The sequence below is a fragment of the Rana temporaria genome, chromosome 4 (assembly GCF_905171775.1).
Source record: "Rana temporaria chromosome 4, aRanTem1.1, whole genome shotgun sequence".
NCBI classification, from domain to species: domain Eukaryota; kingdom Metazoa; phylum Chordata; class Amphibia; order Anura; family Ranidae; genus Rana; species Rana temporaria.
Window position 1 is genome coordinate 319,546,964 of NC_053492.1, and position 236,977 is coordinate 319,783,940.

General features: G+C 45.1%; 1 protein-coding gene across 1 annotated transcript; it reads left to right on the plus strand.

Moving 5' to 3' along the window:
• Positions 1–19,752: 19,752 nt before the first annotated feature.
• On the plus strand, positions 19,753–174,694 carry URB2 (URB2 ribosome biogenesis homolog). The gene is given in 11 exon segments (XM_040350681.1): positions 19,753–20,214; positions 35,253–35,397; positions 70,448–70,624; positions 86,197–89,515; positions 96,716–96,876; positions 107,931–107,990; positions 107,992–108,042; positions 149,853–150,095; positions 150,298–150,388; positions 167,397–167,536; positions 174,430–174,694. Coding segments are annotated over 10 exon segments (4,569 nt in total). The 5' UTR covers positions 19,753–20,214; positions 35,253–35,271; the 3' UTR covers positions 174,631–174,694.
• The last annotated feature ends 62,283 nt before the right edge of the window (positions 174,695–236,977 follow it).

Below are 236,977 nucleotides of genomic sequence, written 5' to 3' on the forward strand. Positions count from 1 at the left end.
TAATATTATATGAAAGAAGGAAGTGGGAGGGGGGCTAGATCAAATATATACACTATATCTTTATCCTATTAAATTATGCTGATTTACTCGCAAAATATGTCTGTATATTCATAATAAGTCAAATAGCATCATATGGTTGAATTATGTTAAGAAACAAAAAATGATATCAATATGATATTTTCTGTTTAATATTTGTTCATATAGAGCAGTGGTTCTTAACCTGGGGGTCAGATGATGATTTACCAGGGGGTCACCAAATCCTGGGCTGTTCCTGAAGCCCGTATCACTCTCCCAGCATTTTTGGAGCCACCCAGCAGGGCTTTCCCTGGAGCATGTGGCCACCCATCTGGGCTGTTCCTGGAGCCCGCAGCTGTCAGTTTACAGCATGGCTGGGGGGCAAAGACTAAAGGTCAGCTGACTGGTGAGGAATGTGAAGTGGGAGGGGCTGGAGGAGACCCTGTCTCCTGATTTCGGCATAGGTGTCACCACAGAGCTGGAGACACAGTAAAGCCGGAGACATTAAGTGACACTACCTGCGATTATAGTTGCCACTACAAGGACTCAGGGAGCGCTAAATGTCTGTGGGTTAGGGGCGTAAATTACTTGTCTTGCCTTGGGTGCTGACAACCCGCGCTATGAAAATAATTTTACTGTTAGGGATCCCCACAACTTGTGAAATTTTATCAAGGGGTCACGGCCCTAGAAGGTTGAGAACCACTGATATAGAGGATAACATAAACAAATACGTTTTAAGTAACTAAATCCAAACTAGGGAGTACCCGAGCATAGAGGTGATGGTTTAGTAAACATATAAAATAGTAGTGTTGCATAATATCATTAAAACAGGTAATATAGACATGGACTTGACAGAATCAACCTCACACCTTGACAATCCAGCAAAGAATGCTGGTGTGAAGGTGTGGGTGCTCTGTATTTATATCAAGACCCTCCCATCAGCTATCGCAGTTAACTGCAGACAGCTGACTGCGAGAAACAGAGATAATAGGGAACTCCTAATTAGTCCCCTGAATCAGGTGGATGCAAGCATAAGGGTGATGGTTTAGTAAACCTGTAGAAGCCATATCTATAGAGGTCCACTAGAGGGTAGTGTTGCATAATATCATTAAAGCAGATAATATAGACATGGAACTTACACCATAACAATCCAGCAAATAATGCTGGTGTAGAGGTGTAGGTCCTCTGTATTTATATCAAGTCTCTCCCATCAGCTATCGTAGTGAACTGCAGACAGCTGACTGCAAGAAACAAAGATAGTAGAGAAATCCTAATTAAAGTGAATGTAAACCCAAAATTAATTTTTTATGTCACAATGTAGAGAATAAGATTTCCTATCATCTGTGCCCAGTCTTGCCACACATAGTTAATCCAGCTCTGAGCAATCCACTTTTATTGTTCAGTGAAAATTAACAGACTTCCAGATAAAAACCTGTCTAAATAAAAAGTCCTTTCCATCCCCTTACTTCGAGTGACAGGGTTTTTACATAACTCGTGCACTAGCTTGGACACATGCACATTCCTGGATGTAATCATAATATGGGGGGTGATCCACAGTTCATTGTGAGAGGTAATGTATGTCACTCGAAGCAAGGGGACAGAAAGGACTTTTTATTTAGACAGGTTTTTATCTGGAAATCTAATAATTTTCACTGAACAATAAAAGAGGATTGCTCAGAGCTGTATTAACTCTGTGTGGCAAGACTGGGCACAGATGATAGGAAATCTTATTCTCTACATTGTGACATAAAAAAAAAAACTAAATCCAAACTAGGGAGTACCCAAGCATAAAGGTGATGGTTTAGTAAAAAAAAACATATCTTGTATAGATCCACTAGAGGATAGTGTTGTATAATATCATTAAGGCAGGTAATATGGACATGAAACTTATTTAACAGATTTAACCTCACACCATGACAATCCAACAAGGAATGTTGGTGTGGAGGTGTGGGTACTCTGTATTTATATCAAGTCCCTCCCATCAGCTATCGCAGCTAATCGCAGCCAGCTGACCGCAAGAAACAAAGATAGTAGGGAACTCCTAGTTAGTCCCCTGGATCTGGTGTGCGCGGCAAAGCCCCCACCGTGAATGCGCAACGTCAGGGCGGCGTCACGCACACCACATCCACCGACACAATAAGCCTCAACTGCGGACTGAGCATATTCGCTAGGAGTGGCAAAATGGAGAGTGTTTGGGCGGGAATGGAAGATCAAGTCTCTAGCGCTGCCAAGGTTCAAAGAACCGGCGGCTTTGTGTGCCGGGCAATCCCTTTGATCGACCACCGCACACAATCTCGGAAAACCTGCATAAAGCAAAGGCAAGATAAGCTAAAAATAAAAAAGGAATAGTAATACCCAAATATTACATAAGAGTTTAATCAATAATAAGAATTTTCAATATAAAGTTGACTGGCATACCCCATAGATGTTAAATATGACCCAACTAGAAGATGGCAAAATTACATAAGCTGGTACATTAATCATAAATTGTAAATTATATAAGATTTAGTGGTATTAAAAGGCAAACCAGCAGATATTAATATTACATTGCACTTACGTTAGTGGCTCATTTTTCTATGCCACCTGAGGAGAAGCCTGTAAGGGTTTAAGGTTCTAAAGCTAGTGTCCTTCCTTAAAGGGTCACTAAAGTAATTATTTTTTTTAGCTAAATAGCTTCCTTTACCTTAGTGCAGTCCTGGTTTCATGTCCTCATTGTTCGTTTTTTCTCAGATGTTGATCTATGGCTTGTCTCTTCTCCCCACTTCCTGGTTGTCTGTTTGAAAAAAGACACACAGAGCGAGGATTCCTGCTGTGGGGAGTAACGTGCTCGCTCCCTCCTCTGTACACTACATCTCTGCGTCTGGACGCTGTGTACGTCTTCCAGACTGCAAGGAGGTGTGAATTACTGGGTGTGTCTGTAACACCCCAGCACCTCCTCTCTTGCAATAAGTTTTGTTTTAGGAAACCACTGCCCTGCCTGGACCCCGCCCCCTTGCTAAGTGGAAAACGTCCATATCGAACACACTGAGTTTAGAAGCAGCAGCTGAAGGGATAAAACCTTGTAGACAAGCTCAAAAATAATGTAAAATCTTAAAGTCAGTGTAATATACAATATGTGGGCAACATAAAAATTTATATCAAATTCATGTATCTGTTTTTGCTTATGGAATAATCCCATCACGTATCATTATGTCCCATTGCTCCTACATCCATCCATCCATGCATCCCTCTCTCACGTCTCATTCTGTCCCATTGCTCCTACATCCATCCATCCATGCATCCCATCCATGCATCCCTCTCTCACGTCTCATTCTGTCCCATTGCTCCTACATCCATCCATCCATGCATCCCATCCATGCATCCCTCTCTCACGTCTCATTCTGTCCCATTGCTCCTACATCCATCCATTCATGCATCCCTCTCACGTCACATTCTGTCCCATTGCTCCTACATCCATCCATGCATCCCATCCATGCATCCCTCTCTCACGTCTCATTCTGTGCCATTGCTCCTACATCCATCCATCCATGCATCCCTCTCTCACGTCTCATTCTGTCCTATTGCTCCTACATCCATCCATCCATGCATCCAGTGGCGGCTCGTCCATAGGGGCGCCCGGGCGCCGCCCCCCCTCCTGTAGTCACAAAAAAAAAAAAAGTTTTTTTTTTTTTTTAAACGGCCCCTTTAAGAAAAAAAAAATGTTAAATTTCAATTTTTTTTTACCAAATGCACTATGTGGCGCCGGCCACGTGCGTTATGGGAAGCGCTACGTCCATGCAATCACAAGATTGCAGACGCGGCGCTTCATTTGCGGGCTTTAGAACCGCCTTGTGGCGCTTACCGGGTAGCCACAGTGTCTGCCCGGCGCTCGTAGTGTCTATTACTACGGCCGGGCAGATTGATTGACATCTAAGGCCATGATGTCACTTCCTGTTGTCTCTCTCTCATCGCTCCTGAGAGAGAGGAGACAGGAAGTGTGAGGAGCAGACTCGTCCACAGGCATGGCTCCACCAAAATAGTGCTGCTGCTGCCCCTCTTTTGAATTTTCCTTTCAAAAGGTGAGGTCGGCGGCGGCACCCCCCGGCCCCCCCCCCCCCCCCGCTTATCACCATGAATAAGAATGTAATTTTTTAGGGCTAATTTCGGCGGCACCCGCAACCCCCCGCAGCCCCCCCCCCTTATCATCATCATGAAAAATAATGTCATTTTCGGAGCGAATTTCGGCAGCCCCCCCCTGTTTGTCAGATTTAAAAATAATGTAATTTTCAGGGGGAATTTCGGTGGCAATATCCCCCCCCCCCTATTAACATCTTTAAAAAAAAAATGTCATTTTTGGGGGGGAATTTCGGTGGCACCCCCCTTATAATCTTTAAAAAAAAATGGGGCAGTTGATGCAATTGATGGGGCAGTCGCTGTAATTAACAGGGCAGTTGCTGCTATTGATGGGGCAGTCTCTGCAATTGATGGGGCAGTTGTTGTAATTGATGGGGCAGTTGCTGTAATTGATGGGGCAGTCGCTGCTATTGATGGGGCAGTCTCTGCAATTGATGGGGCAGTTGCTGTAATTGATGGGACAGTTGCTGTAATTGATGGGACAGTTGCTGTAATTGATGGGGCAGTCGCTGTAATTGATGGGGCAGTCGCTGTAATTGATGGGACATTTGCTGTAATTGATGGGGCAGTCGCTGTAATTGATGGGGCAGTCGCTGTAATCGATGGGGCAGTCGCTGTTATTGATGGGACATATGCTGTAATTGATGGGACATTTGCTGTAAATGATGGGACATTTGCTGTAATTGATGGGGCAGTCGCTGTAATTGATGGGACATTTGCTGTAATTGATGGGGCAGTCGCTGTAATTGATGGGGCAGTCGCTGTAATTGATTGGGCAGTCGCTGTAATTGATGGGACATTTGCTGTAATTGATGGGACAGTCGCTGTAATTGATGGGACATTTGCTGTAATTGATGGGGCAGTTGCTGTAATTGATGGGGCAGTCGCTGCTATTGATGGGGCAGTCTCTGCAATTGATGGGGTAGTCGCTGCAATTGATGGGGCAGTCGCTGCAATTGATGGGGCAGTCGCTGCAATTGATGGGGCAGTCTCTGCAATTGATGGGGCAGTCGCTGTAATTGATGGGGCAGTCGCTGTAATTGATGGGGCAGTCGCTGCAATTAATGGGGCTGTCGCTGTAATTGATAGGGCAGTTGATGCAATTGATGGGACAGTTGATGCAATTGATGGGACAGTTGCTGTAATTAATAGGACAGTCGCTGTAATTAATAGGACAGTCGCTGTAATTGATGGGGCAGTCGCTGTAATTGATGGGGCAGTCGCTGTAATTGATGGGGCAGTCGCTGCAATTGATGGGACAGTCGATGCAGTTGATGGGACAGTCGCTGTATTTGATGGGACAGTCGCTGTAATTGATGGGGCAGTCGCTGTAATTGATGGGGCAGTCGCTGTAATTGATGGGGCAGTCGCTGCAATTGATGGGGCAGTCGCTGCAATTGATGGGGCAGTCGCTGCAATTGATGGGGCAGTTGATGCAAATGATGGGACAGTCGATGCAATTGATGGGACAGTCGCTGTAATTAATAGGACAGTCGCTGTAATTGATGGGGCAGTTGATGCAATTGATAGGGGCAGAGGCTGCAATTTTGTGTAGAATCTGGGCCTGCTGTCCCTCTCTCTCCCTCCAACCCTCGTTCATCTCAGATGCTAACCACACCACCTTAGAGCTACGACCACTATTTCGATTAAACCACGCCCATTTCCACCAAGTGGGAGGGGTCAAAAAGGAAGGGCGGGGTCTGGCGCCCCCCCATCCTAAAACTTCACCAGCCGCCACTGCATGCATCCCTCTCTCACGTATCATTCTGTCCCATTGCTCCTACATCCATGCATCCCTCTCTCACGTCTCATTCTGTCCCATTGCTCCTACATCCATCCATGCATCCCATCCATGCATCCCTCTCTCACGTCTCATTCTGTCCCATTGCTCCTACATCCATCCATCCATGCATCCCATCCATGCATCCCTCTCTCACGTCTCATTCTGTCCCATTGCTCCTACATCCATACATCAATGCATCCCATCCATGCATCCCTCTCTCACGTCTCATTCTGTCCCATTGCTCCTACATCCATCCATGCATCCCATCCATGCATCCCTCTCTCACGTCTCATTCTGTCCCATTGCTCCTACATCCATCCATGCATCCCATCCATGCATCCCTCTCTCACGTCTCATTCTGTCCCATTGCTCCTACATCCATCCATCCATGCATCCTATCCATGCATCCCTCTCTCACGTCTCATTCTGTCCCATTGCTCCTACATCCATCCATGCATCTCATCCATGCATCCCTCTCTCACGTCTCATTCTGTCCCATTGCTCCTACATCCATCCATCCATGCATCCCATCCATGCATCCCTCTCTCACGTCTCATTCTGTCCCATTGCTCCTACATCCATGCATCCCTCTCTCACATCTCATTCTGTCCCATTGCTCCTACATCCATCCATCCATGCATCCCATCCATGCATCCCTCTCTCACGTCTCATTCTGTCCCATTGCTCCTACATCCATCCATCCATGCATCCCATCCATGCATCCCTCTCTCACGTCTCATTCTGTCCCATTGCTCCTACATCCATCCATCCATGCATCCCATCCATGCATCCCTCTATCACGTCTCATTCTGTCCCATTGCTCCTACATCCATCCATGCATCCCATCCAGAACGTCAGGGGCTACACAGCAGGGCATGGGGCGCACTATAGGCACATCAGGGGGTACACAGTGGGGCACCTCACAGGGTATAAAATGATGTACACAGCAGGGCATGCAGCACATCACAGGGCATGTGGCACATAGTAGGGCACACAGCAGAGCACATGGCACACAGTAGGGCACATCGCAGGGCACACAGTAGGGAACATCATGGATCACAGGGCACATTGGGCAGTACACAGCAGGGCATGGGGCACACAGTAGGGCACATCAGGGAGCACACAGCACATCACGGGGCATGGAGCACACAGGAGAGCACATTACAAGGCACACAGTCGGTCACATGAGGCGTTACACAGCAGGGCATGGTGCACATAGAACTTTAAAAGACACATCACATGGCACGTGGCACACAGTATGGCACAACCTGGGCATACACAGTAGGGGACATCGCAAGGCATAGGCTCATCACAGGCCATGGTGCATGCAGTAGGGCGACTTGCAGGGCAGAAACTAAAACACAGGCCACAAAGCAGAGCACTGGGTTCCTCCAGATTCAGCAGTGTCTCTCACGGCAGCAATCGGGGGGCACAGAGGGGGAGAAGGGACAGGGGGACACATTGTGGGTGCAAGCACAGGATGACACTGTGGGGAGGTTGACAACACACAGAGACACAGTGGGTGGGTGGAAGACACAGGGGGACACTGTGGGTGGGTGGAGGACACAGGGGGACACTGTGGGTGCGTGGAAGACACAGGGGGACACTGTGGGTGCGTGGAAGACACAGGGGGACACTGTGGGTGGGTGTCAAACACAAGGGGACACTGTGGGTGGGTGGAAGACACAGGGGACACTGTGGGTTGGTGGAGGACACAGGGGGACACTGATGGTGGGTTGGTGGAGGACACAGGGGGACACTGATGGTGGGTGGGTGGAGGACACAGGGGGACACTGATGGTGGGTGGGTGGAGGACACAGAGGGACACTGATGGTTGGTGGGTGGAGGACGCTGATGGGGTAAACCGGAAGACACTGTGAGGGGAAGAGGATCGGGAGAATATCACGGGGCCTCATGCTGTCCTGTTGGGGCCAGGCCACAGCCCCCTGCACCCCTTTACATCACAGAGCCCTCTGGACCCCGTTAAATTACACAGCAGCCAGCACCCTTTTACATTATACAGCCCCCACAACTCTGGACCCCCTGCATGTTACACAAACACCCTTCAGTTAACACTCCCCTTCAGTGCAGACACCCTCTATGCAACCCCCCCCAGTGCAAAACACCCTCAGTGTAACCCCCTCAGTGCAAATCCCCCCTTAGTGCAAAACAACCACCTCAGTGGAAACACCCCCTTAGTGCAAAAGCCCCCCTAAGTGCAAACCACCCCTTAATGCAAAATACCACCCCCAGTGCAAACCCCACCCCATAGTGCAAAACACCCCCCCAGTGCAAAACATCCCCCTCAGTGCAAACCACCCCGGTGCAAACCACCCTCCTCAGTGCAAACCCCCCCCCCCCTTAGTGCAAACCCCCTTAGTGCAAGGGGGGGTTTGCATTGAGGCAGGGTTTTGCAGTGAGTGGGGTTTGCACTGAGGGTGGTGTTTTGCAGTAAGGGGGGCGGAGGTTTGCACTGAGGTGGTGTTTGCACTGGGGGGTGTTTTGTTCTGAGGGGGGTGTTTTGCACTAAAGGGGGGCTGGGTTTGCACTGGGGGGGGTTGCACTCAGGGGTGGTTTGCACTGGAGGGGGGGGGGGGTGTTTTCAAACACCCCTGCGGTGCAAACCCCCCCCCCCCCCTTAGTGCATAGAGGGACACTCATGGTGGGTGGGTGGATGGAGGAGACTGATGGTGGGTGAAGGAGACTGAGGGACCCTCTACACCACTTGGCCCTTACTGTCTTCCGCACAGCGTTACCTACTCCCATTACCCCCCACGGCCTGTGATTGCGGCAATGGCACCTCTACTAAAAAAAAACATTGCCTTATGGCCACCCAATGCAGCGATGCCTGTAGCATGAATATCTCTCAGGCCGCGTACACACGGTCGGACAAAACCGATAAGAATGGACCGAGGTTCAGTTTCATCGGTCCAAACCGACCGTGTGTATAGCCCATCGGTCTCTTGTCCTTCGGTCCAAAATTTTAAAACATGCTTCAAAATCGAACCGATGGCCCGCTGCCCCGATCGGTCCAAACCGATGGTTAGTACAGAAAGCATCGGTTCAAAGCCCGCGCATGCTCAGAATCAAGTCGACGCATGCTTGGAAGCATTGAACTTCGTTTTATTCAGCACGTCGTGTGTTTGACGTCACTGCGTTCTGACCCGATTGGTTTTTGGAACGATGGTGTGTACGCACTTCAGACCATCAGGCCACTTCAGCAGTGAACCGATGGAAATGGCCCGTCGGACCATTCTCATCGGTTTGGAACGACCGTGTGTACACGGCCTCACAGCGTGCTGATCAACGCCGACCCCTCTTTTCTTCTCGTCCGTCCCAGGTGATATCATGTACAAGCACTCATTTTAAGTTTGACATTATATAAATTTATTTAAAATATATATTTTAACAATTTTTTAAAAATACAAAATAAATATATTTTGGGTGAATAAAAAATAATAAACAAATAAAACAAACTGAAAACTTTAATACTTATATTTAATAAAAAAATTACAAACATAACAAATAAACGTCTTCAAGACATTTTTTATTCTAATGCCATGTCTGAAGCATTGTAGTCTGAAGACCACTTGAAGCCTGTGTATTGTTGGTCGACATCGGGATAGGCATCTCTAATGGTCCATACCACACACGATGGGATCGGAATCCTTTGACATTTACCGAGGAAACCATGGATCATACGTGTATATATACGGTAGGCCCCTCTTCTGAGACATCTTTAAAAAGAAAAATTATTAAAAGATTATAATTTGACATACAACATAAATAAAATTAAATTTTACTGTATATGTGATCGTGGCTACAGGTACGCTAACCATAATATTTTTAAATTGGATGCGATTAACAGCAGCAAGAGACAATTGCTGCGCTACTTTCTATCCACCCACTGCAGTCAATCAATGACCAGTCTTTGACTCAAGGAGGATGATGTGGGCGAGCATTGGACTTAAGAAGGGTCAGATCATTTCAACAGGGGGTGGGGGCGGGAGGGGTGGGTAGTGGGTCAACGACGACATTATCTGATCTTTTTTCAGCATAATGCATAGGATGCATTAATGTGAAACAAAAAGTTTTAGTTTAGAACCACATTTCATTTTTTTTTTATTAAAATAATATACTTTTAAAATTATATGTTATAGAAATACAGCATAAAATAATAAAAATTCAATCTAAAAATTGAAATTTTACATTAAATTTAGGTAATTTGGACATAAGACAACTTTTCACACAGAGACGCCCATTGCATTGTATGTGAAACTTACAATTACTTACCTTAGATCGAAGCCCCCGCAGCGGTCCTCGGACACGTCCTCTGATGCCGCCATCATACCCGGAGTGACTTTCGGGTTATTGCCGCTCTGGTGCTGTGACTGGCCGGAGCGGCGATGACATCACTCCTGCGAATGCGCGCGAAACATCACGATTCCCGCGCATGCGCACATTTCCAGCAGGCTCCCATTCAAGATCCACCGCGCTCAGTGAACCTGCACCGTAGACATCGGTGCCCGCTTTTCTGCAAATATCTCCTTAACCATGTAGGTTAAAGTGGAGTTCCACCCATAAATATAACATTACATCAGTAGTTTTAAAAAAATGTCATTCGTCCTTTAAGAATTTTTTTATTTTTTTTAGATGCCTTCAAAGTGTAGAATAGTTAATCTTCCCTCTTCCTGCACCTAGGTGCTTAAAGCGGGAGTTCACCCAATTCCTTTTTTTTTTCCCTTAGATTCCTGCTCGTTTTGTCTAGGGGAATCGGCTATTTGTTTTAAAATATGATCCGTACTTACCCGTTTTCGAGATGCATCTTCTTCCGTCGCTTCCGGGTATGGGTCTTCGGGTGCGGGCGTTCCTTCTTGATTGACAGTCTTCCGAGAGGCTTCCGACGGTCGCATCCATCGCGTCACTCGTATCCGAAAGAAGCCGAACGTCGGTGCGGCTCTATACTGCGCCTGCGCACCGACGTTCGGCTTGTTTCGGAAAATCGTGACGCGATGGATGCGACCGTTGGAAGCCTCTCGGAAGACTGTCAATCAAGAAGGAACGCCCAGTCCCGCAGCCCATACCCGGAAGAGGCGGAGAAGATGCATCTCGTAAACGGGTAAGTACGGATCATATTTTAAAACAAATAGCCGATTCCCCTAGACAAAACGAGCATGAAGCGAAGGGGAAAATGTGTAAGGTATGGGTGAACCTCCGCTTTAAGCTTCCTAACCTACACCGCACAGACTCCTGGGAATGTAGTGGGTGTAACTTTCCAGGAGTCTGTGCACTCCCCAGTCTCGAAGAATCATGTGACTTGGACAGTACAGGTGCTGAAACCTGATCTGACACTGCTTGTGCAGCACTGAGCATGTGCGAGATCTGCAAGGCTGAAATCCAGGAAGTCATACAGTCTGGCTTCATGATGCCCACACTTAAGATGGCCCCAGTCAATTTCTATTTTATAAACTGTCTAAATGCTGTAACAACCTAACAAAACGGACCTTAGTTTACAGGCTAACTTTACTAGAATACATTAAGCTTGTGTATTACAGGGGTATTTATATTTAAAAAGTGAAATTGTGGCCGGAACTCCGCTTTAAGGAGATATTGCAAGCATCTACAGGTAAGCCTTAATGTAGGCTTTCCTGTAGGTTGTGTGAAAATAAATTCATTTGGGTAGAGTGTTGTATGACAATTGGTCTGGGCAGGAGGGGGGTTTAACCACTTGACAACTGGGCACTTAAACACCCTTAATAACCAGACCAATTTTCAGCTTTCGGTGCTCTCACATTTTGAATGACAATAACTCAGTCATACAACACTGTAACCAAATGAAATTTTTGTCCTTTTTTTCCCACAAATAGAGCTTTCTTTTGGTGGTATTTGATCACCTCTGCGGTTTTTATTTTTTCCGCTAATAATGAAAAAAGAACGAAAATTTTGTAAAAAAATGAATTTTTTTTCATTTCTATTATAAAATTTTGCAAAAAATGAATTTTTCTTCATAAATTTGGCCTAAAATGTATACTGCTACATATCTTTGGTAAAAAAAAAAAAAAAAAAAAAATTGGGTTATTATTTAGTCTGGGTGAAAGTTATAGGGTCTACAAGCTATGGTACCAATTACTGAAAATTGATCAATTTGATCGCACCCGATGTACTGACAGCCTCTCTCATTTCTTGAGACCCTAACATGCCAGAAAAGTACAAATACCCCCCAAATGACCCCTTTTTGGAAAGAAGACATTCCAAGGTATTTAGAAAGAGGCATGGTGAGTTTTTAGAAGTTGTAATTTTTTCCCACAATTCTTTGCAAAATCAAGATTTTTATTTTATTTTATTTTTTTCACAAAATGTTCATATTCGCCGGTTATTTCTCACACACAGCATATGCATAACACTAATTACACCCCAAAACACATTCTGCTATTCCTCCCGAGTATGCCGATACCAAATGTGTGAGACTTTTACACAGCGTGGCCACATACAGAGGCCCAACATGCAGGGAGCGCCATCAGGCGTTCTAGAACACCCAGACCAATTCTGACATTCCTCTCCTACATGGAAAAATCATCATTTATTTGCTAGAAAATTGCATAGAACCCCAAAACATTATATATGCTTTTTTAGCAAAAACCCTAGAGAATACAATGGCGGTCGTTGCAACTTTTGATCGCGCACGTTATTTTCGCAGCAATTGTTCGAATGCGTTTTTTTGGAAATAAAACGGTTTTGTGCTTTAAAAAAAAAAAAAACATTAAAGTTAGCCCAATGTTTTTGCATAATATGAAAGATGAAGTTACGCCGAGTCAATAGATACCCAACATGTCACCCTTCAATATTGCACACGCTTGTGGAATGGCGCCAAACTTCGCTACTTAAAAATCCCCATAGGCGACGCTTTAAATATTTTTACTGGTTACATCTTTTTAGTTGGAGAAGAGCTCTAGGGCCAAAAGTATTGCTCTTGCTCCAACGTTCGCAGCGATACCTCACATGTGTGGTTTGAACACCGTTTTCATATGTGGGCGGGACTTACGTGTGCGGTCGCTTCTGTATACGAGCACGCAGGAACAGGGGCGCTTTAAAAAAAATATATATTTTTATTGTTCATTTCACTTTATTTATTTTAGTTTGATACGTTTTTCCCCAAAAATAAATGTTTTGATCACTTTTATTCCTATTACAAGGAATGTAAACATCCCTTGTAATAGGAATATAGCATGACAGGTCCTCTTTACAGTGAGATGTGGGGTCAATAAGACCCCACATCTCACCTCTAGGCTGGGAAGCCTGAAAAAAAATTAAAAAAAATAAAACGATCCTGGTTTCGATCGTAGCGGTGAGTCAGAAGAGGCACCAGAGGGAGAAGGGAGGGGAGACGTCCCCTTTCGCCTCCCGTAAGAACGATCAAGAGGCGGAACAGCCGACATGATTGTTCTTACGGTGTAGGGAATCGCCGGCTGAAAAAAATGATATCTGAATGATGTCTGTAGCTGCAGGCATCATTCAGATATCCCTGCACAAAGTCAAGGACGTCATGACGGCCGGCGGGCGGGAAGTGGTTAAAACGCATTTTTTTCCCAGAGTATTTTCTGGGTACTGCAGAGTATTAGCCGGGGTATTGCAGAGTATTGGTGTTGGGGTATTGCAGAGTATTGGTGTTAGGGTATTGCAGAGTATTGGTGTTGGGGAATTGCAGAGTATTGGTGCGGGGGTATTGCCGAGTATTGGTGCGGGGGTATTGCAGAGTATTGGTGCGGGGGTATTGCAGAGTATTGGTGCGGGGGTATTGCAGAGTATTGGTGCGGGGGTATTGCAGAGTATTGGTGCGGGGGTATTGCAGAGTAATTGCGCAGAGTAATTGTGCAGGGGTATTGCAGAGTATTGCCGGGGAGCAATGCAGAGTATTGCCGGGGAGCAATGCAGAGTATTGCCGGGGAGCAATGCAGAGTATTGCCGGGGAGCAATGCAGAGTATTGCCGGGGAGCAATGCAGAGTATTGCCGGGGAGCAATGCAGAGTATTGCGCAGGGGGGGTATGCAGAGTATTGCGCAGGGGGGTATGCAGAGTATTGCGCAGGGGGGTATGCAGAGTATTGCGCAGGGGGTGGTATGCAGAGTATTGCGCAGGGGGGTATGCAGAGTATTGCGCAGGGGGGTATGCAGAGTATTGCGCAGGGGGGTATGCAGAGTATTGCGCAGGGGGGTATGCAGAGTATTGCGCAGGAGGGTATGCAGAGTATTGCGCAGGGGGGTATGCAGAGTATTGCGCAGGGGAGGTATGCAGAGTATTGCGCAGGGGGGGTATGCAGAGTATTTCGCAGGGGGGGTATGCAGAGTATTTCGCAGGTGGGGGGTATGCAGAGTATTTCGTAGGGGGGGTATGCAGAGTATTGCGCAGGGGGATATGCAGAGTATTGCGCAGGGGGGGGTATGCAGAGTATTGCGCAGGGGGGGTATGCAGAGTATTGCGCAGGGGGGGTATGCAGAGTATTGCGCAGGGGGGTATGCAGAGTATTGCGCAGGGGGGTATGCAGAGTATTGCGCAGGGGGGTATGCAGAGTATTGCCGGGGGTATGCAGAGTATTGTAGGGGGGTATTGCAGAGTGTATTGCACAGTATTGCAGAGTATTGTAGGGGGTATGCAGAGTATTGCAGAGTATTGTAGGGGGTATGCAGAGTATTGCAGAGTATTGCAGGGGGTATGCAGAGTATTGCAGAGTATTGTAGGGGGTATGCAGAGTATTGCAGAGTATTGTAGGGGGTATGCAGAGTATTGCAGAGTATTGTAGGGGGTATGCAGAGTATTGTAGGGGGTATGCAGAGTATTGCAGAGTATTGTAGGGGGTATGCAGAGTATTGTAGGGGGGGGGGTATTGCAGGGGGTTTCAGGGATGGCTGAGCAGGGATGGATGGATCTGTGACTGCAATAGTCACAGATCCATCCACAGCGCTGCTGACACCCGCGCTCCCCCCTCTCACACTGTACCGCTCGGTACAGAGAGAGGAGGGAGGAACCGGCGTCATCAAAAGACGCCGGTTTGTTTACATGTGATCGCTCCGTCATTGGACGGAGCGATCACATGGTAAACGGCCGCTATCAGCGGCCGTTTACCGCGATTCGTGATCGGCCGGGTCCTCTGGACCCGGCGGTCACGGATGTTCCCTTGTGCGCGTCCCAGGGGACGCGCGGGAGACGGACTCTGGGAGGACGTACATTGACGCCCTCCTAGAGTTAACCACCCGCCCTGTAGACGTATATTGTCTATAGGGCGGTTACCAAGTGGTTAAGTGCCCAGTAAGCAAGTGCCTAAATCTACTCTCCGTTCCAAAATAACCAAGAAATATACTAAAATGAAAAGCTTTTCTGGTTATAGAAATCTCCACAACTAATGCCGCATACAGACGATCGTTTTTTGTGATGAAAAAAAATGACGTTTTTGAAAACGTCATTTAAAATGATAGTGTGTGGGGAAAATGTCGTTTTATGTCTTCAGAAAAACGACCAAAAAAAAATTCGAACATGCTCGAATTTTTTGTGTCGTTTTTCAAAATGTCATTTTTTGTGTCAGTGAAAATGATAGTGTGTGGGCAAAACGTCGTTTTTAAACCCGCACATGCCCAGAAGCAAGTTTTGAGACGGGAGGTAAAACTACCATTCATAATGGAGTAAGCACATTCATCACGCTTTAACAGACAAAAAAGCACGAATCATCTTTTACTAACAAGTAACCAGCTAAAAGCAGCCTCAAGGCGAATAGAACTTCCCCTTTAGAGTGCCGTCACTTTGTTCATCATTTTTCAAAATGATGGTGTGTATGCTCCATCGTTTTTGAAAATGAAGTTTCAAAAATGTCGTTTTTTTTCATCACTTCAAACGTCATTTTTTTTTCATCACAAAAAACGACCGTCTGTATGGGGCATAAGAATTGCTGTTATCACACACAATACTTATCACCAGTATTCATAAAATGTGACCTCATTTATAAATGTCCCCCAGACAGACAAGCATGTTTCTGCTCCTTATTCCCAGTCACTCAGCTTAACCTGGCATGAAATATTTTATCACCTACCCTACAGACATTTATTATCGTACTATTACTTCGCCATGTCCATCTATTGTAGGGTTGCCACCTTTTCTTCAAGCCAAACCCAAACACTTTAGTCGCGCACATCCTAAACCTAAAAAAAAATTCCCCTTCCCAGTACAAATCTCCTTCCACCCCACAAATCCCTATCTCAGCACAGCATAAATCCTCCTCCCAGTACAAATTCTGTCCCCCAAAAACCCCTTCAAGCACAACATGCTCCCCATCCTGGAACAATTTCTCTCCCCTTGTCCTCTCCAGCGCAAATACTCTTTCCTCCAAGCCCCTCCCCAGTTTCATCACATATGTTCCCACCTAAATCCCTTTACCAGTACAAACTTTTCCCCCTTCTAATCCAAATTCAAGCCTCCAAACTGTCCCAGTTTTAATGGGCCTTTCCTCAAATTTGAACAAACTCCCAGCGTCCCATGAATCTGGGCTGAGTCCTAGAACAAGGGGGGTTGGATATGTGCTGGGGGAGAGGGCTAGTTCTGGAAGGGGGTTGAATATGTGCTGGAGGAGGGGGCTAGTGCTGGAAGGGGGGGTTGGATATGTGCTGGGGGAGGGGGCTAGTGCTGGAAAGTGGAGAGGGCTAGTGCTGGAAAGGGGGGTGGATGTGTGCTAGAGGGAGAGGACTAGTGTTGGAAGGAGGGCTAATGCTGGAAGAGGGGGGTTGGATATGTGCTTGGGGGGGAAGTCTAGTGTTGGGGGGGGGGGTTGGATATGTGCTAGGGGGGAAAACTAGTGTTGGGGGGGTTGGATATGTGCTGGGGGGGAGAAGTCTAGTGTTGGGGGGAGGTTGGATATGTGCTGGAGGGAGAAGTCTAGTGTTGGGGGGGTTGGATATGTGCTGGAGGGAGAAGTCTAGTGTTGGGGGGGTTGGATATGTGCTGGAGGGAGAAGTCTAGTGTTGGGGGGGTTGGATATGTGCTGGAGGGAGAAGTCTAGTGTTGGGGGGAGGTTGGATATGTGCTGGAGGGAGAAGTCTAGTGTGGGGGGGGGGGTTGGATATGTGCTGGAGGGAGAAGTCTAGTGTTGGGGGGGGGGGGGGTTGGATATGTGTTGGAGGGAGAAGTCTAGTGTTTGGGGGGGGGGGGTTAGATATGTGCTGGAGGGGGAAGTCTAGTGTTGGGGGGGGGGGGTTGGATATGTGCTGGAGGGAGAAGTCTAGTGTTGGAGGGGTGGATATGTGCTGGGGGGAGAAGTCTAGTGTTGGGGGGGGGGTGGATATGTGCTGGGGGGAGAAGTCTAGTGTTGCGGGGGGGGGTTAGATATGTGCTGGAGGGGGAAGTCTAGTGTTGGGGGGGGGGGGTTGGATATGTGCTGGAGGGAGAAGTCTAGTGTTGGAGGGGTTGGATATGTGCTGGGGGGAGAAGTCTAGTGTTGGGGGGGGGGGGTTGGATATGTGCTGGGGGGAGAAGTCTAGTGTTGGGGGGGGGTTGGATATGTGCTGAAGGGAGAAGTCTAGTGTTGGGGGGAGGTTGGATATGTGCTGGAGGGAGAAGTCTAGTGTGGGGGGGGGGGTTGGATATGTGCTGGAGGGAGAAGTCTAGTGTTGGGGGGGGGGGGGGGGTTGGATATGTGTTGGAGGGAGAAGTCTAGTGTTGCGGGGGGGGTTAGATATGTGCTGGAGGGGGAAGTCTAGTGTTGGGGGGGGGGGTTGGATATGTGCTGGAGGGAGAAGTCTAGTGTTGGAGGGGTTGGATATGTGCTGGGGGGAGAAGTCTAGTGTTGGGGGCGGGGGTTGGATATGTGCTGGAGGGAGAAGTCTAGTGTTGGAGGGGTTGGATATGTGCTGGGGGGAGAAGTCTAGTGTTGGGGGGGTGGATATGTGCTGGGGGGAGAAGTCTAGTGTTGGAGGGGTTGGATATGTGCTGGGGGGAGAAGTCTAGTGTTGGAGGGGTTGGATATGTGCTGGGGGGAGAAGTCTAGTGTCGGGGGGGGGGGTGGAAATGTCCCGGGGGGAGAAGTCTAGTGTTGGGGGGGGGGGGGTTGGATATGTGCTGGAGGGAGAAGTCTAGTGTTAGGGTGGGGGTTGGATATGTGCTGGAGGGAGAAGTCTAGTGTTGGGGGGGAGGGGATATGTGCTGGAGGGAGAAGTCTAGTGTTGGGGGGGGGGGGGGGGTGGATATGTGCTGGAGGGAGAAGTCTAGTGTTGGGGGGGGGGGGTTGGATATGTGCTGGAGGGAGAAGTCTAGTGTTGGGGGGGAGGGGATATGTGCTGGAGGGAGAAGTCTAGTGTTGGGGGGGGGTGGATATGTGCTGGAGGGAGAAGTCTAGTATTGGAGGGGGTGGATATGTGCTGGAGGGAGAAGTCTAGTATTGGAGGGGTTGGATATGTGCTGGCGGGAGAAGTCTAGTATTGGAGGGGTTGGATATGTGCTGGAGGGAGAAGTCTAGTATTGGGGGGTTGGATATGTGCTGGAGGGAGAAGTCTAGTGTTGGGGGGGGTTGGATATGTGCTGGAGGGAGAAGTCTAGTATTGGGGGGTTGGATATGTGCTGGAGGGAGAAGTCTAGTGTTGGGGGGGGTTGGATATGTGCTGGAGGGAGAAGTCTAGTGTTGGGGGGGTTGGATATGTGCTGGAGGGAGAAGTCTAGTATTGGGGGGTTGGATATGTGCTGGAGGGAGAAGTCTAGTATTGGGGGGGTTGGCATGTGCTGGAGGGAGAAGTCTAGTGTTTGGGGGGTTGGATATGTGCTGGAGGGAGAAGTCTAGTATTGGAGGGGTTGGATATGTGCTGGAGGGAGAAGTCTAGTATTGGGGGGTTGGATATGTGCTGGAGGGAGAAGTCTAGTATTGGGGGGTTGGATATGTGCTGGAGGGAGAAGTCTGGTATTGGAGGGGTTGGATATGTGCTGGAGGGAGAAGTCTAGTATTGGGGGGTTGGATATGTGCTGGAGGGAGAAGTCTAGTATTGGGGGGTTGGCTATGTGCTGGAGGGAGAAGTCTAGTATTGGGGGGGTTGGATATGTGCTGGAGGGAGAAGTCTAGTGTTGGTGGGGGGGGTTTGGATATGTGCTGGAGGGAGAAGTCTAGTATTGGGGGGTTGGATATGTGCTGGAGGGAGAAGTCTAGTATTGGAGGGGTTGGATATGTGCTGGAGGGAGAAGTCTAGTATTGGGGGGTTGGATATGTGCTGGAGGGAGAAGTCTAGTATTGGGGGGTTGGATATGTGCTGGAGGGAGAAGTCTAGTGTTGGGGGGGGGGGGGTTGGATATGTGCTGGAGGAAGAAGTCTAGTATTGGAGGGGTTGGATATGTGCTGGAGGAAGAAGTCTAGTATTGGGGGGGGGGGTGGATATGTGCTGGAGGGAGAAGTCTAGTATTGGGGGGGTGGATATGTGCTGGAGGAAGAAGTCTAGTATTGGGGGGGGTGGATATGTGCTGGAGGGAGAAGTCTAGTATTGGGGGGGGTGGATATGTGCTGGAGGGAGAAGTCTAGTATTGGGGGGGTGGATATGTGCTGGAGGGAGAAGTCTAGTGTTGGGGGGGTTGGATATGTGCTGGAGGAAGAAGTCTAGTATTGGGGGGGTTGGATATGTGCTGGAGGGAGAAGTCTAGTATTGGAGGGGTTGGATATGTGCTGTAGGGAGAAGTCTAGTTTGGGGGGGGGGGTGAACATGCCCCCCCCCCCCAATCACTCCACCCAGTGCACTGTGTACATCCTTTTAATTTCCTCCTTCCCAATCCCAGCCACTCTCTTCCCCTCCTCCCTGTCCATCTACAACGCATAGAAACTCTGTACAGGCCTGACATGAGAGCGTATTCCTGCTCCCCTCCTCTTGTGTGTGTGTATATACAGAGCTGAATGAGGATGCAGCTTCGTTCTACTGTGAGTGGGACAGGCTGCAGGGACCGGACACATGCACCTGATGATCGTGAAGTCAGCACACACGTCATTCCCGATGCAGAACGATGTAAATGATATGTCCGGGTCTGGAGCACGTGAAAACCCGAACCCATCATTCAAAAATCGGACTGTACAGGTGGCAAACCTAATCTATAGTCTCAACCAGCAGCATCCATCTTCCACGACTGTAATTGTAACTATGGAGACTAGACTAGAGCACTCGAAGCTGCAACCTAAACTGCATAACATTAGATTCCGCCCCTTCCGGTGACTGACATCAGCCCTAGGCTCTGCTCTTCCTGGAGACCACGTGCGACTATACCGGAAGTGATCTGTGGCATGTGCGCGATATTGATATGTAAGTAGTGCAATGTGATAAACGTGTGGTTTTAGTTTCGTGCGTTCGGTCAGTCGGAGAACGGGCGCCTCGCATTACTTGAAATTAACAATAGCTGTACGATAGCTGCAAGTGGCTGCGTTGTAGTTTGTTCATAAAACGTTTCCTTGTTAGATAAGTTTACCTCAGAGCTCTGAGTTGAAGTACTGGATTCATACCTGGACGATAATGGCCGTTTATGAAGCTTTGGTTTTATGTTGATTATTATTCAGAAATAAAGGTTATGCCAGAATGTGCTACTTGGGGAGGGAAGCTGTCTGCTTTATATTTACTAATACTTTGTAAGGATCCATGCATTCAATCGCTGCTTCTACAGGAGTTTTGTGTTCTACCTGTAGGAGCAGTTCAATGTTATTCTATGTGTCCATGCACATTAGAACTATTACAGGCATATTTTGAGCTCAACGTTGAGGCTGCATTCACATTAGTGTTTTAATTCGCATGCAGATTTGACAGCGCTGAGGTGTGAGTGACAAACCGCGGGACTCGCATTTGAGGTGCCATTCATTTGTATGATATCTCAAATCGCGGTGCTGGTCTTCAGCCATTGTTGCGTGATACAACATGCTGCAATCGCAGGACGCGTGTTCACCCAAAAATAGTTCAGGAGCTACTTTTGGGCGACGTGGGCCCCACGATTGCAGCACATTTTATCGTGTGACAATCGTGGCAGACCCAAACAGCGATTTGAGGTGTCGGTTAAATGAACGGCATCTCAAATGCGAGTCCCGCGTTTGGTCAATTACACCTAAGCGCTGTCAAATCGTGGGCAGATCCGCAGCAAATCTGCCTGCGATTTACACTGCTGTAGTGTGAATGCAGCCTTAAACCTTGTACATACGATCAGATTTTCGGGGACCGTTCGTCCATTTTTTGTTGCATGCTAGTCTAATGTTGAAAGTGAAGAGGTTACTCACTATGCGAAAATTCTCGTACGACAGAATACAACAGAAGTGACGTAATGTGTTGAATAGTTTATGCATTTTCGTTTTCTGAGCATGTGTAGTCTTGCTCTTATTTTTTTTTTCCGGACGAAAACTGTACTAATTAAACAAAAATCGGACATTGCGTTCACGTGCGATAAAAATGATATAGCCTACACATCAGGATTTTTTTCGTCATAATCGACTGTCGAAAGGACCCTACTAACGGTAGGATTATCAGATGTCGTACGAAAATTGCCCTACGAATTTCAGATCGTGTGTACGGGTCTTGAGAGGCAGGAAAAAAAACATTCTGGTTCATGTTTCTGATTGGAGTTGACTGGCAGAAAAAACGCAAAACTCCCTCCAAAGTGGTTGTATTCCCTGATTGGGCATTTTTACCTACAGGTAAGCCATAAATAAGGCTTATCTGTAGGCAAAATTAATATCTCCTAAACCTGCACAGTTTAGGAGATATTCAGCCTGCATACAGCTGCTGACGTCAGCGGTGCATTCGCACTAAAGGTCCAGAAGATCCGCTCTAGACTTAACATACACGTACTGCGGCAAAGTGTCTCTCTTGCGCAAAATCACCTACCTGTATGCTATGTAAACAAGGCAGATCACCATTTTGACAGGAGAAGATAAAGATCTTGTGTTTTTGCTAAGCAGGAACACAGATCTGTCTTCACCATGTCAGAGCAATGTCGCAGCCCCGCTAAATCACTGATCACCGCCACTATTGGTAAAGGAAATCCATAAATCTATCCCATAGTTTGTAGATGCAATAACATTTGCGAAAACGAATCAGTATTCGCTTACTGGGATTTTTTTTTACCTAAAACATGTAACAATATACATATTGGCCTAAATTGAGGAAGAAATTCTTTTTTTTACGTTGTTTTTATTGAATTTTGTTTTATAGCAGAAAGTAAAAAATATTGTTATTTTTCAAAATTGCCGCTTTTTGTTTAGAAAGCAAAAATTGAAAGCCGCAGAGGTGTTCAAATACCACCAAAATAAAGCTCTATCTCTGGTAAAAAAAAAAAAGGGAATTTTATTTGGGTACAGCGTTCTACGATTGGGCAATTGTCAATTAAAGTAACGCAGTGCCGTATCGCAAAAAATGGGGCTGCTTTAAAAAAAAAAAGAGACTTTAGTATCACTTTAACCTCTTCAGACCTGGGCCATAGTAAAAAGACGGCCACAAGGTGGCTATACAATGCCGGGAGGCCAACTTTTTACGGCCTCGGGTCCTCCGGCCACTGGGGGGGCGCACGCCGCCGGTGACGCATGTGCCCATCGCGTCACTGAGATGCCAATGCGCTTGCCTGCCGGCCACGATGTCTGCCGGGTACCCGCGATCGGCAGTGATGGAGCAGGGACGTGGATCTGTGTGTGTAAACACACAGATCCAAGTCCTGTCAGGAAGAGGAGACCGATTGTGTGTCCCTTGTACATAGGGACACAGATCGGTCACCTCCCCCAGTCAGTCCCCTTCACCCACAGTTAGAATCACTCCCAGGGAACACAGTTAACCCCCTTCCTCGCCCCCTAGTGTTAACCCCTTCCCTGCCAGTCACATTTATACAGTAATCGGTGCATATTTATAGCACTGTTCGCTGTAGAAATGTGAATGGTCCCAAAAAAGTGTCCGATGTGTCCACCATAATATTGCAGTTCTGACAAAAATCGCAGATCGCCGCCATTACTAGTAAAAAAAAAAAAAAAAAAACGAACAAAAAAAATGTCAGCATTGTATCCCCTATTTTGTAGCCGCTAGAACTTTTGCACAAACCAATCACTATACGCTTATTGCGATTTTTTTTTTCTTTCCCCCAAAATATGTAGAAGAATACGTATCGGCCTAAACTGAGAAAAATTTTACCCATGCACATACCATGCGTGCAATCAGACCTCAAAGTCAAAAGGGGTATCTATTTTAATCTCAAATCGGATACCTTGGACTCTGTCAGACAAACTGGTAGACACAGAGGGCGCTTTCTTTTTTTTTTAAAGGGACATATTGGAAGTACAAAGGTGACATTGGCGACGGTCTATGCACCAAATGTACATCAAGATGTCTTTTTGAGGAAAACTCTGAGTAAGTTGGTGAGATTTGCAGGGGAAGCTGATCTTAGGGGGAGACCTCAACACAACATTAGATCCCAAAGTTGATACATCAACTGGGGCTTCCTCCATATCAGGGGGGCTAGGAGGGGGATCTTGCAGAAGTTGCAGGAGATGCAGTTGGTGGAGGTTTGGAGGTTGTTACATGCGGGAGAAAAAGACTACACGTTCTGCTCTAACTCGCATAAAATGTACTCTCGTATAGACCTCTTCCTGGTGCCACACTATCTGTTGACGGCAGTAATTGAAGTAAAAATTTGAAATATAACATGGTCGGACCACGCACCAGTGACGTTACATATTGTTTTGTCAAGTACAGCCTCTGCCCCGGAGTGGCGATGGCGCTTGAATGAAAGCCTGCTACAGATCCCCGAAATTCGGGAAGATGTAGCAAAAGAAATGGAGGCATATTTTCGTATGAACGACACTCCGGGGAGTGTGCCTCCCGATTTGGGAGGCACATAAAGTAGTGATGAGAGGGATCTTGATTAAATATGGCGCTTGATTAAAAAGAACACGAGAAGGACAGATGGCAAACTTGTTAAAAGAAAATTCAGGCACTAGAAGTACAACACAAGAAAGTACAGACACCGCTAGTGGGGATAGAATTGGCACATCTTAGGAGACAACTGACAGACCTACTTAGATCTAAAGCAAAAGCGGCAATACAGGCAGGGAGGAAAGTAACCTATGAATTAGGGTAAACGTGTAGCAAAATTTTGGCAGGGAAACTTAGAGAGAAAGGGAAGACAGTATATATCCCCCATATTAAGGGGGGAAATGGACAGTTACTCTCACTCCCCAAAGACATAGCTCAGAGATTCAGAGAATACTACTCGTCCCTCTATAATTTAACTCCAACCAAGGTGACTCAGAATATGATGGAAGAATATCTTCTCTCAACACATCTGCCTAGGTTATCATCACCAGATCGTAAAAAATAGAAACACCTATATCAGTAGAGGAATTAGAGACAGTGATGAAGACAGTAAAACATGGGAAGGCACCGGGCCCAGACGGATTTACGATCCAATACTATAAATGCAAGAATGTTGAGTATGGCCTCAGATAAATAGAATGGCTAATCTTAAAAAACGTACCATCATCCAGGTTGATATACAGACAAAAGGTGGGGACAAGGGACAGTGGCTAATGCTGATCCTCTAACATTCCCACCCCCCAAAGGATTAATGGACTATCTCGGTACTTGGTAAGAAATGACATACATGTAAAAAATAATAGTACATTTTATTGCATAAAATTATTAGACAAAGAATACATGATTAAAATTGAAAAAACAGGACCTCAGGGATACCCCCGGGCAAAATCTGTTGTTACAAACGTATAGACTGGTCCATGCCTCGACTAGTTTTGCGGTAGAACCGCTTCCTCAGAAGGACCAACCTATAAAGAAAACAATACAATTAATATTAAACAAAACAAACGCCCTCTATTTTTCTGAGTACGGACGCAAAAAAAGCGTTTGATAGGGTTAGTTGACGTTTTATGTTTTGAAGTACTGAGACAAATGGGAGAACACATGTGAAATTGGATATCAGGAGTATATGCAACCCCCCCCCCCCCCCCCCCGGGCCTCGGTAAAAGTAAATGGTATCTATTCAGAAACGTTTATAATTTCAAATGGAACGCGTCAGAGGTGTTCACTATCCCCGATGTTTGCACTCTCACTAGAACCTCTGTTGAACAGGATCAGGCAGAACCCAGATATACAGGGACTTCAAATAGGTGATCGGAAATGTAAAATCTGTTGTTTTCACTATCATGCCCCCAGGTCTCACTGCCAAATTTGATGAAGGAAATGGAAGGATACGGGACACTAACATGTCTGAAGATCAATTACGCGAAATCGGAAGCGATGGGGGTAGCCCTCCCCTTAAAAGTATAGCAAAACATACAACCCAATTTTAAGTTCAAATGGGTAGGGTCGGCATTGAAATATTTAGGGATAAATTATTTCTTTAAGACTTGAGAAGGTATTTTCGGTAAATTTCCCACCAGTATACAAAGAAGTATGTTCCTTACTGGATAAATGGCAACATGGACTTCACTCATGGTTTGGCCGCTGTAACACCATTAAAATTAATATACTGCCAAAATGTTTGTATTTGTTCCAAGCCATACCAATAGGAATACCGGGGGCATACTTTAGGCATGTAAACACGCTCTTTACTAAATTTATCTGGGCCAATAAATGACCAAGGATAAGCTGTAATCAAATGACCCTTCCCAAGTGCTACGGGGGATTAGCAGTCCCAGATGTGTCTAAATACCATCAAGCAGTTCACTTGGGAACTGCTTGAGTGGTGCAGACACAAAGAACTCAAATTATGGATAGATTTGGAGTTAGAGATGAGTCAGGTACCATTGGGAAGGGCACCTTGGTGTTGCGGAAATTTACCGGACCATCTTAAAAAACATCCCTTTATAGGAGCAACATTGTCTATAAGTGCAAAAATCTGCCAAAACCCTAAATACTCGTCAAAGTACTCCCCACTATACCCGGTATTGGGAAGCCCAAGTTTTGGACCGGGGATGGAAGTAGGGGCCTTCCAGAAACTCTGGAAGGCAACCAGGGGGTCTATTCGAAAAAAAATACTGGCAGGCAATACAATTGCAAATTTTTTTGGAGTCACTGGGACCAATAAGTGGGTTCAAATGGGAATTGACTAAATTTAAAACATATTGTAATGAGAAGGAACCCCTCAATCGAATAATATCAAAGATATATACGTTGTTAATAGCTCCTTTAGAGAACTATGAGATGCCAGCAATTAAAAAGTGGGGGAGGGATCTCAATAAGATCTTTACACCAGCCCAGTTTCAAAAGATGATATACCTGGCTTTAAACGCATCAATATGTACCAGAACGCAGGAATCAAATTATAAATTATTGACCAGGTGGTATTATACGCCAGTAAAATTAGGAAGGTTTTTTCCTGAAGTTTCATATCTGTGCTGACGATGTAACGGGGATCAAGGAACTTTGCTTCATATATACTGGACATGCCCCAAGATTAGGCAATATTGGCGAGAGGTACGAAAGATATGTCAAAAAATGGTGGCATGGCCGGTGCCAGATGATCCGGGTTTTTTCCTGTTGCATCTCTCGCAATTACCTACACAGGTATATAAAAACTTGGTATTATACCATGAGGCTAAAGCGTGTATAGCGAAAAATTGTAAAAGCTCTAGGCCTCCAACAATCGCTGAATGGCTCAACAGGATTAGAAACGTGGGGGCCATAGAGGACCTGGTACTAACGGTACAAGACAGAAAAGAGCAATATAACAAAACTTGGTCAACATGGAACATATTTGCCCAGTCAGAAGAAGGGAAGAGATTAATGGGAAACATAGTTGGGGAGTAGGGCCGCTTGGGGAATGAGAAACACTTGGGAGACCAATATTCACGGACATCCATGGGGGCATGGGGAGGGAGGAGAGTGCGGGGCAGGGGGGGGGGGGGATTAAAATATTATCTTATTTTGTTTTTGTTTTTTTTCTCTTTTTCTTTTCGCTAGGTTTGCTTTGGGAGGGGAGGAATTGGGGGATTATAAAAATGTTAAAAGAGGAAAATGCAGAAGGCTGAGAGAAATAGAAGATAAGGATACTCAGGAGAAAGAGGCGCATAATTTTGTGATTTCTGCTTTGATTGTGTGTGTATATATATATATATATATATAAAATATGTGTGTATGTGTGTGTGTATATATATATATATATATATGTATATATATATATATATATATATATATATATATATATATATATATATATATATATATATATATATATATATATATATATATATATATATATATATATATATATATATATATATATAAAGAATACATGGACAGTAAAGTAACAATAATAAAGAAAGAAGAGAGGGAGAAGATTAAAAATAGGTTTAACCACTTAAGACCCGGACCTTTAGGCAGCTAAAGGACCTGGCAAGTTTTTGCGATTCGGCACTGCGTCGCTTTAACTGACAATTGCGCGGTCGTGCGACGTGGCTCCCAAACAAAATTGGCGTCCTTTTTTTCCCACAAATAGAGCTTTCTTTTGGTGGTATTTGATCACCTCTGCAGTTTTTATTTTTTGCGCTATAAACAAAAATAGAGCGACAATTTTGAAAAAAATGCAATATTTTTTACTTTTTGCTATAATAAATATCCCCCAAAAATATATAAAAAATAAAATTTCTCTTCCGTTCATAGACGGACACAGCCTTCTTTGACATTAGGGTTATATCCGCTTTCACTAGGAGAGTTTAGGCAGAAAAAAAGCACTTAAAGTGTTAACAAACACAAACCTCAGTGCAGCTCCTCCCAGGGGGCGTGGCCCCCCCCGAGTATAACCCACACCCTGCTCTAGCAGCCTCAGTTTTTTCCTGCCTAACGACAGGAGAGTCAGGCACTCTGGAGTGGAGTTCCTGTACTCTGGAGATTTTTTTTCTTGCGATTTTCTCGCTTTTTTGTTCCTGCATTTTTTAATCCTGTGATTCTTCTATCAACAGCCGACTGGGTGACAGGCTGGGTCCTCGACTCTTGTAGTCCCCCCATGTTCGGCCATCGAGCGTGTGCCGGCCCTCAGCTCAGCTTTGGGACGTCCACGACAGGCCCCGTTGCTCCAGGGGCGGCCGGGGAACTTTTTGTTCTAGGGCACACATACAGGTAGTGCAGAATTATTAGGCAAGTTGTATTTTTGAGGATTCATTTTATTATTGAACAACAACCATGTTCTCAATGAACCCAGAAAACTCATTAATATCAAAGCTGAATATTTTTGGAAGTAGTTTTTAGTTTGTTTTTAGTGTTAGCTATTTTAGGGGGATATCTGTGTGTGCAGGTGACTATTACTGTGCAGAATTATTAGGCAACTTAACAAAAAAAAAATATATACCCATTTCAATTATTTATTTTTAACAGTGAAACCAATATAACATCTCAACATTCACAAATATACATTTCTGACATTCAAAAACAAAACAAAAACAAATCAGTGACCAATATAGCCACCTTTCTTTGCAAGGACACTCAAAAGCCTGCCATCCATGGATTCTGTCAGTGTTTTGATCTGTTCACCATCAACATTGCGTGCAGCAGCAACCACAGCCTCCCAGACACTGTTCAGAGAGGTGTACTGTTTTCCCTCCTTGTAAATCTCACATTTGATGATGGACCACAGGTTCTCAATGGGGTTCAGATCAGGTGAACAAGGAGGCCATGTCATTAGTTTTTCTTCTTTTATACCCTTTCTTGCCAGCCACGCTGTGGAGTACTTGGACGCGTGTGATGGAGCATTGTCCTGCATGAAAATCATGTTTTTCTTGAAGGATGCAGACTTCTTCCTGTACCACTGCTTGAAGAAGGTGTCTTCCAGAAACTGGCAGTAGGACTGGGAGTTGAGCTTGACTCCATCCTCAACTCGAAAAGGCCCCACAAGCTCATCTTTCATGATACCAGCCCAAACCAGTACTCCACCTCCACCTTGCTGGCGTCTGAGTCGGACTGGAGCTCTCTGCCCTTTACCAATCCAGCCACGGGCCCATCCATCTGGCCCATCAAGACTCACTCTCATTTCAGCAGTCCATAAAACCTTAAAAAAATCATTCTTGAGATATTTCTTGGCCCAGTCTTGACGTTTCAGCTTGTGTGTCTTGTTCAGTGGTCGTCGTCTTTCAGCCTTTCTTACCTTGGCCATGTCTCTGAGTATTGCACACCTTGTGCTTTTGGGCACTCCAGTGATGTTGCAGCTCTGAAATATGGCCAAACTGGTGGCAAGTGGCATCTTGGCAGCTGCACGCTTGACTTTTCTCAGTTCATGGGCAGTTATTTTCCACACGCTTCTTGCGACCCTGTTGACTATTTTGAATGAAACGCTTGATTGTTCGATGATCACGCTTCAGAAGCTTTGCAATTTTGGGTGCTGCATCCCTCTGCAAGATATCTCACTATTTTTGACTTTTCTGAGCCTGTCAAGTCCTTCTTTTGACCCATTTTGCCAAAGGAAAGGAAGTTGACTAATAATTATGCACACCTGATATAGGGTGTTGATGTCATTAGACCACACACCTTCTCATTACAGAGATGTACATCACCTAATATGCTTAATTGGTAGTAGGCTTTCGAGCCTATACAGCTTGGAGTAAGACAACATGCATAAAGAGGATTATGTGGTCAAAATACTAATTTGCCTAATAATTCTGCACTCCCTGTATGACCGGTCTTTTATGGCTTTGTCACAGTGTGTCTGGCCGACAGCCATGCTGTTTAGCGGACGTTGGATCTGTCTGGGATACCTCCAGCCGGTGGTCGCAGGCCGGGTAAGTAGTGGCCTCTTGCTCAGGTAAGTGGTCTGGCTGGAATTTTCCCCTGGGGAGGTCGACTGAGGGTTTGCCCTGCTTTCCTCTCTCTCCCTTTTTTCCTCTCCCTCCTTCCCAGTTTCTGGGTGACAGCCGTGAGGTGGGGGGCCCGCTTGGGGGGCTCAGTCTCACCTGGGGGCTGCTATTACTGTGGGTGCTGTTTTTTTGTGCTGCCATATGTGCGGAGGGGGTCCTGTGGGCCTATGTACTGCGTGTGTCACTGGGGCTTTGCTGTGTGTTCTTTTTTTAAAAAAACGCAGTTTTCGGGCGCCATTTTGCCGCGGACGGCGGTGTTATATGGCGCAGTTGTAATTGCGGCGGCCATTTTCTCGGAGCCCGCAGACATGTTGGTGGCCATCTTGATACAGCTCTTGTGCCTAGGATGACGGCTCGTACGGCTCTGCACTTTTTCCTTTGGATGGCCCGGCACAGGCAGCGTTTTTGGCTCTCGGCAGCGGCGGTCTGGTCGGACGGTGAGTCCTCTGGGGGGGGTTTCCCTGTTCTCTGTGGCGGCTGGGGGGATGTCCTGTGGAGCCTGCCAGTACTAGGGGATGTTAACCCTTAGTGTCCCTATTCCTGCGGCCTCCAGGGATGCTGTGCTGGCAGTCCCTGAGGCGTTTGGGTCAGGATGGGAGTGTTGGAGGAATGTGGGGAGTTGCAATTTGTTCCCCCCCTCTGCCTCTCTCTGGGATGTTATTATTTAATTTTTTCTGACAGGGAATCAGGCCTCGCTGAGGCGTCTGGCTCTGGTTCTGTTTTTTTTTGTCAGTAGCTGCTGGCTGAAGTCCACACGGACTGTGAGGATGGCCCTGTTTCAGGGTCAGCACTTGATGGTGCTGTTGTTGGGGCTCTTGACACTGCGGTGCGGGTTACCATAGCTATGGTGGATTCGGCGATGGCATCAGTGGTGTCAGTCCCTTTTGGGTTCTGTGCCGCCCCGCAATATGTGTTTTCCTTGTGTTCCATGTCTGGAATATGTTGTGCAAGGATTGGGATTAGTCGCAGGGTACAAAATACTTTGCGGTCTGTTCCCTCTTTTTTGGGGAGGATTCCTGTATCAGGGTGTCTCCCCCCCTGTGTCCAGCTGGGTAGCTTGTTTTGGAACAAGGCTGCCACATTACCTGTGGAAGGGGCTCCCGCCTTTGGAGACTCCGCTGATAGGGGTGCTGTGGATGTGGTCGCTCCATATTCACAGCGGAGGGGGGGGGGGGCGGTGGTGAGTCCGGTTTTGGCCGGGACTCGGGTGTCGCAGACATTTCCCGGACGGGGAGCTGGAGGCGCGGAATGCTTCTGTGACCTGCGTGGTCCTGACCGACCAGTTGGTACTAGGTCGGATATTTGTCTGTGTGTCGACCCTGGATATGCTCCCCTTGCTCTCCAGGGCCTCCGCCTGCGCGGTGTTTTCTGCCCTGCCTTGTATGGCTAGGGGTTGGTCTGCGGACGGTCTTTTCAGTAGTCCCTGGTGGTATTACCATGTGGGGGTGTACGGCTTTTTGGGGTGTCTCTGAATGTCATCATAAAAGATGCCACGGGCGGTGTGAGCACTCTGCTCCCGCAATCTGAAAAAGGGTAGGTGCTTCACTGAAGGCAAGGGCCCTTATTTACTATTCCCCATGCAGTTTTGTTTTCGCCCGCCAAGTGCGGCAGGAAAACTTTTTCAGGGGGCTAGGACGTCCACTGAGGACACAGGCGCCCCTGGTGCCGCAAGCCTGCTTCCGCAATGGAGGTTTGCCTCCGCTCACATCTCGGGTGGGGGGCTGGCTCCGCGGATTCGCGGCTCGGTGGAGGTCTCTCCTCTCCGACCGTTGGGGTTGCGAAGTAGTTTCCTCGGGGTACGAGATAGGGTTTCTCTCGTCTACCAAACAGGTTTTTGTGCTAGAGCTTCGGGCGATCAAGCATTGCCTCTCCACGTGGTCTCAGAGACTTCAGGGGCGTCCAGTCAGAATCCAGTCGGACAACGCCACGGCGGTGGCGTATGTCAACCATCAAGGGGGGACAAGAAGCTCGGCTGCAGCCTCGGAGGTCGCTCACATTCTGCGATGGGCAGAACAGAGCGTGCCGGCGCTATCGGCCGTATAAATTCCGGGCGTAGAAAACTGGCAGGCGGACTACCTAAGTCGCCAGATGCTGGACCAAGGAGAGTGGTCGCTACACCCGTATTTTTTTCAACACATTTGCATAAGATGGGGCATGTCAGATGTGGACCTCCTGGCTTTGCGACTCAATCCTAAGGGGTTGAGGTTTGTGACAAGGTCCAAAGACCCCTGGGCAGACACGACAGATGCGTTGGTGGCTCCGTGGGGACAGTATCGGCTGATTTGTGCCTTTCCCCCGCTAAAGCTTCTCCCTCGTCTTCTTCGCAGGGTGCTGACCGAGGGGATCCCGATGATCCTAATTTCTCCAGACTGGCCTTGGCGTCCCTGGTACGCCGACCTAGTGTGTCTGGTGGCACAAGGTCCCATACTTCATCCTCCTTTACGGACGCTGGCTTTAACGGCATGGCTATTGAAAGCCAGGTGTTGAGGGACAAGGCCTGTCGGATTCGGTTATTTCTACCATGCTGAGAGCACGGAAATCTTCCTCTAGGAATATTTATCATCGTACTTGGAAGGCCTACATCTCTGTGTGAGGAGCTGAAGTGGCGTCCACGTGCATACTCTGTTTCCAGGATCCTGCTGTTTTTACAGCGTGGAGTGGACCAAAAGCTTGCCTTAAGTACTATTAAGAGGCAGATTTCAGCCTTGGCTATCTTCTTTCAACGGCCCTTGGCGGCTCACTCACTGGTGAGTACGTTTTGTACAGGGGGTTCGACATGTGGCCCCTCCGGTGCGACCTCCATGGCCTCCGTGGGACTTGAATCTGGTCCTCTCTGTAATTCAGAGACCGCCGTTTGAAAACATTAGGGAGATTCCTTTATTGACACTCTCAAAAAGTTGCCTTTTTGGTGGCTATTACATCAGTCAGACGGGTTTCTGAGCTGGCAGGCTTGACTTGCAAGGCTCCTTGTCTGATCCTCCACAAGGATAAGGCGGTGCTACGCCCGCAGCCTTCGTTTCGGCTTTTCCTTTCAATGAGGACATTGTACTTCCGTCCTTGTGTCCTCGACCGGCGCATCCAAAAGAGGCTGCTTTGCATTCCTTGGATGTTGTCCAAGCTCTGTGGGTGTACCTGTCTGCTACTGCTCTGTTCCAGAGGTCGGACTCACTGTTTTTCGGTAGCGGGTCCTTAGAAGGGCATGGCGGTCTCGTTGACCACCATCTCTAGGTGGATCAGACGGGTCGTGATCCAGGCTTATGCCATACAAGGGCAGGCGCCTCCTTTTCCTGTCACAGGGCATTCAACCCGGGTGATATGTGCCTCCTGGTCTTTCCAACATCAGGCGTCTGTTTCCCAGGTGTGTAAAGTGGCGACCTGGTTGTCCGTTCACACCTTCACAAAATTCTACAAGGTTGATGTGAGTGCATCTTCGGATGCTTGCTTCGGCCGCAAGGTTTTGCAGGCGGCTGTTTAAGGTTGCATCTCCTCTGTTGAGGAGCTCTGGTTACATTTTGAGTGAAGTTTTTGTTTGCTGTTCCCACCCCTTGTTTTTTTGACACTGCTTGTGGTCGTCCCTATTGTCAAGATTATGTTGCTGTGTCCGTCCATGAACACAAGAGAAAATAGGATTTTTGTACTCGCCGTAAAATCCTTTTCTCTGTAGTTCATGGACGGACACAGCACCCACCCCTCCTTTTTTTATGTTTGTACTGCTTTTTGACGAACTGAGCTGCTGCATGCAGGGAGAGGGGTTGTACCCAGAGGGACTGCCTCCTGGGCGGTACTGTACGGTTTTAAAGTTGTATTAATACATTAACATGTTTCTGCCTAGTCCTCTCCTGATAGAAGGCTAATACCCTATTGTCAAGATTATTTTGCTGTGTCCGTCCATGAACTACAGAGAAAAGGATTTTACGGAGAGTACAAAAATCCTATTTTTTGCAGATACAGGTGGTTATGCTAAAGAGCCACATTAGGACTTGAGCACCTGTCATCTATCATGGCAGCGCCTGTTAGCGGGCATCCACTCACCTGTTGCCACCACGTCCCTCACCTCGTTGTGTCACTGCCACATCACCACTTTTCCGTCCCGTTAAAGTGAGAGGGACTGTCGGTGAGTCAACAACGGGTACACCATGCCCAAGAAAACATGGTGTAGGTTCCCCTCAAAATCCATACCAGACCCTTATCAGAGTACGCAGCCTGGCAGGTCAGGAAGGGGGGGGGGTGAGCAAACGCACCCCCCTCCTGGACCAAACCAGGCCACGTGCCCTCAACATTGTATCCATGTTGATGGGGTTCTTCTATCTCCACTGACTTTGTCTGCCAGTTCTTCCTCCAGTTCTTCTCCCGACACTAGCTCCTACTCTTGTGGTAGCTTCGGCGTGTGCCATAGAGCCTTTGGGCATGGCCATCCGGTGACATCATCTGGAGACCCCAGAACAAAGGTTCTATGGTCTCTTTTTTTTTTTTTTTGGTGTGGGGTTTCACTTCAAAATCCTCAGAGCACAAGTCACATGCCAAAGTCGGATCAGTTAAGATGATGATCTGACTTTGATCAGACTTTAATGATATTGAATGGGTTGAAGTTGGACCAAAGTAGTGCAGGAACCTTTTTCAAAGTCTGACGGCTCCCATAGGGAGCCATTGATTTATACACGTAATGCTATATGTGCTCCCCAATTCAGAGTGTATGTTGCACCACTGTGAACCGGGCCTTCGTTTTAGTGTTATTTGGGTCTCCCTACACATTAGCAAACTCCGCCCCTGTGTTCACTTTCTGCTACCAACTTGTCCAGGGACATTGCTTTGTGGAACTAAAAGTCTCTGCATTTGTACTGCATTTGAACTAGTAGCTCCTCAATGGAAAGGAGGCAGCAGGACTGAAGTATGGTGTATGTCATTCCTATTGCCACCGCTGGTTGATTTTCTACAACTGGAGAGTGCAGAATCTGGCGCAGCTATGCACGATGGCCAGTCAGCTGCCAACTCAACTTGTTTAATCAAGCTTTGAAAAAAAAAAAAATTGAAGCTGATTGGTTTCTATACAAAGCTGCACCAGGCTTATGTCTTTTGTGCCCTTGCCTGTATGTTGTCGCTATTGCTCATTTCTTGCTTTTATATTTTCAGGAATGCCTGTTTGATGCTCTTATATCAGGATTGCCCATTTGTTGTCTGCATATTGCCACAGTTGCCTATTTGTTACCCACCAATTTTGAAATTCATAATCCAGGTATCGTCAATAAAGCCTTTTATTGCTCTGTCTTGTCAGGCCTGTGATGTTTATTAAAAGGACCATATTACTACACAATGTAATCTCCTGTCACATTCAAACCACAGCATTGTTGGCTCCATATTTGGCTGCAGTGCAATACATGTATCGGTATTGGACAATTTCTTCCATTTCGGCATGGCAAATTAGATACATTTACAGATAGACATCAAATACATGTTACATTTTAAATTGATTGACTTAGTTTCATTTTGATTGAAAAATTACTTATCTATTTTGTTAACTTCTAGATTGGTCAAGATTTAGAAAATGTCTGCACTCTACTCTGGAATCCACATAAAACTGAAAAATGCCAAAATTCCATGGGAAGACAAAATAAAACTAGCTCATTTTGCATGGATTTCCCATCAGTGTTTTCTCCCAAATAAGGAACAGGTAAATGCAAATATTACCAACAACACGCCTTTATAACTTGCTTTATAAGTCTATAAGTCTTGATTTATGCTATTTTTCCATAGCTCTTTTTGTGTGTAAGGCTGGGTTCACACCCATGCGAATTGGATGCAGTTTCCCCCCATCCAATTTGCATAGCAGGAGAATGTGACCGACTCTCTATGGAGCCAGTTCACATATCTCAGGGCGGCTGCGGAGCGCACTGCACAGAAACGCTGTGCATCTTTAGCTCAGTTTCAACGCCATATTCAAGCAAACATTTGGCCCTGATTCGTCCCTGAACCGGAAAATGGGGACACAGTGTTCCTGGGCGATCCGCAGCCAGTTCCAGTGTAAACTTAGCCTTAAGTTTTACACATTTTCAGTTTAGGGGTGGAGCATATATAGTTGTGTCTTTTTGGGTCTTTTTGGATCTATGTAGCACTAGTATTAATTTAAGAAAAAGCAAAATGTGTATGTTTGAAACCTTCAAATAAACCTTTTAAATATAACCCTACTGCGCATGCGCAAAGTGCACTGTGCTCTCTCACTGGCCTGGCAGAAGGGGAGGGAGGAAGAGGGAGACCGAGCTGCTGACATAATTTGCCGTGGCTCAGTCTCCCAGAAGTGGGGATAGGGTACCTGTAAAAAACAGGGAGGAATCAGATAAGTGTCAAGTGTAGCGCTAGTTAGCCAGTTAGTCAATTAGTTTCATCGTCGGGTACCCCCATATACTACCTAATAAAGATTTTAACCCCCTGATTTCCCCCTAGTTAACCCTTTTACCCCATCACCAGTGATCACCCTATAAGTGTTACGGGTGTTGCTGTTTAGTCTTTTTTTTATAGCGTCAAGGCACCCGCCGTTTATAACCCAATAAAGGTTTAACCCCCTGATCGCCTGGCAGGTGATATCAGTTAGGGTCTGCGTCGCCCCAGGCAGTGTTATATTAGTGCCAGTAGCACTAACACCCACCCACGCACACCATACACTTGCCTTAAAGTGAAGTTCGACCCAGAAAATTTTTCTTAGCCCAAAAATCATTAAAACAAATTGAAATTTTTTTTTATACTCACCCGAAATACCTGTTGCTATGTGGAAGTCCGTAATCAGCCTCTCCAGTAGCCATGGTCCGTCTTCTTCTTCATTTTCTCCTAGTAAATGGGGCGCACTGCTTTCTGGGAACTGTGTGTTTTCCCAGAGAGCAGCCGCATGCGCAGTAGGAAATGGGCAGTGAAGCCGAGGGATCGGCATCGGGGGGCCATCAGCACGGGCAAGTGGGACAGGTAAGTGCCCTTATTAAAAGTCAGCAGCTACACTGTTAGTAGCTGCTGACTTTAAAAAAATTAAAATTTGCGGGTGGAATCCCGCTTTAATAGTATAGTATTTGAACGGATCAATATCTGATCTGATCATACTAGCGCCCCCAGCAGTTTAGGGTTTCCAAAAACGCAGTTTTCTCAAATAACTTTTTATTGAAAAAGATAAGATTGCATACAGCATACAGGAACATATGACTCCGCATAAGAAGGGATAAGAAGATAAGGCACACATCTGCCTGCATTACAGGTATTCAAGTAGTAAGCAATGTAGGCCATCTACAAGTTTCTAGGCAACAGTTAGTACAAAGCTGAGGTCGAGAGTGCCATATCATATCAATACATACAAGTGCATTTCAAAATATTAAACATGGAGGGAGTCATAAGGGTGCTCCCAATAGGTAGGAGAAGGAAAGAGGGAAGAGAAAAGAAAATACGAGGAGGGGTAGAGAGGGAAGAAGAGGGAAGGGTCATCAAGTTAGCTTGTTTACCAGATCAAGGTTACATAGTTAGTCAGGTTGAAAAAAGACACAAGTCCATCCAGTTCAACCACAAAAAATAAACAAACAAAATAAAAAACACAGTACAATCCCATACACCCAACTCCATACCCACAGTTGATCCAGAGGAAGGCAAAAAACCCCAGCAGAGCATGATCCAATTTGCTACAGCAGGGGAAAAAATTCCTTCCTGATCCCCCGAGAGGCAATCGGATTTACCCTGGATCAACTTTACCTACAAATCTTAGTACTCAATTATTTTATGTACATTTAGGAAAGTATCCAGGCCTTTCTTAAAGCAATCTACTGAGCTGGCCAGAACCACCTCTGGAGGGAGTCTGTTCCACATTTTCACAGCTCTTACTGTGAAGAAACCTTTCCGTATTTGGAGGTGAAATCTCTTTTCCTCTAGACATAAAGAGTGCCCCCTTGTCCTCAGTGTTGACCGTAAAGTGAATAACTCAACACCAAGTCCACTGTATGGACCTCTTATATATTTGTACATGTTGATCATATCCCCCCTAATTCTCCTCTTCTCAAGAGTGAATAAATTCAGTTCCTCTAATCTTTCCTCATAGCTGAGTTCCTCCATGCCTCTTATCAGTTTGGTTGCCCTTCTCTGCACTTTCTCCAGTTCTCTGATATCCTTTTTGAGAACTGGTTCCCAAAACTGAACTGCATATTCCAGATGAGGTCTTACTAATGATTTGTACAGGGGCAAAATTATATCTCTGTCTCTGGAGTCCATACCTCTCTTAATACAAGAAAAGACTTTGCTCGCTTTGGAAACTGCAGCTTGGCATTGCATGTTATTATTGAGCTTATGATCTAGCAAGACCCCCAGATCCTTCTCCACTACAGACCCCCCCCCAGTTGTACTCCCCCTAGTATGTATGATGCATGCATATTCTTAGTCCCTAAGTGCATAACTTTACATTCATCAACATTAAACCTCATCTGCCACTTAGTCGCCCAATTAGACAGAGCATTGAGGTCGGCTTGTAAATTGGAGACATCCTGTAAGGACGTTATTCCACTGCATAGCTTGGTGTCATCTGCAAAGACAGAAATGTTACTTTTGATCTCAGACCCAATATCATTTATAAATATATTGAAAAGTAAGGGTTCCAGCACTGAACCTTGGGGTACTCCACTGATAACATTGGACCATTCAGAGTAAGAATCATTAACCACGACTCTCTGAATTCTGTCTTTCAGCCAGTTTTCTATCCATTTACAAACTGATATATCCAATCCTGTAGACCTTACCTTACATATGAGCCATGTGTGCGGAACTGTATCGAACGCTTTTGCAAAATCCAAGTATATCACGTCCACAGCCACGCCTCTGTCCAGGGTTTTACTTACCTCTTCATAAAAGGAAATCAGGTTTGTCTGACAACTTCTGTCTTTCATGAATCCATGCTGTCTGCTGCTTAAATAGTTTTTTTCCAGCAAGAACTCATTCATGTGGTCTTTTATTAAACGTTCCAGTATCTTCTCAACTATAGAAGTTAAACTAACAGGTCTATAGTTACTTGGTAAAGACTTTGTTCCCTTTTTAAATATGGGCACCACATTGGCCCTGCGCCAATCCAGTGGTACTATTCCTGTCATTAATGAGTCCCTAAATATTAGATACAGTGGCTTTGAAATGACAGAGCTCAACTCACCTAGGATCCGTGGGTGGATGCCATCAGGTCCAGGTGCTTTATCCACCTTTATTCTGTCAAAATATTTCTGGACCATATCACTATTGAGCCATTGTGGATTTGGGGCTGTGTCACTCCCACCCCCATTTTGGACATGAGCTCCCCCATGCTCCATTGTATACACAGAGCTGAAGAAAGCATTTAATAAATTTGCCTTCTCTTTGTCCCCAGTGACCCACTCTAGATTATTTTGTAAGGGGCCTACATGCTCGGACTTCACCTTTTTACTATTAATGTATTTAAATATTTTTTTGGGGTTTGTCCTACTATCTTTTGCAATCTGTCGTTCATTTTGAATTTTCCTTGATTTCCTTTTTACATATCCTGTTATATTCTTTGTAACATTTAAACAACACTAGTGTTCCTTCATTTTTATATTTTTTAAAAGCTACTTTCTTATTGTTTATAGCTTTTTTAACTTTGACCGTGAGCCACATAGGTTTTATTTTTAGCCTTTTAAACTTATTGCCCATGGGAACATACTTTGCAGTGAGGTTCCACACAGTCTTTTTGAAGAATTCCCATTTCTGTTCTGTGTTCATCGGTGCCAATAGTCCCTCCCAGTCCAAGTCCTGGAGAGCAGCCCTCATCCTTGGAAAATTTGCTCTCTTAAAATTTAGTGTTTTAATATTTCCTGTATGTATTTCTTGCTTATAGTTAACATTAAATGAAATCATGTTATGATCACTGCTACCCAGGTGTTCCTTTATCTGAACATTAGTAATAAGCTCTGCATGGTTTGAGATTATCAGGTCCAACAGAGCATCATTCCTAGTTGGGGCCTCAATAAACTGCACCATAAAATTGTCCTGCAATAGGTTTTTAAATTTTTGTCCTTTAACTGTCCCAGAAGTGCCATTAATCCAATCAATTTCTGGGTAGTTAAAATCCCCCATTATTATCACTGTCCCAGCCCTTGCAGCCCTTTCCATCTGTGCAAGGAGCCGAGTCTCCACCTCCTCATTAACATTGGGTGGTTTATAACAAACTCCAATGATTAATTTTGAACTACGCACATCTGTATGCAGTTCCACCCATAATGCTTCAGCCTCATCACACTCTCCATCAACCAGGTTCTCTTTCACACTTGCTTTGAGGTCACTTCTCACATAGAGACAGACCCCTCCACCTTTCCTTTTTACCCTGTCTTTCCGAAAGAGAGCATAGCCAGGAATATTAATAGCCCAGTCATGTGAGGATTGAAGCCAAGTTTCAGCAATACCGATTACATCATAGCTCTCCTCATGCACCAGAGCTTCCAACTCGCCTGTTTTGCTTGGCAGACTTCTGGCATTGGTGAACAAAAACTTAAATGTATTGTTACATTTTTCTCTGGTGTTTTTCATATAATTTATAGTAGTACAAATGGCACTATTATTTCCAATGGCTGTTTGCAACATGGGAACTTTCTTGTCATCTGCCATAACCCTCCCCCATCTATCCCCATTCCACTCTCCATTAATGTCTGACCCCTAGCTGACCTGTGTGCCCGATTGTAATTCTAGTTCACCCTCCCCCCCTCAATCCTAGTTTAAATGCTCCTCCAGCATTCCCATAAACCTCTCCCCCAGCACAGCAGACCCCCTTCCATTCAAGTGCAAACCGTCTTTAGCATATAGGTTGCACCCCAATGAAAAGTCAGCCCAGTGCTCTAGAAACCCAAATCCCTCCTTCCTACACCAGGTCTTTAGCCATGCATTCAGCTCTCTAATCTCCCCCTGTCTTTCCTGTGTTGCGCATGGCACAGGCAATATTTCAGAGAATATCACCTTGGAGGTCCTTCCCTTCATCTTGCAGACTAGTTCTTTAAATTGATTCTTAAGGAGCCTCCACCTACCATGTATACTGTCATTGTCATGCCCAGCCCCTCCCAGTAATTTATCCACCCGGTCCACCACATGCCGAACCCTAGCACCAGGGAGACAGCAAACCATTCGGTTGAAGCGATCCTGGCGACAAATTATTCTATCAGTCCTTCTAATTATAGAATCCCCTATTACCACCAACTGTCTAGGCCTACCTGCATGGCTGTTAGGGGTAGCAGTAACATCTAGGGCTGCCACCTCTGTGTTTGCGACCTCCACATCATCACCCAACTTGGCAAATTTGTTTTGATGCACAAATACAGGACTGGCCTTCCCTTTCTTCACGCCCCTTCCACTCCCTCTAACTACATTAACCCATCTCCCTATCTGATAATCCTGACTTGCCCCTCCACCCTCCACATCAACCTTACTGACTACTTGCTCAGCGAGCAGAGGACCCCTTTCAAGGTTGTCATTTCTACCCAGTGTTGCAACTTGCTCCTCCAGATCTCTAATACGAGCTTCCAGAAGGGCAACCTGCTCACATCTGTCACAGCAGTATCCATCTTGGAGCTGTTGCACCAATTTTGCATACATGTGACACACTGTGCACTGAGCAAAACCTTCAACCCTGCTAGCACTCATTTCCCAGTTACAATATTATTTCTTCTATGAAGATTAAGATGATACCTACAGTTTTGGAAGACTCGTGTCTTAACTCTTGTTTTAAACTCCTGGTTTTTAACTCTTCCACTTGTATTCAAAAATTCCACTTCTGATCAGAAATTCCACACCAGATCCACTCTTAGCAAGGAGCCAGCTCTTATGGAGTTTTTACAGACACTTATATACTCACCTGTTAACAAATAAACACTCCCCTTAATTAGCAGAAAGAAAAAAAAAAGCTGTTTAAAAAGTGTCAGAGAAAAGAGACAAACAATTCAACACTTGCAGCAGAAACAGTTAAAAGCAGCTAAAAGCAAATCCTGGTTTTTAACTCTTCCACTTGTATTCAAAAATTCCACTTCTGATCAGAAATTCCACACCAGGTGGGTCCTCCCGAAGGCGCCAAGGCCCCCAGACTACGTTGTGGGCTTCCAATCTGTCCTGTATCCTGGCAGTCATTCTCTCCATCAGCTCCACATCCTTGATTCTAGCGTGCAAAGCCTCTGGGTCAGGAGGAGAGCGTTTTTCCAGTTTAGAGCTATGAGGCAGCGGGCAGCTGTGAGGATATGGCGCGTTAGCTTTCTACAGGGCATAGAGGTCCTCAGGGGAGAAAGGCCCAAGAGGAAGAATTTGGGGGACATAGGGACCTGTGTGTCTAGGAGGCGGCCCAGCAGTCTTTGCACCTTTGTCCAGTAGGGGACAATCAACGGGCAGCTCCAGTAAATGTGGAAGAGGGAGCCCCTGTCTCCTTGACAACGCCAGCATCGATCGGAACTAGTGGGGTATATAGTGTGAAGCACGTCAGGGGTCATATACCAAAATAGAAGAATCTTATATGTATGTTCCTTATACAGTGTGCAAAGGGAGCTCTTTGCTGCCTGGGACCAAATAGTCGCCATTGCTCCATGGGTATTACCTTGTTAATGGCCTTTTCCCATCTGATCATGTAAGAGTGTTTACCCTGTGAGTCCAGGGGGTAGGCATTCAGTATTTTGTAAATATCAGAGATTAAGCCCTTCTGGGCCGATCCAGCTAAGACCAGCCTTTCAAAGCGAGTTGGAGGGGAAAACTGCAAGGTGGGTGCTATGGACAGGGCGTAGTGGCAGATTTGCAGGCAACTATAAAATGCCTGCCGAGGGATATCCAATTTAGTTTGTAGGCTGGAGAAGGGCAATAGTTTGCGCGTAAGGGGATCCACCAAATTCCCAAAGTGGAATAAATTCCGGGATGTCCACGGGTGAGACATTTGGTGGGTGAGGCTATCTGGCACCTTGGGATAATACATGAATGAGGTCAATAGCGAGCGTTCCGAGGACAGACCACAGGGCTGTGACAGCCGACGCCAAAGCCGACGAAGCTGTGACACAGAGCCCAGTAAGCATTCAGGGGGGACCTCCGCATTCGCACTACAAAGCAAATTGTTAGGGTGAGTCGGGGCTAACCACAGTTTTTCAATCTCCGTCCACTTGTTGTAGGACCGCCGAGTGAACCAAGAAGTTACTGCCCGGAGCTGAGTGGCCTGGTAGAACTTAACAAGATTGGGGAACGCAAGACCTCCGTCCGAGCGCGCTGCCATTAGTACCGTCTGGGGAACTCTATTGGGTAGATTCACATAGATTGGCCTAAAATTAGGACGGCCTAGCCTACTCTTTTTAGGCTACACCGCCTTAAATTATTTAGGTTAAAAGTGATTCTCAAACCACTTACCTTCAAATTTTAGGCGGCGTAGCCTAAAACGAGCGGGCGTAAGCGCGCCTAATTCAAATGACTGGGAGGGGGGCATGTATTATTGAAATGAGGCTTGACCCCACGTTTTTTGACGTTTTTTACACTGCTCATGCGTCGGGCGACTACATTTCCCAGTGCGCATTGCAGCTAAGTAGGCCGTACGTGCCTATTGATTTCGACGCGTATGTAAACGACGTAAATCCCGATTCGCGGACGACTTGCGCAAACAACGTAAAAAATTCGAACCTCGCGGCGGGAACGGCGGCCATACTTAACATTGTTATTCCACCTCATAGGTGGAATAACTTTAGGCGGCCTATCGCGTACGGAAACGACGTAACTCGACGGTTTAGGCCTGGCGTACGCTCGTAAATCGTTGGGAATCTGCGTAGCCCCTCATTTACATAATCTAGGCCGGCCGCAATGGCAGCGCCATCTAGCGGGCAAAAGAAACATTGCAGCCTAAGATAGGCTGGCTTGTGCCATTCTATCTTAGGTATGTTTAAGTGTATCTCTGTTTGAGAATACACTTAAACATAGGCCGGCTTAGATTCAGAGTTAGGTCGGCTTATCTGTAGATAAGCCGGCCTAACTCTTTGTGAATCTACCTATATGTCTTTTGTGATTCCAAGTAAATTTAAGTAGGTCGGATTGGAGTTTTCTCAAGTGTTTATAGGGGACAGGGATGGGTAACGTTTGAAAAAGGTAAAGAGGTTTTGGGAGTATCGTCATTTTAATGGAGGCAATCCGGCCGAGCAGTGATATGTGGTGCTTTTTCCATTGCATCAGTAAGGATCTTATCGAGCGGAATAGGGGAGGGAAGTTTTCCTGGTACAAGGTAGTGAAGCTTTGGGTGATGTGTATCCCCAGGTATTTCAAGGAAGTCGTTTTCCATTGATAGGAAAAGTTGGCCCGCAAATGAGCAATCTCCGCTCCAGGAATATTAACTGGGAGGGCCTCCGACTTGGAGGTGTTAATTTTGTAGCCTGACAGAGCTCAATACCAGGCCAATTCTGCATGAAGTTTCGGGAGGGAGATCCTAGGTTGCGTCAAGGAGAGGATGACGTCGTCCGCGAACAGAGAAATTTTAAATTCCCTGCCTCGGACTGATACCCCTCGGATGGACGGGTTGCCTCGAATCGTGGCCGCCAAGGGTTCAACACACAACGCAAATAGCAGGGGTGAGAGTGGGCACCCCTGCCGAGTGCCATTGGTAATGGGGAAGGAGGGTGAGAGGGCAAAGGGTGTCTTGACCTGAGAGGAAGGGTCGGAGTAGAGATGACGAATCGCACTCAAGAATGGGCCCCGGATCCCGACGTGGCGCAACGTGGCGAACATGAAGGGCCACATAAGTCGGTCAAAGGCCTTCTCGGCGTCCAGGCTTAAGCAGGGACGCCGTATTTTCCCTGTTCGCCACATCCACCAAATCTATTATCTTTCGGGTGTTATCGCCCGCCTGCCTAAACGGCACAAAGCCCACCTGGTCCTTGTGGATGAGAGAAGGAAGGACCATGTTCAATCAAATTGAGAGTAATTTTGTAAAAAATGTCAGGTCTGAATTTAGCAGGGCGATGGGTCTATAGTTGGCGCAGAGAACGGGGTCCTTGTCCGGCTTGGGAATCAGGGTGATGAAGGAGCGCTGCATATCTGCCAGGACAGGGGTATCCCGGAGGAAGGTATTAGGTTTACACATGTGGGGGAGCAAGAGGGGCAGGAAGGCTTTGTAATATTCATAAGGTAGACCATCTGGGGCCGGGGACTTGCGTGAGGGCAGGGATTTAATTGTCTGCTCTATCTCCTCTTCCATGATCAGCATGTTTAGGGATGTTCGGTCAGAGGGCTGGAGTCGGGAGGCGCCACTTTGTTCCAGATATTGTTACATGCTACGGGAGATGTCCAGGGGGAGTGGGTCACTGGGTATGCCAGGATTATTGTAAAGGTGCTTATAAAATTCTGCAAACGTGTGGGCTATATCTCTGGGGTGCGCAGTTTCCTCGCTAGTAGGGTGTGGGCTTTATTGCCTTTGTCATAATAAACCTGCCATAGCCTGACAAGGGCTTTTTCTACCCGACCCAAAGCCAAATCTTTTAGGGTCGCTCGGAGGTTAATGATTTTCTTAAGGAGGCCGACAGAAGGGGATGTTTGCAATCGGCGCTCAAGAACCTCAAGCTCCCTCTCGGTTCACTGTTTGGTGGCCAGTGCGTCCTTTTTTAAGGCAGCGGACAATGCCATACATCTACCTCGAAGGACCGCCTTATGGGCTTCCCAGAGCGTGGAGGTGGAGACGTTGGCGGTGTTGTTCTCCGCGAAATAAAGTTGTAGGGTGGAGGTGAGTTCTGTCTTGGCCGGTAAGTGCTGAAGGAGGAAGGTATTTAGTTTCCAATTATAGGGCCTCTGGACAGGGAAACCCAGATCTAGTGTCAGTAATATAGGGGCGTGGTCCGACCACGATATCGGGAGTATCTGTGCTTCCCGTATCACTCGGAGCGTAGAATTGTTAATAAAAAAATAGTCAATTCGGGAGTGAGCTCTATGGGGAACGAGTAGAAGGTATACTGCCAATCGCCCGGGTGGAGGGCCCTCGAGGCATCAAAAAGAGCATAACGTCTAGAGATTTGGCAGAATAGCTTTGAGTCCCTAAGGGCCCGAGCCGACAACGCCCGGGGACCCACCACGCGACAATCGGCAGTTGCGGATTGGGTCAAATTAAAGTCGCCCCCCACCACCAGGAGCCCATGTTCTGATCGAAAGAGGCGAGTAAACACCCTAGTCAAGAATCTATGCTGTTGGACATTCGGGGCGTATAGTGCACAAAAAGTCACTTCCTGCATCTGCCACAAACCTCTGAGAATAACAAAGTGTCCATGGGGGTCGCTATAGTAACCAGAGCAAGTGAACGGAGAACCATGTTTAATGAGTATTGCGACTCCGGCCCGCTTACGGGGACCCGTAGAAGAGTAAATCTGCGGAAATTGTCTGGAGACGAACGCGAAGGACCCCTTGTTGTCAAAGTGCGTTTCTTGGACGAAAACTACGTCAGCGCCCAATTGTCTAAACTCCCTTAGTGCCAGATGCTTTTTCCTATCAGAATTTAAGCCATGTACATTCAGGGACAATATCTTAGCCATGAGGTGAAATGGGGGGGGGGGGGTGGGATCTCTTACCTGAGGTGACTTGAAGCTGACGAAGAGGAGAGGCCAAGGACAGAGGCGCCCCGGGAGGTATTCCAGGCAGAATCCATGAACTCCGTGGTGAGCCACTCGATGAAGGAGGGGGGAAGGAAGACCAAAAGAGAGAAGGAACATTAGTACACACAAATAACCGTGAGCAACTAGAACTAACATTTGCGTCAGACCTTGAGAGGCCAACAGGCCTAGGTCAGCACGGATTCCCAAGGACCCGTCCGGCCACACTCCAGAAGAATATGCCAGGCGGGTGCCCTAAAGTGGTCATCAAAAACTAATAACACAAAACACTGATAAATACAGTCACTAAACCAAGGGGGGGTGAGTGAGCAAAAAAGACTCCCAATCTCTCGAGTCTCGAGGGAGACATGCCCATTAGGCAGATTGGGTATGAAGTGGAGGGCACGGTATGGGGGACTAGGGATTCAAAAATGTCAAGGGCAGGAACATCCGACATAGTGAAAAACAAAAAATAGATCATTCAAAAGAGAAAAAATATAGAAAAAATTAACATCTCAGGAGGAAGGCATGTCACCGTTCAGGTGCCTCTGTGGTGGTTCGCCTTGCGAGGGGCCTCCTTACTCCGGGGGCGATTGGATGAGGGCACTTTCTGCCAGACAACTGGCGGAGCAGGAGGCGTGGCCACCAGGTCCCATTCAGGGAGTTGGGGGACAGGGATCCCCAAGACATCACAAAAAGCGTTGAGGTCCTCCGGGTACCTCAAGATGGCCGACTTGCCCTGATGTTTTGCTGTGAGGCTGAAGGGGAAACCCCACCTGTAGATTATGTGTTCGTCCTGGAGGGCACGCAGCAAGGGTTGCAGGAGTCTGCGCTTTTGTACAGTGATCCATGAGAGGTCTGGATACAGTTGCACTGGTACATCCTGGAAAGTCACTTTCCTCGCCAAGCGAGCTTGGCGCATGATCTCTTCCTTCAAGGGGTAGGAGCTAATCCTGCAGATAATGTCTCTCGGTTTGGAGGCGGTATTTTTAGGGCGCAAAGCTTGGTGGGCCCTGTCCATCTCAATACGAGCAGTAGGGGGCTCTCCCAGGAGATCATTGAACACCGTCTGCAGTGTGTCCTGAAGATCCTCTGGGCCCTCAGTTTCGGGGACCCCCGCAGCCTAATATAATTTCTGCTCCCCCTGTTGTCAAGGTCCTCTACGTGGCGCTGCATATCTCGCAGCATGGTGCGATGATCTGCACCCTGAAGTTGAACTCTGTGGACCGCTAGCTTGGTTTCCTGGAGTTCTTCTTCCTCCATTTCCACTCGATCTGTCAGGTGCTTCATGCCTGACCTGGAGCACCTGAATTTCTGAGCGTCACGCCGTCTTCCTCAATTAAGTGTTTAAAGTCCTCTTTAGTAGGGATTGCCTGTAAGTAGGAGTGCCATTGAGGAGGGACATGGTGAGCATAGTCTGGCAGCGATGGGTGTTCAGAGGGGGGAGGATGGGATGGCTGAGAACGTGGGGTGGTATATCCATGGGCCTGGTATGCCAGATCTGTGGGAGAATGTCTCGGATCACTTCATGAGGAGGTCTGGGTGGTTGGGCGGTGTCCCTGGCCACCCGCTCCGGGGCGATACGTTGCAGGGGAGCCCGCTTTCTGGGCATAGGTGAGTGAAGCAGGCTGCACTCCAGGAGAGCAGGGGGGCTGCAGTTGTGACAGTCTCTGCGCTTTAGGAGGGGGTGGCTCCGGAGCATAGGGACTAAAGGCCTCATGGATCCCCACAGGCTTTTGTAGTACCTGGTCTGCTGGGTACATTGGTGCAGGCAGGGCGGGGGAAGTCCACGGAGGAGATTGAGGGAGTAGGGGAACCTGGGTCGGTCTCATGGAGGCAGGGGTCCGACATTGTCCTCGGCAGCTGAGGAAAGGCCCCAGAGCACTGCGTGTAGTGCAGAGGTGGGAGGCCTGTAATGGCGGCCTGTGCACCATGCGGTGAGGACCCAGAGGGGGCTGGGCTGCTGGGGCTGGAGAAACTCACCGCTTCAGAGGCGGATGGAGGGTCAATGGAGCCCAGTGATGCCGGCGGGTGTCTCTTGCGACTGTGATCCAAAGCGATCCGGCCTGGAGAGCTGTGTAGACGGCTGGAAGCATGCCTTGGAGGGGTCCGGCGCCATTTTGGGAGCTCCAGAGGCGGCGTGCTTTGCTGCATAAAAAAGGACCGGAGGCTCGCTGCGGTGCCTGGCGGGGGTTGTGAGGTTCCCCCGGGGTTTTGTGGCACTGGTGTACCTGGATCTGCCCATGAAGGTGTGGATTAATGTCCCCTAAAGTGCCGTTTTAGTACGGGCTGAGAGAGAGCAGAAGACTCAGGCTGCCATACAGGTCGGCTTCCGGTCACGCCCCCCCCCCCCCCAAAAAATGTAGTTTTAGCGGGATCAGCCCAGATACCTGCTAGCACCTGCGTTTTGCCCCTCCGACCAGCCCAGCCTACCCAAGTGCAGTATCGATCGATCACTGTCGCTTACAAAACACTAAACACATAACTGCAGCGTTCGCAGAGTCAGGCCTGATCCCTACAATCGCTAACAGTTTTTTTGGTAGCGTTTGATACAGTTGCTGAGAGTCTAGGAGCTTTTTTTCCTGTGAGTCTCACTATCAGTAAATTTAGAGACCAAAATGGCAAATCGAAGGTACACTAGTGAAGAGGCGTACATGTTTCTGAGCATGACAGATAGTGAAGAGCAAGTCCCTCATCTGTCACATTCAGGTTCAGAATACGATCCTGTAGACAGCAGCGGCTCCCTGAAAGATGGCTCTGATGACGGAGTTGTGGTCCCTGCCAAGGTCAGGCATACCCGACCCAGTTGTTCTGCTGTTGGTGAGGTGCAAGAACCGCAGGGCTCTCGTATGGAGCAGAGAGCCAGTACTAGTGCCACTCATCCTTCTTGTAAACTGGCAAGCACCAGCGGCCTAGTACACCCTGGTCGTAGTCAAACCAGCACTGCAGTATCACGTGGTGACGTGGCGAGTCCCATAAGTGCAGTTCAAGCTGGTGAGGTGGCTAGCACATTTAGTGTCCCGCTGCCACCAAGAAGACAAAGACAGGCCCGTAGTGCCCTTCCTGCAGAATTTGCCAATCCTAATTGGGAGCTCACCACTTCTGCAGCACCCGTACTTCCCCCATTCACCGGCCAACCCGGAATTCAGGTGGAAACAGTTGATTTTACGTCACTTGATTTTTTTTCGTGGTCTTTCACAGAAGATCTCTATAGATCTATTGTGGACCAAAGCAATTTGTATGCTGGTCAATTCATCGCCGCTAATCCCCATCCGAATTTAAGATCTTTCTGGGCTTATCCCTCCTCATGGGTATAACTAAAAAGGTTGAAATGCGGTCATATTGGTCCACTGACTCAATTAACCATATGCCCCTGTTCTCTGCCTCCATGGCCAGGGCACGATACGAGCAGATCTTGTGGTTCATGCACTCCAATGACAATAAACTCGTCCTCGGGGAGACCCTGGATATGATCGGCTCTACAAAATTCAGCCCCTCATAAACCACTTTAACAAATGTTTTGCAGCCTTGTTTACTCCTGATTAAGTTGTCTGCATTGATGAGGCCTTGATAACATTTTCTGGCCGCTTGTCTTTTAAACGGTATCTTCCCAGCAAGCGTGCCAGATAAGGGGTCAAGATGTATAAATTCTGTGACAGGGCCACAGGCTATACATATAGTTTTATGGTTTACGAGGGAAGAGATAGTCACGTTGAGCCGGAGAACTGCCCAGACTACATAGGAAGCGCTGGCAAGATTGTATGGGACTTGGTGTCACCCTTATTTGGAAAGGGGTACCACCTGCATGTGGACAATTATTACACGAGCATGCCATTTTTTAGTCACTTGTTTATCAAACTGGCGCATGTGGCACTGTGTGATCTAATCGCCAAGGCTTACCCCAGCGGCTTGTAGATTCCCGTCTTAGGCTGGGGGAGAGAGCCTGCTTGAAGTGTAATAATTTGCTCGCTGTGAAGTGGAGGGATAATAAGAATGTTTTCGTTCTGTCCTCCCTTCACGCAGACACGACGGTCCAAATTCTTACGGCGACTGGTGTTGTGGAGAAACTCCTCTGTGTTCACGAATATAACCTTAATATGGGAGGGGCGGACCTCAACGACCAGTTGTTGGAGCCGTACCTAGTTGCCCGTAAGGCCAGACGCTGGAACGAAAAAGTGTCTGTATACTTATTTCAATTGGCTTTGCTGAACGCTCATGTACTATTTAACCACTTCCCGACCGCCGCATGTAGATATACGTCGGCAGAATGGCACGGACAGGCACATCAACGTACCTGTGCGTGCCTGCCTAGACGTGGGTCGGAGGTCCGATCGGGACCCCTCCCCCGCTGCATGTGGCGGTCTGGTCCCCTCGGGGAGCGATCCGGGACGACAGCGCGGCTATTTTTTTATAGCCGCTCCGTCGCGATCGCTCCCCAGGGCTGAAGAACGGGGAGAGCCGTATGTAAACACGGCTTCCCCGTGCTTCACTATGGCGCTGCATCGATCGAGTGATCCCTTATATAGGGAGACTCGATCGATGACGTCATTCCTACAGCCACACCCCCCTACAGTTGTAAACACACACTAGGTGAACACTAAATCCTACAGCGCCCACTGTGGTTAACTCCCAAACTGCAACTGTCATTTTCACAATAAAGAATGCAATTTAAATGCATTTTGTGCTGTGAAAATGACAATGGTCCCAAAAATGTGTCAAAATTGTCCGAAGTGTCCGCCATAATGTCGCAGTCACGAAAAAAATCGCTGATCGCCGCCATTAGTAGTAAAAGAAAATAATTAATAAAAATGCAATAAAAGCTGGGCCCACATATGATAAAAATGTTTAATGATCTAGGGGACTCAGGCATATTTCACCCCGATTCATTAAAAGCGGTAATAGCGGTTATTCCCAAAGAAGGAAAGGATCCCTCCCAAAGGGGGAGTTATAGACCGATCTCTCTGTTGAACGAAGATCTGAAGCTTTTTGCTAAGATTCTAGCAGGGAGGGTCCAACAGAATATACCAAGACTTGTCCATAAGGACCAGGTGGGATTTGTGCAGATGCGGGAGGCCCGAGACAACACGGTTAAGACTATGAACCCGATCCATCTGGTTAGCGCTTCCCGAACCCCATGTGTCTTTGTAGGGACAGATGCAGAAAAAGCATTTGACCGGATAAATTGGCAATTTATGTTTGCGGTGCTGAGACACATGGGGTTCGGTAGAAAGATGCTGCAATGGATTGCAAGTAGCTATACACATCCAGTGGCGCAGGTTAGAGTGAACAGAGTTTTGTCGTCACCCTTTAAACTTTCTAACGGGACAAGGCAGGGATGCCCTCTTTCGCCGTTATTGTTTGCCCTGACAGTGGAGCCCCTTTTGAGTAAGATACGGTTGAATACTGGTGTTAAGGGGGTGTCTCTGAGAGGTACAGAATACAAATGTTCAGCATACGCAGATGACATGATGTTTCGTCTAACTAGCCCGATGGAATCCCTCCCTAATCTAATACAAGAATTGAGTGAGTACGGAGAGTGGTCAAATTTTAAGATTAACTATGATAAATCGGAGGCAATGGGAGTGGCGATCCCAGGAAGAGACCTAAAGTTATTGAAATCAAAGTTTAGATTTAGATGGTCAGACACCTCCCTTAAGTATTTGGGCACATCCATCCCGGCGGACCTAACACAAGTTTTCAAACTTAATTATGTACCTTTACTGTCTAAAATACGGGCCCTCCTGGATGGATGGCAGAGGGGGTTCCATTCGTGGTTTGGGCGATCTAGCATAGTCAAAATGAGTGTGTTGCCCAAGTATCTGTACCTCTTTCAGACCCTCCCGATCGCAATACCGATATCCTTTTTTAAGCAAACACAGTCCCTTATCAACAGATTTATTTGGGCGAATAAACGTCCAAGAATTAAGGCTCGGGTAATGTCATTGGCCAAACGGGATGGAGGAATAGCGGCCCCAGATATCTATAGATATTACCAGGCGGCGTTACTATGTAGACTTGTTGATTGGAGTAGACACGCAGGAGACAAACTATGGCCAGGGCTGGAGCAAGATCAATGCGACTGCATGCTGCAGAGGGCGGCATGGTGCTATCGGGGGCTCCCAATAGACGTTAAGAAGCATCCGTTGATAGGTCCCACTCTCCTGGTGGCTCATAAGCTATTCGTCAGAGGGATACTATCAACGGATGTTTCACCACTCTTCCCAATCCTGGGAAACCCACAGTTTAAACCAGGCGGGATGAAAGGACCATTTAGTAAATTAATAGAGCAGGGGCGGTTTCAAGCTTCGCACTTCCTGAAGGAGGGGGCCTGGACTATTAGACAGGAGATGACATCGGGTGAGCTACCCTACCAACTCGATTTTTGGCGGTCTTTGCAATTACAACATTACCTTAACACTTTGAAATCCCCAGCCAGTTACGGGCGAAATTTGACAAGGTTTGAGAGGTATTGCAGCGGGGGAGGGACCTTACGGCACCCCTTTTCGAGAATTAGAGAGTTGCTGAATAGCTCAACAGAGGAGTTTCAGATACCTTTCTTTCATAAAATGAAGAAAAAACTGCGCTAATATGGAAATAGGTGCCAAGCTGCTACATACAAACAAACAAAGCCAGCAAGATAATAAACAAAAAATGTAGCGCTAACAAACTCAAAATTATATAGTACCGAGTGAGGTAACAACTCTCATTGTGTAAGAGCATAAATATAAACAATTGGCATGGATGAAAGTGACTAAAACAATGCTCAATGTAAAACAAAAAATATAAAAAGTATTAAAGTCTATATTTTGAAGATGAGTGAACATCAGATGGAGTGATTGGTGCAGGAAAACAGGTGAGCTGCAATCCAGTGATTAAGATGCAACAGGTGTACAAGTTGTCTGTAGAACCCCGTGAAGATCACAATCACATCAAAGTATGAAATGGGTAAAACACGCTTACCAGATGGTGTTGGACTCTACTACCTTACAGCAAAGAGTCAGCCAGACATTGTGGTCTTTGGAAGCCGGGACCACTAGAAACCGGACTTAGATCATATGCAGGGCTGGAACTCCAATGGAATGGACAACAGGAACCAGCAGTGCTTGAATGATGTATTGCGTCAATGCCACAGGCTCTGAATACGATCTTTGGACCATCGATCAGGAGATACAGGCAGAGGACGTAGCTAGAGCTCCAAATGAAGCCATGGGGTGGATGATATAAAAATGGAAAAAGGAACTCCAATGGTGCAGGTCAATTAAAACCAAAAGGTTTATTTGTAAAAGTCATAAAAATGACAAAGATAAAAGTGATCACGTACAGGGGTAGCAATGTGGGGTGCTCAATGGCAATACCCGACACGTTTCGGCTCAGTAAGCCTTCAACAGGGGCATAAAGATGCACCCCCACATTGCTTGCTTAAATACACATAGTGGTTACAGGGCCCTCCCCCAACAGGGTGGTGCCATGAGACAGGATATGATGTAACAAGTATGCATTGTAACAAACATATAAATAAATAAAAAACACAATAGATCTCCAATCTAATATGCATAAAATACTGATATCACATGCAACACATACATTAAATCTCAACATAATGCATATGTCATATTAGTCGGAGCAAATATTCTGCAACACTTTATAGTTCAGCAAGAGACAGCATGACTAATACTGTGTCACCAAACAGGGAACTCTCTAATTAGTGTGTATGGGGACACTACACCATCGCAGTATATTGTGAATGATTCACAATCGATGAAACACCACGATAGAGCATCAACAGACTGCCACCTATATATAATAATCCTCGTACTGGAAGCTATAAAATTCCCCATAAGTGAATTCACAAATGAAGACATTGCATACTATGACATGATGTAACTTTGAATGATATGCAACATTTTAAAAATCAGCAGAAACAAACATAGCTCTTAATTGTGTCACCAGACATGGGAAACTTCCTGAATGTTATGTATGGGGACACTGCACCACCATGTTGAGTTATGGCCTTTACATAATCGATATAGTGTAAAAACGGGCCGTCAGCAAACTGTCATCAGTGGGTGACAGTGCTGATGTATGAAATTAAAGTCCCCCATGGATGGATGAATAAATGGGGAACAACCCCGCAATAACTCTGATCGGTGCAGCGCTAGTACATACAAACCGCGCAAGCACCAATCGGACGAGGCGGGGACGTGGCCAGGAGCCGCGCCGGCCAATCGGCAGATGCCTCCCGATAGCCCATCAGACGTGGGAAGATACACGTACCAATAGGGCATCAGGGGGCGTGCCTTATAGTCCTAGTGTCCAACAGAGAGCTAGGGACCTAGCCGTGCCGACCGGAGGGCGGGTGTACATCACGCAGCCGCGGCCTCCAATCGGCGTACGCCGTGGGACTGACAGCATGTCGCGTGACGAATCACCGCCAACCAATCAGAGGAGCCATGATAGATCACACAAACTCACAGGCTGTGGCAGCCCAGGGCCATTACACACACCCAGTGAGCAGACTCACAACAAGACTCCAAAACTGAGTCATATATGCCAAGTGCTGAACGAATCAGATACTTAGATATATGTCTCTAAATTAGGGTGGGATATCAACCAATAGGGCATGTAGGAAAATGCTCTGAATACTTTCCCATGTAGAACGGGAAGTGTCAGAGAGATTTTTTACATACAATACAAAGGTGGCCTTGAATGTCCCGCCCAGACTGGGACAACGCAGGCCACCAAATGACACAGTGTTAAATCAAAAGACTAATGAGAGTAATCTTTACGGCGGAGAAGCAACATGGATGATAATTATCAACCACATTGAGTCTGCACTAGTAAATGTTGAAAATGAATAGACCTGAACCCAACAAAAATCTAAAAATCTAAAAAATATATGAAACTCTCTCCATGGATCCATAGCAGATGGAAATAAACATGGAAAAGAGTATGAAATGTAACACATGTGGGGTGATATAAAGAATATATAAGGAATATCAAAAAATATTCAAAAAATATTATTATATAGAATGGATACAAGAACTCAAAGTGCTCACCCCTGGTTGATGTAACAATTGACGTCCCATTCGACGTTCATACCATATGGGGTATAGCACTTGAGCTCGTGTATCCAAAAAGTCTCAAGTCAGCGGGATCGATTCTGTGACTTCGAGGATAGGAAAATATATAGACCACTATCTCCAACCTCTAGTAAAGCTAGTTCCCTCGTATCTTAAAGACACAGGAGACACGATCAGACTATTGGAAAGGATTCGACACCAGGGTGACATCCTATTGGTCACTGCTGATGTGGCAGCACTGTATACATGCATACCACATCACTTAGGGTTGGCTGCTGTCGAGTCTTTTTTGACTAGAAACTCCCTGCTCTCTATTCTGCAGAGAAATTTTATTATGGAACTTCTGGTATTCGCTACCAAGCACAATTATTTTTGGTTCCAAGGGGTTTTCTACTCTCAAATTAGGGGCGTGGCGATGGGGGCTAAATATGCCCCCAGCCTAGCCAATTTATTCATGGCCCAGTGGGAAGAGGACGTCGTCTATGCTTTCAGGAGACCTGAGCTTCTCTTATGGGCCAGGTATATAGACGACGTCCTCTTCCTCTGGAAGGGTGATAGGGAATCTCTAGATGCTTTTATGATCCAGCTGAATGATAACGACCGGGGGATCGTACTGTCTTATGAGGCTAGTCCCACTTCAATTCATTTTCTGGATCTGGAGATCACCACGACCCATGACAGATTGGAATTCAAGACGTATTTTAAACCTACCGACCGGAATGGATACATTCCGGTCGATAGCTGTCATCACCAGAGATGGCTAGAATCTATCCCACGGAGCCAGTTCCTCCGCCTTAGGAGGAACTGCACCAGGGACAGCGACTTCTATCTTCAGAGTGATATGTTAAAAACTAGATTTCTTGACAAAGGGTACCGACCTGCATTGGTGGATGATGCCATTAATTCTGTTTCTGCTACGGACAGGGCCTCCCTTTTACAGGTTAAACCCAAGGTGGCCAAACAGGAGAGTTTTAAGTGGTCCTTTTTCACCAGTTATTCCATTCAACATAATGAGATTAGTAAAATCTTAAATCGCCACTGGAAAGTTCTTCTTAATGACAGGATCCTGGGGCCATCACTACCGAATAGAGCTGGCATCATTTTCAGGGGTGCCCGCTCGGTTCAAAGTGACATAGCCCCTAACACTATTGATCCCCCAAAAAAGGTATCTTTCTTTCCCGAGGCTAATGGATTTTATCCATGCCGTTCCTGCAACGTTTGTGTCGCTAATACTATAGTCAGACGTAAAATGGATTCATTCTCTTCAACAGTGACAGGTCGTATATATACAATGAAGCAGTTTACAACTTGCTTTACAAGCTATATTGTTTATCTCATAACATGTCCTTGCAAATCCCAATATGTGGGACGGACTATAAGGAATTTTTCTATCAGGGTTAATGAGCATATAGCAAAGATTAAAAAGGGTTGTCCCAAACATACGGTGTCACGGCACTATCTCGAACACCATCACTCTGATCCCAAGGGATCATTGTTTCAGGTGATTGATAGATTCGTTCCCCATTGGAGAGGTGATTCCAGAATCAGGGGTGTCTCAAGACTTGAGACTTTTTGGATACACGAGCTCAAGTGCTATACCCCATATGGTATGAACGTCGAAAGGGACGTCAATTGTTACATCAACCAGGGGTGAGCACTTTGAGTTCTTGTATCCATTCTATATAATAATATTTTTTGAATATTTTATGATATTCCTTATATATTCTTTATATCACCCCACATGTGTTACATTTCATACTCTTTTCCATGTTTATTTCCATCTGCTATGGATCCATGGAGAGAGTTTCATATATTTTTTAGATTTTTAGATTTTTGTTGGGTTCAGGTCTATTCATTTTCAACATTTACTAGTGCAGACTCAATGTGGTTGATAATTATCATCCATGTTGCTTCTCCGCCATAAAGATTACTCTCATTAGTCTTTTGATTTAACACTGTGTCATTTGGTGGCCTGCGTTGTCCCAGTCTGGGCGGGACATTCGAGGCCACCTTTGTATTGTATGTAAAAAATCTCTCTGACACTTCCCGTTCTACATGGGAAAGTATTCAGAGCATTTTCCTACATGCCCTATTGGTTGATATCCCACCCTAATTTAGAGACATATATCTAAGTATCTGATTCGTTCAGCACTTGGCATATATGACTCCGTTTTGGAGTCTTGTTGTGAGTCTGCTCACTGGGTGTGTGTAATGGCCCTGGGCTGCCACAGCCTGTGAGTTTGTGTGATCTATCATGGCTCCTCTGATTGGTTGGCGGTGATTCGTCACGCGACATGCTGTCAGCCCCACGGCGTACGCCGATTGGAGGCCGCGGCTGCGTGATGTACACCCGCCCTCCGGTCGGCACGGCTAGGTCCCTAGCTCTCTGTTGGACACTAGGACTATAAGGCACGCCCCCTGATGCCCTATTGGTACGTGTATCTTCCCACGTCTGATGGGCTATCGGGAGGCATCTGCCGATTGGCCGGCGCGGCTCCTGGCCACGTCCCCGCCTCGTCCGATTGGTGCTTGCACGGTTTGTATGTACTAGCGCTGCACCGATCGGAGTTATTGCGGGGTTGTTCCCCATTTATTCATCCATCCATGGGGGACTTTAATTTCATACATCAGCACTGTCACCCACTGATGACAGTTTGCTGACGGCCCGTTTTTACACTATATCGATTATGTAAAGGCCATAACTCAACATGGTGGTGCAGTGTCCCCATACATAACATTCAGGAAGTTTCCCTGTCTGGTGACACAATTAAGAGCTATGTTTGTTTCTGCTGATTTTTAAAATGTTGCATATCATTCAAAGTTACATCATGTCATAGTATGCAATGTCTTCATTTGTGAATTCACTTATGGGGAATTTTATAGTTTCCAGTACGAGGATTATTATATATAGGTGGCAGTCTGTTGATGCTCTATCGTGGTGTTTCATCGATTGTGAATCATTCACAATATACTGCGATGGTGTAGTGTCCCCATACACACTAATTAGAGAGTTCCCTGTTTGGTGACACAGTATTAGTCATGCTGTCTCTTGCTGAACTATAAAGTGTTGCAGAATATTTGCTCCGACTAATATGACATATGCATTATGTTGAGATTTAATGTATGTGTTGCATGTGATATCGGTATTTTATGCATATTAGATTGGAGATCTATTGTGTTTTTTATTTATTTATATGTTTGTTACAATGCATACTTGTTACATCATATCCTGTCTCATGGCACCACCCTGTTTGGGGGAGGGCCCTGTAACCACTATGTGTATTTAAGCAAGCAATGTGGGGGTGCATCTTTATGCCCCTGTTGAAGGCTTACTGAGCCGAAACGCGTCGGGTATTGCCATTGAGCACCCCACATTGCTACCCCTGTACGTGATCACTTTTATCTTTGTCATTTTTATGACTTTTACAAATAAACCTTTTGGTTTTAATTGACCTGCACCATTGGAGTTCCTTTTTCCATTTTTATATCATCCACCCCATGGCTTCATTTGGAGCTCTAGCTACGTCCTCTGCCTGTATCTCCTGATCGATGGTCCAAAGATGGTATTCAGAGCCTGTGGCATTGACGCAATACATCATTCAAGCACTGCTGGTTCCTGTTGTCCATTCCATTGGAGTTCCAGCCCTGCATATGATCTAAGTCCGGTTTCTAGTGGTCCCGGCTTCCAAAGACCACAATGTCTGGCTGACTCTTTGCTGTAAGGTAGTAGAGTCCAACACCATCTGGTAAGCGTGTTTTACCCATTTCATACTTTGATGTGATTGTGATCTTCACGGGGTTCTACAGACAACTTGTACACCTGTTGCATCTTAATCACTGGATTGCAGCTCACCTGTTTTCCTGCACCAATCACTCCATCTGATGTTCACTCATCTTCAAAATATAGACTTTAATACTTTTTATATTTTTTGTTTTACATTGAGCATTGTTTTAGTCACTTTCATCCATGCCAATTGTTTATATTTATGCTCTTACACAATGAGAGTTGTTACCTCACTCGGTACTATATAATTTTGAGTTTGTTAGCGCTACATTTTTTGTTTATTACCTTTCTTTCATAAATGGGAGCGCGAACTGGGGAGACCTTTTACAGATGAACAAAAGAATAAAATAATTCGGAATATCTTTGAAACATCTATGTGTGTAAAGACACAAGAGATGAATTACAAAGTCCTGTCACAGTGGTACCGGACACCGGAGGTATTAAATAAGTGTTATCCAGACATGGTAGATAGATGCTGGAGGTGTGGGAAGAGGGGAGGAACCCTAATGCATATTTTCTGGGCCTGCCCCAAGATTTTAAATTACTGGTGTAGGGTCTGGGAAATAACACAGATTTAGCGGGACGCAACTACCAGACGAATGGTCTTTTTATATGTTGCAAGATACAGAGATGTCAGCGAGACGATATAAGAAAACGATGACTTGTCATCTTTTAAATGCTGCCTGAGCATGTATACCAGGGATGTGGAAGCAGACATCCCCTCCAACGATAAGGATGTGGCTCAATAGAGTGGAAAACTTGAATAGAATGGAGGACTTGGTATGGACCCCAAGGCAAAAATGGAAGGTATATTTAGAAACATGGGCAGAGTGGAACACATTTAGATATTCGGAGGAGGGAAAGGCCTTGATAGACGCGGATTGAGGGAGGGGTGGACGCTGGGGGATCTGATGGGGGGAGGAGTTATGAGTTTTTCTCTTTTTTTTTTTTTTGGTGTTTTGTTTTGTTTTGTTTTGTTTAGGGGGGATATAGGGGAGGTAAGGCAGGAGGAACAGATTAGTTGCCCCAAGCCCGAAGGGACACGGATCTCCCGTCGAACAGGTGGCAAAAGGGAAAGGGGGGCAAAATGGTATTAGGGGAGCGGATTAAAAAAGTAGACTTGGGGTGGCATGGAAGGAACAAGTATAAGAAGAGAGATAATGTAACATATTATGAGCTTCTTTCCCCCCCCCCCCTCCAAAAGGGATCCATTTCCCCTTTATTTTTTATTTTTTTTATTGCTATATGAACTGTTAGGAAGATAATATTGTTATTCATGTATTGACTGATTTAAACCAGAGGAATGCCTCCTAGGTTTCTGTATACTCTTGCTTTGCTATTTAAAAATTAATAAAAGAAGATTGAAAGAAAAATGCAATAAAACTATCCCCTATTTTGTAAACGCTATAAATTTTGCGCAAACCAACCGATAAACGCTTATTGCGATATTTTTTTTTACCAAAAATAGGTAGAATACGTATCGGCCTAAACTGAGGGAATTTTTTTTTTTTATATATGTTTTTGGGGGATATTTATTATAGCAAAAAGTAAAAAATATTGAATTTTTTTCAAAATTGTCGCTCTATTTTTGTTTATAGCGCAAAAAATAAAAACCGCACAGGTGATCAAATACCACCAAAAGAAAGCTCTATTTGTGGGGAAAAAAGGACGCCAATTTTGTTTGGGAGCCACGTCGCACGACCGCGCAATTGTCTGTTAAAGCGACGCAGTGCCGAATTGTAAAAACCCCTTGGGTCATGTAGCAGCATATTGGTCCGGTCCTTAAAGCGGAGTTCCGGCCACAATATTAAAAATATAAACTTTTTAAATATGAAAACCCCTGTAATACACAAACTTAATGTATTCTACTACAGTTAGTCTGTAAACTAAGGTCCGTTTTGTTAGGTTGTTACAGCATTTAGACACTTTATAAAACAGAAATTGACTGGGGCCATCTTAAGTGTGGGCATCATGAAGCCAGACTGTATGACTTCCTGGATTTCAGCCTCGCACATGCTCAGTGCTGTACAAGCAGTGTAATGGTTTCAGATCAGGTTTCAATAGCAATGGGAGTGCCAGAGGAAGTTACCGCCCCATATCTATGCAAAGCAAACCTCCCCTCCCCTCCTCCCCTCCTCCTTCCAGGAACCAGTAAATATACAAAATAATTTGTTCCTGTGCAGATATATCTACATAACAAGATGATATATATCTCTTGTTATATATGTGGTGTGTATACATATACCAGACGTGTGCACTGTCAATAAATTCATTTTGTTTAGTTCCGTTTCCCATTAGCCGTTATTTCGTATTTTGTGCCCGAAACTCAATTCAGATTTGTACGCTCATAATGGGCACAGCAGGAGTACAGGCACAGGAAGTCAGCACAGAACAGGGATGGTGGGAACCCTTCATGAGAGGTTCCCACCATCCCTGCACTGACTTCCCGGGTCTGTACCCCCGCTGTGCCCATTATGAGGGGTTCCCAGCCATCCCTGCACTGAGTTCCCGGGTCTGTACACCCGCTGTGCCCCATTATGAGGGGTTTCCACCATCCCTCTGCTGAGTTCCCGGGTCTGTACACCCGCTGTGCCCCATTATGAGGGGTTCCCACCATCCTTGTGCTGAGTTCCCAGGTCTGTACCCCCCGCTGTGCCCCATTATGAGGTGTTCCCACCATCCCTGTGCTGAGTTCCCAGGTCTGTACCCCCTGCTGTGCCCATTATGAGGAGTTCCCACCATCCCTGTGCTGAGTTCCTGGGTCTGTACACCCGCTGTGCCCATTATGAGGAGTTCCCACCATCCCTGTGCTGAGTTCCCGGGTCTGTACACCCGCTGTGCCCCATTATGAGGGGTTCCCACCATCCCTGTGCTGAGTTCCCGGGTCTGTACCCCCCGCTGTGCCCCATTATGAGGAGTTCCCACCATCCCTGTGCTGAGTTCCCGGGTCTGTACACCCGCTGTGCCCCATTATGAGGGGTTACCACCATCCCTGTGCTGAGTTCCTGGGTCTGTACACCCGCTGTGCCCATTATGAGGAGTTCCCACCATCCCTGTGCTGAGTTCCCGGGTCTGTACACCCGCTTTGCCCCATTATGAGGGGTTCCCACCATCCCTGTGCTGAGTTCCCGGGTCTGTACCCCCCGCTGTGCCCCATTATGAGGAGTTCCCACCATCCCTGTGCTGAGTTCCCGGGTCTGTACACCCGCTGTGCCCCATTATGAGGGGTTACCACCATCCCTGTGCTGAGTTCCCGGGTCTGTACCCCCCGCTGTGCCCCATTATGAGGGGTTACCACCATCCCTGTGCTGAGTTCCCGGGTCTGTACACCCGCTGTGCCCATTATGAGGGGTTACCACCATCCCTGTGCTGAGTTCCCAGGTCTGTACCCCCGCTGTGCCCCATTATGAGGGGTTACCACCATCCCTGTGCTGAGTTCCCGGGTCTGTACACCTGCTGTGCCCCATTATGAGGAGTTCCCACCATCCCTGTGCTGAGTTCCCGGGTCTGTACACCCGCTGTGCCCCATTATGAGGGGTTACCACCATCCCTGTGCTGAGTTCCCGGGTCTGTACCCCCCGCTGTGCCCCATTATGAGGGGTTACACCATCCCTGTGCTGAGTTCCCGGGTCTGTACCCCCGCTGTGCCCCATTATGAGGGGTTCCCACCATCCCTATGCAGAGTTCCCGGGTCTGTACCCCCTGCTGTGCCCCATTATGAGGGTTTCCCACCACCCCTGTGCTGAGTTCCCGGGTCTGTACACCCGATGTGCCCCATTATGAGGGGTTACCACCATCCCTGTGCTGAGTTCCCGGGTCTGTACCCCCCGCTGTGCCCCATTATGAGGAGTTCCCACCATCCCTGTGCTGAGTTCCCGGGTCTGTACACCCGCTGTGCCCCATTATGAGGTGTTCCCACCATCCCTGTGCTGAGTTCCCAGGTCTGTACCCCCGCTGTGCCCCATTATGAGGGGTTCCCACCATCCCTGTGCTGAGTTCCCGGGTCTGTACACCCGCTGTGCCCCATTATGAGGAGTTCCCACCATCCCTGTGCTGAGTTCCTGGGTCTGTACACCCACTGTGCCCCATTATGAGGGGTTCTCACCATCCATGTGCTGAGTTCCCGGGTCTGTACCCCCTCTGTGCCCATTATGAGGGGTTCCCACCATCCCTGTGTTGAGTTCTTGGGTCTGTACCCCCCGCTGTGCCCCATTATGAGGAGTTCCCACCATCCCTGTGCTGAGTTCCCGGGTCTGTACACCCGCTGTGCCCCATTATGAGGGGTTCCCACCATCCATGTGCTGAGTTCTTAGGTCTGTACCCCCCGCTGTGCCCCATTATGAGGAGTTCCCACCATCCATGTGCTGAGTTCCCAGGTCTGTACCCCCCGCTGTGCCCCATTATGAGGGGTTCCCACCATCCATGTGCTGAGTTCCCAGGTCTGTACCCCCCGCTGTGCCCCATTATGAGGAGTTCCCACCATCCCTGTGCTTAGTTCCCGGGTCTGTACACCTGCTGTGCCCCATTATGAGGGGTTCCCACCATCCATGTGCTGAGTTCCCAGGTCTGTACCCCCCGCTGTGCCCCATTATGAGGAGTTCCCACCATCCCTGCGCTGAGTTCCCAGGTCTGTACACCAGCTGTGCCCTATTATGAGGAGTTCCCACCATCCCTGTGCTGAGTTCCCGGGTCTGTACCCCCCGCTGTGCCCCATTATGAGGGGTTCCCACCATCCCTGTGCTGAGTTCCCGGGTCTGTACCCCCCGCTGTGCCCCATTATGAGGAGTTCCCACCATCCCTGTGCTGAGTTCCCGGGTCTGTACACCTGCTGTGCCCCATTATGAGGAGTTCCCACCATCCCTGTGCTGAGTTCCCGGGTCTGTACCCCCGCTGTGCCCCATTATGAGGGGTTCTCACCATCCCTGTGCTGAGTTCCCGGGTCTGTACCCCCGCTGTGCCCCATTATGAGGAGTTCCCACCATCCCTGTGCCGAGTTCCTCCTGCTTCCTTCTTCCCCCAGCACAGCACATTGCCACCATAACATTGCCCACCGCATCGTCTCCGGCACAGCACCCCGCATCGGCCTCGGCACCCTGCATCGGCCTCGGCACCACGCATCGACCCCGGCACCCCGCATCGACCTCGGCACCCCACATCGGCCTCGGCACCCCGCATCGACCCCGGCACCCCGCATCGACCTCGGCACCCCGCATCGGCCTCCCACATCGGCCTCGGCACCCCACATCGGCCTCGGCACCCCGCATCGGCCCCGGTACCCCGCATCGGCCTCCCGCATCGGCTCCGGCACCCCGCATTGGCCCCAGCACCCCGCATCGGCCCCTGTACCCCGAATCGGCCCCGGCACAGCACCCCGCATCGGCCCCGGCACAGCACCCCGCATCGGCCCCGGCACAGCACCCCGCATCGGCCCCGGCACAGCACCCCGCATCGGCCCCGGCACCCCGCATCGGCCCCTGTACCCCGCATCGGCCCCTGTACCCCGCATTGGCCTCGGCACCCCGCATTGGCCCTGGCCCAGCACCCCGCATCGGCCCATGTACCCCGCATCGGCCCCGGCATAGCACCCCGCATCGGTACAGTGAGGGCACAGTTACGGGCACAGTTACGGGTGCAGTGAGGGCACAGTGAGGGCACAGTTACGGGCACAGTTACGACAGCGTTGGGCACAGTTAGGGCACAGTGAGGGCACAGTGAGGCAGCGTTGGGCACAGTGTTGGGCACAGTGAGGGCACAGTTACGGGCACAGTGTTGGGCACAATGAGGGCACAGTTACGGGCACAGTGAGGCAGCATTGGGCACAGTGAGGGCACAGTTACGGGCACAGTGTTGGGCACAGTGAGGGCACAGTGAGGGCAGTGTTGGGCACAGTTATGGCACAGGGCACAGTTACGGGCACAGTGTTGGGCACAGTGAGGTCACAGTGAGGGCACAGTGTTGGGCACAGTGAGGGCACAGTGTTGGGCACAATGAGGGCAGCGTTGGGCACAGTTACGGGCACAGTGTTGGGCACAGCGAGGGGCACAGTGAGGGCAGCATTGGGCACAGATACGGGCACAGTGAATGGCAAGCTCGCTCTCCCACTAACTCTGTGACACCAGTGCAGAGTGGGGAGAGTTACAGATCATCAGGATGACAGAGGAGCGCATCTCTGATGGATCTGTATGTGAGAACACCCGCTCGTAGTACAGCCCCGCCTCCCTGCACTAGAATTGTAACACAGTGCAGAGCGCGCTGTTTCTATGTACAGGGAGGCGGGGCAGTACTACGAGCGGGTGTTCTCACACACAGATCTATCAGAGATGCGCTCTGTCATCCTGATGATCTGTATCTCCGCAAACCGGAGACAGACGGCGGGCGGGTGGTGGAGGCGGGGGGGCGGTGCTAGCAGGGGGGAGTTGGAGAGGAGGAAGAGGACACCACCTCTATGGGCGGCACTGTCCTCCCTCCCGCCCCCCCGAGATTCAACTACTGTACGGCGCGGCGCTCGTTCAGCCCAGCCTCCTGGGATTGATGACACACATCACCCAGGAGGCATAGCAGCGCTGGATGCGGCGGAGAAGCCATCCGCCGCAAAGGGAAGACAAACTCACAGGAATAAAACCGTGAGTTTGTCAAACAAAAAAAAAAAACATGCCAGTTCTATTTAAGGGGGCAGTGTTAATTACAATGCAAACAGGTTGAAAAATAGGGTGGAACTCCGCTTTAAGTGGATATAGCTTCAGGACAGATGGGATCCTTCCTTAAATTCCAGGAAGAGATTTCAGAACCCTTCTGTTTCCAGACGGTGCTCCACCCCACCTTTGCAAATGCAGTAAACCGGCTGCATGAGAGGCATTTTCCGTATGTCCTCCCTGGTACCCCTACCCAATGAGCCCCCCCAAAGAAGATGTGTCTGTAGCAAGCGCGGATATAGGCATGACACCCACTATTATTGTCCCTCCTGTGCTGACAATCCTGGTCTTTGCATTGGTGAATGTTTTGAATGCTACCATACACTAGTGGAGTATTAGAGTAGGGTACAGCACTGCACAGAATAGGACACACTTTCACAGGCTCTCCCAAGATGCCATCCCATTTTGAGAGACCCAAACCGTTGCAGTCACAAATAAAAGTACGCCATTCAACTGCAGCGTGGATTTTTTTTTCTTGACAGCAACAACGTTTGCTCCCACAATACATAAAGACATGACCAGGGCTGTGGAGTCGGAGTCGAGGAGTCGGGGGAAATTTTGGGTACCTGGAGTCGGAGTCGGAAAACAATGCTCCGACTCCTACTAAATTTAGATTGGAATAAAAAAAAAAAAGCAAGTTTAAATGTCCCAATTCACAAAAAGTTATAATTAATGACTTCTCTACTGTAAGAATAAAGACCAATGCATGCAGTGCCTCGCTTAACCGCAAAACGAACACGTTAAGTGACCGTGAAGAAGCATGCTTTTCATGTGCTTCACTATGTGGCACGCAACGCACAATTAGGAGCTGCAATACTTATACTTTCCATAGTGTTGTGTTCTGCTTTTACAGGGAACGCATGTTAGAGAACCAGTAAGTGTCCAAATAAAAAAATTCCAACAGGAGTTTTATAAAGCACTAAAAGAAGTTGAAAAGTATGATCGCTCATCAAAACTTACTGTTGAAGAAGCCATCCTTGTTTATCCAGAGATCGTTAGTGATGTGGCCAGAATAGTTACTGCAATGCCACCCACCCAAGTCCGTGTCGAAAGATTATTTTCAGCCCTAAAAATAATAAAGTCTGACTTAAGAGCCTCTATGAAAGAGGATCTGGCAGAGGCAATTCTCTTCCTTAGAACTCTACATTGAATTGATTTGCATTTGCTAAGCCTATAACTACATTTCAAGATTAATATAAACCATTTCTAGGTTTTACAGATTTTGTTTTTGGTTCATTATAGATAAGCTTTGTTTTTGTTCTAAAACAACCAAATAATGTGGTTTGTATTTTTGAACTGGTAAAGATCCTGTTCCTGATGTTTATGCCTGCTGCTACTATCCAGCAACTTGATTGATTAATAAAAAAAAAAAAAAAAAACTTTGTTTTCATTGTGTTTGTCTTTTGCTTAAACTGTGCAATACAGTAGACTGTTGGCTTCCCAGCCAGTAGTCCTGTGGTAGGTTGCGTTTCTTTCCCTCAAGGAATGTATAAAATACATTTGCATATTAATACAGAGGAGTCGGAGTCGGGGAGTCGGAGTCGGAAGTACATAAAACTGAGGAGTCGGAACATTTATCTACCGACTCCACAGCCCTGGACATGACTCCAGCTCTGTAGGAGGTGATTTCACCACCACAGTTAAAAAAAAAGAGCATATATGCCGAAGCAGGGGCGGAGGAGCGATTTTTCTCTTAATTTTTGGGGACGGATTGCCCCCATGCTTCAACATATATATATTTTAGGCACAGATTGCGTTAAATTTTTATTTTATTTATTACTATGTTTTTTTGTATTTGCTTTACATTTATGGTTTGTCTTGCTGTTATACTGTGATTTTACTTTTGTTTTATTGTTAACCATCATTTTCTTAGCAGGTACGCCATTCAGCTACATCGCTGATTTATTTATCTTGACAGCAACAGCGTTTGCTCCCACGATACGTAAATCAGTGACTCCAGCGCTGTAGAAGGTGATTTCACCACCACAGTTAATAACAAAATGGTGCATGTTTGCCCATCATTAGAAGTGGGTGGAGAAAGGGAGGTTATCTAATGGTGGGCATACCCACCGATCAATCTATTCTTTTCATGCAGCCCATAGGCCCACAATATATGCCCAACAAGGACCAGCAACGTACTGGTATGTTGCTGGATTTTGAGTGGTTATACCAGAACAGGGTTCGACAAAATCCGGGCGCCCTGTCGCAATTGCGACTAGAATTGGCGACCTGGTGCCCGGGGAAGCTTAGGCCCGCAGAAGGCCGAAAAAGACGCGGCCTCAATTACCAGCCGGCGTGGCCCACCACGTTCGCGTGGCGGGGGAGGTGAGGGCGCACGGAGACACAGGATACCCCACAGGATGTGATCTGGCGCCTACTTGTGGTTGGCCGTTGGCATGACAAGTAAACCAGCAATCCAGCAATTATAATGGAGCTTCCCCAGTGTTTTCATTGCCATGTCCTTCCCTCTAATTAGAGCCCCCAAACATTATATATATTTTTTATTCTAACACCCTAGAGAATAAAATGGCGGTCGTTGCAATACTTTCTGTCACCGTATTTGCGCAGTGGTCTTACAAGCGCACTTTTTTTGTAAAAAATACACTTTTTTTTTATTAAGAAATAAGGCAACAGTAAAGTTAACCCAATTTTTTTATATTGTGAAAGATAATGTTACGCTGAGTAAATTGGTACCCAACATGTCACGCTTCAAAATTGCTTCCGCTTGTGGAATGGCGACAAACTTTTACCCTTTAAAATCTCCATAGAGGACGTTTAAAAAATTCTACAGGTTGCATGTTTTAAGTTACAGAGGAGGTCTAGGTATAGAATGATTGCTTTCCCTCTACCAATCGGGGCGATACCTCACATGTGTGGTTTAAATACCGTTTACATATGCAGGCACTACTCACGTATGCGTTCGCTTCTGCACGCGAGCTTGGCGGGACGGGGCACGTTTTTTGGCTCCTAACTTTTTTCGCTGGCTCCTAGATTCCAAGCAAATTTGTCAAACCTTGTACCAGAATGATACCCGCATGTTTAGGTATCATTCTTTTTAGCCAGCGGTCGGATTTCATGTAAAAGCAATCCTAGAAACTAATTAGCCTCTAGACTGCTTTTACAAGCCGTGGATCTTCTATGGTTTTCTCTGGCTCTCCTGTCCCAACAGGGAATCTGAGAACGCAGACGGTGGTTCCGCCATCTGACCATAGAGCTGATCAGATACCAGAATGGCTCCAATCATCTTTATGGCCTAAGAAACAAGACACTACGAGCATTTAATGACTTAGATTTCTCCGGATATAAACAGCGCCATTGGGAAATTGTGAAAGCATTTTATCACACCAATCTTGGTGTGGTCAGATGCTTTGAGGTTAGAGGAGAGATATAGGGTCTAATGGACCCCATTTTTTTCAAAAAAGAGTACCTGTCACTACCTATTGCTATCATATTTACATTCCCTGAGATAACAATAAAAATGATAAAAAAATATGAAAAGAACAGTTTAAAAATAAAATAGAAAGGCAAAATAAATAATAATAAAAAAAAAGCAGATCGAGGGCAGTAATTTTAGCAGTAGACCTCCTATGTAAATCTAAAGTGGTAACCTGTAAAGGCTTTTAAAAATGTATGTAGCTTGTCGCTGCTGCACGTTTATGTGCAATTTTAAAATATGTCGTGTTTGGTATCCATGTACTCGGCCTAAGATCATCTTTTATTTCATCAAACATTTGGGCAATGTAGTGTTTTTTAGTGCATTAAAATGATAAAAAGTTTTTTTTTTTTTTTTTTTTAAAAGCGTTTGAAAAATCGATGCGCAAATACTGTGTGAAAAAAAATGCAACACCCACCATTTTAATCTGTAGGGCCTTTGCTTTAAAAAAAAATATAATGTACAAAGTAATTTTCTTGCAAACATTTTTTTTTTTTCATGTAATCAAAAAGTATCAGAAAGGGCTTTGTCTTCAAGTGGTTAGAAGAGTGGATGATGTGTGATATAAGCTTTTAAATGTTGTGCATAAAATGCCAGGACAGTTTTAAAACCCCCCAAATGACACAATTTTGGAAAGTAGACACTCCAAGCTATTTTCTGAGAGGCAAGTCCATGGAATATTTTATATTTTGAGACAAGTTTCTTTTTTTAAAAGAAAAAGACAAGATGCGCCAATCTAAGTGCAGATGGATCTGACAAAACAGCTGACGCTGTGAAACGCGTAATCCTGACACCTTTCCTTACCCTACTCCCCCCAACTCCCTCAAACCTCAATAATCGCTGTTTATCATGATACTTTGAGCACCCTAGACAGATATGTTTCTCTCTGGGCACTCATACCCTACTCACTTAAGATTACTGTCAGATTAGCACACCAATATTAGGCATACCCGGTTTTGATTCCTATCCTATGTGGAATAGAGAACACTGTGCCTAAGGGATAATCTGAGAAAGCTACTATTGACACACCCTTCTCCCATATAAACCTTTTGTTCTGACATGTGTGCCATGTACCTGTCTGTGCCAAGGGATATTTTAGTGTGCTAAACATTGGTATCTGCAGTATATCTTATATTATAATTTTTACAGGTCTTACTTGACTGGGTCTGCCATGCTTTGGTTGGATTGCATTCCAAGAAACTGAATCTGGAAGAAGATATTCAGCAGAAGCTCTGGTGTTTTCTGGACAACATTTTACGCAGTAAAAGGTTGAAATGTCTAATAAAAGAGGGAAAGTGTGTAAAACTTCGGTTTGCTATTGCACAGGTATGTAAGGAACAAATTCACAATGTCTACATTTTATAGGCTAAATAGCTGACACTGCTGGTCAGCGATGCAAGTAATCACACACGGAAAAAGAATAGTTGCCCACAAAAATTACTAATCATATATTTAATTTACTGGTTTATATGACACTGATATATTCCACAGTGGTTTACAAGGAATACTGAATGATTCTAATCAGTATGTGCTCTTGAGAGAGATTACAGTACATGTCAGTAAAACAATCTTATACATGTACTAATGCCATTTTTTGTTCATTTGCATGTAAAATTTGCTTGTGAAGAGTCCATCACAAAGCATAGCAAATGCAATTTGAATTTATTTAAAAACTACTGTCAAAAAATCTGGGGTCAGATTCACACTTCAGTGAACCCTTTACATTGTGTTAATGCATATGAATGGAGCAGATGTGTGAATAGACTCTGAGGCTGGATTCATACCTTTGCATTTTCGCTTTCTGTGTTTTCCATTAAAATAAGTGTTGATGCATCAAAAAGCGCATTGGATTGTGTATCGACACTCAATAAAAAGCTAATTGCGACTTGTGTTAATGGCATTTTGATACATTTACACTGATTTCAATAGAATACTTATATAGTGAGAATTGAAATTGGACCCCTAAGCTTAAAAGCCACAGGTCTAAATATTACATTAAAATAAAGCACTAACAAAACAATGCTTCTGTTTTGTTCACTAATAGAAAGTTCAAAACAACTGCTTCAGTTCTATTTAACCCATTTACTGGCATTGATGTAAGGGTAACAGCAGAGACGAGCTGTTTTCAGCAGGCTGGTCAGTCACCCTTGTTTATGCAACATTACCCTAGGACAGTGATGGCGAACCTTGGCACCCCAGATGTTTTGGAACTACATTTCCCATGATGCTCAACTACACTGCAGAGTGCATGAGCATCATGGGAAATGTAGTTCCAAAACATCTGGGGTGCCAAGGTTCGCCATCACTGCCCTAGGATATCAGCACATAGTCGCAGTAGTGCCCATGAATTTATAGCAGAGTGGTATCCTGGACTCCTGTCAATTCGTGAATGGCTGTGATCAGCAGCTGATGAGCCGCGATCACATCCATATACAAAATATGTGGACAACACCCTCTACCGCGGCTGCCCACTGTCTGCATTACACTATGTGCCCTATCACCGTCTACTCCAGTCTCTTTACCTTTCTTTGCTGTGTGCTTGCTAGACCGCCTTGTGCTGCCTAGCACCTGATTATTCCCCCAGCCACCAGCAATGAGTCTGGTGTCTTGTCCTAATGCTGGTCTCATCGCCACTTTCTTTCAGAATGCCAAGCAGAAAGATCAGTAGACATGTCTACTGATCTTGATCAGTCTCTGAATGAACGTAGAGGAGCTGAGTACTTCTGAGTTCAGTGTAGTGCATATTGACAGCCAAGAAGCAGGTTGAGGACTTTTACCTCCTTGATCTCTTTTTACAATCATCTTGGAAACTGCATGGTCTGTTTAGCACCCCAAGTGTTTTCCCAAATAGTACCTATCTTGTCTGGTGTGTATACCATCATCAGGGAATATATCAGCCTCTGGTGACAGTACTTAAGTAAATTAAAAAAATATAATAATAATTAAAAAATAAACCTACACACCATGTACATACTGCACTATAGACATGTGCACTGCCAAAAAATTAGTTTTTTTCGTTTGTTATTTTCGTTTTTTAAATTTTTTCGGAAATTCGAAAAGTTAGTTTTCCCCGTTTTTGTTTCATTCGTTTTTTTTATTTTTCCGGAAATACGTAAATTTAGAATTTTTTTTTTTCGCTTTTTTCGTATTCAGGAAATTTTCGGATTTCCGAAAAAGCAAAAAACAAATGAAACGAAAAACCCCCCGAATGAAACGAAAAAAAAAAAAGAATTTTCGGAAATCTCAGAATTTTCGAGATTTCGAATTTTTCAATTTTCGAAATGTCGCATTTTTGACATTTCAAATTTTTCAATTTTCGAATTTCGTATTTTCTAAATTTCGTATTTCGAATTTTTCAGTTTTCGAATTATTCAGTTTTTTTGAATTTTTCAGTTTTCGAATTTTTCAGTTTTCGAATTTTTCAGTTTTCGAATTTTTCAGTTTTCGAATTTTTCAGTTTTCAAATTTTTCAGTTTTCAAATTTTTCAGTTTTCAAATTTTTCAGTTTTCAAATTTTTCAGTTTTCAAATTTTTCAGTTTTCAAATTTTTCAGTTTTCAAATTTTTCAGTTTTCAAATTTTTCAGTTTTCGAATTTGAAAAATTCGAAAATGGAAAAATTCGAAAATGGAAAAATTTCCAAATGTCAAAAATCGACATTTCGAAATTCGAAAGATTTTTGACATTTCGAAATTTCGTATTTTCAATTCGGAAATACGAAAATTCTAAAATTGAAAAATTCCAAATGTCGAAAAATGTATTTTCGAATTTTTCAATTTTCGAATTTTTCAATTTTCGAATTTTTCAATTTTCGAATTTTTCAATTTTCGAATTTTTCAATTTTCGAATTTTTCAATTTTCGAATTTTTCAATTTTCGAATTTTTCAATTTTCGAATTTTTCAATTTTCGAATTTTCAAAATTCGGAAATACGAAAATTCGAAATTTGAAAAATTCGAAATTTGAAACATTTTTCACTTTCCAATTTCTAATTTTTCAGAAATTTCGACATTTGGAATTTGGAATTTTTTCAATTTTAGAATTTTCGATTTTTTTCAGTTTTTTTGAATTTCGGAAATACGAAAATTCTAAAATTGAAAAATTCCAAATGTCGAAATTTCTGAAAAATTCTAAAATACGAATTTTTCCATTTTCGAATTTTTCAATTTTCTAATTTCGAACTTCGATTTTTTTCAAATTTCGAATTTCGAATTTTTCAAATTTCGAAAATTGAAAAAATCGAAGTTCGAAAATTGAAAAATTTTTCAATTTTCAAATTTTTCAATTTTCAAATTTTTCAATTTTCAAATTTTCGAAATTCGGAAATACGAAAATTCAAAATTTGAAACATTTTAAGTCCGAAAATTCGTAAATAAAAAATTTGTAAAATCGAAAATTCGTAATTAACGAATTTCAGAGTTTTCGTAAAAAAACGAATTACAAACAAAACGAATTGCACATGTCTACTGCACTATACACATGACAATATAGCCACACATGTTGGAGGACTGAGAACGAAATTCAGCCTGCCTTCACACTTTTGTACTGCAGTGCTGCATACTATTTGTTAATGTACATTGTGTTGCAATAGAGTAGCCTGTTAATTTTGAGTGGGAGGCCAATGCATTATCACTCACCAACACACCCAGAAACGCACATGACTTTTTTCTTAATGTAGTATACTACAACGCACAGCATGTGTTTTGTTATGTGCTTCATTGTGGATGCATAAGCCACTACCATATGGTGACTAAGGTGTCTTTCACAGTGCATGGCACGTCTGTGGCCATTTTCTTGTAGCCCGCGTGCTCCGCTTACAGAGCGGCGGGTCGGTGGCCATTTTGGGTGGTGTCTTTTGCCTCTAGTGGCCAGCATATCGGCACAAACGGCTCCAGCACAGTTCCTGAGGGAAGGCACAGGGAGAGCTGGATGGTACCTGGTCGGGGTGGTGAGTCCTCTGGGGGGTCCCTTGTCTCTCTGCGGCAGCTAGGAGGGTGGTCCGTGTATCTTGCCTTACATCCCTAGGGGTGTCAGGTGGGTGGGTCAGCATGGCGTCAGAACTGGACACCTCTTTCCCAGGCATACCTGAATTGTCAACTAGTGCCCCTGCACCTGCTGTTTCTGTAGACGCTATTTTGGCGGTCCTGGAGGCCTTTGTTGCCAGGGTGGAACCGGCGTGTGGACAAAAAGGGGGTAAAAAGCGCCCCCTCCGCCATCTTCCGGGGATGCCTCTGACGTGGAATCGGGCCCAGGTCCTGGTTCCGATGTGTCAGAGGATGCAGGCCTCGACCGCATGGACAGTGAGGATGACTCTGCATCAGGGTCGGCGCATGATAGGGCGCTTGTAGGAGCACTTATCACCGCAGTGCGGGATACTCTGAAAATGAAGAATACGGCAGAGACGTCAGAGATGTCGGTCCCCTTTGGATTCCGTAAGCCGGCCGGCACTGCTAAGGTGTTTCCTTGTGTTCCTTATTTGAAAAAGCTTTTGTACAAGGAATGGAATCGGCCGCAAACGTTTTTTTCTGCCCCAAAATGTTTAGCGATCCGTTATCCCTTTGGGGAGAAATTATTGAAAAAATTGACTTCTCCCCCGTCGGTGGACCCCCCTGTGTCCAGACTGAACAAGGCGTCCACGTTACCTGTGGAAGGGGCTCCTGCTTTCAAGGACCCCCGCAGACAGGAGAGCTGAGGCAGTGGCCCGCTCCATGTTCATAGTGGTGGGATCAGCAGTGCGACCAGTCGTGGCCGGGGCTCTACGTCTCAGACGCTTACTGAATGGGCGAAAATGTTGCTTCAGGGGTTGGAGGAGCATCAGGCTCCTCCGGACTTTGTGGTGCTGACCGACCAGTTGGTGCAGGGCCTTAAATTTGTCTGTGAGTCAGCCCTGGATACGCTCCCCTTGCTCTCCAGAGCCTCGGTCTATGTGGTGGTGTTGCGCCGCCTGATCTGGCTGAAGTGTTGGTCCGCGGACCAGTCTTCTAAGAAAGCCTTGGTGGACTTGCCCTTTAAGGATAAAAGGCTTTTTGGGGCCTCTCTGGATGACATTATTAAAGATCCCACGGGAGGTAAGAGCACTTTGCTCCCACAATCCAGTAAGGGTAAGGAGCCTCGCCGTAGGCAGGGACCCTCATTTACCACCCACAAGCGTTTTTTTCGTCCGCCTGGTGCTAGAGGTAAGTGCTCCCAAGCTGCTAAGGCGCCTGCTGAAGGGCAGAAGCGCCCCTGGTTCCGCAAGCCCAACAAGCCTGCGGACAAGTCTGTGTCCGCATGAAGGTCTACCCCTGCCCGACACTCGGGTAGGGGGCCGTCTTTGCGGCTCGGTGGACATCTCTTCTTTCCGACCGGTGGGTTTGCGAAGTAGTTTCCTCAGGGTACAAAATAAGAGTTTCTCTTATGCCCACCAAACAGATTTTTTCCCTCCAACCTCCAGCTTCCTCCGGGTCGCCGGGAGGCCCTGTTTGGGGCAGTTCAGGATCTGCTGGTGAGGGGGGTGATCGTGCCTGTTCCGTTACAGGAACGGTTTCAGGGGTTTTACTCCAATCTGTTTGTGGTTCCCAAGAAGGAAGTGGTCCGTCCAATCCTGGATCTCAAGGCCCTCAATTGCTTTGTAAGAGTGCAGAGGTTCAGGATGGAGTCAGTTCGCTCTGTTGTCGCGGCTCTCCATCCGGGGGATTTTCTAGCGTCCTTGGATATCAAGGGCGCATGCTTGCATATCCCCATATGCTCCGGGCATCAGAGATTTCTGCGCTTTGCGGTCGGGGAAGACCACTTTCAATTTGTGGCCCTCCCCTTCGGCCTGGCTTTGGCGCCGAAGGTGTTCACCAAGGTGCTTGCCCCGATCCTGGCCCTGCTGAGGCAGCGTGGAATTGCTATTGTGGGCTATCTGGACGACCTTCTTCTTAGAGCCTCTTCAAGCTCAGAATTAGAGGAAGATGTGTCTATCACCTGCCAGACCCTCCGGGAATTCGGTTGGGTGCTAAATGTTCAGAAGTCGGTGTTGGTACCATAGAATACCTGGGGCTGGTCCTGGATTCTTCTGAAGCGAGAGTTTTTTTCTTCCCATGGAGAAACTACAAACTCTACGGGCTGCGGTGCAGCGGTTGACATCCCAAAAATGGTTGTCGCTCCGCTTTTACATGCGAGTCCTGGGTCTCATGGTGGCCACCTTTGAGGCGGTGCCGTATGCTCAATTTCACACTCGAGTGTTACAGAGAGAAATTCTGTCGTGTTGGGACAAGTGCCCTTCGTCTCTGGATTGTCATATCCGGATGAGACGCCTGGTCAGGACCTCCGTGGTGTGGTGGCTGACGTCTCCGGCTCTTCGCGCTGGGAAGTCATTCCATGTCACTGGACGGTGGTCATGACAGATGCCAGCCTTATCGGCTGGGGGGGAGTATGGGGAGTTCAGTCGGCCCAGGGGATAGCATACTCCAGGTGAGGCCGGACCAAAGTCTTGTAGGGTGGGAGAATTATGGCTTTATCCCTGGAGTTAATCCCCTTTTTAATGCATGCCAATATTCTGTTTGCTTTGTTAGCAGCAGCTTGACATTGCATGCCATTGCTGAGCCTATCAACCTGGTCCTTTTCCATCCTAGATTCCCCCAGAGGTTCTCCCCCTAGTGAGTATATTGCATATTGATATTTTTGCCACCCAAATGCATTATTTTACATTTTTCGACATTAAACCTCATTTGCCATGTAGTTGCCCATCCCATTAATTTGTTCAGATCTTCTTGCAAGGTTTCCACATCCTGCGGATAAGTTCTTGCCCTGCTTAGCTTAGTGTCATCCACAAATACTGAGATTGAGCTGTTTACCCCATCCTCCAACTCATTTATGAACAAATTAAATAGGATTGGTCCCAGCACAGAACCCTGGGGGACCCCACTTCTCACCCCTCACCATTCCGAGTATTCCCCATTTATCACCACCCTCTGTACTCCGTTTTCAATTCATGTACTCGCCCTATGGTTCATGCCAATGGACCTTACTTTGTACAGTAAACGTTAATGGGGAACTGTGTTGAATGCTTTTGCAAAATCTAGATACACCACGTCTACTGGCCTTCCTTTATCTAGATGGCAGCTCACCTCCTCATAGAAGGTTAATAGATTGGTTTGGCAAGAACGATTCTTCATGAATCCATGCCGATTACTGCTAATGATACAGTTTTCATTACTAGAGCTTTCATACTATTGATGTTGGGCTAACTGGTTTGTAATTCCCAGGGATGTATTTTGGCCCTTTTTAAAATATTGTTGCTACATTGGCTTTTCTCCAATCAGCTGGTACCATTCCAGTCAGTAGACTGTCAATAAAAATTAGAAACAATGGTCTGGCAATTACTTGACAGTTCCCCAAGTACCCTCGGGTGCAAGCCATCTGGTCCCGGTGATTTATTAATTTTCCCAAGTCTATTTCTAATTCTGTCCTCTGTTAGCCATGAGGGTGCTTCCTGTGATGTGTCATGAGGACAAACACTGCAGTTTTGGTTACTGAAGCCCCCCGATTCCCTCGTGAAGACTGAGGAGAAGAATAAATTCAGTACCTTTGCCATCTCTCCATCCTTTGTAACCAGATGTCCTTCCTCATTCTTTATGGTGCCAATATAGTCTGTCCTCCCTTTTTTATATATATTTTTTTTTTTTTTGCTCTCCTCCGCTATGTGTCTTTTGTTTTCTATCTTAGCCGCCCTAATTGCACCCTTGAATATCTTGTTGCATTCTTTGTAAAATCTGAATGCTGATGATGATCCCTCAGTCTTGTATTTTTTGAAGGCCTTCTGCTTTGCTTTTATATGCATTTTTACATTAAAGTTAAGCCATCCAGCACTTTTGTTTGCTCTTTTAAATGTATTTCCCAATGGGATGCACCGGCTAATGCCATTATTTGCCATTATAATGCCATTATTTAATATGCTCTTAAAGCAAACCCATCTCTCCTCTGTGTTATTTTTCTCTAAGGCCCCGCACTCACGACCAAACATGTCTGCTGAAACTGGTCCGCGGACCAGTTTCAGCAGACATGTTTGGCCGTGTGTAGGCACGAGCGGACCGATTTCGGGCGAATCGGACAGGTTTCCAGCGGACAACTGTTTCCTGGACTTGCTTTAAAACAGTCCGCTGGAAACCTGTCCCGACATGTACGGTCGTCTGTACAGACCTACCGTACATGTCCGGCCGCCAGCCATCCCTCGCATGCGTCGAATGACTTTGACGCATGCGTGGAAGCATTTAAAAGGCAGGCCCGCCCACGTTGCCGCGTCATCGACGCGGCGACACCGCGTCATCGACGCGGCGACACCGCGGACACGCCCTGCGTATTGTTTACGCGCGGAGTTCTGTTCGATGGTGTGTACAGCCATCGAACAGAAGTCCCCGGGCAGACATGTCCGATGAAAACGGTCCGCGGACCGGTTTCATCGGACATGTCTGCTCGTGAGTACAAGGCCTTAGATTTTATCCCAATTTATATCTTCTAGCAAGGTTCGTAGTTTAGGGAAGTTGGCTCTTTTGAAATTTAGTGTCATTGTGTTCCCCTTGTGTGATTTATACTGAAGCCAATTGACCTGTGATAGCTGTTTTCTAAACTGCCCCATATTTCCACATACGTGATCAGGTCTGTATTGTTGGTAATCGGTAGATCTAGTAATGCCTTGTTTCTAGTTTAGGAACTGGCGAGCCTTAGATGAATGCATCCCCCCGCCAAGGCTATGCCTGGATAATTTAAAATCCCCCATTATGACAGTTGTCCCTGTAGGCGGAAAATGCCCTTCTACTTAAATGATGCAAGTCCGTCACTTTCCGCCGCCCTAAATATTTGGAAAGCGTTTTGGCTCGTTTTCGGGTACACGGATTGAGTATATCCTTTTCACAATTTATGAGCGGGCGATCACCTTAGCCCCCTCTTCCTCACTAAAATGGGTCGAGGAGCTTAGGTATCTGGGAGTGCAGGTGACTAGAAAAATAGCTGGCTTCTTTGATTGGAATCTACAACCACTTCTAACATCGCTTAAAACGTGCTGCTCCTCATGGTCTGGGCTCCCACTGAATCTACTAGGCCGCATTAACATAGTCAAAATGATGATTCTCCCAAAAATCAACTACATATTCGGTATCTGTCTGGTCTGGGTTCCGAATTCATTCTTCGAATAAATAGATAACTGCTTAGTCTCCTTTATTTGGAATGGGGCATCCCCCCGTCTTGCCAAAGCTACGCTGGCACTGCCTAATTTTAAGGTATACTTCTGGGCGGCAATGTTGGTATCGGCCTACTGGTGGTTCCAGAGTTCTAGAGCCAACGCGGCCACCTGTTTGGAGGCTGCTTTCCTGGGGTCCCTGCTAGATCTTTGGAACTTTATCTACAGGGGGCCAGGGGCATACCATCAAAATCTTCCTGGGCCAACAATGGTCGCATGGCAAATCTGGAAGGCTGCGACGCATCGTTTCTCTGTCCCGGACCAGTTATCCCCTGCTCAACCCCTTTGGGGCAACCCTGCACTCTCCCATTTCCACACCATTCAGGACCTCCAGCTTTGGGCGAGATATGGGGTCAAAACTATTGGGGACATCATGCCCATGGGTACCCTCCTAAACTTTTCACAGTTGTCTCAGAGGTTCAATCTGTCGGGCTGGATGCTGTTTCGATATTTCCAGCTGTGACATGCTGCTGTGGCCCAATTCCTATTCTTAAGGTCTACCCTATTGAGGATATGTTGGCACCTGGGGACCTAGATAAACTATTGTCTGCCCTATATAGCTCTCTGCTCTGCACTGATATTCCTAGAATGGAAAAACTCTGGGAATACTGGAAGGAGGTAATCCCCTCCCTGGATTGGGAGGATAGTCGAGACCAGGGGGCCCTAAGCTTGTAATTTCATCCCGAGATAAGCTGATTCAGGTCAAGTTTCTCCATAGGGTTTATTACACCCCTGTAAGGCTACAGAAACTGTATCCAGAACGGGACCCTACCTTCCCTAGATGCAAACTCCAACATGGGTCATATATGCACATGTTTTGGGAATGTCCCATCACATTGACATACTGGAAGGCGGTCTTTGATGAAATTAACCTCCGGCTACAACTTGACCTATTCCCTACACCTTTCCTGGCCTTATTGGGCATCCCTGATGACGACCAGCACTCTCACTACTCCAAGCTTCTCATAACCTACCTCCTCTACTATACCAAAAAAGATTTTAATGAAATGATCATCCCCAGACCAACCCACGGTATCCGCCTGGGAGTCCATGGTGAACGCAGCCCTGCCATTGTATAAGATGACCTACTCCAACAGGGGATGTCATTGGAAATTTGAAAAGGTGTGGTCCCCTTGGACAATGACATGACTTGACAATGCTGAAGGGTGGGGTCTGGATGTTGGGCATGGCCAAATTTTTTACTACCACTGCTTCCCCTTGGGGGAACTGTAATGTGCAAGGTTTACTAGAATTGCAAATGCTTATTGTCTGCAGAAATCTATGTACTGTGTATCGAATCAGCATACTGCGGTATTATGTTTGTTTACCTGGTTTGTGACGCTCAACTGTCTCTTTACATATGCTGTCAAACACATCTTTTTCAATAAAGACAGGTATTTGCACCCACTTCGGCCAAACAGTCTTGGGCAGACTGCGGGCATTACGTCACTAACCCTCGCCCCCCCCCTGTTGTGTGCTGGGAACACTCGGCTCCCAGTACACAGCAGGAGCCAATCAGCAGGCGCAGCGCAACTTGCGCATGCACCGTAGGGAACCGGGCAGTGAAGCCGGAGCGCTTCACTTCCTGGTTCCCTCACCGAGGATGGCGGGGGGAGCAGCAGAGTAGAGCAGAGTGATGAACGATCGCTCGTCCTCTGCTGCGGACGGCGCTGGACTCCAGGACAGGTAAGTGTCCTAATATTAAAAGTCAGCAGCTGCAGTATTTGTAGCTGCTGGCTTTTAAAAAAAAAAATTCAGCGGACATCCTCTTTAAGGGATGGGGCATTGGTGACTCTGTCAATACCATCTTCCTCAGTGTGAGAAAGTCTACTTCTTGTAGAATCTACCTTTGCACCTGAAGAGCCTAGTTTGGCTAGTGCAAAAGCAGGCAACTTAACCAATGGGAATATTTTAGTACTCTAAAGTGACAGGCTTTTACCTTATTCATACTGTCTTTGGCTTTGCACTTTGTCAAGACCTTGTCAAGACCTTACATGTAGTTGCTTATGTTAATCACCAATTCCAACCTCCTGTGTCTTTGTGGTATCTGAACCTGGTACTTTTGGTTTTTCAAAAAACTCCCTTGATGAACTGATATTGGGAATCTCATAAATTAGGTGGCCTTTACATCAGGCATGTCTCTGAGCTAAAGATTCTTTCTTGTATAGAGCCTTTTCTCGTCTTGCATTGGGACAAGATGTTCCTGATGCCCAGATTTTCTTTCCTCTCTAATGTATTCTCTTCCATTTCAGTGAGGATGTGGTCTTCCCTTCCCTACATCCTTCTCCAAAACATGTCAGGGAGATTGCACTTCACTGCCTGGATGTGGTCAGATCAGTTAGGGTCTACATAGCCAAAACATCTTCATTGAGAAGAGTCCCTTTTTGCCCTCCCTTGAATGTCCCTAGAAGGGACATTCCTGCTTATTTCACTATTGCTAGGTGGCGCAGGCTGCTCATTTCCAGGGCTTACACCCTCAGGGAACAGATTCATTCCTTCGCTATCAGCCAGGGTTGCCAACTTTCAGTAATTTTACAAACCGTTTGTAAAATCTATACTTTTTGCATCTGTCCTGTCCTCCCCATGAACAAGAGAGGGGGAGATGTAGATAAGAGTCTCTTAAAAAGATAAACTAGATGGACCCTTTCCTTGGCAACTACATCATATCCAGGGTTAAATGAGTCCATCAGTTACAAACCATTCCTGTAATGGGTTTTTATGGCCATGTTTACAGTTGTTTAACTTTTGAACATTCTAGTAATTTGTTTGGTTTAGTTTCTAACTTTTCAGTCTAACTTTTCAGTGTATGTGTATTTTTGAATTATGATCCCTCTTTTTGGCTGAGCTCATTAGACCTGAATGTTGGGAGTGTGTAGATTGTACATTTTCAATTACCAATTTATATTTAATATTCTCGTTAACATTAAGCCCAAGGTCTTTAGTTTTGTCTATCTTCTTTATTATGATTATATTGAGGAACCCCTTTAAGGATCGGGTGACCATGCGGAAGCCCAGGGCGCCATCCATAGTGTTGTCATTTTCTTTGACACCACCAGGTGGCGCCAATCGTCTAAAGCATGGGTGCTCAACCTGTGGCCCTCCAGCTGTTGCAGAACTACAAGTCCCATGAGGCATTGCAAGTCACTGACAACTACAAGCATGACTCCCAAAGGCAGGGGCATGATGGGAATTAACAACAAAAACCTGGGGAATGCCCAGGGAAAAACCAAGCCTACTTACCGACCAGCTTGCAGAGAACCAATTAACCTGTCTACAGTATGCGTTAAAAACAGGGGTTCGGTCCGCACGCATTTGCAAACGCATGCGTGAGCCACAGAGCCGCGCCAAGGCACCCTGCAATATCTGTGGTCCTAACACTAAACAATGAGCGTCCCCACAGTGGAGGCACATGCATTTTAATGGATAGGCATGATGGGAATTGTAGTTCTGCAACAGCTGGAGGGCCGAAGGTTGAGCATCCATGGTCTAAAGTATGCCTTGGCTTTTCCTCCCTATCAGGCACTATTTGGCTTTGTTACTTAGTTTTCCTGTTGGATTGGGAAGATCTTTTTCATCTAGTCAGAAAGGTTTTTATCAACTTTGACCTACTATTGTTATGGTTTTAAAATGATGAAGACTGGCTTAGTGCACCTTCTTCACCATTTCTGCTTTTGTTGCTGTTTTTTGGATTAAATATAACATTGTGTTTTTTTGTTTCATAATATGTGTATTTCCTATATCATTATGTGATTTATATATATTGTTTTTATTTGTATTTTTCAGTAGATAGTGCCTGACAAATGGTGAAACATGTTGAGAATGTTGTCATTCTGCACACTCTGAAACTGTTTTGTATATTTTGATGGATTTTATTCTTTACATTTTTAACTTTTATAAATAAAATATTTTTTTATATCTGTTTAATTTGCACCCTTAAAATCCCATTTAATCTATTTTCAATCAAGGGGATGTGGTGCCAATAACTTTTAGATGATAAGCAATTAAATTCTTCTATCTTGGAGTACAGTACAGAACACAAGTTCCTCCCCTCCGTTCTGTTTTTTTGTTTCTTCTTCCTGCTTGCTACAAAACTAGAGTCCCATGAAGTGGGCGAGGTATGTGAGGGTGCACTGGGACATTAACACCAAAGCTTTTACTAGTGTTTAAACTAGAAATTTACCAATAACAGCTTGAGCAAGGAACATACATTCCACATTAATAATTATGCTACCAGAATTAGCGTGTGCTGTAAACTGCCTCCTGGATTGTTCCTGTTAATTCTTGCTGGAGGCTGACAATTTGCTGAAGTCCAGAGCCTCTAAGCAGTAGTTAGTGTTCTAAAGTGTACTGAGAACAAGTAAATGTTCTCTCCAGCATTAAAGCGGGGGTTCACCCTGTTAAAAAAAAAAAAAAAAAAAAAATTTTTTATTAGACCATTACTTTCGGCATCGTAGCGCGAGCTACGGTATGCCGGTCTTAAATTTTTAATCCCCGTACTCACTGTGCTATCGATGATTGAAGAATCCGGGGAATGGGCGTTCCTATGGTGAGAGAAGGTGATTGACGGCCGGCCCTGGCACGTCACGCTTCTCCGGAAATAGCCGAAATAGGCTTGGCTATTCACGGCGCCTGCGCATAGCCTGTGCGCAGGCGCTGTGAATAGCCGAGACCTACTCCGGCTGTCTTCGGGGAGCGTGACGTGCCAGAGCCGGCCGTCAATCATCCTCCCTCTCCATAGGCACGCCCATTCCCCGCGGGAGTCGGATTCTTCAATCATCGATAGCACAGTGAGTACGGGGATTAAAAATTTAAGACCGGCATACCGTAGCTCGCGCTACGATGCCGAAAGTAATGGAATAATGAGGTGAAGGAGGGTGAACCACCGCTTTAAAATATACAACTGTGCATGTGCAGGTCGGCTACTCTGCCTGTGTTAGCTGGCCTTCCCCAGATAGATGGTGCAGGAGGGGGAGGATCTATGCATATAGGATAAAATGGCCTTTTTATACAATGCAGAGGATTGACCCTTAAGTTAACCCCCTGAACGACTGCAACATACAGGGATATGCAATGTAATACTGACATATAATCACACACAGTTTGGACTTGATGGACTTGTGCCTTTTTTTTCAACCTCATCTATTATGTAAGTTCCACAGTGAGCATTACAAGAATGCTATACTGCATATACAGACAGGTTTTACTATTGTGGGTTTAGTAACACTTTAATCTTTAGGCTGTCAGCAGATCGGCCTCTACAAATTTGATACAGTGCCTTAAAATCAAGAGCAACTGAGCATGTGCAGGACAGAGTGAAACAGTGTATTAGTGGATTTTAAACAGTATCCGCACATTTAACTTGTTCCTGAAGGTGAACTTGTGCCTGAAGATTGCATAAAACCCCCAAACATTATATCTTTCCTGAAAGCAGTCACTCTAGAGCAGTGATGGCGAACCTTGGCACCCCAGATGTTTTGGCACTACATTTCCCATGATACTCAACTACACTGCAGAGTGCACGAGCATCATGGGAAATGTAGTTCCAAAACACCTGGGGTGCCAAAGTTCGCCATCACTGATCTAGAGAATAGAATAGTGGTAGTTCCAGTTTTTTTTTACGTCACCCAAAATTACCCAATTTGTGGGTAAAATAAGAAAAGCCGAGGTTGCGCTGAGTAAATAGATACCCAACATGTCATACCTTAAACATGTCAGTACCCTATATTTATCACAGATGATGCTTTAAAAAACCCATATAAGTCATCAGTTTAGTGTCACGAAGGAGGTCTGGTGCTAGAATTATTGCTCTCGTTCTGGCGTGTGCGGCGATATGTAACGTGTATCGCAATCAACAGTTTTTTTGGGATGACAGGTTCTCTTTAATAAAACATGCAGGATCTTAGACATGCATGGTCTAAAAGAGCCTGTATGTTTCCCCTGTGCTCCACTGAATGGAATGCAATGCACATTGCACTGCATAACATTCTTTACCGGCCTTGATGGCTGGGGAAACAGTCAACAGAGACCTGGAAATGACATCACTTCCAGGTCAATAGCTAGAAGAGGAGGAGTGGACTTGTGACCGGTCTTCTACCACCCCCATTACCCAGTGGCACCCGCTATGCCATTACAGCAGCCCAGGTGCCAGGTCGAAACGGCACCTGGAGTTTGTCAGGCCCTGACCTAAACGTAGCAGTATTTAAAACTATCTATTACTTCCTCTCCTCTATCCTGTACTTTACCCCAAAATATGGAATTTACAAGTCAAAATTCAAATTTTTTTTGCTAAATAAATTGAAAGTATCTTGCTCAATTTGTTTTATAAGTACAAAGAAATACCTATTGATCAAGTAAAAAATTCAGAGCGATGCTGTGCACATTCTCTGTGTTATTTTGAGGAGTTTAATTAGCCTCTTCTAGCTCTTATCTCAAACTATGGAATATTAGGTGTCTTATGTTGTAGATATGAGTGTAGGTGGAATTTGAGTCGTATAGCAGAAGACAACAGGACAGGGCTCACAAAAATGCTGTTTTTAGCCCACAACAGGAAAAAGAAACGAAGTTCAGTTCTGGCAGATCAACATGTTTTTTCCTCACTATTGTAGCGACTGTTTACAACAATCTCTGTTAGTTTCATATACAATATATAACTTAAAGTAATTTATCAGGTTATTTATGTGAATGTTTCTTATTTTTTTAGGTTATGAACGACTTCATTGCTTTATCATCTGTGCAACAAGACCCTCCAGCTGGTATTGCAAACATTTTAAGCTGCTGTCAAACTGTTCTCTCTACGCCTAGCCTTGCTTATGTCTATACAACAAAATATGAATTGATGGTAGACTTACTAACTAAGCTGTGCACATTGGCTTGTCATTACTTGATCATCCCATCTGAACAATTACAACTCACCACAATCCAAGTCCTTAAAACCCTTCAATTGTCTTTCACCCAGTATCTACAAGTACAGAGACAGCAAAGTAATCCAAATAGGGTATTTACATATTTAATGGCACATCTATTTCAGCCATGCTTGCTGTTAAGGAATTTCTTGAACGTTCGTGTTTGGAGTAAGGATGATGATAGTCAAGTACGCCACCAACTAATCAAGGACCTCCGCAGTAGCATTGAGACTGTTCTTTGTAGTGCCCTTTTTCAGCCTGAACTTCTGGCTTCATACAAAGAAGAGCTTCTTTCTGAAGGAGACAGGTCAGAGAAGAAAAAGATATCACCCAAAATATTTCTTACACCTGTATCCTCCATCTTGACAAAACTAGAGGATAGCACTTTCTGTGACCCAGACACCTATGTTTCACTATTGGCCAATTCTGTTTCTCTGGTGTATAAATTGTTTTTGGATGCATATTGCAAAGATGGAAAGGAAATATTCTACTTTCACATGCTTGTCAAGCTCTTTCATTGCCTTAAATCAACTATTCCATTTAGACAGGAAGATAATGCAACATCTTCAGGTTACTCTACAGGTCTTCTTGCATTAGAACAGCTACTGAACCTAGCTCTCAATCATGACATCTACAATGTTGCTGAAGACCACATAAGGTATAAAGATATTCAGTACCAGTTCTATCGTAAGGTAGCAGAAATGCTGATATGCAACCCCTGCACCTCTTCACAATCTTGGTTTCGATGCTTAAAAAATGTAATATTATTAAATCACATGATCGTTGAACCAGACCTTGATGACCTATTATCATGTGCATGGATTGATGCAGACATTTCCGATCTGCGCATTAGAAAAGCGCAGGAAGCTTTACTTGTAAGCCTTTTCCAGACCTATACTAAGCTTCGGCAGTTTCCAAAACTGTTTCAGGAAGTTGTGATATTGATATGTCGTCCTGCAGCTGATGAGTTAAGACAGCCGATTCTTACTTCTAGTCTGAGTGAGAAACTTTCAGATTTCCTTATTCAGCTTCCACCTAATCAGATTTTGGATGTGTGGGCCATTATTTTGGAAAAGTGTGGTTGCGATATCCTTCCAGGTATTAAAGATGACCCAGATGTTTGTTTGAAAATGGTCTCTCTCAGCTCTCTTTTGCATTGCTTGTTGTTTAACATGAAGAGTTTGGACAATTATACTCCAACGCCTGTTTTAGCAAGGTTCAATGATCTCATGAAACAAATGATGGATAAGCTGATATTGCCTTCTCTGGCTATTGTTCAGCAGGGTTGTGTAAACACTGTATCTTTGGCCTGGCTTCCCAAACTCTGTGATGCTGTCCTTTTGCTTCTCTGTACGTGGATAGAAGTAAATACTGTGACTAAACTGAATTGCAACAAATATGTTTCACAGATAAGAGAACTGCCCCTTCTTTTGGAATCGTCTATTGAAGGGTGGGATTTTTCATTGTTCTGTGGCGATAAAGATTGTTGGAGTAAAGTCTATAAACATTGCACTCAATTAAATCCAGTCAGCATGTTTTATCTGGAGCTGCTTTCTATTCAGAAAATGAAACATATTCTAATGCATTATGCCTCCACAACCGAATCCATGCAACTTACTCTTCAGAATGCTGCATTTCTAATTATTCATCCTGTTAGTGATCTTAAGGTGCCGAAACATCACAAACCTTGGAGTGGAAATGCTAACTTAGTTGATACAAATTCTTTCCATGTGGCTCACTGGCACCTCATTACATCAAATCTTCTAATTATCCTTCCATACGTTCCATTGCCAAATATCTACAATATAGCAGACTTTCTGCTGGAAACAATGCCGCCTACACAGTGCACAAAAGATCCAACTGATAAAGAAAGTTCAGTTTCGTTTGAGGATATTTCATTGGCTTTACTGAAAAGTGATCACTTTTCTGAGCTACCTGGATTGCAATGTGCATTTATAACCAGCATTATTAACAAATGTGCCATTGCTTTAAAGGAGAAACATGTTTTAAATGGTATTTGTGATCTTCTCTCTGCTAAAGACTTGCATTGGCATGAAGATTTTCTTTCATCCTACAGTAAAGGAACTAAAATATGTGCCAGTGATGTAGTGGATGGATTAAATTCCAAAGTCTCTGTGTGTATAACAAATTTAGAGGTTGTTGTACAGTGTATATTATCATTGCCTAATGAAACTAAATTTGTTGAATTATGTGATTCTGAGATAAACCAAATAACCAATATTATAGAATTTATTTCTGTATTAAAACCTGACAGTCTGACACCCTCAGACCAGTGTCGCTGCTTTTTCCTGCTGTTGTCTATAGCAAGGACAATGTCCTTTAGGAGTCTCCAACTTGCAGGTGTTTGTTATAGACTTATGGTATGTCTTTTAAATGGTAAACATGCCAAAGCAATATTCAAACTGCTCTTTGCTAGTGACATTCTAAAAACTGTTGTGATATGCTTTCAGCTAACTGAATTTGAGTTTGCTGATGACATGGAGAACAAGCAGTACTGGCCGGAATTTATTTCCACTATACAGTCTTTTTTTGACACATTGCTTGCTTTGGTCTTAGAGCGGAAGCAGAGCTGTCTCCTGAACTTAGAGAAATTTGCAGAATTTGTGTTTGAATTTGTTCCAAAACCCAAAAGCAAAGACTGGAACTCTTGTATAGGTCAGTTGCTTATTTCTGTTCTCAGTGGCTTATGCAGAGTTTTAACAACTTGCATCCAAGAACACATTGTTGATAAAAAGAAGACTGAAACCTTTTGTGCTTTACTGCAGCGGTCCGTTGTTACTATGAATATGGTTGTTCAGCAATGCCTGAAGATCAATGACCCAACTCACATTTTACCTTCATTCCTTGTATCCTGCACAACCACTCTCCTTGAAGCAGAGCTCAGTTGCCAAGATAAAATCAAAATTCAGAACATTGAGGTTTACAGATATCTCTGCTTACAAATTCTGAGAGAACTTCCATATGCTGAAAAACAAACTCTGTTTCTGAAAGCTGCCCTTCGTTATTTGGCGTTTGGCATTACAGTAGAAGAAATCTACACTGCACAGCAAATGCTAGTCACCTCCATATTTAATTCCGTCCAAAAAATGCTTTCTAGTGAGTATTAAATTTCTATTTTTTTTAATTATGTATTAAATAAGATTTGTTTGTCTATTTTGTTTTATACAGTTAACCTAAAGCTCTTCAGGCAAGGCTTTTTAAAGTCATGGACAACAAAATGTCATGTGTGTGCTTGCTTGCTTTCCTGCAAAGGTATCCATAGGCATGAGATAATTGGTTTGACATTGGCTAATTGATATTGCTTCTCCAAGATGAGGCAAATGCCTTGGGAATGTGATGCACATGCGTACTCGGCCACTGCATCTTTCTATGTTTTGTGCTATAATCTACCTACAAAATCAAACCTATATCTCCTGTCCATGGCTATCTTCAGAAGAGGTGTGTGAGAACTCCTCAAACTGATTTAAAGCATTTGTTACTCCAACATTTTATATTCCTATATTTGTATGAGAAAGTATCCTTTTCTCTTTGTATTGCTTCCTTTGTGTGAAATCCCTGGTGTCCCTGCCAGTTCCTCAGCTTTCCCATTAAACTGACCACACTAAGCAGGAGAGCACACTGTGATCAGTTCTGTAGCTATCCTTGGAACTCGGTGTGCTCTTCTCCAATGATCAGACTTGTCCTGACATGCCCCCGCTGCACAGCCATTCACTGGGCACTCACTGTGCTGCTGCTTCCCCTCCCCCAGCTCTTATGCAGCTAAGAAAAGAGGGAATGTGATCATTTATAAAAAGGGGGAAAAAAGGTATTTATAATGTTTAGCTATACAAAAATGTTTTGCCTCTAACTTCTATTTTAAACCGAATAGTTGTTTTACAATCACTTTAACTATAAGGGTGGGGTAAGATAACTTTCAGTATTTATGCATTCCTTTTTTAAGAAAATGTAATGTCCGTGGAATTCTCTATGGACATCTGTGTAAAATAAGGAATAGCAAAGCTTGTAACTGTAAAGAGAAGAAACACGTGGGTGAAAGCGCCTAATGCATTATCAAAATCATTTTATTAAATTAAAACACAAATGCCAATTGGAGTCTCACAAAAGTGATAAGATACGAGCAGTATATATACACCAAACACAAAGCCATTGGAGTGTATGCTGTAATATCCCACCCCCCCATCACCTGGAACCATCGGTGGACCGAAAGTGCGTCATAAAGACCCCCTGACCAGAAGTGCGCAGCTAACCTTGCTCCTGATTATGGCTCAGAGCTGCCATATCTACACAGGTTTATGCACTTTTTTAACCACTTACCGACCTCTGCACAAACATATTCGTCGGCAGAATGGCACAGGCAGGCAAATGAGCAAACAGGTATGTCCCTTTGAATTTGCCACCTTGTGCGCGCACGTCGCGGGAGCTTGCCCATGGTGCCCCGCGAACCGAGAGGCAGAACGGGGAGATACCTATGGAATTTCCCTGTTCTGCCTAGTGGCGTGACAGGGATCTATTGTTTCTTCTTGCAGGAGGCTGCCATTTTGCTGAAGCCCAGAGCCTCAGCAGTAAAGTGGAATTAAACCCATCAATTAAACGGTTTCAGAAAACGGTTGCATTCCTGAAATGCTGGGATTGCTGTCACATTTGCTTATCCTTAACCAAACTGTCAAACGATCAAATGGCTGGTGTCAAAACTGATCGATCACATGTGCAGTGCCATGTAAGTTACAGATCAAAAAGAAGCAGCTTCCTTGGCTGTTAAGTATAGGAGAGTTTAATTCTGCTTAAAGGCTGTCAGAAGATCGACCTAAGATCGAGAGAAACTAAGCATGTGCAGAGCAGGGTGAGACAGTGGGGTTAATTTACTAAATCTGGAGAATGCAAAATCTGGTGCAGCTGTGCATTCTAGCCAATCGGCTTCTTATTTCACCTTGTTCAATTTAACTTTGACAATAAATCCTGGAAGCTGATTGGTTTCTATGCACAGCTGCCCCGGATTTTGTTCTCTCCAGTCTTAGTAATTAAAACCCACTGTATTACTGGATTTTAAACAGTATAGACACTGATTTTTAACCTCTTGGCGCTGTGAACGCGCAAATATGCTCTCGGTGGGTTAATATTTTGCCTATGAGTGCATATCCATTTGACCTCTGGAAGATTTACCCCCTTCATGACCAGGCCATTTTTTGCAATATGGCACTGTGTTTTACTTTAACTGACAAATGCAATGTTGTACCCAAATAAAATTTGTAATCCCCCCCACAAATAGAGCTTTCTTTTGCTGGTATTTGATCTCCGCTGCTTTTTTTTTTTTTGCGCTATAAACAAAAAGAGGCCGACAATTTTGAAAGAAAACAACATTTTTTACTTTCTGCTATAAAACCCATCCAATAAAAAAAAATCGAATTTCTTTAGAAAATTTAGGCCAATATGTATTTTGCTACATATGTGCCAATAAGCGTATATAGATTGGTTTGCTCAAAAGTTATAGCATCTACAAAATATGGTGTGTGTTTGTGTGATATATATATATATATATATATATATATATATATATATTTAGAATATTTATTTAGAATATTTATTTATTTTTATAATAGTAATGGCGGCGATCAGTGACTTCTGTGATATTGTGGCATACAAGCAGACACTAACTGACACATTTGACACTTTGTGGGAACCAGTGACACTAAAACAGTGATCAGTGCTAAAAATGCACTATCACTGTACTAATGACACTGGCTTGGAAGGGGTTAAACATCTAGGACGATCAAAGGGTTAACTGTGTTTTTGTGTAAACTGTGCTGCTTTTACTAAGGGAAGTGGTGGATTTTATTTGAGACACAAAACCTGTCACTTCACCTCGTCAGAACAAAGGTCTGCCTTGTTTATATAGGCAGAGCTCCATTCTGTGCCTGACGATCAGCAGGTGCTGGCGGACATTCTTTGCCCAGCACCCGCAGATCGAGTAATCACAGCAGAAGCGCCCCAGGCAGAAGTGCAGAATCACGTATAAATATGTGATTCTGCACAGCTGGGACGCCGTTTAGCAGTATGGAGTGGATATATAAGAGGATGTTGGTCTCCGTTTGTCATTCCCCCTGAAGAAGGGGGTGCATCCTCCGGAACATGGTCTGATATACTGCCATATCTTTTCACCTTTGTGAGTATCCTATTGGCATTTGTGTTTTAGTTAAATAAAAGCTATTGGTAATGCCCTCCCGTGTACTTTCTTTGTAGTTGCTTGTGGAGATCTCCCAACCTGAGGAGGGCTGCACCAGGTATAGCATTCCATGTGAATAAACATGAGTGTTCCACACGTTGCATACTGTTGGGACTTTGTAGATGCATTTAGCAAAGCAAAAGCTTTTGGCAAGGAATTCTTCTTGTGTGTTGAAAAATATTTTAAACATTCCTCTATCCTTATATTTAGTAAAAAGTAGAACACTTCATAACTTTTCTTTTTTTAATAAGAAAAAAATATGTTTTATTGAGATTTGTATGAAATACATGTACAAATCGTGTATATATGCTAATAAACCATGAAACAGAACAAAGGAAAAAGAAAAAATGGTGACATCAATTTCAGATAAGGCAACACCGATACAAGACCGTGATACAAAAAAAAACAATAAGTATATAAATAAGCCACTTGGGCCTATAAAACAAAAGATTTAAAGTAGTGTAAACCCTCACATATACCCAGTGAACTGAACTGAACAGACTTATGCCGCGTACACACGATCGGTCCATCCGATGAGAAAGGTCTGATGACTGCTTTAATCGTTAACCGATGAAGCAGACTGATGGTCTGTCGTGCCTACACACCATTGGTTAAAAAAAACGATTGTGTCAGAACGCGGTGACGTAAAACACAACGACGTGCTGAAAAAAAAAACGAAGTTCAATGCTTCCAAGCATGCGTCGACTTGATTCTGAGCATGCATGGATTTTTTAACCGATGGTCGTGCCTACTAACGATCGTTTTTTTTCTATCGGTTAGGTATCCATCGGTTAAATTTAAAACAACATTTTTTTTTTTTTAACCTACGGATTAAAAACCGATTGGGCCCACACACGATCGGTTTTGGTGCGATGAAAACGGTCCATCAGACCGCTCTCATCGATTTGACCGATCGTGTGTACGTGCATTAGATGATACACAGAAATTAACCAATCCACCTACATACATTTTACTTCGTTTATCTGTAGTTTTCCTCACTCTACAGCCGTTCAGAAGTGCAGATTGTGTTTAAAAATCTTTCTTCAGCTGTCCAGCAGCACAGAGGAGGGGGCTAGAGAGGCTGCAGTTACAGTGTGTGAGAGCTGATTGGAGGAAAGGAACACCTTAACACAGCAGAAGAACTGTGTTCTGAATAGACCAGCTCTGTTCTGAGCTCTCCCTCCCCTGACACAAATTTATCTCAAGTTCAGGAAATCTTCTCAAAAGTAAATCATGCTGATAAGAGGACAATCACCTGAGAGAAATGACACATGTAGCTTTGGAGAGGGATAAGTAAACACTGCAGACAGGGTAGACCGCGGGTTAAAATAGGTATTGAACACGTCACCATTTTTCTAGGTAAATATTTTCTAAAGGTGCTATTGACATGAATTTTTTCACCACGGTAACAACCCATGCAATACATACATACAAAGAAACCAAAACAAAGAAGTTCAAAAAGTCATGTGTAATAAAATGGAATGACATGGGGGAAAAAGTATTAAACATTCTGAAATGTATTTAAAGTGGGTTGTAAACCTTCAGATTTTTTAACTAAAAATAACAAACATGCCTATTGCTTACCTGCTCTGTACAATAGTTTTTCACAGAGCAGCCCAGATCCTCTTCTTTTGGGTCCCCTGCCGGCGCTCCAGACCCCTCCTCTTCATCAGGTACCCCCATGGAAAGCCACTTCCCTGGGGGCACCTGTGCGTGCTTGCTCCCATTGACACAGACAGTGGGACTCGGGCCCCGCCCCCACAATTCTGTGTCACAGGATTTGATTGACAGTAGTGGGAGCCAATAGCTCCTGCTACTATCAATCTGTCCAATAAGGAGAGACACAGTGGCTAGAGCCGCTCCACTTGTGGATCAGATCTTGCTCAGATAAGGAAAAGTGTGGGGGGGGGGGGGGGGGGAGCTGCAACACAGCAACACAGAAGGTTTTACAACCACTTTAATACTTGATACAAAATCTTTTGTTGATAATGACAGCTTCAAGACACCTCCTGTATAGAGAACTAGTGGCATGCATTGCTCAGGTGTGATTTTGACCCAATCTTCCACACAAAAAGTCTTATGCCACGTACACACAATAATTTTTCAGCATGAAAAAAAAACCTACGTTTTTCGGCATGTAGAAAAAACAAAGTTTTTCCAACTCATCATTAAAATGACATTGCCCACACACCATCGTTTTTTAAAAAATGCTCTAGCAAAGCGCGGTGACGTACAACACTTACGACGGCACTATAAAGGGGAAGTTCCATGCGGATGACGCCACCCTTGGGCTGCTTTAGCTGATTCCGTGTTAGTAAAAGACGATTTGCGCTTTTCTGTCTGTTACAGCGTGATGAATGTGCTTACTCCATTACGAATGGTAGTTTTACCAGAACGAGCGCTTCCCGTCTCATAACTTGCTTCTAAGCATGCGCTGGTTTTTAACGTCATTTTAGCCCACATACGATCATTTTTTACAACCCGAAAAACTACATAGTTTAAAAACGATGTTAAAAAAAGCAGCATGTTCGAATATTTTTTTTTTGTCATTTTTCAGAACCCGAAAATGATGTGAAGCCCACACACAATCATTTTAAATTACATTTTTTAAAAACAACATTTTTTTCATGCCGAAAAATGATCGTGTGTACGCGGCATCAGAATCATGAAGGTTCCATGGGCCTTTTCTATGAACTCTGATCTTTAGTTCTTTCCATAGATTTTCTAGTCAGGTGATTGGCTGGGACATTCTAGCAACTTTATTTTCTTTCTTTGAAAATCAATTGAGAATTTCCTTGGCTTTGTGTTTGGAATCATTGTCTTGCTGAAATGTCCACCCTCGTTTTATTTTCATCAATCCTGGTAAATGGCAACAGATTTTTTATCAAGATGATCTGTACATTTTTCCATTCATCCTTCCTTCAATGACATGAATTTTGCCAGTACCGACCGTATGGTGAAAAACAGCCCCACACCATGATCTTCCCACCTTCCAAACTTTACTGTTGGTATGGTGTTTTTGGGGTGATGTGCAGTGCCATTTGACCCTCCAAACATGTGGTGTATTATGGCATCCAAAGAGTTCAATTTTGGTCTCATCTGACCAGATTATATTCTCCCAGTATTTTACAGGCTTGTCTAAATGTTGTGCAACAAACTTTAAACAAGCTTTAACAATGCTTTTTCTTCAGCAATGGAGTCTTGCGTTATGAGCGTGCATACAGGACATGACGGTTGAGTGCATGCCTTATTTTTATTTTTTTTAAACAATTGTACCTGCTAATTCCAGGTCTTTCTAAAGCTCTCCACAAATGGTCCTTGGCTCTTGGACAACTCTTCTGATAATTATTTTTACTCTGTCAGAATTTGTCCGTTTTATGGTGAAATGAAGTTCTTTCCACTTCTGGATTATGGCCCCATCAGTGCTTACTGGAACATTCAGAAGTTAGAAATCCTTCTGTAACCAATCCCCATCAGTATGTTTTGCAACAGTGAAGTTGTGAAGGCCTGAAAGTTATTTTCTTTTACCCATCATTAGAATTTTCTTGTGTGACACCTTGGTAATGAGACACCTTTTTATAGGTCATCAGTTGAGACTGAACCAGCTGATATTAATTGCACTGAAAAGGGGCAAGATTGCTTTCTGATAACTGATATATTCATCTGGTGTTTTGGCTTTCCATTTCCTTTTTGCACCTCCCTTTCTTCATCTGTTCAATACTCTTTCCCTGTTTCATTCCATTTCTTTACACATAACTTAATTTTGTGACTTATTTGTTTTGGTTTCTTTGTATATATGCATTGCATGGGTTATTATCGACATGTGGTGAAAATTTCATGTCAATAGAACTTTCAGAATTATATTTACCTAGAAAAATGGCGATGTGTTCAATATTTATTTTACTCGCTGTATGTGCTTTGCTCAAATTCTATGATTCATCGCTTCTTTGTCTGTCTTTTTCCTGCTCCCTCATGTGCATACACTGTGCGTGTGGGGGAGAGAGAGAGAGACATCTCTTTTTTTTTTTTTTTTTTTTTTTTATAGTGTACACTTGCCTAATACTTTCTTGTCTTAGGTCCCTGGATCAATAATGAGATTGTTCAGAGCATAGAAAGGGAGCTAAACGACTTATTCAATCAGATGATGGAGCGTTGTAGCTGTGAAGAATTTAATACCGTTCTACAATCTACACTTCAAGGACTAGAAGTTTACAACCTGTGGGAAAACAACAATAAGGTTAACATTTTTCCTATCTTAAGTGGTAAATTTAAAGCTAAATTTTTTTTTTGCAGGCAGTTAACATTTCATGATCATTGCTCATTGATGCCCTAGATGGCCAGGCCAAGCATCTGCATGTGTCATTTAACCTGACAATAACTTTATGCCTAATTTAAATATTTAAATAATCTGAGTGCGTTTTTAAAGGACATGTGGGGCTTTTATTTGGTGCAGTATTTCAATAAAACGATACAGGGGAGCAATTTTGTGGGTGTGAAGGGCTTAAACATCTGGGTTGAAAAAACAAAGGCAAATTGGTATCCTTTCTCTTAGATGGCATACAATTGGCAGTTTGGGAGCTTTTCATAACGTTTTCTACCACAACATTGTCACAAATGGTAAATCATTTTCCACTCGGTAATCAAAATTGCATTTAGTCCTACTGTGCATTTTTTCACTACAATGTGTATTGTTTGGTTTCTAGCACCTTGCATTGCACAGAGAGAAGTTTTTATGATGAAACATCTTAGGTGGACAAACCAGATATCTCTTAAAATAGATGACAGTATTACAAGACTTAAAAGTACATTCCTGTTCTCCATTGACACTTGTGTATGTGTCAACTGGGTCAGGAGACACAGCACTAATACCCAGAAAAGATGTTCTAAACCCCTTCTCACTCTACAACTTTGGTTGATGTCTCTGTCCTCGTCATAGAGAGAACCCACCACTTCTGTCCTTATATCACTCTATCGCAAGGACAGCATGTGAGCATAACCTTGGGAGATGGGGGACCCGGACACCAAACAAATACATGGCAGGTCACGTAGATTGTCCACCTGCCTCAGTGTAGTTCTTTTCCATCTCTCTGCTCCTGAAGTAGACATGGAAAAGTCTTCTAAGCCTGATTCTCCAGCCACCCTCAAGTTTGGGAGTAAGAAGTCTGCTAAAACCTCAGAGGTGCTCCCCCACTTTTATAAGTGAGGGGGCATTTGCTAATCCCTGTAGGCCCTTGGCCCCTTCTCTAGATGAGAGATTTATAGCAGCAAAAGCAAGAATGAAGCCGCTCTTCTGAAAACCCAGATTCAAAGGAGAAGTACAGCCAAAGAAGCTTTGGCTGTACGTCTCCTTTAAATTGGGTTTTTAGATGTTCGGGCCTGCACTCCTGTAACCTGTTTTCAGCTGACAGCAGGCTGAGGTCACAGAGCTGATCCAGGCTGGGGAAAGATCGCGACCATATGGTCAGGATCCACCCAGATACCTGGACAGACAGCTGGATCAGACTAATTTGTCAGACAACTTGACCCTCTTACCTAGAAATTAAGGCCTGAGAGTAAATAAACCATCATCCTACAGTATCCCAATAGATCACCCAAACTTTAGAGGGACAAGATGGAGGCCCACAAACAAACCAAACTGGCCCCTTTCCCCTGCAGTGCCTCCATGTGGGCAGAAATACATATTTCTACTGTTTTGAGAAGTACAGTGTTACTTGAATTGTATTCCAGGGTTTGAACAAAAAGTTTCAAAAATCTTCCAAAAATCTTTCATAAAGGTCTTCATGTTATATAGGTTAAATATAAAGTGCAGCCCTATGAATGTGCAAAAAAGCAAGTAAAGTGTCAGTGTAACACTATAGATTTGTCAAATGTGCAGGGATAGTAATTACACCTGTATAAACATAAACGTGTGTATATACATAATATAGTGCAAATGTGCCAACAGGAACAAATCTTGAAGTGATTGTAAAGCTTTGTGTTTAAAAAAACTAAATAAATAACAAACATGTCCATACTTACCTCCACTTTGCAGTTCGTTTTGCACAAAGTGGCCCCATCCTCCTCTTCTGGCGACCCTATCTAGACATGTGCATTCGTTTTTCATCCGAATGCATTTTCGTCCGAATTTCAGGTATTTTCGTAAAGCGCAGAATACGAAAACCAAAAAGATCAGACATAAACAAATGCTTTATTTTCGTTTTTCGTTGCGAACAACCGTTCGATATAGATAGGAGGATGTTTAAATGTTAGCCGCCCATTCGATTTGGACCGCCTTGCGCCGCACGAATTTACGATACACCGCCGCAAGTTTCAGTAAGTGCTTGTGGATCGGGCACTAAAACTGGAAACTTGCGGCGGTGTAAAGTAAACGGCTTACGTTACACCCGGCACTAATGTACCTGAATTTGTTTAAATGTAATCTTCCCCAGCTCTCTCCACTCTATGATTAAGCACAGTCAATTGATATGCGTCTGTGGGGAGGAGTATGAGTGAACGGTGCTGTGAATTAATGAATTGATTGGTGGAATGTTCATCTCTCCTCTCGGGATCTGTGGAAAAACCGAGCCATCGGCTATGTTTGGTGGCTCGGGTTCTCAGTGCAGAGACGGCGGGGGACAGATGCCCTGCAATCCCTCATAGGCAAGTATGATCAAAAAAACATACTTCTCTTTTAATTATTACATTGTTATACCCCTTGTAGGGGAATCAGGACTCAATGCAGGGGACACACTCACAGTTTCTTTAGGAAAACAATTATGTTTAATCACAGGACATTCCCAAACAGAGAAAAGCATCTTGCCATCAAATCAACAAAATAAACTTCTGCTCTACCGAGCCTTACTGTGTCCCGTAGTCTGAACAGTCCCTTGGTTTTTAGTAAGTGTCCTTACAAATTGCAAAAACTTGTATCCAAAGTCAGGAAATAAGCAGCCATGCTCATCAATTGCCCCTCACATGGAGGACACACACACTCTCTGAGAGCGAGGGCGTTAATAAAGACCGCAAATAAATCATTAAACTGCGGTCCACGGACCTTGGGAGTCTGTCCACCCAGAGCTCTATCAGACCCCCCAATAAAACCAGCCCCTGAACGGGCATTACCAATACAGGATAAAGAACTATCTTTCTTTGCCCTGAAGTCTTTGCTGGGTATCATCCCAGATTGCAAATCTAAAGCCCTTGTACTCCGATCAGTCCATCGATGAGAACGGACTGAAGGGACCGTTTCATTGGTTAACAGATGAAGCTGACTGATGGTCTGATGTGCCTACACCATCAGTTAAAAAAAACGATCGAGTCCAATGCGGTGACGTAAAACACGACGACGTGCTGAGAAAAATTAAGTTCCAGTGCTTCCAAGCAGAATCCATGGAGAAACATACATCCCATCAATTATTTTTCCTGTCATTTTAACCTATTTCACAGGCACCCCAACTACATATCCCCCCTCCTCCGCCCGCTCAAACTCAGGGGGTGAGCACCTTGGGCAAACAGACTGTAAACTCTGGGAGAGGGCATCAGCGTTAGCTTGTTGGCTACCTGGTCTATGTTCTACTAAAAATTTTAAATTCTGTAAAGCCAAGAACCATCTGGTAACTTGCATGTTTCTCCTTATTTGAGCCATCCTAGACATTCCCATTCTACAATGGCGTATCTTTTTTCAGCAGGGGTAAAGTTTCTGCTTAAGAACTCTATGGGGTGTTCCTCCCCATTCAGCACTTGGGACAACACTGCACCTAACCCCACTTCTGAAGCATCCATCTGCACTACAAATTCTTGTGTGGTAATCCAGGGTGATTAAGACAGGGATATTACACATGGGCTGTCTTTAGGTTCTGGAGCGCTTTCTCAGCTTCTGGGGACCAAGTTACCACTGAGGACTTCCCCCCCCCCCCCCCCCCCCTTGGTAAGATCCGTAAGGGGAGCGGTCAATGTAGCAAAATTGGGGACAAACCTTCTGTAGTAGCCTACAAACCCCAAAAAAGCCCTGACCTGTTTTTTTTTTTTTTTTTTTTTTATTCATGGGTCTTGGCCAGCTTTGGATTGCCTGGATATTTGTCACTTGGGGTTTTACTATCCTCCTGCCAATAATGTACCCTAAATACCGGGCCTCCTCTAATCCCACAGCACACTTTTTAGGATTGGCTGTCAGACCCTCACAACGGAGGGCGTTAATAACAGCCTGCACTTTAGGTAAGTGTCTCTCCCAGTCTGCGCTAAAAATTACTGCGTCATCTAAATACGCAGATGCATAGGCTTGGTGGGGTTTAAGGATGCGATCCAGCATCCACTGAAAGTGGCTGGGGCCCCATGTAGGCCAAATGGCATCCTCTTATACTGCCAGAGCCCCCCTCGGGAGTGGAAAATGCTGTCTTCTCTTTTGCACATTCTGTAAGAGGTATTTGCCAATACTCCTTCGTAAGGAAGGATGTATCGAGCATGTCCTTGACACTCAATTAACTCATCTACCCTGGGCATTGGGTAAGCGTTACATTTTGACACCTCATTTAACTTTCGGAAATCATTACAAATTTGGATGCTTCCATCCAGCTTGGGAATAAGGATGATTGGACTACACCACTCACTGTGGGATTCTTCTATTACATCAAGATCCAACATCCTCCTTATTTCCTCTGAGACTACTTGGAATTGAGCTTCTGGGATGCAATAAGATTTTAAGTTAACTTTCACCCCTGGCTCGGTCACAGTATCATGCTTTATTACTGAAGTTACCTCTGGAAGATCCCTATTTCTTAGCAGAAATTCATTGGTCTCTTGTTTTTGGCTTATGGACAGGGCCTCAGCGATCTCTATACCAGGCATGGTAGAAGGACCTGCGGTAGTCATCGCCAAGGGTGCTTGGACAATAAGGGATTCTCTGTCTTTCCAGGGCTTCAATAGATTGACATGGTAGATTTGGTAGGGCTTCCTTTTGCCCGGCTGATGTACTCTATAGTTAACTTCCCCCACCTGTTCTACAACCTCGTATGGCCCTTGCTATTTCGCCTCTGTCACCGGGGTTAAAGGTTCGGACCCTGGCTGAACGGTTATAGACTCTAGCCTGAGCCTGTTGCAAGTGGGACTTAACAATGGGCATGACTTTTCCAATCCAGTCTTGCATTGAGCAATGTGTTCCACTACACTTTTGAGTGGGGTTGCCTCTTGTTCCCAGGTCTCTTTTGCTATATCTAATAGGCCCCTCGGGTGTCAATTTCTATTACATCAAAATCCAACATCTTCTTTATTTCCTATGAGACTACTTGGCGTTGAGCTTCTGGGATTCATCCCTGGCTCGGTCACAACATTGTGCTTTATTACTGAAGTTGCCTCTGGAAGATCAGAGAAGAACTCCCTATTTCTTAGCAGAAATTCCTTGGTCTTTTGTTTTTAGCTTACGGACAGGGCCTCAGCAATCTCTACACCAGGCATGGTAGAAGGACCTGCGGACCAACATTAACCACTTGACAACTGGGCACTTAAACACCCTTAATAACCAGACCAATTTTCAGCTTTCGGTGCTCTCACGTTTTGAATGACAATAACTCAGTCATACAACACTGTAACCAAATGAAACTTTTGTCCTTTTTTTCCCACAAATAGAGCTTTCTTTTGGTGGTATTTGATCACCTCTGCGTTTTTTTTCCGCTATTAATAAAAAAAGAACGAAAATTTTATAAAAAAATTAATTTTTATTCATTTCTATCATATCATTTTGTAAAAAAGTAATTTTTCCTCATACATTTGGCCTAAAATGCATACTGCTACATATTTTTGGTAAAAAAATAAAAAAAAATGGATATTATTTAGTCTGGGTGAAAGTTATAGGGTCTACAAGCTATGGTACCAATTTCTGAAAATTTAACAATTTGATCACACCTGAAGTACTGACAGCTTCTCTCATTTCTTGAGACCCTAACAAGCCAATAAAGTACAAATACTCCCCAAATGACCCCTTTTTGGAAAGTAGACATTCCAAGGTAGTTAGTAAGAGTCATAGTTAGTTTTTTGAAGTTGTCATTTGTTCCCACAATTCTTTGCAAAATTAAGATTTTTTTTTTTCATACCAATATTGTCATTATAACAGGTTATTTCTCTCACATGGCATGTAGATTCCACAAATGACACCCCAAAATATATTCTGCTGCTCCTCCTGAGTATGGCGATACCACATGTGTGAGACTTTTACACAGCGTGGCCACATACAGAGGCCCAACACCGAAGTAGCAACTTCAAGCATTCTAGGAGCATAAATTACACATCTAATCTCTCAACCACCTATTACACTTTTGAAGGCCCTGGAGCACCAGGACAATGGGAAACGCCCACAAAGTGACCCCATTTTGGAAAGCTAACACCCCAACATATAATCTATGAGGCATAATGAGTCTTTTGAACAGTTAATTTTTTTGCAGATGTTTTTGGAAAATGTGGAAAAAAAATGAAAACGCATTTTTTCTTACACAAAGTTGTCCATTTATAGATATTTCCAACACATAGCATGTACATAGCAAAAATTACACCCCAAAATATATTCTGCTGCTCCTCCTGAGTATGGCGATACCACATGTGTGAGACTTTTACACAGCCTGGCCACATAGAGACCCAACATCCAAGAAGCACCATCAGGTGTTGTAGGGGACACAAATTACACATCCAAGTTTCCTGACAATCTATCACATTTTGAAGGCCCTTCATATTTCTAACACAGCATGTACATTCCAAGAGTTACACCCTAAAAATACATTCTGCTGAGATAATGGGTACAAAAAAAAAGGATTACCTGTGTTTTTAGTAGTGCAATTGTCCACAGGAGGAGAGCCCTTGATCCAGGCAGCAGGCAGGGACGTGGTCAGCGACAATGAATGGAATTGTCCAGGCAGCAGGCAGGAATATTGTTTCATAGTCGGGTACATAGCCAGCTTGCCAAAATATTGGTCCTGGTAGTAAGGCCAGGAAAGACATGGGGACAGGGGGTACAGGCTTCTCCACCCAAATCTCTTTGAAGCCTCCGGGCAACCAGACCCTAATCTGGGAATGAGAAAACTAAAAAAATGTGTTTTTTCATCAGAAAAAACAATTCTGGAGCCCCTCACATGTGTGAGACCCCTGTGTTCCCACTAGCATAGCAGGGTAAAAGATCAATCCAAGGGGCAGGCAAAAAACGTGGTCAAACAGTCCAGAGTCAATTCCAGAGCAGGCAGAGGTAGGTACAGTTAAGCGTTAGGCAGAAGCGTGGTCGTATAACAAGAGCCAGGGTCAGTTCCAGAGAAAGCAGAGGTATTTTTAGCATTAGGCAAAATCGTGGTCGTATAACAGTCCAGGGTCGGTTCCAGAGAAGGCAGAGGTATGTAGAGTGCAGTGGCATAAGGGGTGTGGAGGAAAAATGACAGGGAATTTGAATTCTTGTGTTACCTAAGTAATTTCAGTAGTGTGGTATCGCGGGAAACATGCACACTAAACAGGAGGCCATGGTTTGGGAGGGACAATCGGGACAATAAACTGTTGTGTCTCTTCTGACTCCTCCTCTGGCGCACACCCGGCATTTCTTCCTGACGGGCTGGCACCTGTTCGACGGGGGGGGATTTTGTTCAGGAAAGTGCCGTTCGTGAAGTCTGCTCACGCAATCAGTGCAAAGAATGTCTGGTGGCATTTCAGGGGAACAAAAGGGCGGTGATAACGTCTTCTTGGTAGAGTAGATATGGAACGGGATTCTGTGTTGCTTTTTTGTAGATAACATAAGAGTTATAGAAGACCAAACTGAAAAAGTAATGGACACTTTTTGTACCGAATGACGGGATTTTCTGGAGGGAAGATGGGGTTCTAATCATCTGGTCATTGAAGTCTACGCCACCCATAAATTGTATTCGTAGACACAAGATGGTTTCTGCACTGGGCCGCTCTTTTGGGGGCTTCCACGTAGATGACTTGACAGCCAATAGCTCCTGGTTCCCGTAAAGACGTCGTCTCTCTCGTCTTTAGCTTCTGATTCAACAATTTTTGGGGGGAAGCCCTTTCTGTTTATTCTTACTGTGCCACATGCTGGGGTGTCTCTCCGGTAAAGATTTCTAAACAGGGGCAAGCTGGTATAAAAATTGTCACACGTAAAGGTGTTATCCCTTTCCAAGGAGCGGGTAGATAAGCTCCCAGACGACTTTTCCACTTGTTCCGATGTATTCGGGGCATTCGGGGGGATGTAGTTGGGAGCCTTCCCTTCGAATACAATGAGGAGTAGATGTACCCCGTGTCTCGGTCCACACAGTTGGTACATCTTCACCCCAATATCGGGCCCTTTTGCTGGGGATGAATTGTTTGATGCCCAGCCTGCCGTGGAATTTCACAAGGGACTCGGTCTATGATATATTTTTGTTGAGGGGTATATAACTGGGGGAATTTTTCAGATTTTTTTTTTAGAAGTGGCCGAATTTTAAATAATTTGTCAAAAGCAGGGTCATTTCGGGTAGGGCACTGGGTGTTGTCATTAAGTGGAGGAATCATAGAATAATAAAGTATCAGGATCTGGGCATACGGGATGAGAAGACTGGCATGTTGGTTGGATGGGCTTTGGTAGACCAATAGGAGTACCCTTTGTTTTTTTTTTTTGAGAGACCCATATTGAAGGTCAGGCCTAAGAATATTTTAAACTCCTCTACGGTCAGGTCTCTCCACACAAAGGGGCGGGCATTAGCTGGAATCGGGGTTGCTTACAATAAATTGCTGAGCGTAGAGGTTGCACTGGGCCACAATAGATGACAATAATTCTTCTGTAAAAACTAAATGAAAAAAATCAATCATGTCAAAATTATCGGTGTTCACCTGTACACTTGGTTGGGCGGTGAAAGGGGGGATACTTGATGCTCCAGAATTCGAAGGCAGCCACAGGGGGTTTTGAAGGCCATAGGGAAGGCTGGCATGGCCCCTATCCCTTTGGGGCAGAGAGGACACCCTACTGGTGCCTGACCTTTGTTGCACTGCTTGCGGGGTGGACGGCACTGCTCGCGAGGTGGACGGCACTGCTCGCGAGGTGGACGGCACTGCACTAGTAGTAGGCTGCTCCACGCCAGAACGCCTTCTTTTAACGGGCACAGGTTCCTCCTCTGAATCCGTATCAGACCCGCTTCCTGTTACGGGCTCATAGGCCGAATCGGTATCGGACAGAGACTCCTCGCAGCTGTCATCAGACGCCCATAGTTTCTGGAAGGCCTGCTCGGTGGTAAAAAAAATGTTTGCCATACTGGTGGCTAGTGAGGCTGGACTGCAGAACACTGGTGGGCACTGGTGGCACTGCAGTGGCGCAGGTGTAACTGACGGGCAAATGTGGCACTGGTGTGGCTCTGGTTGCACTGCTGTGGCTCTGGGGTCACTGATTAGCAGGCGGCACTGGTGGGCACAGGCGTCACTGCAGTGGTGCAGGTGGAACTGGTGGGGCACAGGCAGCACTGGTGGGGTGCAGATGAGCACTGATGGGCACAGGATGGCACTGATGGGCACAGGTGGCACTGATGGGCACAGGCGGCACTGATGAGGCACAGGCGGCACTGGTGTGGCTCAGATGACACTGGGTGCGGCACTGGTTTGGTACAGGCGGCACTCGTGGCACAGGCGGGCACTCGTGGGCACAGGCGGCACTCGTGGGCACAGGCGGCACTCGTGGGCACAGGCGGCCTCGTGGGCACAGGCGGCACTCGTGGGCACAGGCGGCACTCGTGGGCACAGGCGGGCACTGATTGGCACAGGTGGCACTGATGTGGCAGTGTTGTGGCACTGGTGTGCACTGGTGTAGCACAGATGGCACTAGTGGGGCACAGATGGCACTGCCTGGGGTACAGATGGCACTGCTGGGGCACAGATGGGGGAACAGATGGGGCACTGCTGGGCACTGCTGGCACTTACTTTTCTTCACTAAAATCTCTCTCCCCTTCTCTCACGCTGCAAACGGTTTGTGAGGAGAGGATAGAGATGACCTGCAGGTGACCCAGCCGCAGGATTTGTTTACAATTGTGATCGCGCCGTCATTGGACGGCGCGATCACGTGGTAAGGAGCCGCTTCCATTGGCTCCTTACCGCGATTGCTGTTGCTGCGGGCCCCGTGGACCCGGCGATCGCGTGTGCGCGCCCGCTCGGGTGCGCACAACTCACTCTCTGGGAGGACGTACATTGACGCCCTCCTAGAGTTAAGGAACCGTCCTGTAGCCGTATTTTGGCTATAGGGCGGTTACTAAGTGGTTAAAGGTGAACTGATATAAAAATAATTCTGGTCAATTGAGAAAGGATGAATGATGTTGGATCCAGGCAGACTGAACACCTACAAAGACTGCAGATTAGATACCTGAATTTAAAGTGTGTTTTTTTTTTTATACAAAGTCTTCACAAATTCTCTCTAGCGATTGCTACATCTTGTTACGAGAGACTTGGCACCAAAAGGTGTACAATTCAAGTTCATAACAAGAGGATTGGCAAGAGACACTGTAAGCTATGAAGCAAAGCAACCATGTTTTTTTTTGTGTGTAATGTTAATAAATTTAAACATGTTTACTGATGTTAGGATTTGAACTTTGAATACAGCTTTAAATGCCTCTAGCTGGGATGTTAATTGCCCTTGCTCACATTTCTCTCCCTCTGGGTAACCAGCTATTATGCCGCGTACAGACGGTCGTTTTTTGTGATGAAAAAAAAAACGACGTTTAAATCATGAAATAAAACGACGTTTTTGAAACATCATTTTCAAAGACGAAGTTGCCTACACACCATCGTTTTTTCACAATGCTCTAGCAAAGCGAGGTTACGTTTCACCACTTTTTTCCATTGAAGCTTGCTTCATAACTAGCTTCTGGGCATGCGCGGGTGTAAAAACGTCGTTTTAAACATAGTTTTTTGCTACACACGGTCAATTTCTGTGAAGTAAAAAACGACATTTTGAAAAACGACACAAAAAATTCAAGCATGTTCGAATTTTTTTTTGTCGTTTTTTTTTTAAGACCTAAAACGACGTTTTGTCCACACACTATCATTTTAAATGACTTTTTTTAAAACGTCGTTTTTTTTCATCACAAACAACGACCGTCTGTATGCGGGGAAGTGGGGAAGATACTTTTGTAGGTGTCCGAAATGCTTGATATACAAATGTCTTGAGAGAGGGTTGGCCTAGTGTTTTTAAATACTTATGAAAGCTTAAACAAATTGGTGAAACGGGACCCAATGAATTGATGGCAGATTACATTTTTGGTAATCTGTTCACCTGAAATAAAAATTCTAATTTGACTATATAAACAGGTTAAGATTATTTTTTTACAGGAAATTGCTGCTGGCATCGCAATAACCAAACTGCTACTTAATTGCCCTTTAGAAGAAGACAAAGGAAAAGTGTTTCTGGTTTACCACCTCTCAGATCATGACAGCACTTGTTGTGAGTAATATTATATATATTAATCTGCTACTATATGTTCTGTATATGTATATTTTGTGACCTATATAGTGTGTTATGTGTGCAAATCTATAAATAGATTTTTATAATAGCAATGGTTTCACTGATTATATGATGTATGTAGACTCACCGGTCACCTTATTTGGTACACCTTGCTAGTACCGGGTTAAACCCCCTTTTGCCTTTAGAACTGCCCTAATTCTTTGTGGCATAGATTCAACAAGGTGTTGGAAACATTCCTCAGAGATTTTGGTCCATATTGACATGATAGCATCATGCAGTTGCTGCAGATTTGTCGGCTGCACATACATGATTCAAATCTCCCATTCCACCACATCCAAAAGGTGCTCTATTGGATTGAGATCTGGTGGTAGAGGTCATTGGAGTACAGTGAACTAACTCACTGTCGTGTTCAAAATACAGTTTGAGATGATTTTAGCTTTGTGGCTCGGGAATCGGGCAGTGAAGCCGCAACTCTTAAATTCCTGTATCCCTCACCGAGGATGGCGACGGGGCAGCCGAGAGCTGAGCGATTGCTCGGCTTCGGCTACCGACATCGCGGGCACCCTGCACAGGTAAGTGTCCTTATTAAAAGTCAGCAGCTACAGTGTTTGTAGCTGCTGACTTTTATTTTATTTTTTTTAAGCCGGACCTCCGCTTTAACTAAGCCAGTGAGATACATACAGTATTGTCTCGATTATAACCTTATTTACCTAAATTAATCTTAGAGAAAAATCTAGTTATTTTTTTTAATTGAAGTACTTCTATTGTTATATATTTAAAGATCCTGTTTATCAATAACACTATTTTCCTACTTTATTATTGGCAGTTTCCTTTTTTAAATACATTTTTCCCTGGGTGTTACCTGTAGGTATTTATACTCGCCTTATGCCCTGTACACAGAATGTTTTAATTGGATATTCTGACCGCGTGTGGGCCCCATCTGACTTTTTTCGTCAGAGTTTAGAAATTGAACACGTTTTATTTTTTTCCGATGGAAACTCCTATCGTCTGTGTGGAACTCCGACGGAGAAAAAACGACGCATGCTCAGAATCAAGTGGACGCATGCTCGGAAGCATTGAACTTCATTTTTCTCGGCTCGTCGTCTTTTACGTCACCGCGTTCCGACGGAAAATTCCATCGGATTTTATCCCATCAGAAATTCCTATCGTGTGTACAGGGCATTACAGTATAGTTGTTAATAGCTAATTAATCTTTTATTTTATTTTTTACCCTTGCTCATCTTTCTTTTTTTTTTTTTAAACGGCCAAACTTGGGTGTCCAAGTATTTGGTGTCCAATTATACAAAACAATCTACAAGAATTACACCTTATCGAAAGATCAACTAGCCCTAGACTATGCACAACATCCAGTTCCCTTCAAGAATTCTCCAAATCGGGAAAAGATAGACAAACTTCCTCTAATGCCGCTTACACACGATTGGAAATTCCGACAAGAAAACTGTGGATTTTTTTCCGACTGAATTTTGGCTCAAACTTGTGTTGCATACACACGGTCACACAAAATTCCGACCGTCGAGAACGCGGTGACGTACAACACTACAACAAGCTGGTAAAAATGAAGTTCAATAAATCCGAGCATGCGTCGAATTCTGAGCATACAGACAATCGGAATTTCCGACAAGAACTTTTCCCGTCTGAAAATTTGAGAACTTCGGAAACTCCGACAGAAAAAGTCAGATGGGGCCTACATACACGACATTAAACTTTTCTTGTCGGAAATTCCCACCGTGTGTACGCGGCATTTGTGTGTGCAAGCATTCTGGCCGACAGAGGGACACGGCAGAGGTTGTAAAGGCATACAGACTGGTATACAGGCATCCCCATAGACACATTGTTTTCTGCATCAGGCTGACTTTTAATAGCAGCATTGCTCTGGACTATAGCTAAGCAGTGGATGCAAGTTTGGGTATAAGTACCTCTGCTTTTGTGCTTAGGACTATGCCTTTCAGAAGTGCTGGGGCCAAGCTTCCTAAACACACAAGGGTATCACCATCAGGCTCTGAGAATCCCGGTCATGCCTCCATAATTCCTTCCTCCCCTGATGAGTCAGACTTATTTGCCCAGGGTGAGCCATCGGGGCTGTTAGGTGCTGTTGCTGCCCTCAGTCCAACTGCTCCTGTGTTTGTTACAGAGAGGAGGCTTTGGCCTCAGCCCTGGGGGGGTTAAAAGTGAGGTTGACAGCATTGTTCACATCTTCCCATCCTAGTAAGAAGCGTGGCAGATCCTCCTCTTCCCCCTCAGGCTCCCTAGCAGCAGAGCAGCTGTACCTGGAGGAGGTAGACTTACCCTCAGGGGACCAGGAAGAGGGCCATTCCGACGTGTTTTTCAGCCTCAGTCTGAAAGGTTGATGGTTTGTGCGGTATTTAAATTGCCCTTAACAGAGCCAGTGGGGAGGCCTGTCTCTTCCTTCGGTTCTTTGAAGCTTTTGGCTGGGTTTCCCTTTCATGGTGAACGATTGTTCGGGGATGATTTGGACAAATATATCCATAGAATTTCTAACCGGAAGAGTACTTTATTGCCAGTTAAAAGAAGGAGCAGGCGTCCCTCTTTTAAACACTCTTCCTCTCCAGTCCCAGGAACTCCAGCCTATAGACAGGCCCGATGGCCTCTGCAGTCGGTGCCTGGAGGGAAAACTCAGGGTCAAGCCCAAGGCCACAAAAAAAACCTGGGGTCGTAAACTGCCTAAGCAGAGCTTCAAGTCCGCCTTATGAAGGGATGCCCCCACTCGATTCCGTGGGGGGAAGGCTTCGGTTGTTCTCAGAGACTTGGCAGCTGGAAATTCAGTACAGTTGGGTTCTCTCCACTGTGTCTGTAGTTTACAAGCTGGAGTTGCGAGAAATTCCTCCACCTCGTTTCCTGAGATCAAGGGTTCCAAATGATGCAGTAAAGAGAAGGACTCCCAGGGGGTAATTACAAAGGTTTCTGTAGGGGAGCACGGCTTGGGGTTTTATTCAAACCTTCTTACAATACCAAAGCCAAACGGAGACGTCCGACCTAGCCTAGACCTCAAAAGTCTTAATCGGTTCCTAAAATTCTGCCCCTTTCGCATGGAGTCAATCCAGTCGGTGGTCTCCACCCTATTGGGGAGAGCTGCTAACGTCAATCAACATCAAGGACGCATATCTTCATGTGCCTATTTTTCCTGCTCACCAGAGACTCTTACGGTTTGTAGTGGAACAGCACCATTATCAGTTCGGGCTAGCCACGGCACCTCTGGTGTTCACAAAGATTCTGGCCCCACTTTTGGCCAAGCTAAGAGCTCAAGGGGAAACAATAATGGCTTACTTAGACGATCTACTGCTGGTGGATCAGTCGATACCCAGCCTAAACCAGGCAGTATGCAGCACCGTAAAGTATCTGGAATCTTTAGGTTAGGTTCTCAATTGGGAAAAAGCCCTGCAGCCGGTAAAAAGGTTGGAATATTTAGTACTGGTCATAGATGCAGACCAACAGTTTTTTTTTTTGCCCCAGGCAAAGGTCATCTCTTTATGGTCCAGGTAGTCGGGGTGAAAAAAGATCCCTCCATTCGCCTTTGCATGTGGTGATTTTGGAAGATTGTGGCCTCATTCGAAACCATCCCTTATGCCCAATTTAGTTCAAGGATGTTGAAAAACGGCATCCTCTCCGTCTGGAACAAAAAGGTCCAAGCTTTGGACTTCCAGATGACTTTGTCCCCAGAGGTACGTCAAAGCCTCTGTTGGTGGTTGGTGCCCAAAAATCTGAAAAGAGGGAAGTCGTTTTGTCCAGTTGTTTGGAAAGTAGTGACAACAGATGTCAGTCTTTTAGGTTGGGGAGCAGTCCTAGGAAACTTGACTCTTCAGGGCAAGTGGTCTAGTTGCGAGAAGACCTTGCCCATCAACATCTTGGAAATTCGGGCGGCCCTGAGGGCCTGGACGCTCAACTTACAGGGTTGCCCTGTCGGGGTTCAATCCGATAATGCCACAGCTGTGGCTTATATCAATCATCAAGGGGGCACCTGGAGTCGTGCTGCCCAGAGGGAGGTGAATCAGATCCTGGTTTGGGCAAAAGAGCATGTTCCATGCATATTCCAGGAATAGAGAATTGGCAGGCGGACTTCTTAAGTCGCCAGCAGTTGTATCCGGGGGAGTGCTTGCTTCACCCCGACATCTTCCTAGCCATATTTTAAAGATGAGGGATCCCAAACATAGATTTATTGGCATCCAGATTCATCAAAAAGGTGAACAACTTTGTGTCACGCACAAGGCACCCACTTGCATGCGGGATGGATGCGCTGGTAACCCCTTGGAGTAGGTTTTCTCCCAATTTAGCCATTACCATGACTCCTTCGGAGGATCAGGACGGAGGGAAAACCAGTGATTTTTGTAGTCCCGCCATGGCCTATGGACCCTTCCACCTTGTCGAGACCTACTCTCACAAGGCCCAATATTCCACCCTTCCTTACAGACTCTAAATTTGATGGTTTGGCTATTGAATCCCACATTCTAAGGAGTCAGGTACTCTCTGGTCCAGTAGAGTTTACCCTAATTAATGCAAGGAAGCCGACTTCCAGAGTCATATACTATAGAGTTTGGAAGGCATATGTGTCTTGGTGTGAAGCTAGAGGTTGGCATCCTCTTAAGTAATGTCATAAGCAGAATTCTGGACTTTCTACAATTGGGTCTACATATGAAGCTGGCCTTGAGTACTATCAAAGGTCAGGTTTTGGCCTTTTCAATATTGTTTCAAAGGCCACTAGCTAAGCACTCTTTGGTTCGGGCCTTTTTACAGGGGGTAACACGGGTCAATCTTCCAGCTAAACCTCCCTTTTGTCCATGGGATTTGAATTCTGGTTCTGTCGGCATTACAAAAGCAGCCCTTTGAGTCTTTATTCTATATTCCCTTAGTCCTTTTGACTATGAAATAGTTTTTTTTTTGGTAGTCATATCCTCGGCTAGAAGGGTATCCATAATTAGCGTCTCTTTCCTGTAAAGAGCCATATTTGATTAACCATAAGGATAGAGTAGTTTTGCGCCCTCATCTGACTTTTCTACCTAAGGTAGTGTCAGGTTTTCATTTGAACCAAGATGTGGTTCTCCCTTCTTTTTTTCCAGAAGAGAAATCATTACACTCCCTAGCAATATAGCAAAAACAAGAAATAAAGAAGAATTATAATGATTATCACTATTATTAAAGCGGATGTGCGCTCAAAAAAAAAAAAAAATTAAAAGCCAGCAGCTACAAATACTGCAGCTGCTGACTTTTAATATTAGGACACTTACCTGGAGTCCAGCGGCGTCCGCGGCAGAGGACGAGCGATCGCTCGTCACCCTGCTGCTCCCCCCTCCATCCACGGTGAGGGAACCAGGAAGTGAAGCGCTTCGGCTTCACTGCCCGGTTCCCTACGGCGCATGCGCGAGTCGTGCTGCGCCCGCCGATTGGCTCACACGCTGTGTGCTGGGAGCCGAGTGTTCCCAGCACACAACGGGGACAGACGGGAAGTCAGGAAAAACCTGTCTTTTGCCCGTGACGTGTGGTCGGAAGTGGGTGCAAATACCTGTCTTTAGACAGGTATCTGCACCCCCCTCCCCCCTGAAAGGTGTCAAATGTGACACGGGAGGGGGGGAGGGTGCCGATCAGCGCGACTTCACTTTAGGGCTGAGATCCGCTTTAACATCATTTCTAAGCACAAATATCCCATATATGGAACATCCCTTCTATGAATAATTACCTCCCTCTGTTATATGCCGTATATGGCTTATCCAACCACCTTGCCCAAACTTGACCATACTTACTAGGGCTACCCCTATTCTTATAAGTATCTTTATACAGTTGAAGATTATTATTTATCAATTGTTTCCAATATATAAGCGTAGGAGGATGAGGTTTCTTCCAATATAATGCATAAGATTTTCTTGCGTAAAATAATGTTGTATTAACCACTTCCTGCCCGGCCTATAGCCGATTTACGTCCAGAAAGTGGTTATGAAATCCTGACAGGACATTCTAGAATGTCCTGCAGGATTTCATGCCGCGCGCGCCCATGGGGGCGCGCATCGCGGCGATCGGTGATGCGGGGTGTCAGTCTGACACCCTGCATCTCCGATCTCGGTAAAGAGCCTCCGGCGGAGACTCTTTACCACGTGATCAGCCGTGTCCAATCACGGCTGATCACGATGTAAACAGGAAGAGCCGTTGATGACAGACGCGAGTAGAGGAGAGCCGATCGGCGGCTCTCCTGACAGGGGGGGTTCGCGCTGAATGTTTATCAGCGCAGCCCCCCCTCGGATCGCCACACTGGACCACCAGGGATGCCCACCCTGGACCACCAGGGTGGGCAAAAAAAAAAAAAAGCCTGCAAAAAAAAAAAAAAAAGCATTAAAAAAAATGCCAATCAGTGCCCACAAATGGGCACTGACTGGCAACCTGGCAAAATCAGTGCCGCCCCACAGTGTCCATCAGTGCCACCCCACAGTGTCCATCAGTGCCACCCCACAGTGCCCATCCATGCCTAGTGCCCACCTATCAGTGCCCATCTGTGCCACCCATAAGTATCCATCAGTGCCACCCATCTGTGCCGCCCATGAGTGCCCATCTGTGCCGCCCATGAGTGCCCATCTGTGCCGCCTATGTGTGCCCTTCAGTGCCACCTATGTGTGCCCATCAGTGCCGCCTATGAGTGCCCATCAGTGTCGCATACCAGCGCCGCCAATCAGTGCCACCTCATCTGTGCCCGTCAGTACTACCTCATCGATGTCCATCGGTGCCATCTCATCGGTGCCCATTAGTGCCGCCATATCAGTGCCCGTAATTGAAAGAGAAAACTTATTTACAAAACAATTAACAGAAAAAAATAAAAACGTAATTTTTTTCCAAATTTTCAGCCTTTTTTTAGTTGTTGCGCAAAAAAAAAATCGCAGAGGTGATCAAATACCACCAAAAGAAAGCTCTATTTGTGGGGAAAAAAGGACGCCAATTTTGTTTGGGTACAGTGTAGCATGACCGCGCAATTGCCATTCAAAATGCGACAGTGCTGAAAGCTGAAAATTGGCTTGGGCAGGAAGGTGCGTAAGTGCCTGGTATGGAAGTGGTTAATAAATATTTGTTTGGTCTCTATAGGGGTAATATCCTCTACTAAGCCCAGCAGACAGACTGACATTGAAACCGGTAAAGGTGCAGAGGTGATAGAGTTTAATATATCCACTACCTCCATCCAAAATGTAACTATATATGGACAGGGCCAGAAGATGTGTGTGTGAAATCCCCTCGGGCTGCTTCGCACCTCCAGCACTTAGAGGAACAAGCAGGATTTATCTTTTGAAGTCTATATGGCATGATATTTGCTCTATGTATGAGTTTAAATTGTATAACACGATCCCTCAGCGAAACCAGAGATCTCAAAGGGGAATCCCACACACAGCTCCAGTCCTCCATACTCAGAGTCTTGAGGTAGGCTTATCCAGACACTCAGACCTAATTACTAACTCCAAATTAGATTGTATCGTCGTTAAGCTAATGTGGAAACTGTGCATGAAAAGTATGTGAAAGCTTGTAGTATCTAATTAGAGCTAGGAAGATTAAAAATTGAGGTTGATGTAGAGAAGGTAGATGATCTCTGATCAGTAACCACTTGAGCAAGTAATTTAATATTGTATTTGGTCCATGCAATAGGCCATAGAGGGGCATTTGGAGAGATTGCTCCCTTTGAATAACCCTCACATCTAAGGCCAGCCTTCCAAGCTCGAATAGTATTAAGCATAGGAATATTCACCTGATGAAGTGCCCTACAGCCCCTAAATAACAGTACTTTGAGAGCTTCTATGGAACCTACTACTGCTGCTTCCAGCCGGGTAGAAGGGTTTTATAAATCTGGGTTTAACCACCATGCGGCTGTAACCAACTGAGTGGCTAAAAATTATTTGTAAGTCCGGAAAAGCTAATCCTCCCTCAAGGGTGCATCAAGGTACTTAATTTATACCTAGGGTTTTTTATCCCCCATAAAAAAGATGAAAACAACTGATTTAGTCTTTTGAAAAGGGATGCAGGTAGCCATTGAGAAGAATGTCTAAATAAGTACATGAATTTAGGTATAATTTTCATTTTTAAAAGATTAATGTGTCCCAAAAGAGACAATGGTTGAGACTTCCATACTTTTTTTTTGACAGTAAAGACTTCCATACTTTTAATTTAGACTCAGTATCTCCCAAAATTGGGGTCAGATTCAGAGACATAAATTCAGAAGACTGACGGGAAATTACCACTCCAAAATACTTAAAATTATCTACCAACTGCAGTGGATTATCCTTCATAGCCGTACTACGAGCCTCCATATCTATTAGGAACAGCAATGACATAGTCTAGTTTACCTTCAGCCCTGTAACTGTTGAAAAGTAATCCAGTATATCTAAAGCCCCTTGTAACGGGGCGTCTGCATCATTTAAAAATAAGAGGTCGTCTGCATACAGAGCTACCCTCTCCTCCAGCCAACCGATCCGCAATCCCTTAATATTGGGGGAAGTATGTAGATCTCTGCCACTGGCTTCCATAGAAATGGCAAAAAGGGCTGGTGAGAGAGGGCAGCCCTGACGAGTTCCCCTAAATAGTGAAAAGGAAGCAGACAACCCTCCTCCATCTTTACTGCAGCTATGGGATTCCTATATAAGACCTGTAACCATTTTATAAATACCGTTGGGAAGCCCATTCCGCGGCTTACTTCCCACAGGAAGGGCCACTCCAAGGTATCAAAGGCCTTCTCAATGTCCAGGGAGGCAATAACCCTAGATCCCATATTAGGATGTGAAGCAATAATATTGGTATATAATCTACTCAAGTTCACATCAGTGGATCTGTCTGGCTTAAAGCCCCGTCTGATCTGAGTCAATGATATTGAACATCAACGGTTTGTAATCGTCGGGAAGAAATACTTTTCTTGGAGTACATCACGGGACGCAGAGTTTCCCGCCCCTCTTCTTGGATACTTATTGCTTTGCTACACAAACTGAGGTACTCCCTACAGGGGAGGGGACTTCCTGTCTTGGGTGTGCCAGTGTCCATCACCTGAAGGTAGGCCCTATAACCCACATAGTTATTACTATGCCGCTCTGTGTCCCGTGATGTACTCCAAGAAAAGGATTTTTACAGGTAAGCTGTTGTAAAAATTCGAATTTTTTGTAATAATAAAAAAAAAAAACATGTTATACTTTCCTGCTCTGTGCAGTGGTATTGCACCGAGTGGCCTGATCCTCCTCTTCTGGGGTCCCTGGTGGTTATCTTGGCTCCTCTGCTTTTTAGGACTGCCATAGCCAGCCGCTGACTATGGGGAGAGCGTAGCCGCGCTCCATAGACTGGCTCCTGATACTGCTCAAATGCTGTGTAAAGAGGGGAGAATAAATGCAGCAGTGCACAGCGCTGATCTTTTCTCCCCTCTCTTCCCCTATACACATGGGGAAGCGGGGCACAGGGATCCTGAAACCGTTTATCTTCATGCAAACAATGCATGAAGGTAAAAATAGTTTTTAGGTTTAGTAAACATTTTAAGGGAGTGGTTTGGGGGTAAATCCTGGCCACAGCCTACAGGATTTGGCTGTGCTTGTATTCAGAATGGCCGCCTCGCTGCACAATAACCAGCTGTGCCTGCCTTTTCTAGTTTCCATCGGCTCTGTAAAGGAATATTTTAAATGAACATTTCCTGACCTTAAAATCTTACTTAGCTTTACATGAAAAATATAGCATGCTGTTCATTAAAAAACAAAGGTAAAACATAAAATATTCTGCTGGGATCAGTAGTTTTTTAACTACTTCAGTCCAGGGCCATAGTAAAAAGACGGCCTCCAGGTGGCTCTATAAATCCGGGAGGCCGTCTTTTTACGGCCTCGGGTCCTCCGGCCATTGGGGGGCGCGCACGCGCCCGGTGCATCACTGCGGTGCCGATGCGCGTGCCTGGCGGCCGCGATGTCCGCCAGGTGCCTGCGATCGCCAGTTTTAGAGCAGGGACGTGGAGCTCTGTGTGTGTGTAAACACAGAGCTCCACATCCTGTGAGGTAAAGGAGACTGATGCTGTGTCCCTTGTACATAGGGACACAGCATCGGTCACCTCCCCCAGTCAGTCCCCTCCCCCCACAGTAAGAATCACTCCCAGGATCCACATTTAACCCCTTCCTCGCCCCCTAGTGTTAACCCCTTCCCTGCCAGTCACATTTATACAGTAATCAGTGCATTTTTATAGCACTGTTCGCTGTATTAATATGAATGGTCCCAAAAATGTGTCAAAAGTGTTCGATGTGTCCGGCATAATATCGCAGTCCTGACAAAATTCACAGATCACTGTATTAGGCCTCATTCACACAGGCCTACTCCCGTCAGCTCAGCGGGAGATCAGTCCTCAGATCTCTGCTGAGCCGGCGGATGACAAGCTCCTCTCTGATCACTGAGCGGGGAGGGGCTTGTCGGGCACCGCTGTCTCCCTATGGAGCGATCTGATGAAAACGGACAGCATGTCAGTTTTCATCAGATCTTACCCGATCCAATCCGCATGGACGGATGGGGACGTGGCCCCCATACGTCTGTTTTAAGCGGATCGGATAGGGTTGGATGTCAGCGGACATGTCTCCGCTGACATCCGACGCACCATAGGGATGCATGGAGCTGCCGTTCAGGTCCGCCGTCAAAACTGACAGGCGGACCTGAACGGTCCGTAGTGTGAATAAGGCCTTACTAGTAAAAAAATAAAAAATATATATCTATTTTGTAGCCACTATAACTTTTGCGCAAACCAATGCTTATTGCAATTTTTTTATTATTTTTATTTTTTTGCCAAAAATATGTAGGATACATATCGGCCTAAACTGAGAAAAAAATATTGTTTTTTTTTTTTAAATTGGATATTTATTATAGCAAAAAGTGAAAAATATTGTGTTTTTTTTTTTTTTTCAAATTTGTCGCTCTTTTTTTGTTTATAGCACAAAAAATAAAAACCGCAGAGGTGATCAAATATCACCAAAAGAAAGCTCTATTTGTGGGAAAAAAAAGGACGTCAATTTTGTTTGGGAGGCATGCCGCACGACCGCGCAATTTTAATTTAAAGCGACGCAGTGCTGAAAGCTGAAATTTTGCCTGGGCAGGAAGGGGGTATATGTGCCCAGTAAGCAAGTGGTTAAACTAAGAAAAATATTGAGCATTTAAATTTGAGGGTTGCTATATCCAAATCCTGCCAAAGATTATTACAGCCAATTGTACCAGTAGTTAAAGATAAACACATTCTGACCTTGCAATTTTTGCAAAAGGTAAACTATATTTTAAGGAATCCACAAGATTTATTTAATTTGTTTAAAAGTTATCTCTGGATCTTATTCAGTTATTATTATTATTATAAGTATAATCAGCAAAGGATCCCTACGTCACCTATTCAGGACGATTTTAGACAACAACCTACATAAACCTATCGGGGAATGTAACGCTTCATCACGTTTAGGTTTTTATTGTCTCTATCAGGTGGATCAGTTCTGACATCTAGTGGTTTATTTTGTAAACTACATTTAAATGATTTTCTTCTACAAAGATATGTAAAAGGTGTTTTTCAGATTTACACTGTGTGGAGTTGCATCTCTTTAAATATATGTAGCATTATTTACTCATTTAAGTTTAAAACACATTATATAGTTCTCCTTCCTTAAGAAATGGCTCAATATGATTTCCTGTCTTGCTTTCAAGTTTACTTATTACCCACTTCCTTACTGGGCACTTAAACACCCCTCCTGACCAGACCAATCTTCAGCTTTCAGCGCTCTCACACTTTGAGAATTACTCAGTCATGCAACACTGTACCCAAATGATTTTTTTGTTCTTTTTTTCATACAAATAGAGCTTTCTTTTGGTGGTATTTGATCACCTCTGGGTTTATTTATTTTTTGCGCTATTAATGAAACAAGACCGAAAATTTTCTTTTCTTCGTTTCTGTGATAAAATTTTGCAAATTATTATTTTTTCTTCATAAATTGTGGCCACAATTTATACTGCTACATGTCTTTGATAAAAATAACCCAATTTTTTTGGAAATTATTTGGTCTGTGTGAAAGTTTTAGAGTCTACAAGCTATAGTGCAAATCATAAAAAATTGTCACATCGGATCAGACCTGATGTACTGAAGGCCTATCTCATTTCTTGAGACCCTAACAAGCCAGGAAAGTACAAATGCCCCCCAAATAACCCCATTTTTGGAAAGTAGACATTCCAAGGTATTTAGTAAGAGGCATGGTGAGTTATTTGAAGTTGTAATTTTTTCCCACAAAACTTTGCAAAATTAAGATTTTCTATTTTTCATTTAAAACATTTCTCAAAATTGTCATTGTAATAGCTTATTTCTCTCACATGGCATGTGCATACCACAAATTACACCCCAAAATACATTCTGCTACTCCTGAGTAAAACGATACCCCATGTGTGAGACTTTTTCACTGCCTGGCCACATACAGAGGCCCAAAATGCAGGGGGCGCCATCGGGGGTTTTAGGAGCATAACTTGCACATCTAACTAGTTGACTACCTATTACACTTTTGAAGGCCCTGGAACACCAGGACAATGGAATTACCCACAAAGTGACCCCATTTTGGAAAGCTAACACCCCAACGTATAATCTTTGAGGCATAATGAGTCTTTTGAAGAGTTTATTTTTTTCCAGCAGTTTTTGGAATATGTGGAAAAAAAATGAAAACACATTTTTTTTTTTTACACAAAGCTGTCCATTTATAAGATATTTCCAACACATAGCATTTAGATAGCAAAAATTACACCCCACAATAAATTTTGCTACTCCTCCTGAGTACAACGATACCACATGTGTGAGACTTCTACACAGCCTGACCACAAACAGAGATCCAACATGCAAGGAACACCGTCACCGTGTTCCAGAGACACATAGCATGCACATACCAAGAATTACACCCCAAAATACATTATGCTGAGCAAAGCGTAAACAAAAGATTACCTGTGGTAATAGTAGCGCAGTTCTACACAGCAGGATAGCACTGGTCCAGGCAGCAGGCAGGGACTTGGTCAGCAACATCCAGGCAGGGATACTGTCCCGTCAGGGTTAGTGCAGGTGGTCAGTTCATGCAACAGGCAGAGGCATGATGGCATAGGTCCTACAGGCAGCAGGCAGAAGTAGGGCCTCGTTCAGGACAGAATGGGGACAGGGGTAGAGGCTTCTCCCACCCAAATCTCTTTGAAGCCTCCGAGCAACCAGACCCTAATCTAGGATGAGAAAACAAAAAAAAATGTTTTCTTCATCCAGAAAAACTTTTCTGGAGCCCCTCACATATGTGAGACCCCTGTGTTGAATCCCACTAGTCCAGTAGCAGGGTACAAGATCAGTCCATGAGGCAGGCAAAAACATGGTCAAACAGTCCGAGGTCAGTTCCAGATCAGGCAGAGGCATTATAGAATCGTTAGGCAGAAGAATGGTCGAAAAACAGTCCAGGGTCAATTCCAGATCAGGCAGAGGTATTACAAAATCGTTAGGCAGAATCGTGGTCGAAAAACAAGCCAGGGTCAGTTACAGGGCAGGCAGTGGCATAAGGGGTGTATAGGTGTGTGAAGGCAGGAACGGAGGATTACGTTTACCATACTAAACTAATAATTTATTTTAGTATGGCAACGTCGAAAACAGTCAGTTACACAGAGGCCTGGTTGGGAAGGACAATCGACACAATGATATACTGAGTCTCGTCTGACTCCTTCACCGGCACACACCTTGCATCTTTTTTTACCTCGTCGGCCTGTTGCTGTGGGAGGGACTTTATCTGGGAAATGGCGTTCGGAGAGTCGACTTAGAACATCTGATCGGATGTTTTGGGGTAGGTCGTTCGGGAATATCAGGGAAGTGGTGATTTCCTCCTGGTAGCCAAGGAAGGGTAGGGGGTTTTGGGTGGACTTACGATAAATTATATAGGAATTGTATACGGCCAAATGAAAAAAATAAATAGCTACTTTTTTGTACCAATGGTACGTGCGTCTTATGGCAAGGTATGGTTCCAACATTTGGTCGTTAAAGTCGACCCCCCCATGAACGAATTGTAGTCCCGGATACATGTGGGCTTTTGGATGGTGGTGCCACGCCTTCTGCGGGTTTCCACAAACGAATTGTTGTGGATGGAAGACAACATGTATACGTCTCTTCTGTCCCTCCACTTCACTGCCAGAACCTCCTTGTTGAGCAGACTTGCCGATTCCCCTTTTCTAAGCTTCTTATTTACAAGGCTTTGAGGAAAGCCTTTCCTGTTCTTTTTTGCCGTGCCACATGCTGGGGTCTGCTTCCGATGAAGGTTGTGGAACAGGGGAAGAGAGGTATAAAAGTTATCGATGTACAAGTGGTAGCATTTATCAAGTAAGGGGGTTGATAAGTTGCCAAACCACTTTTCCACTTGTTCCCAAGTAGTCTGGGCAATTGGGGGGATGCAGCTGGGTGTCCTTCCCTTCGTAGACCAAGAAGGATTACAGGTACCCTGTGGCTCGTTCACAAAGTTTATAAACCTTCACCCCATAGCGGGCCCTTTTGCTGGGAATAAACTGCTTTATTTTGAGTCGGCCACAAAATTTAACAAGGGAGTCATCTACACATATGTGTTGTTCCGGGGTATATATTTGGGGGAATAATTCAGAAAAATAATTTAATAAGGGGCGAATTTTGAAAAGCCTGTCAAAATTTGGGTGATTTCGGGGAAGGCACTGGGTGTTATCATTGATGTGGCAGAACCTCATGAGCATGAAGTATCTGGTTCTGGGCATTGTTGCAGAGAAGATTGGCATATGGTAAATGGGGCATTTTGACCAAAAGGAATGCTTTTCATTTTTTGGGTTGAGTCCAATGCAAAAGGTGAGGCCTAAAAAAAATCCTAAACTCCTCCACTGTTAGGTCTCTCCACTGGAAGGGACGGGCATAAGAAGATGTTGGATTGTTGGAAATGAATTGTTGGGCATATAAGTTGCACTGGGCCACAATGCTAGATAGCAGTTCCTCAGTTAAAAATAAATCAAAAAAATTAATTGGGGAAAAATTTTCCGTGTCCACCTGGACTCCTGGCTGGGCAGTGAAAGGGGGAATGTTGGCTTCTCCGGAATTTGGAGGAAGCCACAAGGGGTACTGAAGGGCATAGGGAAGGCTTACATGGGTCCTTGGCCTTTGTTGCCAAGGTACTGCGGTGCTGGTGGATGGCACTTCGGTATTTGTGGATGGCACTTCGGTGCTGGTGGATGGCACGACGGTGCTGGTGGATAGGCACGACGGTGCTGGTGGATGGCACGACGGTGCTGGTGGATGGCATGACAGTTGCTGGTGGATGCCCACTTGCCTCCTCACCAGAGCGCCTTCTTTTGGCGGGCTGAATATCTTCCCCCTCTGAGCCTGTCGCTGTTCCACTACTGTAGACTGGCTCATAGTCTACGTCCGAATCGGAATCCAATTGGGAATCGGAAGAAGAGAGCTCCCCCGTTGCTCCCGTCAGCCGCGGGAAATAATTTCATATGCCTGCTCGGCGGAAAAAGCAACGTTTTGACATGGTTGCTGGCGACTTCACAGGTGTGTGGCACAGATGTGCACTGAGGCGGCAGTGTGGCACTGATCACAGGTGGTGGGCACTGATCACAGGTGGGCACCTGGTGGCACAGGTGGGCACTGATACGCACTGATACGCACTGATGTGCTCTGAGGCGACAGGTGGGCACTGATCACAGGTGGGCAATGATACGCACTGATGTGCACTGAGGCGGCAGGTGGGCACTGATCACAAGTGGGCACAGGTGGTACTGGTGGTACTTGTGGCACAGGGTGGGCACTGATACGCACTGAGGTGCCACTAATCACAGGTGGGCACTGATCACAAGGTGGGCACTGGTGGCACAGGTGGTACTGGTGGCACAGGTGGGCACTGATACGCACTGATATGCACTGAGGCGGCAGGTGGGCACTGATCACAGGTGGGCACTGGTGGCACAGGTGGGCACTGATACGCACTGAGGCGGGCACTGATCACAGGTGGGCACAGGTGGCACTGGTGGTACTGGTGGCATAGTGGGCACTGATACGCACTGATGTGCACTGAGGCGGCACTGATCACAGGTGGGCACTGGTGGCACTGATTGGGCCCTGTTAGGGGACTGATTTGTAACTTTGTAACACTTTTCACTCACAGATTATCTCTCACTCCTCACACGCGCTGTGTGAGGAGGGAGAGCCGGCAATGAGACGATGATCTCATATGTTTACATTTGAGATCATTTCTCATTTGCCGCACAGATCGCGCTGTAAATAGCGCTGTGATTGGCTATTTACCGCGATCTGTTATTGGCTGTGTCCAAGGGACACGGCCAGAACAGAAGTTCCCCGAAGCGCGTCCGGGAACGCGTGCCGGAAAACCGAGGAAAGGGGCGGCCCGTAAAAAGACGGCGTCCCAGAGAAGTAGAACCACCCTGCGGCCGTATATAGACCGTACGGCCGACGGGAAGTGGTTAAAGGGGTTGTAAGTTTCACTTTTTATTTTCTAAACAGGTTCCTTTAAGCTAGTGCATTTGTTCACTAACCTTTTCTCCGAACCTATTTATTAAAAAAAAAAAAAAAATACACCCTTACAACCCCTTTAACCTCTTGGGTTTATCTTCCACACCTGCAAGCTCTAAATTAGGACAGTGCTCTGAGATATTAGATTTGTCCATCAACTCCATATTTGCTTAATTCACTTGCTTAATATCGAGACTGGGTGAAACTCCTGCGCTGTCTTGGATAGGTGAATGGGGGAGAGGGGAATGTGGGACGTGAATGGGAACACCTGCAGCAGACAAAGAAAGTCTATCCTAATTGGACAATAAAAGATCATTTGCAAAAGGTGATGATGTCTGCGCTGTGAATGATTACCACTGTGGGCAGGGGAGAGAGGAAGGTGGGGGCGGGGGGGGGGGATAATTAAGGTTAAAGGGGGAGGGGGGGGTTGGTTGAAGTCAGGTGGGTCTCTGGAGCAGTAATGAAATCACAAAAATGGAGAGGTGGCAGTTGCAAAGTGGTGATGATTAAATCAACATAAACTAGACAAAACTGTGCATTTCACTGAAGAGGACTGAGAAAAAAACTACAGTACATATATCTGACAGTCCCAAGTTAGATGAAAAAAAGAACCAAATCAAATTCCAAAAAGTGCTGTTGCAAGAAAGCATACTGAGTAAATAATCAAAAATAAAGTTCCAAAGCCAATGATGAATGAAGATGTGCGGGGAAAATCAAATCCAAATGAATGAAGATGTGCGGGAAAATCAAAATCCAAACAAGTGCGCCCACACCGTTAGTGATCCAAGCAGCTTACCTCCTGGTTATCATTCAACAACCCCAAAAACTGGGTGCTCTGGCCTTTCATTTGGTGGGGATCTTCCTGGTGAGTCTCAGTAGTTGGTCATGTATGGAAAATATATAATAATAAAGATAATGTGCCGTGATGCTGGTATCACATAAATAAAGCAAAGGGGGAGCTCTGTATAAGGTGGATGGAAACTCACACAACTTAACACGCTGTGTAGAAATGGAGTGTTGGTTCCACGAGCGCCGAGCTCGTCTCCCTAAATTCTCCTGCACAACTTTTCTTACCTAGATGTCCGCAGAGCAGATGGCTCATGCGAAGGGCAGGAGGGGGTGGAGGGAAGGAAGAAGAAAGGGGGCACATCGCGTGATTCCGTATAAAAACCAATTTAATTAAACATAAAAACAATCTTAAAAGACTCACATGTAGCAGTCTGGTATCGGTTACAATATCCTACGAGCGCCGCGCTCGTTTACCGTCCGTCAGGTGCTGCTGCCAGTGCTTAGTGTCCCACACGTGTTCGTCACGTCACGTGACTTCATCAGGGGATGGTGACTAGAGCGCTAATCTATGTTTAATAAGGTCACACTAAATGAATATGACGGTGGCCCATTTTGTTGAAGTCGCTATGTGAGATGGTGTATAGCGTGTCCCAGTGCCATTCTTTCCCTGAGTCATCGGTTGTGTCAGTCGCTGCTGTGACAGCTAGTAGACCGCCGAATGACATGTGAAATCGGGCTAATGGACAATGGACTAGCGGCGCGAATAGGACTATGACAATGAGAAAGGGGGCATTTATTTCATATTAGAACTGAGCAAGATGTATAATGAATCAGTCGAAGGGGACATTGGTGCAACAGTGCCACCTGTGGTCACAGAACACCTATGCGGCAATGATACATTGCTATATGCCTAACGGCATGATGAATCAATTGCCAGGCTACTGATAAATGCATAAGATAGAGCCGTGGGTGAAACACACACCGTTGGTCCGAGGGACAACAGATGTCTGAATACATTAAACAGGGCTGCGTGGTGAGTGAATAAAAAATAATAATGGATAAAAAGAACAATAAACAATTGAAGTATGTGGAGACAATACACACTTCAATTGATAAACAAATGTCTGGATATCTAAGGCTCAATTTCTAGCCTGGAGGAGCGGGGGGGTGGCAATGCCCCGACATGGCCATATGCAAGGCAACACCTAACGTACGGTTTACATAGTCATATGAAAAGCCACACATTTGCTGTTATTAAACATCCTAGGTGCATAAAAGATATAGTAAAAAAGGAGAGAACAGAGGGGGACAGTGGTGCCTATGGTCTAGAACGTCGCTTAATAAAAACAGTTCAAATCGAACTCGACTATTGAGGCCCTCTGGGTGTAAAAGTATCCATATCAAAAATAAATTTGATTCTAGTTGGCTGAGGGCCCTGACCTTGTGGCCTCCCCGCCAAGGTCTAGAATATGGACAATTCCCAGAATTTCAAATGGGAAGGGTCCTTCTGGTGGACTTTGGCAAAGTGGCGGGATACGCTGTGGTTGGGGAATCCACATTCAATATTTTTGACATGTTCTTTGATGCGTATCCTCAACAGTCTCTTGGTGCGACCAATGTATTGTAGCCCGCAGCTACAATTCAAGGGCATAAACTGCACCTTCTGTGTTGCAGCAAACAAAGTCCCTTATTTCATAGTTAACTACCATTGCTGTTCGATTTGAAGGTGGAGACTTTCTTGTTTGGTCTTTTGGTGTGTGTACAAGCATAACATCTCTTGCAAGGGTAAAATCCCTTGCCAGTAAAGAATGTAAACTGTTTCTTTGGGGATCTATAACACTTTTCACCAATTGATCACGCAATGTGGGGGCCTTCTTTTGTAGATAAACCTTGGGGTGGTCTGGTAGTAACACCCGAAGGTCTTTGTCGCATTTCAAGATATGCCAATGTCTTTGAATGACCTTTTCAATTTTTCTGTGTTGTACACAATAGTTCAAAACTAGAGGTACCAAGTCTTCCCTATCTGTCTGTGTCTTATTTTCCAGTAGCTTCTCCCTAGGGATCTTGGACACTTCTTCTATTTTTTGCTTAATGTACCTGTCATCGTATCCCTTCTGTACAAATCTTTCGCCAATGTTTTTGGCTTGTACTTGAATCTCATCCAGTCGGCTACAATTGCGTCGTAGGCGCATTAATAGGCCCTTGGGTATATTAAAGAGCCAGTTCTTATGATGGCAGCTGGTGAGGGGGAGATACCTGTTCCGGTCTACATTTTTGAAGAAGGTCCTAGTATCAAACATCCCATTATTCTTAGAGACTTCCAGATCTAAGAAGGAAATAGTCTGTTCTTCTATCTGCCAGGTTAATCTGATATTCTTGGAGTTGGTGTTCAAGTTCTCTAGGAAGGTCACTAATGACTGGTGGTCTCCTTTCCACAAGATAAAAATATCATCAATGTATCTTTTGTATAACACAAGTTCAGTAGGTTGATGAATGAATATTGATTCTTCCTCCCATTGGGACATGAACAGTCCTGCCACGCTTGGTGCAAATTTTGCCCCCATCGCCACTCCGGTCCGTTGTTGGTAGTACTGGTCTTTATACCAAAGGTGGCTGTGTTTTAAACAAAAGTCTAGGCACTTGATGATGTACTTCCTTTGTATACAGGGGAGATCGGTGTAGTTCCGAAGTCCCCATTTAGTAGCATCACAAGCTAGATGATGGGGGATGATGGTATAGAACGATGAAACGTCCGCCGTGGCCATCAAAACGGCTCCGTCTTCATTCAGTTCGGCCAGCAATTGCAGCATATCCTTAGTATCTTTAAGGTATGCGCGTGTACGCTGAACTGCCGGTTGGAGGAATCGATCTATATATTGGCCAAGCCTGGCTGTTATAGAGTCTATCCCATTGACGATGGGTCTAAAGGGAGGATTTTCTTTATCTTTGTGGATCTTGGGCAATGCGTAGATAATGGGGGTTCTACAAGCTTCTGGAATTAAGTACCTTGCCTCCTTTTTATCAAGGACTCCTTTTTTGAGGCTAGATGTACGACTTGTTCAAGTTCTTTTTAGCCATTTGAATATGGGATTTTTCTGACATTAAGCTATAAGTCTCTGGGTCTTCGAGGAGTCTCAGCATTCCCTTGTGATACTGTTCCGTGGTCATCAGGACCAATCCCTCCACTTGCTTAATACCTATAATTTGTTTTTGTTATAATTAATTTGAGATTTTCCTAGCTTGTGACGGGAAAATATTGATTATATGAAGACAGGAGGCGAGTATCTTATGCATTAATCTTCCTTTATTAATGCTCACAGCAGAATGGTATTTCTAAAACCTTCAATGTAAAAAACTTTTCCAAAACAACTACCACCCCCCAGCAGTCCATATAGTCTCTAACCACGCCCTACGGAGACCTCCATAAAGGGGACTGCTTGTGGTGGTTCCTCCTCTTTCTTGATGCGATGATGTCTAGAGGAAGAAACAATACCAAACGGAGGGTAGAAGTGCAACTTTGGAGTCCAGGACCAGCCGGTCGAACGTCCAACAGCCTTCCTGGGGGAAGAAAGCTAACCACCTGACCGTGACCCAACAGGGATCGAGGTAACGAGCGATCCCAACAGGGGATTTCAAAGTAGTAACTGTATATCAGCCTGCAGGCGGAATTCCCTCATCCTCCAAACTGGAGAGTCCGTCGGACAGACGCACGTCGAGGTTCAGTAGCCTGTGAAGAAGAAGAAAAAACAATCGTGGTAGGGGAGGGAAGATACTCGCCTCCTGTCTTCATATAATCAATATTTTCCGTCACAAGCTAGGAAAATCTCAAATATTATATATCAGACAGGAGGCTCATATCTTATGCAAGTTCAAAAGCTATCTGTAACAAGCATATAAATAAAACAAACACAGTTGCATAGTAATCCTAAGAGATGACTGATAGTGAGATATGATCCTGCGGTCTGAAATAAAATTGGCGGAAAGTGTTTTCCGAAGACCAATCCGCTGCTCTCAAGAAGATCGGAGAGCCGAGCCTCTGAGACGAGCACTTTGTAGCCATAGCACCCCCTGGTGGAGTGGGCACCGAACAGGGTAACGTCAATCCCCGCCATCTCATGGCGGTTCTCACCCAGCGTGCCAGCGAGGCAGACGAGACAGGGAGGTGAGGTTTAACATAGGACACAAGAAGTTGGGAAGAGTCCGCGGGACGTAGAACAGAGGTCCGGGATTCATATGCCTGTAGGCAACGGAATACACAAGAGGAGTGGATGATCCGGGAATGAGGGGTAAAAGACGAGTAATGCGGTTTTTGTTCTACGTACAATGGAAACATTCAACCCCTTGCGGGCGAGAATTGGCCGCCTGGAGACATCTAGAGCCCTCAACATCGGACCACTCTCTTGACGGAAATCAGACAAGAAGGACCGTCAGTTTTATAGATAAAAGTCTCAGTGAGAGATCCGCGTTGTCCCCCCCAATTGGCGAACATATCAAGCACCCTTGGAAACGTCCCAGGTCGCTTGGTATCTAGGCCTAGGGGGACGTTGAAATTTTGCCCCTCTCAGCGACGACACACTAGTGGATGTCTGCCAATAGGCAAGGAATCTACGGGACAGTGATAGGCCGAGATCGCTGACCGATAGATGTTGATAGAGCTGTACGACCTACCGGATTCGAACGAATCCACCAGGTAGTTTGACACTAATGGATATAGGGGCCTGTACGGGATCAACCTGTCGTTGATCACACCAAACGGACCCATTGTTTCCAGGCTGATCGATATGCCGATCTAGTCCCGGGGGCCCCAGGCCAGGGCGAGGAGATTCTGAGCTGATTCTGAAAGGATTCTATCAGGAGTTGGGATCCCGAGGACTAACCACGCGAGAAGCGGAAGGTTGTCCTCCTGAATCAGGGGGTGAAGCTCCCCGTTCGGACCGGTGAGAAGGTGAGGGAACTGCGGAAGCAGTCTGGGAAAGTCTACAGACATCTCCAGTAATAGTGGGAACCATGGTTGGGTCGGCCACCACGGTTGTAATCAGAACCACACTTGCTCCCAGGTTGGTTATCCGTAGGAGAAGTCTGGAGATTAATTGCGAAGGGGGAGAAATGCGTAGTGTGTTCCCTCCGGCCAAGGTTGGCGGAGGAGCGTCCACCGCATAAGCCTCCGGGTCCGGCCTCCAGCTGAAGAAGCGAGGCAGTTGATGATTGAGTCGGGAGGCGAAGAGATCGAAGGATAGCGGTCCCCCAAAGTTTCTGCAATAGAAGAAACATCGACCGATCCAGTCTCCAGTCGCTGGAGTCGCGAAGATACCTGGAGTTCCAATTGGGCTACCGAGTTGCAGACTCCGGGATGTATTCCGCTATAGGGGTAATGCCGTGGTTTAGACAAAAATGCCCAGAAATCTTTTGCAATATACGCCAAAGTTCTGGACTTGGTGCCTCCCAGGCGGTTGACATACTGCACCGCCGCCACATTGTCCATGCGAAAAAGAATACAGCATGTGGGAGTATGAGGCAAGAAACTCTTGACAGCGAACAGGTCTGCCAACAAATTCCAGTGCATTGATATGTAGAGAAGTCTCCGCAGGGGATCAAGTTCCCCCTGTGGAGGCTGCGCCGCACCGGGCGCCCCAGCCCAGGCGGCTGGCGTCCGACTCTATGACGACGTCCGGGCTGGGGTTGAAGATGGTTCTGCCGTTCCACTCGAGGGCATGGTGAAGCCACCATCGTAGTTCCTCGGTGGTTTCTTGGCAAAGAGGGATCTCGTCCGAGTACCTGAGGCCCTGTCGCAGGTACATAATTTTGAGCCTCTGAAGGGCTCTGTAATGCAGTGGGGCCGGAAAAATGGCTTGGATAAGAGGCCGCAAGCAGGCCCACTAGGCGTGCTAGCGTCTGGAGGGAAAGGTATCCTCTGCGTAGCGCTGATCGAAATTTCTTTGCGGATAAGAGTGAGTTTGGTCTTGGGGGAGACTGAGGGTGGATAGAACAGTGTCCACCGTAAACCCTAAAAATTCCATCTGTTGGGATGGGATTAAAACTGACTTGTCGTGATTGATTACAAAGCCCAATCTCTGTATAAGGGATATTGTCCAGGACATGTGGAGAAGAGCTTGGTTCTTGGAATAGGCCATGATGAGAGGATGTCGTCGAGATAGATAATCAGACGTACTCCCCTGCTCCTCAGAGCTGCCACCACTGGTTTTCATTATTTTGGTGAAACACCATTGGGGCGGACGACAGACCGAATGGGAGGCAAGTAAATTGCCATATCCTGCCCTTCCATGGAATCGCAGCAGGTGTTGGGATTCTGGGTGTATGGGGACCGTAGGTATGCGTCCTTTAGATCTATTTTCACGAGCCAGTCTCCAGGATGGAGAAGGTCCCGAAGGAAGTGAATTCCCTCCATCTTGAAAGTGTCGGTATTGGACGTATTGATTTAGGCCCCTGAGGTTGATTACTGGGACGATAACCTCCCCCTTTTTTGTGCACTAGGAATAGGTTGCTCATGAAACCTGGGGGAAGAAGGGTCCACTTCTACAATTGCCTGTTTGGTAGTGAGGTCTTGTATCTCCTTGTCTATGAGAAGGCTGTTTCGTTTTGTAAATTGGATGGGGGGAGGGATGGTGTTGAGAGGTGGTGGGGTTTAGTACTTCTATCACGAACCCCCCTACTGAGTTTAAAATCCACGCGTCTGCCGTAATCGCAGACCAGGCGTGGGTAAAAAATCTCAGACGGCCCCCTACAGGAATGTGATCGAGTGTGGTGTAAGGCATACTCACCAGTAGGAGGTCGGGATCGAGGTAACCGCGTCCCCCGCGTCCACGCCAGGGTCTGCCTCGGGGAGGAAAAAAGGGTGCCGGTTGAGCCACCGGGGGCGGCGTAGGATGGAGCCTGGTAGTGATACAGATTAGGGGTTCTACCCTGTGGCCTATAGAAGGTGGCACGGCCGGCAGAACGGCCTCTACTTCTGCCGGCCCTGTTGAAAACCTTATTGGTCCTGTCCTCCTTAATGAGTTTTCTGGGCTTGTCTAGGCTGGTGAATAACCCTACGAATTTATTTATGTCTTTAATGACCACGTCACCAAAGAGCATACCCTCAGCCGACGGGCCCGGGTTCGGGATTCGCCAGATGTGAAAGCTGGGGATCTAGGCGCATGAGGATAGATCTGCGCCGTTCCACGGAGCATTGCCGTGTTGGCAGTGCCGGCCAGGCATAGGGCTCTTTGTGCCCAACCCCTCAGTTGCGGGAGATCAACTGGTTGTCCAGAAGCTGCAGCCTGCTCGGACAGGTTGAGGAATTTTGTAAGTGGACCCATGAGGTCCAGAACGCGGTCCTGTATTGAGCGAAGGATCGTTCAATTCCCTTCTTTTGGAATTTCCCCGTCTTTAGGAGGTATTTGGTTAGGACCGGATCCACCTCTGGGGTGGCTACCACCTTTTTGGGTATGGAGGGTCTAGGACATTCAGCCCTCAATTTGTTACGGGCAGTCCTGTCTAAGGACTTCCTGGCCCACAATTCCACGTATTGTGCCACATGTGGGCAGGGGGTGTCCATTCCCCCGAACGCGGATGGGTGATTTGCGTCCGGGTGGAAAAAGGGTTCCCCAAGGGCGTCCAGGAGGACCTGATCCTGTGTGGTAGGATTGGCGGCTGTGTCAGGCGCCGTGGGCCCCAGTCATCTTAGATATACGATTCGGAATCTGAGACGTCCGATCCCTCAGAGGGATCAGCCGAATCTTCCTCCCGAGGAGAATCAATGTATGAATCCGGTTTAGCCCTTCTAGTGGCTCTATACCCCCTTTTGAGTCTCCCTGGGGTCCAGGGGGTCGTGAAGTCTCGGATATTGATGCTGGGGTTGGTAGACCCGTGGTGGGGGGGGCTACCTGATGCAAACTATTTACTTCAGAGTGTGCTTCCTCTTTTGTGAGGATTTTCCCTTCTTAGAGGGTGGTTCACCATTTTGGGGTGGTAATGATGGATTATTAGCGGACTGTAAAGTCCAAGCGGATGGGGTGGTGGAGGCCAGGGCAGCCTGAATGGACATGTGGATAATGTCCCTGCAATTGAGAGGCACTCAGGGTATGAGAGGTGCCTGTAGGGATTTATATCTCCATTGGGATTTACTGGGTTAATTTCTGACATGGCTTTATTTGCACAGTGATGTCAGGGCAACTGTAACTGTGTTGAGGGTTATGCCAATTATCTTTTAAAAGATTAAGTAAGGATAGCGCCCTCTGGAACAAAGTTCCGGGTGTATGGGTATTACAAAGTACTTAAAGTTGGCTGTGAGGGTCACTGGGCTGATCCCGTTCTGGGTGTTTAGTACCTATGTGGGTCTCTCACCTGTAGGCCTCCGTCCTATCCTCCCTTCCGTAGGCGCCGAATGGCGACGGAGGGGAGGGGAGCCTGAGATCTCCAGCGACCCGGGAACGAAGTCTGGCGAGACTTCGTCCCCGCTGGGCGCTGAATTGGTCGATGGGCGAGAGACGGAAGCCCCGCCCCCCGTACGCGCGCGTTGAGCGGAGGAAGAAGGTACCTCTTCAGAAATGGCGGCGGTCGGGTATGGCGTAGGACAGTGTGGAAGAATGACACGGTAACAATTGATGAGGAGTGGGGGAAATATCCCCCCGATCCACAGCGCGGAACACAGCGCAATACAAACAAGTGCATATAATAATGCCAAAATATATAGGAGTAGAATAAGGGAAAAGTATCAGAGAGGAAAATAAAGATATATATATATATATATAATGTAAGAGTATAATAAGTACTGAATTCTAAAGAGTAGGTATAGTCAAAGAAAAGCAACAGGGGGGAAAAAAATCCCTGTACTGCTTTGTTAATAGAAACTGCTTATCAGAAACAAATACTTATCTTATCTGTGCTGCGAGCAGAAAGAAAGAGGAGGGAACCACCACAAGCAGTCCCCTTTTATGGAGGTCTCCGTAGGGGCGTGGGTTAGAGACTTTATGGACTGCTGGGGGGTGGTAGTTGTTTTTGAAAAGTTTTTTACATTGAAGTTTTAGAAATACATTCTGCTGTGAGCATTAATAAAGGAAGATTAATGCATAAGATATGAGCCTCTGTCTGATATATAATCTCTAGTTTTTTCCAAAAACATTTTGTGCTGATTAAAAAAAAAAAAGTAAAATTGCAAAATGGCTAACTCAAGATGTTATTGGGAAATATCTCTCAATGTAAGAAGCTTTTAAAGGGGTTGTAAAGGTTCGTGTTTTTTCACCTTAATATATCCTATGCATTAAGATGAAAAAACACCTAGCAATGACGGCCCCCCCCCCCCCCAGCCCCCCATTTTACTTACCTAAGTCTGTTCACCTTCTGTATGCTTCCCCCCGGCTTCCTCTTCTCCACGGAGTCTGGCTGTTGATTGGCTAGTTGATAGAAGCGCAGCCATTGGCTTGCGCTGCTGTCAGTCACATCCAATGACGCGGCCGCTGGGGGGCGGGGACCGAGTCATAGGCTCTGGGTCTGATGGACACAGGTCTGTGTATGACAGGGAGCGCGCCTGCACGCTAACCCCCTTGGGAGAAAGCTTCCCAGAGGGGGGTTAGCTATTGTGGGGAGAAGCCGAGACAGCCGCAAGAGGGACCCCCCAGAACGAGGAGGATCGGGGGCCCACTCTGTGTAAAACTAACTGCACAGTGGAGGTAAGTATAAATGTTTGTTATTTAAAAAAAAAAAAAACAATACAACTCCTTTAATATCTCAAAACAGAGCTAATATTTAACTAAATCTAAACATTTTTAAATGAGAAAAAAATATTGAAATCTATGTTCAAACCTGTGTTTATTCAACCAGTAATAAGTCAAAGGGAGTATCCGTTGCATTGGATCAGCATGAGTACTTTGGAAACATGCTTGCCTACTATAGAACAAATTTCAATGTCTTTGGACGCTGGTCAGCTTTCTTACATTAAAGTGATTTGTAAAGGCTTTTTTTTTTCTAGTTAGAATAATCGACATGTTATACTTGCCTGCACTGTGCAGTGGTATTGCACAGAACAGCCCCTTATCTCCTGTTCTAGGTCCTTCCTCTTCTCTGACTGCCCCCATAGCAAGCTGTGGTGGGAGCGCTCCTGAGCCGGGCTGTGTATGTTCATAGACAAACGCATTGCGGCTTAGCCCAATCTTCTGCTCCCTCCACAGGAGCTGATTGACAGCAACAGGATCCAATGACTCCCACTGCTGCCCTTATGTCCTGTGAGAAGAGTGAGAGAGAGCAACACTCAGGGCTCAAGTCCTGCGGGAACGCGTGGGAACGGAGTTCCTGCACTTTTTTCACAGCAGGAACTCAGTTCCCTTTCCAGGACTAGAGCAGCCGAGCCGCCTGAGCCAAATCCTTCACTAAGCGGCGATGCCCAGCTCAAGTCACTGTCAGTGGCAAGCGAACCTTAGTAATTCTTTATGTTACTGGCTGCTTCCTGTATTTGGATTCATCAGGTAGTGTGCGGGTATTCCGTCACTTCCTCGATGCCGCAATGTCTCCTGGGAGCTTTTGTCATTGTTCCTAGGAGTCATTGCGGAGGTCTGCCCGCGAGTTATCGCAGGATTTAGAAAGAACTTGTGGTTTATTTATTATGCATATGAGCGTATCATTTTTTTTTTTTTGGTGGCGGAGTGGATGTTCCCACACTTTTTCCCCCGGACTTGACCCCTGGCAACACTGCTGCACACGGGCATGCGCTGGATCGGAAAAAAGGACTTGTGTATGTTTTTGGAGGGTGTAAGCAAAAAAATATAAGCTTTTTTTTCTTTACCTTAAAGTGGATGTAAACCCAATTCATGAATTAGAGCTGGGCACATATATCTGCAGTGTTTTCTTATATCTCTTCTAATGGTTCCTTAGCTGTCTCCTGCTCCCGTTCTTCTGTTATCAACCTGATACTTCGGACAAGTTCTCAGTCAAACTGAGAAAAAAACAGCCAGAGTTTTGTGTTGGGAGGATGCTAAGATAGATTAGAGATCAGAGAGCTGAACTATTCAACAAACAGCTCTGAAAGTCTCTTCCTATGAGGATAGGGGGTGTGGTGCCTTTCCTCCGATCAGCTGTCTTGGCTGTTATGACCAGACATCACTTCCAGTGCTGAACATGAAGAGAAAATCTCCTAACACAATCTGAACTTTCTAAAGAATATAGACAGCTGAAGACAGCAGAAATGCATGTAAAATGTATGTAGGGAGATTGGTTTTATCTCTGTGTATCATCTAGGCTGTTCACCTTCACTGGGTATATGTGAGGGTTTACATCCACGGTTAATACAGGGAATGCATTAAAGTAGAGGTTCACCCAAAAAACACAATTTTTAACATTAGATTGAGGCTAATTGTGGGAAGCACAATTGGGGTGTTTTTTTTTTTTAAATCAATGGCAGTACTTACCGTTTTTGAGATAGATGTTCTCCATGGGTTCCGTGTATGGGCTGCGGGACTGGGCGTTCCTATTTGATTGACAGCCTTCCGACCGTCCGCATACAGCGCGTCACCATTTTCTGAAAGTATCCGAACGTCCGGTGCGCAGGCGTCGTAATAGAGCCGCACCAACGTTCAGGCACTCGTGAAGCGCCTGTATGCGCACCGTCGGAAGGCTGTCAATCAAATAGGAACGCCCAGTCCTGAAGATCATACCCCGGAAGTGGCGGAGAACTTCTATCTCTAAAACGGTAAGTACTGCATTGATTTAAAAAAAAAACACCCGATTGTGCTTCCCACAATAAGCCTCAATCTAATGTTAAAAATTTTTTTTCGGATGAAACCCCCGCTTTAAGGTAAAACATTTCTTGACTTCAGAACCACTTTAAGAATAAGTTCTTTGGTCTATGCTTTGTAGATACATTGAGATTGTTCTATTAATCACATCTAAATTGACTATGAATTTTATTTACTGGAATTGGAGAGTGCAAAATCTGGTGCAGTTCTGCATAGAAACCAATTGGCTTCCAGGTTGTAGTGTCAAAGCTTAATTGAACAAGCTAAAGTTAGAAGCTGATTGGCTACCATGCACTTCTGCATCAGACTGAGTGCTCCAGTTTTAGTAAATCTCCCCTATTAAGACAGTTGTATTAACCACTTAAAGTGGAGTTCCGGCCACAATTTCACTTTTTATAAATACCCCTGTAATACACAAGCTTAATGTATTCTAGTAAAGTTAGTCTGTAAACTAAGGTCCGTTTTGTTAGGTTGTTACAGCATTTAGATACTTTATAAAATAGAAATTGACTGGGGCCATCTTAAGTGTGGGCATCATGAAGCCAGACTGTATGACTCCTGGATTTCAGCCTTGCAGATCACGCACATGCTCAGTGCTGCACAAGCAGTGTAAAAGGTTTCAGATCAGGTTTCAATAGCAACGGGAGTGTCAGAGGAAGTTGCCGCCCTCTATCTATGCAAACCTCTCCTCCTCTCCTCCTTCCAGGAACCAGTAAATATACGAAATAATTTGTTCCTGTGTGTGTGTGTATATATATATATATATAATTATATATTAGTGCTGTCAGTTAATGCGTTAACACAAACCCTTTTAACGCCGTCAATTTTTTTATCGCGCCGATTAAGGAGGTCACCCCTTTAAAAAAAAATTTTTTTTGTCAGCACGTACCTCTTAACCCTTTCACGCCGACGGGACGCATATATGCGTCCTCGGCGTTCGGGGGGGTTATACCGGGATGATGCCTGCAGCCGCAGGCATCATCCCGGTTACCGTTGTTTAGAGTGGGCGATCGGCCTATCCAAACATAACAACCGATGCGGCTAAAAGCCGCTCGGTTGTTATGCCGGAGGAGCGGGAGGGGACATCCCCCCCCTCCCCGCCGCCTTTCGCCGCTCTGACCGGGCCTCCCGTCCCACCGGGAGACCCGATCCTCCCATCCGCCACGTTCTGTGTTCAGGCGGAGACTGACACTAAGCCGTAAACGGCTTTGATTCAGTCTCCGCATTGAAACCACGGAAGCGGCGTCATGACGTCACTTCCGGGTTTCTCGGCTGCCAATGGCGCCGGATTTAAAAAAGTACACAGTATTCAGAATTGCCGTTTTCGGCGATCTGAATACTTTGAAGTGCAAAGGAGGGCTCGGAGGTCTTTTAGACCCCGATCCCTCCATAAAGAGTACCTGTCACCACCTATTGCTGTCACAAGGGATGTTTACATTCCTTGTGACAGCAATAAAAGTGATCAAAATGTAAAAAAATTAAAAAACACAATTTAATATTATAAAAAAAAAAAAAATAAGAAAACAAAAAAAAAAATGTTTTAAAGGGTGAACCTCCTTAATCGCGCAATTAATCGTGAGTTAACTATGACATTAATGCGATTAATCGCGATTAGAAATTTTATATATATATATATATATATATATATATAATCTTGATATATATGTAGTGTGTATACATATACTAGACATGTGCACTGTCAATAAATTAATTTTGTTTAGTTCCGTTTCGCATTAGCCGTTATTTCGTATTTTGTGCCCCAAACTCAATTCGGATTCGTACGAAATATGAATTTTCATTAGATTCATTCACTTTTCATAACAATTACCAACATTCGTTATGATGAATTTAAAAATCTGGACTCTTAAAGAGGGCTAATAGTATCTGCTGTGCTCATTATGAGGGGTTCCCACCATCCCTGTGCTGTGCTGACTTCCTGTGGCTGTACCCCTGCTGTGCTCATTATGAGGGGTTCTCACCATCCCTGTGCTGTGCTGACTTCCTGGGGCTGTAGGGATGATGGAAACCCCTCATAATGAGCACAGCCGGAGTACAGCCACAGGAAATCAGCACAGCACAGGGATGGTGGGAACCCCTCATAATGAGCACAGCAGGGGTACAGCCACAGGTAGTCAGCACAGCACAGGGATGATGGGAACCCCTCATGAACACAGCACAGGGATGGTGAGAACCCCTCATAATGAGCACAGCATAAGTACAAACCCAGGAAGTCAGCACAGGGATGGTGGGAACCCCTCATAATGAGCACAGCATAAGTACAGACCCAGGAACTCCGCACAGCACATGGATGGTGGGAACCCCTCATAATGAGCACAGCATAAGTACAGACCCAGGAACTCAGCACAGCACAGGGATGGTGGGAACCCCTCATAATGAGCACAGCAGAAGTACAGACCCAGGAAGTCGGCACAGCACAGGGATGATGGGAACCCCTCATGAGCACAGCACAGGGATGGTGAGAACCCCTCATGAGCACAGCAGAAGTAAAAACCCAGGAAGTCAGCACAGCACAGGGATTGTGGGAACCCCTCATAATGAGCACAGCAGAAGTACAGACCCAGGAACTCAGCACAGTACAGGGATGGTGGGAACCCCTCATGAGCACAGGGATGGTAGGAACCCCTCATAATGAGCACAGCAGAAGTACAAACCCAGGAAGTCAGCACAGGGATGGTGGGAACCCCTCATAATGAGCACAGCAGAAGTACAGCCCCAGGAAGTCGGCACAGCACAGGGATGGTGGGAACCCCTCATGAAGGGTTCCCACCATCCCTGTGCTGTGCTCATTATGAAGGGTTCCCACCATCCCTGTGCTGTGCTGACTTCCTGGGTTTGTACTTCTGCTGTGCTCATTATGAGGGGTTTCCATCATCCCTGTGCTGTGCTGAGTTCCTGGGGCTGTACTCCTGATGTGCTCATGAGGGGTTCCCACCATCCCTGTGCTTGTGCTGAATTCCTGGATTTGTACCCCCTGCTGTGCTCATTATGAGGGTCCCACCATCCCTGTGCTGTGCTGAATTCCTGGGGATGTATACCTCTGTGCTCATTATGAGGGGTTCCCACCATCCCTGTGCTGTGCTGACTTCCTGGGGATGTAGGGATGGTGGAAACCCCTCATAATGAGCACAGCAGGAGTACAGCCCCAGGAAGTCAGCACAGCACAGGGAGGTGGGAACCCCTCATAATGAGCACAGCTCAGGGATGGTGGGAACCCCTCATAATGAGCACAGCATTAGTACAAACCCAGGAACTCAGCACAGCACAGGGATGGTGGGAAACCTCATAATGAGCACAGCAGGGGAACAGCCCCAGGAAGTCAGCACAGCACAGGGATGGTGGGGAACCCCTCATGAAGGGTTCCCACCATCCCTGTTCTGTGCTGAATTCCTGGGTTTGTACTTCTGCTGTGCTCATTATGAGGGGTTCCCACCATCCCTGTGCTGTGCTGACTTCCTCCTGCTTCCTCCTTCCCCCAGCACAGCACATTGCCACCATAACATCGCGCACCGCATCGCCCCAGCCCACCGCATCGGCCACAGCACACCGCATCGTCCCCGTCACAGCACACCGCATCTGCCCCGGCACAGCACACCGGATCGGCCCCCGGCACAGCACACCGCATCAGCCCCAGCCCCATTACATTGAATGGCAGGTGATACTGGTTGGCACTGGCGGTTGGCACTGGCTGGTGTCACTGGTTGGCACTGGCAGATGGCTGCACTGGAAAAACCAAAGAAAATACGGCGCTCAAAAGACCAAATAATCAATAAACCGATAGGTAATGTTGATCTATATGGATAGTGACAACCAATAAATAATTGAAAATTATTAGTAAAACAATGAAGAAATTATGATAAAATTCCAGTGCTCAACAATACAAAAATAAATATGATATTGGTGAAATATAATGAAAGTCCATAAATGCAATCCTTATTCAAATGAGTAAAAAAAGTTCATGTGAAGCTGATAAGTAAATAAGGGTGAAACAGAGATCCTCCACCGCAAAGAGCACCCAAATATTGAGATGTAGTCTTCTTACCAGATCAATAGATCGTATTTCAACGATCACATAGGGCTCAGGGATGTTTATAGTCTTCCCAATGAGACTATCTCTGAGTGTGGAAGGTGTAAACAGCAATTCCAAATCCTGTGTACTTCAAAAAATGCTTCAATAGGACAGTAGCCATTCGGGCTCCCATGAAATGAAAAAACAGGGGGACCACATAGGGTAAAACCGCTTGATATCGGATTTAATAAGAAATAGTAGTGCACTTACAATTATCTAGAAGTAAGAGCGCAATAAAACATAAGGGGAAGCGGCGTCTCCTCCACGCTTCCTTCGTCTGCTTGTCTCTGTCGCGTGTCTCCGTACAGTGCGTGATGACGTCACCCAGCTAGGCCACACCTACGCATTTCATCATCAACAGGACGTCGTCGGGATAGGCTGCTGAGCGTGCGTCATCACCTAGGTCCTTTATATATTAGATCGACTCCATTTTGAATGAGGGCAAACATAAAGGAGGTATGGGAAAGGTGAAGAAAGACATACAAGTGTGACCATGCATTGTCTATAGAGTAAGCAGACTATAATACAGAAGGCAGAATTCTGCCATATTGTGAAAAAAATAACAGCACATAACGAATCCAAGCAATACAAAGAACAAGCACAGAGGAAGCGCCGCAATAATACCCCAAGAACAGCAAATACATATGACAACATATATACTGATGAAAACATATATGCATACCAATATACAATTTAAAAATATATTCCTTTCTTTACAGTGGTTTTAAAATTACATATAAAACGGGGATATTAGAGAAAATTCTGATATGAACAAAACCAAAACCAAAAAAACTACAAAACAAAAAGAGGGGTCCAGCCCCATCCTAAAAAATTATCTTAGGTATTGTTTAGAAAACAGTTGATGTCCCAATCAACATTTAACCCATGCGGGATGTAAGATTTCATAATGAAAATCCATTGGGTCTCAAGTTTGGATATGGAACGAACTTTATTAGTCCCTCTCCAATGCAGGCTCAATTTCTCAAAAGGCACAAAGAGTCCCTTTAATATCTTTTGCATGATATTTGCATAGTGTTTGGACAAGTTATGCTTAGGGAAACCCTGCCTAACCTTCCCAACATGTTCCTCCAATCTAACATGAAGGGCTCTTTTTGTCCGACCGATATATTGCCTAGAGCAAGGGCACTGTATTAAATAAACAACACATGTGCTAGAACAAGTGATAAAGAATCAATAGTTATATTTTTTAGAGTTGAGTGGATTGGAAGGACAATAATTTACCCCCTGGAAGGCATTAATTTTGCAAATAATGCACTTGCGACAAGGGAAAAAACCCTTCATATTCTAGGAAAAATGTATAGGTACTTGGGGGATCGATTACGTTAGGAGCTATTTTATGGCGTAATGAAGGGCGCACCCCTGGAAAATAACCACAGGTTGGTCCGGAATGATCGAGCCTAATACTCGATCGTTCTTCAGAAGATTCCAGTGTTTTTTTTAGGATTTTTTTTCACTGAAAAATGCTGATTGGAATAGCCTGTGATCATGGGCATACCCAAAAGGGGTTGTTAGTGTTATTAACACTAATATTAGCACCACCAAGCAACTGTTTTTCTATCCAGAGAACTAGTACTTGGATAGTGTCATCAATATTTCCCTCATCATAACCTTTTTCTAGAAACCTTAGTTTCAGAACCTGGGCTTGCTGATGGTAGTCTGTTAGTGTAGTGCAATTCCGCCTAATCCTCTGAAATTGCCCTTTCGGGACAGCTTTGAGCCATGGGGATGATGGCAACTAGTAAGTGGGATATAGGCATTACGATCGGTATCTTTGAAGTGGGTAGTAGTGGTTATAGCACCCTCCCTAACTATGATATTAAAGATCCAAGAAATTAAACTGGTGGTCACTTATCTTATACAAAAAAATACCTCGATCATTGTTGTTTAACACAGAATTTTTTTTTTTTCTAATGATGTGGTGATCACCTTCCTCATATTACCAATACATCATCAATGTATTCTTTTCCAAAGCCTGAGTTGACTAGGGGGTTGGTGTCAATTACCTCTTTTCCCAAAAGGCCATGAAATGGTTACCAAGCTCGGAGCAAACTTGCTCCCATCGCCACTCCGCATTTTGTCAATAGTAAAATATTTCCAAACCAAAAATAATAGGACTGGTGGCAAACATCAGCAAATTAATAATGAAAATCTTTTTGGATCACTGATAATGAAGTGTCACTGCTGAAGATAGAACCTAACTGCTTCCAGACCATGGGTATGAGAAATAATCGTATATAAAGAATTTACATCTGCGGTGTTGCCAGAATAGAAACTTCCCTCCAACCACATGCTCCAAAACATTGAGGACCTGGGTTGTATCACGTAAGTACGAGGGGGTAATGGTGACCAAAGGTTGTAAAAATTCATCGATATATTTCCCTATACGAGCAGTTACGGAAACTATACTGCTCATAATGGGACGACCCGGCGGATTAGTCGTCCTTTATGCACTTTCCGGTAAGTAATATATTACAGGGATTCTAGGGGCAGATGGTATCAGGTGAGCTTTTTCCTTTTGGTTAGGATACCTAATGAAAAACCTTCATCAATCAAAAATTTTAAGTTCTTTCTTATATTTGACGGTAGGGTTTATTGGCTAATTGAGTATAGGTGGTTGTATCAGATCATCCTTATTCTATATAACAACACCCCCGCCCTTATCCCTGTGCGAATCACCAAGTCGTTTCGTGCACAAATCTGTTTTTAATTGCTATTTCAAAATTATTCTTAGATCTGGGAATTTTTAAGTTCACTATGTCTTTCAATATCACTCCTTAAATGTTTGTATAGAAGGAGCAGACAAAACCAGTGGATTGAATAGAGATGCATTGGACAGCTTAGTGTGTCTAGTGGGAATCAGGCCGACGCACATGGGTATTCTACCAGACAGTGGCATGGAACTCGATCCTCCTTCTGGGCATTAGATTAAACCAAATTCTGACTGGTTCCCACTGTTGGATTAAGAATAAATGTCTTTTGATGTTTAACTTTCTGACAAGTTATGGGCATCAATAAATGTCTCAAACCTGTTGAGAGTGCCGAGGGGGTGCAAACTTAAGGCCTTGATTCAAAATAGATTGTTCCCCCGATGATAATTGGCAGAGATCTAATGAAATACTCCGGTTATATTTACTGCTTTCTTTCTTTGGACCTGATCCGCCTCCCCCTCTGATGCCCCTTTTTCTTCGTGGGCCCTTTTGGTCTAGTGGTGCCCCTGGGAAAAAAACCGAGTTGTTTTGTTTTTCAAATTAAGGGGTGAATCATGGTCTTGCCTATATACCTGGAATGATCCAATACTGGCTGGGATGTCTCGAAAATTACGGGTTCATCCTAGGTCTATCCCTCTGGTGATGTTCCAGAGGGGTAAACCTATTGTATGTGGGGATGTGATTACCCCTAGGGGTATGTCCAGAAGGTCTATTATTGTAAGATTCCTCGGATCACCTCTAGCCTGACCATACCACTGATGATCCCTATGTGGGAACTGTAAGTATCTCTATGATCCACCTGTCCATAATATGCCCTATCATAGTCATAGTAAGATGGAGGCTCACTTCTAGACGCGTAGCTATTCTTGTCCTCTCTATGGTGGACATTAGTACGGACAGGTTATGACACATTCTTCCTTGGTTTATTTTTGTTCTTTTTAGATTTCACCATAGTATAACCAGGCGGGATGTGTACAAGATATTGATTTCCCTGTCCTGTAGTTCTAATAGTAGAATCACAATAGAAGAGAGGGAATCTGTGTGGAGGGGGCTGGCAATGGAATACATGTGCCTGAGGAAGAATTAGGACCTGGCAGTACTTCCATTCCTTCATCGATTCTGACTTGCCATTTGAAGACCATTTGTTAGAATAATCTAAAAAATCACGGTTATATTTTTTTCTTCTTTATTTTAGTTTTTGATCCTATCCTCATTTTCGAGAAAAGTTTTAAGAGAATTGGATTTGTGTTTATAAACCTCTTGTCCCATAAATGGAACAATGAGTTTCTCTTTAAGTAAAATGATTTCTTTGTTAAGAGATCTCAATTTACCCCGTTTTTTATCTATTAAAAACGGTAAAAATGTAATACCTGTATCATTAAAATACATAAACCATCCCTCGAGGTCAGTTTCACCCTTTTGAGGGCTTACTTCCCATCTAAGACTGCAGGGAACCATCTTCTGGGATGCATACTGCTTAAGGTATGCTATGTCCCAGCTAGTGTGTATCTCAGAAACCATAAGGTTTTTTAATCTTAAAAAAATTCCTCAGATTTCATCGATTTGTTCGATGTTCCCATCAAACACTCCTTCTAAATTAATATTATATTGGGAGCGAAAATCGAAAATGTCCATGATGGACTTGAAGCTGCAATGTTGTGGTAACAAAAATAGACAATGAAAAAAATTCTCCTTCCTACAAGAGGAAGAAAAAGACACTGCGCTAACACAATAGATGAACCAAGAAAATATACGTGAGTGTATAAAGAGCTGCCAGTATTAATACTCAGGATACCAAAGTAAATACAACAGAAAAAACAAAGAAAATACGTTGCTCAAAAGACCATCTCTCCACCCTCCCAGAGACGGAGAGATGGTAAACGTCTTCACAGCCCCGCCCACCCCACTAGCACACCTCGAATGTGTGCATTCTATCTATGGAGCTCGAGGGGGCGGGCAGAGGCGGAGATAGAGCGGAGCATGACGTGGGGGGCGGGCCCCGTGCTATCTATGGGGCTCGAGGGGGCGGGCAGAGGCGGAGATAGAGCGGAGCATGACGTGGGGGGCATCATGAGATGTTTTTCTGCGATACTTCAGCCCAGCCTCCTGGGATTGATGACAAATATCTCCCAGGAGGCATAGCAGCGCTGGATGACGCAGCGAGGCTGCTGGCGCCGCGGCGGGGGAAATAAACTCACAACAATAGCACAGTGAGTTTTTAAAATACAAATAAAATACATGCCAAATATATGTAAGAGAGCTGTAGTGAAGTGAATGAGCTAATGTTGAAAAACAGGGTGGAGCTCCGCTTTAAGCCCGGGCCATTTTGCTGGCCAAAGACCAGGCCACTTTTTGCGATTCGGCACTGCGTCACTTTAACAATTGCACGGTCGTGCGACGTGGCTCCCAAGCAAATTAACGTTTTTTTCCCCCCATAAATAGAGCTTTCTTTTGGTGGTATTTGATCACCCTCTGTGGTTTTAATTTTTTGCGCTATAAGCAAAAATAGAGCGACAATTTTGAAAAAATTCTATATTTTTTACTTTTTGCTATAATAAATATCCCCAAAAAATATATAGAAAAAAAAATATATGTTTTCCTCAGTTTAGGCCGATACTTATTCTTCTGCATATTTTTGGTAAAAAAATCGCAATAATCGGATATTTTATTGGTTAGCGCAAAAGTTATAGCGTCTACAAAATAGGGGATAGAATTATGGCATTTTTGTTATTTATTTGTTTTTTTTAGTAATGGCGGCGATCTGTGATTTTTATCATGACTGCAACATTATGGCGGACACATCAGACACTTTTGACACATTTTTGGGACCATTGTAATTTGTACAGGGATCAGTGCTATAAAAATGCACTCATTACTGTGAAAACGAAAATGGCAGTGAAGGGGTTAACCACTAGGTGGTGCTGAAGGGGTTAAGTGTGCCCTAGGGAGTGCTTCTAACTGTAGGGGGGTGGGCTGTGTGCGACAGGACCGTGATCACCGCTTCCGATTTACAGGAAGTTGTGGACACTGTCCTGTCACTAGGAAGACTGGGGAAATGCTTGTTTACATCAGCATTTGTCACCATGACACGATCGCGGGTATGCCCATGGCGGACATCGAGTCTGCGGGATCCGCGGTCGGAGTCACGGAGCTTGCGGCGTGCGCACGTCCACAATGCCGCTATCTAAAAGGGGACGTATATATACGTCCTTTTGCCTGCCCGTGCCATGCTGCAGATGTATAACTGCGTGCGGCAAGCGGTTAATCACAACCAAAAATTACCATACATTTTTTTTTTTTCATAACTCTAACCATGGACAATCTCTGCCTATTAAATTTGATACTGAATACAAAGATTGGCAAAATCTTATATTCTGAACATGTTTCCATGTTGTAATTGGGAAGACAAAATTTACACTATATTACCAAAAGTATTGGGATGCCTGCCTTTACACACACATGAACTTTTAATTGCATCCCAGTCTTAGTTTGTAGGGTTCAATATTGAGTTGGCTCACCCTTTGCAGCTATAACAGCTTCAACTCCTGTGGGATGGCTGGTCACAAGGTTTAGGAGTGTGTCTATGGGAATGTTTGAACATTCTTTCAGAAGCGCATTTGTGAGGTCAGGCACTTATTTGGACAAGAAGGCCTGGCTCGCATTCTTCACTCTAATTCACCCCAAAGGTGTTCTATCAAGTTGAAGTCAGGACTCTGTGCAGGCCAGTCAAGTTTTTCCACCCCAAACTTGCTCATCCATGTCTTCATGGGGCTTGATTTGTGCACTGGTGTGCAGTCATGTTGGAATAGGAAGGGGCCATCCCCAAACTGTTCCCACAAAGTTGGGAGCATGAAATTGTCCAAAATGTCTTGGTATGCTGAGGTCTTAAGAGTTCCCTTCACTGGAACTAAGGGGCCAAGAACAACCCCACACCATAATCCCCCCTCCTCCACCAAATGATTTGGACCAGTGCACAAAGCAAGGTACATAAAGAAATAGATGAGCGAGTTTGGGGTGAAGAAACTTGACTGGCCTGCACAGAATCCTGATCTGAACCTGAAAGAACACCTTTGGGATGAACTAGAGCTGAGAGGAATTTGCTTCTGGAAGAATGGTCAAACAGTCCCAGAGACGCACTGCTAAACCTTGTGGACAGCTTTCCCAGAAGAGTTGAAGCTGTTAGAGCTACAAAGGGTGGGCCAACTTAATATTGAACCCTACAGACTAAGACTGGGATGCCATTAAAGTTCATGTGCAGGAAGGCGTCCCAATACTTTTGGTAATATAGTGTATATAGATACAGTGGAACCTCAGATTGCGAGTAATGCGGTTAACGAGTATTTCGCAGTACGAACTCTGTATTTAAAAAAATCCTAACTCGGTTTGCGAGTGTTGTCTCGCAAAACATGAGCAGGATTCAGGCCAAAGTGGTGTGCAGTACTGCGTTTGACCTGAGGTGGGGGGCGCCGGCTCCATTCGGAAAGGCCTGAGGACACCTCGGCTGACCTCGGCAAACCTTGGGAACGGAGTCTTTCCAAGGTTTGCCGAGGTCAGCCGAGATGTCCTCGGGCCTCTCTGGCCGTTTCCGAGGCTCTCCGGTGCCCCCCACCTCTGGCCACATGCGGTATTGCATGCCATTGAAGTCAATGCGGAACAAATTATTTTAGTTTCCATTGACTTCAATGGGGAAACTCGCTTTGAAATGCGAGTACTTTGGATTACGAGCATTCCCCTGGAACGGATTATGCTTGTAATACGAGGTTCCACTGTATGTGGAAATTATAATGATAGATTCAATTGCTATGCCGTTGAATTAGAACAATACAATTCAAATTATAGTAATCTTCCATCTGATCACTTTGGACAATTCTTTTACAAAAGGTATAGAAAACATTCATTCAGAAGATGATTAGCGATGGAGGGTAAACCAGTAGTCATGTCAAACTCAAATGAAGGGGGATTATAATTGTTTATCCTCAAGGGTGCTGCATTATTCCATAAAACCACATTTATTTATGTATTTATCTGCAAAATTATGTTAGGAAATGTAAAATATCAACTCTCTCAACAAGCGAGAGGGCCTCATACCCATAAAACACCAATTTTTCCACCTCTGCCTACACAGATGCCATTTTGCTTTCCTTATCAAACCTATTAATATTGATCTATAATCTAATGGAGGAAACAAAATGTATTAACCGTTTATCTAATTTGAAGCAAACATGTTCAAATTAGTGCTTCGAAATATAACTCAAAGAATATAACAAAGTATATATTCCTTGTTTTACTGCCTTTCAACGTCTACCCCCTTTAGCTGTGAAGGTAGCGACTAGGGTTGTGCACATGCCACGGCTGTGATACTTTACTGCAGCTGTGGCAGGAATTTTACCCCTTGTACACCCACTAATTGTGATCCAGTCAAGTGAATGGGAGTGCTTGTGTTGGTCCAAGGGGTTAAAACAGTTGGTGAGGAGGCAATACAATGCCTCCTTGCTGCCTGTCAAATGCTCTCTCTAAAGAGCATAGATGACTCTTCAGAGAGAATCCACTCGTCATGGCAGTTTTCAGGGATACTGTGACTGGTGTGGTGGTGATTAGGGACAATATATCTGGTATGGTGGTGATCAGGTACACTGGGACTGGTGTGGCAGTGATTAAGGATATTGGGACTGGTGTGGCAGTGATTAAGGACACTGGGACTGGTGTGGCGGTGATTAAAGACACTGGGACTGGTGTGGCAGTGATCGGGGACACTAACTTGTGTGGCGGTGATGAAGGACATTGTAACTGGTGTGGCAGAGATTACATGCCTTGCTGCCCCAGATAATTTTAGCTTATGTGAATATGTAGTTACTATAAGCTTATTCATCTCTTTGATTGTGGGTCATTAATTACTCTGATACATAATATAGTTTTTCTTTTTGTTGCAGACTCTTGGCAATGAAGCTTGCAAGGACCGTTCACTGCTCTCTGATATTGTTGTGCCGGTAATAGACACTATGGCCTTGTTACTGAGGCGTGGAGAGATGTTTCTGACAAATCCTCACCATGTGACCCTTTCATTCAGAACGCTGCTCACCGTGCCTCTGGATCACTTGAGGTTTGAAGAATACTACAGTATATTCTTAGCAGTGCATGAAGTGCTGTTTTCAATACTGCAGTGTCATTCCAAGGTACATTTTATTTGTATTCTGAAACCAATAATTTGCAGATTATTTTTAATCTTTTGTTAGAATTGGGCACATTTTTTACATTTTTAAATATTACAAATATTTTGGAAGCCGTATATTAAACTGTTTTTATTGAAGGCATTTTAAAAATGAAGGGGCCTCTTTAAAAGGTGTTTTTTGTTCTTTCTTTTTTTTTCTACCCAAGGCAATGCTGAAATCAGTTGCACCATTTTTGAGCACATTCCATAGATTGGTTTCATCTGTGATGCATGAGGGACAACAAAAAGGAGATAAAGGTAAAATACTGTAAAATTTTCATGGACAGTTAATTGTAGGTCAGAATTTTGTAAATTGATTGTGTAAATTAAAGTGGTTGTTACTTTTGCACTATACCCTCGTATGCATATCTGAAGCTAATCAGGTTTATAAATCTTGAATATTTGGTCTTAATGTTGTAGAAATCGGAGAGTGGAAACTGAGTAGTTTAGCAAAAGACAATTGACAGTGCTGACAACACTCGTCCACAAAAAAGCCTTATTTTGGCAGCCCATAACCAGGTTAAGAGCGAAGTGTATTTTGGGCAGATTAACAGAAATATCTTAAAGCGGAGTTCCAGCCACAATTTCACTTTTTAAATATAAATACTCCTGTAATACACAAGCTTAATGTATTCTAGTAAAGTTAGTCTGTAAACTAAGGTCCGTTTTGTTAGGTTGTTACAGCATTTAGACACTTTATAAAATAGAAATTGACTGGGGCCATCTTTAGTGTGGGCATCATGAAGCCAGACTGTATGACTTCCTGGATTTTAGCCTTGCAGATCTTGCACATGCTCAGTGCTGCACAAGCAGTGTCGGATCAGGTTTCAGCACCTGTGCTGTCCATGTCACATGATTCTTTGAGACTGGGGAGTGCACAGACTCCTGGAAAGTTACACCCACTACATTCCTAGGAGTCTGTGCGGTGTAGGTTAGGAAGCATTAAGCACCTAGGTGCAGGAAGTGGGAAGATTAACTATTCTGCCTAGGAACAACACTTTGAAGGCATCTAAAAAAAAAAAAAAAAATTCGTAAAGGACTAATGACATTTTTTTAAAACTACTGATGTAATGTTATATTTATGGGTGGAACTCCACTTTAATTGTGCAGTACAAGACACAGGCAGAATATTCATACAGCATGGGTTATAGGCATGTATCTTCAGTTGATTGGACACTTGCAAATTGTCAATATCAGAACATGCCCCCTGGGCACCTTCCCGTGACCCTACCCTACCTATGTGTCCTCCGTTTTGTGCCAGTGTCTGAATGCAAATGACATTTCTCCTTTACTGAGATCTCATTTACCTTAACTTATTTATTATTTTTCTTTATTGGGTTTTATATTCGTTTTTTTCCTGATTATTCAATAAAGCCCACGTCTTGTAAAGCAAGCATAGAAGCAGTGTATTTAGATCGGCGCAACCTTGTTAAAGCCTTTGGAGCCATACCCGGACCCCATGCTGTGGGGACGGTCTATAATATTGCATTGGGCATTGAATCCTGCATGGGCACTTGGTGCAATGTGTTGTTGGCCACAGGGTGCTTTACAGGTCCAGGGCCGTGGACCGACCATCACTATGGAGCCCAGTCCCTGAAGACCCCTTTGGGGTATGCCCACTGTGATAGGGTCTCCCTGTATTTCTTAGTGTTACTGTTAAAACAGGACTATGTTTAGATTGTGTTCACCTCACTTTGTGAACTTTTCAAACTTGATGCTAAAATTCAGCCACTCAGAATCTTAGGTGGATGACCGGGTGTTACTTTACATCATTGGTCACATACTTTAAGGCTGCTGCAGCAAATGAGTTTTAAAAACATGCTTGCATCATACATTCTAGGAGGAGAACAGGCTGGAGAAATCTGTGGTGTTCTGGTAGATCATAGACTCAGTAGTGGCTTGTGGTCCCAAGGTGTAGTTTCTAAAGTTAGCTGCATACTTTCTTGTATTAAAAGCGAGAGAGACACATCATTTTGTTCCTGTATAAATCATTAGAAAGACCTCATTTGGAATATCCAGTTCAGTTTTGGGCACCAGTTCACAAAAAGGAAATCGGAGAAAGTGCAGAGAAGGACAAGCAGATTGTCATGGTGGAGCTCAGCTATGAGGAACCGTTAGCTGAACTGAATGTAATCTGTCTTTAGAAGAGGCAATTAATGAGGGGGAAATTATCACCATGTAAAAGATACATAGGTGGTCTATATAGTGAACTTGCTGTAGAGATATTCACTTTCTGGTCATGACAGAAAGGAAATACAGAAAGGCTTCTTCACAGTAAAAAGGGATACACTCCCTCAAGAACTAGTTCTGTCCAGCTCAGTAGATTTGTTTTAAAAAGAGATGGATGACCCTCATCTCATATATTCCCCTGAGAACATATATTTTTTTTAAATCAAATATTTTTTTTTATTACTTTTATATACAAACAACAAGAAAGAAACGCAACAAAAAAACGACAAACAACATACAACCCCAGCCTGTATTGAGAGGGAAAAAAACCACACCCTTTTCCCCCATGCTCCCCTTCTCCCTCCCCCCGCTACTCACACGTTGATCCTCTCCTCTCTTGTCATACCTCCAAGATATCAAACCACCTTCTCCATATTTTTTTCATATTTCCCTAAACCGCCTCAATGTAAAAAAGTATACTTTTCCTTAAAGCAGAGCTCCACCCTAAAGTGGAACTTCCGCTCATCGGAACCCTCCCCCCTCCGGTGTCACATTTGACACCGTTCAGGGGGAGGGGGGTGCAGATACCTGTCAAAGACGGGTATTTGCACCCACTTCCGGGAGTCCTCACTGCGGGGAGTCTGCAGGTAGTGCGTCACTTCCCGCCTGTTGTGTTCTGGGAAACACTCGGCTCCCAGAACACAACGGGGACCAGTGAGGACGGCGAAGTGCGACTCGCGCATGCGCCGTAGGGAATCGGGCAGTGAAGCCGGAGCGCTTCACTTTCTGATTCCCTCACCGAGCATGGCGGTGGGGGCAGCAGAGTGACAAGCGATCGTTTGTCCTCTGCTGCCGACGGCGCTGGACTCCAGGACAGGTAAATGTTCTAATATTAAAAGTCAGCAGCTGCAGTATTTGTAGCTGCTGGCTTTTAATATTTTTTTTTTCGGCGGAGATCTGCTTTAATTAAAGTTTCCCCTTACTTGTATTTTCCATTTCGCTACAGTAGGTAGGAATGTCGATAACCATTTTAGTGCTATGAGTTTACGAGCCTGGAATAGACTTCTATTTATTGAATCAATTTATTTCCCCGGAATTCTTGATTCATCCAGTATACCTAGAAGGCATCCCCCAGGCTCAATAGGCATTCCACTCTCAAATACATTATTAATCGTAGATACCACCCCAGACCAATAGTGAGGGCATTTCCATACCAAGTGTATTCATTTTCTGCTCTCCCTTTTCATCTAGGACCCACCCGAATATAAGCCGAAGCACCTAATTTTACCAGAAAAAAATGAGAAAGCTTATTGACTCGAGTATAAGCCTAGAGTGTCCACCCGCGTGCCTCACTTTGCCTCACTGTGTCCATGTGCGTGCCTCACTGTGCCCATGCCTCACTGTGCCCATGACTAGACTGATGTTTAACATGGGAGTCTATGGAAGGGGTGCCCGGGTTTGAAAAATCGGTGCTCCCCAGCCATAAGTCCCCCAGACAACAACCTTTGCACACTCGTGGAGGAGAATTGGGCTACATGTGTGCCAAGTTTCGGGTCCAGGAGACCTACGACCAGTCGGTGCCAGGTCCCCAAAGTCACCAGAGAAATTACCGTTTAACATGGGAGTCTATAGAAGGGGTGCCCGTCTTTGAAAAATCAGTGCTCCCTGGCTGTAGGTCCCCCGGACAACAAACTTTCCACACTTGTAGAGGAAGAGTGGGGCTATGTGTGTGCCAGTACCGGGTCCCCAAAGTCCGGGAGATCAGGCGCAAAAAGGTGACTCGAGTATAAGCCGAGGGGGCATTTTCAGCACAAAAAAATGTGCTGAAAAACTTGGCTTATACTCGAGTATATATACGGTACCTTAGTCCCTTCTGCCTCCAGATTTCGAACCCTTCCAATTTCATCAATTCCTTATAGCTGCTGCTATTCCAGATTGGGGTATATGACGTATATCCATTTATTTCAGTCATTTTCCTAATTTCCTGCCATACCTTGTCAAACAGTTTACCCGTAAGGAATTCTTTGTCGCTCAATTGATTTCTCGACTTTAATGAAGAAATCCATGGATATACTTCAAAGGTGATAGTAGCAGACTCTGTATAGGGTCAGAGTCCAATACTATGTAGAAAAAAAGAGGGGGATTGGGACTTTAAATGAGGTATGGATGAGAAGACTCAAAGATAAGACAGTGTAATATGGATGCGTTTATTTGTCTAAAACACATAGCAGAGCATGCGATTTTGAATGTATACATAATAGTAAACATACATGGCAATGAGCATATAAAAAGCAAGATGCAAAAACCATAAACATTGTATAACAACTTATTCCTCGCATTATTAAAAAAAATATAGAATCATTAAACCCAAGGTTGGTCCTAAAACTGAAACGTGTAGCATCTGTGTAAGCCCAAGACGCCTTTCATGGCATTATAGCCAATCTTCAGGGGTGAATGCATAGTGGGGTTAGATCTGCAGAAGGACACAAGTTTAATATGTAAGTTTTTTAGCATAACACCCAAATAATAGGAAACAATAGGAGAGATGGAAATAGGGCCATCTCCAAAAAACGTACTCATCTCCAGCATGTGCGACTAGAAACGCATGGGTCGCTAGGGTTGTCTGCAACCAGGAACTGGGGTAGGGCCAGTGGGAAAACCAAGAGCAACTATCACAAGGGCTGGAGGAAGACAGCATGGGCTGTACACTTAAGCTTTTTGCCCCTCACCTTAAAAAATCTCTCCATTGAGGCCTCGGGTTCCCTCCGCTTGGACATGGAGTTTCCTGTTCCCTCTTCTCTCCGGAGCCCGGCGAGGAAGTGGGCAGTGATGGCCAGCATGGCGGCGGCGTCTGCAGCAGGAGAGCTCACTCTCCTCGTGGTGGGCTATATGACCCGGAAGTCGCTGAGCGTGACCTCCGCCTGGATGCTCATCACTGTGTGCCGGAAACATTGGTTCCGGTTTCCGGCGCAGAGAACGAGGGAAGGCCGAGTCAGCGCCCATAAGGTATCAAGCATGGGCTGTACACCGCCTGCAACACCGGAGCATCATGGAGGCATCTAACGCTCCAGGGGAGTCTGGCGCCGGCTCTTCACAGGTAGGCTGGCCGTGCCAGAACCTTTTTCCTGTGTTTTTCACTTGCATAGAAGGGGAGCTAGATAGGGCAGTGTAGCTATTTAGAGCTCAGTGGGCACCTTGGGTCAGGGGAGGGGGGACACTACTATCTTGTGGTCACTTAGAAAAGCTCCCTCTCTCCCTTTTTCTTCCCTGCCCAGAATGATTCTAAAGAACACAGTGCAAAGGGCCTTTCCAAAGACAAGAGAAAGTGCCCCACATGCAATGCAAGGCTTTCATCCGGTTATACTAAAAGCCTATGTGCCCCCTGTATTACAACAGTATTAAACAACAAGGAGGATTCCCCTCTTACCAAATTCCTTGGATCCTTTAAAGATGAAATGCAATCCACCTTCCAATCCTTCAGAAAGCTTATTGCTGATACGCAAATCCCAGGCCTAACTGCCAGGCAGCAAGAGGTGCCCACCTCACTCCGGTAGCATCAGGATCAGGTGAACCTGTGGAGAATGAGAAGGTTTCCCTTAGAAATATTGACCCAGATTCCTCCCAGTCAGATTCTGGGCAGGAAAAAGGTCAGGATGACTCCCGCACCCCCACCCGATTCAAACTCTCCCAGACGAATTGGTAGGGGCCATTCATGAAATGTTAGAGTTGAAGGAAGAAAAAACCTTGCTCTCACGACATGATAAAGTGTACCAGGGGTTAAACAGAAGGAAACCAAAAGTATTCCCAGTACACAAGCTGATGTCAGATTTGGTGCTCAGGGAATGGGAGGAACCTGATAAAAGGCCCTTATTTTCAGGTGGACTGAAAAGAAGGTTTACCTTTGACGAGGACCCCAGTGCAGTTTGGAACCAGTCTCCAAAACTGGATGCCCCCCTAGCGAAGGTGTCAGAACATTCGGACCTAGTCTTTGACGACATGGGACACTTAGTGGATCCCATGGATAAAAGGGGGGGATACACGGCTATGGCCAACCTTAAACCAGCCCTAGCAACCACGTGTGTAGGCCGTAATTTTGAATTTTGGCTTAAACAATTACAGGAACACCCGACTGCAGGTTCCCCTAGGGCAGAGTTGCTAAAATCCTTCCCCATGCTTTTTAAAGCAGTAGGATTTATCGCAGATGCCTCAACAGAATCGGTAAAAACTTTCAGCCAGGGCGGCTTCACTGTCAGTGGCAGCCAGGAAAACTCTCAAAACCTGGCTCAAAACCAGGCCGGTAGACACTGCCTCTAAATTGCGCCTATGTTGCGTTCCATTTTCAGGTAAATTTCTGTTTGGCACTCCACTAGACGAAGCGTTAGAACGCACTGCGGATAAAAAGAAAACTTTTCCTGAAAAGAAAGTAATTCCCCAGGAAGTTTTTTTCATCCCTATAAAGGACAAAAGAAAACGCAAGAGAAAGGAAAACCAAACAGACCCTGGGCGGCACAAGGAGGGAAACAAAAAGCAAAGGTGCTCTTTAACCCTCCTGACAAAAATCCCAAGCCGCAGTGATGCCAGGATCCAGGTGGGAGGGGAGACTTCCTTCCACAATGGAAAAAACTGACCTCCAACAGTTTTGTCAGGGGAGTAATAACAAAAGGGTATGCCCTAGAGTTCAACCAAAAACCACCAGCAAAATTCTTGGTCATGCAGCGGACGAGGGATCCAGCAAAAGCGCAAGCATTACAACAACTCATAGGAGAACTAGTGGACCAGAACGTCCTAATACCAGTTCCCAAACAAGAGGAAGGCCAGGGTTTTAACTCGCACGCCTTTTTGGTGCAGAAACTGTCAGGCAAATATCGCCTGATTTTTAACCTAAAACCTTTGAACACAGTCATACAGTACAAAAAATTCCGGATGGAATCAATTTATTCTGTAAAAAAGTTACTCCAAAAATACTATTTTATGGCAAAAATAGATCTGAAGGATGCCTACCTTCACATCCCCATCAGGGGAAGCTCCCAAAAATTCTTATGCATAGCAGTACGGATGGGGGAAAGGTCTATCTCCTTTTTCAGAGCCAAGCCCTCCCCTTCGGCCTCTCTTCATCTCCGAGGATCTTTACCAAGATCCTGGCAGAGACGCTGGCTCCATTAAGACTCCAAGCCATAACAGTTATTCCTTACTTGGACGACTTTATGTTCATAGCACCAACAAAGCAAAAACTGCTAGAAAATCTAGTGATCGCCCAACAGTGGTTAACCCAGTTGGGTTGGATCATGAACAAGGAGAAATCGAACCTTATTCCCTCACAGGAGATCCTGTTCTTGGGCTACATAATCAGTTCAACAGAACAGAAAACCATACTCCCGCAAGACAAAATCGCTCCTTTGGGTCAGCGCATAGCGCAAATACAGACAAATCTCCCTGTCATAATAAGGGAAATAATGTCAGTCTTAGGACTCATGACAGCCTCCATCCCGGCAGTCAAATGGGCCAGGTTCCACCAAAGACCACTCCAGTCATTTCTCCTACAAAATCTAGTAGGAAAAGACTTGGAAGACAAGGTGTACCGGCCAGAGAAAACAAAACAGGCCCTCTGGTGGTGGAGAAACCAAAACAACCTGCAAAAAGGTCTGCTATGGAACCCCCCGACTACGCGCATCCTAACTACGGACACCAGCTACCAAGGATGGGGAGCCCATCTAGACGGACAGTGGGCACAGGGCACTTGGAGTCGCCTAGAGAAGAGACACTCGTTCAATTACAGAGAATTAAAGGCCGTAGCCAAAGGAATCTCAGCATTCCAAAGTTCAAAGCTCAAACACCAAAACCTACAGGTCAGGTTGGACAACATAACCTTGGTGGCGTACCTAAACAAACAGGGAGGAACCAGGAATCACACCCTGATGGGCATAGCACAAGAGGTGTTTGTATGGGCAGAGGAAAATCTGGAGACGCTGTGAGCAGTCCATCTCAAAGGTACACAGAACAATCTAGCCAATTTTTTGAGCAGACAATCTCACAAGATGAGTGGTTACTAGATCCAACAGTATTTGTGGAAATAGTTGCCAAGTGGGGCCTTCCCGAGATCGACCTATTTGCCAACAGAAAAAATGCCAAACTACCAGAGTTTTTCTCACTGAACCCAAGGGATCGACCAGCGGCAGTCGATGCCCTCCAGAACTCATGGACGTTCACCCTGACCTATGCCTTCCCGCCTCTGCATCTTTTACCGAGAGTCCTCTCCAAGTTCAGGACAGAGAAGGCTTCTCTTATCCTAATAGCCCCTTTTTGGCCAAAAAGGGCATGGTTTTCACTTTTGCTATCATTAGTAGATCGACCACCTTGGATGTTACCATGCAGTCAGGACCTGCTGTCCCAAGGTCCAGTACGGCACCCCAATACAGCCATGCTAAAACTAGCGGCCTGGTGTCTAAAGTAGACATCCTGAAATCCAAGGGTCTATCGGATAGAGTGATTAAAACTCTATTACAAAGTCGCAAACCAAATACCAGAGCAATATACCTGAAAAATTTGAAGAAATTTAACCTCTGGCTAACAGAAAATGGCAAAAGAAAAGAATACGATTCTCCAACAATTTTGGAGTTTCTACAAGAGGGCATTGACAAAAAGTTATCTTTAAGCACGATTAAAGTACAGATCGCTGCCCTATCAGTCTATGTACAGCGCTCCCTACAGCAGGATCTGCTTATTAATAGGTTTTGCAAAGCAGTTGCTAAGCAGCGCCCGGGCCCATGCCGTAAAGTTCCGACATGAGACCTCTCTATTATGTTGAAAGCAGTCATCAGGGATCCCTTTGAACCAATATCAGAGGCATCCTTAAGACTGATTACCTTAAAAACAGTCTTTCTAGTCGCTATGAGTCAGCGAACTCCAAGCTCTGTCAATCAGAGAACCATATATGCAGATATTGGAGGATATGATTATTTTAAAGACTGATAGAAAATGATATTCAGCGCTGGAAAAATAAAAATAACAACCTAATAAATGCAAGCCAGCACTAAGGACAAATTCATAAAAAATTCCCAAATATAGCTATATAATGTAAACAGTGCAGCGCAATTGGACAACATTAAAATAAATAAATAAAGTGAAAGAATACACAATAACTAGTGTATATAATAAAAGAAAAACGGTGTCCATGTGAAAAAATCCATAAATGAATCCTTGGTCAATCCAACGAAAAGAAATTCCAGAGTGAAAGTGAAGAGATGACACCATATACTATCCACCACCAGTGAAAGATGGCCTCTCACCTCATAGCTTAGACCCTTGCGGATCACAAAGCATATCTGTTTAAATCAACAGCTGACAGCCTCCATAGGAAACGGATGGATGAGATTAGCACCACGGATCCAGACCCAAAGACTTTCCAACAGGGATACCACCATATAATTGAAAAGAAAGGGAAAAATCTAGTGCTCTCCGATTGGATTTCTTTTATTAAAAACGAGCAAATAAAAAGTTGCACTCACATGTAAGCACACTCAGTGTGCCGAGTGTCAGGCCTCGTACACACGACAGAGTTTCTCGGCAGAATTCAGCGAGAAACTCGGTCAGAGCCGGATTCTGCCGAGAAACTCTGTCGTGTGTACACTTTCGGCCCGATGGAGCCGCCGAGGAACTCGTCGAGAAAATAGAGAACATGTTCTCTATTTTCTCGTTGTTCTATGGGAGAACTCGGCCCGCCGAGCTACTCGGCGGCTTCAGGGCTGAACTCGCCGAGGAACTCGACATGTTTGGCACGTCGAGTTCCTCGGCCGTGTGTACGAGGCCTCAGCGTAACAGCATGTAAAACCGTCTGTCTGTAATCTGCGGCGGTCGTGGGTGACGTTCTGCGTCACCCACGGCTTGGCGTGTAACAGAGGGGAGGAGCCACGCAGAACGTCACCCACGACCGCCGCAGATTACAGACAGACGGTTTTACATGCTGTTATATGCTATTACGCTGACACTCGGCACACTGAGTGTCCTTACATGTGAATGCAACTTTTTATTTGCTCGTTTTTAATAAAATAAATCCAATCGGAGAGCACTAGATTTTTCCCTTTCTTTTCAATTATATGGTGGTATCCCTGTTGCAAAGTCTTTGGGTCTGGATCCGTGGTGCTAATCTCATCCATCCGTTTCCTATGGAGGCTGTCAGCTGTTGATTTAAACAGATATGCTTTGTGATCCGCAAGGGTCTAAGCTATGAGGTGAGAGGCCATCTTTCACTGGTGGTGGATAGTATATGGTGTCATCTCTTCACTTTCACTCTGTAATTTCTTCTCGTTGGATTGACCGAGGATTTATTTATTTGTTTATTCATTTATGGATTTTTTCACATGGACACTTTTTCTTTTATTATATACACTAGTTATTGTGTATTCTTTCACTTTATGTATTTATTTTAATGTTGTCTAATTGCGCTGCACTGTTTACATTATATAGCTATATTTTAAAGACTGACCAATCATTTATTCCTAAAGTTGCTTCTTCTTTTCACAAGAGTCAGAACATCATACTACCTTCCTTCTGCAATAAACCTGCAAATCGCAAAGTGGAACAACTACACCGGCTAGACGTAAGAAGATGCCTCCTAGCCTATCTGGAAGTGACTAAAAGCTTTAGAACATCGGAGGCCCTGTTTTTTCTTTTTTCAGGAAATCGGAAGGGAAAGCAGGCTTCCAAAGGAACAATAGCCAGGTGGATTAAGATGGCCATCATGGAAGGGTACAAAACTCTGCACTTGGACCCTCCACAAGGCTTGAAGGCACACTCTACAAGAGCGTTAGCCACGTCCTGGGCAGAAAGAGCCGGTGCTACCCCGGATCAGATATGCAAGGCTGCCACATGGTCAAGCATGTCCACGTTCATTCGACACTATCGATTGGACATCTTAAGTGATCAAGATCAAGCCTTTGGGAGGAAAGTCCTCCAAGCAGTGGTCCCACCCTAAGCTGGTGAGTACTTGCTCATCCTCTCAAGGGCTGTCCTGGAAGACGCCTTGGGAAAATCAGAGTTAGACTTACTGTTAACTCTGTTTCCAGGAGTCTTCCAGGACAGCACGTTCCCACCCTATTTTTGAGTAGGTATATGTACATAGATAAAATAAATTGTATGTACGGTATTAACTGTATTTCAGCTCCGTCCTTCGGTTCTTGGATAAAACTCACCATATGCCTGAGGGACCGCCTTTTAAAGAGCTGGAGGTGATGTGTTTCCTGTCCAGGGAGGAGCTCTATCTCTCAAGGGGCTGTCCTGGAAGACTCCTGGAAATAGAGTTACCCGGTAAGTCTAACTCTGATTTTCCTCCAGATCAAGTCTCTAAAAAGATATTCTATTTTTCTAAACCCAAAAATCCATATGGGTGAGTTATTAAACACGTAAAGTAATTGCGGGGCCCAAATCATTTTGATAATATTTGCTCTTCCTATCACCGTCGGAGGTAACTTACACCAACTTTAGCATTTATCCTTAAATTTTGTTAATAGAGGTTTCAAATTCCAATTAATATAGTCTTTTACATTCCGAGAGATCTCTATCCCCAAATATTTCACTGTATCCTTAATTTGAATTTTAGAGGCTTATAAAGGTGGGTTTTAACTCATCTAGTGGTAATAAAATGGATGTATCCCACTTAATCTGGAAGCCCGAAAATAGCCCAAATATGGAGATAAGGATCATAAATTCCGTTAATGAATTTGAGGTATTTCCCAGCAAAATAAGAGAGTCATCTGCATACAGGGCTACTTTATCCTCTCTACCTGCCTATCGAAACCCAACTATATTTGTTGATTGTCTAATGGCAAGGGCAAGAGGCTCCACTGCTATAACAAACAGTAGTGGCGACGGGGGACAAACCTGTCTTGTCCCTCTAGATCAGGGGTCCTCAAACTACGGCCCTCCAGTCGTTCAGGAACTACAATTCCCATCATGCCTAGTCATGTCTGTGAATGTCAGAGTTTTACAATGCCTCATGGGACTTGTAGTTCCGCAACAGCTGGAGGGCCGTAGTTTGAGGATCCCTGCTCTAGATAATGTAAACGGGCTGGATCGTGCATTATACATTTTTACCCTTGCTTTAAGGCCACTATATAATATTTTAAAAATCCCGGTCCTATTCCAAAAGCCTCCAATACGGCCCATAAGTATTCCCACTCCACCATATCAAAGGCTTTTTGGGCATCTAAGCATAATATTGTTCTAGATCCCATATTTTCCATAGGCAATTTTAAATTCAAAGATAGCCTGCGAATGTTTATTGTGGCTGCTCTCTTTGGGATAAAACCTGTTTGATCCTCTTGTATGAAACTGTTAATGTAATTTGATAGCCTCTTCGACACCTTTGACTCATAAAGTGAGGTATAGAAGTCAACCAATATCTTCTGAATGCTGCCTGTATCATACCCCACCACTCCTTCAGGGTCTTTGACTGCAGAGATAGTTATCGGGCCCTCTTGTGCCTGAGCTATAACCGCCAGCATACGACCCACCTGTTCCCCCATCTTATAATGTTTTTGAAAGAATCTTCTATTTTCTTCTTTAAAGTGGTTGTAAACCCTTATTTTTCACTTTTACCTACAGGTAGGCCTATAATACGGCTTACCTGTAGGTATAAAGAATATCTCCTAAACCTGTATCATCAACTAGGACCCCAGGTCCTTTTCCATCCTAGATTCCCCCAGAGCTTAACCCCCTAGTGAGTAGATTGCATTCATATATTTTGCCACCCAAATGAATTATTTTTAATTTTTCTACATCAAATCTGATTTGCCATGTAGTTGCCCATCCCATTCATTTGTTAAGATCTTCTTGCAAGGTTTGCACATCCTGCGGAGAAATTGTTTTCCTGCTTAGCTTAGTGACGTCCGTAAATACAGAGATTGAGCTGTTTACCCCATCCTTCAGGTCGTTTATGAACATATTAAATAGGATTGGTCCCAGCAGAGAACCCTGTGGGACCCCACTTCCCACCCCTGACCATTCCGAGTAGTCCCCATTTTTTACCAACCTCTGAACTCGCCCTTGTAGCCAGTTTTCAGTCCATGTACTAACCTTATGGTCCATACCAACGTTTATGGGGAACTGTGTCAAATGCTTTTTGCAAAATCAAGATACACCACTGGCCTTCCTTTATCTAGATGGCAGCTCACCTCCTTATAGAAGGTAATTTAGATTTGTTTGGCAAGAACAATTCTTCTTGAATCCATGCTGATTACTGCCAATGATACAGTTTTCATTACTAACATCTTGTATATAGTCCCAAGAGCTTGCATACTAGTGATGTTAATCTAACTGGTCTGTAATTCCCAGGGATGTATTTTGGCCCTTTTTTAAATATTGGTGCTCCATTGGCTTTTCTCCAATCAGCTGGCACCATTCCAGTCAGTAGACTGTTGGTAAAAATTAGGGACAATGGTCTGGCAATTACTTGACTGAGTTCCCTAAGTACCCTCGGGTGCAAGCCATCTGGTGCCTGTGATTTAATAATGTTACGTTTCCCAATTAGTTTTCTAATTCTGTCCTCTGTTAGCCATAAGGGTGCTTCCTGTGATGTGTTATGAGGACAAACCCTTCAGTTTTGGTTACTGAAGCCCCCCGATTCCCTTGTGAAGTCTGAGGAGAAGAATAAATGCAATACCTTCGCCAACTCCCCATCCTTTGTAACCAGATGTCCTTCCTCATTCTTTATGGGGCTAATATGGTCTGTCTTCCCTTTTTTACTGTTTATACACTTGAAGAATTTATTGGGATTTGTTTTGCTCTCCTCCGCTATGTGTCTTTCGTGTTCTATCTTAGCTGCCCTAATTGCCACCTTACATATCTTGTTGCATTCTTTGTAAAGTCTGAATGCTGATGATGATCCCCCAGCCTTGTATTTTTTGAAGACCTTCTCCTTTGCTTTTATTTGCATTTTTTCATTACAGTTCAGCCATCTAGGACTTTTTTCGCTCTTTTAATAGTATTTCCCAATGGGATGCACTGGCTAATGCCCTTATTTAATATGCTCTTAAAGCAAACCAATCTCTCCTCCATGTTCTTTGTTTATAAGATATTATCCCAATTTATATCCTCTAGAAAGGTTTGTAGTTTAGGGAAGTTTGTTCTTTTGAAATTCAATATCTTTGTTTTCCCCTTGTGTTTCCTATTTGTGTGATTTGTACTGAAGCCAATTGACCTGTGATCGCTGTTTCCTAAATTGCCTTATATTTCCACATCTGTGATCAGGTCTGTATTGTTGGTAATCAGATCTAGTAACGCCTTGTTTCTAGTTTGTGTATCTACCATCTGACCCATGAAATTGTCCTGCAAGACATTTAGGAACTGGCGAGCCATAGACGAATGCGTGGTTCCCTCCACCCAGTCTTTGTCTGGATAATTCAAATCCCCCATTATGATAACACTTCCCATCCTTGCTGCTAATCCAAATTGTGATAGAAGGTCCATCTCCCCCTCCTCCCTCAGGTTAGTGGGCCTATAGCATACTTGCAGTACTAATTTACCCTTAGCTTCATCCCTTTGGCGCTATACCCACAAGGATTCCTGCCTAGCTCCCTTATTGATGTCATTGCTCACATTCACTTGTACATTATTCTTGATATATATGCATACCCCTCCCCCTTTTTTACCCTCTTTTTCCTGCGATAAAGAGAATACCCTTGAATAGTTGACGGCCAATCATGAGAGCTGTTGAACCAGGTCTCTGAAATTCCCACAAAATCGAAATCCTCCTCGTTCAATAATATCTCTGTTTTACCCATCTTGTCCGCCAGGCTCCTGGCATTGGTGAACATGCCACATAGTGCCATGGCTGTGTGTTGAGTTATTTTGAGGGGACAGCAAATTTACACTGTTACATTTACTACTTTACATTGTAGAAAAGTGTAATTTCTTCAGTGTTGTCACATAAGATATAATAAAATATTTACAAAAATGTGAGGGGTGTACTCACTTTCGTGAGACACTGTATGTGGATATATCTTGAGAGCAGCTATCACTGATTTTATATATTATCTTGTTAGATTGTGACACGATTATTTGTATGGTGACCAGTGGCCACTGGTGCTGTAAATTTTGTGGGGGGGAGGGTGGAGTTGGCGGGTGGATTGTTTGGCCCCCCTCCCCCCCACAAAATTTTACAGCACCAGTGGCCACTGGTCACCATACAAATAATCGTGTCACAATCTAACAAGATAATATATAAAATCAGTGATAGCTGCTCTCTGCCGTCGGTCGGATCAGCCACATCAACACCCCCCCAGTCAGTCGGATGGATCACTCGCACCCCACTCCATCTAAAGGGTGGCGGCTTCACCAGCCGTCTCCTCCGGCTTTATGCCAGCTTCCCCTGCATCTCCTATACCTCTTCTCCTCCTGGCCAATCGGGTCTCAGGACCAGCTTCCTGATTGGCCGGGAGGAGAATCGGGAAGACAATCGCGAATATTAATTCTCTATTGTCACACAACTGGGTGGGCTCAGGGTGTAGTGCTCTGCTCCCAGAGTCCACCCTTTTATTGAAGCCAGATAGAGCATCCAGCTCTGTGCAGCAAAAGTGGAAATTGATGGTTCAGAAAAACCATTTAACATTGAAATTATAAGATTTTGTTCATTCAGTTAAAACTTTATCCTAAAAGGAAAGAAAAAACTTATTTTTTTGGTAATTTATTTCAAATCTACAACACCAATAAAAACAGAAAACATACTGCAATATATTACATTTTTGTTTTTGGGATTAGAAACTCTCTAACCACTTCAGCCCCGGACCATTTTGCTGGTCAAAGACCAGGCCACTTTTTGCGATTCGGCACTGCGTTGCTTTAACTGACAATTGCGTGGCCGTGCGACCTGGCTCCCAAACATGACGTCCTTTTTTTCCCCACAAATAGAGCTTTCTTTTGGTGGTAATTGATCACCTCTGCAGTTTTTATTTTTTGCACTATAAACAAAAATAGAGAGACAATTTTGAAAATAAATCAATATTTTTTTACTTATTGCTATAATAAATATCCCCAAAAAAATATATATATAAAAAATAAAAAAAATGTTTCCCCTCAGTTTAGGCCGATACATATTTTTCTACATATTTTTGGTAAAAAAAAATCGCAATAAGCGTATATTGATTGGTTTGCGCAAAAAGTTATAGCGTTTACAAAATAGGGGATATAATTATGGCATTTTTATTATTATTATTTTTTTACTAGTAATGGCGGCGATTTTTGATGTGACTGCGACTTTATGGCGGACACATCGGACACTTTTGACCCATTTTTGGGACCGTTGTAATTTTTACAGCAATCGGTGCTATAAAAACGCGCTGATTACTGTGAAAATGACACTGGCAGTAAAGGGGTTAACCACTAGGTGGCGCTGGACTTTAAGGACTCGTCCCTCTTCACCTCTTGAAGAATTGGAACTTTTGAGGAGTAGGTACCCAATTTTGACAGGTACCCACTCCCACTTGCGCTCCGACCGCCTAGGTGAACGGAGCAGAAGTTCTCCTCCCTCCTGCAGTCTTCTGGGACATGTAACAGGCCTCAGAAGACTGCATCCGCCATTCACGATGCACAGCGAGCACCCAGCTGTGAAGTCGCAAGCTGTCACAGCTGTGTGAATATAGTGAAGATATCGGCCCTGAGGAAAAAAGACATTGATTGAAACCGACTGGGGTGAGCACACTGCTGGATTGTTGGACAGGTGAGTGGCTGTTTTTTTAAAAATTAGCAGCTAAAGTTTTTGTAGCTACTGACTTAAATTTTTTTCACAGGAGACTGGAACTTCACTTTAAAGATAAATAGCCAGTATTATATTTTAGGATTTACAGGAGCACCTTGCAGCACACCTGACCATATCACATCATGCAATCAGAAAAAAAAAAACATATGTTTACCAATAATTGCTTTCATTATGATCTTTTAGCATTAAAACAGCTCAGTTTTTCACAGATTTTTAAATGTACACAGTTTTTCTCTTCCCATTTTTTCACATGTTGGAAATGTGCAGTGTAAAAAATTAGGTCAGTGCTGGAATATTATTTCTAAATAACTAAGCATCATTAGTTCACTATTCTTCATCCTTTTACAGGCACAGGTCCTCAACTGGATATTGTAATGAAATGCGCACAACTGGTGGAACGAATGTACACTCATATTGCAGCGAAAACAGAGGAATTCACAGTTTTTTCTTCTTTCATGGTTTCACAGTATGTTAATGAGCTACAAAAGGTATGACCACATTTTTTTTTTATTAAGTGTTAAATTGAAAGTGAACATGCTTAAAACAACTGCTTCCCCCTCCCCCTACCTATGCTGTACAGTGCTGGTAAAAAAAGATATCTGTGCACATACTTTATTTCAGTTCACTCTGGTCCAGTCATGTAACGCAGGAGCTCTGACTCTTAAAGATAAAAAATTGCACCGCGCTAAAAATATTAACCGGTTCCCGACTGGCTCACGCAGATATACTGCGGCAGAATGGCTCTCCTGGGCGAAATCCCATACATATATGTCTTTGTCGGAGGCACGCACCCGTTGCACAATGGGGGAACCCGATCCGCGTGGCCGGCTGGCGCGATCGTGTGCACGTGAGTCCGGGAGGGGAGTGTGCTTTACATTTATTTTCCACAGTGTGCCTTTTACATTTTTTTTTGCCATCACAGAGGATGAGCAACATCTTATGATAGCAAGAGCTGTCACAGGTCCTCTTTTTATGGAGAGATCTGGGGGCCTAATAGATTATATCTCTCCTCTGGCCTCCAAAGCAGCCTAATCAACCGAGATAAATTTGATCATTCTAAGAGTGGTGAAGAATACACCAAATTCATGTAACTGTCTAGAACTTATACTTGAATTTGGCTCGTGCTGTGCCATTTTTAGGTCTTAATTAGCTCCACTTTTGAATTTGCTCATTTAATGTAACACAATGTAGAAATGGCGCATTCACTGGGACATGATGTAAAAGATTGCATTTTAGAACTACCTGATTTGGGTGCACGAGTCACTGTTAGAACAAAAAGTGTCGCAAATGCTTTATAAATTTGGGGCACACAGTGGGAGGAACAACATTCCTCTCAGTACGTACAGGGAAGCTAATGCCGTCGGTTGGATTGGTCTTGGGCTTGATGGTGGAAAGGGAAAGCCTGGAAAAATTAAATCACCTTTACCACTTAGACCCCTTTCACACTGAGGAGTTTTTCAGGCAGTACAGCTCTAAAAATAGCGCTGCTATACCGCCTGAAAAACTCCTGCCCAGCAACCTCAATGTGAAAGCCGGAGGGCTTTCACACTGAGCCGATGCGCTGGCAGGAGAGAAAAAAATCTCCTGCTAGCAGCATCTTTAGAGCCGTGAGAGGAGCGGTATGTATACCGCTCCTTCACCGCTCCTTCCCATTTAAAACAATGGGAAACCACGGCAATACCGCCCGCAATGCGCCTCTGCTGAGGCGCATTGCAGGCGGTATTAACCCTTTATTGGCCGCTAGCAGGGGTTAATACTGCCCCACTATCAGCTGAATCCCGCGGCAAATCCGACGGTATCGCGCCGCTATTTTTAGCAGCGCTATACCGCCACTGCGGCCCCCGCCCCAGTGTGAAAGGGGCCTTTGGGAATCGCCTCCTGAGAAAACTGGTATTCTGGTTGTAGCCTCAATCTTGATCCTGGTATAACTACCTCAATACGAGGCCGTTTAAATACAGTTGTGCTCATAAGTTTAAATACATACAGAATTTATGATTTCTTGCCCATTTTTCAGAGAATATGAATGATAACACACCCTTAGACACACCCTTCAGGGTGTATGTAGCGCTGTAAAGAAATATTAAAATCAATCAATCAATCAATAACACAAAAACTTTTCTTTCACTCATGGTTAGTGTTTGGCTGAAGCCATTTATTATCAATCAACTGTGTTTACTCTTTTTAAATCATTATCACAACAGAAACTACCCAAATGACCCTGATCAAAAGTTTACATACCCATGTATACCGTGTATTGCGCCCCCTTTAACATCAATGACAGCTTGAAGTATTTTCTGGCATTTGTAGATGAGGCTCTTTATCCTCTCAGATGGTAAAGCTGCCCATTCCTCTTGGCAAAAAGCCTCCAGTTCCTGTAAATTCTTGGGCTGTCTTGCATTACCTGCATGTTTGAGATCTCCCCAGAGTGGCTCAATGATATTGAGGTCAGGAGACTGAGATGGCCACTCCAGAACCTTTACTTTATTCTGCTGTAGCCAATGACAGGTCAACTTGGCCTTGTGTTTTGGATCATTGTCATGTTGGAATGTCCAAGTTTGTCCCATGCGCAGCTTCCTGGCTGATGAATGCAAATGTTCCTCCAGTATTTTTTGATAACATCTTGCCATCAATTTTGACCAAATTTCTTGTGCCTTTGTAGCTCACACGTCCCTAAAACATCAGCAATCCACCTCCATGTTTCACATTAGGAATGGTGTACCTTTCATCATAGGCCTTGTTGACTCCTCTTCAAATGAAACGATTATGGTTGTGGCTAAAAAGCTAAATTTTGGTCTCATCACTCCAAATGACTTTGTGCCAGAAGGTTTGAGGCTTGTCTCTGTGCTGTTTAGCGTATTGTAAGCGAAATACTTTTGACATTTGCATAGTAACGACTTTATTCTGGCCACTCGACCATGCAGCCCATCTTTCTTCAAGTGCTTCCTTATTATGCATCTTGAAACAGCCACACCACATGTTTTCAGAGAGTCCTGCATTTCACCTGAAGTTATTTGTGGGGGTTTTTTTGCATCCCAAACAATTTTCCTGGCAATTGTGGCTGAAATTCTAGTTTGTCTACCTGACCCTGGTTTGGTTTCAACAGAACCCCTCATTTTCCACTTCTTGATTAGAGATTGGCTTCTCAATTCTTTGGATATCTTTGTATATCCCTTTCCTGTTTTGTATCGTTCAACTACCTTTTCCTAAAGATCCTTTATTAATTATTTTGCTATCCCCATGACTCAGAATCCAGAAACATGCAATGAAATATGCAATGGTCACATGGTGCTCGGTGGAGATTTTAATCTGACCGCCCATCCCGCTTTAGACCGAAGTAGAATCTCCACCTCCTCCAAAGCCTTCTCTAAATCCATCAACCGATATATCAATAAACTACAACTAATTGACTCCTGGAGAGCCCACAACATGGGCATCAAGGCTTATACTCACTATTCCCACCCCCATGATTGTTATGCTAGACTTGACTACATATTCTGTACTCCGATACTCTTAGCTAGTTCCTCCCATGCACACATACACCCATGCCCTTGGTCTGACCATAACATCACTTCATTCGACACTTCCTACATAGGCCTCTCCCCCTCACCATACAACTGGCGCCTTAATGACTCCCTTCTGACGGACCCATTGAACAAAAGGCACCATCTCCACCCACATAGAAAATTACTTTCTGGAGAATAACAATGATGAAACCCCTCCCACGTCTCTCTGGGTTGCTCACAAGGCTGTTCTTCGTGGTCACATCATTAATCTAGCAGCGACTAAGAATCGAGAGAGACTGGTTGAAATCAAAAGTCTTACCAATAACTTAAATAGACTTTATCACAATCTCCAACAGTCCCCCACACAGGATATCACCAATCAGATTCAAACTAAATGTCAGGCCCTGGACCTCATTTTATCTGCCAACACCGAAAAATTCCTTAGGTTCTCTAAAGCCAAATTTCTTTTGCACAGCAACTCCCCCTCGACTATGTTTTCCAAGAACCTGAATCAAGATAGCAAACCTACTCATATTTACAAACTTAGAGACAATAACGGAAACCTAATCACACACCCACAGGAAGTTTTAAAGACTTTCACTTCCTTCTACAAAGATCTTCTGTCCCCCCCCCCCCCCCAAAACCAACCAAACGCCTCCTCTAAGTCATGGTTGGACGGTCTACAACTCCCCTCCCTAAAACAACATCAGATTGACTCCCTAAACACGCCCTGCACAGAAGAAGAAATCTCCCAAATCATCACATCCTTGAAAACCTCCACAGCCCCCGGCCCAGATGGCTTTACATCCTCCTATTATAAAAAATGTGCCCCTCTTTTGACCCCCAACTTTAAGACATTATTTAATCATATTCTAGATGGTAACTATTTTCCGGATGAAATGCTAGTAGCTAACCTCTCCCTGATCCCCAAGCCCAATATGGACCATACACATCCCCAAAATTATCGCCCCATTTCGGTCCTGAATAACGACCTGAAAATCTTTGGTAGAGTTCTCGCGGATAGACTAGCGAAAGTTATTTCTCCCCTGATATATGCTGACCAAACTGGTTTTATACCAGGTAGGCAGATAGGTGATAACATCAGGCTAGTTTCCGACATCATCCAAGACGCCAATTTGCACTCTAGACAAGCATGTCTCCTCAGCCTAGACATACATAAGGCGTTTGACAGCGTCAGCTGGTCATATATGAATCACCTGCTCCCTAGGTTCGGGATCTCGGACAACTTCCTTCAGGGTTTCAATGCCCTATATGATTCACCCTAGACCCGTATTAGAATTCCCGGTAGCAACTCAGAATTTTTCCCACCGGGCCGTGGAACAAGACAGGGTTGCCCTCTATCCCCGCTCTTGTTCGCCTTAGCTATCGAGCCCCTAGCTCAAGCCATCAGATCCAACCCAGACATTAAGGGCTACTCCAAAGACCAATACGAATTCAAGATTAGCTCATTAATGAACTCAACACTTTCTATGATATCTCGGGCCTAAAAATTAATACCAATAAATGTTCAGCCCTTCTCCTAAATCTCCACCAAAACTTACAAACCCTTTTACAAGCCAATTTCCCATTTGTGTGGTGTCCTCTCTCCTTTAAATACCTAGGTGTTAACATTACCTCCTCACATAAGTTCTTATACAAGGCTAACTACCCTTCCCTTATAGCACATATCAGCTCTCTCCTTAATACTTGGTCCTCTTACCACATTTCCTTTTTAGGTAGAATATGTGCCATAAAAATGAATATCATCCCTAAGCTCCTTTATTATTTCCGCACCCTTCCCATCAATATATCAAAATCCAAATTAGACTCTCTTCAGAGGGTGATCAATAAGTTCATTTGGGCAGATAAAAAACCCAGATACAGTTATGCCCTATTACATAGACTGCAGTCTAAAGGTGGATTGGGTCTTCCCAACTTATGGCATTACTTTCTTGCTGCTAGGCTCTCAACTATCCCAATGGTTTTCCTCCTCCCAAGATATACCCTGGAAAAAATTTGAATCCATCTCAGTTCAACCATTCCACCTTCAAGGTATTCTATGCTCTAACTACACTCTTTACCGCCATCTTCTAAAACATAATTCCATTGTGGCCCACCTCTTTCAACTTTGGCTCAAAATCAAAGATACCTATGTACTATCCTCTCCCGTCTCCCCAATGACATCCTTCCTGGGCGACCCTAGACTTAATCTTGCCTACTCTAATAGACCCTTATTTTCGCTATGGATAAACAGTGGCCTCACCACTTTGAAATCCTTACAATCCAAATTGGTTTTTAGGTCCTTTATCTCGCTACAAAAAGAATATAACCTCCCTAATACAGAATACAAACGCTACCAACTAATCAAATCTTTCTATGATACACATTTCTCATTATCCATTTCCTCAACTAACACACTATTCAAAAGAATTTGCCTTACATCATCTAGAGACAGAGGAATGATATCCAAGCTTTATCACTATCTCAATGACATAGCCCTACAGGAGAAGTCTAACCCGATGCTACACTGGGGAAAAGATTTGGGATGCACTATCCCAACGGAAACATGGTACTCTATGGCAGAGAACCTCCGTAAATGTAACAGAGCTATTTCGTTTAGAGAAACCCCATTGAAGATCTTTTCCAGATGGTACCTTACTCCCTCCAAGATTAACCTTTTCTATCCCTCGGTATCCCCCAATTGTTTTAGAGGTTGTCTGGCTGAGGGAACCTTACTGCATACATTCTGGAGCTGCCCTATGTTAAGTTGGATTTGGAGTGCAGCCATATCCAGATTTGAGAGATCTTCGGAGCAGAGGATTACCATCTCCCCCCAGATATGCATCCTCTATGCCAAAATCCCTGATATGCCTATCCCATGCTCCAGACTATTTCATTCCCTTTGTAGTTCCATTCAATGGATGATAGCCCTTAATTGGAGGACTAACACTTTGCCTTGGTCACAAGTCCTAGACAGAATGGAAATGCCCAGACTGTCTGAGAGAGTATACCATACACTAAATGACTCTGTCCATCTATTTGACCTCAAATGGTCTTACTGGAATATCGACCAACAGCCATGACCTTTCTACCCTCTCCCTTCCCACCCCCCTCCCCATTGTCCTATATGTGAATCCGTTCTTGCAGACTATATATTGATGCTATGCTGCCTCTCTCCCATATATTTTTACCGTCCATTTTCCCATGTTATGATGTATGACCTGTTACTACCATGCTCCGTTGACATTTTTACAAACTACAATGTTATTTTCTGTATGCAATGACTCTGTTTTTATATCCCTTCAATAAACTTTTGTAAACAAAAAAAGAAATATGCAATGGTCTATCAGGAGTCCAGAATCTCATTGACCTTTTATATATACACACACACACACACACACACACACACACACACACACACACACACACATATACACACACACACACACACACTAATTACAAGCAAACGGATCACAGGTGAGGATGGTTACCTTTAATGGCCATTCAAACCCCTTTGTGTCAACTTGTGTGTATGTTATCAGGCTAAAATCACCAGGGTCATTTGGGTAGTTTCTGTTGTGGATATTTAAAAAGAGTAAACAGTGATAATGAAGAGTGATAGTGAAGAGTGATAATAAATAACTACAGCCAAACACTAACAAAGAGTGAAAGAAAAGTTTGTGTTATCATTCATATTCTCTGAAAAATGGACAAGAAATCATAAATTCTGCCAGGGTATGTAAACTTATGAGCAAAACTGTATGTATGGCGGTGTTGAGTTGGTTAAGGGCATATAGTGTGTGTATGTTTGTTTTATAAACATCTAAAATGTATTCTGTAATTGGATGTGATGATATAACAAGTCTCTTTCTTCTCAGGTTACACTTCAACCTGCTGTGAAGAAGCATCTCACAGGAGGTATCTTTCACATTTTGGACCTGTGTATTGAACGTGATATCAAGTTCCTAAATGCATCCTTACAAATGGGAGTGCGAGAAGTATTCAAAGAACTGTACCAGGAATATACTCACCAACACAAAACAAGAAACCAAGTAGAAGAAAAATATAGAGGATTTTAATGTACAGTTTAAATTTTGCCTTAAAAAGATACAACCATGATGTGCCATGCATGTGGACAAAAAACAAACATTTTTGTTAATGACATAACTTACTTTGAAGTTTGAATTGCTAGTTACAAAATAGAAATCATGCAGCGGTCTCTTTAATACGGTGTACCTATAACTGCACAGTACACAACACTAAATTGATTATAGCAATAATCCTAAATCGGGCCCTGTTCACACTGGTGCGCTTTTGCCATGCTAAAATTTACCTTTTCAGCGAGTCAAATGCAAATTAAAAATAGTTGCATTTAAATTCTATCTGTTCACATCTCTGTGCTGCATTTTTTTAAAGTGCGCTGCATTTTTAAAATGTCCTGTCATTGCATCTTTGGTGCCCTGTTTGATCAAAAATGCACTGTGCGTTTTTAACCACTTCAGCCCCAGAAGGATTTACCCCCCTTCCTGACCAGAGCACTTTTTGCAATTTGGCACTGCGTCGATTTTACTGACAATTGTGCAGTCGTGCGACATTGCACTCAAACAAAATTGAAATAGAGCTTTCTTTTGGTGGTATTTGCTGGTTTTTATTTTTTGCACCATAAACAAAAAAGAGCGACAATTTAAAAAAATATATATTTTTTTACTTTTTGCTATAATAAATATCTCCCAAAAATATATATATATAAAAAAAAAATTCTTCCTCAATTTAGTCCGATATGTATTCTTCAACATATTTTTGGTAAAAAAAAATCACAATAAGCGTATATTGATTGGTTTGCGCAAAAGTTATAGTGTCTACAATATAGGGGATAGATTTATGGTATTTTTTTATATATTTTTTTTTATTAGCAATGGCGGCGATCTGCGATTTTTATCGTGACTGCAACATTGCGATTGACACTATTTTGAGACCAGTGACATTTATACAGCGATCAGTGCTATAAAAATGCACTGATTACTGTGTAACTGACACTGGCAGGGAAGGGGTTAAACAAGGGCAATCAAGGGGTTAACTGTGTTCTAACTGTAGCTGGGATGGGCTACCTAGGACATGACAGAGATCAGTGGGAGTAGTAGATCCCTGTCATGTTGCTAGGCAGAATAGGGAAATTGTTTACATCTCCCTGTTCTGCCTCTCCGTGTCACGACCGCGGGCCACCAGCGGACATCGAGTCCGTGGGACTTGCGGGCATGCTTACGCGGCTAAAGGGGATGTACAGGTACGCCCATTTGCACAGCCGTGCCATTGTGCCGATGTACATAGTCGTGCGCTGGTCGGCAAGTGGTTAAAGTGCATTTATTTGAGTTACATTAAATTTTAACATAACACAATAAAAATGCACTAAAAACGTGATATGCATTTTCAGAAACTGAGAATTGTGTTTGACAACGCACCAGTGTGCACGGGCCCTTTAGTGTATTTTATGTGTACATTTTGTAATTAGTGCACATTTTAGAAGTTAATAAAATGTTGGAAATGACTACAATTTATTGCTTCAGCTGAGCCTAAAGATAAAAGTTTTTTTTTTTTCTTTTTCCCTTTTATAGGTTGAACTAGATGAACTTATGTCTTTTTTTCAACCTGCCTATGTAATCCTCAATAAGAACTATAATGCTGTGGCTTTTGTGTATATTTTGTATAATAAAAACTGGTAACTTCTGGAAATTCTGTATTTTTCCATTGGAGTAATGCGGTTGTATATTTACAATGATAAGTATGCCAACATGTCCATCAAAAACTAAAATAAAACTTGTATTTAACAATAATACAAACTGTAAATGAATGCACCACTCACTATATATCAAAATGTATTGGCCAAAATGTTTAATCCCATACCAAGAAATAATTTTTATTATCATTACAGGTACTTGTATAGCACTGACAACTTAGAGTGGTTTACATATATATTGTATATTTACATTAGCTCCTTCCCTTAAGGAGCTTACAATCCAAGATCCCTAACTCACATTCGTACATACACATACTAGGGTCAATTTTGACAGTGTGGAAGGAAACACCCAATAGAAATCCATGCAGGCACATGGAGAATAAGCAGGTAGTGCCGTGGTTGGGATTCAAACCAATGACCCTAAAGCTTTTTTTTTTCTTACAGCTCCTGAAAAGAACATTCAAAGTACAAACCATTCTTGACTTCATTATATCCACCTTTTTTAAAACTGAACGCTAGCTCTACTTTCAGTCTTGTATATCCTCCTCTTCTGTGCTGAAGTTGCTTACCCTGATTTTACTGCACATCAGGAGCTTCTCACAGTGTGTATAAGAAGCTTCAGCAAGCCAGATAAGGCTGCCTTCATTTCTTGGCTGGAAGATGTCCAGGTTCAGATGACAGCCTGACTTTCCCTGGTCCGCCCAACTTTAAAGAAACACTAAAGATTTAAAAAAAATGTTGTTAAAAGTAACAAACATGTTATACTTACCTCCACAGCTCGTTTTGCACAGAGTGGCCCCCCGAACCTGGCCTTCTGGGGTCCTTCGGCGGCTGTCTCGGCTCCTCCCCGCAAGAATTCATCACCTTCATGCGAGGGAGCAAGGTGGTGAGTTCTTGCGAGCACGCTCCAGTGATACAGCTGGCGGCTATAGCTCGCCGCGTCATTGGATGTGATTGACAGCAGTGCGAGCCAATGGCCAATATTGATGCTACATTGGCTGTTCTCCAATCCGCTAGTACCATTCCAGTCAGTAGACTGCCAGTAAAAATTAGGAACAATGGTCTGGCAATTACTTAACTGAGTTCACCAAGTACCTTCAGGTGCAAGCCATCCGGTCCCGGTGATTTATTAATGTTAAGTTTCTCAAGTCTAAATCTAATTCTGTCCTCTGTTAGCCATGAGGGTGCTTCCTGTGATGTGTCACAAGGATAAACACTGCAGTTTTGGTTACTGAAGCCCCCCCCCCCGATTCCCTCGTGAAGACAGAGAAGAATAAATGCAATACCTTCGCAATCTCCCCATCCTTTATGGGGAGATGGTGAAATCCTTCCTCATTCTTTATGGGGCCAATATGGTCTGTCCTCACTTTTTTTTACTGTTTACACACTTAAATAATTTCTTGGGTTTTCTTTTGCTCTCCTCTGCTGTTTTTCGTGTTCTATCTTGCCGCCCTAATTGCACCCTTATATTTCTTGTTGCCTTTTTTATAAAGTCTGAATGCTGATGATGATCCCTCAACCTCGACCTCAAATTTTTCTTTGTTTTCTCCTAATCAAAAATTGTAAAACCTCCAAACCTTTATCATTAATTAATTAATCCCACCACAAGCTCATCTTGTTTTTTACAATACTCTGTCCAACACGTTGTATCCTTGGTCACATGGATTCTTCAGGGATAAGAGCAATTTGGCCAATTAATTACATGGACACAGATGATGCAACGCTTCGGGTGGAGCCTTGTGATGTCACTTCCGGTGTCTATCAAGAGCAGAAGCGTGGTGAGGAGGCGAGTGTGTCACTACTCCCATTTGTACACTGCGGATATTTTTCTCATTTGATGTAAGCAGATTTTTAATAAACTTGTTATATTTTACTGGCAATACTGCACCATGGATATCTTTGTTCTCTCTGAGTGACGCCTATACAAGAAACAACCTTACTGGAGTGAGCCTGATTAAACTTGTGGGAAGATTAATTGGTGAGCGCATGATGTTCTGATCCTAGGATCATATCTGGAGTAACATCTTGGCTTGGTACCGGAGGGTGTCTTCGCAGATGTATCAGCAGGATGTCCCATCTATCATCTGTTGTGCCTTGTTTGACCTTTTGGTCATTCCTGGAGTTGAGCGGTCAATCTATAAATATTTTCCTTGTTTTTCTGGTGTTGGATAGATGTTTGGTCTCCTATCAAGCTATAGACTAATCTGTCACCTTGTTTACAAACAGAAACTTATTTTTATCATTTTATTTTTCACTTGGACTGTTCTTTTGCACTTTGTTATTATTTGCATTTGACTTTTAGTCAATGCGTATCGTGTTCTTCAATCTTTTTATTGAATAAGCGCACCATTATTCTTTGTTTTTTACATGCTTTAAAAGATTTAGGGGAAGACCATGCAGGATAGAAAAGTGGATTTTTAAGAAATGATAAAAGAGGTATATGGGGAGATTGTAGTCCATTTACTAATTTAAATTTATTCCAAATGGCTAGTGTATATTTAGTTATAGGGATATTGAGTTTTTTTATGGTCGGATGAATTAGCCCATACGAGGTTGGTTATTGAAAGTGTGTAGCAATCTATTGGTTCCAGTGCAACCCAAAGCAGAATTTCACATTTTGCGTGATATTTAGGGATATGGGCTAATTGAGCTGCATGGTAATGAGTGGTAAAATTAAGAAATCCTAGCCCCCCTTTGGGCTTTGGAAGGTAAAGAGTGTGTTTGGGTAGACGGGGTTTCAAGGAGTCCCAAACGAAAGTTAATGCCTTGTGCTGTAGTATTCTGAGAAAGGTATGCTGGAACAGGGATAGGTAAAACTCAAAAAAGATAAAGAATTTTGGCCAGTATAGCCATCATTATTACGTTGATTCTACCTATCTAAGATAATGGTAGAGAGGATAATTGTGTCAAAAGATTAGATATTTCACTCAAAATCGGAGGATAATTGGCAGTGAAAATATCAAAAAGATTGGGTATGAGAGTTATCCCTAGGTAAAGAAGGCGTGAAGTGGACCATGAGAAAGGGAGGGATGTCTGTGCTTGTTGTAAAATATGAGGAGGTAAAGATATATTTAAAGTGACACTAAAGGTTTGTGTTAACATGTCATACTTGCCTCCACTGTGCAGTTCATTTTTCACAGAGATCCACCTGTTCTGGGGTCCCACGGAGGCTCTCATGGCTCCTCCCCACATTAGATAACCCCCTCTGGGAAGCTCTCTTCCGAGGGGGTTACCTTGCGAGCGCGCTCCTGAGTCATACACTCGGCGTCCATAGGATGAAAAGACACGTAGGCTATAGATTTTTGAGAGTTAATAATTAGACCAAATATGTGGGCAAAGTGATCAAGTTTAATTATAAGATTATGAGCAGAAATATGGGGTGATGACATAAAGATTAAGATATCATCAGCATATAGGCAAAGTTTATGTTGGTGACCAGCTAAATCTAGACCTTTAGATGAGGGTTCAGTACAGATTGATTGAGCAAGGGGTTCAAAAAGTAGGGCGAATAAGAGCGTGGAAAGTGGACATGCCTGATGCGCACCCCTACAGATGTCAAATAGGTTTGATTTATATCCAGCATATTTAACATAAGCTTTGGGATTTTTTTATAATGAGGAGACCCAGCTAAGAAAATGAGGGCCAAATCCCCAACACTGCAGGACAAAATGTAGGTAGGGCCATGAAATAGTATCAAATGCTTTTTTGATATCTAAAGATAGGAGACGGGGCATGGCTTTACCGGGGTCTGAATAGGACGCGTTGCCATCCTACCATCCTACTGCAGCATCCTTGGCATCCATCCTCCAGCAGCAGCATCTTGCTCACCAGACGGCCGACGCGCTGCTTGAGGCCGATATCGCAGCTTTTTTCTGTGTCTGCGGCCGCCTGGAGGACAAACCGCAGCTCTGACCTAGCTCCGGGAGCGGCGGCCATCTTGCTACACCCAGCTGGAGTACCAGCACTTAATCCTGGTCTCACAGATCACCCTATACATGGCTCTTCTGCACAGCCAACGGAGCCCATCCACCTGCTAACTGCCACCTGTGACACTCACTGACGCTTCTCCACAGCAGCCTGCAGGAGGACTATCAGCTCCAGCCCTGTGAACGGCAGCCATCTTGCTACACCCAGCGCTCACTATTCTGACTCCTCTGCGATTGGCCTCCAGGAGTGGCTTACCAGAGCACTCTGGCCGGCCAGGCTGTGAACCGAGTAGCAGATAGATTTATTACTTTGTGACACAAGTTAAAATTACAGGCCTAGTCCCAGCTCCAGAGCCACGTGTAGTGGACATCTTGCTCCACCTTGCTACAGTGTCCACAGGCAGCACTGCAACCTGACAAGGAGCGTGGCTGACTACTGGGATGTGAGGGAGCGGTTTCCCTGAGCTCCGTCTGTCCAGCTCCGATCCTAGCCGGATCCTGCTGACCCGATTGCCTGAGGATGGTGAAATACGGCCCCGCGCTGGAGGATATCACCGATTTTTCCGCCGGTGCTCTCTTCATGTGAGCCGCAACAAAATGGTGCTGGACAGCATCATAGAAGGGATCACAGCAAGCCCCCCTCTTCATCCACGGCAGCGCAACACAAACCAGGGAAGGGTAAGTTACAAAAACTCCCTGCTTCTAGCCCTGATGACCCCTTGCTGCTCTCAACAGCCTGAGGACACAACACCTCTCTCCCCCAGCACTGACCATGCTGACCCAGGCCCTGCAGAACCTACGGTGACACAGATCATGGAGGCTATTTAGCACATCCATGCTTCCCTCACCACGCAGATAGACTTTATCAGATCAGATCTGTCCTTCCTGAAGCAAGATGTGCATAATCCCCACAATAGAGTGACCAATATAGAACAATGCATAGTGGATTTGGAGGATGATACCCGTCCTCTGTTAGAGAATTGCACCAAACCCAAGAATATAACACCAATAAGTTAACAGATATGAAGCACATGTCAGATGAAAGAAGCCAGCAAGAGCTATAGTACAGTCGGTGGGCGGGGCTGAGAACTCCCACTGACGTCGGGAAAGAGGAGAACGAGTGGTGAGAGGCGGGCCGGACAGGACAGAGTCACATGTGCGGAAATATAGAGAGCAGCACACACAGAAACGAAGTACTGTCTGAGTTACGCTATGTGCGTTTTTCCTTTTCACTTAAACATCTAAACGGGGGAGTTGAAAACTTCACGCTTAGGGGACGGAGGATTTCCCACCGCAAGGAGTAAAGACCTAGGCTGGGTTATAGCCATCTGCCTGAAACGTTCGCCTTCTGGTAAGCGGCCTCTCTGGTTGGTGGAGGGTCACTTCATGTTTCACTTCATGTTTCACTGGGGTGGTGTGGACTGCATGAACTACCATTTCCAGGACATCACGCAGTGGGGAAGAAGGACCCCCTACTATAAGTAGTAACGGCCTAGGCCGGTTCATAGCCATTTGCCTTAACCGTTTGCCTTCTGGTAAGTGGCCTCTTTGTTTGGTGGAGGGTCACTTATGTTTAGTTGTCACTAGGTGGTGTGGACCTAAAAGTTACCATTGCCAGGATTTGTATGTCCCAGTATCACGCTATGTGTGCTTCTTCTCTTGTTTGCATTTAAAACGGTGGAGCTGAGAATATCATACTCAGAGGACGGAGGGCTTCCTGGTGAAAACTTCAAGGAGTAAAGGCCTAGGCTGGGTTTTAGCCATCCGCCCTAACTGCTTGCCTTCTGGTAAGCGGCTTTCCTTTTCTTTTCCGGGGGATGGTCACTTCGTATATTGCATCACTGGGTTGTGGACTGTAGGAGCCATCATTGTCAGGATTGATCTGAACCTATTTATGGATTATACAAGCACCATTCCATCAATTACGGACTTACTACACTCTCACAGACTGTGTACACTAATAGACTGTTTTTTGTGGCGCGGCTTTTCTTTGTTTATATTTTCTCTGTGATTCACACGCCAGCTGCTGCCTAGGGTCAGAGGGTGGGGGGACACCAGCGCGGTCTTTGTTTTGTGTAGATATGAAGGACTACTTAAGGCGTAATACTCTGCGTTTGTTTAGGCTTTCCAGAGGGTTCAGAAGGTATGGCCCCGGAGGCTTTCATGGAGCAGTGGTTAACATCTACTTTTGGCGCCTCCACCTTCTCTCCACTATTCACCATAGAATAAGCTCCCCTGCGTCCTTTACTCATTGGGGCACCCCCCACGTGCTATGCTCATCAAACTTCTGCACTTCAGGATCTGGAGAAGGATCTGGGGGTTTGGTAGATCATAAGCTCAATAATGGCATGCAATGCCAAACTGCGGTTTCCAAAGCGAGCAAAGTCCTTTCTTGTATTAAGAGAGGTATGGACTCCAGAGAGAGAGATATAATTTTGCCCCTGTACAAATCATTAGTAAGAACTCATCTGGAATATGCAGTTCGGTTTTGGGCCCCAGTTCTCAAAAAGGATATTGGGGAACTGGAGAAAGTGCAGAGAAGGGCAACCAAACTGATAAGAGGCATGGAGGAGCTCAGCTATGAGGAAAGATTAGAGGAACTGAATTTATTCACTCTTGCGAAGAGTAGATTAAGGGGGGATATAATCAACATGTACAAATATATAAGGGGTCCATATAGTGAACTTGGTGTTGAGTTATTCACTTTATGGTCAACACTGAGGACAAGGGGGCACTCTTTACGTCTAGAGGAAAAGAGATTTCACCTCCAAATACAGAAAGGTTTCTTCACAGTAAGAGCTGTGAAAATGTGGAATAGACTCCCTGCAGAGGTGGTTCTGGCCAGCTCAGTAGATTGCTTTAAGAAAGGCCTGGATACTTTCCTAAATGTACATAATATAACTGGTTACTAACATTTATAGGTAAAGTTGATCTGGGGAACATCCGATTACCTCATTGGGGGTCAGGAAGGATTTTTTTCCCCCTGCTGTAGCAAATTGGATCATGCTTTGCTGTTTTTTTTTTGCTTTCCTCTGGATCAACTGTCGGTATAGAATTGGGTGTATGTGATTGTATGATATTATTATTTTATTTCTTATGGTTGAACTTGATGGTCTTTTTCAATCTGACTAACTATGTAACTGTAACTTCAGGGACAGAAAAGCAGTTCTCAGGGCTGCCCGCATATTTCCTGATTTCTCATTGGCTACGCTGAAACAGAGGACTACTTTCCTGGCCATTAAAAGAAGTTTACGGGACCTCCAACTACACTATGTTATGCTCTGCCCTGCATGACTGAGGATCATCCATAAAGGAAAGGCCTATTTCTTCACAGATCCAAAAGAAGCGGCCCACTAGGTGCACTCATTAGGTCCCCCTGGTCAGCGTCACCAGCAACAAAGACCTCCACCTCATTTACCTTCAGTTATCCTCCTTCACAGCTCCCCCCTTTTTTTAATGTTTTTTTCTCATCTGCACCACTCCGCAAGAGTACCATAATTGAATTTGTAGGCACAGATGGAGCCTAACTGTTGCGAACGCTATCGCCACCCACCATGTTTTGTTGGGTACAGGACCATACCATTTCCCCCATGTTTTGCAGTTTTGTTTCTGGGATCAAAGCCCCCAAGTGTTGGGGATTGGGGCTGGGAGGGTTAGGGCCGTTCTACCTGTTTCCCTTGTTTTTGGGTCATGCTCCTCCATTCTCTATTTTTATTTTTGCATTTTGTGTCTTCTTCCCCCCCCCCCATGGTTTTTGGCAGGATTGATCCTCATGGTATCCGGTCTACAGTTGTAAGAGAAATAATGTACCTTCTTATCCATCTATTGTTATCCGCGACTCATGCTGGGTTGGGGTTGCAGGTTTATAAAACCTGGTTAACCTCACTAATTTCATGGAATGTTAGGGGGCTGAACTCCAAGGTTAAATGTTCATTGGTGTTTGAATACCTGGCATGACACAATCCGCACGATAAAGAGAGTAAAAATAGCCTACGCCCTACATTCCATATACTCCCGGAACATCTATTCTCATAGCTAAATCGGCTCCTGTTACTATTAAGTATATTAAGCTGGATCCCAGTGGCTGCTATGTAATTGTGTTGTTAGAAATCCTTGGTAAACCTCTTGACAGATTTCGATGCTCTACTATACCTCTTACTCCCTTAGGCACTTATCTGACCCAATATGACTCAGTAGAGGCCTAGAGATGGAAGCATGCGGATGGGAGGGAATATTCCTGTCAATCTGACTCTCATGGTACACTATATCACGTATTGATCTATGTTTACTGTCCTCTGATTTACTCAGCATGATGAGTGATGTCAGATATCTTCCTAGGGCATTGTCTGATCACTCTCCACTGTTGGTGGACCTAGCTTTGAGAGTGCCGCCCTCCTTTTGGGTGTGGCGGCTGAGCCCGCTTTGGCTGATGGACCAGGCTGTTACAGATCGGGGAACGGCTGATCTTAACTCCTATTGGGCCACCAATACACAGAGCGCACCCATCCCTGTGGTCTGGGATGCCTTCAAGGCTACCATGTATGGCTTGTTTGCTGCAGCCATAGGGCAAGCCCACAAAGCATCTCACTCCAGGCTGGTGGAAGTGGAGGGGGTGCTTCAAGTGGTGGAGGCTGTTTACTCCGCGTCCCCTACGCCCAAACAACATGCTACATGGCGATACAAGGCCGGGGAACTAGACATGGTATTACTCGAACGCACCCAGAAAAACCTGCTATATCAGAATCAATGACTCTTCGAATTCGGAGACAACAATAGCCGCCTGCGAGCTTACCTGTCTAGACCACACTACCAGCCATGCAACATCCCTAGAATTCAGATCTCGGAGGGCATAATCGTAGAACAGACATAGGAGGTAGTAGAGACTTTTGTTACATTCTACTCCACTCTATATTTCACTAGGGTCCATTACACTATTGTGGAATTAGACAACTAGTTACAGGATATTTCACTACCAAAATTACTAGATTCTCAGGTCTTATTGCTAGATGCCCCCCCTGACGACCGAGGAAATAGGAGAAGCCATCCAGTCCTTCGCTAGAAATAAGACGCCAGGGTTGGACAGATTCCCTATAGAATGGTATATGCAATATAGAGAGTTGCTGATTCAACATCTCAGGGTATATAGTTATGCCCTGAAGACAGGGCAGCTACCGCTCTCTGTCTAAAGTGCTAATTGTCCTTATCCCCAAACCTCACAAGAACCATCTTCTCTGCGAATCTTACCGAAAAATATCCCTGTATAACTCAGATATAAATTTTAGCCAGAGATTAAATACGGTCATTACTACTGTCATTGGAGCCGATCAGACAGGATTTATCCCTGGAAGATATACTTCAATTAATTTACGGCAAATCTTTACCAACATGCAGGTGATGCAATGGGCTCCAGGGCTGTTCTAGCCCTGGATTCTCATAAGGCCTTTGACTCGGTTGAATGGCCGTATCTAATGGAAGTTTTAGCGAAATTTGGTTTTGTGACATGTTTATTAAATGGGTTCAGTTACTATATTACAAACCTACAGCTAGATTGAGAGTAAATACCACCATCTCCAAACCCTTCATGATACGCAGGGGCACCAGACAGGGGTGCCCTCTAACACCACTAATATCCGTGCTGGCGATATAACCATTGGCAGCACTGATCAGGTCTAGTGGGGAGGTCATGGGACTGGGGGCCTGGAAGAAATGGTATCCTGTTGATGTTGATATATTTGGCGGACCCCCAGTTGTCGCTCCCTACTCCACTGCATATGATCCAGCACTTTGGGCACTTTTCTGGCTTCCAGGTAAACTGGGACAAACCCCTGTTGTTTATGCTGGACCAATCCAACCCAATTACACTACCACACCAATGTCCATTACAGATTGTATATACCTTTCATTACCTAGTCATTGAAATATGCCTAGACATTGAAATACAGCCGCCTATCTACTAATACATTAAAATGTATTTAGATCTACTTATTAGTAGAATGAGACCTGGACCAATCTTCCACTAATGCTGCTGGGTAGTATAAATATTTTTTAAATTATCTTTTTACCACGCTTCCTATATATTCTGAATAACTCCCCAATATACATCCCCAAAAAGAAATTTAAGGAAATTGACACAATTCTCATTAAATTTTATTGGGGGGGGGGGGTGGCCAGAATAGCAAAAGACACGTTACAAGCAAAAGACACGTTACAACTACCTATTTTGGAGGGGGGATTGGCGCTCCCTTGCCTTCAAACCTATTATGTGGCCTCTCAGCTGGCCCATGCACATTGGTGGTTCTACCCCGAGGAGAACAATGCGGCCATTCTCACTTCCTTGTGGGGCAACCCAGGTCTACCAGAATTCTTCCACAGAACAGACAGGAGTTTCTGGTTCAAGCGGGGGGTTAGTCTGATTTCCCAACTATTTATAATGAAAGTTTTTCGCTCCTTTTGACAAATTTTGCAGGGACTATGGCCTTCCTCCTATGGCCTATTTCCGATATCTGCAGATACACCATACCGCTAGTACACAGTTTGGCCTTCAAAACATAGACATCCAACCCTCCCCACTCGAACGCTGATTGACTGACCTATCTCACATTAAACTTGTATCCACATACTACAAAACTCTCCTTCATACTACGACAACCAGGATTAGCACCACAGAAAATAAATGGCGATCTGACATACCAGAGCTGACGGAGCATATTTGGCAGGAAGTGCTTCCCCTCCAGGTATCGTCTGTCATCTCTTCCCGTGATAATGTCATTCAAACCAAATTATTATACAGGTCCTATTTTACCCCTTGTTTACTGCAACATGTTCCAGATGTGGCATGGCTGATGGTACATTTTTCCACTTAATGTGGAAGTGCCTGCCAATTAAGAAATTCTGGTCGGGGGTCACGACCCTTATCGGCTCCCTCATTCAGTTGCCTAACATCTGTAATCCCCTGAGATGCCTGCTGGGATATATAGATGATGAAGTTATATCTAAGAATGTACAAACATTTCTAAGAATTATCCTGTTTTATGCAAAGAAAACGATAGCTATGCATTGGAAATCCCAATCCTCACCCACTGAGCCTTCTGGCTCAAAATAGTCAATCAAGCTATAAATTGATGTATAAGGGCCAAAGGCTGCCCAAAAAAGTTTCATAAGATCTGGAATCTATGGCTTACTTCAGAATGCACTATACCACCTGCTCCTTGAGTTCCCTGAAAATGTTAGTTGACTTTTCATCATCATGCTGGAATTTAGAGGGTGTTATATTCTTAATATCTAAAATTTGATCTGGTTATAAATATTATTGAGAATATGAATTCCTATTAAGTGGTATGGATGTTAGGCTTTGAGTTAATAATCTCCTGATGTGACATTTGAACCCAGTTATCAATTTCTAGAAGCTGTAAAGACATATTTATTAATATTCGAAATATCTTATGTTTTTTAAAAGGTATTTAAAGTAAATGATGTTCTATTTGAAAGTTGCATTTGAAGGCAGAGTAATCCCTTCCCCCATTCCCTGTGTCTAATTAGATGCTGTTAAGAGCTCGGCCACTTCGTATGTAACTTGATAAATGAAACCAGATGTTAAACTTCATATTTCACTCTTTTGCCCCACCCTTTGGGAGGGTTTACTTTTCAGCGCGAAAGTCAAAGAAAGGATCTTGAAGTTTATAAAAGGTTGGGTCGAAAGCCTCTCCCTCATTTCTACCATTCATCCATCTTCGACAAGCACACAGACAATTTTCTCCAGCATACACAGGGTTAATCTGCCATCTTAAAGCACATGTTCTCTAAGAACTTTCTTTTATTTTGAACATTTATTTGAAGCTATGAATGTACTATAACTGTACTTATCCTTTTATAGTGTGTATATTAAAACACACGGTTTTTATTCACGTTAATTCACGAATTTGTCTCACAATTCATCATTCGTCCGGAACGCAAAGTAAAGCCTTTAAACAGCAGAAGCTGTGCTATTTTAACATTAGAAACCCTCAGGTTTTTACATTGGCAAGCCATCCATTCGTTCATCGATATTCCAAAGTAATTTTTGAAACGCTTGACAAGAACCTAGAGCACAAGTCAAGCATTCGATTGAATTCGGTGAGTAAAATCATGGAATGTATTAAATGTTTAGCCAATGAATGTAAAGGTTTAACGAAACAGGTCTGTTATTCTGTTTTATGGAAATCATTGTATTTACAATGCTTACAGTCAAATATGGAAATTTATACGGCGAGATTCTCATTAGCTAAAACAAAGAATAAGTTACGTAATGTAATGAAACTAGTTACAGTTTTTAATTCAATGATTTCTGATGTACCAGAAACACATTTGATTTGTGCAGAGAACAAATCGGGAAATGCAGAAAATATGCAAACACATGAAAATGTATCTATTGCAGCTAGTTGTTCAAATTGTGAAACTGTATGTAATTATGTTGAACATTTTTAGAGACAGAGAGAAATGTTAAAATGCAGTCAGATATTGAATTAACAGAATTTGCTCAGTGCTCAGCTAAGATGGAGGTTAAAAAACTTGCAGGGAAATTGGATACTATTGTTGCTGCAGGTCTAAGTAAAAGTACATGAATTGTGCTTGAAAGTGATTCAGGATGTGAATCAATGGGCAATAATGATTATTCTTCAGATGAGGAAAGTGTTAAGTTTGTTCATTCTAAGCAGCAATGTGATTCTCCATCGCCATATGCTCAGAGAAAGGCTTATAGAAGCAAGCCATCCTTCAATTGTTTTTTTTATGTAAAAGGAGGGGTCACATAGCAAAATATTGTTGGGCGGTGAGTAAAGATATTAAAAGAAGATCACATAACTTTAAAACATCCCCAAGGTGTTATGAAGTTTACTCTAAGATGGAGTAACAGTAACAGTTCAAGGCATAGAAGCTATAATAATCATTTGAGACAGGAAAAAACACCATTATTTAAACTGCAGTAAGCCACTTGTTCCTTCTAATATTACGCTGGGAGGAAAAAATAGATATAGTCCTTAGTGAGCTGCATGGAGGGTGAGAATTTACTTGCTATGATTTTTGGTTATGAATAAGGTTTTGATGCGAGTTTTACAGATTTCATGTTGGGAATCAGAAAGTTAATGTATTAAAGGAATATTTTATTCTTCTGGCAGAATTGCAGACAATTTTGGAAGAAGATGTTTTAAGTTGAATATACGTAATGTTGAGCTCATGATAAGTGAAGTGAAATATTAAGGAATACTGATTGGTCCAGGAAAGAGACAGCCTTTATTGCTTCCTTACCTGTATCAAAAGCACTCAAAGCGTAGTGGGTGTGCATTATGCAGTAAAAGTAGATCATATTGTAGGTTTTTAGACATTAAGGGGATTGATTTTAATGATAAAAGAAAAATAAATTAATAAGGAAGAAATATATATATATATATATATATATATATATATATATATATATATGTGTATGTATGTATGTAGTGGTCAGGGCAGGACTTAGGGTGGTGGGGGCCCCTGGGCTTGAGTGTTGAAGGGGCCCCCTGGAGCCGAGAATTGGGGGGGGATCGAAGTTGTTGAGCGGGGGGGGGGGCGAATTGAAGTTGTTGAGCGGGGGGGGAGCGCATTAAAGTTGTTGAGCAGGGGGGGGATTTTGCAGTTGTTGAGGGGGGAGTGCCTCTCACCTGTGCCAACAGCCGGGGCCACAGACTGTCATTAGCCCGGCTGTCGGCTTTCTTCCCTTCAGCAGCCACAGTCCTCCACACACCGCTCCGGTTCCTCCTGCTTCCGTGCTGCCTCCTCTTGCAGTGCGGGAAATTTAACCCTTTTGCGGGACTGCGGGAAGAAGCTGTCTGTGCGGGAAAGTCCCACAGAATCCGTGCGTGTTGGGAGGTATGCGCAGGGCCGCCATCAGGAATTTTGGGGCCCCTTGCACAGCTTAAGGCATGGGCCCCCTGAAGCAGAGAACCTAGGGGGGGTGGGGGTGCTGCCGCCTGAAATTGAGAAGCGTGGGGGCTGCCGCAAATTGAGAAGCGGGGGGGCCTTTACAAAAAAAAGAAGAAATAAAGAAGAAAACAAATATATATAAATATATGTAGCCATCCGGGGCCCTGGGGACCTCTGGGCCTTTTAATAAAAAATAAAAAAATAAACAAAAATAAAAAAGGGGGGGTTGCCACATGGGGCCCTGGGGACCTCTGAGCCCTTTAATTAAAAAATATATATATATATATATAAAAAAAAAATGTAATTTTTTTTATAAAAAAATAAAAAAGGTGGGTTGCCATCCGGGGGCCCTGGAGACCCCTGGGCCCTTTAATAATAATAATAATAATAATATATATATATATATATATATATATATATATATATATATATAAAAATAAACATATATATAAAAAAAACATTTTTTTACAAAAATAAATAAAAAAAAGGGGGGTTGCCGTCCGGGGCCCTGGAGACCCCTGGGCCCTTTAATAATAATAATATATATATATATATATATATATATATATATATATATATATATATATATATATATATATATATATATATATATATATATTATATATATATAAAAATAAAAAATATATAAAAAAAAACATTTTTTTACAAAAAATAAATAAAAAAAAGGGGGGTTGCCGTCCAGGGCCCTGGGGGCCCCCGGGCCCCTGGGGACCTCCGGACCCCTAAAAAAAAAAAAAAAAAAAAAAAAAATTTTTTTTTTTTTTAAAGGGGGCCCCCTATTGGGTGGGGCCCCTGGGCTTGAGCCCAGTCAAGGCCAATGGTAAGTCCGGCCCTGGTAGTGGTATCTGGTTCAAAGATTTAGTACAAGTTAAATAATTCTTATTCCAGCTATTCACAGCCCATCCTTCGGAATTTTGGAGTAAATGACACCCACCCTTGTGATTTAAATTTCACAGGGTTTTGTTTTTAAAGCACTCATTTGAAAGAAAAGGTGGGGGTAATTTATAGGAGCTTGTTTTTTTTTTTTAGTTCTAGGGAGAGACATGCTGACAGGCTAGGAATATCTCTCTCACACATGCACACGGAAGGAAGCTTGATTCAGCTTCACACACACACACACACACACACACACACAAAAAGATATATTTATACAAGCTTCATTAGTATTTTAAAGTTTTTATTTAAGAGACTTTAGCAAAGGAAGCAGTTTTACATGGTGAATTGGAAGGAAAATGTTGTTTGCGTTTCCCAATGAATTTTTTTTGTCTACGATGCACAGAGGGGCAATAGAGAAAACATAATGATTAATGATGTAAGTTCAAAGACCTCTCAATTCAGTGGAAAATGCACGTAGACAACAAAAATGTGGGTACACATTGATCAGTGAAAATTGTATATTATGAGAAAATAATTGTATATTATGAGATAAAAAAAATATATTTTGAGATAAATTATACTGTTTTTCTTTTTCTTAGGAATGATTTTTAAAAAAAACTAATCAAAGAAGGAAAGATAACAACAAAGGAGAAGAAAAGCCTTAAAGAGAGAAGGTTGATCATCATCGTCACAGGATTCATTTTTTCTCTAGTGACATTGTTGTTGGTGGTAAAATATATCAAACTGTTCCAGCCATGCAGAGGTTAACAGGATTGAAAATGTTCTCAACAAAGACATTACAGTATTAAGAAACAAAAGAGATTGTAAACACTGATATCACTATAGATAACAGCGAACCAAATATTGATATTAACCACTTCAGATCCGTAGGACGTCCTGGGACGTCCTGGACTTTGAGCGGTAATATCTGAATGATGCCTGCAGCTGCAGGCATCATTCAGATATCGCTGTCTTCAGCTGGCGATTCTGCGCCGCTCGATCGTTCTTCTAGGCAGCGGGAGGGGACCCCCCCCCCCTCCCGCCGCCATCCGGTGCTTCTCCGGGCTCTCCCGTGCCATCGGGGGCCCGGAGAGCGAATCGGCCGGCGCTCGTTGGTGAACCATAGAGATGACTGGTGACCAGACGGTCACAGTCATCTCTATGACCGTCGGAGGGCCGGGCGCGACGTTATGACGTCACGCCCGGTACCCAGAAGTAAACAAAGCCGCTATCGCGGCTGTCGGCATGTAATCGGTGAATTTTTTTTCACCGATTTCATGCTTGTAAGCCTGTAGGAGAGATGTGGGGTCTTATTGACCCCACATCTCTCCATAAAGAGGACCTGTCACACTGATTCCTATTACAAGGTATGTTTACATTCCTTGTAATAGAAATAAAAGTGATCAAGAAAAAAAAAATGACAAAAAAAGTGTAAAAATAAAAAAATGAAGTAAAAAAAAAAAAAAAAATAATAAAAAAAAAAATTAAAACGCCCCTGTCTCGGTCGCTCGCGTGCAGAAGCGAACCCACATGCAAGTCCCGCCCACATATGTAAACACCGTTCAAACCCCACATGTGAGGTATCATCGCGTGCGTTAAAGTGTGTGCAACAATTCTAGCACTAGACCTACTCTGTAACTCAAAAATAGTAACCTGTAAAAAAAATTAAAGCGTTGCCTATGGAGATTTTTAAGAACCGAAGTTTGGCGCCATTCCATGAGTGTGCGCAATTTTAAAGCGTGACATGTTAGGTATCTATTTACTCGGCGTAACATCGTCTTTCACATTATACAAAAAAATTGGGCTAACTTTACTGTTTTGTTATTTTTTAATTCATGAAACTGTTTTTTTCCCTAAAAAAAAGGCGTTTGAAAAATTATTGCGCAAATACCATGCGAGAAAAAAAAGTTGCAATGACCGCCATTTTATTCCCTAGGGTGTCTGCTAAAAAAAATATATAATGTTTGGGGGTTCCGATTAATTTTCTAGCAAAAAAATTGTGATTTTTACATGAAGGAGAGAAGTGCCAAAATAGGCCCGGTAACGAAGTGGTTAATATAGAGGACAAAAATCCTATTTTCTCTTCCGTTAATGGACGGACACAGCAGCATTGACCTTAGGGACGTCCCCAAGCAGTGTCAAAAATTTCGAGGGGTGGGAAAAACACAGCAAACTAAACTTCACCCAAACAAACCAGAGTTCCTCATCGGAGGAACTTCAACCTTAAACAGCCGCCTGTAAAACCTTGCGGCCAAAGGAGGCATCCGAAGATGCACTCACATCCACCTTGTAAAACTTTGAGAAGGTGTGGACTGACGACCAGGTCGCTGCCTTACACACCTGTAAAACAGACGCTTGATGGTGGAAAGCCCAAGAGGCACCAATCGCCCTGGTCGAATGCGCCGTATCCTGAAAGGGAGGCGCCCGCCCCTTTAGGGCATAGGCCTGGAGCACGACCTGTCTGATCCACCTAGAAATGGTGGCCGACGAGACCGCCAGACCTTTCTTAGGACCAGTCATCGACATAAACAGTGAGTCCGAATTCCGAAACGGAGCCGTAGCAGACCAGTACACCCGTAGGGCCCGAACCACGTCTGGTTTTTCGGCTGAGGAAATAAGGATGGCAAAACAATGTCCTCATTAATGTGAAAAACCGAAACAACCTTTGGAAGGAATGACGGCTGCGGCCACAGCACCACCTTATCCTTATGGATGACCAAGTAAGGAACCTTGCAAGACAAGGCCGCCAGTTCAGATACCCGTCTGACCGAGGTAATTGCCACCAGAAAAACCACTTTCTGGGACAGAGTCAACAAAGGAATCTTTCGAATGTCCTCAAACGGAGCCTCTTGAAGCACCGAAAGGACTAAATTCAAGTCCCATGGAGGCAGTTGTGGACGCACAGGAGGGGCCACATGCCGAACCCCCTGCACAAACGTACGCACCAGGGAGTGCACCGCCAAGGGTCGCTGAAAGTAGATGGCTAGAGCCGAAATCTGACCGTACTTAAGGCGAGAGCCTGATCCACTCCACGCTGTAAGAACAGCAGAATCCGGGACATCACGTATGTACAGGGGTGCCATTTCATCTCTTCACACAGAGATGTAGGCCTTCCACGTACGATGGTAAATATTTCATGAAGTAAACTTCCGTGCTCGTAGCATGGTAGAGATCACCGAGCCCGACAGGCCTCGGTCCTTCAACACTTGGCTCTCAACAGCCACACCGTTAAAGCCAGCGACTGTAAAGCAGGGTGAAAGATAGGACCCTGCGACAGAAGATCTTCTCTCAGGGGTAGACGCCAAGGGACGTCTGCCACCAGACGCACCAGGTCCGCGTACCAGGGGCGGCACGGCCAGTCCGGAGCGATCAGGATTGTTGGTATCCCCTCAGCTTCCACTCTGCACAGCAGGCGAGGAAGAAGCTTCAGAGGAGGGAAGGCGTAGATTAGGCGATAGTGACCCCATGGTGCCACCAACGTGTCTGACGCGTCCGCCCACAGGTCTCTTGACCTGGCCACGAACCGTGACACCTTCCGATTGAGACGGGATGCCAAAAGATCCACGTCTGGAGTGCCCCACTTGTGGCACAAACTCCGGAAAACACGTCCGGGTGTAGCGACCATTCTCCTTGGTCTAGCGTTTGGCGACTGGCTTGCCAGTTCAGCACCCCCGGAATGTACATGGCCGACAGAGCCGGAACGTACCTTTCGTCCCACCGGAGGATTTATGCGACTTCCGTGTGCCCCCCTGATGATTGACGTACGCCACACCTGGGCATCAATAGGCTTTAAACCGTGTTATCACACGATGGAAAGGTCTAGGAGCAGACCTGAATTAACACCTTTACACAATGGACAATGAAATGTCTAGGAGTAGATGCAATTAACACCTTTCAAAAGAATGTGTCCCCACATTGAATAAGCCAAAACTTGTGATATCTCAAGACATCCTGCAACCAAGAATAATTATGAATGTCCCATCTCATGTAATACATGAATTATGATTCACTTGCCACCCCATCTCCTGGCTCAATCTGTGTCCAAAAGTCACTCCTGTTACATAAGAAAATGTGCTAAATTACGAGTCAAAATTAGCATTACTGTGGAAGATATTATTGTTCCAGAAATAAAAGTGTCTCCACAGTCTTTAAAAGTCATTGAAGATGAAGATGGATTGCATTTGATGTCTAGTAATTCAAGATTTTCCTAGCTTGTGACGGAAAATATTAGTTATATGAAGACAGGAGGCGAGTATCTTGCATTAATCTTTCTTTATTAATGCCCATAGCAGAACATCTTCTCATATTATGTAAATCATAGAAACTTTTTCCACATGAAATGATGGAAGAAACTACACTTCCCAGCAGTCCCAGTAGCTGTGTAAGCCACACCCCCCAGGTGGCCTGTATATATTGGACTGCCCTGGTGTATTCCCTCCTCTTTCTTGAAACGAATGCAGAAACAGGATAACCTAGGAAAAAGAACTCCACACATGACTCTTCGGCCCGCCGGCCAAACCTGTTTTGACGTCGGAGTAAGGTGGTAAACGGACGACAACCATGTTGTTAACTCCAACCGGGAGAGTAGAACGGAAACTTCGTCCCAACGGGGACCCAGGAATCAACTCGTTAAGCGCCCACAGGAGCCTGGTATGGGGGTTCAGTATCCTGAAAGAGAATAAATATCCGTAATAGGGTGGGTTGGGAGGGAAGATACTCGCCTCCTGTCTTCATATAACTAATATTTTCCGTCACAAGCTAGGAAAATCTTGAATTATATATCAGACAGGAGGCTCATATCTTGCAAGTTCAAAGCTATATATATATATATATATATATATACACATCATGTAATACAACATAACTCGGTTATATACACACATTATCTAATACACCCCCAAGTAAATTGTGGGACAGTTAGGGATCACACCGTACTTAAGAGGTAAGGACAGATAAGGAGACATGATCCTCCGGTCTAAAATAAAACTGACGAAAGGTCGACTCTGACGACCAGTCGGCTGCTAATACTGAGGTCGATAGCGAACCCCTGACGTAACCACCTTAGTGGCCATCGCCCCCTGGTCGAATGAGCGCCAAAGAGGGATACATCTATCCCGACATCTCCATCACCAGTCTTACCCATCTGGCTAAGGTGGCTGAAGACACCGGATGGTGCGGTTGTACATATGAGACTAATAACTGCGAAAAGTCTGGAGGAACGTAGAGTCGTAGTGCGCGATTCGTATGTCTGCAGACAGCGGACCATGCATAGCCGCGGATGCGATTGGAAGAGTGGGTAAAAAACTGAGTGTAAAATTCTGCGTTCTGCGTACTACTGAGAACTTAACCCCTTCTGGCGAGAATTGTCGCTAGAAAAATCCAGGGCTCTCACATCTAGATTCTTTTATGGAAACTAGGCATAATAGCATAGAGAGTTTTAGGGATAGACTCTTTAAGGACAGCCGATCGTTGTCTTCCCAAGAAGAGAACAACTGAAGAACTTTGGACACGTCCCAGGTCGACTGGTATTGTGGACGAGGAGGACGTTTATATTTTACGCCGCGGAGTAAGCGACATACCAATGGATGTTTGCCATAGGTACAGAATTTACTGGACAATGATAAGCCGAGATAGCAGATCTATAAACATTGAGGGAACTATATGATTTTCCCGTTTCGTATGACTCCGCTAAGTAGTTTACTACCGAGGAGACAGGGCTTGAATGGGATTAACCTGCCGTTGATCACACCAACGGACCCATAACCCCCAGGCAGATTGATATGCGATCTAGTCCCTGGGGCCCAGGCCAAGGCGAGGAGGTCTCTAGCTGATTGTGAAAGGTCTGTACCCGATCCTGGCACCCTGAAACCAACCATGCAAGGAGAGGTAGTTTGCCTTCCAGCAGTAATGGGTGTAGACCCTTGGTCGGATTCGTCAAGGTGTGTTGAGTGGGGAAGGAGTCTGGGGTAGTCGATCGACATCCCTAGAATCAGAGGCAACCACGGTTGTGTCGGCCACCAAGGAGTGATCAGAACAACCGTCGCCCACTGATTGATTACGTGAAGGAGAAGCCTGGTGATCAGTGTGAAAGGGGGAAACGCATAATGTATCCCCTCGGGCCACAACTGAAAAAATGCGTCCACTGCTGCTGTTTCCGGATCCGGTGTCCAGCTGTAAAAACTGAGTAGTTGCCGGTTGAGTCTCGAAGCCGAAAAAGTTCCGTGTGAAATGGACCCCAAGATCTTGTATGTTAGGAAAAACCGATCTGTCCAATGTCCAGTCGCTGGCGTCGGACAGATAGCGGGAATTCCAGTCTGCCACATAGTTGGACACTCCTGGAATGTATTCCGCCACTGGGATAATGTCACGGGAGAGACAGAAATTCCAGAATTCGGACGCGATGTCCGCTAGCATTTTGGATTTCGTGCCTCCTAGACGGTTGATATATTGTACCGCCGCCACATTGTCAATGCGTAAAAGAACGCAACAGTTGGACCTCTGAGAGAGAAAACTCCTGATGGCGAAGAATGCTGCCAGTAGTTCCAGCGCATTGTTGTGGAGGGAAGATTCGTCCACGGACCATGTCCCTCCTGTGGTGTCCTGGCCACAACGAGCGCCCCAGCCTGTCGGCCCGCATCTGATTCCTAAGATGACGTCCGGCCGAGAGCTGAAGATAGTCTTTGCCGTTCCATTCGATGGCATGTTGGAGCCACCACCGCAATTCCACCTCCGATTCCGAACAGATGGAGACTTTGTCCGAATAACGGAGTCCTTGCCGTAGGTGGAGGGCTTTGAGGCGTTGTAAGGCCCGATAATGTAATGGGGCTGGAAGATTGCCTGAATGGAGGCTGATAATAGTCCGACTATGCGTGAGAGAACTCTCAGCGATATCTGACCTTTGCGCAAAACTGCTTGACTTCTTTTCGGATCAGAGTCAGTTTGGACTTGGGTAAGCGTAGGACCGCTTGTCTGGTGTCCACAGAGAAGCCTAAAAACTCCATCTCTTGAGCTGGAGAGAGTATAGACTTTTTGTGGTTGATGAGGAAACCTAGTTCCTCCAGGAGTGACACTGTCCAATGTTTGTGTAGATCGGCTTGTGTTTTTGAGTGGGCCATGATTAGGAGATCGTCCAGATAAATTATCAGACGTACTCCTCTGCATCGTAGAGCAGCCACCACTGGCTTCATTATTTTGGTGAAGCACCATGGGGCTGATGATAGGCCGAAGGGTAGGCAGGTAAACTGCCACATATGGTCCCTCCATTGGAATCTTAGAAATTTTTGGGAAGAATAATGCATTGGAATCGTTAGATACGTATCTTTCAAATCTATTTTGACTAGCCAATCTTCCGGGGTTAGAAGGTCTCTCAATAGATGTATTCCCTCCATTTTGAAGTGACGGTATGTCATGTATTGGTTTAGTTCTCTTAAATGTATTATCGGTCGGTAGCCGCCATCCTTCTTCTTTACCAAGAAGAGGTTGCTTACGAACCCGGGGGATAAAGGCTCTACTTCTATCACGGCTTGTTTTGAAACAAGTTCCTGTAATTCTTTGTCTATGAGACGTACATTTTGTTCTGAAAAATGTATGGGATATGGCTGAACAGACATGACCTGTTGTGATATGAAGTCTATGTGGTAGCCCGCTACTGCAGATAGTATCCAAACGTCTGCTGTAATTGTGTACCAGACGTGGATAAAATGTCTCAGTCTGCCCCCTACAGGTATATGAGAATGGTAATTCATTGATAACATCACCAGTGGGTGGACGGGATCTGGGGAAACCTCTGCACCGCGTCCTCTCCATGGGCGTCCTCTAGGAGGGAAAAATGGAGCCGGTGTGCCACCGGAACGGAGTACTGATGCTGCACGGGCGCGTAAGATTGAGCGGTTGCCCTAGGATAGGCCCTGTTAGTAGTTGCTTCGGCCGCAGATCGGCCTCTCCCTCTGCCGGCCTGTTAAAAACCTTAGGCCCAGAGCCTGACTTCTTTAAAGAGGTTTGGGCTTGTCCAAAACTATTAAATAGACCTACAAATCTATTAATGTTTTTCATCAAGTCGTCTCCGAATAGGAGGCCTTGTGCTGAGGGGACCTGGTTCTGACTCCGCTAAATGTGAGAGTTGGGGGTCGAGTCTCATCAAGATCGACCTGTGTCGATCAATAGCGGCAGGGTCGTGTTGGCTGAGCCTAACAGGCAGATGGCACGTTGTGCCCATCCTCTCAATTGTATTAAATCCACTGAACCTTCAGTGGCGGCTGCCTGCTCCGATAGGTTCAATATCTTGGTCAAGGGGCCTAAAAAGATCTAGAATACGATCTTGGATCGTTCTAAAGGAGCGTTCTATGCCCTTCTTGGTTATACTTGCCCGATTTGGTCAAGTACTTGAGAAGCACCGGGTCAATTTCGGGTGTTGATGCCACCTTTTTAGGAATGAATGGTCTGGGGCATTCCGCCCTCAACTTATTCTATTTGCCCTGTCCAAGCTCCTTCTTGTCCAGTGTTCCACAAATTGGGACACTTGTGGAGGTGTGCCCAGTCCCGAGATCTGGGATGTGATATACTTTCCGGATTAAAAAATGGCTCCCTAGGGAGTCCAAAATTGTTTCGGATGGTAATTCCAGATTGGCTTCTTTTCAGTAGCCATTTGCCAGCCTCCTCTTGATCGGATTCAGAATCTCGGATGCTATAATCAACGATCCTTCAGATGCTTCATCATCTGATTCCTCATTAAATGAGTCCGGTTTAGCCCGGTGGACAGGTTTAAAATTTCTTTTGGGGAAACTCCTTGATTATCAAGGGTCGCTCACTGACAGGATGGCTGGTGCGCCAGGTTGTGGAGGGTCCTGCCTCATGCATTGATTCTACTTCCCTGCCGGGGATTCGGAAATAAGCAGTTAGATGCTTACGTTTGTAAGGGGCCTTGCCCTTTTTTTACCACCTCAGGTTGAGTATTGGAGGGGTTAATATTAGATGCCAGAGCAGCCTGGATAGAGCTACTTATGAGCTCTTGTATTTGGGCAGCAGTTAGCAACTGCGGGGTCTCAGGGGTTAAGGCTGGACTGCCATAGGCATTGGGAACTCTAGATTCTTCTGCCATTCTAGTTAAGTACTAAGAAAACAGACCACTCTAGAAATACTAAGAAACAGACCACTCTAGAAACGATGTGCTCCGTACGCTAAATAATTATATATATATATATATATAACAATAATAACGACAGCAATAGTAGTCCGCTCCGTATAAAGTTAAGTACTAAGAAACAGACCGCTCTCCTCACGCTCCGCAGCAGGACTGGCGTTGCGGTGAGGAGGAGATAACTCTAGGCTGAGATTTGGCCGAGAACTCGCCGAGATTCTCGACGAGAATTCAGGGATTGGCCGGCAGAATTGAAGGGTGGTAAGAAGAAAGCGCGCCTTTAGTAAAACACGCCCCCTCCCCCAGACACGCGAGATTATGGCCTGCGGCGGGAAGAAGGGCTAGAAGGAGGAAAGATAATGGCGCCCGCAGACAGCGGAACAGAAGGAAAGGAAAACAAAGGAAACAGCGCGAATAGAGACCCCGCGTCCCCGATGTCAAAGGTACCACAGCCTGCAGTGGCAATGAAGGATAAGGATGAAAGAAACGAAGGGTCAAATAATAAGAAATAATAAGAAATAAAAAATAAAAATAAAACACACAACAGATGTGCAGTAGTGAAACACTATACACAATGCCTCAGCTACTCAAACATTACTAGGATGATAACAGAAAACAAACAACACATACAAATACTTATCTCTGCCATGAGCAGAAAGAAAGAGGAGGGAATACACCAGGGCAGTCCAATATATACAGGCCACCTGGGGGGTGTGGCTTACACAGCTACTGGGACTGCTGGGAAGTGTAGTTTCTTCCATCATTTCATGTGGAAAAAGTTTCTATGATTTACATAAATATGAGAAGATGTTCTGCTATGGGCATTAATAAAGAAAGATTAATGCAAGATATGAGCCTCCTGTCTGATATATAACTCAAATATATTTACCTCAAAATTCATTGTTAACTTGGAAAAGGAATGGTGAATTTTTGGGTAGCTTTCTTCACAGTACCACTAATATAATTCATAAAGGAGTTTTTGGTAGTGTGAATTGGATCAATGATAAATTTAGTTATCAATCAGGTGTATCTTTAAATGATACTGGTATATATGAGTGCTGCATATTAATGGAAGGTTATCCGTTGCAATGTGCTAATGCAAGTGTAATTGTTATGTCTCCAAGGAAAACTCCATGTGTTATGCCCCTCACTACACGTGACTGAGGTGTATTCGGGCACACTGATAACTCTTCTCATACCAATGCATTCCAGTAGGCGCAGAATCCTTTTGAACTTGTATTAGTACAAGATAGAGTAAAACTGAAACAGATACAAACAAGTACAATTAGTAAATAATCACACAATTAGAGCATCCCTAACTAACTAGAGACACAAAGATAAACGTACCGGATATGGATTGGTATGGCTGATGTGGGATAGAACTCAGCAGACATGTGCTTGCTTGCAAGGAGAAAATGGAAAGAAAGGCCTGAAGATGGTGCAAAGCCTCATGGATTGAATGGAAATGGTGCAGTTAAACAGAATGTCTATTAGATGGCAGCATTGATTTAATTCAAACAAACTAAAGTCAATGAAGACTATGAGCCTTATTTAATGAAGGCATAACACTCCCCGCCTGGTTTCCCACGGATACCACATATCATGGCTAGGGATGAGCTTTGTGTTCGACTCGAACGTATGTTCGACTCAAACATCGTCTGTTCGTACGTTCGCCGAATTTCGAACAAAACGGGTCGTTCGCGCCAAATTCGAGTGACGCGCGTCGGCCCATAATTCACTGCGGCGTTGCGCGCTGATGACTTAGGTCAAGCATGCACCATGACCCTGCATGCTTGGCCCAATCACAAGGCGCAAAAAACGAAGAACAATAATTGGCCAAAGCCAGGGTGGCTTTGGCCAATTATGGCTCAGGGGGTTTAGTACACGCCCCACACTATATAAGGCCGTCTGCAAGGCTGCCTCGTGTAGTGTGTTCCGGCTTTGTTAAAGACAAGTCAGACAGTCCGTTAGAGAGAGAGAGATAGAGACACGGTGTCTTTTCTACCAGATAGATAGATAGAGCAGGAAGGCTAGTCAGTATAGTTAAATTTGCAGAGGATATATATACATCCTAGCGTTGTACATATATTTATACACTGTATAGCTTAGATAGATCAGCTATTCCTATGGTTAGGCAATTTATTTGTGCTAGCTGCAGTGCTCTAACATGTTGTATTGCCTGCATGCAGTTTAGTTTAAACTTAAACATAGTACTCAGTGTTAGTGGACGTGTGCTATTTAATTGCACACATACACGCAGTTGCTGTTACTGCATGACATGTGTGCTATATAATTGCACATACACGCATTAGCTGTTACTGCACATGTGTTATTTATTTGCACATAAAGGCAGTCGCTGTTAATGCATGTGTGCTGTGTTTTTGGCCATAAACGCAGTCTATCTTACTGCACGTTTGCTGTGTTTTTGCCCATAAACGCAGTCGATCTTACTATACGTTTGCTGTGTTTTTGCCCATAAATGCAGTCGATCTTACTGCACGTTTGCTATGTTTTTGCCCATAAACTAAGTCGATCTTACTATACGTTTGCTGTGTTTTTGCCCATAAACGCAGTCGATTTTACTATACGTTTGCTGTGTTTTTGCCCATACACGCAGTTGCTCTTACTGGACAGGTGCTGTTTTTTTCTGATTTTGTCCTGTGCAGGCTATTAAAATGTCTGGAAGGACAACAAAGAAAGGCAGAGAGTCACGAGGGCAAGCAGGCTCTGCATCTAGAGGCAACGCTGGTGGTGGACACGGTGCATCCTCTTCAGGACGTGGCCGTCTGACATGCTCGTCATTGTTTTCGGGAGCTGGCCGTGTTGAGCCTCAACATGCAGAGAAATTAGTAGAGTGGATGACCAAGCCGTCCTCATCCTCTCTCACCCAGGCTGAGCTTAGTTTATCTGGCAAAGCAGCGGCCAATGCGTCCTCTTCCTTCTGCACAATGGCATCACACAATCCTTCCCTAGTCCCACCATGTCCTCCTGAGGAGTCCCCCGAACTGTTTCAACACAGTGTTGGGTACATGCTACATGAAGATGCGCAGCGTTTTGAAGGCTCCGATGACGGAACACAGATAGAGGAAGGCATTGATGTGAGCCCAGAGAGAGCGGGTGCCCGAGAGGGACAGCAATCTGGCAGTCATGTTCCCCCAGCTGCTGCATACTGCCAGGTTTTCGACAGTGATGAGGAGGGAGGGGATGATGAGGTCACTGACTCTACCTGGGTGCCTGATAGGAGAGAGGAGGAGGAAGAAGAGGCACAGGCACATCTCCAAAGAGGCAGGATGCCCTCCAGGGGACAGCTTAAGGGCAGCACACCAACTGCATTACATCGCAGAGCTACGCCTGTGCAGGGCGCTGCTGCGTCTCAACGGTACTGCAAAAGTTCTTTGGTGTGGGCCTTTTTTGAGACGTGCATCAGATCGCACCGTTGCTATTTGCAATATATGTCTCAAGCGTATCTCGCGTGGCCAAAACATCACCCGCTTGGGCACCACATGCTTGACCAGACATATGTCGACCTGCCATTCAGTTCGTTGGCAAGCATACCAAAATGACCCACACCAAAGAACAAAGCAGACCTCCCCTTGCCCCTCATCAGCTGGGAGCTCCAACCCCACAAGACCCTCAGTCCTCTCTGAAGCCTGCACTGAAGGTGTAGAAATAGGTGTGTCACAACCTAGTAGTACATGCGGAAAATCTACTGATGGTAGCAGACAAATTTCCCTGCCCCAGCTGCTGCAGTGTCGAAAGAAGTACTCTCCCAGCCATCCACATGCCCAGCGGTTGAATGCTAGCACTTCAACTGCTACCTTTTCAGTTGGTAGATTCTGCCCCCTTCCGTGAGTTTGTGCAATGTGCGGTACCTCAGTGGCAAGTACCCAAACGCCACTTTTTCTCACGGAAGGCGATTCCCGCTCTCTACCGGCATGTGGAAGGCAATGTCCATGCCTCGCTGGACAGGGCGGTCAGTGGTAAGGTGCATCTTACCGCTGACTCATGGTCCAGCAGGCATGGACAGGGACGTTACCTGTCTTTTACGGCGCATTGGGTGACTCTGCTGGCAGCTGGGAAGGACGCAGGGCAAGGTACAGTAGTTTTGGAGGTTGTTCCGCCACCACGCCTCCAAAACACTACTACTGGTTGTGACACACCTCTCTCCTACACCCCCTCCTCTTCTTTCTCTGTGGCCTCTTCCTGTGCTGATGTTTCCTCTGAACCAGCCGTGCTCCGTAGGCGTACGAGGGGCTACGCAGGAATGCAGGCCAAGAGATGCCATGCGGTGCTAGAACTGGTGTGCTTGGGAGACAGGAGCCACACTGGGGCAGAGGTTCTGTCGGCTCTACAGGGGCAGGCTCAGAGGTGGTTGACGCCAAGCCAGGAATGGTGGTTAGCAACAATGGCACCAACCTCCTCTCTGCCCTGCGAAAACTGACCCATGTGCCCTGTTTTGCTCATGCAGGTACCCGAGCTTACAGGATGTCTTGAAGCAGGCCAGGAAAGTCTGTGTGCAATTTCCGAAGGTCATACAATAACACTGCTCGGCTGACAGACATTCAAAGGGAATACAACCTGCCCAAGAACCGCCTAATCTGTGACATGCCCACCAGATGGAACTCTACATTGGCCATGCTGCAGCAGCTGCACACGCAGCAGAGGGCCATCAATGAGTACCTGTGCCAATATGGCAGCAGAACTGGGTCAGGGGAGCTTGGTTTTTTTCCCCCACGCCAGTGGGCCTTGATTAGGGATGCATGCACTGTCCTGTCACCATTTGAGGAGGCCACGAGGATGGTGAGCAGTGACAGTGCATGCATCAGTGAGACTGTCCCTCTTATTCACCTGTTGGAGCACACTCTACGTGGAATAATGGACAGGGCCCTTGAGGCAGAACAGAGGGAGGAAGAGGAGGACTTCCTTACCTCTCAAGGCCCCCTTTATCCAGACAGTGGTCCTGCATGCCCGCCTACCACACAGGAAGAGGACGAGGAGGAGGCGGAGGATTGTATCAGCAGCATGGAGGTGGAACCTAGCACTTAGCAGCAGCAGTCTTCAAGGGATCACTTACAGTACCAAGGAACCCGTGGACTTTTGCGTGGCTGGGATGAGGTGGCTGCGGATCCTGTCGTCGTCAGTGACCCAGAGGACTGTGCCCCGAATGCCTCAGCAAACCTACGCTGCATGGCCTCCCTGATCCTGCAAAGCCTGCGTAAGGATCCTCGTGTTCGTGATATCAAGGAAAGGGATCATTACTGGCTGGCAACTCTCCTTGATCCACGTTACAAGAATCCTTTTTCTGGACAACGTGTTGCTGAGGCTTCGGTGAGTCACAGAAGGAGTGGTGGAGAAGGTGGCCGTCTGACTGATGCGTTCAGACAATTTTTTAGTCCGCAGCCCCAAGGTATGACCGGTTCCAGCAACCATCGCCAGCGTTTGGTTTACATGGTGCGTGAATACCTAGGGGCAAGATCAGACTTGGACACCTTCGTCACCGAAAATCCTCTGGCATACTGGGTCTTGAGGATGGATCACTGGCCAGAGCTTGCACAGTGCGCTATTGAGCTACTGGCTTGCCCTGCATTAAGCGTTCTTTCAGAACGCACATTCAGTGCTGCTGGAGGCTTTGTGACCGATCATAGGGTGCGCCTCTCCACCGACTCCGTTGATCGACTGACCTTCATAAAAATGAATCAGGCTTGGATCAACACCAGCTACCGAGCACCTGATGCAGATGTAACTGAATAATTATTTTTAAATTACAGATCCCTTGGAAACTGCCTATGCTGATGCTGAGTGACTGTCCTGTTATGCTGCTGACTGAATATCCTTTTCCTCCTCATTGATAGCTAGTAAAAACATTTTTGTTTCTGGGCTCCGCCACCAGTGCCTAAGGCCCAATTTTTCTGCCCCTGTTTAATAGGGGCGTCCAATAACAATTTTTAATGCAATACTTTGCATGTGGCTCTTTGTTGCGCTCCAATTACAGTATCTGAGGGGTTGCAGTGTTGTGTTGTGCCTAAGGCCCAATGTTTCTGCCCCTGTTTACCAGGGGAGTCCAATAACAATTTTTGATGCAATACTTTGCATGTGGCTCTTTGCTGCGCTCCAATTACAGTATCTGTGAGGGGTTGCAGTGTTGTGACATTGCCACCAGTGCCTAAGGCCCAATTTTTCTGCCCCTGTTCTAGTAATTTTCTTTGTTTGATTCTTTTTTAATTTGAGTTCATTCTAGCTTTCTCCTACGTTAACATAGTGTCATGTTTATTTTCCTGTACTAAATACTCATCATTGTCAATGTAAACACCACAAATCTAGATTTGTTCTTTTAGGCAGCATTGATATAATAAGAAGCCACACATTGTTGAGTATCCAAAAATATTTATTGTATCACACTTAAAATGTGTCATTTTTATTTTTTCAAAAAATATCTTAATATAAATTCTTTAATTTTTTTTGGTCAAGAAATATTTTTTTGATTTGAAATATTTTTCTACATCTATTTTTTTTACATCCCTTCCCAGCACATCAATAAGATTCTTAATTTTTTGTTCCAGGTTTCGCTTTTTATTTATAATATCGAGGGCGAGGTTTGTGTCCTCTATTTCAGCCATGCAGGAATTTATCTCCCCAATTAGGACATGGGCACTGTAGGTGTCCACTCTGCCCCCAACAGCTCCGACACCTCCTGAAATTTGGATAAAAAAACATGTATTAAAATTATGCAGGCCTACATGTAATACCTGAAGGTGTGCTGTATGACACTGACCTGATGTGGTGGCATTTTGCAATTCCTGCACATTCGTCGAGGGTGGGGCTTGGCTCTGTGTGGGGTTAGTCGGCTCCACTGATGCAGCTTCATTGCGCCCTATGAGATCGTAAAAAAAGGGATACATAAATCAAAAAGATTAGAGGCCTGAAAGAGGAATATCAATCAATATTTTTAAAAAGTGTGGTACAATTGTCTGTTTTTACAATCCTTCTAAGCTTAACACAGGATTTTATCCATTACCAAAGCTGCTGCATTTCTCTATATTTGGCCAAGTTTCCTACATGGAAAAACAACAAGTATACACTGCATCACCTCTGTGTGACACCCTAACTAGGTTGTTCTTGTGACCAACACTCAGTGCCGATCCTGACCTCCCTGGGGCCAGAAGCAAAATGACATAGCACATTAAAAAAGAGAAGCGGGGGGCGCTGACGACAGTGACATGTCACATTAAAGAAAGTTGAGAAGTAGGGGGAGGGGGTGTTCTGCTGTCGGAAATTACATCTTACATTAAATTGAGAAGCAAGGGGTGCTGACTTCTTGCCTCTTCTCCCATGCAGCCAGCGAGTTGGGAAGCGGGTGAGGGGCGAAAATGACTTCTTACCAGGTGGGGTCTCTAGTTATTTGGGGGGCGCTTTGCAGCTTTGCGGGGCCCTAAGCGGCTTGCATAGTGAGCCTATAGGGTGGATCGGCCATGCCAACCATTGTGCTACTGAGTCCATATGTGTAACCAACTGCTGTGCTGAGCATACTCTCCTTTTACTGTATATTGACTTAAGTTGGATTATTTAAATCTAGTTAATAACACATCTACATTAAATAAAAAATTGGTCTCACATAAAAATATCTTAAATAGAATGACCAACCAATTATTATGCCCACAAACATGAACCTTGAAACATCTATTCTTGAACTGTATATATACACAACCTGAAATAAAAAGCACATGCCGCAAAATAAAAACAAATACTCAGAGTAAACATGAAAATTACTTACGTCTTATGAGGACTCTTCGAATCCTCTCCAGCTGCTCCAGGTCTCTTCTTTTCAAGTCTGACCACCTCTTCCTCAACTGATCCCTTGACCTCTGCACCCCGAATTTCTCATGGAGAGTCCTCCGTACCTTCTCCATGATCTGGCCCTATAGCTTCTTGGGTTTCTTGTAAGGCCCTATTAGACAATCATAGTCCTCCTCTTCAACAATGGCAACCATCTCCACCATCTCATCAAAGGTCATTCTGGTGGCTTGTTTCATGTTCCTCCTCCTGGTGTGTGCCTGGCCTCTCTCCTTACTTGTGGTTGCAGCTTTCTGTCTCTCCTGAGTCTCCTCCATTATGTCTTCTTCAGTGAAGTGCATTGACCGACCGAAAAGGGGCGTGCCAATTACTATAACGATCGTCATAGGCAGGGATACGTGCGCAGTGTATAAAGGGATATTGCGTGAGTTAGAACGTTGTTCGCAGTCGGTAGAAAACGCCGGGAAAACGATCGTGCAGTACGACGATACGAAACTTGATTTTTGGACTTTATGATCAGTGGATGAGTTTGTGGGTTAGATATGGGGAGAAAGCTAAGGCTTGGCTGACATTTTTTTTGGCTAAATTTTGACTTGCCGAAATAATGGAGGCCTTCAGAGAACGGGAGTTCTTCACAGAATTTGTTCAAAGGGGGCCCCGGATGGCAACCCCCCTTTTTTCTAGAATTTTTATTTCCCAAAAGAATAATTTATTGAGCCAAGATCTGGCATCGTAATGGCCCCCCCACCCCTAAAATAATCGAAATATTGTTGCCACACAGCACGTGCACTTTGGGGGGCCAAGCCTGTATGGACAGTCTCACGGGCCACCACCACTGGAACATTAGTGGCCTCATCAGGCACAAGTGTCATGTAGTTTGTTGAGGGTCTCTTCAGGAAATTGTGCAATATGCAGGAGCAAAGTATGACATGGTTCTGATTCTACTTAAGAAACCTACAGTCCTTATCTTGTTTGCAACGCCTGTATACTGCTGTTCAAAGTATATAGGGCCAAAAGGTCTTGTCAGGGCTGATCCTCGCTATAGGCTCACTATGCAAGCCGCTTAGGGCCCCGCAAAGCTGCAAAGGGCCCCCCAAATTACTAGAGGCCCCGCCTGGTGAGAAGTCATTTTCGCCCCCTCACCCCGCTTCTAAACTCGCTGGCTGAGTCATTTCAGACAGCAGAACTCCCCCCGCTTCTCAACTTTCAAATTTGTGACATGTGACTGTCGTCAGCGCCCCCCCGATTCTCATTTTTAATGTGCCATGTCATTTTGCTTAGGGCCCCAGGGAGGTCAGGATCGGCACTGGGTCTTGTACTGACCTGGGGGGAGTGGTGGCGGGAGAAACTCATGCTATTTTTTTCAATGATTTTTATCCATATTGCAGGGACCAAACAACTGCAAGCAGTATTAAATTACTTTTTCTGAGAGTATTCTCATGTTGTGGAGGGAAATTTCTAAACACGTGCCACTACTATAGACACCCAGCAGGTACCATATTTAAAGGAATTTTTTTTTTCACTTTAAGCATCATTAAAATCGCTGCTCAAGAAAACACGACAGTTTTTAAAGCTTTTTTTTCCATTGATACATGTTCCCTGGGGCAAGACCCGGGTTCTCAAAGACGTTTTCCAACAATAACTTGCATATTGGGCTTTAAAATTAGCACTTTTTAATTCGAACGTTCGAGTCCCATAGACTTCAATGGGGTTCTAAATGTTCGCGCGAACGGTCGGTCTGTTCGAACATTCTGGTGCGAACCGAACGCGGGTATGTTCGGCTCATCCCTAATCATGGCACTCCGGAGGAGAGTAACAAAACAAGTTCGGAAACAGGTCTGAGGAATAGTTTAGGCTGTCCTTGCCTAATGACTTTGAGTTCAACTTTCCTGACGTGTCCATCTTCACTGGGAAACACTTGGGTTATCAGACCCAAAGGCCACTCATTTCTCCTGGCTTGAGAGTCTTTCATGAGAACAATGGCACCAGGCTCTAGGTTGGGCTTGCTGTCTTGCCATTTGTTCCTGGTCTGTAGATTAGACAAGTATTGTTTCTTCCATGTGTTCCAAAATGTGTCAGCTAACACTTGTACTCTTTTCCATTGGCATCTGTATAAGTCCTTTGGATCCAGATTGACTGAAGGAGCTGTGATCACCTGGACTTTCTGAGTGAGAAAAGTGGAAGGTGTAAGCAAGAAAGGATCTTCAGGATCATTGGGTATAGATGTCAAGGTTCTGGTATTCATTATTGCTGATACCTCAGCCATGAAGGTTGTCAGAGTCTCATGTGTGAGTTTTGAAGTTATGACAGGATTGCTTTCACCACTCTTAACAGTCCTTCATTGTCTATAAAGGGGTTGAGTTTCCTTAGAGGACAGTTCTTTGGAATGCTCTTGTTATTTTGAAGGCATTCTAGTGTTAGTGCATAAGTCTCTTGTTGGATACAGCAGATGATTACATTTTTCGCTTCTGTGAGCTCATCTACTGTATATGGCTTGTGACAATAATGCCAACCTTTGCAACAACTTGGTCTTGTAGGGGTGCCTTTAAAGGATCTGGCTATGTGAACCAAGCAAGCTGTAGCTCTTTGTAAGGACTTCCAAGTGGAGAACTTATCGAAGCGCTTGGATCCCAACAGTTGGTTAGAAATTGTTGTATATAGTGTGGAAACCTGAGGACGGATGTCTGAGTCAGATTCAGGTTCTAACAGTACATATGTTTCCTTTTCTGGAGTGGTAGGCACTGACTTGTACAGGAAGGGTGGTCCTGTGAGCCATGTAGTGTCTTTGAGACGGGATGCTGGCACAGACCTTGTGGCATGATCTGCTGGGTTGTGATCAGTTGAGACGCAACGCCACTGGGTGGACTGTGTAGACTTCCTGATCCTTAGGACTCTGTTGTGTACATAGATATAGAATCTCCTACTGTCATTGTAAATGTAGCCCAACACTACCTTGCTGTCTGTGTAAAACTCTGTATCCTCGAGTTCTATATCCATCTCAGATGTAATAAGTTCTGCTAGTTCTACTGCTAGTACAGCAGCACACAGTTCCAATCTTGGAATGGTGGTTTCAGGACATGGTGCTAGCTTGGCCTTACCCATAACGAACCCAATATGAATTTGGCCCTCGATGTCTACTGACTTGAGGTAGGTTACTGCTCCAATTGCTTTGACTGAAGCATCGCAGAATACACATAACTTTCTAGACTGAACCCTTGCAGGAGGAACGTGGGTGTACGGTCTATGTATGTGTAGGTTAGATAAAGTCTTTAAAGAGTCTCTCCATGTTACCCATAATGTCTCTTCCTCAGGAGGTAGTGGAGAATCCCAATCACATGTGTCTGCAGTAAGCTCTCTAAGCAGAATCTTACCTTGGACGGTCACCGGTGCTGCAAACCCGAGTGGATCATACAGGCTGTTGATGGTGGATAGGACACCTCGCAGAGTGAAGGGTTTTGCCTCTTGGTCGACCTGAAAGGTAAAGGTGTCAGTCTTAAGGTCCCAGTTGAGTCCTAGGCTGCGTCTCATAGGAAGGGAGTCTGTAGCTAAGTCCAGATCTTTGAAGTCACTGGCAATATCTTGAGAAGGGAAGGCCTCCATGACGACCTTGCTGTTTGATGCTATCTTATGCAGTCTAAGATTGGAAGAGGCAAGTGTGCTTTGAGTCCTCTTGAGTAGACTTATTGCAGCTTCGGGTGAAGAAAGTGATTTCAGACCATCATCTACATAAAAGTCTCTTTCAATAAACTGTGTAACGTCTTTCTCACCTTCTTGGGCAGATAGCTTAAGTCCATAGATGGCAACAGCAGGGGATGGACTGTTTCCAAAAACGTACACTTTCATGTGGTATTCTGTAATGTCTTTAGTAGGGTCATTGTCTTTGAACCATAGGAATCTCAAGAAGTTCCTGTGTTCTTCCTTGACTTGGAAGCTGTGAAACATTTGCTGTATGTCTGCAACTATGGCAAATGCTTCCTTGCGGAACCTGATGAGAAAACCAAGAAGTGTGTTGTTGAGATCTGGTCCCTTTAGGAGGACATCATTTAGTGAGACCCCTTGTTGCTGAGAGCTGGAGTCGAACACTACCCGGATTTTACCTGGCCTCTTGGGATGGTAGACACCGAAGATTGGTAGGTACCAGCACTCTTCATTGTCTTTTAAAGGTGGGGCTATCTCAGCATGGTCATCCTCAAACATCTTACTCATGAATGAGAAGAAATTCCCTTTAATTTCTGGCTTCCTTTGAAGATTGCGTTTAAGGGAAGAAAGGCGCTTTAAAGCTTGTTCTCTGTTAGCAAGACAGGGTCTCTGTGCTTTGAAAGGCAGGGGTGCTACCCAGCTGTTTTCATTGTTTTTGTGGAATCCCTGTCTCATTATTTCCAAGAAGATATGATCTTCAATAGATGGGGCAAGTTTGTGATCTTCTTTAGTCCCTTGGAAAACTGAGCATCCTAAATGATCTCTGTCTTCATCACAAAGAAGATTAGCAGTGTAAGGGTTGGAATGAATTACACTGGCAGGCTTCTCTCTTACGAGGAATCTGTTGGTGCAAGGCTGAAATAAGGATGGACGCCCACCCTCTAGTGTCTTTGTAAAGAGAGAGTTCACGCTGGTTGGTTTGTGAACACTCCCTAGGCATACGTTGCCTATGATGACCCATCCGAGATCTAGCTTCTGGGCATAGGGGGAGTTGTAGGGACCATTGATTTGTTTTCTCACCTTGTGAATTCTGATGATGTCCCTCCCAAGGAGAAGTGCTATCTCAGCCTGGGGATCCAGTTCAGGGATGAGGTGTGCTATGCCCTTCAGATGTCTGTGATGAAGTGCCACCTCTGGTGTAGGGATCTCCTCTCTTTCAGTTGGGAACTGATTGCACTTGGTTAGAGTTGGCAGAGGCAGGGTTGCCTGACCATCAAAGGATTCGATTTAGTAACCAATGGCTCTTCTTGCAGTTTCTTCACTTACCCCTGTACAAGTCTTGGGTAAGGATGAAGAGTTTGCTTCCTTGATTTTGAAGGTGTCAAAGAAGGTTGAGCTGGCGAGTGATCTGTTGCTTTGATCGTCCAGGATCACGTATAGCTTCACTGCTTTTTCTCTGTGGCCTGTGGGGTAAACTGTAACAAGACAAATCTTAGAGCAGGATTTGTTAGACGAACCTTCTCCACATACTTGGGTGCACTGGGGTGTAACTACAGGAGGTACTGTGTCTTGTTGCTCCCCGCCGTGCTCTTCCACCTGGGGTGAGGGGATAAAAGTCCATGGCGCTGGCCCTGGATGTAGAGCTGTGTTGTGCTCTGTGCTGTTACACTCAGAGCAGTTGATGCTCACCTTACAGTCTTTACCGATGTGAGAAGTTGATGCGCAGCACCTGTAACAAATTCTGTTTTCTTTGAGGAAGGTTCTGCGATCTTGGAGTCTTTTCTCTAAAACCTCTGCACTTTGACAATGAATGGGGCTTCTTGTGAAGAGGGCACTCTCTGCTTGGATTCTCAGCTGGAGATACACTTGTTTTGCGTACTGCAACAGATGTGACTTTGAAATTGCGGGTAAGAGCAGGCTTACTTGACCTAGGGAGAGCAGAGTCAGATGATGAGATGTCAAAACTAGGATCATTTTTAACCTTTGCTTGATGACGGATAAAGTCTACAAAATAAGAGAATGGTGGGAAGGGGACGTTGTGCCTTTGCTTGTAGTTGGAGCCTCGTGTAATTCAGGTTTCTTGAAGGCTGTAAGGTAGCTTTTGCACTATAGGGTTAACACCACAGGCTGTGTCCAGAAAGGCAAGGCCTGGCAAGTCTCCTTCTGATTTGGCTATTTGGAGTTCTGTCACTAGATCACTCAATTCTCTCAGCTTCTGGTATCCTTTGTTAGGAATCTTGGGAAAGTCCTCTATTCTTTTTAAAAGAGAGTTTTCTAGAACTTCTGGGGAACCGCAACATTCATCAATCCTCTCCCATATCGTGCTCAGCCCTTTGGTTGGGTAATTAATGTTAATGTCTCTGATTCTCCTTGGGCGATCATTAAACTTTGCAAGTCCTTTTGCCAACAGTTCACGTCATGCTAAGAGCTTGAAGTAATCTGACATACCTTGATCGTTGTGTGAGTAGCCAGGGGGCGCTTTGTTGTGCCAGGAACTTGTGGAGTAGATGCGGTCATCAGAGATGCCGTCGCTGGGTCTTTTAACCTGTTGTTCTTCATTTTCGATTTGGTCAACTGTGACGTAGTGTTTTGACAGCCTGGATGCAGAATGTGCTGAAAACTGACTGGCAGGTTAACTTTCTTGCTTGATATAAGGCGTGTGAATGGTGGGAGTTGATTCCGCTCTTGGCGCTGTAAGCAGGCAGTTGTCTTGTTTTTTTCCGTGTCGCCGCACATATTCTGAGGTACGCTCTGTACTGTCATGAGGAATGGATTCTTCCCCTAGTACGTTGCTGAGCCGCTCACTGGTGGGCTTTGCAAGTTCTTCTAGAATGTCTTCCTCGGCTGCAGCAGCCGCTGACAGCTAGTTTCTCTAGATTCAGTTTCCATGTGTAACTTCTCTAATTGGAGTTGCATCTCTTTTTCAGCAAACCCAGCCTTTACTTTGGCCTCTTTGGCTGCAAAGTCAGCTTTCACTTTCGCAGATTCTGCTTTTGCGCGGGCAATGGCGATTGTTTCGCTTTTCACTGACCTCCTTGTGCTCGTGGAGTAAACTTCTGACCTTGTCATGAGGTGCTCTGACTTTGTCTGTGACATGGTGTCTAGCTGTCTATGTAAGCTGATAACACTGGCCCAGATTCAAGAAGCAATTGCGCCCGTGTAACCATAGGTTACACGGCGCAATTGCTTACTTGCTCCGATGTAACGAGTGCTCCTGATTCAGGAACCTCGTTACACCGACTGCAGCCTAAAATCTGCGCTGGATAAGGCTCTTATGCCACGCAGATTTTAGGCTGCATTCTTGCGTGGGCCGCTAGGGGGCGCTCCCATTGTGATCAGCGTGTAGTATGCAAATTGCATACTACCACTGATTCACAAACTTGCGTGGGCCCTGCGCAAGCCAGGTACGGAGTTTCCGTACGGCAACTTTAGCGCAAGGCTGCCCCTTCTAATAGTAGGGGCAGCCAATGCTAAAGTATAGCCGCCGCTCCCGCGACGTGAAATTAGAATTTCACGTCGTTTGCGTAAGTGATTCGTGAATGGCGCTGGACGCCATTCACGTTCACTTTGAAGCAAATGACGTTCTTGCGACGTCATTTGCCGCAAAGCACGTCGGGAAAGTTTCCCGACGGAGCATGCGCTGTACGCTCGGCGCGGGAGCGCGCCTAATTTAAATGATTCCCGCCCCCGGTGGGATCATTTACATTGCACGCGCTTACGCTGGGCAATTTTGCCGGCGCGCCCTCGCAATTTACGGAGCTACTGCTCCGTGAATCGAGGGCAGCGCAAAATACTACTGATACGCCGGTGTACTTTCAAATTTCCTGCGTCGTATCGTTGTTTTGAATCCTCAAAACAAGATACGACGGCTTCTGGGTTAGATCCGACAGGTGTACGTCTTTGTACGCCTTCGGATCTAAGATGCAATACTTTGGCGTCCGCTGGGTGGCGGTTTCCGTGTCGGGTATGCAAATTAGCGATTTACGACGATCCACGAACGTACGCACGGCCGTCGCATTTTCAAACGTCGTCTGTAGTCGGCTTTTTCCGGCGTATAGTTAAAGCTGGTATTTTGCGGCATATAGGTAGACTTGCCATGTTAAGTATGGCCGTCGTTCCCGCGTCGAAATTAGAATTTTTTTTCTTGGCGCAAGTCGTCCGTGAATAGGGATGGACGTAACTCACGTCTAAGTTAAAAAAATGACGTCCTAGTGACGTCATTTAGCGCAATGCACGTCGGAAAATTTCGAGACGCATGCGCAGTTCATTCGGCGCGGGGACGCGCTTCATTTAAATGAAACTCGCCCCCAACCCGCTCAATTTCAAATCCGCCGACAGAAATACACTACGCCGCCGTAACTTACGGCGCAAACTCGCTGATTCGAAAATGCGCCAGGTAAGGTACGGCGGCGTAGTGTATCTCTGATACGCTGCGCCGTTCTACATGTATGTGGATCTGGCCCTATGAGCCTTATTTAATGAAGGCATAACACCATGTGTTGGTAAAAAAAGTGTTCTTACTAATCCTTTCCAGATTAACCATTTACAATCCAGAGCTTTATTGAGAGAAGGAACGTTTGTCATTATATTGTGGAGTTTTAATATTTCAGAATGGAAAATTTCTACAAGGTTTCCACAATGTCAAAGACATTTGGTTAATATGGAATTGGGTATTGAAAGATGGTTTGGAATTAATAGTAGTAATCATAACAGAAATAAACGTGGTATTGTTGAAGGTGTGTTAGGTGGTTTAGGTATAGTGGGGAGTATAGCAAGTATAGGCTTGAGTCAGCTGGTTTAGTGGGAAGTAAAGGTATTAAGATCCAAAGAAATTTAAATCAGATATTAGAAGATATGGTTATTAAAACAGCTAATGTAATGGGTCCATCCATATTACATCTTCAGAATATTACTCTCAATTTAAGGCAAGTGAAGAACATTCTCATATAGCCAGAGCATGTTTAGAGATCCAAACAGAATATTCCACTAATTTTAAAATAATTGTGCAAGCATTTCAGCAGTTGCGGCTGGTGCTCAAAATTTTTGGGGGGGGCGCAAACGAAAAAAATAAAATTAAATGCAGCCTCACTGTGCCTATCAAATGCAGCCACTGTGCCATCAATTGTCACCACTGTGCCATGCCATCGCCACCACTGTGCCGTGCCATCAAATGCAGTCACTGCGCCATGCCATCAAACACAGCCACTGTGCCATCAATTGTCACCACTGTGCCATGCCATCAAACGCAGCCACTGTGCCATCAATTGTCACCACTGTGCCATGCCATCAAACACAGCCACTGTGCCAAGCCATCAAACGCAGCCACTGTGCCATCAATTGTCACCATTGTGCCATGCCATCAAACGCAGCCACTGTGCCATCAATTGTCACCACTGTGCCATGCCATCAAACGCAGCCACTGTGCCATAAATTTTCACCACTGTGCCATGCCATCAAACGCAGCCACTGTGCCATCAATTGTCACCACTGTGCCATGGCATCAAACGCAGCCACTGTGCCATGCCATCAAACGCAACCACTGTGCCATGCCATCAAATGCAGCCACTGTGCCATCAATTGTCAACACTGTGCCATGCCAAACGCAGCCACTGTGCCCCTCAATTGTCGCCACTGTGCCAATTGTCACCACTGTTTTGGGGGGGCGCAAACGAAAAAAATAAAATTAAATGCAGGCTCACTGTGCCTATCAAATGCAGCCACTGTGCCATCAATTGTCACCACTGTGCCATGCCATCGCCACCACTGTGCCGTGCCATCAAATGCAGTCACTGCGCCATGCCATCAAACACAGCCACTGTGCCATCAATTGTCACCATTGTGCCATGCCATCAAACGCAGCCACTGTGCCATCAATTGTCACCACTGTGCCATGCCATCAAACGCAGCCACTGTGCCATAAATTTTCACCACTGTGCCATGCCATCAAACGCAGCCACTGTGCCATCAATTGTCACCACTGTGCCATGGCATCAAACGCAGCCACTGTGCCATCAATTGTCACCACTGTACCATGCCATCAAACGCAACCACTGTGCCATGCCATCAAATGCAGCCACTGTGCCATCAATTGTCACCACTGTGCCATGCCATCAAACGCAGCCACTGTGCCCCTCAATTGTCGCCACTGTGCCAATTGTCACCACTGTGCCCATTGTTGCCACTGTGCATGTCACTGTGCCCTTTAATTGTTGCCACTGTGCCCATTGTTGCCACTGTGCATGTCACTGTGCCCTTTAATTGTTGCCACTGTGCCCATTGTCACCACTGTGCCCTTTGTCACCACTGTACCCATTGATGCCACTGTGCCCATTGTCGCCGCTGTGCCCTGTAAAATGGACTTACCTTTCTGCTTCCAAATCCCTCAATGTCTTCTCCCGCCCTCGATGACGCTTCAGCCAACCAGGTTACCGATAACCAGAATAGGCAAACCTGATTGGCTGAGATGGCCATCAGTCTTATCCAAGGAAAATGAGCAAGGGTAAAAAATAAATAAAAGGTTAATTAGCTACTAACAACTATACCGTAAGGTGAGTATAAAATACCTACATGTAACACCCAGGGAAAAATGTATTTAAAATAAACTGCATGGTTTGCATAGCAATATTACTTATCATAGGATTGCCAATAATAAAGAAAATAGTGTTATTGATAAACAGGATCATTAAATATATAACAATAGAAGTACTTCAATTAAAAAAATAACTTGATTTTTCTCTAAGATAAATTTAGGTAAATAAGGTTATAATCGAGACAATACTATATGTATCTCACTGATATAGTTAAGGGGGGAGGGAAGGAGGTAAATCGATAAAAAATAAAATATGTTTATCTGAGGTTGTGGGGGATAAAGGGGGAAATTCAAAACTTAACCGCTTGAGGACCACCGCACGCAGATATACGTCTGCAGAATGGCACGGCTGAGGAAAAGGGCGTACATGTACCTCCCCTTTAAAAACCAAGCCGCGGGGCTCGCTCGTGACCCGGTCCTCAGCTCCATGACCGTCCCCGCAGGATAGGCGGACCCGATCGCCACTGGTGTCCCGCGATCAGGTCACAGAAAGGAAGAACGGGGAGAGGTAAGTGTAAACAAACCTCTCCCCGTGCTTCCTAGTGTGGCTGTCACTGATCGTCTGTTCCCTGTCATAGGGGTGCTTTTTACCCCCCTTACGCCCACACACTGCTTTTACCCTGGCAACAAGGGAACCCAGGACCGCCGATAAAGCGTCCACAGGCACTGCAGTTGCCCTAGTTGCTATTACAGGAATGTCTGGGGAAGAAGTGCTGTCACCCAGGGACTCAGTCAAGTTACACAAAAGAAGGCTGTTACAGGCCAAGGGTTTTCCCAGAGGACTCACTGCCCTGACATTGGCACTGCACAGCACTGCGGTCCACTCTACTCCAGCACAGTATGTGTCTGAGGTGATCTGCCGTTCAGAAAGACTAAAAAAAAAAAAAAAAAATAGCGCTAAAGGCCAAAACTAATGCTAGAACCACACAAAGATGGCCACCTCAGCAAAAGAGCGCAAGCTACAAGAAAATGGCCGCCCGCTGTATGAGCAGCAGAAACAGCGTGGCTACGAGAAAATGGCCGCCAGCTGTAATTGGCATTAGAACAAGCCGACCACAGGCAAATGGCACCAGCGCATGGTGTCGATCGTTCTGAGGCAAGCAAAAAGGATGCAAAAGCACTGGACCTCCAAGCGTAGGCCCCCCACATGGCAGACCACCCACATTGGACCTGGACACCCACTCAGCCAGGACCCGGAGCCCCCCTCAGGGATCCCCCCCCCCCCGGTCAGGTACACAGCAGGCCCAGCAAAAGCATGTGGGAGGAGGGATAGACGGGGAGAGGAAAGGGAGGGCAAGAGACCCCCTAATCGACCACCCCAGGAATGTCTAGCTGTTTCATCCTGCCAAGACAGGAGGAACCTTACTTACAGATCCATCACCGAGCAGTATGGAGTGGCTGACAGCCACGGCCCACTGTGACTCAGACATCAGTAGCCCAGTCATGTGTGAGCCCCGGAGCATATAGCTCACCGGCCACCCCTGGAGCAAACAGGGTATGTCAAGAAAAAACAAAAGTAAAAAGTTCTCCAGGACCAATGGGCCCCTAGGGAGCCAGGTCCTTTTCCTATACTAGGCAGAAAAAAACTGAGCTGCTGACTGCAGAGTGAGGGGTTATAGCCAGAAGGACCGCGTACTGTTCAGCTTTGCTGTGTTACATGTTTTTTAACTGTTTAACATGTCTGCCTAGTCCTCTCCTGATAGACGGAACATAACCCTGTCAAGAATTATTGGAGCGGTGTCCGTCCATGAACGAAAGAGAAATGGGGTTGATGGGCGAAATCACCAGAAATAGACATTTGTGAGGTCGCCCTCCTCCTCCTTCCACAAGTCCATCTCCAATGCAACAGGCTCCAAGGAAGCATGAAGTGAAGGCTGCAGGGAAGGCTACAAAGAAGTAAAGAAAGTGATGGCCTGGCTTTAGTCTGGTCTGACAGAAGACACAGGCTGTTGTAGTACCACACACTGGGGACATATATGTCATCTGCTGCTGTTCCTGATCTCTGAGAGTCCAGGACCAGATTGTGGTCTCTATTATATGGACGCCTCAAGCTCCCAATTTTATTTTTCAAATACTTGATGTCTGCCCTGGAGTCCAAAGGTTTCGGAAATTGCAGCAGGTTCTCCAGCATTGCCTTCCTCTTTAATTTGTTAGGAGCCAGAATAAATGGAATTTATTTTTACAGTAAATACTTGCCTATTTGTTTTTCTTAAAAAAAGTGAGTTTGTGAGTAGGCAGGTACATTTCAAAAATACAATGTGTAATTAACAAGGGACACCAACCAACCTCCTTGAGGTTACAAGATAATAATGTTATTGTGGTAACTTGACACACCAAAAAAAAAATATATATGGAGATCACTAGAAAATAATTTTAAAATAATCACAAAAAAAATGCAGATCTTGCTTAAAATTATTATTTTTTTTTTTTTAAATATTCATGAGATCACGAGAAATAATAAATACGTTTGTCAGAAATCTGTGTGAATATCAGCAGCAAAACAAGTTCATTATTGTAGCATTATAAAGAAGAAAAGAATGTGCTGCGTTGAGCGATGCAATAATTTGCAGCGTGACGAATGTGATATCTCCATTACGAACACAAGTTTTACCATCTCATACTTGATTCTGAGCATGCGTGTTTTTTTGCCCATCGAAAAACCATACAGACGAACAGTTTTCCCGCCAGGATTTTTTCCCCGACGGGAAAAAAACAAGAGATCCTGCTCTCTTTTGTCCGTCAGTTTTCCCGTTGGAAAACTGCGATGGATTCCCGACGAAAAGCTTTCATAGCAGTTTTCCAGTTGGAAAAAAAACGTCCGTGTGTGTGTGTATGAGGCATAATACTAAAACTAAATCAAACTTAACACAGCCAAAATTAACACTGCCAGCTAGAGCCCAGACCTGAATCTAAATGTAAATGAAAATCTGTGGTGTGATCTGAAGAGGGCTGTGCACAGGAGATGCCATTGCAAGCTGACAGATTTGGAGTGTTTTTGCAAAGAAGTATGGTCAAATATTGTCAATATGTGCCATGCTGATTAGACCCATACCCAAAAAGACTGAGTGTTGTAATAAAATCAAAAGGTGCTTTAACAAAAGTATTCGTTTAAGGGTGTGCACACTTATGCAACATACAATTTATTTTTTCTTCCCTCCACCTAAAAGATTACAGTTTGTTGTTCAACTGAGTTGTACAGTTTATAGGTCACATTAAAAAAGGTGGAAAAACTGGAGTTAGTACTCACTGGTAACTCCTTTTCCGGTAGTTTTCCAGGACAGCCCTTGAGAGATGGAAGTCCCTTCCATCGACCAGGAAACACGTTGCCAGCAGTTCAAAAGGCGGTCCTCAGGTCCCTGGCCAGTCTTCACCAAGAACCGAAGGATGGAACTGCAAAATATAACTACAACAGGTAACATGTTAATGTAATCAACATAAAATATAAAGGGTGGGATCGTGCTGTCCTGGAAGACTACCGGAAAGGAGTTACTGGTGAGTACTAACTCCAGTTTTCCCGAGTCGTCTTCCGGGACAGCCCTTGAGAGGATCCCCAAGTACTCACCAGATTAGGGTGGGACCACAGCTTGGAGGACTTTCCTCCCAAAGGCTTGATCCTGGCTGGACAATAGATCCAGTCTGTAATGTTTTGTAAAGTGGAAAAACTTGACCACGTGGCCGCCTTACAAATATGCCTCCGGGGTGGCACCAGCTTTTTTCTGCCAGGATGTTGCAAGTGCTCTTGTGGAATGGGCCTTAACACCCCCTGGAGAATCTTTACCCATGCTTTCTAGAATAGCTAACCTAATCCACCTAGCTATTGTGGTTTTAGACGCTTTCTGACCTTTGCGCTGACCGGAGAAAAGAACAAAGAATCTGTCAATCTGAAGGAGTTTGTTGTATCTAAATATTCTAGAATACATCTTCTCACATCAAGAAGATGGAATTGCCTCTCCTTGTTATTAGAAGCGTTCTGACAAAAGGAAGGTAAAATAATGTCTTGGGACCTGTGAAAATTTGATGTTATCTTTGGCAGGAACCCAGGGTCTGTCTTCAGAATGATTCTGTCTTCCAAAATTTGAAGAAAAGGCTCTCTGATTGAAACCGCTTGAATTTCACTAACTCTGCGAGCTGTAGTAATTGCTACTAGGAGCACTGTTTTCAAGGTAAGCAGTCTAAGAGAGGCCTCCGAGATGGGCTCAAATGGAGCACCCAAAAAAGCTTTTAGGACGACTGACAGGTCCCAAGTTGGAGTTGCTTTTGTTTTAGTTGGTTTCTGTCTGGAGATTGCCCTACAGAATCTAGAGATAAGTTGATCTTCTTGTAGACGTCTTTCAAGGTAAACACTTAAAGTGGAGTTCCACCCATAAATATAACATTACATCAGTAGTTTTAAAAAAATGTCATTAGTCCTTTACGAAAAATTTTTTTTTTTTAGATGCCTTCAAAGTATTGTTGCTAGGCAGAATAGTTAATCTTCCCACTTCCTGCACCTAGGTGCTTAATGCACCGCACAGACTCCTGGGAATGTAGTGGGTGTAACTTTCCAGGAGTCTGTGCACTCCCCAGTCTCAAAGAATCATGTGACTTGGACAGCACAGGTGCTGAAATCTGATCTGACACTGCTTGTGCATCACTGAGCATGTGCGAGATCTGGAAGGCTGAAATCCAGGAAGTCATACAGTCTGGCTTCATGATGCCCACACTTAAGATGGCCCCAGTCAATTTCTATTTTATAAAGTGTCTAAATGCTGTAACAACCTAACAAAACGGACCTTAGTTTACAGACTAACTTTACTAGAATACATTAAGATTGTGTATTACAGGGGTATTTCTATTTAAAAAGTGAAATTGTGGCCGGAACTCCGCTTTAAGGCTGCTATTTGTACCTTGATAGTACTCGGGATAATTCCTTGTCTACCCCATCTTGTAAAAACTGTAAGATGTTTTTAAAGCTCATGTTGGAGACCACTCTTGATTCGACACCAAATGTCGGCTCAAAAAATCTGCAGTGTTGTTCTGCTTGCCCTTCAAATGAATTGCAGAAATGGATTTTAGATAAATCTCTGCCCATTGGAACAATTGTTTTGCTACTCTTATTAGGCGAGGACTTCTGGTACCTCCCTGCTTGTTCACATAGGCTACTGCCGTCATGTTGTCTGATCGGACTTGAAGATAGTGACCTTGTAGCTTGTCCTGAAAGGCTAGTGGAGCGCTTAAGATTGCTGCTAACTCTTTCCAATTGGAAGAGGACCTTCTTTCTTCTGGTGTCCACCTGCCTTGTACCCAGAAGGTATTGAGATGGGCTCCCCAGCCCCAATTGCTCGCGTCCGTGGTCAGAATGGACGTGATAGGAGGGACCCAGAGAACCCCCTTGTTTAGGTTCTCTCTGTCCTTCCACCACCAGAGCGAATGCTTCACCTTGGTGGGGATCGATACTGAGTCTTCCAGATCTTTTCCTTTTATTTGTTCCAGCAGAAAATTCTGAAGATCTCTCTGGTGGAACCTGGCCCATTGCACCACTGGGATGGCTGACGTCATTAGCCCTAAGGCAGACATGACCTCCCTTACCGTGCAATCGGGACTGGTTTGAAGAAAGGACATCCTCTGATGTATATTGGAGATCTTCTCTTCCGGAAAGACAATCTTTTGGTCTACCGACAGAATCCTGTACCCCAAGTACATGATATCTTGCGTTGGAGTCATTTTTGATTTCTCCAAACTGACAATCCACCCAAAGCTGCTTAGGTTTTGCTGCATCAACTCTATGTCTTGACAGACTCTTTGAATGGGCCGTGAGTAGTAGGTCATCCAGATATGGTATGACTGACACCGACTGGAGTCTCAAGGGAACCAGTGCTTCCCCGAGAACCTTTGAGAATATCCTTGGAGAGGATGACAGACTGAAGGGCAGAGCTCTGCACTGAAAATGATAAGTCTGACTCGATCAGAATTGCCATGCCAAGGAATTTCTGGCATTCCTTCCTTATTGGGATATGAAGATAGGCGTCCTTTAAATCCAGGGTTGCCATGAATACTTCTTTCTGCAGAAGATTCTTTACTGAATAAATTGACTCCATCCGAAATTTCTTGTAACGGATGGAGAGATTTAGGGGTCGGAGGTTCATAATTAGTCTGAACTTCCCTGAGGACTTTTTGACTACAAAAATGTGAGTAAAAACCCTCCCCCTGTTCATGCATAGGGACTGGTATCAATACCTCTTGATCTACCATGTCTTCTATTAGTAATGCCGCGTACACACCATCACTTTATGTCAGTGATGGGGAACCTTGGCACCCCAGATGTTTTGGAACTACATTCCCCATGATGCTCCACTACACTGCGGAGTGCATGAGCATCATGGGAAATGTAGTTCCAAAACATCTGGGGGGGCCAAGGTTCCCCATCACTGCTTTATGTGATGAAAAAAAACGACGTTTTTAAAACCATCACTTTAAAGCGGAGTTCCGGCCACAATTTCACTTTTTAAATATAAATACCCCTGTAATACATAAGCTTAATGTATTCTAGTAAAGTTAGTCTGTAAACTAAGGTCCGTTTTGTTAGGTTGTTACAGCATTTAGACACTTTATAAAATAGAAATTGACTGGGGCCATCTTAAGTGTGGGCATCATGAAGCCAGACTGTATGACTTCCTGGATTTCAGCCTTGCAGATCTCGCACATGCTCAGTGCTGCACAAGCAATGTAATAGTTTTCAGATCAGGTTTCAGCACCTGTACTGTCCAAGTCACATGATTCTTCGAGACTGGGGAGTGCACAGACTCCTGGAAAGTTACACCCACTACATTCCTAGGAGTGTGTGTGGTGAAGCTTAAGCACCTAGGTGCAGGAAGAGGGAAGATTAACTATTCTGCCTAGCAACAACACTTTGAAGGCATCTAAAAAATATATTTTTTTCTTAAAGGACTAATGACATTTTTTTAAAACTACTGATGTAATGTTATATTTATGGGTGGAACTCCACTTTAAATGACCGTGTGTGGGGGAAAACGTCGTTTTATGTCTTGTGAAAAACGACAAAAAAAAATTGAAGCATGCTTCAATTTTATGTGTCGTTTTTCAAAACGTCGTTTTTTACTTCACAGAAATTGACCGTGTGTAGCAAAAAACGACGTTTAAAACAACGTTTTTACACCAGCGCATGCCCAGAAGCTAGTTATGTAGCGAGCTTCAATGGAAAAAAGTGGTGAACGTAACCTCGCTTTGCTAGAGCATTGTGAAAAAACGATGGTGTGTAGGCAACTTCGTCTTTGAAAATTGAAGTTTCAAAAACGTTGTTTTTTACTTCACAGAAAATGTCGGTTTTTTTCATCATATAAAGTGATGGTGTGTATGCGGCATAAGGGTAAGGCCCTGGCCTTTTCCGAGTGACTGGGTAATTTTGTCACCAGGAACTTCTTCTCTAGGGGTACCTGCTTTGAGGTGTTCCTCCAGCTGAGATAACCAGAACTCTAGATTCCTAGCAACGCAGGAAGTAGCCAACGCTGGTTTTAGCCCTGCCATAGAAGCGTCCCAGGCCCTTTTTAGGACAATGTCAGTTTTCCTATCCATTGGGTCCTTTAAATGACCCATATCTTCAAAGGCCAGATCCGACTGCTTAGATACCTTAGATAAAGGGGCATCCAGTTTAGGAACCTTGTTCCAAACTTCCTCTGGGTTCTCGTCAAAGGGAAAGCTTCTCTTAAGAGAATTTGGGAAAAAAGCTTTTTTATCTGGTTCTGCCCATTCTTTACGAACCAGATCAGAGAGGGCCCCATGGATAGTGAATACTCTGGCTTTTTTCTTCCCCAGGGCAGCATACATTTTGTCATGCCTAGATAATTGAGATTCCTCCTCTTCAATTTCTAGAGTATCATAAATGGCACCTAACAATTCATCTACCTCCTCGATAGATAATTTGTATTTAGTTGCTCTGTTAGCTGCGACCTGATTCTCCTCTTGATCTGATTTAGAGTCAGAGAATTCAGCTCTAACTAACGCGAGGCTATGCTCCCTTTCTCTACGGGGCTCCCTGGAACTAGGTATTTTGGGGCTAGGCAAAGGGGAACTTGTAGGTGCACTACTGGTGGAAGCAGCCATGTTAACATTCGAAATTAAGTCCCTAAGAGATTTAAAGGTTGATGCCATTTCATCTTTCTTGGAACTTCGCCAAGGGGGAATCCGCTTCAGATTTCAACAGCCTAGCAATACATTGCTTGCATAAGGTTTTGTCATAGCCTGAAGATAGCTTGCTTAAACAGTTAGGGCACTTCCTGCGGCCTGACTTGTCCTCCCTTGAAGCTTCCTTAGTCTGAAATAGAAAAAATACATCCTTTTAGAAACAACCTCCTATCCCCTTAAGGGACACCCGTGCTGCCACCACCACTATAGTTCCCAGGAACAGTGACCCCCCATGGAGTACGTCCCGCCACCACACCTAGCCTATAACACCAGTACAGGGCATGCCCCGCAGCCTACATGGGTTAAGCTGGTGCCTACGTCCTCCGGAGGTGCTCTGGGGATTAGTCTCCATGGTGCCCCGTTGCTCCGTATCCCGCCGCTAGTCCGGTATTGCTGGACGCTGGTCAGGGATGTGTAGGCCCAGCGCGGGCTTTTTTTCAAACTCCACGCGCCTTGCGAGACCCGGAACTTGAAGTCTCGGTGCACAGTGATGACACCGATTCCGTCGACGTATGACGCTCAGCGTCTCCGACCCCCACCGCAATCGCGGAAAAAACTGAGTGTCACGGTCTGGAGTCAGGCTCAGAGGCCAGTAGCTATAGCAGCAGAACAGGTCACCCTGGCTGATGATACGGGGTCACCTGAGGTGCGGAATCTAAGCGCTAACCGGTATTCACCAGAGCTTCTGAAGGTGAAGATGGATTTTGCTGCGTGTTAGCGCCAGGTCGCGGTCCTCAGGATTGCCCCACCAGGAGGTGAGAAAGCCGGGGTACAATAGCAGATAAGCAGGTAAGGATCAAACAGAAGCGTAGTCGATAACAAGCCATTGGGTCGGTAATGAGTATTTGTAGGTTGGGATCAGGCAGAAGCGTAGTCGATAACAAGCCAAGGGTCGATAACGAGCAGTAGCAAATATGGACGGCAGCAGGGAAGACAGGAGCAAGATACAGGCTGGAGATAGCACAATAACCTGGCAAAGAGGAAGTGCAGAGACAAGGCTTTTATAGGAAGTCTGTGGGAGGAGCAAGGGGTTCAAGGTTCAAGACAATCAAGACACAAGGCAGGAATGTTCAATGGATCAGATGGGTTTGTATAGCAGATCAGACAGGGAGCTGTCCAGCATCCCATATAGCTCAGTGAGAAGGTTCACTGCCAGACACAGCTGAGGTCCCAGGTTCGAATCCAGGGTCATGACACTGAGATTTTTGAAAATGAAGATCCACTTTCCCCTCCTGGGGAAAACCGCGCCATACGAGCCCACTGGCTCACATCGGCACCAGGAGGAGGAGAAAAACGGGGCTGCTCCGTTGTAGCTGGACGGTACCCGAGCCCAAGCATCACCAAAGGTGAGACCTTCCTGAAGCCGCGGGTAAGACCCAGTCCTCCCAACGGCCTCCTTTTTCCCTGCAGGTAGACCCTGAGAGATGGAGTCTGTACACATGTTCCTCTGCAACATGGTACCCCCGACTGAGGAAACACAAAGACTGGCCAGGGACCTGAGGGACCACCTTTTGAACTGCTGGCAACGTGTTTCCTGGGTCGATGGGAGGGACTCCATCTCTCAAGGGCTGTCCTGGAAGACGACTAGGGAAAAGTTCTGAAATGATTCATCGTTGTCTATTTTTTTTTTACATCACACATACCTGACATTTTAACAGGGGGGTTTGTAGACGTTTTATATCACTGTATATAGGCAGTCCAAAATTTAACAGCATCACAAATCCCATATCCCTCCTTCTCACACACAAACCAGCCCAAAAAAACCTGTGGCCCACCCACACATTACCCCAATCCCTCCCTTTAAACTATAAAGCAGTCCTTCCAATAAGAGCTGGGACAAAGATACACTAGAAGAACCCCCAAATACCCCTGCCACAGGTCAGGAGACTGAAATAGCCACTCCAGAACCTTCACTTTATTCTGCTGTAGCCAATGACAGGTCAACTTGGCCTTGTGTTTTGGATCATTGTCATGTTGGAATGTCCAAGTATGTCCCAGCCGCAGCTTCCTGGCTGATGAATGCAAATGTTCTTCCAGTATTTTTTGATAACATTACTGCATTCATCTGCCGAACAATTTTGGGCCAAATTTCCTATGCATTTTGTAGCTCACACATCACAAAACATCAGCGATCCACGTTCGTATCTTTCATCATAGGCCTCGTTGACTCCTCTCTGTAGAGTTTATGGTTGTGGCCAAAAAGGTCAATTTTGGTCTCATCAGCCCAAATGGCTTTGTGCCAGAAGGTTTGAGACTTGTCTCTGCTCTGTTTGGCGTATGGTAAGTGGGATACTTTGTGACTTTTGTGTAGTAATGGCTTGCTTCTGGCGACTTGACAATGCAGCACATCTTTCTTCAATTCCCTTTTATTCTGCATCTTGAAACAGCCACACCACATGTTTTCAGAGAGTCTGGTATTTCTTTTTTTTTTTTAATTTTTTATTTGTCATCAAAAAAGGCCAGTCCGCGGGGACCACCAACGTACAGGTCATATATGTGATACATAACAGGCCCTGTGCCGGGCAGGCAACATCAGATTTGACATACATATAAACAGGCCATAATATCTTCTATCACCTGGGGAATATAAAGGGTTTCTCACAACATTTTATGGTATTACGGTGGTTCATTGCACGGATCTCCACGATCCAGCCTTCCGGTTCATTTTCCGTTTTCTAAGAGCTATGAGAGTAAAGAGAAATAGAGAAGAGAGGAAAAGAAGAGGGTACAGGTGGGGGGTAAGCATGGGCGGAGGGAAAGGGTGGTGGGGCGGGTGAGGCCGCGCGAGCAGGGCTGACCCCAGAGGCGCCCCCAGGTGCGTAAAAAAAAACTTTATCCCGAACTAAATGTCAACCAGGATCTCTAGGTCTCTGTTTCTCTGAGTTGTCGTCCCTCTTCCGAGTATTTAAAGACATTGTACAGTTGCCATGTTTCAGAATACTTCTCCCTCCGTTGCTGACTGGAGAGGACCAAGTCCTCCAGACGGCTTATCTCATCCACTTTATTAAGCCACATAGCCAGAGTCGGCGGACGGGGGGACTTCCAGAGGAGTGGCACGCAGGCCTTGGCGGCGTCCAAAAGATGACGCACCACCGATTTTTTGTATGCCCCAGGTGGGACGTCATTTGCATGTAGGAGGAAATATGCGGGTCGTCCGGCACCACCCATCCAGTAATTGGTTGGGTGATCCGGCGGGACCCCTCCCCCAGAAGTCCCCCCAGCCTCGGCATGATGACCAAAACACATGTAGCATAGTACCTTTGTCTTGTTGCATCTCCAGCAGGTGTCTGGCGTTTGGGGGGTCTGGGAAAAGTCTGTGATGTAGGTCAGGTGTTTTGTACCATCGCGGTGAGGATTTTATAATTCGTTTCTTGCGTTTTTGCGCATATAGATGATTTATGGGTGAAACGAACCATATTCAGTTTTTTGCCGGTCGAGAAATGCGTCCCCAATTCCCTCTCCCATTTGGTTAAGGCTGGGATCTGGTAGTCCCCCGGCGGTGTGTTCAGCATCGGTTACTTTGGGACAGGGCATGTGGAGCACCCCAGAGTCGCTGCATAGTCCTCAAAAGGCGTCAGTGGTGCCTGGTCAGTGGAAGGTAGTCGGGAGGGCTAAGCAAAAATTGCCTCAATTGCTGTGTTCTAAAAAAAATCCAGGCGGTAAGCGCCGTCAGGGTCCATCAGTTCCTCCGCTGTTTTCCATCTCCCCCTGCACTAAAGTGTGATGCTTGGAATTCTCTCCGTCTTAGCTAAGTCCCGAAACTTCCCGTCCCGCAAACCCGGGGGGTGAAGAGGGGGTGTCCAATAATGGGTCTTAGGGAGAGGGTCTTACCCGAGAGGGAGAATCGTTCAAAAAGCGTTGCACAGACTTTAATCGTCTGGTCCGATCAGAGGGTGACTCGCAATTTCTGTGGGGAGAGTCGTATGACACCAGGGGGCCCGACGAAGTGGTATCTCACATTGACCTTGTTCCACCTGTGTCCAATAGCTTCACATGGCTATGCCGGCACCAATCGATCAATCTGACCAAATGGGTGGCCCAGTAATATGGTTCGCACGTCCGGGAGTGCCAGACCCCCCCTTCAATTTGGGGAGGGAGAGAATCTCTCTGCGTATTCTCGACCTCTTCCCCGCCCAAAGAAAGCGTAAAAACATCGAATGAAGTTGGCGGAAGTATACCCCTGGTATCTGGATCGGAAGGGCCTGGAGGAGGTATAGGAATTTCGGTAAAACAGACATTTTTAGGATGTTGCACCTCCCCAGCCAGGAATGAAGCCCCCCTGTCCACTGTGCTAATAATTTCCTGACCTCTGTCAGCAGGGGTGGAAAATTCAGCTTAAATAGCCGAGAGAATGTGGGGGGATGAACGTGCCCAAATACTTCAGGGCCGTCTCTGTCCATTTCAGGCTGAATCTACGTCTGAGCTGCAACAATTGATGCCCCGGGATCCCCACCCCCATAGCCTCCGACTTCGCCATATTAATTTTTAGGTTGGACAATTTGCCATAGGTCTCAAATTCTCGAAGCAGGGCTGGGAGTGACGAGTCCGGGTCAGTGAGGGTAAATAGAAGATCGTCTGCATAGGCGGAGACCTTGTAACTTGCCTCTGCGCTGCTCACACCTGAGATTTCGGGGTTCAGGCGAACGTGGCACAGGAAAGGCTCAAGGGATAGTGCGAAGAGCAGGGGTGACAAAGGGCACCCCTGTCTTGTCCCGTTCGTGATGGAAAAGACCTCTGAGAGCACCCCGTTAACTCGAACCCTTGCTGTCGGTTCCCTGTAGACCGCCGCCACCCAGTTCAACATCCTCTCCCCCAGGCCTACATGCTCCAGGGTGGACACCATAAACTGCCAGTCCACCCGGTCAAACGCCTTTTCGGCATCGGTTCCTAGGAACAGGCAGGGTGTCCCACCGGAGGACACAATCCGCAGGAGGTTTAACACCTTCACCGTGTTGTCACGTGCCTCTCTAGTAGGTACAAAGCCCACCTGGTCCAAATGCACCAGATGTGTAAGGTGGCTCTGCAGTCTAGAGGCTAGGATCTTAGTGTAGAGTTTGAGGTCAGTGTTAAGGAGCGAGATTGGGCGATAGCTGCCACAGTTACTAGGGTCCTTACCCTCTTTTGGTATCACAGAAATCTGGGCCTGGAGAGTGGTCGCATGGAAGGATTTCCCCGTCCCCAACTCATTAAAAAGGTGCACCAAGTGTTGCCCTACTGATGGGAGCAGTGATCTATAGTATGCCACCGTAAGGCCGTCCGATCCTGGGGCCTTACCCGGCTTGGCGTTTTTCAGCGCCCCTTGAAGTTCAGGTAAGGTGATCGGTTCCTCCAGACTCTCCCTAGCCTCAAGTGACAGGGTTGGCATCAGGGATGTGGTAATATATTGTACCATCTCGTCCGCGAGGGTGGGGTTTTTTTAGGTTGTAGAGGGAGCTGTAGTATTCGCGAAATTCCCGTGTAATATGGAGGGGCGTAGAGCGTTTTTTGCCCCCTTCGGGGACAATATATGGGGGACTAGGAGGCTAGGCGGCGCGTGCGGATCGTGTTGGCTAGTAATCTGCCGCATTTGTCGCCTGACTCGTAAGTGGAAGCGCCGCATGTCTGCAACGTCGCTTTTGCTTTAAAGTGTAGAAGGTCTGTTATTGAGATCGCACGGTGTTAAGTTCCCCCCCCCGTCTGTCTATTCGGTGTAGCCTTATGCGTCGCCTCAAGTACCTGTAATTTCGCCAGGAGCCCATCTAGCTGTGTCGTACGGGCCTTTTTCAGCCGAGCGCCGTGTTTAATCAGTATTCCCCTGACAACTGCTTTATGGGCCTCCCACACTACCCCCACCTCGCTCCCAGGCACCGTATTAGCAGTAAAGTAAAGTAGTGGCCCAGCTCCCCCACGACCTCCGTCATGGTGTCGGTGTCCTGTAGGAGACCCTCATTCAGTCGCCAAACAGGGCTCTGGCCCCCGGTTTTGTCGAAGATCGAGTATTTTAAAAGGATCGGAGCATGGTCTGACCATGTAATAGATCCGATGTCGACCTTCTGTATCGAGTCTAGCTGATCGTGTGGTAATAGAAAATAGTCGAGTCTCGAGTATATCTGATGTGGTGCGGAGAAGGTGTAATCCCTGTCTCCAGGGTGCAGCAGTCGCCACGCGTCCACCAGTTGCATAGCGCGCATGGCGGCGCCCACACGTTTGATTGTGTCGCGTGTCAGGGTTGTTTTCCCGGAGGACGTATCCTCGGTCGGGATCAGTGGGACGTTCAGGTCCCCCCCTATTATCAATTGACCCTCCGAAAAGCGCTCTAGCAGTTTCAGTCGCTTCCTGAGGAAGACGTCCTGCTGGGAGTTAGGGGCATATAGGTTCGCGAATGTCACCACCCTGTCTCCTATTTTGCCTTTGAGAAAAAGGAAGCGTCCTTCTCTGTCTGTCAAAACGTCGACTGGTGTCCACGGAACCCTTGCCGAGATTAGTATTGATACCCCTCTGGCCTTAGCCTCCGAGTACTGCGAGTGGTGTGTAACGGGGAAGAATCTACTTTTCAAAAGCGGCAGTTTATTTTCTCTAAAATGTGTCTCCTGTAGGAGTACCACATCTGCCCCCATTCGCCGCATGTCCTGTAGGAGCATACGGCGTTTCTCGGGCGTGTTAAGACCCTTCGCGTTTAGCGATATTACCGTTATGTCGTCCATGCTCGCGCGGCAAGAAAAAAAAGGGGGGTGGCGGAGAATTCACCAGGGGGGGGGGGGTGAGGGTTGGGAGGGAAGGGGGTGGTAGGAGAGAAGATAGAAGAGGAGTAGACCTCAAAGGTACAGTAGTTCAAGTAGAGGGCTCCAGATGGAGCCTCTAATAGGTTTAAACTAAATAAGCCTAATGCGGCTATATGCACTCTTCGGGGGGTCCCGAATATCGAGTGCGGTCCTAAGTGGGGAAGGTGAGCAAGACTAAGACCATAGGTGAGCCCCCGGTCCTCCCCCCCAACCCCGGCCAAAATATACATATTGTGGAAACCGTCACATCTGTCAATCAATCATAGAACACATTCATAAACTTTAAAATCCGAACGTGGAACCAGTATAACATTTAAGTGCAGCAGAAAATTGAGGGCATACATTTTCCAAGTGCTAATGGGGTGGGACCGTGTCCCTAAGGCGAGACACCTGTAGTCCCCTCCCATTCCTCTCAAGCCTCCCCTCACATAAACAGCAATAATAACAACAATCCCCCGTTACCATTCCCTCTCCTCTGTCCAGAAACCGGGATGTCTCTACCTTCAGGGAGAGAATTCTGCAGTCACCAGCCGGTGAATAAGTTTCCCCAGAGTGTTTTGTCAGTGCTCCCCTCTAGTGGCACGGTCTTCCGCAAAGGGGGGGGATTCGATGCAGAATGTAAGGTCCCTGATCTTGTCGAGAGCGGGGGTCTCCCAGGGGGAGTGGACCCCCCATTCTCCGTCCCCACCCCCTCGGCCAGCCCTCCCCCACCCTCAAAATAGGATCCGTCTCCGTCTGATGGGCCCGGGGAGATATCCCTGTGTCTCCTGACATAGTTGTCCAAAATCCGATCACTTGGCCGCCGGTTTCAGATAATGTAACATAAACCCCCCCTCTCCCAGGGCGGGCCCGGGCAGTCAAGGGGATAGTTCTTCCACACTCCTCAATGGGGTTCATTGGACCCAAAGGGGCCATGTCCCGACCCAGCCAAAGAGAGGTCAAACCCTGTGTGAGAGAGTCTCGATGGGCCGAGGAGTCTCATATCATAGCCGGGTAGGGGGCACGTCTATCCCCTGGCGAGTGTTCAGATCTGGGTAAACAGCAGGGGGGGTTCATGAGGGTTTTTGCATGGGGAAGGGCGGGGTAGGAGAGCCCGGTAAAACCTACCGCTCGTTCCCCCGGGGGAAGTATCCCGGTAACGTACGTACCACCGCCAGGGGTAGGCCGGCAAGATCATTGGGGTCTCAGGGTAGAGTGTTATGTCTCTCCGCGGGGAGGGTGGTGAGGGGATATACAAAGATGGCAAGGGTGGCTAGGAAAATTGTGTGGCCCAGGGCCTACTCACGTCCCCACGAGCAGATCGGCGTCTTCTTCTGCCTCTCTGTGGCCCCTGCATCATAGGGCCTCGATAGGGTGCAGGTCCGGAACGGCCCGACTGTCGTGGGATGAATTGGAGCCAGTCCGGCACTTGAATCGGCTCCGCTCTCAGGTATCGGAACAAGGCCGGAAGATCCGCTGGGCTCTGGAGCAGGAAAGCCGTGTTGTCCTTTCTGAAGGTGACCGCTAGCGGGTATCCCCAACGATAGGTATGTCCCGACTGTCTAGCCAGCTCCAGTATCGGCCGCAGCATTGCTCTACGGCGTAGTGTCGCCCTGGAGAGGTCTGGCAGGATGCGGACCTGTGCTCCCTCCATCTCGATGTCTCCCATGTCCCACGCTCTTCGGAGGATCTCTTCCTTCTGTCCGTAACGGTGGAGGCGACAAACTATGTCCCGCGGTCTCTCCTGATTCGCCGGCTTAGGCCCAAGCGCTCTGTGGGCTCTGTCCACTACAATCACCGCCGCCGGGTCCTCCAGCACTCCCCTGAATATCTCCAGAACCACTGACCCGACATCTTCTACATCCGCTGCCTCTGGGATGCCACGGAGCCGCAGATTGTTGCGGCGGCTCCTGTCTTCGACGTCTTCCAGATGCAGCTGTAGCGAGACGGTGGCTTCCTGATGGCGGTCTCTGGCCTGCTCCAGTGCCGTCACGCGGTCCGCCAGGGTGGTCGCCGCTTCTTCCCCCGAGGTAACCCGGTCAGTAAGGGTGGACACTTCTCCCCTCACTTCCTGAATGTCACGCCTATGGGTTTCCTCTAACTTCAGGATCAGGGCTTCAATGTCCATCCTGGTGGGTAAGGCCTGTAAGAGCGTCCTGATGGCCGGATCCAGGCCCGGGAGCTCGTGGGGTTGCGAGGAAGCCATGGTGTCTTGCTCGTGATCTTCAGGATCCCGCTGTGGGAATGTCATCCAGTCTTCCGACCCTTCGGCGACCAGTGCCTGTCCCCGTGTCTCCTCTCCGTCGGTCGGTGCAGGGCCTCGTGGCGCGGGTAGGCCAGAGTCCGGGGCTGCCTCCTGTAGAGACTTGAAGTATTTCTGTATTTCGCCCGAGAGTTTTCCCGCAGGGGTCCCTTTCGTAGCTGCTCTGGTCCCGTAGCGTTTGGCAGCGTTCATGCCGTTTTTTTGTGTGATTTTGGCCGAAAATCAGGGGCCCAGACCGGGAGCTCTGAAAAGAGACGTCTTCACTCCGCCATGCCCAGGCCACGCCCCCCGAGTCTGGTATTTCACCTGAAGTTATTTGTGTGTTTTTCTTTACATCCCGAACAATTTTCCTGGCAGTTGTGGCTGAAATTTGAGTTGGTCTACCCTACCGTGGTTTGGTTTCAACAGAACCCCTCATTTTCCACTTTTTGATTAGAGTTTGAACACCACTGATTGGCATTCTCAATTCCTTGGATATGTTTTTATATCCCTTTCCTGTTTTATACCGTTCATATACCCTTTCCCGCAGATCCTTTTGCTTTCCCCATGACTCAGAATCCAGAAACGTCAGTGCAGCACTGGATGAAAGATGCAAGGGTCTGTCCGGAGTCCAGAAACTCCATGGCCTTTTACACACACACACCAATTACAAGCAAACAGATCACAGGTGAGGATGGTTATCTGTAATAGCCATTCAAACCCCTGTGTGTCAAATTGTGTGCATGTTATCAGGCCAAAAATCACCAGGGTATGTAAACTTTCGATCAGGGTCATTTGGGTAGTTCCTGTTGCCATTATGGTTTAAAAAGAGTAAACACAGTTGATTTATAATAAATGGCTTTAGCCAAACACTAACCATGAGTGAACGAAATGTTTTTGTGTCATCATTTATAAATATTTTTTTATGGTGTATAAAATTGTAAGTTTTGGAATTGTATAAAACCTAAGAGAGACCCAATACTTTACCAAAACTTGCATCTTTATTAACTTAAAATGGATTGTAAACCCTCATGTTTTTTCACCTTAATGCATCCTATGCATTAGGGTGAAAAATATTCTGACGATGACTAGCCCCCCACCCCCCCCCGTTTTACTTACTTGAGGCCCGTTTTTCCCTCGGCAGAGACGCACTCTCCCTCTCAGCATGGGGTCCCAGCTCTTGATTGGATAGATTGATAGCAGTGCAGCCATTGGCTCCCACTGCTGTCAATCAAATGCAATGACGCAGGCGCTGGGGGGACTTGGGAGCGCGCCCGCAAGGTATCCCCCCCGGGAGAGCGCTTCTCATAGGGGGTTATCTGATGTGAGGAGGAGCTGCCGTGGGACCCCAGAAGGGGACGATCAGGGCCACTCTGTGCAAAAGGAGCTGCACAGTGGAGGTAAGTATGACAGGTTTGTTATTTAAAAAAAAAAAAAACAACAACACACACACACGTTACTAAATAAGGGCTATTACTTAAAGTGTTTGTTAACCCCCCCCCCCCCCAAAAAAAAGCAGATTCTGGTCCCTTTGAAGCAGATTACACAGCACAGCGCTTGTGCCATGTAATCTGCCCCCCTCTAAACTGTAAAAAAAAAAAAATGAACCTGGCACTTC